The sequence below is a fragment of the Carassius gibelio genome, chromosome B3 (genome assembly GCF_023724105.1).
Source record: "Carassius gibelio isolate Cgi1373 ecotype wild population from Czech Republic chromosome B3, carGib1.2-hapl.c, whole genome shotgun sequence".
NCBI lineage: Eukaryota > Metazoa > Chordata > Actinopteri > Cypriniformes > Cyprinidae > Carassius > Carassius gibelio.
Window position 1 is genome coordinate 15,269,372 of NC_068398.1, and position 288,358 is coordinate 15,557,729.

The 288,358-nt window shown below is 37.6% G+C and overlaps 8 protein-coding genes and 4 long non-coding RNA genes across 25 annotated transcripts; 8 read left to right on the plus strand and 4 right to left on the minus strand.

Moving 5' to 3' along the window:
- The first annotated feature begins 30,226 nt into the window (after window positions 1-30,226).
- LOC127952675 (rho GTPase-activating protein 23-like) lies at window positions 30,227-67,007 on the plus strand. The gene is given in 24 exon segments (XM_052551327.1): window positions 30,227-30,774; window positions 30,777-30,937; window positions 37,813-38,010; window positions 40,299-40,323; window positions 41,697-41,789; window positions 44,143-44,221; window positions 44,654-44,708; window positions 47,787-49,473; window positions 55,566-55,724; window positions 56,148-56,259; window positions 56,367-56,406; window positions 57,059-57,196; window positions 57,411-57,719; window positions 58,449-58,510; window positions 58,599-58,827; window positions 58,917-59,069; window positions 59,282-59,360; window positions 59,514-59,587; window positions 59,942-60,031; window positions 60,858-60,983; window positions 61,070-61,111; window positions 61,217-61,304; window positions 62,903-62,934; window positions 63,252-67,007. Coding segments are annotated over 24 exon segments (5,502 nt in total). The 5' UTR covers window positions 30,227-30,689; the 3' UTR covers window positions 64,638-67,007.
- Window positions 67,008-67,437: 430 nt separating this feature from the next.
- On the plus strand, window positions 67,438-110,036 carry LOC127953609 (1-phosphatidylinositol 4,5-bisphosphate phosphodiesterase delta-3-A). Of its 2 annotated transcripts, none has more exons than XM_052552832.1 (15): window positions 67,438-67,540; window positions 77,648-77,815; window positions 99,773-100,001; window positions 100,273-100,402; window positions 100,519-100,744; window positions 101,934-102,135; window positions 103,604-103,748; window positions 103,862-104,014; window positions 105,001-105,126; window positions 105,357-105,510; window positions 106,730-106,846; window positions 106,926-107,104; window positions 107,241-107,376; window positions 107,611-107,760; window positions 108,695-110,036. In XM_052552832.1, the coding sequence occupies exons 2-15, from the start codon at window positions 77,677-77,679 to the stop codon at window positions 108,823-108,825; spliced, it is 2,217 nt and encodes a 738-aa protein (XP_052408792.1). In that variant the 5' UTR covers window positions 67,438-67,540; window positions 77,648-77,676; the 3' UTR covers window positions 108,826-110,036. The 2 variants fall into 2 exon arrangements, with proteins under 2 accessions (XP_052408792.1, XP_052408791.1); XM_052552831.1 differs by lacking the exon at window positions 67,438-67,540 and adding an exon at window positions 68,206-68,736.
- A 267-nt stretch (window positions 110,037-110,303) lies between these two features.
- Window positions 110,304-122,214, plus strand: LOC127953546 (glycylpeptide N-tetradecanoyltransferase 1). The gene is made up of 12 exons (XM_052552720.1): window positions 110,304-110,470; window positions 114,768-114,870; window positions 115,184-115,328; window positions 115,583-115,701; window positions 115,809-115,900; window positions 116,034-116,150; window positions 116,393-116,563; window positions 117,773-117,881; window positions 117,972-118,142; window positions 118,271-118,438; window positions 120,346-120,483; window positions 120,776-122,214. Exons 1-12 carry the CDS (start codon window positions 110,361-110,363, stop codon window positions 120,794-120,796), a joined length of 1,464 nt encoding a protein of 487 aa, XP_052408680.1. The 5' UTR covers window positions 110,304-110,360; the 3' UTR covers window positions 120,797-122,214.
- Window positions 122,215-125,437: 3,223 nt separating this feature from the next.
- LOC127953547 (cyclin-dependent kinase 6-like) lies at window positions 125,438-128,557 on the plus strand. The gene is made up of 7 exons (XM_052552721.1): window positions 125,438-125,670; window positions 125,749-125,881; window positions 126,638-126,805; window positions 126,893-127,002; window positions 127,505-127,555; window positions 127,662-127,794; window positions 127,887-128,557. Exons 1-7 carry the CDS (start codon window positions 125,438-125,440, stop codon window positions 127,977-127,979), a joined length of 921 nt encoding a protein of 306 aa, XP_052408681.1. The 3' UTR covers window positions 127,980-128,557.
- Window positions 128,558-129,352: 795 nt separating this feature from the next.
- On the plus strand, window positions 129,353-158,102 carry svilc (supervillin c). Of its 7 annotated transcripts, none has more exons than XM_052551295.1 (30): window positions 129,377-129,482; window positions 135,417-135,924; window positions 136,916-137,080; window positions 138,506-138,682; window positions 141,768-141,802; window positions 143,357-143,418; window positions 145,335-145,483; window positions 145,668-145,896; window positions 146,642-147,165; window positions 147,939-148,020; window positions 148,212-148,259; window positions 150,269-150,337; window positions 150,663-150,737; window positions 151,198-151,388; window positions 151,459-151,613; window positions 151,780-151,881; window positions 152,130-152,266; window positions 152,949-153,096; window positions 153,188-153,333; window positions 153,449-153,624; window positions 154,031-154,172; window positions 154,314-154,626; window positions 155,253-155,462; window positions 155,548-155,755; window positions 155,862-155,995; window positions 156,106-156,261; window positions 156,708-156,836; window positions 156,917-157,029; window positions 157,123-157,270; window positions 157,601-158,102. In XM_052551295.1, the coding sequence occupies exons 2-29, from the start codon at window positions 135,614-135,616 to the stop codon at window positions 157,255-157,257; spliced, it is 4,521 nt and encodes a 1,506-aa protein (XP_052407255.1). In that variant the 5' UTR covers window positions 129,377-129,482; window positions 135,417-135,613; the 3' UTR covers window positions 157,258-157,270; window positions 157,601-158,102. The 7 variants fall into 7 exon arrangements, with proteins under 7 accessions (XP_052407259.1, XP_052407255.1, XP_052407256.1 ...); XM_052551296.1 differs by having other exon boundaries at window positions 129,442-129,482; window positions 135,549-135,924; XM_052551297.1 differs by lacking the exon at window positions 129,377-129,482 and adding an exon at window positions 135,112-135,287 and having other exon boundaries at window positions 145,668-145,887.
- Window positions 158,103-165,070: 6,968 nt separating this feature from the next.
- LOC127952664 (hepatocyte cell adhesion molecule-like) lies at window positions 165,071-209,934 on the minus strand. 3 transcript variants are annotated; one of them, XR_008153022.1, is made up of 10 exons: window positions 174,212-174,366; window positions 173,501-173,821; window positions 173,064-173,384; window positions 172,864-172,920; window positions 172,684-172,758; window positions 172,451-172,515; window positions 172,249-172,308; window positions 172,015-172,166; window positions 169,249-169,337; window positions 165,301-165,352 (listed from the first exon to the last, which is right to left on the minus strand). XR_008153022.1 is itself a non-coding variant. In XM_052551320.1 (9 exons), the coding sequence occupies exons 1-8, from the start codon at window positions 174,264-174,266 to the stop codon at window positions 172,062-172,064; spliced, it is 1,059 nt and encodes a 352-aa protein (XP_052407280.1). In that variant the 5' UTR covers window positions 174,267-174,366; the 3' UTR covers window positions 165,071-165,352; window positions 172,015-172,061. The 3 variants fall into 3 exon arrangements, 2 of the variants coding, with proteins under 2 accessions (XP_052407280.1, XP_052407279.1); XM_052551320.1 differs by lacking the exon at window positions 169,249-169,337 and having other exon boundaries at window positions 165,071-165,352; XM_052551319.1 differs by lacking the exons at window positions 165,301-165,352; window positions 169,249-169,337; window positions 173,064-173,384; window positions 173,501-173,821; window positions 174,212-174,366 and adding exons at window positions 208,541-208,861; window positions 208,978-209,298; window positions 209,689-209,934 and having other exon boundaries at window positions 169,701-172,166.
- LOC127952669 (uncharacterized) lies at window positions 182,763-185,294 on the minus strand. Its single transcript, XR_008153023.1, has 5 exons — window positions 185,200-185,294; window positions 185,033-185,098; window positions 184,457-184,554; window positions 183,222-183,349; window positions 182,763-183,057 (listed from the first exon to the last, which is right to left on the minus strand). It is a non-coding gene; the product is annotated as an uncharacterized LOC127952669 (long non-coding RNA).
- An 11,561-nt stretch (window positions 209,935-221,495) lies between the features above and the next one.
- LOC127952666 (uncharacterized) lies at window positions 221,496-223,881 on the minus strand. Its single transcript, XM_052551322.1, has 5 exons — window positions 223,768-223,881; window positions 223,216-223,527; window positions 222,773-223,093; window positions 222,501-222,626; window positions 221,496-222,295 (listed from the first exon to the last, which is right to left on the minus strand). The coding sequence occupies exons 1-4, from the start codon at window positions 223,820-223,822 to the stop codon at window positions 222,502-222,504; spliced, it is 813 nt and encodes a 270-aa protein (XP_052407282.1). The 5' UTR covers window positions 223,823-223,881; the 3' UTR covers window positions 221,496-222,295; window position 222,501.
- A 2,723-nt stretch (window positions 223,882-226,604) lies between these two features.
- On the plus strand, window positions 226,605-236,548 carry LOC127952663 (zona pellucida sperm-binding protein 3-like). 5 transcript variants are annotated; one of them, XM_052551318.1, is made up of 9 exons: window positions 226,605-226,754; window positions 234,814-235,271; window positions 235,341-235,462; window positions 235,532-235,635; window positions 235,704-235,881; window positions 235,947-236,064; window positions 236,130-236,215; window positions 236,286-236,374; window positions 236,442-236,548. In XM_052551318.1, the coding sequence occupies exons 1-9, from the start codon at window positions 226,643-226,645 to the stop codon at window positions 236,507-236,509; spliced, it is 1,335 nt and encodes a 444-aa protein (XP_052407278.1). In that variant the 5' UTR covers window positions 226,605-226,642; the 3' UTR covers window positions 236,510-236,548. The 5 variants fall into 5 exon arrangements, with proteins under 5 accessions (XP_052407278.1, XP_052407276.1, XP_052407275.1 ...); XM_052551316.1 differs by having other exon boundaries at window positions 226,612-226,823; window positions 234,883-235,271; XM_052551317.1 differs by lacking the exon at window positions 226,605-226,754 and adding an exon at window positions 230,621-230,770.
- Window positions 236,549-236,618: 70 nt separating this feature from the next.
- On the plus strand, window positions 236,619-240,066 carry LOC127952672 (uncharacterized). Its single transcript, XR_008153026.1, has 3 exons — window positions 236,619-237,341; window positions 237,945-238,012; window positions 239,247-240,066. It is a non-coding gene; the product is annotated as an uncharacterized LOC127952672 (long non-coding RNA).
- A 19,810-nt stretch (window positions 240,067-259,876) lies between these two features.
- LOC127952671 (uncharacterized) lies at window positions 259,877-261,321 on the plus strand. The gene is made up of 3 exons (XR_008153025.1): window positions 259,877-260,015; window positions 260,181-261,130; window positions 261,249-261,321. It is a non-coding gene; the product is annotated as an uncharacterized LOC127952671 (long non-coding RNA).
- A 2,931-nt stretch (window positions 261,322-264,252) lies between these two features.
- LOC127952670 (uncharacterized) lies at window positions 264,253-267,083 on the minus strand. The gene is made up of 4 exons (XR_008153024.1): window positions 266,819-267,083; window positions 265,995-266,094; window positions 265,669-265,829; window positions 264,253-265,281 (listed from the first exon to the last, which is right to left on the minus strand). It is a non-coding gene; the product is annotated as an uncharacterized LOC127952670 (long non-coding RNA).
- Window positions 267,084-288,358: the final 21,275 nt, after the last annotated feature.

Below are 288,358 nucleotides of genomic sequence, written 5' to 3' on the forward strand. Positions count from 1 at the left end.
GTTTATTTCATCAGACTGTAGATCTTTTTAAATCCTAGAACACTGCCATTTGTTACAATGGAATGTGCACGTACTCGCAGGTACACAAAACCTGTTAGCCCTGTCAAACACGTGTCCTCAAAGTACTATATACAAAACAAACAAAACTTTTGGTGCTCAAGGAAAATGTCATGCCATGCATTGTTTCCAAGAAAATACGTCATTCTAATTTCCTTGACAATTACCGCTTTAAAAAAAAAAAGAAAAAAGAAAAGAAAGAAACCTCAACAAATAAGAGTTAAAATTACAACATAAATGAAATAAATCAATGAAACCAAAATATTTTATAATAATAAAAAAAAGATATCCTACTGTATATGCAACATTTTCATTACATTTCTTTAATTTCTTTGGTGTTTTAAGTATGTCTGGAAACAAGATTCTTTTGCTTGGCATATTGATTGGTAAGTTGGTCCACTTTTTTATTTTATTTTTTATTTTTATTAACTCATATCAAGTTTGGCAATATATATATATATATATATATAGTTCTGTCCTGAGAACAGAAAAGGCTTCAAAAGTGCATTGGTTTTAATTATGTATAATAGGTTTGTTTACAGATTTTTAACCATTATTGTATTTTATCAATTTTGTCACATCCCCAACTGATTGCATGTGAATGTCACTTTTTATTAGAAAGACAATGACGTACAACCTACACTTACAATCCATAAAAGTATTTGGATTTTCTTTTTTTTTTATCATATGTACAGTATTTTTCACATATCTTGAGAATGGTGAAACAACTCATTGAAAAAATCCCCAAGTTAGGTAGAATGAGGAAGAAGTCTTGTATTTCAACAGCAATAGACACAAGGAAGTAATGTGGAGCAGCAGTAAGTCTGAGTATGCAATAATTAAACTGGACGATAGTTTGCCAGTTTGTTCAGGGTGTGTGAGCCACTCTTTAAAGAAAAAGATGTCAGATCCACCTTTAATTCCCTCTACTTCCATCTAGAGGACAAACATTTCAACTGCATCTAGATTTGTAGGAGGCATGAACTAAAGAGAACATTATTGATCTCAACAATGGACCGAATTTATGATAGCAACCACATTCAGATTGTACAGCCTTCTCACAGAAAAGAGGATTTATTTCATTCCAGTTTGTAGATATTTGCATCATAATGTGTTTGAGGTTTTCAAAGTCTGAAGAATCCCTCCTATAATAGAGAAAGACAGATAAAAAAGGTGCGAAATGAATGAAGGGGTGACAATAGACCAGGGGAAGTGTGATAGATAAAGTTTCCCAGACTTGGCTCTGCTCCTGTTGTGATTGGGTGAATCATGGATTTTCTCCATGTAGGTTGAGGGAAATGACCAAGGATGTCTTTTTCCTGATTAACCAAGCATGCCTGTTCCTTCCAAGCCTTTCCTGTCTGTACATGGGACTTTGTGTGTGAGGGTGTATTTCTGTGTATGCATGTGTGTACTAGTTTGGGGAAAATACGTCCCCAAATGAGAGCTGAAACTGACAAAACCTTCCTTTGGGGGCAACCAAGTGTGTCATCAGTTGAAAGACTCTGAGAAAAGTAAATATGCCTACTGTTTTGTATCTGATAATGCAAAAGGTTTTATCTGTTATACTGATTATACTTGGCTTTATATACAAATATAAGGTGTAGGGTAGAACAAATAACATTTTGATGTACTAAACAAATACAAACCAGTACAGACATGGATTTTTTTCTTTGCTTTTTTGCTGCCGGGACGCCTTTACCTGTCTACCAACAAAGTAAATGTCAAACACAATAAATGTTTAAAAAAATGGGGTTGGTAAGGCTTTTAATGCTTTAAGATCATTAAGAAGAGACATAAAAAATAAACCCAGCAATATTACTGTATATATTATTATTACAATTTCAAAGAGTTTATATATATAAATAGAGATAGAAATGAAATACCTTAACAGTCACAAAATATAATTGTTTATTGATGAAATACATTAAAACCAGAGAACAAAATGTTTTAGATGTCCTTTTATGAATTCCCCCAGACCTATAAATAACATTTATTTTACATTTTATCAAGACAGATATATATACTCTTAAAAATAAAGGCTCCCAAGGGGGTTTGCATAATAATGTCAATGTTCATTCTAGTTTCCCATAGATTAAAGAAACAAGGTTCTTAGAACCATTTTTTTTTCTTTGTGCAAAGGAAAATGTAATAATCTAAAGAACCTTTTTCTAATACACTCTCAGAAAAAAAAGTACAAAAGCTGTCACTGGGGCAGTACCTATTCAAAAGGCACACATTTGTACACATTGGTACCTTAACTCACTCACTCACTCACTCACTCACTCACTTTTGTACCTTTTTTTCTGAGAGTGTATAAAGAATATTTTGCTCAGTGGAAAAAAAGTTCCATTGATGTTAGTGGAACCATCAATGCTAGTAAAGAATCTTCATTGTTAAGAGTGCACAGGTTTTCCAGGACTGTGGGAACATGACATTTATATTTAATCTCTAAGAGTATGAAAAACATGCATGCCTTACAGAGGTCAGTAAAACTCTAAATCAAACACATTTGACTCTCTCTCTCTCGCTCTCTCTCTCACACACACAGCGAAAGCAGCCTTATTTAATTTATACGCAAACTGCATGTATAGCTGCATGTTCTCAGCACAGCATGTTGCTGCAGAGTCTCACATGAGCATGTCACACTCACATTATGGCTGCTGTGCTCTATGGTTGCCAATGGTGACAGAAGCTTCCTCTCAGGCATGAGCTGGGCTGGGCATCAGGGGGTCCCCACCATAGATACAGAAAAGGCTTCAGTTCATTGGGTCCCACGGCCCAGCACTGGGAGTCACATGGTACCACTATGACCAACCCCCCCCTTCCTCTCCCTCAGAATCCATACGAGTGGGGGAAGGGAAGGAGAGGAGGGAAGTGGGAAGAGAAAGAGGGAGGGTTGAGTTGGAAGCATGAAGGCAAGGTGAAGAGTGTGAAGCAAACAAACCAGTGAGAGGGAGTCTCGTATCCTCCACCGTTACGGAGAAGAGGAAATCATAGCCACAGCCCTGACCCTGTGCCTTTGCTTTAGCACATAGCCTGGAGCAAAGGATTACAACAAAACCAGACAGACAGAGAGAGAAAGAGAGAAAGAGAGAGAGAGAGTGTCACAGATAATAGGAACACTCCAGAGCATTTGACTGGATAACAGGCTGTCGGAGAGGGAATGTATCTCAGTGGCTCATCTTCAGGGAGCCTCCCGGCTATGTAAGGACTTCTGTGGATTTTTGTAAGGATTGCTTAATTAGGGAGGATACTGAGGGAATATTGCACTAAGAAGCCGGAATAGTGTGCCATGAGTGGGAACAGGAGGCGGAAGAGGGATTGCTGAAGCATGGAGCAGGTGAGCCACATACAGCCTGTGTACTATTACACAGAACAAACATGTTTCCCATTTCATGCCAGTGATGCTTCGGGCTAAAGCAAACAGCACAGCAGGATGCACAGCAGCATCAATCTCTAACAGCAAGACAACCCTTCATTCTACCGCACGGCTTGCTTTTAATGTTTTTATCTTATTCTGCTCATGATTGTCTCTTTGTGATGCTGATTTCATTCAAAGAATATCATACAGCATTTAACTGAGAAAGGGTGTTGGTATTAGAGTCACCATTTGATTTGAACACAGTCTTTGCTGTATCACTGCTTAAAATCAGATAAGAGTAACCTTAAACTCTGCTTTGCATGACAGCGATGCACCTAAAACATGAGCGTGCAGATACTAGTCCAGACAAGTATATCATATTTGATAACTGCAGATTTAGGTTAGCATTGTAATGAAGTTTAGGTAATATTGCACTTAAAGAAACATGACAGATTGTTTTAGTTTAGTCAAACTTGATTAACCCCAGTGGGGAAATTACTACAGTAGGATAACAGAGGTGCTTCTGTAATCACACACACAAAAAAATTGCATGCTAAAAATATTTGGTAACACTTTATTTTAAGGTGTCCTTGTTACAGGTTACATTTACTTACTATTATAATAACAATAAATGATGCATAATTACATGCAAGCAAGCCATAAGACAAACCCTAATCCTAACCCTAACCATAGAATAAGTACATGTAGTTAAGTAATATTACTCAGTAATAAATGTACCATTACAATGTAACAAGGACACCTTAAAATAAAGTGCAATCATGTATTGGAAAATAAAGGAGACAATAAATAAATGTATTAAATATATTAAATTAAGATTTCTCAAACTCAGAGCTCAGAAAACTGATGATGGATTCACAAATACAGATTTTACACACTGTAAAAAATTTCTTGTTGTTTTTACAAAAACTTTTTGGCAGCTGTGGTTGCCAGAATAATTTTGTAAAAATACAGAAAACTATAAACACATTTACGTCAAAAACTGTTAATTTTACAATATAAAGCTGTAATTTACAAACAAGAAAATGTGAATATAAACCAGTAAATTCAACAACACACAAAATTAAATCTGTTTTGTACCTTGAAAATACTGACAACCACCATAATAATAAAGATGGTACTGTATAAGAGAAAGCCACATGAAGTATCAAAGCTCATCACAAGTAGCTTCACCACAAGCAGAAGTATATATTAACATATAGAAGGTGCACATTTATGGAAATACAAAACACCATCATGGTAACACACGTGATACTTAAATAATGCAAAAAACTTTCATTAAGCAACAGAAGATGTAACATAAAGATCAAATGTACATAACTGATAACAAGAACTATTTAAAAACATGATTATTTAAACAAAATACTTTCAAACGTGGAGTGTCACGCAGGGAATTCTGGGAATATCAGTTTACAGTTTTAGACTGTAAATTATACATTGATTTGTTCTTTTTTTACTTCTAAAAGCTGTATAATTAACAGAATTTTACTGTAAATTTACATTAAATGCTTTGTTAGATCTTTTACAGTTTTTCCCTGTATATAGTACGGGAACTTACTGTTAACCTATTATCAGTTTTTTTCCGTAGCGTTTTTACAAAATTTTACAGTTAAAATTACACTTATTTTTTACAGTGCAGACATTGAACATTCCACTAATATGGAGCTAATACTAAATGTTGATTTTGAATAGTCTTAAAGAATATATAATTAGTAAATTCTATATAAGAATTAATAGCAATATTGATATTCATATAGTATTTATTAAATATTGCTACTATTGTATATATATATATATATATATATATATATATATATATATATATATATTAATGTATATATAGTATTTATTAAATATTGCTACTATTGTATATATTGTATATATGTGTAAGTCAAATGTATGAGAAGCGGCTGCATTTCTTTCCTGCAGTGACACTAAAGAGAAACAAGGATGCTGATTCCCTGGGCTGAATTTTCTGTCTGAGCATTATGTCACAGTCTCAATTGTTCCTTTGGGACAGCCACGGGTTTGAGAGAAAGACCATGACACTGCATTCTGAATGCGTTTAAGCCACGTTTGAAAAGCATTTAGCAAAATATTTATTTGCTAAAACATATTTCCCTCTTTAAGTGTTTTTTTTTTTCTTCGCTGTTTTTCCCACTCTCCAGTGATGAATTATTCATGCACTCATTCAGCCGGGGACATGGCACATTTTCAGCCACGTCTCGCTCAAGGCTAACGCCAACCAGGTGATGTCATCCCCATGCAATAGTAGGGATGTCATTGAATAGGACAATTGTATTATTAGAAACAATACATTGTGTGAATGTGTGTGAGAATATGAGGACCTGTGAATACAAAATACTGCAAAAATAGCGGCACCACTGGACTATAACATGTCTTTCATTATACTCCTTTATCTTTGTGTGTGTGTGTGTTTGTGTGTGAATCAATCAACAGCATTTTTGAAGCAATTTATGTCTATTTAATAACATATTAGTTTGTGACATGATCCTTAGCTTGATTTATGCTAATATTGTGGTGCGGATGTTTCATATAATATCTCAGATTCCCATTTCCCCTGTAGATTTATAGTGTTTGACATTCAGAAGTATCACTCATGTGTAATTGAGTGTTACGAGAGGAATAGGAAGAGGCTGTTATGGGCAAAGCAGGGCAGAGGTGAACAGAGACCTGATCCAACCTCCAAATGTGTGTTTATTTGTGTAAATGCATTGTCATGGAAAAATGCCAACAGGGTTAGACTGAGAATAGCAGTAGATCGATATTACAGAAAAAAAAAGTAACACACTTCTCTGCTCTAATTGGTGGAGGGGAGTATAAGGTAAAAGGAAAAAAGCTTTGCATACTTGACATTTTCCCTGGACTATGATACAGTCCAGAAAATATATGTGTGTGTGTGCGTGTGTGTGTGTGTGTGTGTGTGTGAGTGTGTGTGTGTGTGTGAGGGTTGTCTCATTGATCAGGTGTATGGAATGACTGGAGGACAGTAACAGTAGCTGGCTCTGTAAGCACAAGTGCAAACCAACTAAAAATAACAGCTGAGTTCGTCCTGCTAGATTCTTTAGCTCCAGATTTGACATTTTGCAGTCAGCTTCATTTCTGAGTGAAACTTGCACATTGTTTAATTACTTTATCTCAGATGATGTGGATTAGATGCAAGATCTGCCAAATAAACAGACATTTCAGATGTCTGAATACATCAGCAAAAAAAAAAACATTTTATTCAGCACTTTTTGTACTGCCTCTACAGCTTCTGTATGTACAAGAATATTGGTCAACATATTATTTAAATACCATAAAGTGGAGTCTATATACTCTTATCAGTTTCACTGGTGGTGTTGGGAAAAGACAGATACAATTTCTAACCAATCCATATTTTCTTATTTTAGATTCTCCCAACCAGCGTGTCTTAAAGAAATAGTTTATCCAAAAATGTAAATTTGCTAAAAACATTTACTCACCCTCAGGTCATCCAAGATGTAGATTAGTTGGCCTCTCCATCTGAACAGATTTAGAAAGATTTAAAATTAAATAACCTGCTGATAAATTGATTCACAGCAGATTTATAGTTAGAACAGCTGATAATAAAATCATCATAATCCACAAGTAATCCAAACAATTTCAGTCCATCTATTATCATCTAGGAACCAAACGCTGTTTGTTTGTAAGAAACAAATATACCATTAAGGTGGTATAACTTTAAACTGCTACTTCTAGCCAAATCCGAGTCCATAATCCATATAAATGCTTCATTAATGCTGATTGTTTAGAACTGTATTGGACTGTTTTCGCTTGTGAATGTTCGCTTGTATCTGTGCATATTTCTCTCCTTATTTAGACAAGGTTACTTTTTTAAGCAACACTATGGATTTGGGGAAGTCGTGGCCTAGTGGTTAGAGAGTCCTAAACCTAGGGTTGTGAGTTCAAATCTTGGTCCGGCAATACCACGACTGCAAACTTAAGATTTTTGTACTCTTATTCTATAAGCACCCATTCACTGCAGAGGATCCAATGGTGAGCAAGTGATACAAAAAGTGCTATTGGACATTACAGCTGGAGCTTATGACCTGTTTCTTCATCACTGTCCACCAGCATTGAGCTGCATAAATGAGTGTGTGTGTGTTGGAGAGTGAGAGATTGAGAGGTTGTCTTGCACTCGTTCATCTCGGTCCCATTCATATTTTCTTCATCTTGTGCCCTCTTATCCACCCTTTTACCTCCATTAGCTCTTCTATTTTGCCTCTATCATTTATTTCATCCCTCTCGTGGCCCTATTGCGATATTTTCGGTCTTGGTATCATGCTGGCTAGATTACACAGATTATGGATTATATTTGGAGGGAAATTCATCCCACTCTGCAGTTAGTGGGCAGATGGCTGAGGGTTTGTGCTCACCGAAGCAGATGTTTCCATGTTTAATCTGCACGTGTTTCCACATGGCAGCAGAAAACGGCCTCATATTAGCAAACTAACTAACATCATTGATAGATTTAGAATGCAAACATTGTTTTTGTAGTTGAAGTAAATTATAAGGGAGGCTACGGTGCAAAACTATTGCTCTTAAATGGAGCATGTACTGTGTGGCTTTGAAGGAACTGGCATGTACTTCTAAGATATGTTTTACAGATGACGCGCTTTCCAGATCTTAATGTATTTAACAGAGTCAGCTCACTTTAAAGCAATGGTACCAGTTGAACTGAACAGGATATAAGGTTATTCTACTAAGGCATTTTTTTTGTAAATGTTGGTGACGTCTCAGAGGAGCTCATTTAATGAAACAATAACATTTCTTTTAACAGTTAATATCTATTTTCTCAGTGCTGAAATCATTTCAAAACCACTGTAGTGCATATATGCATGTTTTTGAACAAGTTGGGGTCAGACAGATGCATCATCCCTTTGGTGTTTGACCTTTAGCCCAAAGGAAGTGATGTAAAGAGAAAGGAAACAGTGGTATGTATGCTATTCCACATGTGTATTATGAGGAAACAGGAGGTTTGCGCTTTACAAGCACCATGAGATGGTCTCAGCGACCAAAAACCATCTCAGTATCCTCATCACAGCTCATAAATAGAGAAAATGGTAGTTCATGTAACACAATACAGTAACAATTCAGAGCATTTCCTCTCACTCCAGTTATTTTTACCTTTTAGTGCGTTCTTCTTTCCTCCAGGGATAATACAGCACAGTATCACAGATGTTTCTGCTGCACATTCATATATTCATACTATATATAAACACTGTTTTCTATGGGCCTCAAAATATATTAAATATTTATAGCAAGTAGTCAACACTTGTATAATACATTTTTTTTTTTAATCCAAGTCAGAGTTGAGTGATTGTTGCTGGTTTAGTATGACGTTTCTTTCTTTCTTTAGCCTGGTAATTTGTAGAACACAAAATGTTTCAAATCAGTCTTCCACAACAAAGCACAACGTCTCTTCATCACCAAAAAAACTGAACAATGTAGATTTACGACAGGTTGTAGGGACCACAGAAGACATGGGGTCGCGACCCCTGTGACCCCTCCCTCCTCCTGACCCAGACACATACAAGTGGGGTTCAACCATACGAGTCCATATTAATTTGGGATTTTTTTTTTTTTTTTTATTGGAAATACACAAAATGCTTTGGGATTCTTAGAAAGTATAAACAAAGAAACAGTATGACGTAAAATGACCAAGAGAGGTCATTTAATTAATTAAATTAAATCAAAGTAAATGAGCGACGCTGATCAAGTGACTCTTTGTACAGATAGTCAGATGTTCTTCTCAAAAAAGCTCAAGATGCTCTTTGAATCATCTCAAATCATGCTGGATCATCTGACCATCAAATCTAAATTTAAACACCAACTTGTGGGGTTCATGTAGCTCGAGTGCTTTTGTTATTAAAGCAAATACTGCAAAATTCAGAAATTCATGTAACTGTTATGCTAATAATACAAATTCTAATTTAAATTCAAATTTTTGGCATTTTCAATATAGGACTCTATTTGAACACTACTGTACATCATCTTAAAGAAACAGGAAAGACCCACACAGCTTGACTTTATAGCATAACATTACATTGTTATATAAAAACACAGTAGTACTACGTGTAGTTTTTACAAGCTAGCTGCCGGGCTTTATTATGAGTGCTGCATGGATGATGATGATGATGATGAGAGAAGCACATGGGGAGAACTCTGCTGGAACCATATACATGCTTGATTTAACAAATGTTTTGCTACAATGCATAAGAGTGACTTTAACATAAAAGTAAATGAAAAAAAAAGAAAAAGCCAAAAAGAGCTTAATAAGCAAAAGGGCAGCAGAATGGAAATTATGAGAAAAAGAACCTACATGTGGCTGTGTTTTGGCACAGAGCTACAGTCTCCCAGTTGCTGTATCTCCTCTTATCTTGTGGCTTGCAGGGGTTATTGGGATAATTTGATCTGGTTTGGTGTAAGAGAGGATAATGGGCACTGGAGGGAATTCTGAGCTCTCTTTCTCACAAGCACGAACACATACACACCACACATTCAAGTAAAGAAAAAAAAAAAAAGCTGTTTTTTTCAGCTTCATTACTCCAGTGTTCAGTGTCACATGATTCAGAAATCATTCTAAATATGAAGATTTTCTGCCCCAAAATAAATGAATAATAAGACAAATATCATTACTTTTCAGGCTATTCAAAAATACTGTGGCTTTAATATGACCCTTACTGACCTCAAAAATCAGATAAACACAAAATCAGAAAAACATCTCCTTCCTCATTTGATATGTGTTGAAGAAACAAACAAAAAAGGAGCTTGGAGTCTTTCAAAAGGCTCTGTCTTTTTCTTTCGGTCTCTAATGACAGCCACATGGGCTTCCGAGGCATTGAGTCAGTGGAAGGGCCCAGTGCCATGTTCTCTGTGTTTTCTGCAGCACCAGCAGTGTGTTTCTCAGTGCCCTGAGGACGAGAAACTTTAAAGGGGTCATATGATGCGACTTCAAGTTTCCCTTTCTCTTTGGAGTGTAACAAGTTCTTGGTACATAAGGAAGATCTGTAAAGTTGCAAAGAATAGAATCTCAAATTCAAAGAGATATTCTTTATAAAAGTTAAGACTCGTCCACGACCCCCTAAAACTGTTCGTTCTAACATGCCCCCAAATCTCTAAGTCACGATGTGGAAAGATTTGTATAACGCCGCCCGTCATGCCTTGGAGATATGGTTTTATGTAAAAAGACAGTATAAGTTATTTTAATCAGTAATTATGTCCCAACCAGATGCAACAAAAGCCTTGTTTGTAATGAGATTTATTGGTTTTGTCTCGTAGTGGCGGGACACACGGCATCACAGTATGGTGAGGGTTGTAACATTTTCCATCAAACACTTGAGGCATTCGTCCAATCACAACGCGCTAGATAGCTGACCAATCAGAGCACACCTCACTTATCAGAGCGATGAGCTTTGTAAAAATCTACGTGTTTCAGAAAGGCAGGGTATAGAGGAGAAAGAGTAATGTACAGTATGTGGAAAATGTTTTTTTTTTAACCTTAAACCACATGAACACATTGAATTACACCAAATAGACAAAATAATTTTATTTTTAGCAAAATCATATGACCCCTTTTATGTACTGGCTGATGGTCTGCAGCTTTGCAGAACTCCCTAACTCTTCAATTCAATACAGTCCGATTTAATAAACAAGACAGCATACAAAAGAAAGATTTTGTTTTGCCTTTGTCCCACTGTGACCCAGTGTACTCCACCGCTGAGTTTCTTAACTTGATCTAAGTGAGCACAGAAGTGAGGTCACTGTTTGCCATGTCTCCAGGCAGCTTTGTCAATGTGCCGCCGGTCGGCCAATAACAATGAGCCAGCTTGAGTCGACTTCCTACTGTATATTTACTTGACAGTCATTTCACACCCTAAGTCTTCCCACAAATCAAACTAACATACCAATGACAAGCAGCTTCAGTTCTTCAAGTCAGTCAAGGCTGAAAGACACAAACATGAACGCTTTTGTGGGCTATTTTTATTCATTGTTTCTAAGTAAGACTTTAAATCCAGTATTGTATTTTTCTGTGGTAAAATGACCGGTCAAAAGCAGTGCCCTTTAAATCAATACTACATTTTCTCATCTGTTTGCCTGCATCTCATTGATTGATCTGTCATGACCACAGCGTGACCTGCAGAGACTGAAGCGCCTATGTTTAATCGTCACATTCTGCAGGTTGCATTGGCTATAGCTCCCAATCTGTAACCACTGAACTCTCCAGCTCCCATTTTCCTTCATGCATAATTCATAACCATCCCATGTTGTGTCACTCTTTAAGAGAAAAATATTTTGCCATGATATCTCTTTAGTAAACCAATGACGAGTCAGAATATACACTAACAAAAAGTCCATGGTAATACCATGTTTTAAGCATGTTTAAGCAAGTCTGTCATCTACTGATAATTACAAAATCATGTTTACAATGCTCATGTGTTGTATGTTTACTGTGCATTTGCCAGAAATATTTTAAAATATAGCTTTAAAATATTTTTGTGGCAAACAAAATCTAATTTTCATTATTTGTACAGGTCATTTAATATGCAGAGTTGATGTTTTGTTATTTATTAATAACATTTTTATATAAGCTGTTTTTTTTTTTTTTGACAATTTTTTAAAACATCGATTGACCAGGTAAACATGTAAACCATTTTTTAACACTTTAAGGTTAAAGTGCTACATTTGTCTCACTTGAGAACGAATAGCTGTTAGAATACATAAATTATAAAGTTAAAAATTTTGGGGATATGTACCATGGTTACACCATTAATAAATGTATGCAAATGTAATATGTTGATACTGAATGTATCATTTATGTAGCTTATTATGAAACCGAATTTGTGATATTTGCATTGTAGCCCAAGAATATCATGGTCCATTGGCGAAAGACACACAAAACCCACTGTTTTACTAATCATTTAATACAACGATATTATCATCTGATTCCATCACTTTACTTTGGTCATTTTTGTAGCTCACTGCTAGTAACATATAAAGCCGTCTTGGTAGTTGTATCTTTCGCTCTACACGCTCATACTTTACTCACCTTCCTATTTTCTGTTATGTCTTTTCGTTCCCGTCTATCTTTTTATCTGGGTACAAAGAGGGCTTTGTTTTCCTGGCCTTGAACGCACCGCGCTCTGGCGCCCGTCACGCGTCCTGCTACGTCACAGTTTCCGAACGCGAACGCAAAGCAACGTTTCGCGTAATAGCCGCCAGAGGACGCACCGCGCGCCACCCGTTACCGCATACAGATTAATAGCTGTAGTGGGACAGGCCAGTGGAGGAACTGAACGGATTTGCATCGGAGCGAGGGAAGAGAGAGGGAGGGCAATGCGGGCAGCCCAAACAACGGGAAAGAGGCGAGGGAACTGAAAAAAACTTGGATAGGTGAAAGCCACGGTCCAAGATCAATCGCTCAAAGCAGAATTATTTTATATACATCTTAATCGCGACCCCCGCCTCCCCCCGAAACCCCCTCTCGGTATCCCCCTGGAAAACAAGTTAAGCTGTCCAATGAATGGAGTTGCATTTTGCCTTGTTGGAATACCTCCGTATCCAGAACACGAAGTAAGTGCAAGACTTCTCCATACTATAACGCAATGCGCACTGAGCTTTGGATACTCCGCAAAAGTTTGTGTGAAGTCGAGTTGAACATTGTTGTGTGTGTGTGTGTGTGTGTTAAACACTAGTGCTGTAATAGTCAGAGAGCATGATTTCCAAAGAGGATTAAGTAGCGTGGCTACAAACAGATGACACCGCTACTACTACAGACACTCTTTTTAACCGCGCGCTCGCATTTACCCCTCGGTAGCTTATTAAGCGGGTATTTACCGTGATAAACGACTGAAATTGTCGTTCTGTAAGATAAAAATCACGTTGTTGTTGTCAACGCCGCCGTGAGCTCAGGATTCAGCTGCACATCCTGTCAATCAATCAATCACTGCACAAGCCATTCACCTATTTATCAATGATTTAACCACTGAATCTCGAGTTCAGTCATTTGATATTGTTTTCTGTGCATAAATAACTCAGATTTATTTATTTATGCTTGTGGTAAACGATAAAGTTTAATTGAAATTGCTCATCATAATTAGAAAACACGTTTCTAATATTTGATACAGAACCTTTGTAGCCTATGTAAGACTTTCCATGATTACTACTAAATATAAAAGTTAATAAACTGGTATTATTTACAACTTCCTTTCACTTTTATTGCATGTTAAAAATGGTTGTTATATAGAAACGTGTATAATTTACTCCAACAGTACATTATTATTATTATTATTATTATTATTATTATTTTAAATATTCATTTAGAGACCATCTGAATTTACAGATAAATGCATTTATCTGTAAATCTGATATTAAAGAAATTATATTGGTGAAACTGATTTTTGATTTATACCGTAATATCACATATCACAATTTCAAATATTCATTGTTTTCAAGTACAGATATTATATACATTGAGATTCAAAATTATTTTGTAAATGACTTCTTTGCAGTTAGATCTGCTTGACTACTGACAGTTTTAAACTTAGAAAATGAATTGTGTTTTATTTCTGGATATTTCTCTCACGAGCAGGCTGCTCGCCTTCATCTGTACGTCTGTTTTTATTTATGAGGAGACAAAGAGGAACCGTTTATTTGTAAACCACTGAGTGAGAGAGTGTGCCTGTGTGTGCTGTCCATGTATGTTTTGGTGTACACTCGCAGATTACAACATCACCCAGGGCAATAACTTTATTATCTGTCTCAGATCTTTTCTTTGTCATAATTCTTGTTTTACAGTCAGAGGTTCTCCTCTGCTCTTTTTATATTCTGATGCTATTTAGCTATAATCTATATTCAGAGGATATTTAGCATAAGACAAGTCTTTAGTTAATGCTGTAAAATTAAAATCACTCAAATATAATGGTTTGCTTTTAAAAATGGGCTGGGATGCTATAAATAAGTGATAATGTTTCATCAGTTTGAATTCAGGTGTAGTTATTTAGGTTAGCCATATTATTATTATTATTATTATTATTTATTTTTTTTGGCAACCAGTACAGATTTTGATCAACATATATGTATATTAGCATTTGAAACATGGCAAGTTTATTTTTGTGAGCCGTTTTGCTTGGAAAAATGGGATTGTTGTATCTTTATTTTGAATACTTGGCTCTCGCTTTAATGTTTCAGAGATTCTGTATCTATTAGGCTTTTTCATAAAAGGTAGTATATTATAGTGGCATAATAAATACTTAGAGTGTGACAATAAAGTAAATTATGTGAGTAATTGAGTCTGTGTGTGAAAATGACATGAATATCCCACAGAGAAAGAGAGAGGGAAGATAATATTTACAGAGAACAAGAAAAGATCCAGGAGGGAGATTAAAAAACGGATGCTATTTTCTCATTATGGACCCAAATACACTTACAAATATAGTCTGGTGTTGTTTTGCTCAGAGGGTGTGGTATGAGTGTGTGTGTGTGAGAGAGAGAGTGAATGTGCTACTCTCTCTCTCCCAGTCATGCCTAATTGAACCCTGATTCAATTATCACAAAGCGGTTAGGCAAGAAGGAGGGAACGAAAGATGGAGAGAGAAGAGAACATGAGAACACACTTCACTTCATTTAGAGAGATCAGCAGATTGCATTTAGTGTTCACAAACATAAGATCAAAGCAGTCAGTCATATGCACACAGACTCCAGTGAACACATTCAAAACTATTGTTTTGTCAGTCTGTTACCTAATTATAGCATGATCTATGTTATGTAATTATTTATATATATAGTTATTTAATTTGCATGATCTATTAATCATGCAAAGAAACATTAAACAACTGTGATTTCGCCCTCTGCTTTAAAAATGTAATTCATTGCTAATACATGAGAAGTTTCAGCCTAGAAGGTCTGGTTCAAACCTGGAAGGTTCTCAGAGTTGTACATGAGCAGTTTGTGCTTCCTGACCTTTCTAGTCTTATGTATCTTGACAGTCGCTTCCACTGAAGAGAGAATGTGTGCAAAACTACAAACTTAATGTTTAGGTCTATGAGAGCAGAGAGGTGAATGTTAGAGTAGAGGTCCATTAGCACTCAGACGCTGTTTGAATCCTTGTCACACAGGCCTCCGGAGCTGCTTTACACACTCCACTCACTCTAGTTGTTTCATTCTTTATTCACTACTATTGGTTTGTTGCATTTTATTTTTTTAATGTTTTTGAAGAAGTCTCTTATGGTCACTGTCATTTATTTGATCAAAAAAACAGTAATACTGTAAAATTTTAGCGTGATTTTAAAGGAAATGTTTTCTATTTCAATGAATTTTAAAATGTGATTTATTCATGTGATGCAAAGCAAAAATTTTAAGAGCAATCATTACTCCATTTTAATATGCTGATTTGGTGCTTAAGAAACATTTCTTATCAATGTTGAATACAATGGTGCTGCTTCATATTTTTGTGAAAACGTGACACATTTTTTAATGTATGTAAAATACAACATTTTATTAGCATTATATCTTTATTGTCACTTTTTTAGTTTAATGTTTCCTTGCCAATATTCTTTGGGGTCTAAATGTCTATAATCATATTCAAAAACAGTGATTTTTAATATTGAAAAACTGTAAGTTAGTTATGGAATAAAATAAATATTTCACATTCTGCAATGCATAGGTCACTAATCTGATAAGTAAATTAGTGACATTGATCATCAGTCTTTGTACAGAAGGTCAGATGTTCTTCTACTTAAGCTCAATATGCTTTTTGGATCACATCAAATCATGCAGAAGAGCATGATGATCAGGTTTCATACAATTGTGACCATGGACCACAAAACCAGTCATAAGAGTCCATTTGTAGTATAAATTGATTGATTATTGATTGATACAACTATTTGAATCTGAATCTGATTGATACAAATATTTATCTGGAATCTGAGGGTGCCAAAAAAATTATAAAATAAAATCAAAATATTGAGAAAATCACCTTTTAAGTTGTCCAAATTAAGTCCTTAACAATGCATAATAATTATAAAAAATGAAGTTTTGATAGTTTTATGGTAGGAAATTTATCTTCATGGAACATGATCTTTACTTAATATCCTTTTTTTTTTTTTTTTTTTGCATAAAAGAAAAATCAATCAGTTGACCCATACAATGTATAGTTGGCTATTTCTACAAATATACCTGCGCTAGTTAAGACTGGTTTTGTGCTCCAGGATCACAAATATGTATGGATGGATGGGAAAAAAAGACAAGGAAAGCAGATAGATGCAAAGATAGCCTGATAGAACTAGTTGTAGAAGATACTCAAATCAGTTCTAAAAAATGTTCATTAAGAGTGGTCCAGGATTTCGATTGGTCAGACTGACACAGAGGAGAGTGTTTTAGATTCTCTCTCATCTCGTGCCAGTTAAATGCTTCTGTGAGTTCGGGAAATTGTGTGGTGAATCAGGAATTGCTGTACACCGAACCATGACGCTACAAACCCAAATTTAGAAAGTCTTCCTTTCTGAGAAGCCTGGTGGTTTGGGTGGGGCGAGATGACACAGACCCTCCGCCTGCGGTTTATATAAACAGAAGAAGAGAACAACAATTGATAATTGAACTAATCGAACAGTTCTCATCAACAGCACAATAGTGGCTTCCTGTGACATACATAATTTAAAACGGCACTGAACTACACTGCTCGAGCGATCCACCCTTCGGATATCGCTGACTCATCATATCGAAATGCAGGGGCACAGTATAAAACACGTGTGAGCAGTATGCTGTTATTCCCGGCAGCATTATTGGGACTGTATTTGAAGAATGATCGCTGTAGGCTTTAGATGTTGAATGCAGAGACCCAGATGGGCGTTAGCCTCCACCTCTGTTCCCAGTGGATGACAGCACTCACATAATGGCTGCTTATTGATCTCTTTTTCTCTCGCGCTCTCCTTCTCCCCCTGCCTGTCTCTGTAACCTAAAGTGAACCTGAAGAACCATTACAGAAGTGCTCTTGTTAGTCATGTAACTCTCGGTCTCGGTAGACTGCAGTCGATCCAGTGACCTGTGTTTGATGGGAATAGCCATGACAGTGACCCGGTGACCCTGAACACCCATCGCTATCAGCAGCTCATCTGACTGATGGATTTATGAGTTTGCTGTTTGCACGCATGTTTGTGTATATGAGGCTTCTGTTGGGTTGATGTCATTCATACTCGTTTTCCTTTCCTTACATCTATCTATCTATCTATCTATCTATCTATCTATCTATCTATCTATCTATCTACATTGCGAGTAAATCACTTGCACATGCGACTAAACATTTACCTGGGCAACTAAATGATGTCTAATATTAGCCAATGGCTAATAAATTATCAGATTTTACTCGCCAGTGTGTGAGTTGGAAAGTGAAAGTTTAACACAGATATATTTTCACTCACCAAACACTCTCTGACTGAGCGCTTCAGAGTTTCATGCTCCGTCGAGCTCATAGCTCATCGTCAGTTCATTTTAATGGGTGTGCAACGTGCCTGTATTTGACGTACCGTAAACTCTAGTGTAGAGGCTCACGACTCGCTGTCGCTTTGAGAGAGAGACCAAATTGACACGCTACATTTAAACTATATACTCTGTTGTATTTTCCTGTCAAAATAACGGCGTTCCTTGGAATTCTACAGCTTAAGAACTGCTGGGTGTTCCGGTAGTAGGCGGAGCTAATGCAAAATGATTGGCTGGCACTCACCTATTATCAGTCCTGTATTGATTTCAGCAAATCAGTCCGAGCGAACGCATACAACCGGATTACAAATTATGAATTGATCCTTAGTGCATGTTATATTGTTCTTATTAGTAGAATTCATATCATTATCAGTATTTTTTTCCCCAATATTTTATTTACAGAAACACCGAATGACCAAAAAAGTACCACCACCAGTCCTACGTTCAGTTAAAATGACTAATATACATTCATACATGGTTATCAAGTTTTAATTCTAATTATAATGCTTGACTGACTGATGTTAAGAGTGTACTTTCAGATATTTAAAAACTGTGCCATTTTACAAACACACACACACACACACACACATTCAATTGCCAAGGTGTCCGTAGAGGGTTGCTATCAGTCTTTAAGTCCATCTATCTGTCTGTCTGTCTGTCTGTCTGTCTGTCCATGCGTAATGAGTGTAACAGCTAGCAAAAGCCAAAACTTTCCATTTCTGTCAGTACAGAGTGGGCAGAGGGCAATTTTTGTAAGAATGAGGAAAATGCCTCTCTTCCCACTGGAGTACATTCCGTGTGCCTTGGTGAAAGAGAGAGAGTGGGAGCTGAGAGCAGAATTAAAGGAATAGTTGGGCAGGGCACAGGGCTGTTGTGCTGTGAGGAGATTCACACAATGATTGCTCTTTCAGCTGAACACAGCAGCTAATGCAGCTCAGCCTGTTGATGGTACACAGCTGGTGTGTATGAGAGAGAGGAAGCAAGAGAAGACAGATCAGACTGTGTGTTTAGCTATAACTCATTGGGCATGAGGTCATTGTCCAGAGTTTATTCATTCCAGTGAAAGATTTGTTCAGAGATCCTTTCTGTAGGTTATGTCAATACATCAGTAGAACCAGTCTGTCTATTATAAGGGAATGATTCACTTAACAAATTAGTTCAAACAGATTCATTAAGATTTGTAAAAAATTCACAACCAAACCTGGTTTTACTACCCTTTGACTGCAGATCTAATCATTGTAGCATCATAAGCAATTTCTCTTTATCTATTTTACAAGTTTGGCAACTTTTTGACAATTGTCAAGCTTTAGATAATCAACAATAGCCTACATAATGGATTATGATTTGAAATAACATCTTTATCCATTTCAATGTGCATGGTTATTATCAGTTATTTTAATTATTGAATAAATTGGTAAATTTTTTGGTCTTGAAATTAATGAACATACTGAACCCACATTGAGTCAGTCAGGAGATCCTTGGTCTTCAATTAGATGCCTCAGTTTGCTTCGTTTGTTCACATATTAGATACTTTTCTGTTTTGAGATTGTTCATAAAACTTGTTAAGCACAACTTTTGAGTCATTTATTTGATGGGTCCAAGTTACCAATTAAAATCTGGCACTCAAATGCTGCTTGCTTGGACCACAGCAGGCATGTACTTGATGTTAGTGAATGAAAAAAATAACGAAAAGAAAAGTTTAACAATCTTTTTGTTCACTAATAGTGGTGTATTGATACTTCTGCTAAGATAGTGGAACAAGGCCGGTAAGTCTTTATCACAGTCCAGGTGCTGTCAGCCTTTTTTCTTCTTCGTATATTTGTGTTTTGGATTTAATGAGTTTATTGGTGTTTCCTTAACGACTTGCAAACTTGTTGAACCCAATATCATGTTTATCATTATTTGTAAACAAACACACAGTTTAACAGGCTCACATTCTGTATGTGATCGAACATTCAACTCTCACGCACAAACATCCCTCTCTCTCTGAGTGTGTTTAGGGATAAGATGTTTTCCCCTCGGGAAGCGTGTCCATGCAGGCCGGGACTGGAGCCTGGGACTCGCCTAGCTGGAGCGACTGATGGAGAGATAATTCACTCAGCAGCAGCCCGAGGGCAGGGAGGACAACTCTCCTCACACAACTCATTTATCTCATTCTCTCGCATGTCTACCCGCTCTCGCATATTCTTCATTAGTCACTGCATCCATCAGAAATTCATCTTTTAGTTCTTAAAGGAACCATATTCTACAGGTTTACATTTATAATGTTGGTCCATGTTATTTTTTGCATCAAACAATTTCATTTAAACGACCATTTTTAACATTTTTAGAATGTTAATGTGCCTTTAAAGACATGTTAATAACCACTGGTTGTAATTTGCAGTGTCCTGCTTAAAAACATGCAATAAAACAGCACATGAAGTTCAACATCAAACTTAGAAACTTATGTTGAAGTCATAGTTGAAAAGTATGCAGATGAACACTACCATTCGATAGTTTGGGGTCTCTAATCATATATATATATATATATATATATATTTATATATACACACACACCGTTCAAGATTAACAATAACATTTAATTGACATCAGTGAGTCAAAGTGAGTCCTACATTACATGACAAAAATGCTGCTTAGCCAATGTCAACAGAGACATTTTGAAAATTTGTACATTGGGATTTAGATTTTTCTTCTTTCTCGACCTGCTAAGTTAAAAGTAGTGTTGCCATTTTGTTTCTTTTTCCAAGCATTAGACTGTGGGACATTTATGGCTGTGAGTAGGAAATGTAAAGTAGTAATATCCCACATCCGACTTTGAAAGGAGTGCAGGAAACTTCCACATACGTGTTTTTCATAAGTCTGGGCCAAACGTGGGTGGTCATATGTTAAAGTGCTCATGGATTGTGACGTCAGTATCATCATGAATTCTGAATGACCCATATTTGCTTAGCTTAGTTTCCATAAAGACTGAATGGACTGGTTAAGGAGCTTTGCTTCGTGAACATTAAAGTATGTCAGCGTAATACAACATCAAAGCTCAGCTTTCCATGATATGACTCCTTTAGCAAATCTCAGCATTTCGTGTCCTTTCTTTATCAGTGAATCCTCTCTTTAGCTTGTGGTTTTTTATTGGACATGAAGTTGTTTGTTATTTCCACCACTAACATTCCACCATACCTCGGTCTCCTCTGTCTATCTTTTCAGTGGCTTTCTTTCTCAAGATCATTCTGCTGCCTTATTTGGTTATCTCTCAGCTGAAATCTATGAATACACATTTCTCTGCCTCCCTCTTCCTCCTTCCAGTCATCTTCTCTCTCGCTCTCAGCTGCTTGTGTAGGTCTGACAGTTGTGCTTTCTTTTAACAAAGGAGTGCAGCTGAAAGGGTCGGAGGATTTTCACAACCTGAGCTTATATTTATTCGTGATCATAGGAATGTTTATGATGCAATGGTGGTTTCATATATATATATATATATATATATATATATATATATATATATAAATAAGCAAAATTGGTTTATTGCATCTAATCATACAGTCAAAGTATGATTATGATTATGTTTTTTTTTGTCCAGAATAAGCTACAAGAATATCAGATTTATGCCTATCATGTGATGTTTTTATCTGTATTTAATAAGTCATAAAAACTAAATAACTAAAAAATGATGGAGGTGATGAGGAACCCTGCAAACCCTCACAACTGTGTGTCAAGGTCACTTAAAATATCAGGTAATTTATTTTTGTTTACATTATTATTATTATTATTATTATTATTATTATTTATTTATTTTTATGACAAGGCATGGATAGTTTAGGTAATTTATTCCTGTGATGCAAAGCTGAGTTTTCAGCATAATTTCTCCAGTTTTCAGTGTCACATGATCCTTCAGAAATTATTCTAATATGATGATTTGTTGTTCAAAAAACTTTTCTGATAATTATTAGCAATGTTTTGATTAATACAAGGATTTATTTTATTAATATTTTTATCAATTAATATAAAGTATCAAGTATAAAGACGTTTATTACGACTGCCATTGGTATTTTAAACAGGATCTTAAAAAGATTATTTATTTTTTTATGTATTGTTTTAGTTGTGTTTTTGTGATGTAAAGTAGTTTGTTGTTGTGAGGACTATTTGTTCTGTTTGTGTGTTGAGCCATTTGTCGGAAGACGGTTTTCTACCCCCCTGGGGATAGACAATAAAGCTTTTGAAATTGAAATATTTGAAAACATCTGTAACATTATAAATGTCTTCACTGTCATCTTTGATCAATTTAATGAATCCTTGCTGAATAACTTTTGAACTCTGTCGTTCAAAACGGACCCTCTTCCATGTCACTGACCCTGTAGTTAAAAAAGTGGCTCCTCAAGATTAATGAGGGACTGTCATAAGGTTTCCAGCAAACAAAAATTCCCCGTCAGCTATAAGATGCAGAAAGAGAGAGCAGGAAGTGCTGTCCACATCTGTAATCAGCATTTGTGTGACTCCTCGGCCAGTTCAGCTAACATGAATCTCACATGGCTACATCAAGAGGCCAGCGGGAGAATACACCTCTCCAAGAACCCTCTCTCTCTCTCTCTCTCTCTCTCTCACACACACACACACACACACACACACACACACAGACTATATCATGGCACAGTCCTTCCAAACAACAGGAAAGAGAGCACAGATGGGTTGATAGTGAGAACCATGGTTTATTTTTAAAATCATGACTGGCGCTTTATGAGTGTTTATGTGAGAATGTGTCATTGGGACAGGAAACCAAAATGATCTGTAAATGAGCGTGTGTGTGTGTGATCCAGTCAGTATCATTGAAAACCCCACAGGGGGTTGATATCTGTTTCAAATGAGCTGTTTTGTGCTGGAAGCTCCTAGGGGCTGTTCTGTTATGGTTGAGTGCCATCCTCTGGATGATTTCATGGCACTACTGGAATATTCCCAAGTCCCTGCTTTATATTTGAATTCAAGGTCCAGAATGAACACTCGGCAAGTGGCTAATGTGAGAAAATGGACTTTGGCTGAATACTTTATTAGGAACATAACGCATTGTTTATATCAACTTGTAAGAATTAAAATTGGACCCTCTCTTTTATTCAAATCAAAATCTAGTCTACTAATGAAAACATCCAGGACATGTAATGTTCTTTCTTTCTCCAGAACTGTATGTGGTGACGTGGAATATTAATATACCAAAATATGCAGAGTTATGAGGTTGAAAGATGGCATGAGCATTTGTCACAAACACACACACACACACACACACACACACACACACACACACACACACACACACACACACACAAAAGCAAAATAATTATGTTGTAACAGGGACACAGATATAATGTTTATTATTATTCAAATGTTTTGAGTCAATACATTTTAAAAGAAGCCTCTTATGTTTACCAAGGCTGAATTTCTTCGATCTAAAATGCTGTGAAAACAGCAATGTTGTGAAATATTATTACTATTTAAAAAGACTGTTTTCTATTTTAATATTTTTTTAATGTAATTTATTACTTTTTTGTGGAATTCGAGGTAAATTTCCCCCCAGGATTCTTTAAAGAATAGAATGTGTAAATAATAAAAGTAATAAAACTGTGTGGTTTTTTTTTTTTTTTTACATAATTTTAAATTTAGAAATTAATATTGATCAATTTACTTTTAGGATAAAAGTATTAATTCCTTAAAATAAAATAAAAATAAAAAAATACTCCAGACTTGTGGTGATGTGTATATAATAATAATAATAATAATAAAAAAAGATGGCCAGGAAAATATTATTGTAAATAAAAAAATTTCAAATCACTCATCATTGGCAGGTGTAGCAAAATAATACTGCAGGATCATCGTGAATCATCTTAAACTGACCACTAGGGTCATGACTTAGTCAACTTATGTTAAGCTGTCAAAAGTTGGTTTTGCTTCACAGGACCATGATCTGGCTCTCCTCTCTTTTCCTCTCCTCTAGTCATCCCAGTGGAGGTTTGAGTTTTCACCCACTGGGGTCCACACTGCATTTCTACAGATGTGAATACACACACACACACACACGGAAGAAACACGTCATCCTTGCAGTCCAACATTGTAATTTATCTTTAATACATCTGCTAATTACACCGGGGTTGAGTGAACTGAAGGGGCCCAGTCCTGAGAGGGAGGGCACTGGGCCGCTTCTCTCTGCAGCTCTCCACCAGCCAAAGAGAAAAAAGAGCAGGAGATGACCAAAAAGAAGTGGAAATTTATTGTAAAGGGAATTCAAAAGATGGTGAACTTGATATCGCTGGATGTGACTTTTTTATTATTATTGATTAACCATTTGAAGGGGATATCTTAATTAGAAATATTTGCTTTTATTTTTTTTAAAGTCATTTTAATTTTAAAGATGAACTTAAGCTAACTAACTTTTTGGACCCACTTTATATTAAGTGGCCTTAACTACTATGTACTTACATTTTAATTAATAATTTAGTACAATGTACTTATTGTGTACATACATGTTTTTACATTGTACTTATATTTTAAAAAATAACGACATGTAATTACATATGTATTTAATTTCTGTAATTACATTTATAATTACACTGTTGACCCATACTTTACACCTTAACCCACCCTTAAACTTACCCATACCTCCAACCCTCTCCCTAACCTTACCCCTATCCCACCTCAATAGCAGCAAAAGTGTTTTACTATACAATATAAACACAATAAGTACATTGTACTTATTTTTTTATGTAAGTACATGGTAGTTAAGGCCACCTAATATAAAGTGGGACCAACTTTTTTTTCAGGCAGGTATTACAATGTTTGTTGATACTATATATTAAATGTAAACTAAAATAGATCTAATATTGTCTAATAACCCACATGATACCAATAGATTGTGCATCCCTACTTTACAATACTTCTAGTGAGTGACAACACAAAAATAAATCGTTAATCCTTCGAGAACTTTAGTTGGTTAAATAACTGAAATATTAATTTGTGTGTGTAGTGTGTACATTCATAACACTCCAACACCGAAATCTACATCATATTGCTTTAATAAAGAAGAACACAAACTCCAGCCTATTGATAAATGATTTGGCTTGTGGTTACAGGAACATCCAGTTTAAGTTGCTGTGTTGTTGCTTTGTGCCCCATAACCCTCTGGATTGTGGAAAGTTTGATGGTTGCCAGGAGGCACGGTCGGCGTTGTGATGGGGTGTGGTTGTTAAAGCAGCTGCACTGATGTGGAATTCAGCAACGCAGAAGGGAAATCACACACTGAAACACACCATTCACACAGACAGGAACGCTCAGAGCCATACAGGATGTATTTTTAGAGCAGAACAATCTCACAGTTGACTTAAGAGAGGTCAGTGTTGAGACGGCTGCCCGTGATGAGAATGTCTTCAGGTATCTGACACATACACCACTCATGTCCACCCCTTCAGGCCTCATGTCAGATTGGTGAACATGTTTACATTTAGAAGTTACATTTGCACTTTTATGTGAGTTGACACTACTGTTTTTAAGTCTCTTATGCTCACCAAGGCTATATTTGATCAAAAACACATTAAAAAACTGTAATATTGTGAAGTATAAATACATTTTAAAAGAACTGTTTTCTATTTGAATCTGTTTTAAAATGTAATTTATTCCTGTGATGCAAAGTTGAATTTTTAGCATCGTTACTCCAGTCTTCAGTGTCACGTGATCTTCAGAAATCAATCTCATATGATTTGTTGCTCAAGAAACATTTCTTATTATGAAATTATGAACAGTTATGCTGTTGAATTTTTTTGTGGAAACCATGATAATATTGATAAGTAAAAAAAAAAAGAACAGCATTTGTTTGAGAAGAAGAAAATCTTATATATATATATATGTATATAAATTGCTATTGACTATTAGCTGGAAACTGAATTCAATTGTTTTGTAATGTAAATATAAAAAGAAGTCAGTACAGTGCAAGTCAATAATAGAAACCAAAACTCTTCTTCAAAATATCTTCTAATTTATTATTTTCTATATCTTTATGAAAAAAAGACAGTCATATGAATGATAACAGAATTTTCATTTATGGCTGAACTATCCCTTTAATATACATATGTGTGCAATATGTGCCTAGCCTGATGTTCCTTTCGTGGAAGTGTAGTTCTTCCCAAGAGTTTTTTTTTTTCCTCTAAACCTCTTTTAAGTTGTTTTTTTCCTTACCACATTCGCCTCTGGCCTGCCCACCAGGTGTTTTTAATGCAATGTAAAACTGCTTTGAAACAATATATATTGTGAATGCAATACCAGTTGATCTGATTTTACTTCAGAGAGCATCCAGACACAAAAAGAATGGCGATATCTTCGGTTAGCAAATAGGTTAACTTGTTTAAATGTGCCAATGAATAGGTTAAAGGCACAGTCTACTGCGTTTATGTAAACACTCTGGTGCTGCAGTGCTGTCCTCTGTTGGTGGATTATTCTCACTACAACCCGTTGGTTTTGCTTCAGGTCTGCAGCCTGTTGGTCAACGGCTTTGCTGAGGATTACAGCTAAAATTAACCAGCTTAAACTACCAGAGTATTTTTTTTTCCACACACAAAAACATACCCACACACACACACACACACTCAGGAAAGTCAGATTAAAGTGTGTCTAGACTGGGTTCTGCTCTCTAATGCTCTTGGGACCAAATAGTTTTGACATGTCTCCTATTATCTCCTGTCTCGTTTAAACAGCTGATACTCAGTACTCAGTTACACACAAACAGATGTGGCTGTGTTTGATTTGTGCTGTTTGAACTGATTTTAGCTTGGCGCTTGTCATTGCAGCTCTCATTCATTCATTCATACTTTAGTGCCAGTGTGTATGAACGCAGACTGTTTATTTTCATGTGACCAGCAGGGGTCAGACTAAAAAGTGCATGAGTAGGGTGCACGTGTGCTTTTATGAAGATATAGGCATATATGATTTATGTTATGTGGTTATTTTAGCATGAAGCATTTTTTTAGACTTTGTCAGAAGAGAAGCGTGGCCCAGGAGCTGAGTTCCTCTGGTTTTCGAGTATCTGTTCCATCAGCATGTGTTGATAAATGAATCAGCCATGTTTGTGTGAGGATGAAAGGGATCAGCTCATATCAGAGCATGTGCAGATCAAACATCTGCCGCTCACGTAGCTTTCACAGCTCCAGTCTGTTTGAACATGAGGGCTCTACAGTGCTGTTTGTGTTTTTGTAGATAAAGTAGCTCAGAAGAAAAAAAAAGTACAGTATTCCTCAGAAGTGATTCTATAGAGTTCCATGTTATGGATGTACACAGTATCTCTCTCTCTCTCTCTCTCTCTCTCTCTCTCTCTCTCTCTCTCTCTGTGTGTGTGTGTGTGTGTGTGTGTGTGTGTGTGTGTGTGTGTGTGTGTGTGTGTGTGTGTTTTAAACTACTATACGACATTGATGGATATTTATTTGCTGATATTGGATATGTTTTCACCTGTTGTAAGTCATAGATCATCACTAATACACTATACACAATAAAGTGCTATATAAATGCAACATTCAAATAATACAAATATAACAAAAAATACTATCAGTTAATACAGTGTTTAAGTTATAAGGGTATTTAAAATTAAATCCCTCGTTGATTATTTTCAGACATCTTAATTTGATAAAGACATGATTTATATATTGTAAAAAAAAAAAAACTATAAAGAAAAAATTCACACACACACACACACACACACACACACAAAAATAAAAATAATTCACAACATTTTTTTTTTTACTCATCATGGCCATGATTTGTTAAAGTAAAAATTAGTATATAATAATAATAATAATAATAATAATAATAATAATAATAAAATCTGTCTAAATTAATTGAAGACCACCAAAAGGTTAAGAAAATATATTTGAGACAAAGTTGATGCATCTGGTTACATTTTTGGGGGGTTTTGTTTTTCTTGGCTTTTAAAAAAAACTAACCACATAGCAATAAAAATGTTCTTCTGGAATTGTTGACATGCAAATGAATGTGGATTGCATAGCTCATAAATTCTTATGGGATAAAAATTTATGTGAAGTAAGTTCATAATTACTTAAAATCACAGACTTTTGTGTTTTGGCAAATATGAGACGGAGATCTCTCTCACTTTTGTTGTTCTGTTTAGTTCCTACAGGGGTGAGGAAAAGGAGGATGAGCTTCAGATTAGACTGCAGGAAGTCTTGATATCCATATTTAATTACTAGAGCTTATGTGTCTTATGTGTCCAACACACCTCAGGCGTGTGTGTCTGTGTGTGTATATATGTGTGTTTCCTCCATTAAAGCTTTCCATGCATGCTTTTAATAATAACTCAAAAGGATATTTAAGGTCATAAGTATATTTTGTGTGTGTAAACAGAAAATATGAGGCATTTCTATGATTCTGAATGACTTAATCTTCAGTCTATTCATGACAGCTTCACCTGGCGTGGTAAACCGGGTGTCTTGTGCTGCACGTATTGTTGTGTACTTATTCTGACTGTATGTTGTCGTGCCGGTACACGTCTAACAGTGCGGCAGGTGAAACCAGTCCATCCTCATTTGTAACGGATCTCAGGTGTGTGTTGTGGAGTTGAATGAGAAGGAAATGCCTGCGTCTCTTTCTTTCTCGCACACACACCAGAGACCTGTCGGTTGGGTGAGATTTTCCCCAGATGTGTGTGTGCTAGTGTCAATAATATGTGACCCAATAGATGATCTGCTACAGTGCGTGTCTTGTGTTGTGTTTGTGTGTTGTTTTATAGCAGCTGTTTTAGTCTGGTTCAGAGAGCAGCTGCAGTGAGGTGCCTGGCACCCTGTGTTTTTGTCTGCCATTCTGGGTTTTTCTCTGTCTTTTGGTTTTTCTTTCCCATAGTGGTCATTCCTTTATTTGTGCTTTTTTTAGTTAGAAGCTATATGCACTCTTTTTCTGTCCTTTTAAGACTTTTTAGGCTCATTGTGTTTGCCAACAGAGCCATTATTTAGTTCTTTCTCTGAGGGGACTTTTTGAGACAGGGTTTTTTTTTTTTTTTGCCCTGCTCTGTTGATTTGTGTTTCACACACAGTCGAATGGTCTTTCAGAGCCGCTGGGGACTCTGGCAGGTTTCAGCGGAGCCACAACATGCTGTTGGACTACATGGACTTTTTTAGTACTGTCTGATGGCTTCAGACTTCTTCTTTTCATTTATTTTGCTTGATGGAACAAAGGATTGTGTGACAAAGATGAAAATGAAATGAAAAGATTAGATGATGCAGAAATGGGAGAGCTCTGAGGGGTAAAAGGCAAAAGTTTTTCTGTGGCAGACGGTAATGAGGGCTGATGGAAGAGACTGTAGAGATAACTGTGATAAAGACAGAAAAGGAGCCAGGGGGATAGAGATGGCAATAAGAAAATGAAGCCTTAGCCTATGGTGTTGGTTTGAGTAAGTTTAATTACATATCGGAAGGATTTTATTTTAACCCTTGTAAGCTTTTTGGTCATTTTTGGCTGATTTCTTTTAAACTGGGTTAATATTTAAAAAATTTAATAAAAAATAACAATAGAAAAAAGAGGATTAGATAAGTCTAAGTCAATAAAAAAGTCACCTTGTCAATTAAAAAAAAAAAAAAAAAGTTAAGAAGGGTTAAAAAAATATATTGCTAAAAATTAGTTGCAGTTTGTATTAGAGGGCGGGGCATTCTCATTCTAGGGAGCATTTGATTGGATGGAATGCTGTGCGGTGCAGGATGAGTCATTAGGATTTATACTGAATGTTCCGAAAGAAAAAGAATGCAAATTTTGAGTCAATTTATTAGGTGTAAACTGGCTTGAACATGACCTCAAAGGTTGACATTGATTTTGTGGGTTATTTTAAAAGAGTAGGCATATGCAAGTGAGATCAAGAATAGCTAACTGTTGAGCAGCAAATAGATACAGGCAGCAAGAAGTGATAGAGGGAAAGGCACCTGAATGAAAGAGAGAGAGAGAGAGAGAGAGAGCAAAAGAAAAGTAGGAGGGCCGGGCTACTCATAGTGACTGAGAGCCAGAGTTTAGAGTTTGTCAGGAGATGACAGAGTGGGGAGAGAGAAGGACTGAATGAACTGAATGGTTTAAAAAATGAAGGAATAGAAGAAAAAAAAAGACTGAAGCAAAGAAAGAGGAGGAAAACTGATGCGTAAAAACTTGGATTTAATTTATTTTTCCATCCTGCAGCCGGCTTCCCTGGATCTACATCTTGCCAGCACTGCCACGTGCTCGCACACACACACACACACACACACACACACACACACACACACACACACACACACACACTCACACACACACACACACACACACTTCTGGGTCTGCCAGACAGGGGTATGTGGCCACATCCTGGATCACTCTCATCTCTGGAAATGCCTCTGTGGTCGTAACACTCGTCTGTGTGCGTGTGCGTGAGCATGGGAGGTGTGGAGTTCACCGGTGTGATATGGAACTATCAGTTTAACTCCGGAATCCTTTAAGAAGTCTCACCAGCATGGATTAACAAAATATGAGGAGATTTGGGCATGTTCAAAAGAATCTGGAATTTCTCCTCTCTTTGGGAGAGAACAGACACATCTTTAAGCTGACTTATAGTTTTTAACTTTTCCCTATATCTGGTTATCAGATTTTTTTTTATTTTTTGCCATATAGAAAGGTCTTAATGGTTCCTTTGTGATTGCGACTCGTCTTTTTGTGAGCCCTTGCACACTCCCGTGTGTGTTGATGTGTGATGTGGTCAGCGGGTCAGGTGCCGTTGGCGATGCCTGCTGTGTGCCCGCGTGTATGGGGTAAGGAGTGGTGTTTTCAGGATGTGGTAGAGTGGACTGCAGCTCTCCAGAACCTCGCTGTATCTGGGTGGCGGTTTTATACGGGGATACACCACAAATAAATGTTTCCAACCTCCAAAATGACACGATTGAAAGCACAAATGGCATCAATGCCAGCAGAGCACTGCCGAGACCCTCACAGACCTGCAGGGTAAGCTGTTTTTTATGTATGTATGTGTGTGTGTGTGTGTGTGTGTGGAGAAAATGAGACTTATAGCATAATCTATTGGTTAAAATGCTTTTGAAAGACCTTTATATTTATTTATTTATTCATCACTTTGGTCAGAAATTAAACTAGGCAAAAATGCCACTGAAAGTAATTTATGTAAAAATAAATACATCATTTATTTATGTATAAATACATAAAAAAGCCCAAAATGCATTATGCATTACATTATATTATTTACAGTAGCATTATATTTTAACATTTGATATATTTTTATATGGTTATTTAAGTATTATATTAAATGTATTATATGTATTAGAATATTCTGTTATATTAGGTGTATAAATATTAAGTATTTAAATTGTGTGTGACTTTACAAGGGTAAAAGGTCTTAAAAACTTTTCTGAGAATGTGCTTTTTACTTGCATTTACAGTGTGTCTTATCTGAAACAGGAGTTGTGGGAGGTCAGATACACTAATTAGAAAGTAAAGGCACCAGATAAGGGGTTATAAAAGTCCTTCAGGTGACGGTGTATGTTTGTGTGTGTGTTAAACTGATTGGTTGGTGTGGTTTTGCTTTAAGCGCCTAGATTATAGGATATAGTTAGGGAATGTCTAGCTCTGTTGTGTATATAGGAGTCTGTTTGTGTCTGAGATTGTCCTGTCATGTGATCACACACTTTAAGATATTCATAAGACATATTCCCAGGCATGTGAGGATGGAATAGTGTGGAATGGGATGGCATATTCTTCCGAATTTTACGTGTAGACAGCTGTCGGCCAGACGCATGCTCATATGAGACGCTAACCCAAACCAAAGTCAACCACTTTCAACTGTGTGTGGTCGAGCTGCTCCTTCAGTTGGGTTAACTGCTCCATGTCCCCCTAAAAAAGCAAACTAAACCTCATGTTTGAACAACCATCATAATCCATTCGGAGATGAAGCCTTTCATTTTTTCCCATCGCAGAAAAGGAAAATGTCTCTAGAAGGACAGACTCTGATCTGCTAATAAAGGCGAGGAGCCATGTTGTTTCAATCAGAACCGCCGGTATTTAAATGAAGCTGCTTGGGTTGGTTCAGATTTACTGTAGGACTTAATGCTCCGGTTTTCTTGTTCAGTCGTTCAGCTGTGTGTTTCTCTTGGGTTGACAGAAGGTTGCCTGGTGGTGACCTTTAGCAAGGCTGTGTTAAAATACACAGCGCTGGATATGTGCACTATAGGATTATTAAACGTTTTGTCAGGATGCACTCTAGAGGATACACTCCACATTTTATGTGAATCAAACAAATGACTGGGGATAAATAATAAAATTCAAAATTGATGGGACAGGAATTTTAATGCTAATCTCTGTTATAATTTATGTGTAAACTTGCCTATATGCGCCAACTTGTGGGCGATTGATCCTTCACAAAGAGGTGGATTGACGGGCGATCTGACCACTCATAATGCCAAATCCGCCATTTTGTTCGACGAACAAATCAGACAGGAGAGTTAGAACGTCGGTGGACTTAAATTTGGAAAATTGTACTGGGGTCTTTCTGCAGCTGAAATACAATACAAGCGCTACAGTGATCTGTCACGACACATTAATGAGCCACAAAATGGTATTTAATGTTTGATTTTTGTAAAAACAAAGTGAAAAAAGACAACATTTGAAAGCTGAGACCTTGTTTCATACCAGATGGTACCTGCTGTCCATGTTTTCAGTGTCCTCTCTGCTCCGAAATGTATTTTTTACTGCAAGATTTGTAATGTTAGAGCGTCATGGCTTGTCAGACATAGCAACAGTAACAGTAAGGAGGATGTTTTTTTTTTTGCAAAGGGTCAATTGTCATAGAATTTGGTACATAGTCTCATTAAGACTATCTGCATATGCACACCAAATTTCATAAAGATCAACCATTTACTATTGGAAATAATTGGCTTCAAAATTTTTGGAATTATAAACTTCTATCTGACATTTTTGTCAAAATGGAGTTATTCGCATATTCTTATTCTGTGACTATTTACATTATATGATATTTTTTTTTGTAAGCTGTGTACATTTTGGGACTTTTTTAGAAAACAAAAAAGGGTTATATGTACAGAAGTATATAAACTGCTAAAATTTTGAAGCCCAATATCTCAAAAGTGCTCATATGCAGATAGAACCTTATAATTCCAAGGCGGTGATTTGACTACATTGAACTAAACTGAGTAAATGATCAGAATGTCAGTTCAAATACATTTGCTGCTTGAACCCCTAACAGGTAGGTAGTCAGTTGGCAGTCATGACCCAAAGTGACTTATTGTATGCTTAAGCACAATCCCCCTGGATCAACATGGGTTTAGATGACTTGCTCGAGGGCACAACAGTGAAAGCTCATGTATCACATTTGAACCTATAACCTTTCAGTCACCAATTCACATCTTTAGCCACTACGACATACCACTCAACTTTTACAATACTGTAAAATTAGCTTATTTTAATCAGCAATATTGTTAACTAAATCTGTTATTTAATGAAATTATTCATTTGAAATGTTGACTTGGTAGCGAACTGAAATAATTTGAATTTGAAGCAAGTTTAAATTGATATGCTTTAAAATGAAGAAACAAAGAAAAATGGCAAAAACAAGAAAATGAATAAAAAAAACTGATGTAAAAATAAAAGCTAATTACAAATAAAACAAAAAAAACAACAACTATAAAGCTATAAAACTATAAAGATGTCTGATTCTAAAGGTCATGCTGTGATATGCGCCACTGTGTCCGTTTAGTACATTGAATTGTCATTATATGGTTCAATTATGTCGAGTATAAACAATGTCTATTTGATATTAAAATGATGTTGATATTGAAGTCACTCTGCTGGATACAAGTACATTCATTCATATTCCCTGCAGTTCTGTTTATTTTTTTTATCCTGGATTGAAACATTGCTATAAGGGTGGAAAATCCTGTTTAACGGAGCTCCAGCGGAACTGAAAGAGCTGACAGACAGGTTTAAACACACATACACACCTCTCCTTAGTTGTGTGTGTGTGTTGCAGTCATAGGGCAGGGTGTCAGGGATTAAACACTCAACATTAATTACGCTCAACTTTTCAGCAGGATCACACACTCAGCTGTTTGCAGTGTATTGTTTCTGGCGACTGCCTTTTGAGTGTGTGTGTGTGTGTGTGTGTAAGCATAGCCTGCCAACTTAGAGGACTGGAGACATAATAAAACACTCATCAGATTAGGTATTTTGAGGGCATTTAGCAATATACATTCTTAAGTCAATGTCCACATTTAGTTTCCCATTCTTTCCCTGATTTATGACCAAATTAACCTGAATCAACACTAGAAACACGTCAACCTCTAAGAAAAATGTGTCGGGTGTGTGCTAACCCATCATCAGCTGGCCATAAACTATGACCTCAACCCAACTGTTGGGCTGAATGAAGTTTGGATGTTGAACAGAAGTCATAAGTGCATATTTCTAGTGCACAACACTATTGTGATTATTATTATTTTTTGTAGATTTATATTTGGCAGTTTGCTGGGATTCGAAATCAGGACTCTCATAACTCAAAGGTGTTATATGTTGGTGCACTGCCCACTAGGTTACCGGCGCCAACACTACTATGATTTCAACTATATTTGCATATTAATTTGGCTGATGCCTAGTTAGACAGACAAATGCAAATATGTGTGTGTGTGTGTTTGTGTATATATATATTCAGAAAAAATATTGAATTGGATTTTATTTGTATGTTTTTGGTTATCAGTTTAATTTTAATATAAGTTTTTGATTTATATATATATAACAAAAACTTCAATTGAAATTAAACTAAAAACATAAAAATAAAGCCCAATTCAATTTATATATATATATATATATATATGTACGTGTATGTGTATGTGTGTGTGTGTGTGTGTACAGATTCTTATTAAAATTTATTTGAGAGAAAATTTATTTTGCATACCTGGGTGTTTAAGCAAACATAAGAAAGAATTTGTGATTTTCATGCATAATGCATGAAAATACAGCAGTGCATGAAAAAAAAAATCAAGATACAATCTCTGAAAAGAAATGTTAATGTTTTCAATAATGTCAATCGTTCACATATTTTTGCTGGAAAATGAGACTTTTTCTCCATTTAAGATCTGATATGAAGGACATTGTTGTGTACCACTGGATCTATGGACATCTGACTTGCATCATGTCACTTAACTCCTCAAAAGCTTTTGATCTAATGGGAATGTAGTAAGAGTTCTTGGAAGTCTCTCTGACGTCAAACAGATGACTTGTTTGAGTGCTTGGTTTCCTTGGAGATTCACGTTTTCAGTCCATTAGAATGTTAGTGATGAAGAAACAGACATGACCAGAACAGAATCAAAAGTTTAATGCTTTAAATGGATGGACATTGGTGGACCATAAGGTGACCAGCATGTGTTTTTGTGTACACTTGTGTGTTTTTTGGGGGGTAATAACAGGGTTTGGTATTCTCAGTGCTGGGAGGAACCTTGTGGTCGAAACCTGCGTGTTGGAGCCTGTTGGAGACTGAGCTCTCCCTCTCTTTCTCTTTCTAAAGCTAGCCTCTCCGTCTCTGTCTGTACATGTCCTGGCTTAACAGTAAATGTTAAGGAATTCACACATGCCCCTGTACATTCATCCTGTCACTTACACAGCCTTATTGTGTCTTTCACTTTTATTTGTCTTCGTCTAATCCATTGAGCAGGCCCACGCGTGCATGAACTGCAGAAAACTCCCAAGAATTTAAGTGGAGAAAGACAAGAAATTTAATGCAAGATGACAACGAGCCTTAATATCTTTGCAATATCTATGCAAATTAGCTTCTCAAGTAAATGTATCATTTTTTTAAGGAAACCTTGAATTCCTTGCGTTTATTAAATATTTTAGCTTTTTTTTTTCAGCCACCTTAGCTCTATTTCATGTGAGGTGATTAGTTCCATTCTACAGATTTTTTTTTTCTCCAAAAAAATCACTGCAAATTTTGTCTATTTTCTGTTTATTTTAAAATACTGACAGGGATAATTCACCTGAAAGTGTTGTTCCTGTACACATTTCTTGCATCAAACTGAAGTAGAAAATTGGAAGTTTAACTGAATATTCTTGTTGCTTTTCTCCATGTAATGAATGTGAATAAGAACCAGAGCCTGTCAAGCTCTAAAACACCAAAAAAGAGAACAATAAAAGTGTTGTATAAGTAGTTTGGTATCCACTGAAAATCATTACCCTCCTTTTTATTATATGGAAAAGAGAAGCTTTGGCTTAAATTTCCCTTTTTGTTTTACGGAAGAAAGAGCGTCATACAGCTTTTGAAAGACATAAGGGTGAATAAATGAGCTATCCCTTAACAGAAGAAATGGAAACTAAATCAAAAGCATCATTCCACACAATATGTGGGGCTGTTTAAAAGGAGCATTTGTCTATATGTGTGTGATTATGCGTGCTAGTTGGTAAGAATGCAAGTGAAAGAGAGAAGGTTCAGACATGAGCACAGCCAAATGAAAACAGCGTGTGAGACAGAAATAGTGTGAGAAGCAGAGAGGGGGTGAGACTGCGGTCAGAGTCAGGACCGCTGGATTACAGAGTATGACTTCTGCTCAGTGCAGAGAGATGTGAGGAGGAACGGGCGAAGAGTAGACATTTGAGAAGTACGTGTCTGCTTTATATAAAATGAGTTGCCAAATAAATAAAAAAATTCCCTTGTTTTTGGCACCATTCTTAGGGAACTTCCTGCCCTAACTGGACTTCCTGTTATAGTGAAACCACAGGGCTGGTGAAGTTGTTGGTTTTAGGTTGAAGAGAAAAGAGGTATTTTTTTTTTTGCAAGATGTGGGGAATGATGATGTCACCTTTCAAATAAAACACCACTACACGTCTGCGGCCTGTTTTGTCCCAGTACTCAGGCGTCAATGGGACTCTTTAGAGAATTGATGTATTAAATACTTATTTGGAGAACCAACGCGAATAAAATTAAGATTAAGGGTGTAGGGTGTCTTGTTTGATTCTACTGAATCGAACTCAAGTTCCTTTTCCCCCTTTGGTGTGGATCTTTTAAACAGGTGTGAATACAGCAATTGTACTCGGGTGCGGATCAAACACCTGTACCGAGACCCAGCTGAAGAGGTGGTCTCGGTCCTCTTCCGAACAAACTCTGGTACAGTTGAATGGATGAACCAATGAATGAATCCTCTTGGCACACGTGTGGTTTTGTTTACAGTTTTTGGTTCACTTGCAAAAAGGACAGTGTGAAAGCAAACCGCACCAAAAAAATAAATAAAAAAATCAACATTTTATTTGGTCCAGACCAAAGCAAGTAAACTAGCGGACTTTCCTGGTGTGAATACACCCTAAATCGAAAATTCGTTTTTTTTTATTATTTTTTTTATTATCCTTTCTTTTTTTGTAGTAGTAATCCCTGGCCTTTATTCTTACTAATCTACTAAATAATGTTCCTGTTAGTGGCTTCTAAGAATTCCTTAGAGAATGTTGACATCATAAAAATGACATCATGTCTCCCAAATGTGGAGAGATGTTTCCCATTCCCAACCCCCTTTCAGTTACTTTTCCTCACATGCCCACGTCTTGTTTGCACAGGTGGCGAAAGTAGACTGACAGATCCAAAACAGTTGGGATGGTCATTTAGAACAACAGGGTGTTATTTCTTGCAATTATCTGCCAAGAGTATTCTCCAATTATCACATTAAACGTGACTTATTTGTCAACACAGAAGCATTTCATTTGCATTAGATGCAGTGTTCTGTGTGACATGTTATCCCATTGAAATAATAGTTTGGGACTAAATGAGGGACTGAAGGAATGGGGAATGTCTAATTACAGCTTTTTCTCTGTGTTTCCTCCAGGCAAAGGGGCGGAGAGATAGGACCTCTTCATCCAGTGAGAACCCTCGGCCGGTGGTCAGGAGCGGGGCAGATGGGTTGGGCGTGTCCTGGCAGGGTCCACGTACACTGGTGCTCCATAAGAACTCTCAGGGCTTTGGCTTCACATTACGTCACTTCATCGTTTACCCGCCAGAGTCCGCCCTGCACACCAGTCTCAAGGTGAGGATTTCTGCCAACTATCACAGAATCGGGCAACAAAATGTGCACAGCTCTGACTTACAGCACAGTCAGTTAACAGCTGAAATAAAACATCCGTGTCTTTCAACTACAAAGAGTAAGTTGTGCTCTAGGCCTGTGCATTAGGCTTTAAAGGACATTTATCTGTAAAAAAAGCAGTTTTTTGGAACTCATTAATGGTATCAGTCTCTAAAATGCCTTTTGTTTTAAGGGTACATACAAGCAATAGTTGGTCCACCTAGAACTTCACCTCACAGAGAGCCAGAGTGGAATCATTTTTCCTTTACCTAATTTTTCTAAAGAGAAGAGGAGGAAGAGAGGACTAAATAAACATTTTGTTCATCATAATTCATCATAATTAGAGCCAAAATATACAGTGATTATACATGGAAAGCCGTGAGATATCTATAGATATCGATCTATCTATCTATATCTATCTAGAGATATCCGAGAGAGTTTGTTCTGTTCACTATGTTAAATGTGAATATATGCAATTAACTTCCTTTTCTTTTTTATCTTATCTGACACTTTTTGTTGATGTAATTTTATATGATCAACTTGATTCAGTCATATTTAGTAATATTTTTTACTTCTATAAAACCAATTTACATTGTTGCTGCACAGAATTGTTTTGAAATGTAGGCCTATAGAAAAAGCCTGAGACAAAGTATCTTTATCAGTTATATACTTTATAAATGGACATACACTATAATTTGAATGTTTGGGGTCAGTGAGATTTTTTTTTTTTTTTTTTTTTTTTTTTAAAGAAATTAACATTTTTAAGTGAATACTGGAGTAATAATGCAAAAAAAAATCAGTTTTGCATCACAGGAATAAATTAATTTTTAAAATACATTCAAATAGAAAAATTATTTTTCACAATATTACCATTAGCTGTATTTTTTATCAAACAAATGCAGTTTCATTGAGAAAAAGAGACATCAATAAATGGATAAATAAATATTGCCAACCCCGGTAGTATATTTTATTTCCGTATTTTATTTAGAACGGGCTACAGAAGTTTAAACTGTGTGTGTGTGTGTGTGTGTGTGTGTGTATACATGATGTTGGAGAAACAAAGCCCCATTAACACTGGATATGGCATCTCTTCTCTGAGAAGCTGCTGTTTGCTTTCCTACTCAAAGGGCCTATTTTGTGTTTAACTGGTACCACACGCGCTCTGGGCTGGTCCGGGCCGTACCAGGGCTGCTGGGACAATGAGTTCTGGTCCATTCACTGTTCCCAGTGTCCACGTGTTCACATGACTGTGTGGCACCCTCCATCTGTCACCCCACCACATGTCGACTTTCTTTTTGATCTGTGGGTTGAATGTTGATTATAAATCTTAAAGTTGTGGTCACTGTCTGTCACTCTCTACCCATCTGTTTGCCCCTCTGTCTGTCTTTCTCCCGGGACGGCAAAGCCTCAGTATTGTGTGAGTTTGTTAGGAATGAGCCCAGTCAGCGCAGACTAAACACTGGGCTGACCACTTTAAACTGCCTGATCAGCGTTGTGTGTATGTGTGTGTGGGATTTCAGCCTCTGGTTTGCAGTCTGGTTATTTTGTGAAGGCTGTGCATGTGTTATCTAAACTGTGTGTGTTGTAAATAAGACGCAGAGTGAATATTATAAAGACTATGTCATTTCCTGCCCAGATGGAAAGATTTATGTTGTTTCGGCTCTTGTTCTTGCAGAGATGTGTTTTATGTGTGTTGGTGGCTAAAAGCAGCTCATTCACTGCTAAAGTGCTCCCACGTTTCCCAGTGCTGACCTCTAGTGCTGGGACAAATTCAGTGACGATATCAGTTACATGATAGACATCAAACCAATTTACTGTTATAAAAAAAATCTAATAGAAAGTTATTTCCTGTTTTGCTTTTTTGTTGGTCCCTTATATGATGAACTCTGAGGATAACTATTGACTTTTAATTTATGTTGCACACCAAAGACATAGAAGGTATAATTCACCCAAAAATATTGTTCCAAACTTTCTTCTCATGTTTTGCATATTTAAGAACACTCCAAATCTTGGCCACTCTTTTCAATGACAAATAAGCAGTGTAAAAACAATAACTTCAAAAGGCTTGAAGAGCATAATTTATTAAATACTCCAAGACTCCACTGTCATTTCTATTATACGATTAGTGGAGTAAAGTATATAAAAAATTATAATAACTCACTTAAGTATCTAGTAAATGACTAAACCATTAAGTTTAAGGCCATGCAGTAATTTTGCTGTGATCTAACTGTCTTCTTCTTGTTTCCTGTTAGGATGAAGAGAATGGGAATGGAAAGGGTGAGTCTAACTTTTATATTCCTTTTATGTTCACACACACACACATCATGTGAATTACAGCCATTAAAGCTCATTTCTTATAATTTTTCATTGACTAAGCTTCAAATGACTTGTTTTTCTTCCTCTTGCTTGCATTATCACGTACATTATCATCCGTGACTGATCTGAGATGAATTAGCGGCAGAAGCAATATCAAGGGAAACAGATGTTTGTTGCATGGCGCCTCCTAGAGCAAGTTTCCATTCTTGCACAATCAATGAGGCCATCTGCAGGCAAATCAGTCTAGTTTAAGCAGGGTTACAGGAAGGAGCATGATTGATATTAGTTATGTGCCATATAATTTGCAAGTTCTGACATATGAAAATGTTTCCTTATTTCCATAAAAAAGATATCATGTCACAGTACTTGTACATGGAAAAAAGATGCAAATCCAGATCTAAAGTGAGAAAGTTGAGTCCTAATGTCTTATTGTGTTTTACATATTTGTCATAATGACATACTACTGGATCCCAGGCAGTTATAACGCAAGTAAAATCCAATGAATGATACAGTGGTGCACAAGCAAACACACGCATCTACACACAGTCCACACACACTGTAGCTTCAGATCAGAGATTTGTGTAAGAGCTGAGTGTGACAGATCATCTGATGATATAAGACCAGTACTGATGCTACAGTGAAGGCCCACAGTTCCCGTATCACTTTATGTGTTACTACCTCATCCTGTTTGTAGACTGTTACCATCTGTCCTCATCTTATCATGCCATCATGATACACTGGATTCCACAGTGCCAGCCTAAACATCTGTGGATGTGTGCACTTGTGTGTCTGTACAGTGAGCTCCAAAAGCCCACCAGTGAAACGATTCTATTTGGAATATTCATCATTTAAAAATTTGTTTCATTACAAATTCTGAAATGATAAATCAGCATTTTTAAACGTTAACCTGAATGTCAAACTGTCTTATTATATTCAGTATAACATGTTTGGTTTAATGACAGGAGCACAAGTTTGTGTCCAACCTTATGATTTGTATTTTAGTTTTTCTTTGCTTTTTTTGAGCCTGATTAATAATGAACAGTTAAAAAAATTTTTAATGATTGAAAATGATGTCCAGCATGACTTGAAATGATCCAAAGAGCTTATTGAGCTTCAGTGGAGGAAGAACATCTGACATTCGCCTGTCACTAATTTATATGACCTAGAAACAGTGCAGAACATATATATTTAAATATTTAATAGATTGTTCTAAATATTTAATAGATAATATGCAAGTTTGAATTAGATTTTCAATCCTCGATTTTCAATATGTCATTTCAGTTTTTCCCCTTCTTTCCAAACTATGAAGTATATTTTATGTGTGTTTGATGCAGGGCTCCATCGGGGTCGTCTGGAGCCCATGGACACCATCTTCGTTAAGAATGTGAGGGAGAATGGCCCCGCCCACCAGGCTGGATTGTGTCCAGGTAAAAGAGTGTGATGATGTGTTCATAGAAACCACATGGCCTCAGCCTAAATGTATGATGCAATACATTTTAATTTGAATGAATGGCTGTTAATATTTCTGTTCAGACTGATACGAACATTTACATGCCTCGATCTGACAGAGAGAGCTTCTCATTTCCATCAAACTGCAAAGAAAACTAACCAACCAATAAGATTACCGTTTTTGGTCCCATGCCCATATACAGTAGGTCAGTGGCTGACCTGCTGTCAGAGAGTGGATTTGCATTGTCATTCATCCCATCTGCAGCTTTTTATGCATTGATCTGAATAGACAAATTGCATATGAGTTTTTAATTGACTCAAAAGTCACAGTTTTTGACATTAATCATTTCACGCTCATTCTAGTGAAGTCAGCTAGATGGTGCAACCCTTAATACACACAACCCTGAAATTCAATGGGAAGTTGAGTCAACTCATGGTTTCATTCCTGGAAACGTTTTTAATTCATACTGTTCACGTGTACAATTTATGACTGTTTGCTGTATGTGTGTACATGCTAAACAGTTTTAGCTTCGATTATACCCACCTCAGTGCACTCATATGTGATCTCTTGTTATGACATTACCCACTTAACTCGATAGTAGTCTGTCTCTTCTTTAGAGCCTGTCACAGACTTACAGGAATGTGTCTCTGCACTTTTAATATGTCATGCTTCCTGTGACTAATCATGTCATCTGACTGCCATGGACGGTCCACTGTGCCCTCACTGCATTCAGACTTTCTTCTGTTGGTTTCTATGAATGGAATAAATCTGACCCTGAGAGAGAAACTGATACAGAGCAGTATATCTGTTTGGTGAATTATGGTTTGTTATTCATATACAACACTGTCAGCGTGACAGAAGGTGATTCATTATCTCTTGCTTGTGTGTGTGTGTGTCACATGGCAGCTTCCTGGTCAGGAAAAAGTCATTGAGTTAAATGAAGGCATGCCTCCTTAGCTGTACAATACAATGCAGGATAGTAGTATATATACCATATTTTTTGCCAGTATGCTACCATACACATATGGTTAAAATAGCCTTGTTAATTTAAGACATATTAAATAGGAATATCACAGACTCTTGGTATTTAATGTGATCATCTTGATGTAAAATCAATGGAATGTATCAGATTTGTTACATGGAGCTCAGAGTAGCTGACAGCATAATCGGATACTATTTCATAAACAAAACATGATGAATGTTCCAATTTCTTTTGAAATAGTATTTTATTAGTAGAGTTTTCCGTGGAACCCGGTGCAACAGATCATGCACTGCCTCTGATGAATGTACTGTATTTTAATATGACTGAATAGAAGGTTCAGCCTTCATTGACTCTTCTGACAAACCGCCGCTGGGGGAGATGATCCCATAACCTAACCCTGACATGAACCCAAAACACACCAGAGAACCAAAGCAAACAGAGTGAACACATGGAACGAGTCTACTTAATCTTTATTATTTGAGCAGGATGCTCATGATCACTCACTCACACTATGTAAAGAATGTTAACAACACGAAACCTTGTTGTGAAATCAATAGTTAATGGAAAAATATATGTAATTGTGTAATATTATATAATATTGTACATTTGTGTGAATGAAACAAATAGCAGAAAAATACACGATTGTTCAAAGGTTTGGGGATGGTAAGAATTTTTTATGCTTTTGAAAATATTATCTTATTGCTCACTAAGGCTTCATTTATGTAATCAAAAATACAGTATAAATAGTAAAAAAAAGTGAAATATTATTACAGTTTAAAATAATTGTTTTCTACATTATTATATTTTGAATTGTAATTTAGTGCTGTGATGCATAGCTGAATTTTCAGCATTATTAGCCCAGTCTTCAGTGTCATGTGATCTTTCAGAAATCATTCTAATATGATGATTTTCTGCTCAAGGAGCATGTATTGTTATTATCAATGTTAGAAACAGTCATGCTGTATTTGTAGAAATCATGATTCATTTTTTCAGGATTTCTGATAAATAGAACACTTCATATTCATTATGGTTTTACTGTTACTTTTGATCAATTTATTGCATCATGATCATGAAAAAGAAACAAGAAAAACTTACTGACCCAAATGTTTAAACTGTAATGTATATGCTACTTTGTGTATATTGTTGACTTCCAGTGTAATAAGTGACTTACAATAATATTAATGTTTCTGCAAAATTACTTCCAGTATAATATCAGTTATAGGAATACATTTCTGGTTGAGTCTTATTAATGGGGCTGTGCACATCATACAAAAAAGATTGGGAAACCCTGCTCCCAATTTTTTGTCATGTACAATAAGTGTGTTATTTTGTGTGTGTGTGTTCGCAGGAGACAGGCTGGTTAAAGTGAATGGAGAGAGTGTGCTGGGCAAGACATACTCGCAGGTCATTGCACTGATTCAGAACAGGTGAGCTTTCTAAAGTCAAACAGCGTCTTTTCAAAAGCACTTTGTTACATGAGCTGATTCAAATGAGGTCTTCTACAGCTCCAAATATATCATGGGATGTAAATGTAGATCAAGATGTTTGGATTGTTGAGTTAAAAGTTGAAGGAGCAGAACCTAACTAAACATTTTCACATGAGTCTTGTTCATGTGGAATTTGTGACACATGTTTTACGTAACAGAATGACCTCAGGCAGTGTTTGCTGTCTGGACGATTATGTGCATTACTTAAAAAGGTTACTCCTGACCTCAGTGTAAAGGTTGTCTTTGTGCTCAACCCAAATCACAACCCAAAACCTTTAATGGAGAGTTTGTTCCATTGTCACTTGAAGTCCTGTAGAAACATACTCCTGTTGAATCTCATGCTCTCCTGGTGTTTATGTCTTCTCTTTGCAGTGAGAGTGTACTGGAGCTCTCCATCATGCCAAAGGATGAAGACGTGCTGCAGCTGGTAAGTGTACGTTTCTGCATTTTTGCCACACTTTGCCACTCTTTCTGTCTCAGACACTCACTAATATGTGCACATTTATCTGGTTGTCTTAAGAAGTGCATGCCTTTATTTTATTCTATTCTATTCTATTCTATTCTATTCTATTCTATTCATAGTCCAGTGTCAGGTGTCCTTATACATTTTTATGATATCTATTTAACCTGTCCTGCTTTTTGTTTAAAAATCTGGGAATTTTAGTCTATAGTTTTAGCCAATTAAAACAGTCACATTTTACACTGATCATGATTGTTGTCATCATTTCTTCAGAACTATTTCACTTTTACCAATAAGCAAACAAATCAAGAGCATCAACTTATGCACATGGTTTATTTTACCTCATCTAGTTTTCAGATTTTTTTTAAAATATGATCATAAAAAAGTTTATCTCAAAAGCTAAGTCAGTGATATTCCTAGAAAGACTTTGTATTGGTGCACAGAGGTTGCATATGTGCATTGATTTAACAGCCCAATTGCTTAAAATATAGTCGAGCTCCATGTTTGGATTTAGTTTGTCACTGAGAAGGGTTGATGGAAGATTTAGTTGCAGCAAACAGCTGGAACAACTGTGTGAAGGATCACAGACTGGCTGCATTACTCTTTCGTTTGAGCAGAATATCTCAATGAATATTGCTAAACCCCAATTTATATGTTTGTTGATGTTTTCAGCTCATCAGCTCTTTTTCCATAGTGTAAGAGAGAGCTTGTGTGAATGGTTGCCAGGTTGCGAAGATGAAATAAAACACAGTGAAGATAATGTGTCCTTTTAAGATAGTATTTCATAGGGGTATTTAAACTTTTGATATCTGGCAACCCCAGGCATGAAAGTTTGTGGAGGTCCATAATTTTTTTCTCCTCTCTTTTGTTGAAGAAAATATAAATGTTAAGAAATGTAGGATATAGAGTGTTTTTATTTTTTTACTAAATTTGAGTCTAATGATATTTCATTTTCATTTCAGTTAGATTTAGATGATGTCAGTGTTGTCTTGCGTTAGTAATAAAAAACAGGTTGTCAGTTTGTATTTTGTTGCTGAAATTAACACTACTAACACAAGCCTTAATGGAAAACAAAGCTATTACATAACATTCTTAATCTTTTGTCTTGTTTTCCAGTAAAACATCCTTAAAATAAGATCAGTTTACTAAATTGTTTAAATTCGGACTTGTTTTGGAAAGAATGATTCATGATTTAGGTTTATCTTTGTTTTAATTAAATTTTAATTAAATTTGTTAAATTAATTAATTTTAATATATGATTAACATATTTGTCATCCGAAGTAAAGCTTGTAAACCCACACACACCCTCACAGGCGTGTACTCATTTCTCACACTTTGAAATAGACACAGAAACTGAGGTTTGACAACACTAATATTTTTCAGTATTCATTATAGAGCAATGTGTGAGTCAGTAGGTTGCTTCAGCGGTGTCTTTGAAGCATTTCCAAACAAGAAATCAATAATCAGTTATGTTGCTAGCATGCAGATGGTCACATAATTACCAAACAAATAGTCACAAACACATATGCATTCTTTCACACAAACATTCCCACTCGCATATTTTATTCAGTGCACAAATTACCCAGTTGCCCACATGATCAGACATGCAACTCACTAAAGGCGAAGAGAAACCTTTATGCACTTGTGTGACACATACAGACACATGCTTTATACACACTCGAATGAATCTCTGTACTAGGGCACTCAAACTAAACAAATTACGCATATAGCCTCCCAAGAGACCCCACTCCTCTATTTCCCCCCCATGTCTACTTCTCCTTCTCTCTGTCTCTCTACACGCCCCTCCTTACACCAGCATCATCTACATTCCAAAGATGACATCATCAGTTATGTAGCCCCTCCCACACTCCCACAGGGTGGAGAGGGAGAGAGAGAGAGAGAGAGAGAGAGAAAGGAGTGAGTTCAAGAGCATTGGGTTGGGTAGGGCTCACCATAGACAGAAAGAGAAAAAGAGATACCGAGAATAACAGAGGGACGTGACAACGAGACATGAACTTGAAAAAGCATGGATAAGGACATAAGAGGTACATTTAAGCTGTTAAAGAGGACCCTATAAAGAAAACAAGAGACATTCGACAAATTGGAGCTTTAGGGAATGTTTCTCTCTATTAGTGAATTTCAGTTTTCTGTGTTGGTTGCATTTGCATGTATTAGCAGACTGCATGTACTATGCTATGTTAGTCTATTTGCTTCTCTGGAGCCGGACAGCATTTTCGCTAGCCAGCCATATCTCTGTTTTGATAATAAATTCTTAATGTAGCACATGTTGAGTTTGTGTCAGTGTGTTTTGAGGTTAGTGTTGATGGAGGGCTGGTGCTTCTGGTCAGCTTGACATCCTCTCTACAGTTACAGAGCAGTCACTGCATGGGCAGCGTAAGTTGTTGAGGTTTTGGAGTTGATGTCCACTGCAAAAATAATTTTTGCAATCAGTATTTTAGTCATATTTCAATTTAAACATCCTTAAAACAAGACACATTTAATTTGGAAGGTGGTTTTACCTTTCTTATAATATGACATTAAGTTTTTTTTAATGTATTTTACTTGCTTTAACCATCAATCTAAATATCAAATATATGTATGATATATTCAGAGAGATTTAATGTTCAAACTAAATCAATTATTTTAAAAAGAATATTTAATCTCTTTACATGTTAATGGGAATAATATTTATTACATTGTGGTGACTACCTCATAAATCTCTCAATGATTTTCTTTTTTTTCTGATGATTATAAAATTATTAGAAATCATAAGCTTTTGTCTTATCAGACATCTTTAGATAATCCAGTTTTAGTGATTGAAAAACCAAATAAGCTAGTACTACACTGAAACTCAGTATTATGACACAATCACATGATCATTATAGTAAGTGTCTCATGGTCAGTATGTAGTAATGTCATCTCTCTTACCTCTTTTTTTTCTATGCACTTTTCACATCCATTCCTTGATGCCTTCCTCACTCTATTGAACTTATGTCATCCTTTTATGTTCCTTTAGAATTAAACAGTTATAATGCTCTCTTTCAGGCATATTCCCATGATGCCTACCTAAGAGGGAACAATCCATATACAGGAAAGGCCCAGAATCTTCCTCCACCACCCCCTGTCCTCTACCCTTCACGTACAAAAACCCAGCCTCCTGCAGGGCACCCCCCCAGCCCTGCCCCAGCTTCTTCACACATGGGGCAAAACCAGCTGGACAACTGGAGCCGCTGGCCCGGCTCCTCGTCTGGTCCCTCTCCGCCCCTTGACAACCGGACGGTAGCTTCCAATGCTGTGTGGGCAGCCAAGGGCAGGAGCAGTGATCCAGGAGGTGTTGGTCACAGTAGCCCTGCACACCGAACTGAGGAGATCCAGTATGGAATGACTGACAGGGAACAGCAGGCAACCGGACAAATGAGAGGACGCTCATATTCATCATCTTCCTCCTCTGGAGGGATGCTGAGCCCATTGCATCATGCTCATCTCGCCAACCACAATGTGGGGCACATCGGAGGCCGCAAGGAAAGCCCACCTTGGGCCAGCCCTTCTCAGTCATCATCAACACCCCCATCCAGCCGCAGTGAATGCACCCAACAAGCCCTTTCCAACTGGTACTACAGCCAGGTACCAGGCCGGGAACGGCAACGAGAGCGATCAAATTCTCGCTCCGTGCATCCACGCAACAGGAGTTTCTCACAGGATCGTCTAGGTGAGCTTGGGAGGGCCAGGCGTTCTCAACAAGCAGGTTTTCCTCACAGTGCATCACAAGACACATTGCTGCTGCATCAGCAGAGCTCGGCAGCGTACGCCGATCCCCACTGGAACCACGGAGACTGGAGGGGTGAGTGTGCTTATGGACAGCAGCCATCTGTGGTGGCCTATGGGCGCAAGTCTTCCGAAAACCTTCTCGCAAGCCGGTACGGACATACGGGACGTTCACTGGAAACTCTCGACAGAGCAGTGGGGATACTCTCACCACGACTGGAAAGATCTACTTGGGTCCAGCAGCCTCCAAACAGGACTGAAAGCTATCTGAGATGTGGCGGACATTGTGAGTCACACCACCATATCCAGCAGCAGCACCACCACCAACACACACCTCAGCATCAAAACCTCACACACGCAGCGCACCAACACTCATCTCAGACTCCGCAACCACAGCAGGCAGCTCCACAGGCAAGACGTTTGCCTTCTTGCCAGAGTCTAGACGAGGAGCCGATTGGCTATCGTAGCTACAGCCCCTCTTTTAACCGGAAGACCGGCCGTATCTTGCAGCAAGCCCAGTCGTTTAGAGACCCCTCTTACACAGGTCCACACCTCTGGACCCCTACAACCAAAACCAGTCCTCCAGAGGGGCTTCCACCCTCTGCCTCTCCTTCCCCAGCTCCACCAACCACCTCCTCTACAACTGCTATTCCCACACCCCCTGAAGAACAAGACAGAACTTACCGACCCACTAATCACGACAGAGGGGCAGGGGAAGCAACAGGTGAAGCCCAGACACAGGAAGTGGTTCTGAGGCAAAAACCACCCACTGGCCGAAGGGGTGCGAACGCCGTACGACATCCGCATTACGGCATAGCACTTGACTCCAGTGACCCTCTACTCTTTACCTCTGATCCTACGGAGCCCCCTGCCAAAGCGGAGAGTGCTATTTCTCATCGGCGTACGAATGGTAACCTACCACCACTATCCATAGAGGATGATTCCCTCGCGTCAATTCCCTTCATAGGTAAGTCCCTGCAGACTCTCATGCTCTTTTCTTCTTGGTGTATTCAGAAAACTGTTCCATCTAGTTCTCGGCTTCTCCCTCTCTTTCTATCTTTCCATCATTTGCTCGCTCTATCCTGCACATGGTTGCTATTTTAACCAGGAAACCGATTAAGTATCCAGACACCATTAAAATAGACTGATGGGAATGTTGGAGAATGACTGGAGAATAACTCACAACCCCACTGGTCTTACCCTTCATTTCCTATGTCTGGTGAACCAGTGTGCATGTCTGCATTAAGTAAAGCTGGAATCTCCCATGGTCAGCCTGACAATATTTGTTGTCTGTGGCTGAATCAGACTTACTGGATTTAAAGTAGTCCTATTTTTCGTTCTTCCTCTCCTTCTTTTTCCACTCTTCCAGTGCCTCACCCAACTCCGTCCTGTTTCTACAGTTTTAGTAGACGCTTCTGTCCAAATTGACGGCATTCTTTGGGCATTGCTAGTGCCACGCATAACTGTGTGCATTATGGGAACACTATGAAGCGAAAGGACTTGAAGTGAATTGTCTCAAATATTTACATAATGTAGAAATGTTGATTGATTGGCTAAGGCACAGTTGTGTGAATAAGTATGTTTTATACCCTAGCCTCATTTTAGGGACAAAATAGCGGAAAAATATCTGCAGATGTTAACTAAGTCACCCTTAAATGTGGAAATGGTTCATAAATAAACTAATCAAGTAAAGTCATAGGGTAAGGTTAGGATTTGATTGGTTTTATTTGAAAAGGCAGCTGTCTAAGTGTGTGTAGTTTGTGTTTGATCTGGCCTGTAGCTCAAAGCGATCTTGTCACTGCTTGCCTTTATAACTAAACCAGAGTGCAAGAGGAAATCTGAAACAAAATGGCTGGCTGAATGCAAAACATTCAAAACAAGTGGTGATAGACACATAAGACACCAAAACGCTTTCTGTTAAATGTGCTACAGAGTGGTTATATGTGGTTAGCCATGTATCTCTGTTTCCTCTAATTATATGTTTATAGCACAGCTGGATTCAAGTGGAGTGCTATTGATTTTGCAGTTTCCTTAAAAGCATTCAGTTGGTCTTTTGCTTTCCTTTAACATTGCATTAGAAGTTGTAATGGCAACATTAAAACAAAACCACTTAATTTCAGGCCTCTTTCATGGTGATTTTTAGATTGTTCGGATCATTTCACTGCTGGACATCTTTTTATGATCTGTTGTGATTGCATAAGCTGTTGTTAGTGCAGTGCATTCATTCCTGAAGGAGATTAAGCCTAAAACCACTGTGCATAAAAGTGCCCCACCTTTAGCATCCAGTACAGACGAGAAGCTTGTTTGTGCTACCCCACACACCTGTATAGGGCAACATACCCCATGAGTTATACCCTTCAGTTTGATTACATTTGTTAAAAATGATGAGAGCAGGCCGGTGTTTCCCAGGCCCTGGTTTAGAGCTTGACAGAAACAAAACGGCATAAAAGACTCAAAAACAGAAACGGAGAGGACTAAACTGAAACTAACAGAAATGCTCACAAGCTGGGGCACGTTACACATACCGATTAAAACACAACAGACAGTCTGTTCTTGCTCTACCTGCCTTGTCAGTGGAGTTGTTTGTACTGGATTTTTTCTTATTGATTTGGGGTGAATGGTTTTCAAACTGCTTTATTGTGTAAGTGCAATTGGATCTTTGTTTTGTGTAAAGATGACATTCAAGTCATGATTACAACCAGGAAGAATAAATAATATTCATTGCATAGGGCCATAGGCATAGCTATAGTAATCTACAGCATGCAACAAACTAAAAGCTTGTTTATGCCTTGTTTAAAACAAACTTTTTAGACAAACTTTTAAGATAGGTGTGATATTGTAGGGTTTATATATATTAAATTCAGTTACATATTTCCAGTTTTATTTAAATTTGTTAAATGTTTTGTAATTTTGTTTTGTTTTTATTAGTTTTTTTGTTGTTGTTGTAAATATGCCTATATTGGTTTTTAACTCATTTTTTATACTCATTTACTTTGTTTCAAGTAAATAAAAAAATAAAAAAACAATATTGTAGTTAATTGTAATAACCCTGGTTACTGCGTATCTTACCTAGGGTTGGGTATCGATTGGGTTTTATACGATACCAGTGCCATTTCAATACTTTTAAAACTGTACTGGTGTCTAAACGGTGCCTGATGATTCTTCGATAAAAAAAAAATTAATAAAACATAAAGCCTAAAAAGAATAACATTAAAGAACATTAAAAAGATTTAAAATAAATTCATACATTCACTTGCTCCTTGGATGCTCTCATTTCACAAGCTTCCTTTACTCTAAGGCTAATAAATGTATTTCAAGATCTGGGTCATTATTTAATAAAAAACCACACATAATGTTTCTACTTGATCTCTGTCAATGATAATTAGTTAAAATGAGTGCTGTCTGTCACTGCCTTTAATCAGTTGATGCAGTGAATGACTGTATGGTCATTCTTTATAAAGGAGCAACAATGTCGTTGCAAGTATATTTAAATGAGTATAATTAAACTATGTGTTCATATGTGTTAAGGGCTATATTGTCGCTGGAGGAAACAGCTGTGGTGTGTACAGTTTATGGAGCTAAATGCTACAGCCCCGCTAAAAAAAGTCTAGCGACACCCCTGCTTCTTGTGTACATTTCGGAGAACAAGGACACACATTTCAGTCGATCGCTCAGGCATTTAAGAGGCACTGAAATGAGGCACGAAATCTGCGTTCTTATTCGGTTCGGTGCATACCAGTTCATATTGGTACCGGGTTTCGGTACCCAACCCTAAACTTACCTGGTAACCTGTTACTCCAAAATCTTAGGGAAAAACAAACAAATATTTTTATTTATTCAAGCCCACATAATAATAATACCCTATCATTTTATGAACATATTTTACTGAAAGTCATGCTGATCAGAAATCTCTGGTTGGTTCTTACTGAAGCTTCTGTAAAACGTGTCTCAGTTAGCAACAGTATCTGAGGGAGGTGGAGCCTAGTGAAGGGTCATTTCAGGTAAAACATTTTTCAGAGGAATGCGGAAAGTTTAAAATGTCTTGGAGTGAATTTAGTTGTATCACACAGTGTTTACTTTTGTGTTTTGTTTAGTTTCTGAAGTCTTGCTGAGCCTGAGTCTGAGAAGTCTGAGAATGGCAAAGGGAAGAGGTGCAGGGAGCAGGGGTTTTTGGGGTTAGGGGTGAACGACACACACATACACACACTCTCACACACAGTCAGATATTACTGGACACAATCGGCACACTCAGCTCTTTCTGCCCTCAATGTGGTCATTGTGTCTCCAATAAAAAGGGAAGGAGTCTTCACTCCACCAAACATTCACACACTAACACGCTACACGCAAAAGATTTTTGCACATCCGCACACACGTTGTCTCCCTTAAAACCCATCTAGTTTTTGGAGAAATCCCTCTCACCACACTTTTGCTCATATTACAGTGTTGTCAGGCCTGGTTTCATTTTGATTTGTGACACTATTAAAAGGAAACCTCACTATGTTCATTGTATTTGTGTTCTTCGCTCTATGGTTTTGTGGATATGTCTGCATAAAGACTGCATATCGTGGCCAGTGAGAGTCCATTCATGGAAGTACTTCTGGTGGGTTGGGTTATTTACAGCATCTCATCTGAACCTCAAAATAAGACTGTTGCACATGACTGAAGTTAAAGTAGTACAGATGGATTTGGTATGTGCTAGTGTTGTATGTCCATGATACAGACTCTATGGAGTTGTGTGTGTGTGTGTGTGTGTGTGTGTGTGTGTGTGTGTGTGTGTGTGTGTGTGTGTGAGCTCATACTCAGGCTTCAGTAATGAGGGCCTTTGTTAAACCCACGGAACAGCTATTTCTGCCAGTGGCTGGAAAACAAGCACAGTCCAGATTCCACATCCTAGATTGGGAATTTTTCCACCCCTGCTCCCTTCTAGTGTTGGAAAGAAAGAGTAGACAACATCAGAGAATTAAAAGAAGGAGGATTCACTTGATTGAAGACAAAGATAATTAATTATAGGTTGGTTCATGTGTGTGTGTATTGTAATGAATGTTGAAGAAATTAAAAAATGTGATTAACTGATGACAAAGAAGAAAAGTGGACTTCATATGAAGTCTGAAGAGATTGATGGCTGAGATAAAGATTTTTTATGCACAAAGATAAAGAAACACAATTAATGATAATAGAGAGCAGCATGCTGGTAAGTTAAAAAAGGGGACCTACTTCTTAAAGGGATAGTACACCCAAAAATGAAAATTCTGTCATTAATTACTCACCCACCCCCATGTTGTTCCAAACCCATTGTTCATCTTCAGAACACAAACTGAGATATTTTTGGTGGAATCTGAGATCTGTCTGACCTAGCATAGACAGCAAAGCAACTGACACGTGCATTGTTATTTTTGTTTCCTTGGCACACAAAATGTAGTCTATAGATTCATAACATTAAGGTTGAACCACTGATGTCACATGGACTATTTTAACAACGTCTTTACTGACTTTCTGGGCCTTGAACATAGTAGTTGCTTTGCTCTCTATGCAGGGTCAGATAGCTCTCGGATATACAGTATCAAAAATATCTTTGTTTGTGTCTGAAGATCAATGAAGGTCTTACAGATTTGAAACGACATGAGGATTGTAATTAATGAGAGTAATTAATGACAGAATTTTCATTTTTTGGGCGAACTATCCTTTCTAAGCTTTTAGAAGCTTTCTAGAAACAAGAGGGTCTGTATTATACCTAGAGAAAGCTGTCTGTTAGCATTAACCTTCATCTCAACTCCCTCAGCTTGGTTTTAATGGTCCAGTCACCGGAGCCGTAAAGTCATGTGACTAATCAAAGCAGGCCAATTACATCATAGCAACACTGATTGGCTGATGGAACAAGAACGCTTCTCTTTTCTCTAATTTTGAAAAAGATGATAAATGATGATACATTAGCCTACTGTTTGTAAAATTTGATTAAGCTTATTATTTATGTTATTGACAGCTGTTTGGACAAAATCTGATCAAAATACTTTTGAACTAGAGCCTAGAGCTAACTGGACTATGATAACACGCCAAACTTGGTTTAGAAAGTCTCTTGTTTAGCAGTGTTTGTGTTCTGCTGCCTCCTAGTGGTGTTGACAGATGTTGTTGAGGTGGTTTACTGGTTGACAGATTCTCCTTAGTCACTGAAATACCACTGCAACGTGCTGCCAAGTTGTGTTTTTGAAGCGATCATGTTACCGCCACAGGGGAAGAAAGACTAGACGTATAACTGCAAGCACATGCTTTGAAAACAGAGGGCTTTTTAAAGAAATTCTTGAAGGTGCCACTCAATCTCACACATGGCTAATATGTGCTTATATATGAGGCCTTTGGGAAAAGAAGGACTTTGACAGGTGATGGATATTCTAATGTATTGGTTTTAAGCAGTTAACCACTCCAAAGAGGTTGTTATAAAATCATACCTGCGACAACCAACTACTTCCCACGAGAAACACATAACACGGAGCACTATGCGCTTTAGCAAGAACTGAAACCATGTGCTAATACAAAAAGCACTTGTACATCTCAGTTCCACATTGAACACTTATTTCATGGAGGGCTACGAGTCAGGTACAAAATGCTGTATGATTTATTAATTCTTTCTCTTTCTTTTTCTTCTCTTATCTCTCATCATTTTTCACTTTGTCACATATTACATGCTTTAACATGATGAGTGGGTACAGATATAGCTTCCGCTTACAGTAACACTCGATTACTCCTCCTCTCTTTAAGAGCATCTAAATCTCATTAGGTTTTGCCGTGTTTGGAAATTCAGTTGTTTACTTTTCATTGCACACATGTCAGAGAGGAAGAGTCTCCTGTGTTTTGGTGTATTATGATATTTAAATATCTTGCAATTAACTGTGCAACACCATTTTGCTTTTCCTCTAACCTTTCCCTCCTTCCTTGTTGTTCTTTTTGGTTTCCCTTCTTTCAATCTTACTCCTTTTTTCCAATATAATGTTCTTTTATTCTTGTTTTCCGTCCTTCTTTCCTCCCCCTCTTCCTATCCTTTGCTCCGTTCCACTCCTCCCACAGATGAGCCGACCAGTCCAAGTGCAGATCTGCGGGCTCGTCATGTCCCCGCCTCCTCCGTCGTGTCCAGTGGCGGTATAAACTCCGCCCCTCCTGTGGCCACAAGCCCCGCCTCCCCAACCTTCACCTTTCCCCTCAACCGCCTTTTCTCCCAAGACTGCAGTGAGTGATGCAGAGAAAGAGAAACACTTTTACTACTAAATTATCAAATCACTGCGTACATGAAAACATCGCAAAATTATGTAAACATTCAGAAGCTGCATGTGATCGCTGGAAAGCTTCTCTTACTGCATGCATACTCATTCAGCACAAATAAGTCAAATATATAAATGTGCATGTACTGCGTATGCTCACATGATCGTTCGGTAATGCTCGTGCACCATCTTTGGACTTCACTGAGACTGCGATGAAGATGACCACCTTCTCACTTCCTCCTAATCTCAAATGACTTCCTGTATCCTTACCAACTCCACACTAACTGTCCTTCTTCAGCTCTGTCTCTTCTTTTCCTGTGTAACAGTTTCTTTGTCATCTTCATGGTTTGTAATGAATGGCTGTCTCTCTTTTTCTGTCTTTTATAAGCAGGCGATCCCAAGTCTAATCGTCGCTCTTCTTACCTGCTGGCCATCACCACTGAGCGCTCCAAGTCATGTGATGAGGGCCTTAATGCATATAGAGAAGAGGGGCGGATCTTCTCGTGAGTTTTGGGACTTTACTACTAGTATTGAACACCGTTCACACCTCAGTGAGGATGTGTGAGTTGAATTTATGTTTAAATGTATTCTCACTGTGCTGCTTCAACAGGAGGATTCCAAAAAGAGTTAAGAGCTTCTTTACTGAAGGGGTGAGTGTAATTTCCAAAATTACCGTAGAAACTTGATCATACACTCCAAAACACGGTATTGTTTTGAATCAACATTAGTCAACATAATCTGCTATATTTCTGTGTATAGATCAGATGTGGGATGCTGATTGGTCAATATTGGTTTTATTCTAGTATTGGTATTACTTTTTTATGATTTGACAGTTTTTCATTATTATTATAAAGCGTTTCTAGAGGCTCGAGATGCAAATAAGCATATGCTATATTCTCTATGTACAATGCATATTTTTCAGCTTCTTCTGGCTGTAATCGTTTAAATACCATTATAGTTTTACATATATTGAATTGGATTTCATTATATATATATATATATATATATATTTATTTATTTTTTTATTTCTCTTAGTTGTAAAGGCAACATCAAAGTTTTCCAGCTAATATGTATATTATTATTGCTTTATTTCACTTAACAAAAACTGTTTTTAATATTTATTTTATTTAATAGTTAGTTTTGACTTCTCCATCATCTATTTTTATTTCGATTGAATATGCATGTTTAAAAAAATTGTTTATCAGCTTTAAATGTTCTCTTCCTGTATTCTGGTTCTTTATTCACTGTAGTTCCACGTCAGTGTCACAGTTGTGTATTTCTCTGTCCCGTGTCATGGTTTAGTCTCTGGACAGTCTGGCTGCTGCGGAAGAAGCTCGCTCTAAACGACACTCTACCTCGGAGCTGGGCACCATCAGCTACAGTGACGTGAAGAGAGAAGGCTGGCTCCACTTTAAACAGATCCACACGGAGAGGGGCAAGGTAAGCCAAACAGACAGCGAGGGTTCATTTATAATCTGGGGGAGCGGTTGTTAGTGGTTAAGACAAAGATGTGGGCTTGTAACTGGAAGGTTTTAGGTTCAGACTCGCCATACAAGTTGCTTTGTTTGGATAAAAGTGCCAGTTAACAAACCACCGTAATTAGTCACCTGTATGATCTGATGGATGAGATTTGTCTTTTCTCTCTCTCTTGCAGAAGGTGGGTAGTGCCATCTGGCCTTGGAGGCGGGTGTTCTCCGTGCTTCGGTCCCATTCTCTGTTCCTCTACAAAGACAAGCGAGAGGCAGTGCTCAAAGGGGCGGTGCTGGGAGGCGGGGCCGAAGAGGAGCAGCCAATCAGCATCCGGGGCTGCCTTGTGGACATTGCATACAGCGAAACGAAGCGCAAACACGCGCTGAGGTTGACCACACAGGACTTCTGTGAATACCTGCTACAGGCGGAGGACAGAGATGACATGCTGGAGTGGATCAGGGTCATCCGAGAAAACGGCAAGACTGACAACGAGGTGAGGGTGTGAGAATGATGGCAAATAGACTTCAATCGAAGGAATTTGCAAGACTAAATTTGTTGTTATGGGTTTGTCCAGATGAACGATAAAGGATTTTTGAGGTCGTCATTGCCTGTGCAGGAAGCAGTGCATGTTTACCTGGTGTTTATTTTTGAGATCTGCTTCCTCTCTTACTGCTCTTTACTGTCAGCAGGCTTTGCTATCACAGGTGTGCTAATAAATGCAAATATGGCCATAATATATGATCTTTTATTTATCTATCTAAACACACACACACACACACACACACACATATATATATATATGGACATGCTAAAATAAAAGCTAACATACTGGAAAAACTAAATAAAACAGAATTTAATTTAATTTATGAATTTTTATGAATATGCTAAAACAAAACCCAACATGCTTGGGAAATATTTTAGTATAAATGTACATTTTATTTTGTTTTCAATTTTTTTATTTATCTATTAACATACATGTGGAAAACTGTTTTTTGGTTTTAGAAATTTGAAAATTTTGAAAATCTTTTATTTTTTTCATTTTATTTTTTTGTTTTCCAATTAAGGTTTTTGTGAAAATAAAATAATTTACAGTTTGTTGTAGTTCTCATTACTGCTAGCACAGCTTGTCAGTTAATTTCTTCAAAAACTTGAAGAATGTGGTTGGCATTGCCCAAAATGTCTAAATTAAACTTAAATGTTCTTTATTCATATTTGTCTGTAGGAATTGGGTTTCTCACGACAAGCTCTCATCAATAAGAAACTGAATGACTACAGAAAGCAAAGGTGAGATTGGGGATCATTGTAGCATTTTTAACACATTTCACTGTTTAGAATTTAAAACAATCATCCTCCTCTTGGTTCCCTTTTGTAGTCCAACAGGTAATAAACCAGACTCCTCACCCAGAGTGCATCGAATGACATTTCTGCTCAGTAAGCAAGACAACAGCGCACCTCCACGTTCCCCAAAACACGAGGCCAAAGATGAAAGCAGCCCCCCTAAATCTCCTTGGGGCATAAATATAATGAAGAAGGCTAAAAAAGCAAGTCCTAAAGCATTTGGTGTACGTCTAGAGGACTGCCAGCCTGCTACAAACAACAAGGTGTGTCCTTTTTGTAGTGTGCTGAATGTGTTACTTCTGCTACCTGTTATGTTTAGTTTAGTATGTTTACATGTGTATTGTTTGTGTAGTGCATTCCCCTGATTGTGGAGATCTGCTGTGGGTTGGTGGAGGAGATGGGTCTGGAGTATACAGGGATCTACAGAGTGCCAGGAAACAACGCAGTAGTGTCCAGCCTGCAGGAGCATCTCAACAAAGGAGGAGACATCAACATCGCTGAGGAGGTGAGCTGTCTACACACACACACACACACACAATCTCTGTCAGAGACGCTGTCATTGTTAAATTGCCACTGGCTCTATGAGGCTAAATCAACATACTGGTTATATTCACTTCCCATGTTTAAGAGGATGCTTCCTCATACTGGGGACTCAGTGATAATTAGGTTCAACAACACCAACAACAACAACTGCTTTCACTTGTCACTCCTGTACAGAAATGGCAAGACCTGAATGTTGTCAGCAGCCTGCTGAAGTCCTTCTTCCGTAAACTCCCAGAGCCCCTCTTCACAGATGGTGAGATTATGAGCATGTCAACTGTGATTTAGTGCTATTATATGTGCATAAAACTGTAAATACTGTGGAATCCTGAAGAAATATATTTTGAGAGGTATGAAGTATGTCATTTGGTGACATTTTATCCTTCTGTTTCTCATTATCCTCTTGAAGACAAATACAATGACTTTATTGAGGCCAATCGGATGGAGAATGCCAGTGATAGGCTAAAGACAATGAAGAAACTGGTATGAATTTGTTTTCAACATGTTACTTTAAAAGCCACTTTCCGCTGTTTACACTACCTTTCAAACGTTTCGGATCTGTAAGATTTCTTTTATGTTCACCAAGGCCTGCATTTATTTCATCAAAATATTTTATAAAGCATGCATGTTTTCATTTAGGATTTTGCGATCAATCAAAAGTTCAAAAGAACAGCATTTACATAGAAATATTAAATATAAATATTTTATTTTGCTTTAATGTCACAAAAAAAAACACAGACCCCAAACTTCTGAAAGGTAGTGTTTAGCATTTATTTTATATTTTCTTTACTTTGCTTTTATATTGACTTTTCCTTTTGTCTCTCTGTCTTCCTGCAGATACGTGATTTACCAGATTATTACTTCCACACTCTAAAATTCCTAATCGGACACCTAAAGACTGTGGCAGACCACTGTGATAAGAACAAAGTAATATATATAAAATACATTTATTTCATACTAAGTATAGTTCAGATCTATTAACATATTTACTGACATAGAAATTATATTTAAGCTTTATTTGGAGTACAGCTTGTGCATAGCGCACATTTCTTAATATTAAGCCTAAAATGTGTTTCAATGTCACCGATTATTTTTGAATAATATATTTTTGAATAAGATATAACATATTTAAATGCAAGATATTTAAAGTGTACCTGAAGTATACTTGCAGTAGTTCCACTTTAGCACAATCAAACATACATCAGTATATCTTTAGTTGGACTTCGGCACTGCTTCCGCAAAATTAAAGTGCATTAAGCACAAAATTAGTTGTTCTAATTTCTTAATAATAAATAACCAGTTTAGTATACAATAAGTACAATTGCAGGGTATTTTTATTAAGCACATGAATAAGTGAATGTATTTGTAGTATACTTAGCATGAAATAAATGTACGGTATTTCAAATCAATTTTAATGTATTTATTTTCCACTAGGAGTGATTTTGATATTTCATTATTTTAAATCACAGTATATTTTTACCTTTGACAAATGCAAAGCATAATCAGACACAGGTGTTGTTTTCTATATATTCATTTGGATTTGTGTTAAGTTTAAAAAACAGCTGGATCCTGTCAGATCTTTGCAAATAGTCTAGAGATTTGAATAAGTAATATTTCAAATTTAGTAAAGTCTGAATTTGGCATTTTTCACGTTAAAAAAGCAGCAGAGTTGCTCTTGTAACCTGTTGAATACAGTAGCATGCTGGTTCATGTTAGCTGTAGGATGTTTTACTGAGCGCTTGTGTATGTGCAGATGGAGCCGCGTAATTTGGCACTGGTGTTTGGCCCCACTCTCGTCCGGAACTCAGAGGACAACATGACAGACATGGTCACCCACATGCCTGACCGCTACAAGATTGTGGAGACACTCATTCAGCATGTGAGGCACACAGCTGACAAAAAATGACAGCTAGTCTTCATTTGAATTGTCATTTTAAATTATGATTGTCTTGCTCTCTTACACAGCATGCCTGGTTTTTCTGTGAAGAACACGAAAAAGATGAAAAGGTTTGTTTGTTTTTGTTTACTACTATTGAGATTCATATATGACTACATAAATAAGCATTTAAAATGTACATTTTTTTCATGGCTAAATTTTCCATCGCCCCTCAGACACCAGTGGACACAGAGGACGTTCAACCCGCCCCAAATATAGATCACCTCCTCTCTAATATTGGTCGGACGCTCGGGGAGGCATCCGGTGAGAGTGCTTAACCAGTTACAGCCAACAATATTCAGCTTAAATAACAGCCAGTTATAGTTGACAGTAGTCTCCTTTAGATGACTAGGTCATATTCCACCTCTGATGACTAACACTAGAAAACACACTTTCATCTGCATGTGGATGGACAGGTCTGTCTGTTGAGCATGTGACAGTAGTAGACAGCAGCAGGTCCAACATATTTCTGTATTCCTGCATGCTGAAGGTTCTTTACTTCTCTGGGTTTTGGTTTCTTTTTTAAACAATCTCTTTCATTATATTCATGTTCTGCTGTCTTTCTCTGTACATTTCTGCATCCCTCTCTTAGCTGAGCCTGTGGAACAAGCACTGCGGTAGGATGGGTTTCCCCTGCCATGCACTCTTTGTGTGTGTGTGTGTGTGTTTGTGTGTTTAATGGCTACTGTATATGTACAAGTGATGGCGGTATTTATGGCCCTGTTTACATCTGCTGTTAATACAAAGTGCCAAATAAAGCTGTCAACAGGATACTTTTTATCCTCTCATTCTGACAGAATAGCTCAGGTGTATTTTAATATTTTGTCATTTTAGAGTATAATAACGTAGATCATAATGACATTTCTAGCTAGATTATTATAGTTTACATTTCAGTCCTGACTAAATAAGTAGGTTCTGCTTAGTATAGACCATATTCTGTATCGTTCAAACTGAAAAAAAAAGATTTTTTTGAATGTTTTTGAACAAGGTTTCATGTGGCTGCAGTTATTGGATGAAAAATACAGTAAAATACTGTAAAAAATATTAAGAGCTATAATAATAATTTCTATTTGAATATATTTTAAAATTCTGTGATCAAAGCTGTATTTTAAGCATCATCACTCCAGTATTCAGTGTCACATAATCCTTCAGAAATCATTCTAATATACTGATTTGTTGCTCAAGAAACATTTCTTATTTTTATCAGTGCTGAAAACTATTTTTGCTGAGAACTGTTTTTGCAGACTTTTTCATGCAAATGTAATATTATGTCCTCTCCTTTAATACTATTGAATGGTAGTGGTATGTAGGTGAATTTAATGCAAAATAATTTGTACAAATATGTGCACTTAATATTAAGTGATGCACAAACCAGTTAAACGGGTCCTGTGTGCAGTGGCAAACTGTGTTTGTTTCGTCTTTCTCCCCCTCTGACAATTACCGTTTCTGCCCAGGCTTTTCCATAGCTTCTTTCGTGGGTCATGTCATCAGTGTGCGCTTTATCTTTTACTGCTGCATATATGGGCTCCTTCAGTTCTTCTTCTAAGACCCTGTTCACATTGGAACATTAACTGACAATCAGTGGCTGGTTGTTTATTGCACAGATGCTGTTTATACGGGATCTTGTGTGAACACTGTCTCACAATCACTGTTTATGGGGGTAATGCTCAATGACTGACACAGAGGCTGCTCTAGGTCTTGTTTATTAATGTATTAAGTTAACTTACTGACAATCACACGGTTGATCCTCCTCTGTGCCTCTCATTAATACAGCATATGTTTAACATGGTGCCAAAATATTTGTTAATTTCACTAACTTCCTCTTCAAATCTCTCTCCCTATCTCTGTTTTTAACTGGCCAGACTCAACCAACAGTGATTCTGCAAAACCGAAGGTCAGTATTGACCGAAAACTATTTAATGTTTGTTGTGTTTTAAAGGATGATGAGAATACCGTATTTGTTGCTCACTTTTACTAGTAATGAAATATTTTTATTTTTATTTATTTATTTCGCTCTCTTTATTTTTGTATTATTTGTCACATTTCAAAAAATTTTATTTCCATTGTCATTCTAATGCCATTTTTTTGTAATATAAATATATATTTTTATCTTATTTCATACATAATCAATAATAAATTGTATTTCATTTTAATTAACAGTCGTATATTTGTTTTAATAAAAACATTTTTTTTTAAATATTTGATACTTAGGGGACATGGGGATCAAAACGTGACTTTACTGCCAAGGATATCCTGACGTTATCGATTATGTCGGCTGTGACACGCAAACGCCGGAAGCGGCCCAACGGCCGTCTCTTCGGGAGCAGCACAGACGATGATTCCGAGCATGAACCCGTTAAATCCTGCATCAACGAAAAAGATGACTTGCAAGAGATGGGGCAGGTTGCATCCTTCTGTGCCCCTCGAGCGGAGGCAGAAGAGGATGAAGAAGAAGAAGAAGAAGAGGAGGAGGAGGAGTGTGAGAGCCAGAAGGCACAGGAGCAGACGGAAGTAGTAGTTCCCAGCACTGAGGAAGTAGCCCCAGTGGTGTTGCTGAGAGAGGAGGAAGAGCAAAGGTCTGAAGTGAAAGGTCGCAGCTGGCGAGGAGATGATGCACGGTCTATTGTGTCAGGCTACTCTACTCTGTCTACTCTGGGGCGGAGCTTAGCATCAGAGGGGCGGGGTGAAGATGCAGACGATGAGCATAGTGAACTGGTGAGTGAAACCGATAATGAAAGTGGATTCGCTTCGCGCTCCCTCACCCAAGAGAGGCCGGAAAAACCAAGCCGTTCAATCCAGAACTCGCACACCTCACACGAACCAACCGCACCACGCAGTTTCCTCTATGCCCACTGTAAATCGCAGACGCCTCTTGCCGCCTCTGGCTCCACCCTCGCTCCGCCTCCTCCTTCCCGCACAACCTGTCCTGATGATAGCGCAGCACGTTCATCTACTGCCTCATCCTCCTCTTATTCATCATCCGCCTCCCAGCGCCTCCACAGCCGCCCCTCTTTTAACTCCCACCGCCTCATACAGTGCGACACACTCGCACGGCGAAGACTCAAGGCAGACAAATCCAAAGCGCCCTCGGTGGACCATTCCGAACTGTCCAGCTCCTCCACCACAGAGGGAGAACGGCGGTCAGGTGCGAATCAAATCCCAGATTCCTCTATGTCTCCTTCCCCCAAAGCCAAATCCTCCTCTAAAGGGGTTAACGTGCGAAATGAGTTCACGCCAACATCCACAGCCGGTCTAGGAAGTAAGAGCTGCTTGTTGTCCACCGGGCAGGGTTCCCTGGTAGATCAGGTCAGGGCTCGTTTAATGGGCTCAGCGGATGATCTACGCATCGTCGGCCTGAGGAAGCAGCTCTCGCCAGAGACGCGCCGAAAGAGACGTGCATGGAGGAGGCACACCGTGGTTGTCTCCCCTACAGACTGTTCAGTCAAAAAACCACCAGTGCTGCCCCCTAAACCGCTAGCTTCACCCTCCCCTGTTGAAAAGCAGGACATTGGAGAGTCCCACCCAGAGTGCTCAGAGACTGAAGCCCTTACTGCACGGCGGGCCCTGCCTACCTCGCGCTTTCGTGATTTCTTGTAGCAGTGATGGTGTGTACAGGCTAGTGAACCAAGAGAGCTGGATTTGGGTTTTGTTGTAGCTGCGTCCTCAGTCTGTTCACACCGCTCACACTGACAGCGATTACGTGGTGGCCAAGTACTGTTGACTACTAGGTGTTCAAACTCACTATAGTCAAAGACTTTAGAATAACCAAGACATGAGCATGGTGAAAGTTTTTTGAGAATTTGATGTTTTCCCATTCAAAGATTTAGGAGCTGCACTTGCATGCCCAAAAGGCATTTCAAAGATGGCCACCGAGTGACATGGCTTGCCTTAAATGGACTTCGCTGTAGTTTCCAACTGTGTCTAGTTGTGTCTAGTACTGTGTCAAAATTGGATTGAGAATGATTTCAAATTCTAGTTCAGTTTTGGAATTTGAACAGAATTTAAATTGAGGTTAAAATGAACTGAAATTTTTATAAAACTGCAACATGGGCATTTTCATACCTGTAGTGTTTGCTTTGTTACGGAACAGGGATTTAAATTGTTACAAAACCCCCTTTTACACATGAAATCATGCATGAACAGGATCTCTGCAAAAATACCGGTAAATTCTTTCCTGCAATTTACTGGTATGAGAAGTTGTAACATTGCCAGTAAATTGCCGCAATGATGCTGTGTGTAAACGCAGAATGAAGATTACCGGTATGAGCATTTGTGAATTCAGAGTAATGCAATGAAGTCATGTAATGCAATGAAGAGATGCTCTTTGGTTTTCAACTGTCATAAATATATCGCTCACCCACCGAAGTAAAACATTTCAAATTATGAATTATGATACACCTCGGGTTGTTGGGTCATTAGGTCAGATTGCATTCTCACCAAAAGTGAACCACCTTGTTCAGGCGTTCTTGGGCTGATTGTTTTGGTGCGGATCTGAATGCAGTTGCCATGTCTAAATGATCAGAAAATGTATCAGCTTCTGAAACAAATGGTCCAAGCAAGCCTGGTGTGAAAATGCCCCTTAGTGTCATTTGTAAAGACAATTGAAAGAGTTATCAAGACAAACATCTGCCTCATTTGATGCTTTCTTAATAAAATATTTGCTTCTTTTATATACATTTTTGCCATTTTACAAATTAGGTTTAATTTTATTAAAAAAGGTGGAAAAACACTTAATTTCCCAGAACATTTCCCATTCAACATCTGTTGATATTTCTTTGACATTTTCTTTGTTCTACCTTAATTCCTTGAAGTCCAATTCAAATTCCAAATCAACATCTTTTAGGGTGTGACCAAATTTGATCGTATTGAATTTCCTTGAAATTAAAAGGAAGCTGTAACTAAATTTTGCCCAGCCCTGGTCTATTTCCCTATTGTCGCTGCATCACATTGCTGTTCATCTGGATAAACATGGTCTCTTCTTTAAGCAGCTGAGCAAACAATGTTGCTTATGTTGCTTCAAATCTTTTTCAATGAAAATGAATCCAGTCACTTTGTCACTGCAAATCGCTGTCGGTGTGAACAGCCCTTTAGGTTGGCGTATCAATACAAAATAAAAACCCTCAGTTAAATCACATTTGCATTACTTTTACTCCGATTTTCTTCACCTGCTAGGCAAAGGGGCTTTTCAGTGTTGCCAAAGTTACTGCCAAGACCCTCACAACTCACATGCCATGGAGTGCTTTTGTGTTTTAAAGTCCCAGATGAACCAATTTTTTCATATGTGCCGGTGCAGTATTGGTTAAACAGTGTTATATCAAACAGGAACAGTGTTGATAGTGACAGTTTTACTAGTTTTAACTTAGGCCATTGAGCAGCATTAGAGCAGGTGCATAATTCTACCAGTAACTCACTACATTAAGATCCATAAGAGGCAGTGTGGTGTGTTCTCCTTCCCACATGTTCATCTACTTTGAGTAACGGCTCATTGGTGAAATCACTTCATATGAGTGTGTATGTGTGTCTGAAATTGCCTGTGTATACATTATGTGGTTGAGTATTTTGTAACATTTGTACAAATCCTTTCTTAAGTTAACCTTGTAAATAAACATATACTATCTCCCACCCCCTTTATTTTAGTTTATATATGGTTTACAAAGTGCACTTAGGTGCACAGTCATTTCTTTCAAGATGTTACTTGAAATGTTTTTCCTTAATATTTTTTGTTTGTTTGTTTTATACACAGTATATATTATACGTATATTTTGTATGAATATAATAAGTACTTTTATTTGGAAATCTTGGGGTGTACCTGTTTTAACTCCACTAGACTGTTTTCCCTGTTAATGGCCTTTCTCTGTGACTTACAAATACTATGCAGAAATCCATTCACCTCAGTGCAAAGAACAGAGATCTAACCTGCAACGAGTGTCTGTCACAAGCTATAATAAATTCTTATTGCAGAGCATATTTCATTCGGGTTTTGTGCTTTTGTCTTGTGCTGCAGGCATTTTAGCACGGAGCAAGATTTCTGAGAAAAAGTATAGGAAAAAAAATAATATATATATATATATATATATATATATATATATATATACACACACTCACACAGTTTTGTATATCCATATATTTTGAGGGACAAAGTTGTAACCCAAAGTTAACTAAACCTCACTTTTTTTTAGGGGCACATTAGAAGAATTTTATACAGTAAAAAAAATAAAAAAAATAAACACAGTCCAACATAGTCTGATGGCTGTCAACCAAACACAGTTTGTTTTGTTTAGCGTCACGTTTCGGGGCGTGGAAATGTCAGGGGGGCAGGGTTTCATATTTTATTGCATAGATGTCGGTTTTATTGAAGCCATTGTCTAGCGGACACCCACTTTTACTGTCTATGGACACCCACCTGATATTAGCATAGCATTTAGCCAACGGTACGCGGGCATGATGATATGAGCATCTGAGGCTGAGACTATAAACAACTTGACACCTTTGTCACATAGGTAAAAAAGTGCTCCTAACAGCTATCTATTTTCGACTCTTGAAATATTTGAGATTTTTCTGATATTTTTTTCTTTTAAATGCATGCTTTTATCAGGCTCCTTGAATAGCAAAGAAAAAGTCAGTTACTGAATGGCTAATTTTCAAAAATGTCCAACGATATGAGCTGATAAAAAAGCTTATTTGAAAGAAACCAAAACGACTAATGCTGTTTTCACTGTGTGTGTATATATATATATATATATATATATATATATATATATATATATATATATATATATAAATGTAATATGGGAAAATAGCTTGGTTAAGAAAAGCTCAGAGCTTTAGCCTACAATTAACTCACATCTTCACAGGAGTACATACCTGTTGTTGACATGCAAATAAAAATAAATAATTAATTAATTAATCTTTTTAGTATATATATATATATATATATATATATATATATATATATATATATATATATATATATATATATATATATATATATAATTTTCTTGTATTTGACTTATTTTTTATTCATTTATTTATTTCCCATAATTTCATTAATACTTCAGCAGATGGCAGCATTGAGTGATTTGTGAGCGCTCGATAAATCTCGCACTGCAGCTCAAATCATGTTTCTAAAACATTTGCTACTATGAATAAACCCAATAGGTGGAGTCCAGGGAGAAGTCTGTGAAAGTTCATGTTCTGCCTTCAGACAGCTTAATTTGTTTGGTTTGAAACAGTTGATCTCCAAAACCTATATTTGCGACACCTGTTCATCAGCTAGGCGGACAAGTTAAAATAGACTAAAAATTTAAAGTAACGAACAAATTACACAATCAACTTCTCAGATAGATTTTCGGCAGAGTCGGTGACACAGTAAACGTGTCATCGAGTGTGTGAGTGAATGACTCGTGTTCATCTGCGAAATATCGAGTTACGCGCTGCGTTTTTAGACGCGTCAAGTGTTGCGACAGCCGTCACACCAGCATTCACATTCACATGCACTGAGCCAGACCTTTAAACGCGTTCTTCTGGAGAGTTTGTGTCTGTTGTTTATGCACATTTACCTCAAGACGGTTATAAGAAGTTCTGCCTGGAGCCGCAGGGACAGGGATCATGCTGGGGAGGAAGAAGAAGCCAGAGACAGTTCAGACTGAACCCAAAGCGCACGAGTCAAAAACCCACGACCCGCTTCGGAGGCTTGGTGAGATCATAATAGGCTACATTTAAGGACAAAAAATATCTACCATACCCAGAATGATACTTTATGTATGCATGCTTTCTTTACTATCACAGAAAGCAAACCTAATCTCAGCCACTTCATTTTGTGAAAGGAGAAAAATGAGCAGATTCAGTCATTCCACTTAATCAGTAGACCTTTATCTTTTGACAAATGCTCATTTTGCGTGACATATGAATATTTTGAGATATCTAGTATAATAACCCCATGAGTTTCGCTGTGATTTATTAACCCTTTGTGTTTAGGCAATTTTTGACCTGCTTTTGGTAAAAAAAAAAAAAATACTCTAATGCACATTATTTTTGTATTTGGACATGGCTTTGTAATGTTTATACAATTATAATTTAATATAAAACCGTTAGATCTGGTTTGATTGCTTGCTCATCCCAAGAGTGTTAGATAACAGCAGTGTGACATTTCACTGTTTGTATTACTTTTGATATGTGAGCTGACACAGAGCAGGAGAAGTTGCTGTTGTTGTCGTTGTTGTTTTGGAAGTGTTTTAGATGCAGAATTCTTTTTTTTTTTTTTTTTTTTTTTTTTTTTGTTACCAAAAACGTATTTAAAGTTTAGAAAAATCCAACAACCTTTCCTAGATGTTTTGGGCACAAGAACAAGTTCTGTGTGAATAGCCTTCTAAGACTAGATGCTGTGACCGTGTACTGTATGTAATGCACAATTCTTTGGTGTGTCTGGGATGGCCTGATATATTATTATTTCGTAATTTAGCATAACACGCACATATACACACTTCCACACTCATAACCACTGACTGATCTCGCACAATTATTATTTTCCCACTCATGTTTACCTCTCATCTCCGTCCTTCAGCAGCATGACAACAGCTGAGATCACCACCACCTACCTATGACCCTTGCTTGTGCTGTCCACGTAAAAAACTTTCTATGTGTAATATCTTATTATGCAGCAAGCTGATCTCTGAAACTAGCACATTTCATGTTAATATCAGCCTAGTTCTCAAACCAAACCAAAATAACTGCACTAGTTTATGCTTCAGGCTTTTGAAAGGAACCGCATGTAAGCGGGTGGAGAGAAACAGATATTTGAAAATATGTAAAATGGATTATTATTTCATTGTGCCTGTATTGTAGCAAATTATGCAACAAATAATGTGCAGCATTCTTCAAGAACTGGCTAATTTCCCAGAAAAGTCACTATGGCATATTTGTATCGCTTTCTTCATATGTTTAGCTATCACACATCTGCCTGTTTTAGCTGGGTTTCATCTGCATTTGATCATGAATGAGTTGAATGTTGTCGCTATATTGAGTACAAGATCCTCTGAGGACTTGTCTGCATTCCCTGGCTTCTTCCCATAACTACAGCACTTTGACTGCAGTTGCAAGAGAAAGAATTTAGCTTAAACTATTGCGATAACCCTGTTTTTTTAAGGATTTATTAACTCTATTTAATGTTGTGCTCATTTGTACAATCTTCCGTGGAATTCTAGTCAAGTCAACTTTATTTATATAGTGCTTAGTGATGATATCACTGTAAATGAAGTGTCCCCAACTAAACAAGCTAGAGGTGACGGCGGCAAGGAACCAAAACTCCATCGGTGACAGAATGGAGAAAAAAACCTTGAGAGAATCCAGGCTCAGTGTGGGGGTCAGTTCTCCTCTGACCAGACGAAACCAGTAGTTCAATTCCAGGCTGCAGCAAAGTCAGATTGTGCAGAAGAATCATCTGTTTCCTGTGGTCTTGTCCCGGTGGCCATCTAGGCGACAAGGTCTTATATATATTTATTTATGAAAATGGCAATGCCAGTCAAGCATTATAATATTAAATCAAGTATTATTTAATAATAAAAGTTCAGTAATTAGAATTAAAATGTGGTAACCATGTAGAATGCTAATCAGTAATTTTAAAGGGATACTCCACCCCAAAATGAAAAATTAATTAATCACTTGCCCCATGTTGTTCAAAACCCGTAAAAACCAGGGGAGGTTCTACGGGGTGGTCGGAGGGGCCATATATATATATATATAAATCACCAGCTGCTAAATTCAAATCTGCGTTCACCGCTGACATTCTGTTTCGTCACCTTGCGTGCTGGCTGACTGAATTCTCTTGCTAATTCTCTCATCAGAAACTACAAAATGAAGGTGTGCAAATGTAAGTAAGATATTAATTTCAAAGTGTAAACAGCTTTAGAGATTATTATTGGAGTTTTTGAGAGTGTTTTAACTCGCTGGACTGAAATGAAAACGTGTTTTTGGTCTCTTTTTGTACAATGAAATTGTTATAGACTAATTAGTAACTTACAACATTTTTAATAAATTCACATTAAATACAAAGTCAGTCATATTAAAAATATTTTATGGTATCACACCCGTGTCTGGTACTTAAGTAAAAAGATGGATCTTTATGTGCCAAGTTAATAGATTACACTATTAGGCTACTTCGCCCATTATAGATCATTTAACATAATCTATAAAGATGCAAAATGCATGAGAACACTCCCCCCCCCCCCTTCACTTGTGCCCACTCAAAAATAATAAGAGCATGATGCCCATGACACTACAATACTAAATTATTTGTCAAATGAATGAAACATGATGAAACGTTCATTTCAGGTGAAATTGTTATAGATTTCTTCTAGAGATAGCAGTGATATGAATCAAATGGTGAAAAATGACTGAATGAATAATGCTTCAGTAGGTTGAGATGAATTAAAAAATTGTGAACCCTAAAAGCACAAGTGGCCCTGTCTGGCCCCTTCAGTTACTCTAGAACCACCCCTGGTGAAAGCATTGTTTGTCTTCGGAACACAATTTAAGATATTTTTTTGGTGAAAACTAGGAGGCTTGTGAATGTCCCATTGACTGCCAAGTAAATTACACTGTCAAGGTCTAGAAAAGTTTGAAAGACATTGTCAGAATAGTGACACGAATACTTTTTGTACTCGAATAAAACATTTTGGAGAATATCTGCTGAATGTAAACCGTGTACGCTATTCTGTGTTGCTTCATAACTTTACTTGACGCCATTACATCGAGCGCAAAAGAACCGGTGAACCGTTTTCTTCAACCGGTTTATTGAATCGAACTGTCCGAAAGAACTACTGGTGATCTGAAAACTGATGCAACCGGTTCTTGACTTGTGAACGAGTCTATGTTTCGTTCATTATCTGGTTTGGCTCATTGTTCATCTTCAGTACTCTCTTCACAGCAGTTCAGTCAGTGTACTGTTTGAATTAAATTAATTTTAATTGTCAGCCACATTATAAAAGTAAACAGCTTAAGTCATTTGTGGATTAATGCATACTGGAGACACGAACCATTTAAAAGGATTTAGTTCAATTTGGTGAACTGGTTCAAAAAGATCTGGTTACATCGAATGATTCATCGCGAACCGGATATGACTGCTTGTTTTTGAACTCTCTCAAAACAGACATGGAAGAGAAGACCATGATGGATAAAGTCGTAGTTTTTGCTATTTTTAGACCAAAATGTATTTTCGATGCTTCAAAAAATTCTAACTGACCCTATGATGTCACATGGACTACTTTGATGATGTTTTTCTTACCTTTCTGGACATGGACAGTAGACCGTATTCACAGTTTCAATGGAGGGACTGAGAGCTCTCGGACTAAATCTAAAATATCTTAAACTGTGTTAAACTGTGGAGGTCTCACGGGTTTGGAACGACATGACGGTGAGTTATTAATTACATAATTTTGATTATTGGGTGAACTAACCCTTTAAGTGTTGAGAACAACCGCTCAATAAAGCATTACAATTATCTAACCCTGAGGTCATGAACATATGTTTCTGCATTTGAAATTGAGAGCATAGGTCGTAATTTATATATACTTTTGAGATGGGAAAAATGCAGTTTTACAAATGCTAGAAATGTGGCTTTCAAATATTCCTGATGATATCTCCCAGAGGTAACATGTAAAGTGTGAAAAGTAATGGCCTTAGTCCTGAACCTTGAGGTACTCCATACTGCACTTGTGATTGATATGATACTTCTTCATTCTCTGCAATGAACTGATGGCAGTCTGGTAAGTATGATTTGAACCAAGCTAATGCACTTCCACTAAGTTTATAAAATTCTTCATGTCCTAAAGTAGAGAATGAGTGGAACTGTTCCTCAGGGGATCTGATGCGATACTGTAGCTGACAGCTGCATGGTTACAGTTTTATCTCTAATAGTATAGATCTTGGAAGTAAAGTAGTTTATAAAGTCATTACTGCTGTGCTGTTGAAAAATGTCAACACCTGCTGATGCTTTATTTTTCATAATTTTAGCCACTGTATTGAATAATTAAATAAGGGTTATGTTTGTTTTCTTCTAAAAGACGAAAAATTATCAGATCTATCAGTTTTTAATGCTTTTCTGTAGACTAGCGTACTTTCTGCCAAGCAATACAAAATACCTCTAGTTTGGTGCTCCATTTTCTGGGCTTCTCTCTTTAGGGTGCGAGTGTGCTCATTATACCACACTGTCACGCTATTTTCCTTAATCTTCTTTAAGCATAAAGGAGCAACCGTGTCTAAAATGCTAGAAAAGAGAGAGTCCATATTTTGTTACATCATCATGTTGTTCTGAGCTATTGGATATGCTAAGGAATTTAGATAAATCAGGAAGATTACTTACAAAGCAGTCTTTTGTGGTAGAAGTGATGGTTATACTTGTAACAAGGATTAGAATTTACAGTTGTAGCTATATGAAGTTTGCAAAAGACTAGATAATGAGCTGAGATATCATCACTTGGCTGCATAATTTCAACACATTCAACATCAATTCCATGTGACAATATTAAATCTAGAGTATGATTTCAACAATGAGTAGGACCTGACATGTGTTGTCTAACCCCAAAAGATTTCAGGATGTCTATTAATTCTGATCCCAATGCATCTTTTTCATTATCAACATGGATATTAAAATCAACAACATTTAAAACATTATCTGCAGCCAGCACTAATTCAGATATAAAATCAGCAAATTATTTTATACATTCTGTATGATGGCCTGTATACATTAGTCAGTTCAAACATCACAGGGGATTTACTGTATGATTAACACTTTGTTTCTCTGGATAATGTTATATGATGCACTATTACTTCAAACAAGTTATACCAGCCCACCCTCTAATAAATACTGAAAACATTGTTATAAATTCTAGCAACACCTCCCCCTTTACCTTTTGATTTAGCCAAGTTCCTGTCAAACAGAGCACATCTAGGATATGATCAGTGATCATATTATTTACAAAAAGTGCTTTCGTAGAAAGAGACCTGATATTCAATAAGCCAAGCTTTATCATTTGTTTATTCGTATTACATTGTTTTTTAATTGTTGAACATCAATTAATTTGTTACACTTAAATTGGTTTTGACGTTTTTTGTATTTTTTAGTTCGGGGAACAGACACAGTCTGTATAGTGTGATATCTAGGTAAAGAGTCTCTATATGCTGAGAATTAGTGGTTTTCTGTGGCATGAGGTGGCTAGCAGACGGTCGGTTTAGCCAGTCTGTCTGATTCCTGATAAGACTTGTTCCATTGGCTAGCGCAGTGCTGCTTGCTTATCTCTGCATGGCTACTGGCATCAATGGATATGCTGTAAGTGTATTGCTGACATTTATTGCACTTGTAAAAATTATTTTGAGCGCCTTTTATGAAGAGGCTGTGCAAGTTGGTGCTCTTTGGTGGTGTGATTTAATGTTACTATGTCAGTACTTCAAAATAAAGCCCTCCAGTGGGAATAATCAAGAGTTGTTTGTGTGAGAAAAGAGTTATTCAGTGGTTTGAGCTATGAAATTTGCTTGTTAACCCGATGTGGTAGGTTTATTTAAGTTTCTTTTCTTCCAGGTTGCTTTAGTTGGTTGACTGTTCTTGTGCTTCTGCGAAATGATAAAGTAATGAGAGAGAATTAGTCATCCATGCAATCATGCCCACATTTATTCTAAATATAGATATGCTCACTATGGACAAGATGAACCTCAGGTGAACTGTAGGTAACTCTAGTAGTCGAAATGTTCTAAAGTATGGGTCATCTGCTCACCAACTATTACATTTAAGGGATCATATAATACATGTTTTAAAAACCATTTAAAAACCAAAATTTTGAAAGCAGTATCTTATTTCCACCAAAGCTACATAAAAATTCAAAGAAAAATAGCAGTTTTAATGTCTTTTCAAATGTAATTTACTCCTGTTATGTTAAAGCTGTCTTCAGTTTCACATGATGCTTCAGAAATCATTCTAATTTGCTGATTTGATTTGTATTTGAAATAGAAGTATTTTGAAGCATTATAAAAGTGTTACTGTCACTTAAATTTAATGCATTCTGCCGGGATAGAAGTATGACTTTCTAAAAAAATTACAATTAAATCTTGCTGACCCTAAACTTTTGAGCAGTATTGTACTTAAAGTTAATTGAGGTTTCTTGAACTGAAATGGACTTGAAGTGGTAATTTTCAGTTTTTCATGACCAGTTTCCTCCCTCTTACTTAATCGTAAAATGAAATGTCCTGTTTTCAATACTGTATCATTATGATTTCAAAGTAAATGACCTCAGTATGACTAGCTAGCCTGTTTGCATATGAAATGAGTGACAACGGTTAGGTGTTGTGGGCTTTTACATCTGTTAGTTTGTCCAGCACTTTAAAGTTTATACCCGCCATATCTGTGACATTACCACAGAACAAAAAGCGCCAAAATTCTTTCAGAGTATCTTTGTTTCTAGGAGGTTAATGTTTGTGACATCACAGCTATGAGCCATTTTTTTTTTCTTTTCCAGCATGCATGTTTTCAGTAATTTCAGGTTCGGTGGCTTAGAGGAGCAACCAGGAATATTTTGCTTATGTTGCTAAGTGAGTGAAATTCAGCTGGTCAAGTGATTTTGTTTTTATCTAATATATATATATATATAACATATATTAACATTTTTAATAGTTTTAATAAACATTAACAGCATTACTGAAGATTTGCATTGGAGTCTTCTTATGTGGGTGGGCATTATCAAAAGTACCATTCATTTGTAGTTTCGCGAATGAAGGAAAGTGGAAGTGTTTTGTTTTTTTTTTACCTCAAATTGTAAGTCTTCTTCATTATTTAGTTTAGTTTAGTTTGTGGTAGCATTTCATTGCCATGTTTCCAGTAGCTTTGTCTCTGTACTCTGGCAAAATACCAAAAAAAACTCTCTCTCTGTCTCCCTCTCTCTCTTTTCCCTCCCTCTGTCCTCTATTCCCCTTGACCTCTGTGCTGTCTTTCACTTATACATGCTTGTCAGAGACACTTTATCAAGGTCTTTAGATTCTGGTTGCTGTGGTGAGTGTCTCTTTGCTGCAAAAACTTTTGGCTGTTCAGCAGGAAGAGTTGAGGGAGTTTGCATGGCCTCTCTCTTAGTCATTTCTCTTTTGTTGATTGCCAGCTTTTTTGTATTTTTACTTCTAGGCCCATTATTCTCACTCCACTTTCTCTCTATGATGTAGTTATTTTATTCTGAAGTCACATTAAAAGTAATAAAAATAAATGAATATAAAGAAAGCAGTGTTTTATCATATTTCAGAGAGCTATTGAAGAGAAGAGGTTTTGAAGTAGTGCAAAGCTCTGGCAGAGAATCGGGGTGAATTCACTAAATGATTAGACCACATGGAATTTCAGTGCAAAACTTCTTTTTTTCTGTTTTCTTTTGAACGTTCTATCCACCAAAGAATACTGAAAAAAAAGTTCCCAAGAAAATATTAAGGAGCACAACTATTTTCAACATTGATTTATGAGTAACAAATCATTATGATTATACATTAAAAATTAATAGCATTTTAACATATTTAGTTATAAAATTGTTGTCATTATAAATTGTTGTAATTCACATTAATATTTTTATATTTTTAATTTAAATAAATGCAGCCTTAGTAAGCAAAAGAAACTTATAAAAAAATTAAAAAATAAAAACTGCTGTTCCAAATATATAGTATACTTTTTATTGTTAGCATATATTTGTGTGCTTTTCTATTGGTCATGATGGTAGTAATCCATATCTTGTTCAAGCAAGATAATCAAAGGGGCTTTTCTCAACCACTTTACACTATACTAAGTTAGCAGGATGAGCTGTTAGGCTGCTAACTGAAGTTAATAAGATTTTACCTGATTTGCATGAATTTGCACTAAGACAAAATAGTGTTTGTAAAAAGCAATGCTTTCAACAAATGCAGTTCATTCTTACTGAATTTCCCCCTCATCGTTTTTTTTTTCTTTCTTTTTTCAACTCAGCCTATTGTAACACTGCACAGCCAGGCTTAACTTAGCTTTAAAGAAGTCTATAAAGAGCTCAGTGTGCGCTATTGGCAATTTTGCAATCTTTGCTCTCAGTGAATAGACTTTTTCCAAACTTATGTTGATGATTAAGAATGAAAACATGACAATTTCCATTATTGTCATTCAGTGTCCTGATATACGTGCAGTCATTGCTGATGACGTTGACACACAGATATTGGTGTCTTACATCACTGTGGGATGACATCATCCCTCGAGTTTGTGACTGTAGCTTGTGACTTCCCGGTGCTCTCATGTCTCGAGTATGTGAGAGTGTGCACATATATATTTATTTTGGAAGATGCCTGAGTAAGGAGTTGGTTTTGGTCCATGTTTTGAATGAAATATTAAAACGGTGTATGACTCAGTGCCGGGAAGTGTTAGTCTCTGGCATATATAACTTTGTGAATATGACACCGAACTTGGGACGGCACAATATAAGTGAATTATAGTATGTGTGTACCTCTTAGAGACTTGACACTTCAGATTTACTGCATGCAGCAGCAGGTGCTGGACAGACTGGAAAACATTTAGAAAGAACAGGAGGTGCTCATATTTTAAAATGATGTATGTGTATGTGTCATAGGTGTTCTGGACGATGAAGATGTGCAGCTGATGCTGCAGGGGTCAAAGATGATAAAGGTTCGATCTCAGCGTTGGCGGAAAGACAGGAGCCTGAAGCTTCTGGAGGACTGTGTGACGGTGTGGTGTGAGTCCAGCAAAGCCTCCCGCAAAAGCAAAAAAAAGCAGACATGTGAGTAAATCATCTGTGGCTGAGCTACATCCAAAAGCAAATATCAAAATTCAGCTTTCAGCACAGCATTTGCGAGTCCAGAAATCAGCTGAGCTCCCGAGGGCTTTTCAGCAAGATATTTAGTTTCTGCATTTTGAGCTTCCATCTCTACAATGGATCATTTTCTGTTTCATATGAATCACACACAAAAACAAAATGCAGTTTTGTATAGTTGGGATACAATTCAGTAAAGATAGCATTCTTCACAAGGTTTTGTCTAAAGAATTTGTTCTCACAAGTGTGCTGACACAGACGGAGGTTAAAGGGTTTGTTCACCCAAAAATGAAAACTCTGTCATTAATGACTCACCCTCATGTCGTCCCAAAGCCGTAAGACCTTGGTTCATCTTCAGAACACAAATCAAGATATTTTGGAGGAAATACGAGAGCTTTCTGATCCTCCATAGACAGCAACAATGTATTTGTTTTTCTCACAGTCCAGTAGATGATTTGTAAATGACTTTATATCTTCATGGGTGCCAGTGACACTATCACTGTGACGAAGGTGCCATGATGCCAGAACTTAACATGTGATTAAAAAGATATGATAGTGGACTCAGTAGCAGTATGGAAACATAATTTTCACAACTAATCTGATCAAGGAATCATACTTTCACACCCTAGAGGAACACACTGTAGCACTGACCCAATTAATCACAGGGCAAACAAGGGAAGGATTTTCAGATGACGTTATCGAAATGTCTAAATACAGCACTACTTATGATGCAGAAAGGTTATACAATGATGAGTCATTACAGGTGCCATCACTATATATTATGTAGGGGTCTTATATTTTTGGTAGACTGCATTTGAACCATTTTTAGTTTATCATTGGATAGGGTCTGATTTTTTTCTTTTAGATTGTGTATATAATAATTATTATTTTGTATAATAATGCAATAATTATTTTAGTCTTAGAGTAGTATGATGGGGATCCAGTACCATGCTTTTTTTCCCATTGTAAACCACTCACCTTTGACCATTGGCCATTGTTGATGAATGGGACAGGACTTTCCAAATCAATGCAACAGCAAACAGAAAACCCCATAAGGTTTTGTGTGCATATGTCTGAACTCATGAATACATGTCTGGTGGTGTGTTTGTCTATATAGACTAAAAGCTCAGGCCTTCAGCTTCTCTCCAGTTTAATTTCCTACTTTGTGTGGCTTGTTTCACAACATCAAAGCAAAGCCAGGAAATTAAACTAGAAATATTTATAATCATTGAATACCATGATTATGATCCTGAACTGTCTCAAACTCACTTTAAATGATTTCAGACCAGCAGATTTGGTGCTTACGTTGAACAGAAGTGTTGTGGGACAATTCATTGTCAATTCATTGTCTCAATCTGTTACTTTCACCTGTTTTTCTGGTGTTTGATCATCATCTTTTAATCACACAAATCCAACCTTTGTTCCTAGCATAATGGAAACATACCACAGATTCGTCTGTGATAGGAGACATTATGGGATGTGAGCTGCTCTATCATCTCTAACCTCTAGCTGTTAATCTCATTTATACTCTTCAAATGGATTGATAATCCCATTCATGGGACTTCACTGGAGCATGGGAATGTTGTTTCTCTCGTTAGACCACAGGCGTTGGTTGAACCTAATCAGGGAGCCTTCAGCCCCTCTATCATTTATCTCTGCTCTCTGAAATATCGCTGTCATTACCCTCAGAAATCTTTGCTTATGTGATCTCTTTACATTTGCTGAAAACATAGAGATATCTGAGGGTATACAACTTAAAATGCAACAAATTATTTGATAAAAAAAAAAACTCACTTAAGCCAAATTCAAACTTGTGACTGCCTTCTCTTAAAATAGGAAAAGTTTGTCCCACAAGACAAGGAGTTTAACAATCTTTAGACTTAAATCCTAAAATCACTCCCAAATCAGATTCAAATGGGCTGTGTCAACTATGTCCTTTGTGTAATAATATAGACATGTGAATTGATTAATATTTCTGTTTATCTATTGTAGTCATTTGTTTCTGGATTTTGAAACATGCAAAGTTTCAATATACACATGATGCAGCTGTACAGTAAAAAGTCCAGGTCATGTGTTGATGAATAATCCCTGCTCCTATAGCGGGAATTTATGGGTCATTCTGATGACCTATGATGAGACCCTGAGGACTAAAGTGAACTTCTAACTAATCATGTGACTCAGTGTGATTAATAATCACACAGTAGTGCTAGTAATCTCTTATGTGATTTGTCTGATGTAAGATGTTGGTTATGTAATATCATTGTAATAATTGATGTTTTCATTGTAATTGGAACACATTGGTGCTTTGTTGTTTCTTTGACTCTCCCAAATGCTGCTTTTGTAGTGTATACATAAATCTTGATGCGCCGTAGACAACATCAAAAGACCGTCCACTCACCTGTCAATCATCTCCTTTAGTAAAGCAAGAGTTTAAACATATGAATTTATGCAAGTTCTCTGATATGCCAGAATTCAATATGTAGTGCAACAATTGCTTCACTCTTGACAAACATTGTTCAGAATGAAACCGTTTGTTCGGTACACTCTCTGTTAGACTAGATGCGACAATATTTGGGAGAATATTGTTAGATGAGTGATTTGAAAGTCATATAAATTAAATAGTATGTGTGTTCACATGGTAGTTAATCATTATTCTAAATAAAAAGTATTTGTAGGTGAGTATAAGGTTGACATTGACAGTGTTACTGACCCCAAACTATCAAATGGTAGAGTAGCATGAAGCTGACTTGAAAATGCTCATAAACCAGACACCTTAGTTTGTCCTGCTCGACTCAGTGAGCTGCAGTAGATGAGACAGCCTCTCTCTCTGTTTCTGTCTTGTGTTGCGTCACACTGGCTTAAGGAATGCAGGCTCAGCTGCTCCTGTCCAATCCCAGCATGCCTCTCAAGCCTCACGGCCTGCCACACACTTGAGGGAATAAACATAGTCCAAATATTAAATGACTGTGTATGTGTGTGTGTGTGTGTGTGTGCTTGCAAATTCACAATTAAGTGTTTGTGCAGGTGACATTTCAGCATGCATCACTTTATCCCTTTGTTATTTTGGCTATTTATTAATGTAGATAAAGATAGAAGACACATGGTTATGGCATAAGTGTCAAATAGCCTGCACTAAATGATGCAGGTCTGCTTGGGAGATGAGTCTGTGCAGGTGTCGTTGTGCTGGTAGGCAGGAGCTCCTCATGCAGGGCTGGATCTCTAGAGACTTCATGCTCCTTTGCATCTATGCAGCGGGCATTAGTGAGGAATGCCAGTGGCGTAATAAACACCCATTCACTGCACATGTCTCTGCACACGTCCGCTGTTAAAATGAACACTCTTCTTCTCCGTATACACAAGAATTATGAATGCATGTTTGTCAGTGTTTGGAAGTGGGCAGAGAGTCTTTGCCATTTAAAAGAGTGTGTGTTGGTCTTGCCTTGTGTCTCTGCATGTCTCTTTGTTTATTTGTAGCGTAGGGGTTTCTACAGGTCAAAGACGTTATTGTTGCAACTACTCTCTACAATTCCTCATTGTAGCTGACTTAAAGTGAACACTTACTGTAAAATGATGGAGGAGAAGGAAAGTCCATGTAATACACAGAGCTATATTATATTTGATTGTCTCTGTATTAGCAATAGCATTTCGTAATTGGTAAAATGATTGCCTGTCCAAAGCCTCAGCTTGGCTGTCAAGTGGGTTTATATGGGTGTGTGTGTGTGTGTGTTTTAGGAGTACATTATGAATGCTTTTGGCACTGTGTTGCACAGGTCATATTTTACAAGAGCCAAAATTTGACCTCCTTTTTACATGGACTTTAAATAATTTTACGTGTCCTTGTTGCTTATTTATCATTCATTTATGTGTTTATCATCAGAATTTAAAGCATTTATTTTGGCTCATTTTAATTTTGTTAAAATTATGATTATTTATTTTTTAATTTTCATTTAAATTTTTGTTATACTTACAGAACCTGAATTATATACAAGAAGGAGAAAATAAACTTCTAAATTACAGCGTCTCCAACACCTAGATCCTATTTCACTATGGCACTTTTGTGCAGCGGATGTAAAAACAAAAAATCATGCAAATAACCTCCTATGATGTGAGCCTGTGGTTTCTCATTTGGATTAACATGTTTTAATGTTCTTCTGTTATAATAACATTTACTTCCTTCTCCCTTTTAGTACAGACATATGAAGTAGAATCTGATTTGTAATTTAGAAAACTGATGCAATTTGGAGATTACTTTACTAATAGTATTAGCCCTATATGCCAATAGGAATATCTTCACTAAATCATTCTTCGCCCAATCCCCAATCTTGTTCACTTTTGAATTAAAGTAGTGTCTTATTTGAAAGTATCTAAACAACTGTAATATTTAGTTTTTTTTTTGTGATTTGCTTTGCATCCTGATGGAAAAAAGTGTATCTAAAGGGTACATAAGGGTTAAAAATTATATCTCAGTGTCTCTCAAATATATTAAAACATCATCTGCAAATAATGCACTTTTATGTTCTTCCTCACCCATCTTTATCCACCTAATATGATTCTGGCAAATCCACCGACTAAGGAGTTCAATGTATAGTGTGAAAAGGGTGCAGGGGTGGGATGGGAGAGAGAAAGAGGGCACCCTTGTCTCGTGTCTCTTTCTAGATTACCAAAATTTGCCAAACTACCATTCACTATAATTCTAGCTTGTGGTCTGGAATTTAATAACTGTATGGCTTTAAGGATATTTTTATGAAAACCAAAATGTTCTAAAACTATGTAAAGATATGACCAAGTCAAAGGCTTTTTCCACATCAAGACTCCGTATCATTGCTTGTATGTTACTCTCTTTAATATGTTTTAATATGTGTAGTGTGCATCCGAAATTATCCCGAGTTTGTCTCTGTAAAATGAACCCTGTCTGGTCATTATGAATTAACTCTTTCTATTCCCCTAGTCAATAATGCTGTATTGTAGTCAACATTCAAGTCTGAAATGGGCCGATATGAGCCACAATCTAATTGGTCTAACATAAACATTTATGAATATAAATGGAGCACCTTCAATTTGTCCTTTAATTAAAATGTAACAACCTTCTTTATCTCTTATTTCAGTCTGATGGTCATATCTAAGCTTGTTTGATATTAAAATAGCAACTCCCCTCCTCCTGCCAGAAACATGGGATGAAAGAAAATACATATTTATATCCATTTCGTGCCAATTTGGAGTGTTCAGTCTGATTCAAATGAGTCTCTTGAAGAAATGCCACTTGAACCTTATCTTTTTTTAATTTGACAAAATCTTAGTTCTGTTAATGGGATTGTGGACTATTTATATTATAACTAATTTAAAGGTATAGTCTGAGCCAACCATGTACTTTGCAGTTTATATCAACACTTATGTAGACCTTAACAAAACTGTGCATACATTTCCCCTGTACAAAGGCATTCAACAAGAAAATGAACAAAAACTGTTTTTTTTAACACCATGAGTGACTTCAACAAAAGAGATCCACCGTTTATGGACCTTTCTCGAAATAGAAAGGTAAAAATATAGCCAAACCTGTGTAACAACAATGAGTTTTACATAGTAATTAACTCAAATGATATATAGGGAATTTGAATAATTAATCAGGAATTTGATTAATATATATCTCAGATGGCAGTTACATTAAATTTTATTGATTATGAAAAATAGCTCAATTGCCTATACCAATACTAATCACAGGGCACTGTAATTTACTCATTAATATGTCAATATTCCATTCTTCATATCAATTGTTGTGATATCTCTTACTGTAAATTACTGCAAATCAAACAGTGGATTGTCCAGCAAGCCAGATTGACCTATCAATTTTCAATAAAGATATCACTTTTTATAATTCAAGGAAAAGTATTCTCTGGCCATGAAAATATTATCCTATCCTTATGATAAATTTAGTTTCTAAATTTAGAGCTTGTAGCTATAGATCAGACACATCTCAGTGACTCGTAATGTGAGTGGGGTGGAGTCCAGGCCAATCGTCAGTATATGGGTTTTTAATAATTAAACTAGTAATACATCAAACTACAAATCACACAGAGTAAATATGCGTACGACAATACAAACAGTAAGCTTTATACAATACATAACGAATCCAAATAAAAGAGAGAGAAAGAGAGAGAGAGAGAGAGAGAATAGAATGGGATCACATAAGGAGCTCAGGTATGAAAATCATAGTCAGTAACTTTTAGAAGCCAACAACAAATCAGATCATAACAACACTTTAAAGCAGCATTTAAATCTCCATAGAGAAAGTGATACTTGCAAAAGGTGTCCCATGTGAGTGGCGTGAGATCGGCGTCGAGCTTGTGAGCTTTACGCGCTGTTCCCGTTGAAACAGCCATGTGCCATGAAACGGAGGCCATGTGACGCGCATGCACGCTGCGCTTGGCGTGAGCGTGGAGCACGTGGTCCTTTGTTCTGTCCTCGCGCGGTATTTGAAAGGTTCAACAAACATTGTTCCAGAATTCGTCTTCCTTGCGTGGAGAGGCGAATAGTTGAATAAACTTAGTAAAGAAAAGAAAAGAACGAAACGAAAGCTTCTAAAGGAGCCATTAAAATGGCTTTTTCTCTCAGCCCCTGTGCTGAGGGGGTTTGCGCTATGAGCGCGGCCTATGGCCGCGCGGAAGCAACGTTGGAGAGCAGCGTGTCCGAGAACGGAGAAGAGGAAGAAGAGAGAGGCGGACCTTGTTCGGTCGACTCTTATAGATTGAGATGTTCACGCCTCTTTTCGCGTGAACCACCCAATGAACATCCGCGATCTGAAGCGGCGGGAAAGTTCCTTTGTCTCTGGGAACAACCCACCCTAATGATTTAGGGCCTGTCCGATTTCATCAGGAATATTAAAGCAAGTTCATTATTCCAGATTAAATACATTTTTCATTACTTTGCTCTAGATAAATGGGTCTGTCAAAGCATGACGATTACACAGATACTAAAATTAATATGTGCAAATGATCAAAACATGAAGATACATTCAAATGCAGAATTACACACATTTAAAGATTTGATTAACACATGATAACACTGCAGATATTCCCAATTTATATGGGAAACCTCTAATGTACCGCAAAAACAATACTATACACATTAAGACTACATTTGAGTACATTCTATCATTCTTTTGTAAGGATTAGGTTTCCTGTCCTGTGGTCCTGTGTGGTCGTAAAATTTTACGAGCTACCAAGGAGTGTGGGGGTTGCAGAACATTTCTTTTTGAGAAAGTATAAGATTGAAATCAAGCATTTCCACTTATAAGTCAGCACTTTAACCATTTACCCAGGATTAACCATTTTATGCAATACACAAACGTTCAAAATACATATTTAATAAAGGACTTACAAAAGTAAGGAACAAAAAGAAAGGTTTCTTTTTGTGTGTGTGTGTGTGTGTGTGTGTGTTAAGGAATTTGGGGGGGGTTTCAGGTATCCTTTGAGGCTCGCATGGGTATCGTAAAGTAATTTAAGTCCAGCCAGGCTGGCATTTAGTACCAACAGTCTGAATTTATAAAACAGAATTTAACCCATGAATCGCTGACCTGCATATCTGTTACATCTCCCCCTTTCGTCAGATGAAGTCCCTGTGTGGACATCATCGGACGGCAATCATCAGGATGGGCAGATGACAGGTGAATCGTGATGGTCATGTAGCAGGTGGGTCATGATGGCAGGTGGTTGCTGAAGCTGAGGACTCCGCTTGATGAGGTTCGGTGTTGTCTTTGACTTGGCACCCCCTTTCCGGGGATTCCATCGGGGACCTCCAGCCACAGTTGTCGTGAGTTTGGCTGTAGAGGTTTGCATCTCGTTGAGTACCCTGTATAGGATGAAGGTTACGCCAAGAGTCAGGGCGGGACCAATGACAGTGGAGATGCCCCGTGCAGTGTCGGCAGCAGTCCAGGCTAGGACCGCAGATGACTGGTTCAGAACGGGCTGTCGAGGCTGTGCTTGGAGGGCTGTGTCGACAGGAGTAATGTCAATGTGTTGGGTGGTACCTTTCAGTACTTGGTCCAGCAGGTTGGCACGGGTGGCAGTGTCATGCTGGTCGTAGGTCAGCATAGCTGAGCGCACAGGAGTGTTGACGAGCCATCTGTTACCCACAATCTCTGCTTGCGTTTCTGTGACTTGTGTACGAGGCTTGGCTTCAGCAGGGCAGCGCGTATCGCTGACCCAGGGTTGCAGCTCGCAGATTCCTTCAGAGTTGTGTCTGAGGAAGGGTTTGCTAAGGCAGAGATAATGAATGTTTTTGGTTAAAGTACACATGTGCATGTTTGGGGCCAGGTACAGCTGTGTGTCGCTTTCGTGGTAGGCCACCACATTTGGAATGTGTGTTTTGGTGTGGGTGTTGCTCTTCCACATCCTGACACTGACAATGTCTTTAGGTCTGTAGACTTGGCTTGACTCGCTGATGAGTTGGTTCAGGAGCACGTTCACTTCTCTCTGTTTGGGGTTGACGTGCCGTAGGATGGCACTACCCAGAGAGTTGGCCAGGTGCATTCGTAGCAGGTCAGCTGGCATGGTGATGGTGTAAGACAACACAGTTAACACGAGGCTTAAGGGTATCATGTATGGTGGGGTTTTACTCGTGGTTAGGCTGTCATTGGAGGAGCTAACCTCCCACAGCATGTCTGTTGTTAACGCTGTAAACAGCTGAGTCTGGGTAAAGTTCTTCTGGAAGACAGTAAACAGTGGTTTCAAGGAGTTTACAGTCTGGTTCGCTGCATTGACACTGGACATAACAATGTTAAACATTCTGGCGGCAGCAGCGGCTCTAAGCAAAGCTCCCGGGAACTGTTTGGAGTGGTGGTGGTGTCCACCTAACTCCATTTGTGTAACCGTCACTTTCTTATGTTGGCTGAACAGGTGTTTGACATCGGCCTCAGTGTGAGTGAGGGAGTCCTCTCTCCATCGGAACCTTGTACAGCTGTATTCGGTTACAGTGCTGGGGTAGTGTGCCCTGTCATCGGTAGTCAGGAGTCTCAGCGGTTTTCTCGGTGGCAGCTGTCCTCTCTTTGGCTGACAGCACGGCACGGCAAACCACAGCAGCATCCTGGTACAGATAATAGGGAGAGAGAGAGAGAAAGGGGAGAAAGAAACAAACAAGGCCTGTCTTTGGTTGGACAGGACAGTCTCTTTGCTTCGTGGGCGGCGACTGGGTTTAGCTCGCCCTCGCCCATGTTTTGCCACATCTTGCTGCTGGCATGACGCTTGCCTCAGTGTTGTGTCAGTGGCTCTGGTGCTGCGTGGTGCAGCACATGCTGCGTCATGGAAATATATTGGCAGTATCCCCCTTTTGCTCCGTGGCATTACACGCCCTGGCATTGTGATGTCAGACGGTGCACAACCCACAATATTGTTCTGTGCACGCAGCATGGTTTGTGTATCATGCAGTGGTCTGGGGCTTTGGTTGTCAGTGACTGTAGACTGGTTGCCAGGGTGGATGGAGGGGTCTGAGAGGTGGTAAAGCAAAGTCATTATCAAGGTTTCAGAAGCCCGCATGTCCGCTGTGTTGGTCTGTGTAGACAACGGAGCCTGCGTAAGCGATTCTGAGGTAGGCAGTTTAGCTAGTAAAGTTCTTGTGCTGTGTGTAATCACTTCAACCTTGAATGTGGGTGGGTGGGTTGGGAGTGACCACAGAATGTTGTTTAGTGTGCCAGTTTTGGCAAGGGTGTCAGTGTGATCTTTAAAGTCCTCGTCTAGACTTGGTAACTTCGAGTGTTCTTTTACCTTCTTCCAGTACACGATCACATTGTGTGTTTTTGTGATGTTATCACATTGCTGGAACAGGTGTTGGTGTTTGACATGCTTGTTGTTTGCAAGTGTGAGTCCGAGTTCCACACATTCAGGTGAGGATTGGAAGAAACCCAGCGTGTGGTGTAAGGTTTGACCACCTTGCAGGTTGAGCCGAACAGCGACCCCTTTGGTGTAAGCTGGTACCACCGTACCCTGTTTGTTGACTAAGGTACAGAAGCTTGAACTTGGGCCTGTTGTTAGGGCGTTGTACTCATGGCTGGCTGCTGGGGTTCCCGTGACCTCTGTGACCTGACCGTCTGGCTCTGTGGGAGTTCCCGTGACCTCTGCGACCTGACAGTCTGGCTCTAGCAACCTGTGTGGCTGGAGAGAAAGAGGTTCTCGCACTTGAGCAAAGTCTTTTAGCTGTTTGAAGTTCAGAAAAGGGTCAAAGTGTTCTAGCAGGTCTTTGTCGATGAGCAATGTATGAGTGTTCATTGGTGGGACATACATGGGATGTATTAGACTCATCGGAACGAATGTCAGGTGAATGGAAACAACCTGTTCAAACTGGATGTCATCCTGTCTGTACACCTGTACATTCAGTTCATAAGTTTGAGGTGTAAGAGTTCGATCTTGTCTCTTAGCTTCAAATTGGAGTCTTTTGAAAAGGTAAGATGAGATCACCGTCAGGTTTAATCCTGTGTCGATCAGGTCTTCCCTGTTGACTCCTTTTTGACCCACCCCCTTTTTGACAGGGCTGCCCAGGAATGTTGGCATTAGGGCAGGTGGGACGATCGGTGGGTGATGAGGACCGGTCTTGTGTAGCTCGCTGCGAAGGCAGGTAGTCAAAACAGCATTTTCTGGTACCTTGTGTTTGTGGTACCTGGTGTGAGGACCTGTGCTGTCTCGTTCAGTTAGCTGTAACAGTTAGCTCTGTGGTCTGTAGATGACAGGCAGTGTTCTGGGTGCTTGGCTCATCTTCCTTGTGAGTTTTCATGTGAAGAAGCACTTTCAGCACCCTCAGGATCTCTGCTGTCTCAGACGTGGCTGCACTGTGTTGCCCTCTGCTGGCTTGGAATGGTATTGACTCTCTGTAAAAATGTCTGTGACTGTGGTGTTGTAGGGCGCCATCTAGGGTTAACTCCAAGCAGTGCTCAGAGACAGAGACTTTGGGGTATTTCACAGTCTTTTCACAAATAGTCTTTTGCTTGGTGCAAGCTTTGTGGGCTAAGTTCCGTAACTCTTGTGTAGTCCTGTTACGGGGACACGCTGGGACTCTGAGATGAAAACTCCAACTAGCATGTAGGTTTAGGAGGAACAGAGTTTTTAAGTTGAAATCCTGTTCCATACCTGGTTCGTTGCATGCTCCGAAGTAGGTGTTTCGTAGCTGACTACAGAAAGTCTGTGGGTTTTCAAATCGGCCCTGTTTGAGGTCCATAGCAATAAGGAGCCCATGGTCTGAGTTTGGATCAGAGAATTCAAGAATCAAAGTCTGTAGCAGTTGCTGGTAGTACGCTTTGACAGTCTCTGGTTGACGATCCAGAAAGCAATGCACATCACGGCTGGACGTGATTTTTAACAGGTACAATGTGTTCACATCTGTCACGTTGGCGACAGTTTGCAAATGAAAGTCAATGGCTTGTAAAGAAGCATGAACGTCATGTCCTCCTGCAGGATCTGGAATGAATGTAGAGATGCTTCTGGCTAGCTTGTGAAGTTCTCTGTGAGCAGTGCAGGGTTTGGTGACATGCGTTCTCTGGAAGGGTTCTCTTCCCTCCGTTGTTGACAGATGTTCTTGTAAGCTGGCTGGTGATTTCCTTAGAAGGGAGACTACACCCCCTTTTCCAGCTCTGGGTTCTTGGCTGAAAGGGTTGGAGTGGCGGCCCGGGAGAAATTTTGTGGTGTGCGTTTCTCCGATCCAGCCACTCTGTAATCTGTGAGATTGTCTCAGTTCTGTGTGAACAGTGTCAAGTTCATCTTGGAGCTCGTCTCTCTGCAGAGTAAGCTTGTTGAATTTAGCTCGGGCCGCTTGCAAGTGTGTTTTGCAGGCCCAGGTTTTATAGTCTCTTTCTTTCAGTTCAGTCTCTACTCTGTTTAGGAGAGCGTCGCCTTGCTGGAGTTTTTTGTTGAGTTCTTTTCTGGCTTCTCTCTCCAGCTGTTTTTTTTGATCCGTGTCGAGGCGAAGATCTTGCAGGGCATTGTGAAGTCTTTCAACTCCTGTCTGTAGCTCTGGATCTGTGTCGTCCTCTTTCTCGCGCTGGTTCTGGGTCTCGAGGAGAAGCTGATCAAGATGACTCTGGGTTGGGGCCTGGTCCTTCCAGGCCTCCTCCGCGATGTTGCTCCGTTCACTGAGCCGTGCCTGGGCGACGAGAATGGGAACTAGGCTTCCGAAGATCCTGGTGAGTTCTCTGTAGTAGTCGCTTTGGTTTGGATCGCGTGCCATCAGTTCATCTAGCTCGGTGTCTAGTTGCTCTGGGTGCTGCAGGTTACTGGCGTCCTTGGGCAGGAAGGGGGTCGTCACTGCTTTCAACCATGTCGAGAGGTGGCCCCCGTGGACTGCTGGACTGGATGCCTGGAACATCCTGATTCTCTGTCGGTGAGAGAAGCACAGCACACACACACAAAAAGACCAATGCAAGTTCGTTCTACATTTAACGAGCTATATTCATACGGGCTGTGCCGTTTATGAGAATTTTGGGGCTGACTGATGCAAACAGTCAGACAGTTAAGTAGCCAATTAACTTGGGTCAACGAAGGACCTGAAATGGAGATTTGACAGGCAGTAGCCTAGCGGGTCGTGTGATGACACCGGCTGCTAGTTGTCGCTCTACTATTTAACTTCGTTGGTGGCTCCCAGGTTACTGTCTCTATGTGAAATGAAAGAAACAAATCACAACAGAACAAAGGGTAGAAAAAGATCAAAGTGAAACACAACACTTGAAATGAGATGAAAACAATAGAAACACAATGTGTTAGTGGGAATAAGGAGGCCTAAGCCTACTGCTAGGTTTTAAGATGGGGCCAACAGGTGAGTGGGCTATCTGGGTAGGAAACCTAGAAATATGGTGTGGCTTAAAGCAGTAAAAGGGTCAGAACACTTAAAATATATCCGGGGGAATATCTAATATTCTGTGGCTTATAATAAGTGGGTAGGTTTTATCACTTTTGGTTCACCTGGTTGAATTGAAGTCATTCAGGTGGGAACCAGTGGCTTGGTCAACCTCCCCGGTGCTCCCCAAACACTGAACCGCAGTGTCCCCGGTCCTCCGTTACTCTGGCGTGGCGCCGGACAGCACGGCTTGTGACTTTTAGCACAACCTTTGGAGTGCCAAAATTGCTGATGTCTCTTGAGACAAGAGGGACCGAGTTTCACTCGCAGCCAGTATCGGTAACACCGATCGGGCAGCCTTGCTCACTGGAAACCTGAGATGACTGTCCAATCACCAAGGGAGTTCTACAATCAAATACACAAAGGATGAACAAAGGAAACTTAAAGTTAATTAAGGTTTGGTTTGTTTAACATCAATTGAGTAACTATATGTAGAGAGGAAAGGTAACAGCTTTACCTAATCATGATAAAACAAAACAAATGAATTATGATAATAATGGTAATTATCAAAATAACCTAAGTCAAAAAAAAGAGAAGCAAAATAATAAATATCAAATAATAAAAAAAACAGGAATGAAACAAGAGAGAAGGAGTAGCTGGTTTTCACCACAAGGGGGGGGGGGAAGTACTGCTTCTCTGTCTTTAACCTGCTGAGCAGAAAACTTAATTCAAATTAAAAATTCAAAACTGGTTTAAATCAAAATTTAAAATAAGCATGTAAGAATTAAAAGGAAAATCTGAATAATATCCTATAATAACCATTGATAGCTTGTAAGTTATCATTAATGATCATGAAATTAATCAAACAGTGTGAGATTAATCAAAGAGGGTAAAAGTGGACATTCAATTCAAAACAGAATGGAAAAGACATAGGTCTGTTAGTCGATTTAACAGGAGACTGCCACTAGATGGCTTACCTTCTAAGTGGGTCAATCAGTGGTTGACCTGAAAACATCTAGATTTCCACTATTAAACAATTACATTTTAATTCAAATCATGTTTGAACTAAACTCAAAGTAAATGCAAATAGTCAAAGGCAGGGAACATTCTTTTGTTTCCCTGTAATAATATTCGCACGAGCAAAGCTGTAAATGCAAATAATTATCGAGAATTTAGGCATCCAATTCAAAAATACATCACAGGGGATTATAAATTAGCAATCAGAGCGCATTATCTGAAATGGCCACAGGTTGGCAGCTTTGCACTCATGCAAGCTGGAATCAGAAAGCAGGGCGTACCCTGAAATTTCTAACCCACGCCTTCCCTCTGGTGTTTAGATAGAGGAATTACAATTTCAATATGACTTAGAAATTATCTGATCGTTTGTCAGGCTGATTTTCTGCATCAAAAATCACAAGTAACAAACCAAAGGTTTTAATCTCTGAGGTGCTATATTAACATAGGTTGAAGAAGGATCCGTTCACTTCCAAAACACAACTGTAATAAAAACAGGAATTTTCCAACTGTTGACTCCAATAAACATTTATCAAAATAGCACTTATGATTTAAATGTTTTAGGTTTAAAAATCGGGTAGCTAAGCCAATTTTAGACCAGGAGTTTTTATCGTTTTATTTTTGAATATTATTGTGGTTTACCACGAATTCAATAAGCAAGGCCTTTTTAACTGAATCAGAGGAACATCGCTCAGGTTCAGATTTACATGTTGCAACTATTAAAAGATTTCTTTATCTTTTAATTATTCATATTAAAATGTTTTCACTGTAAAAAGATTTTGGTCTTTCTTAACAGGATACTTTTAACATTATACTGCAGTTTACTTTCATCAAAAATAACAGTGACTGTACTGTTAAGTTTCTACAAATACCTAGCGCGCTGACTGACCAGCTTTTTGCCTCAGTCAGTAGTGAGTTCGCGTCTTGCGACTTATCTCACAAGTAACATTACATAATTTCATACCGCACGTGCAGAAATTATTAAAAACCATATACACAGATTGATTGCTCACAAAACGAAGTTTGAAATGCCCGCATTCTCCACCATAAAAATGTAACAACAATGAGTTTTACATAGTAATTAACTCAAATGATATATAGGGAATTTGAATAATTAATCAGGAATTTGATTAATATATATCTCAGATGGCAGTTACATTAAATTTTATTGATTATGAAAAATAGCTCAATTGCCTATACCAATACTAATCACAGGGCACTGTAATTTACTCATTAATATGTCAATATTCCATTCTTCATATCAATTGTTGTGATATCTCTTACTGTAAATTACTGCAAATCAAACAGTGGATTGTCCAGCAAGCCAGATTGACCTATCAATTTTCAATAAAGATATCACTTTTTATAATTCAAGGAAAAGTATTCTCTGGCCATGAAAATATTATCCTATCCTTATGATAAATTTAGTTTCTAAATTTAGAGCTTGTAGCTATAGATCAGACACATCTCAGTGACTCGTAATGTGAGTGGGGTGGAGTCCAGGCCAATCGTCAGTATATGGGTTTTTAATAATTAAACTAGTAATACATCAAACTACAAATCACACAGAGTAAATATGCGTACGACAATACAAACAGTAAGCTTTATACAATACATAACGAATCCAAATAAAAGAGAGAGAAAGAGAGAGAGAGAGAGAGAGAGAATAGAATGGGATCACATAAGGAGCTCAGGTATGAAAATCATAGTCAGTAACTTTTAGAAGCCAACAACAAATCAGATCATAACAACACTTTAAAGCAGCATTTAAATCTCCATAGAGAAAGTGATACTTGCAAAAGGTGTCCCATGTGAGTGGCGTGAGATCGGCGTCGAGCTTGTGAGCTTTACGCGCTGTTCCCGTTGAAACAGCCATGTGCCATGAAACGGAGGCCATGTGACGCGCATGCACGCTGCGCTTGGCGTGAGCGTGGAGTACGTGGTCCTTTGTTCTGTCCTCGCGCGGTATTTGAAAGGTTCAACAAACATTGTTCCAGAATTCGTCTTCCTTGCGTGGAGAGGCGAATAGTTGAATAAACTTAGTAAAGAAAAGAAAAGAACGAAACGAAAGCTTCTAAAGGAGCCATTAAAATGGCTTTTTCTCTCAGCCCCTGTGCTGAGGGGGTTTGCGCTATGAGCGCGGCCTATGGCCGCGCGGAAGCAACGTTGGAGAGCAGCGTGTCCGAGAACGGAGAAGAGGAAGAAGAGAGAGGCGGACCTTGTTCGGTCGACTCTTATAGATTGAGATGTTCACGCCTCTTTTCGCGTGAACCACCCAATGAACATCCGCGATCTGAAGCGGCGGGAAAGTTCCTTTGTCTCTGGGAACAACCCACCCTAATGATTTAGGGCCTGTCCGATTTCATCAGGAATATTAAAGCAAGTTCATTATTCCAGATTAAATACATTTTTCATTACTTTGCTCTAGATAAATGGGTCTGTCAAAGCATGACGATTACACAGATACTAAAATTAATATGTGCAAATGATCAAAACATGAAGATACATTCAAATGCAGAATTACACACATTTAAAGATTTGATTAACACATGATAACACTGCAGATATTCCCAATTTATATGGGAAACCTCTAATGTACCGCAAAAACAATACTATACACATTAAGACTACATTTGAGTACATTCTATCATTCTTTTGTAAGGATTAGGTTTCCTGTCCTGTGGTCCTGTGTGGTCGTAAAATTTTACGAGCTACCAAGGAGTGTGGGGGTTGCAGAACATTTCTTTTTGAGAAAGTATAAGATTGAAATCAAGCATTTCCACTTATAAGTCAGCACTTTAACCATTTACCCAGGATTAACCATTTTATGCAATACACAAACGTTCAAAATACATATTTAATAAAGGACTTACAAAAGTAAGGAACAAAAAGAAAGGTTTCTTTTTGTGTGTGTGTGTGTGTGTGTGTGTGTGTGTGTGTTAAGGAATTTGGGGGGGGTTTCAGGTATCCTTTGAGGCTCGCATGGGTATCGTAAAGTAATTTAAGTCCAGCCAGGCTGGCATTTAGTACCAACAGTCTGAATTTATAAAACAGAATTTAACCCATGAATCGCTGACCTGCATATCTGTTACACCTGTGATGATAAAGTTCCTTTATTGTCCATCCATGTTCTCCAGAATAAACAGACAGTGTAACATTAGGGAAGTTCAGAGGATGCATCACAGTTGCCATTCTTTTTTATTTGAAACTTTTCAGTCGCTCCACACAATCCGCTCCACGGCTGTTTCCCCTGGGTTGCCTCTTCCTCTTTTCGTCTGCTGTGGCTGGATGACGTCCACCTGTAGACCCTGTGCTTTCATGTTACTTTACCCACTTCAGCGACTCCCAGCGGGAGCGCAACAGCTCATCAGTTCATGCTCATGCAAAGGAAGAGACAGACAAAGTCACCAATGCATGCCATTTTTTTACTCATTCTTGTGTTGTCAGGTTCACAATGCAAGCTGCAACAGCTCCCCCCAACAGCTTTTTTTTTCAATTATAGAACAATAACAAATTCCCAACAAAACATTATTTATTTCTCTTTTTTTCATCACTGACTTGTAGCGTTTCCTGGCTGCTCTCTTGTCGTACTGCTTTTTAGCACTTTCCACCGATTGGCCTAGTGCATGCCTTGCAACTTGATGTGCCAACTCCAACCTTTCTCTCATCTTAACTACATATTGGGGAATGATTGAGTCAATGTGTCTCTGAGGGGGTTTCCTGCGACCAGGTCAATTATCTCCCGGCCAAAGCGCATAGTGTTTGGGGTAAATCCAGTCGAACTGTGTTTGGTCGCTCTGTAGGCCATCACCGCATAGGGAACCATCAGATCCTATTTCCAGTGACATTGTTCAGAGGTTGTGGCTAGGATGTTTTATAGAGTGGCATTAAATTGCTTGACCTGCCCGTCTGACTGAGGTCGGAAGGTAGTTGTATGGGTCTTGTCAACGTCGAGCAGCTCACACATTGTTTTGAAGACCTCCAATTCAAAATTGGTGCCCTGGTCACTATAGAGGCTAAGGGGTGCTCCATAACAGCAGACACATTCAGCAACTATAACATCTGCCACAGTGACAGCCTGGTCGTTGGGCAGGGGGTATGCTTCCACCCATTTGGTGAAAAAAATTTTGCACTACGAGAATGTAATGATTGAATTGATCTGTTTAATTTATGGGGCCCGTCAAATCAACAGCAATCCTTTCCATGGGGGCACCCACTCACACGGTACCCATGGGTGCCTGAGGCCTATTTAATTGTCGAGCCTTTGCAACGCAGCTGGTGCATGTGTGACTCCAAAGTGAAACATTTTCTCGTATTTTGTACCAATAATACCTGTTCTGCAGCCAGGACAGCTTTTGCTCCACAAGGAAATGTCCACTCGTGCATCTGGTGCATGACATTTTTCCTTAAAACTTGCGGCAGGATAATCTTGGGGTAAAGCTCAGGGCCCTCATTCAGGTAGTAACGTTGTAATAGAATGCCATCCTTTAGGTACAGTCTTTGCCACGGACTCCAGTAGGCTTTCTTTGCCGACACGTAGGGTGACCCATCTTCCCAGGAGAATCGTTCCATGCTTTCCTACATCCACCTCTTGATGGGAGCAATATCAGAGTCAGCGGCTTGGGCAGTACGCAGTTCGTCAGTAGTCCACCCAGAGAATAAATAAGTACTGGCAGTGATGGCAGGTTGTACTACCCCTACTTGACAAGACTCTGTAGCTACACCATGCTCTGAGACGATGTGGCTCAGTTAGACTACCTGGCGGTGGAAGACACAACACTTGGTGGTTTCATTTTCAGGTTGGCCAGGCGTAGACTAGTCAAAGACCTTAGCCAGGTACTGGAGCATTTCCTTTATGTCCTTGCCCATCACAAAAGTATACTAGTCAGATACAGATGGTGCACTTATTTAGTGCCTGGTAGTCTACACACAGGCAGTGTGTTTGGGCTTTTTTTTCTCGCCATTAGTATGGGTGAAGCCCAGAAACTATTACTTGGGGAGGCCAAGCCAGCATCCAGATTCTGCTGGATGTGTTTATTGGCACTTTGCTGTTTCTTAAATGTTATTCTACGCGGCTGCTGTTTCACAGGTGGGCCAGGCCGGGTTTGAATGTCATGTTGGACAAGGTTTGTGCGGCCGAGGTCTGTCGGTCCAGTGGAGAAGACATTTACTGTAAGCACAAAGCAGCTCTGCAAGCTCACACTGTTCTGCCTCCCTCCCGATCCCTTGTACTCTCTGCATACAGCAACTGTTGGTGACTTGGGACAACTGCGGGAGATAAATCCGCTGGGGGCAGCTCTGCGGTAAAGGCCTGAACCACATTGCCGAACAAATGCTGTTTCATCACGTGACAGCCCCATAATCTAAACCTATGCTGTCTGAGCCGAAAAAATAATTGATTGGTTCATCTTTTAAGTCCTCGATTTGAGTCGTTCGTTCATCACATGACAGCACCATTAGCTAAAACTATACTGTCTGAGCTGGAGAGAGAATTGATTAGTTCATATTTTGAGTCTTTCGAGTGGTTCATTTTTTTGTCACATGATGTGACAGCATGGGATAGATAAATACATTTCCTTACAAATGGATGCATAGTTATTATTATTATCATTATTATTTACTCTTACAGTTACGTGATGTATTTCTTGTCTTAAATTGTAGCTTTTTATTTATTACGGTTTATAAATATGTGAATTTCTGTCATGATGGTTCTTTTCCATAACATTGAATGTGGTAACAAAGTTAATGAAGAGTTGGTTATTATCATTTAGTCTCTTTTCGGCTCAGACTGCATAGGTTAAAGCTTATGGGTCTGTCACGTGATGAACGAACGACTTGAAAAACCCAAAGACATGAGAGATGAACCAATCAATTCCGTTTCCGACTCAAACTGCATTGGTTAAGTATGGGGCAGTCACGTAATGAATAAACAACTCCAAAAACCTGAAGACACGAAACAGGTGAACTAATTTAATTACAGAACCCATGGAAAGTTGCGCATGCGTGACTGAACGAATCACTCCCCGAGACAACTCGTTCATACTGAGTCACATTAAAGATTTGTTCAAAATGAACAAATCATTTGAGAATTACCCATTACTAGCAGCCATCAGAGTTTGCGCGTTACCAAAAGTCCTATTTAAATTATTATTTAGTTTAGTTTTCTTTGTTTTGAAGTCTTACTTTAAATGGCCCAGCTAAGACTTGCTTTTAGTTTGTTTAAAGAGCCAGTAAGATGAAAAATTCTAAGCTTCCTATCACTGTTTATAAGTCCTGTACATTAGGTTTAAATCCATCCAAGGTTAAAAAACATTGTCATTTTGTCAAAATATCCTTTTAAAATTACCTCAATTCTCAGAGATCCCCAAACGGTTCACGCAAAGCTGTTCAAAAGATTCAGTTTCCTTAAACCCCACCTTTCGGTAGCATACTGTGTTCTGATTGGTCAACTAACATATTCAGGTTTGATTGGTTGTTCCGCACACACCTCCACGGTAAACTATGCGTTAGCATCTGTTTGGGGTGAATTATGTCTTATTCCTCTCATCGCAAAGCAAACAGTAAAATAAAAAACTTGAACAGTCTTGCTGCTTTTTCTTCTGTGTGGGTGTATTCAAGCCGCGCGCTTCAGTTTGAATCTGAATAGCGCGTTCAGCGAGGGGCGTGGTCATGAAGGGAGACATGAAAAACAGACATCGCGTTGTTTTCATATGGATTACTTTATCGCAGAATATCTGTTTTCGGCACCACTTGTTTAGTTTCAAAGTAGACATGTCAAGCTTTCTTTAGATATCTCTCTCATGTCTCTTCGTTGAGTATTCACAGAGTTACACTTCATTTTAATGATGTGTTTGTACATGACGATCAGCGCAGAGAAAGGCTGCAGACAGCACACATACTGATAAGACGCTCGGGAGAAAACAGACACATAACTTCATAATCATACTTCGCGTTTATGGCCAAACACTTTGAAAATCCTGCCTTGTACTCACTGAGATTAGAAAAGCACTCATCAGTGAAATGTTTCAAGGATTTGTTGTACTACTCTTGTATGGTGGTAAAAATGAATTTTAGCCATTGGTTCTTCTGATCTTCTTTGGCAGTGAAAATAAAACAAACTTGCCTTTACAATTAAAAACACACTGTCTCCTCGACATGATGCTCTCACACCAACCAGAGCGTCTGTGTGGGGGGGGGGGGGGGGGGGCAGCTCAGAGTTCCGTTTCTCTCAAGACGGTAGGCGGAGATTATTATGCAAAGTGCTCCTAGTGACATACATAGAGATGGGCAAAAGATTTGAAATCAATAACGACTCGTTTCAGCGATTCAGCGGTTCTTTCCCTTACTTTAGAAGCCAATAACTTTATAAATCGTGTACTGTTTGGTTTAATTACTTTGCACATTGTTTACACTGATGGACAGCTACATCATACACTGTAATACAGGTAATTTTTGATTTCCCATCTGTGTGGCTCTTTAATTTAATTTTAGTTTAGTTTTATTTTTAATAAATATAAATTGTTTTTGTTTATTCAAGTAGTTTATCTCAGCTTAGATTATATCCTTTGAAGTGTCCTTTGAATGATACACCTAAGAGTTGCTATTAGTTTATTTATTTTTGTTTAATTTTGTTTAGATTAATATGTTTACTTTTTAATTGTTTTTGTTTATTCAAGTAGTTTATCTTAGCTTAGTTTATATCATTTGGAGTGTCCTTTGAATGATACAGCTAAGAGTTTGTTTTAGTTTATTCATTTTTGTTTAATTTTGTTTATAGATTAATATATTTACTTTTTAATTTTGCTAGTTTAATTTAGTGTTTTAAGTTATTAACATGCTTATCATGCTAGCAACATGCTTAAAATATGTTAACAACATGCTAGTCATGCTAGAATCAGCCCAGCAACCACCCAAGGCATCCTAGAAATGTGTTTTATGTGGCCAAACTGGTGTTTAAAACTATTTATTTTTTGCAGTTCTTGCAGCCACTAATTGTGCATAGATTAAACTTTTTCACATTTAAGTAACTGATTATGTAAATTATTATTAGGAACGATGGTCCAATTACACATTTGTGTGTGTGTGGGTTCTTTCGGTCAGTCTGTGTGACGGAGGTGGAGTGTGTGCGGGAGGGCTGTCAGTCGGAGTGTCTGCGACGAATGGTAGGTCTGGTTCCAGAAACCCACTGCTTCACTGTGGTCTTCCGTGGAGGAAGGAAAAGCCTGGATCTGTGCTGCTCTACACAGGATGAAGCAGAGCGCTGGGTTCGAGGCCTGCGCACACTTAAGGACTGTGTTTCCAACATGAGCCAGAAAGAAAAGCTGGACCAATATCCTTAAAGCCATATCTGCAGAGAGAAAGTGCTAGTAATTTCCTAACTGTAAATAGACACAAATCCATTAGATAGTAAGGACATCGTTAAAATAGTCCATGTGACATCAGTGGTTCAACCATAATTTCATGAAGCTACAAGAAACATTCTTTGCACAAAAAGAGTAATTACGTTATATTTGTAATTAGCAGAGAGATTTTTCATATGGCTGGCAGCATGTTGTGTATGCGTATTATTGGTTTGTCTAGTTTTCCTTAACTGTGCACACTTGGATTCGTGGCTATCTGAGATGTGCGGATCAGAATCAGGATGGGAAGATGAGCTACGATGAGGTGAAACATCTGCTACAGCTGATCAACATTGACCTGAACGAACAGTATGCACGTACACTCTTTAAGGTTCGTGTGAGAGATAAATATGCGAGTGGCAACAGCTGTCATATAAACTAAAATAATTTCATTTAAGTGAAGCCTCAAGCAATGTCTCTCTCTTTTATTCCTCCTCTTGTCTGTAGAAGTGTGATCGCTCTGGTGATGGCCGGCTGGATCACGTGGAGATAGAGGAGTTCTGCCGTGAGCTGATGCGCAGGCCAGAATTGGACGCGGTGTTCAGGCATTATTCCAGTAATGGTTGTGTGCTCACCACCATGGAGCTGAGGGATTTTCTTGGGGACCAGGGCGAAGACGCATCACTGGCCCATGCAAAGACTCTTATCCACACCTATGAGCTCAACGACTGGGGTACACAGCCATCATATATTCTCTTTATACTCTTTAAAAGTTTGTGGTGTTGTAGAAACTTTATTTATACCTTTAGATATTTTATACTTTAGTTTTACAGTGTATACATCCAGGAGAGTAGACAACAACATTCACAATATTTATATACTTACTTGCATAAACAAGACTTCCCAAAATGCAACTTACTTGAATTCCACTTTTTCTTTTTAAAAATTATTTTTATATCTCTTGCAATGCTGAATCAGAAATATTTTTATTTATATGGTATGTATACTTACGCATGTATTACGACATACAAAAAAAAATAATTATTCCATAGAGATCAGTAAGATTTTTTTTTATGTTTTGATGGAAGTCTCCAGCAATGCTTACCAAAAGCTGCATTTGTTTGATCCAAAATACAGTAAAACAGGAATATTGTGAAATATTATTTCAATTTAAAATAACTGTTTTCTTTTTTGAGATGTTATTTATTCATGCGATTTCAAAGCTGAATTTTCAGCAGGCTTCAGTCACACGATCAAAAAAAAAAAAAAAAATATATATATATATATATATATATATATATATATATATTATTAAAACAAAATAAAAGTAAATAATAATTTTGGCCATAACATTTTTATGGGGATGAAACAGTGCTAGTACAAATCTGACCCAGCAGAAAAAATAAAAATAAATTTTTTTTTGAGCCCTGTACTTTAATTTGAGAAACAAACATCAACTTTTAGAGTCGCAACAAAAGGAGTTATTTGTCATAGGTGTTGTCTAGCAGTCGACCCATGGTGCTCATGTGGGCAGTGTAAGTTTAGATCTAACTCACATTTCCCTTGCTGTTCTCCTCTACTGTTAATATACTGTCAGTAAAAATGGCACAAAGGCCAACTCAGAACTGGTTTTTAGTTTGTCATTGTGTGATCTAATGATGTAAAATATCCAGCCTATTGAAAACTGGAGCGTAGGTCCAACAGTAAACTGAAAAAACCACACCCGTCCATTTCCAAGAACTAGTGTGAGTGCATAGCTCTGTATTGTGTCAATGGCTATTGTGTCAAATACCTGACTAACCTTGGTTATTCCTTTCTGCTCTTACTAGAACTGAGAGTAATACATTAGTGATACAATAAAACATTTTCTTATCCAGTTCTACTGAAGGTTGTGTTTAACCATGTTAACGTTTGACCCTCAGCCCGGAAGAATCTGTTCATGACCCAGAACGGTTTCACCATGTACATGCTCTCGAAAGAGAATGATGTGTTTAACCCGGATCACGCTCATGTGCATCAGGACATGAGCCAACCGCTGGGGCACTACTACATCTCTTCTTCTCATAATACATACCTCACCAAAGACCAGGTGACGAGTGCCAGCAGCACCGAGCCTTATATCAGGTACAACACCCACCCAACTGCATATTGTAATCTGCCTCCAGCACCACAGTTTAAAGAAAATCTCTCTTGCTCTTTATGGGCAGGGTTTACTAAACAGGGTAAATTAGCATTAGAACACAATTCCATAAAAGTGCTGATGGGAGAGAAAGATTCTTCATGTGATTTACTGACAATCACAAATTAAAGAAAACAGATGCATCACGTTTTTTATAATGACCAGTGCAATCTACCAAGAGCAGCCCAAATGAACCCTTCTTTAAAACATGCTTTTTCGGGCATTACATAATGGCGCAAATACCAGTAATTTGATGAGAGCAACTGTTAGTAAATTGTGTTGCGTGATCGATTTTAATACTATCCTCCCATGAATTTTGTGTCTGAAAGGGAAACTCCTACGAATGCATATTCAATAAGGTATGGCGCAATATAACTGTCCACCCCTTTTCAGTGCTAACTCTTTACGGCGCGTCTTTAGTAAATCCTGATAGTACTATTTTAACGCTAAAAAAACAGTTGCGCTGTTAATAAATCTGGCTGTATGACTGCCTTTATTTCACCAAACACACGGTAAAAACAGTAATATTATGAATTGTTATTACAATTTAAAATGTTTTCTATTTTATATATTTAAAGAGTCATTTATTTCCATGATAGTCATTAATCCAGTCTTAAGTGTCACATGATCTTTCAGAAATCATTCTAATATGCTGATTTGCATCTCAAGAAACATTTCTTATTACTAACAATGTTTAAAACAGTTGTGCTGCTTAATGTTTTTGTAAGAGCAGTTGCTTTTTGGGGGGATTCTTTGATAAATATGTGTCCCCAAACCTATGAATAGTAAAAAAAAAAAAAAAAAGCATGACTTATGAAAAAGTATTTAAGCTATGAAAAAAATGTCCTATCATTATTTTGCAACGTAAAGAAAATATTTTCAGGGAAACCTAATAATTATTCATGTGGTAACATCCAAAATATCTTGAAGTAGAAAATCTGAATTACTTAATTGTTGCTTAAATAAACTTGACTAGGATAAACCAACAATTTAATTTAATTATATTTTTATTTTTATTTATTATATTTTATTTTAGATATTTCTTGTAAACCAACAATTAAAGTAATCATTTATAGGGTTAGATTAAATAGAAAAAAAAACATCTTTATCAACTGCAGAATTCTGTGGAATTGGAAAAAAAAAAATTGTACAATAGAGCTGTGAGCCGTTAATATGTTTAAGTGCACACACTATGGACCAGCAATAAGGTAATCCAATTCTGCGGAAATCTGTAAAGCCCATTTTCAATCCAGGCTTTTACCTCATGAAATATTTGATCACCAGTGGCAGCTGTACAAAACATAATCTCTGTGTTATGAGATACAATACACAAGGCTAATTCACATACTGGGGTGATATTTATTGTTCATGCTGTGTTTGTGGGTAAACTCATGGGTTCTGTGTTTGTTTCAGAGCTCTGCATCAGGGCTGTCGCTGTGTTGAGCTGGACTGCTGGGACGGTGATAAAGGAGAGCCCATGATCTACCACGGACACACACTCACCTCCAAAGTGCTCTTTAAAGAAGTCATTGAGACCATCGCTCAGTACGCCTTCAAGGTGCAGACACATGAATCTTAACAGCCTATGATGGAAATCTTTTGGTTTGCATTTTTGTTAGTTGACCCTTAAATAACTGGTTCTCTGTAATAACCATGTCTCTCTCTCCAAAGACATCTCCGTATCCTCTGATCTTGTCCCTGGAGAATCACTGCTCAGTGGAGCAGCAGGCGGTCATGGCGCAGCACCTTCGCTCTATTCTGGGAAAGAAGCTCCTGAGAAAGCCGCTCAATGACCTGCCCCTCAAAGACCTGCCCTCACCTGAGGTCACTCACGCTTCCTGTTTTGCCCTTTCTTGACTTAACAATTTATACAATTTCCAGATGTTACTGTAAGAGATTTTCAGGTGTAGCTGAATTAAAAATGTAGTTTATTTTCAGTACGCCAAATTAAACATTCTATGTATTGTGATCTCTGCAGCAAACTACTGTTTCAAGCATTTAGTAGTTTAAGCATTTGTGTACTTTCACATGTGAAAAATTCAGCATTGCCACCACAGGAATAAATTACATTTTAAGATATATTAAAACAGAAAACGGTTATAATATATTTTAAAATGTAATTTATTCCTGTGGTGGCAATGCTGAATTTTTAATAATTCATTATATTATGCTAATTTGGTCCTTAATATTGAAAAAAAAAATTGAACGTTGAAAACGGTTGGGTTGCTTAATATTTTTGTGGTAACCATGATTTTGTTTCTTTTTATTTTTTCTATGATGACTAGAGTTCAAGTTCAAAAGAGAAGCATTTATCTGAAATAGATTTTTTTTGCAACAGTGTAAAGGTCTTTACTGTCACCATTGATCTGAATAAAAATATTATTTTAGTAATATTACTGAACCCAGACTTTAGAATGTGTGTAATCACTTTTTCCAAACGTACTTCCATAAATTCTCTGGAAATCAAACCCAAGATCTTGGTGTTGCTAACCCTTCCTTTCTCGCTTCTGGAAACATCCTGTTTACTTCCAGAGGATTATCAGTAAAAACATCTACAGTACTACTCGTGTAGCGCTAGGAATGAATTTAAGTCAACACTCATGTACTGTAGTGCACATTTTTATAAGCATACTGGACTCCATTTACTAAACATATTTATGATGACTTTCCTTTCCATCTTTTACTCTCGACAGTTTCTATCTGTTCCAGCCTCTGAAATAAATGATTGTTTACTGTAGCAGTGTTTTAAAGCTAACATTTTCTAAATCAGTGAACATTTCTAATACTCCCATGTTCCTGGTTCACTGCAGGAGCTGATGGGACGGATCCTGCTGAAGGGGAAGAAGTTAGGAGTTCTGCTGGGGAAGACTGAAAGCTGGACTAGCTTCTCGTATAGCTCAGATGAAGAGTCTACTGCAAAAAAAGATCCTGGGAGGGTGAGTTCAAATATGAATAGCTTTATAAGCCAAGGAACTGATTTGTAAATTATCTGAAGATTGTATGGTTTGATAATTGTCTGCATATGAGTATGATTATAGCTCAGGTAAATACATTCGCTACAGCACAGTATATACTATATGGTATTTGTGTGTTTATAATACATCCGATGCCTCAATGTTCACTGAAATCTTCTTGTGTGCCAACATATACTTTGACACGTATGCAGTCTGTGAGCACTAAACTGAGTCCAGAGCTGTCAGATCTGGTGGTGTACTGTCAGAGTGTGCCCTTCAGTGGTTTCGAGACGGCCTGCCAGAGACCTCCTAGCATGATGTCCTCTTTCTCTGAGAATGAGGCGCTCAAACTCATCAAAGACTCAGGTGAGATGAGCAGACAAAGCTTACGCCACATTTTCACTTAAGAATTCATATACCAAATCAACAAAACCAATGCAAATGTGACAAGTGCTATATTGACTGATGGATGGATGGATTGACGGATGATGGATGGATGGATGGGACTATAAATGTGGCACATGATTTCCCAGCAATGCACTACTCTAGGTACATATTTCACATGTTACTGTGAACTGTATTGTTTGCTGCTTTTATCTGGACCGGCTTGTTGCCTTAGGCTGCTGCCAGCTGGTTCATAATAAATAAGCTGCTTATCCGATAACTTCCAAAACAAAGACACTGCTCTTCCAGCCAACACTGACAGCCAGCGGCATGACAAATTTACATACAACTCACGTCAATTTTTTATAATTAGGTTGTGTCACCACATTTCAGCATAAAAAAAAGCTCAGCATAAAAAAAAGTCAAAGATCAGTCACGCTGTCCTTCAGTGAAACATTAGGTACACTGAAACTATAGGAGGAAACTATCAGATTGTATAATGTATTTAGTAAATCAAAACAATATTTACACTTTTAAAGGTCGGGGTCGGTAAATTTTTTTTATGTTTTTGAAAGAAGTCTCTTAATGCTTAATGCGAAGTCTCGTAATGACTTCATTGACTGAATTTTTGGATTGAAAAATACAGTAAAAACAGCACTATTGTAAAATTGTTTTCTGTTTGAATCTATTGTAAAATCAAATTTATTCTTGTGATGCAAATTTTCAGCATCATTACCCCAGTCTTCAGTGTCACATGATCCTCTGAAATCATTCTGATAGATTTGCTGCTCATTATCATATGTTTCTTATTGCCGTCAATGTTTTGTTTGTGTGTGTGAACCTTAACACAATTTTTAAGGATTCTTTGATGAATAGAAAGTTCAAAAGAACAGCATATATTTGAAATATAAATCTTTTGTAACAGTATAAATGTCTTCAATTTCTCAATTATGATCAATTGAATGTATCTTTGCTGACTAAAAGTTTTACATTTGTTAAAAAATCCTACTTTTGAACAGTATTGTATCTGCCACAAAGTAAATGAGAATTTCAATTAGATAACAGCATTTCATCTTAATATTAAATAATATATAAATAACAAGTGATTATCAGTACTAACAAATAGTATAATGTAGTATTTTGTCATGCTGATCTGCTATATTGCAGAAAAAAAATTTATGTGCATATTTTTGTCCTGTAGGGAAGCTGTTTGTTCGTCACAACAGTCGGCAGCTGAGCAGGGTTTACCCATCAGGCCAGAGGTTACAGTCCTCCAACTACGACCCCCAGGACATGTGGAACGGAGGCTGCCAGATGGGTGAGCGTCTGAACTCATTCCTGCATGTCTGTAAGTACATCAGCCAAAGCCTGAACGCGTCATTCTCTCTGTTCTCCAGTGGCTCTGAACTTCCAGACCCCAGGAGAGCAGATGGACCTGAACCAGGGCCGCTTTCTGCCCAACGGCCGCTGCGGATATGTGCTCAAGCCTGACTTCCTGCGTCACCCAAAGTCTAACTTTGACCCTGAGAACACGGGTGGAGGACCAGGACATATACCCACACAGCTTATCATACGGGTTAGCAGAAGCTCCTCTTCTCTTTTAGTCTTTTAGTCATGATGGTCTGACAGGAAATATTGCTCCAGAATTCCATGTGCTTTTTTGTGATAAATCTCTTTTACTGAACTTGTGGGCTGTTTTGTTTCTCCCGCAGGTGATCTCGGCCCAGCAACTTCCTAAAATCAACACAGACAATCCCAACTCCATTGTGGACCCACAGGTCTGGGTGGAGATCCATGGAGTTTCCATCGATAAGGCTCGTGCAAAAACCCAGCGCATCGACAACAATGGTCAGATATTTAGTTATCCAGAGTTATGTAATGCTGTATGAGCGTTTAATCAATATCTGTACATTAAAATTGTGATGTTTTAATGGTTAGTATATTAATGAAAGTGTATAATTTGTTTTATTTTGTGTGCGATAAACAAATATTCTAGCAGTGAAATGAGAGGTGTTCCTGTCAGGATTGAATATAGTGTGTGTGTGTGTGTGTGTGTGTGTGTGTGTTTGTCTCCCCCTGCAGGTTTCAACCCTCGTTGGGACTGTACTGTGAACTTTCAGCTGCAGGTGCCTGAACTGGCCTTGGTGCGTTTTGTGGTGGAAGATCACGACTACAAATCCAAGAATGATTTCATTGGCCAGTTCACCATCCCTTTCACCAGCCTACGAACGGGTGTGTGTGTGTGTGTGTGTGTGTGTGTGTGTGTCAGATCACACAGTATGAGGTTTTAATAAAACATATATTATATTAAACATGAATTGTGTTGGAAGTACTGAATGAATTTTTAATTTTACAACTCCATCTGGTAAAAATGTTGGGGTCAGTAAGATATTTATGTTAAGAAATGAATACTTTTTGATTGATCTGATGCATCCTTGTTGAATAAATCAGTGACAGTGAATACATTTAGAATGTTAACAAGACTGCTATTTCAAATAAATGCGGCTCTTTCTGTTCATTAAAGAACCACAGTGTTTTCAGCATTTATAATAGTATGAAATGTTTCATGAGAAGCATATCAGAATTTCTGAAGGATCATGTGACACTGAAGACTGGAATAAGATACTGAAAAATTTGGAATAAATTACATTTAAAATATATAAGAGCAGAAAACAATAATTTTAAATTGTTATAGTATTTCACAATATCACTGTGGTACTGTAAATAATATAAATTAATGTTTTTAAATAAAATATTACAGAAAGTGCTTGAACACCATGCTTGAAAAATCTACTGCAACAGAATTATTTATCAAGCACATAAAGAATAGTCACAAAAATCTTTGTGTTCAGAACAGCTCCAGTAGTTTTTGGAATGTTGTTATACAAATACAATGTTGTGTACAACAAGAATTGCTAGGAGTGGGATTTTGCACAATTCTGAAAAAAATTGTTTCCAGTTTACTGAGAGATAAATGAGGTGCAAATCTGCTTCTCAGTCTGTGGCTTAGCGCACGTAACACTTTTTAAAAAATGCCTAAATCTGAAGTTCAAAAGGACACAAATTGCAATTTAATTAATCCAGATTTTCATAAAACACAGACAAAACACTTGCTTTAACTAGATGTTTCACATGGATTTATTCCAGTGTTTGTGTTGTGCTCCAGGTTATCGTCATGTTCACCTGCTAAAAGCTGACGGCTCCAGTCTGTCTCCTGCCACCCTCTTCATCCATGTCAAGGTGCTACGGCGAGGGGTTCCTATTAAAACCGTTTCTGAGCGGAAAGGCAAGGCCTGAGGCTTCTGTGGTGATTCCTGGAAATGTTTATTTCTGGAAGTACCTTACTGAAGGAGAAGCCCCTGAGCCGGGCTCTCGAGGTGCTGGGACTCTTCAGAATCAGAGCACATGAAAACGCTTGTGACATTGGACACACAAGCACAAGTCAGTGTAGACGTGATTCAAAGTGCATTTGGCTTTTTTATTGTTCATTTGTGGTGTTGTCAGCAGAGCAGAACGTCTAACCGTGTCATAGAAGTGTTACCGTGAAAGCTAAATATGTTATGAAGTCAGTATTGTTTATAGAGTCGGTTTCCATTGAGACAGATTTCTATTTAGTCTGTTAGCCTTAAAATCTTAAAAAAGGTAACAACAACTTAATTGAACTTAAACTAGTCTTTACATGCTGGACAAGAATTATATGTACATTTAGATAGAAATTAGTTGTCTTTTAATGTTTGTTTTTTATAGTTTGTTTTTAGTTTATGGTTTTAATTTGCTGAATACTGGAAGCATAGCAAGTGTATGGGTGGTTTAGTAAGAGCAATGACTATTTTTATGCAAGTATGTTTTAACTAATTGAAACCAAATGCGGTTCAGCAGTATATTAGTAATAAGTAATCAGTAATTAAGTAATCGGAGTAGTAAGATGCTTATGATACAGATGTTCAAATCTGGTTAGATGACTCAACTTCATCAGTGCTGCTTTAATGAAGATGCAGGCAATAATTGCATTTGCCACTATATACTCCGTTTCATCCAAGTTTGTTGAATCATGAAAACTTGAGGTTATTGATAACTCATAAGGACTGTGTTTTGTACTAGGCTATGATCATTAATTTAGTAAAGACATATTTCAAATGTAGATTTTATTTCTGTTTAGAAAACAGAACATTTTAATGATTTTAATGTCTTGTTTTTACAGTACTGTATCTGTATGTTTTGTGTAAATGTGCGTTATTCATTCTTTTTGTATTGAAATAGATAATCAGTAATTAATTCAATTAATATTAATTAGTATTAATTTTTACATTATCAACAGCAGAAATCAATGGCAAATCTCAATTTATTTTAAGCAGTGATACTGATTAGGTTTTATTGGGTTTTTGTCTTGTCTAGCCTATTTTTGAAAACATGGAAATATTGTGCTGTTGTGATTATTATTTGTGGAAAGATGTAGTTCCTTTGAAAGCATGCCTACATTTTATAAACTTAATCTAATTGCACTCAAATATTGTGTGTTTTATTGACTTCTGAATGCAACTTTATCATAGATTAACTACATTTTATACATTTTTCCCATATCAGTTTTGTTTTTTGGGTGACTGACATTCTGTCCAGGGGGGCTACATATAAAAAAAAAATGCCTTTATATTACCTCTTGTGCATTATGTTTATTCATGTGCACTGTCCCAAATAAATAAATAAATAAAGCTCACAACAACGGTCCTGCATAAAATGGAAGAACTACAGAGACCATCGGGCTTTGCGGCAATCCGCCAATAGTTTCGCGGGGTGTGAGAGAGCAGGGCGAGATCCTCATTTCCTGGTTAAAGATGGCGGATGAGAATGAGACAGCACCGCAGCCGGAGAAAGAAACTGAGGTAGAAGTGGATCACGGACACTGCAGCAATTGTGAAAATGAAGAGCACCACTCTGATGACGGGTGAGCGTGCATGAATTTTATTGTTGGCTCGTAGACATGCATTACTCCTCCTCAATAATCCGATAAAACAGGGCCCTTGTTCAGCTAGGCTGTGGCACGCTAACAGCACATCAGCCCGCCCCTGGTCCAACGCTATTGGGGCTCTGCCTTGATTGGCAGACGGATCTCTAAAACGATTGGCTCAGACGCCGTCAATCAAACTAAGGAACTGTTCCACATGGCCAGTTCTACATGATCCTTGGCATTTGTGCGACAGGTTTAACAGTCAGCCTTACTATGAATATTGGTTTGGTAGAAAACGAATAAGTTAATACGTTTATTAAATCGCTAATATTCCATGTCGTGTTCAACAACTCATAAACTGACCAGTATTATTAATAAGTAACCGCGTTCATGACAACTAGGTTGTTAGTAATAAGGAGTTTCCTGTGGTTTACCAAATTTGACGTGATCTAGTTATCTTGAGTGCTGTTACTAGCAAATGGAGTATGTTTAACCCCTTTGCGTGCAAACATCGCTGACGGCCCCAGTTTATTATTGTTTCACTTTCACAGCACATTAAACATCACTGTCTTACTTCATCTGGACAAACTGTGCATCAATGGAAAGTTTAAAGACTCAAGCTTCGATATTTGACCAATATTTTGATAAAACATTGTTGCAGTGACAGATATTTAGTGATTTATGTCAGGAGTGCAAAATAATAAATCCGTATTATGCCACATTTTGAATAGAAATTCACAACTCACTCATATTCAGTCACGTCAAGAGCGGTTTATTTGTGTTCACATAGACTCACTGAACAGCGTCAATAAGGATTTACAGACCAAAGATGCATATCTGCGGAGATATATGGATATATTTACTGATGTTTACTTCATATTTCTTCAGACAGAATCGTCATTTCTATTCATTTTCCACGGATTTACGCGATCAGATGATAAACAGCCTCTCCCAGCGATCTGTGTGTGCGTGCAGTAGTCACAGCTCGTGCGGTGTGTGACTCAGACTCTGATTGGGTCTTTCAAACGTCAATCTTAGAGTTTCATATCTGGACACCGCCCCATCGTGTCACATGCTTCCTGCACACTTCCTGGTAGTTATCTGGCCAAAACAACACTGAAACACCTCTGTACACACAAAATATCCGAATAATAAACCCGCGATTACGATAGTAAAGCTTGGTATGAGAATTTCTTGAGATCTGGGGCGTTTTTATAAAAAAAATCGAAAATGTACATCGGAAATGCTAACTTGTGCAACGATGAAAAAGGCTACAAATAACATATTTTTACAACAGTAAACGACCAAATTCCACCCCTGATCGCTAAAGGAAGTTATTATAAACACTCGATTGGGGTTTAAAGTGAGTTTTGAGTAAAAGTGTACTAATAATTTCATAAATTGTCAGATGTAGCTTGATGCTAACGTTAGCACCAATGCTACTAATAGCAGGTGCTTTTCTTCTTCATAATGCATTTTTGTCTCAATAATTCACGTAAGGTCGTAAGAAAATGTTTTGTTGTATTTTTATAGTAAGACTTTTGATAAATAAGGGCTAAATGCAAAGAGAGACTGAAGTGAGATCGCTGCTTTGTTGCTTTGTAAAGCCTGAAAAACCACAATCAAGGCTAATAAAGGTGGAATAAAAACAAAAGAATAATGATAAAAGAATAATGCGGATAATGTGTCATACCTGGCGGAGGTGTGAAAGACTCGTTTGGTGAGAACAATACAATCATGAAACGGGCAGTTTTCACAGCCAAACACACATATAAAACACACATCAGTGTTTACATGTGAGATCTTACAGAGATGACAAGGGCCATAAATCAATCTGATTAGCCTTCTCTAAAAACACACATGACATGGCCTTAGAAAATATTTCATAAAATTCACAGTTTTACAGATTCGATTATGAAATTTTTTATGAAGTCTTGGAAGACTTGTGGCCTTAGCTACACTGTGTTTTCAAACTCATTTCCTACATCAACATTTTTTTAAATACATTTAAAACATATGTTTTTAATATTTTTATTTTTGTTTTTATGTTTGAGCTTATATATCTCTATTATCATAACAGTCTGAGTGATTCTGATTCCTGAACAGTAAACTTTAAAGTGTCAGCTTTGTGAACAAAGGTTGATTATGTATCTAGTCAGAAAGAATCATGAGCAGAAACCTTTTTATTTTGGGTATGTAATTTCGGTCTCCATGCCAAAAAAGGGGGGTTACTAGTAAGGGGTTAAAAGGTAAATCACTCTGCTCTCGGTTTGCACTCGATGCTGCCTGTGTTTCACTTTCATTACCAAAGAGCCCCTCTGTTTCAACAGTTTCCTTAAATGCTGTCCCTTGTTTACTGAAAGAGACTCTTTAAGCAGCTTCTTGTCCAGCTACATGTCACTCAAGGTCATATAACTTACAGGTACTGTCCAGAATAAATTATGCAACAGAGAGTGAAATATTAGGTTAATTATCAGTCTGTAGTAATGGCAGCATGCCGAAGATCACGTTAACATTAATATACACCTCATATCCTGTCAAGATTTAACATGTCATAATTGTCGTTTTTCTGACGCTAGAATAATAGCCTACTAATTATACGTCAGTTAATATTTTAGACATTTTAGAGTTATTTATTTGACAGTCATCTAACAGTCCTGATGCATGTTTGGTAGATTTATAGTTTATTAATATCGTGAGGTAAATTACAGCGCAGCAGAAAGCAATACAGAAGACGCCACAAGCAAACACATTTATTTATTTATTTAAATTGGTCAGTTATAAAAAAATTTGGACCATCTTGATCCCTTAACACGTCTTGTTTACTAGTGTAAACAAAACATCAAAAATACACTACTAAATGTCTAATTTATTACACTTTATCTATGTGAATCTGTAGATTTCAGCCTTTTAAGGCTGTTTTCCCTAAATAAAAGGTTTTTACATTGCTGCAAAGAAGACAATAATACAAAACTGGTTCACTCTTCACATGGGTGCAAAACCCTTTTGGATTCATAGCCTCCTTAAGATAGTATCCTGACTGAATGCGGCTAAAGCTTGTACCATCGATGCATGGCAATGTTTTTCCTCAAAAATCTTGAAATGTATATATTTAGGAATAAAATAAAAGTTTTGTTTGTTTGTTTTTATTGTCAAATTATTGATGTGTCTGTTGTGTCCCGTTTCCTGTTTTGTTTGTTTGAATTGTTGTTTTGTGTAATTAATTTCCACCTATATTTCAACTAATGCTTTCATTGTTCCTCCCTACTAATAAAGGGTTATGTACAATTAAATTTTGTATGACTCTATTACTGTTGATATTAATGTGATATCAGCATGCTATCCTTGCAAGAAGAAGAAGTAAAAAACATTAAACCACCCTAACAGGGTTTCCTGTTTTCAGCTGGTTTTTATCTGCCCAAAACACCTCCAGAACCAGCCAACGGACGACCCAGACCAGACAAGGATCGTAGTTTAGTCTCAATCCAATTAAGCATGCATCATTTTAATTGTACTATAGAATTGTCCTTGTTTTAAGAGGACATCCTCTATTGCAACTTATATTTATTGAATGAGTATAGAGAGAAAGAAGAGAAGCCGTGGTGCCTTCAGCCCATCCAACAGGGATAGAAGGCTGTCAAAGCAATAGTCACAGGGGTACTTGTTCATCCACCTGTCTTTGTCATACAGCCCACCTCCCCTCGCACAAACAAAACATGCTTTTTCTGCAGGTCATGTGACAGACCATCTGTCCCCCATTAACATGTAGCTCCGCTCTGTCACCTCTTCCTTCGTGGACATTAATAGGATTAGCTGCGCGTCTCTCTGCATGTCGTCCCGTTTCAGTTTGACCACTGGAGTGGGGCTCTTGTGTCTGTGTAGTTCAAGCATGAGTTGAATTGCATGCTGGGATGGAGGGACGTTAGTGTTGTATGTTTCCATATGTTAGGTTTAATGTGTTTTTATTATTATTATTATTATTGTTGTTATATATATATATATATATATATATATATATTATTATCTGCTACATTTTCATTCACAATGACTTTATTGATGTGTAGCCTATATATGTGTCTATACAAATATAATTGTGCCAAGTTAAATATGTTAAAGAGGTAGTTCTTCTATCAAAATATCATCTTTTAATTTAGTTTTTGAAATAATGTGTAAAAGTTGACAGGAGGTCCATTTTGGGGTGAACTGTTCTTATAACTCATATAAGAAATGATGGGCCATTGTGCTTTGTTTTGTGAAAATTCCTGTTTATATGTTGAGTTCGTGTGACCCGCAGGGAGAAGGGCGACACAGGTGCCAAGAAGAAGAAAAAGAAACCGAAGAAAAAGAACAAAGACAAGTCCGGAGGAAAAGATGCAGCACCGGATCCGCTGGCCAAAGTGAGTGTGTTTGTATGGCTCTGTGTGTTTGACACACTACTGTTTACTTCTAGATTACCTTTGCCTTCTTGTATTTCAGTTTATAGCAGTATCACCCTGAAATGTAATATTGGTGCATGACCTCTTAAGTGTAGGTCTTCTTTACAAGGGCCGTCCCAAATTCATGGCCCACTTGTGTACAGTTAAAATATTTTAATTTATATCTATATTTTAGTGCTGGATTTCTTTAAAGTATTGAATACTATGTGATAATACTGCACTATTTTTATTTATATTTTTAACCCATTTTCACTTGTCTTTGTTTCTTCCTTAGGTAAACTCCCTCCCTGCAGATAAGTTACAGGAGATCCAGAAGGCCATCGAGCTGTTTTCGGTGGGACAGGGTCCGGCTAAAACCATGGAGGAGGCCACGCATCGCAGTTATCAGTTCTGGGACACTCAGCCTGTTCCTAAACTTGGTATTGATCATTTGTTCCATTACACTTGCAGCAACTTTTTCAACTTCAATATTTAAAGTAATCTGCTTTATTTAGAACTATTCCTTGATCTGACATCTCTTATTTCTTTTTTTAGTAATGACAGTAAATTTTCAGCTGTACAGAATCTGTTTTCTTGAGACTCATGATTTGTGGCAGAGAGTAGAATGATGATTCTGTGTGAAAGTGAAGTTTGTGGTGACAGAAGTCTGATTCTGTCGTTTGTTTGTTTGTAGGAGAGACTGTGACCTCACATGGCTTCATTGAGCCAGATAAAGACAGCATACGAGAGGAACCCTACAGCCTCCCGCAGGGCTTCACCTGGGACACTCTGGACCTGGGCAACCCTGCAGTGGTACGACATACCATCCACTAAATCTCCTCTTTGATATATTATACACGCAAATATACAGCTTGAAACCACTCCGTCTTAAAGCAGTTTTCTGTTTCCTCTTTCTGAAGCTGAAAGAGCTGTACACTCTCCTGAATGAGAACTATGTGGAGGATGATGACAACATGTTTCGTTTTGATTACTCCCCTGAATTTCTGCTCTGGTAAGAAAAATTTAGTAAAATTGTGTTTGTCTTTTAAAGAGCTATCTGTCTATATCTGCATTTTTTATTTTTGTCTAAGAAGTTAACTGATATATGTCCTCGCCTCTTTAACTGGAGTCTGTTTTTGTCCCAGGGCTCTGCGTCCTCCAGGCTGGTTGCATCAGTGGCATTGTGGAGTGAGAGTGAACTCTAATCAGAAGCTGGTTGGCTTCATCAGCGCCATACCAGCCAACATCCGCATCTATGAAATGTATGCTTTCATTAGTGTATTGACATGTTGGTTTAAATGCACTAAAATCAGAATCTGAGTCCAGAAACACCTTAGCCGTCCCTAGTGGCAGTAGCACTGAACTTTCAAACTTGTCGCAAATCAGTAAAAAGATGAACATTATTATTGATCATTGTCCCCGATCACATGCATGCAATGGTGTATCACTTATGTTGGTCATTCAGTTCCATTGTTGACTCATGTCTGCTCTTCGATCCTTCCAGAGAGAAGAAGATGGTGGAGATTAACTTCCTTTGTGTGCATAAGAAACTTCGTGCGAAACGAGTGGCTCCGGTACTCATCAGGGAGATCACCAGACGGGTCAACCTGGAGGGCATCTTTCAGGCTGTGTACACCGCAGGTGTGGTCCTGCCCAAACCAGTGGGCACCTGCAGGTAAGACACACATCTGCCCTCTTTTAAAGTATAGGTCTGTGCAGAGTGAAAGGTACCATTAGATGGAACCTTTTCATAGTTCCCAGAACTATTGGCAGATGTTCCCGCATTTTGTCGTGTTCATACTGCAGGAAATAGGAATGTATTTAGTTCTAGGATATCCATTTGGGGGAACTAATTTAGCTCCTTCTTTAGCGTAGGGTCTAAACCAGTTCTATAGGAGCTATCAGTTACGCAAGTATGCGCTGATTGGCCAAACGCATATGAAACACCGACTACCTGGCATTTTTAAAAAGCCATGTAAATATATTTACTCCACGAACATGGAAAACAGTGATGATAACAGCATTGTTATTTTCTCAGCATTGATGATAACACTACAAGTTTTCATATGAGATTTAGTCAGATTTTCACACACTCTTTTAATCATGGAAATTGTGCGATTACAATCCATCTCTGCTATGGCCAAACCCAGGACACACAATAAAAACAGCCCAGATCGAGGTGTCCTCCATTCACCGATTGCTGATGTTTTTAAATGCCGAGAATTAAGATTTTGCTGTCTGCTGCTTCAGATTTGTGTTTGCAGTCAGGAAAATAGCCCTAGGGAGAAACTGGTTCTCTAGGAACGACCCTGCTGGCTACTTCCTAGAACTATGCCTCTAACTCCTCCCCCTGACTCAAAATCACCTTGGTGTATAAAGTTGCCTTATTCTGACACCTGACACTTTTTTTTTTTTTTTACAAAATATATACAATTTAGATTTTAGTGAATTCGGAGTGAGATAATACTTTTGGTCAGGAAGGATGCATTAAAGTGATTTAAAAGTAACAGGAAAGACATTTGTAATGTTACAGAAGATTTGTGCCATTATTTTGGACTGTCTACTTATTCATTTCTGAAGGATCATGTGACACTAGACTGTAGTAATGGCTGCAGAAATTCAGCTTTACAATCAGGAATAATTTACATTTTAAAACCTTTTCAAACAGTATTTCAAACATCTCCCAAAAACATAAAAAAACAGTACCAAACCCTGAACTTTTGAGAGGTAGCATATACGACAAAGTTCCCATAAAAAAACTGCAAATCTCAATAAAGTGTTATAGAGCTTTATTCTGTAATGACTAATATCTTCTATTAATCCAGCCTGATGTGTAGAGAAGTAACAATTGTCAAATGACTCACATTACTTATTTGTATGATAGATACTGGCACCGGTCCTTGAACCCACGAAAGCTGATTGAGGTGAAGTTCTCTCACCTGAGTCGAAACATGACTATGCAACGCACCATGAAGCTCTACCGTCTGCCAGAGGTGTGTGCCAGCCTGCTTCCCTGGGCAAAATCAATGTAGATTTTATTTTATTTTTTCCTTATGTTCTTATTGCGTGTTTCTCTCCTGTAGGCTCCTAAGACTTCAGGCCTCAGGCCAATGACTGTAAAGGATGTGCCAGCAGTTCACCGCCTGCTGAGGGAATACCTGAGTCAGTTTAACCTGGTTCCCGTCATGAGCCCTGAGGAGGTCCAACACTGGCTGCTTCCTCAGGAGAACATCATTGACACCTTTGTAGTGGAGGTATTGCACTCACTGTAGCCTCCTAGAGATATCAAACATGAAAAGTGTTAATGACATAGGAATGGACAATCAGTTTATTTCTGCAAGATGGATTTGGTGTGAACAGCTTGTCCTTTATATCATTGTAGAATTCAGACGGGAAGTTGACTGACTTCCTGAGTTTCTACACGCTGCCATCCACCATCATGAACCATCCTGTGCATCGCAGTCTGAAGGCCGCGTACTCCTTCTATAATGTACACACCACCACCCCCCTGCTGGACCTGATGGGAGACGCTCTCATCCTCGCCAAGTCGGTCAGTCAGTGAAAGCATGTTTGTGTATGAATTGAAGCTGCAACTTTTCTTATTCTTATAATTCTTATAATCAATTGTGTTCAATGAATCAGATTAAAACACACAAATTTGCATTTATTATTTCCCAAATGAAGTAAAAAAAAAAATCCTGCCCAGTGTTGTCTTCCAAAAAATGTGCCACCAATGAAAGTGAATGTAGCGATGATCTATGAAGGCTGTGATATACATTGTGCAAAAAAAAGTGTTAAAATATAAACATTTTCATTGAACGTCCTAAAAAAAAAAGTCTTAATAAATAAAAAAATAAGTTTGTTTAGGGGTGGGCAATATGACCAAAATCTTAAATCACAGGGTTGGGCATGGTTAGTACCTGAATGCGAGACCTCCTGGGAAATTTAGGTTGCTGCTGAAAGAGGAGTTAGTAAGACCAGCAAAGGGGGTGCTCCGGTATAGTGATGGGGACACTGTACTGTCAAAAAATCACCGTCCTTCGGATGAGACATTAAACCGAGGTCCTGATACTCTGTGGTCACTTAAAATCCCAGGATCCTCTGAAAGGTGTAGGGTTGTAACCCCGGCATCCTAGCCAAATTTGCCCATTGACCACTGACCATCATGACCTCCTCTCCACCAATAAAGGTTACACATGTCTTTTTTTCTCAGCTGTTTGCTTTTATTTAAAGGGATAGTTCACACAAAATATCATCCCCATGTCATTCCAAACCCATAAGACCTTCGTTCATCGTCAGAATACAGATTAAGATATTTTTGATGAATCCCGTGAGCTCACTGACCCTTCCATAGACTGCAAGTGCCCTTACACGATCAAGGTCCGGAAATGTAGCAAGGAGACCTGTAAAATAATCAATGTGAAATCAGGGGTTCAACCATAATTTTACAAAGCTATGAGAATACTTTTTGTATGCAAAAAAAAAAAAAGACTATAGTCAACAATTCGGCTTTTCTTTTGCACACAAAGGTATTCTCGTAGCTTTGTAAAATTAAGTTTGAACTCCTGACGTAACATAGATTATTTTACCGGTCTCCTTGCAATGTTTCTGAGCGTTGATCATGTTAATTACATAGTGGTCTATGGAGGGTCAGAAAGCTCTCAGACTTCATAAAAAAATATCTTCATTTGTTTTCCCAAGATGAAAGAAGATCTAATGGGTTTAGAACGACATGAGGGTGAGAAATGAATGACAGAATTTTCATTTTAGGTGAACTATCCCTTTAAGAACTAAATGACTGAGTTTCCAAGGAAACTGGCAAAGATGGGCATTTTGACACAGTACAGAGGTGTTCGTATCTATCCATTCAATCCTATAAAGCAGCAAAAATGTAAGAGCACCGACTTCACGTGTGCATATCTCTCTGACAGCGCTCCGAAACTTCATATAGAATATAGCGAAATATACTAACGAAAATATATATACTTCTCTTTTGCTGCTGATGTTCATTTCAGCAACTTAACATCACTTGTTTTTAAACTGCAATGCTTAAAAATGTGTGCAAACAATTTAGTATTTTTTTTTTCAAAGCAATGTGACATTAGCGTGTAGCCGCAATAGTCCAAAATTTCTACTGGTCGTTAAATTTGTCCTAGTTAATTGTGTGTACCAATATATCGCCCAACCCTTAAGTTTCTTGTTGATTTTCTTAATCCATTTTCAATAATTATCCTTAATTTGAGTTTACTTATTTATAGTTTTGGTGTACATTTGTTGCTAGAAGTGAGCTACAGTTTTTTTTTTTGTCATTTGGAAAAGTTATTTATAAATGAATTAATGTTGTTCTAGCGGTGAAACACCATAGGCAATCAGTTTGAACTGTGTAACTGGCAGGATCTGGTGCATTAAACATTGGGCAGATTTATTAAAGCTTTTCTTGTATCATTGCCCCTTCAGAAAGGATTTGATGTCTTTAATGCACTGGACCTAATGGAGAACAAGACATTTTTGGAGAAGCTCAAGTTTGGCATTGGAGATGGAAACCTGCAGTATTACCTCTACAATTGGAAATGTCCCAGCATGGGGTCAGAAAAGGTACAGGTTCTCAGATGTCATAGACATGACTGAAGAATAAAATCAGTCCTTTTTTTAGTCAGAGTCGAGTTAAGTTCATTGGCTTGTACACTAATTTAGCATTGACATTGCTAAGCTAATTTACTAGATGGACATAGTGCTTCACCATCTGGCTAGGGGGTTTGTGTTGTTTTCCATTGATTATTTTTTACATACATTTATTTCTTTATTTTAATGCAATGTTTAGAAATCCTAGAAGTTTAATATACAGCTTACTGAGCTGCCATAATTATTATTATTTTCCCTTTTTTAGGTGGGTTTGGTTCTACAGTGACCCACTCCACCATCCTTAATCTGTGTCTCACATGACAGCGAGGCGGATTTATGACATCACACACTGACCACCTGACAGATGCTACCAATGGACTTCCTGCTTCAGGAAGGAGATTTCACTGGCCATTTTTAAGTTTGAACTTTGACCTTTTGGACCTGCACTACTGCTGCCAGACTGAGAGAGGATCTGTTTTCTTCTCTTTTCTCTCTTATTTCTCTCTCTTTCCCTCCCTCACTCTTCTTCTTATTCTCTCTCTGCGCATAGACCTAAAGCCATTGTAATTACCATCATCAGAGATGAGGAACCTTAATCTGTTATGGTTGTTAACAACAATGCACACACACACACATGCTCATAGGTAACACCAGACAAGCTCACGATGATCCCTGATGCATAAGTGTTGCGTTATTTGCATCAGAAGATTCAGCTCATTCAGTATAACATGATTTTACTCTACTTATCCAATGGGAGGTGTTTTTTTTTGTTTGCAAAAACAATGAATGAAAATGTTAAATTCCTCAGTGTTTTAGAAGAGAACAGACAACAATCAAAGATACTTGAAAATTCCAAGAGAAAAAAAAAACAGCCAATGAAATAATAAAAATCCCAAGTGGACATGACAAGGGCTTCTGTCAATGATTTTGCTGTGGGCATTCTCGCTTTCACACATCTTAAACTGTTTGCTGCCATCTCTCTACTTTCTTTTGACAAACGTTGACCAACTGACGGGTGCGGTACATGGCGAACAAGATGGGTTTTTTTTTCGTCCTGGTTTTGCCTTGTCAATGCTTTTAATATGTCCTCTAATCAGTTTTTTGCTTATTTGTCTCTAACTGCCTGTGATCCCCTTTCACTGTATTGCCAACAGAGAAGCACTGTCTGTTTTCCAGAAACAAGGAAACAACGAGAAATACCATATAAGATCCACAAGTTGACAATGGTTGGAACTTTAATGAATACCTTGCAGATTAAAGAGGGGGGTCATTATAAATTAGCAATAATGATGGTGTTTTTTGATGAAACCGTTTTGATTGGGGTGGGTGGGAGAGTTAAAAAAGAAATGTGGTGATTTGTGTGGTGGACGATAGATTTTGCCAGCTCATAAAGTTGTACGGCTCTGTAAGGATTGGAGAAGATCCTGATTGTATTGTAACTCTTATTTATCACATGACTTCATCTGTCCAACAAATGGAAGCAGATTGACTTACCAAATCAGTAGAGTTTTTTGAGTGACTGGCAGTATCTATTTAAAGTTGTGGTTTTCTTTAACATCATATGGGCAATTTGAGGAAACGGGTTTTGGAAAGTACAATGGAAGCAACTGAAAACGGGTCTTTAGGTTTTTATGATGGAGTGAAAGATGTCAACCTGTATTAACTTTTTTTTTGTGCTAAATAAAAACTAGCAGCTGCTGTGAATGGTTGGGTTATGGTTTGTCATTTCGTAGTCTGGTCTCTAATTGTTTCCTTCTTGGTGTAGAAAAGTTTAAGTTTAGTCACCACAAAGAGCAGGCGTACCACAATGTTTTGTTCTTTTAATGCCAATGACTGCAGCAGTGTGAAACATTTGTCTTGTAGATGTGTTTATTATAGTCCCTAGAATTAGACTAGTAGAAACTTCTGCAACATACACTAAAGTTTAAAGTGTATAATTGCTTTTAATGTTTTGAAAAAAGTCTCTCTTTCTTTGCAGGTAAAGCTTATGTATGTAGCTGTTGGAAGAGTTTTGCGCAATTTCCTACAGATTCCGACTTGGAGCAGGAAATGCTGATACTTCAAAAGCTTAGCGAGGTCTCCACTGAATCACATTGACACAATTAGAGAAGAAATTAAATGTTTATAACTGATATTAAACTATTGTTAATTTCCTGACCGATTTACATCTAACCACTGACAAAAACTGTAAACAGTCCCAGACTTCTGTCATCTTATATTTTAAATGGAAATTTTAAATTTACCTTCAAGCCATCCAAGAAGTAGATTTTGTTTTGTTTCTTCAGAACAGATTTACATAAATGTAGCCTTACATTACTTGCTCATCAATGGATCCTCTGCAGTGAATTAGTAGATTAATCTGATGCAGAGGACACTATGCATTTTTTTGATAGTATTAGCAATTTGATACAGTACAGCAATGGCTCAAAACATTTAATGGGATGTTGGCCAGAAACAAATAACTCAAATCCAGGTGGATAAAATCCAGTTGTCACCTGGTAATGCACTCATTCTGTTTTCTTACTTTAGTGCACACATACATTAACAATGAAATATCTGAGGAATGATTGATGATATGTGTCCCAACGGTTTAAAAAAAACAACAACAAAGCATTTACATCTGCTATTAGCAATTGTCTAAGGTTAGCTAAACATATTAGATTTATTAATATTTCTTTTTTTCCTTTTTTTCTAACTTTTATTTGTTTTATTTTTTTATTCTGGATTTTGTTGGTTGATATTATACCAAATAGTCTAATTCCCTATAAAGGCTTTCTGGCCAGTAAGGTCCCTCAGGACTTGTATGTAGTAGTGGTTGGCAGTGGGATTGATGGACTGGCAATTGCTGTCCTGTTGGCTAAAGTGGGTAGAAAGGTTCTGGTTCTAGAGCAACATGACCGGGCTAGAGGATGCTGTCACACCTTCACAGAGCGAGGCTTTGAGTTTGATGTTGATGAGAATGACTTTTGTACATAAGCAATGGATCAAACTGATAAAACAGTATTTATCTAAATTGGTCTCTAAATTGCATTTATTTCCTGTTCTTTTTGAGCATTATTCACCCTTTCTTTAGTGTGTGTGTGTGGTTTTTTTTCAGTCTGTATACTGAATATGTGTATGCAGACACCCCAATCAGTATTACATTGGAGAGATCTGTGGTTTTGATCATGGTATTGCTCACTTTAATGTTGAACTAAATGTCCCCCTCAAACCACAGACGTTCCATTAAAAACCTCTTCCTCACTGGTGAGTTTGTCTATGCAAATTCATATGTATGGCATCCAAAAGTAGATTTTGGGATACAACATTTTTGTATTTGTTTTAGCTGTTATAGTACCTGATGTTTAGAATAAGGAATGTGAAGTGCTCTGGTTTATCCCAATTATCTTTTAAATCTGGACGTTGCTTACAGGTCAGGATGTTATGTTGTGTGGCTTTGCTGGAGCACTGGAGTGCTGGAGGTCCTGTTATCCTTCACCTTCACCTGGATGCCACTGGTCTCGCCAAGAGAGTAAAGAATGGCAAGAACAAAGAATAAGTATCAGTTACACATAATGTTCATAATCATTCCCAGAGATATCAGATATGGCTCTGGAGAAGAATGAATGTAGGATATGGTTGATTAATAACCACTGCAATGCCTAACAGTTAGGCACCACTGTATTTGTACCGAATCCTTCCTTTAACAATTAACCTTCTTTTTGAAAGGTTTATTGTGTGAAAAGGAGAATACATGCTTGGCACTGTGTATTTTGGGGGTTTGTAACTATCAGCTGAAATCTTAGTTGCACTTAGAATTGATTAATTACTGTCGATATAGGCCTGCAGGTCTATAAAGGGTTTACATGCATCTTTCTCAAATTAAATATTTCTGCAGTTATCTGCGTGTATTTCTGCTTTTTTCATACTGGTATAAATATGCCTATAAATGTGCTAATTAATATACAATGGATGTTTGTGCATACTGAATAAATATGTTCGTTTCAACAACAAATCACTGTGTGCTATGTATCAAAGGGCTTAACCAGGTCAGATCATTACATGTTATTATTATTATTGTTATTTCATAAAGTATATGGCTTATTTTTGCTTGCATTCACAGTGCATAGATGTACAAAGTCGTTTCAACTGGGAATACGTTTTCTTAAATAGTTGACATCACATGAGATGGGGGATATCCAGAAAACAATCCTGGGCTGCTCATTGGTTGGTTTTGCAGATGCAAATCTCACACCCCTGGCCTACATGTGAGATTTTAATAAAATCATGGCAAACAACGCTTATTGATCCGTGTCATTGATTCATATTAGTAGGCAATCATTTTCTTGTTCAAGGTTTTAGATGACACTGACAGAAAAGGTAAGTTAATTTACTGAATTATGGTTTTATATCTTCGAAAGAGCGTATACCCATATGAACAAGTGTCACAACGTGCACGCTTACCGCGGTATTCAGATAAATAGTCAAGAAACACCATTTTAATACGAAATTAATATCTGTGTTTTGGATAAATCTAGTGTCACTGGTGATGGCTTTTGAATTTGGGTCTGAAGCTAAGTGGAAGTCAAATATATATTCCAATTAATTAATCAAGTCAGGTTTATTTGAATTTTCAAACTAATTTTAATCTCAGTAAAACCATGTGCAAACAACTTTTTTTTAGTTTATGAACATATCTTATGTCGACGGGATACTTCCTAAATTTTTAAATCAAAATGCATTCAAATATACTTATTGCATTAATGTAATTATGAAGTTTGTTCATTCATTTAATTTTTTTTTTTTTTTTTTTTAAGACATACAGTTCAATGTAGAGTTGAAAGCGTTTTAAAAAGCTTTGTCCGGTTTTCTAAATCTTTCTATACAGCACTCAGTGAGTTTTGGTCTCTTTCAGTAACACGCTCTGACAGACTGATCTGATCCAAACATGGATGACAGCTGTTGTTGGGAGAGCTCAGATTATGAAATGTTGGCAGAAATCGGCCAGGGCGCCTACGGGAAAGTGTACAAAGCGCGAGAGAGGCGCGGGCTGCAGCGCTTCGTAGCGGTGAAGAGACTCCACATCCCCGAGGAGCCGGAGTCTGGCATCCCTCAGTTCGTGATTCGAGAAGTGGCTCTTCTGCGAAAACTAGAGCACTTCAACCACCCCAACATAGTCAAGTCAGTGTATGGAAACCGTCAAAAATGCCATAAACGTTTTGAAAAGCATAATTCATTTTCATTTCCATTTCTCTTCAGGTTGCTGAATGTATCAGCTGGATGGCAAAACGAGAAGTTTGACCTGACGCTGGTGTTTGAGTATATCGATCAGGATCTCACCACGTTTCTCAGCAAAGCATCAGAAAAAGGCCTGACCAGGGACAAAATTAAGGTTTTAATTTTAGTCCTCACATTTTCCAGCGACTTAATCTTTCATATAAATTAGTAATGTCTATTTTGACGAATTTACTATGGTTTCTTTTTGAAAATCAATTTCTGCATACCGGTATACATATGTGACCCTGGGCTACAAACCCAGTCATGCGTAGCACAGGAATATGTTTAGCAATAGCCAGCAAAACATTGTGTGGGTCAAAATTGTACATTTTTCTTTTATGCCAAAAATCATTGGGATATTAAGTATGTTCCATGAAGATATTGTGTAAATTTCCTACCTTAGAAATATAAAAACCTAATTTTTGATTAGCAATATGCATTGCTAAGAACTTAATTTTGGCAACTTTAAAGGCCTTTTTCTCTTTTTAATATTATTTATTTATTTTTGCACCCTTGGACTCCAAATGTTCAAATAGTTGTATCTCAACCAAATATTGTCCTATCCAAACAAACCATACATCAATGGAAATCAATGTATTAATCTTTCAGATGATGCATAAATCATAATTATAAAAAAAGACCCTTAATAGGAATGGTGATTTTTGTTTTATGGTTTTGTGGTCCAGGGTCACATTTCATAGTCTTTGCTACAAAAAAGTAATTGTAGACTGCCACCATGATAGCCCATTAAAGAAGATAAAGAATGAATACATACACCTTTAGTGACAACATTCCCCAATGAAGCAGAATGGAATGGGATAAATTAAAGACTAGAGCATAGATTCATGTGTTTTTCTCTCTCTTTATATAGGATGTGATGCGTCAGTTGCTCTGTGGACTTGACTTCCTCCACACTAACACCGTCATTCATCGGGACCTGAAGCCAGACAATGTGCTCGTGAGCAGTCGAGGGGAGGTCAAGATTGCAGACTTCGGTTTAGCCAGAATATACACATACCATATCGCCCTCACCCCATGCGTATGGAGCTCAGATTGACGTTCACAGAAATAAGTGAGGTGGTAGTGAGCTCCGGCATGTGATGTATTTGTATTTGTGTGTGTGTAGGTGGTGACTCTGTGGTACAGGGCTCCAGAGGTCCTGCTGCAGTCCAGTTACATGTCTTCAGTGGATATCTGGAGTGCTGGGTGCATCTTTGCAGAGCTCTTTCTGTTAAGGTGAGAGCAAAACAGAGCTCAGAGAGACGTTTTATTCAATGGATATGAAGTCATAACTTGAAATACACTTTTTTAAAGAAATTAAAGTAATAACATTTATATACTTTTACAATATATTTCTATTTAAAATAAAATATTTTAGTTTGCACTTATATTCTTTGAAGAATCCTGAAAAATGTATGACGTTTCTACAAAAATATTGAGCAGCACATCTGTTTTCAACATTAATGATAATAATAATAATAATATGCAAATCAGCATATTAGAATGATTTCTGAAGGATCATGTGACACTACAGCCTAGATTAATGGCTGCTGAAAATTCAGCTTCATCACCACCGGAATAATTGTATTTGAAAATTTTGTAAATAATATCTCACAACATTGCTGCTTTTACAGTGTTTTGATCAAATAAATGTGGCCTTGCTGAGCATAAGAGACTTCTTACGAACAACTTTTCTAATTCTGTGATGTCTTATCTTTCTCTCTCATCTTTTCTGCAGGCCTTTGTTTCGTGGATTCACAGAGATCCAGCAGCTGCAGAAGATCTTTGAGTGAGTCAAAATACTTTGCCTTTCCGAATCCCAGTTAATATTATTGCAACCAACAACTACATCTTTTTGTGCTCCTTTGTGGTCTTGCATGTTTGCTCTCTCTCAGGGTCATTGGATTGCCGGGTGAGGAAGACTGGCCCATAGAAAGCCCTGTCTGCTACAGCCCTACATGGGCTGAGAAGAAGCCTACAAAACAACTATTACCCAGTCTCGCCCATGAGGAGAATGACCTGCTGTCTGTAAGTGGTATTTATTTCAATACAAGAGAGATTTTAGTGACTGGTACACATATAAATAACTTTTCTCCTTTGAAACTTCTCTTCCCACACAGCAATTTCTGACTTTCAATCCAGCTCATCGTATCTCTGCCTGCAGAGCTTTGGCCCATCCTTTCCTGGCAGACTGCAACCATGAAGATGAATGACAGATGATTGAAGAGGGTGGAGTCAGATGATCAGACAGGCTCCTCCCACCCAATCAGGGGTGCACCCAGAATTATCCTGTTAAATTGAGTTTTTTATTTTTTATAATGGAGTAAAGTGCAGCACCTTGACCTGTAGATCAAGATTTTGTCTAATGAAAATGAGGTGCAGATTTTTTTGGTGGAAATGTACAATTTTACTGGTACTGCTAAAAAGAAACAAATGCCCTCAAAAAGTCCAGCTGGTTTTGGAGCTCTTGCTCTTTAATATCACCATCACCTTATTTATGTAATTACAGTGGTGAGGAGGAATGAGAATTTGTCTTTTTCACATGTGACAACTCTATAATAATGACATTTTGTGTATGTTGCAGCACAACTGGTTGTCTAACAGGTAAGTTTAATGTTTCCGGTTAGTTTCAGCGTGCCACCTTAGTGTTGTTTTAGAAAGTTGACTTAAAGCGATGTTTTTGTGCCTCGTTTTGTGTTTGTTTGGGCATCAATTGGAACTGTTTGCTTATTTTTAATCGCATGCAGTGTTTTAAGTTCTGACCAGATTGTTTGAAGTTTTTATGTTTTCTGTTCCTGATGAATTTTCAGTAAACACAAACCAGAGCCAACAGTGCCTGTTTGTAATTAAATGGGCTGAGATTAAGTGTAGTTATGACATTATGCCCTTTAAAATGAATACAATTAAATTAAATGTGTAACTGAATGCATATTTGATCATTGTCTTTATACTGACACTTGAGTAATAAAATTGCAATTTCAATATTGTTTGCCTCCTTTCTTCTTGATCCGCGTAACAATTTCCATTTGATTAATCTAATGTTGTAGGTAAAGAGCTAAGATGACCACAAAGTGTCTTGCTGAACACAGTTATGGAAGTCGGCCACTGGGAGGCAGTCATGCCATGGTATTATTGCATATGATTTTTTTTATACTATGTTATACAATAGCACATGACCATAAATTTATTCAGTCTCATAGAACGACATCTGCCGTTCCCAAGAAATCTAATACAAAGGAGTCAGCGAGTTCAATCACTATTTTCACAGAATTTTCCATTTATTTTAAGATGAAAAGTAATTGTTAATGGTTAGCTGGCACTTGTTTATCCCAGCAGTAGCCTACCACTGGTTTTGCATTTACTGACGTGTCACCTGAATTTTTGTTAGTTTGTTTCCTTAAAAAAGGAAACTTCCTTAAAAAAAGTAAATAAAAAAAATAAAAAGACCAAAAATAACTGGTTGATAAACTGAGCTGTGGCCCCTTAGAATGGAATGTTGACCTAGTCATGGGGGTATTTTTATCTCTCTCTCTCTCTCTCTCTCTCTCTCTCTCTCTCTCTCTCTCTCTCTCAAACACACACACACACACACACACACACACACACACCCTAAAAGGGCCTTTCACTCGTTCTCATTGGCCATTGGGGTGGTGTGTGTGTGTGTGTGTGAAGCTGTCAGAGCTGATCCGAGCGCACAGCTGATCCACACAGACCGAGTAAGTACACTCATTCATTTCTGCCGTTACATTTATCACGAGTTTTAAGAATAACAACAGACAGACTTTTCTATAGTTTTGAAAATTAACGTCAAAACGACCAGCTTTGAGTTCATTTCATAAAGTTGCTTTGACAGTCGGTGTATTATTAACAGTTCAGTAGTGTCTTTCTCGTGTATGCTAATGAACTCTCGCGCTGTATTTTGCTTGCAGACCAGACAATGTGCTTTTATTGTGTTGCGGATCTTTACTGTATAAAATGAGTGAAATGTTATATCTGCTTTACTGTCCTGCTCACCAGATATATCTGGTTGCTTGAACCTATTTTCAGCGCATCAAACGCACCTATACACCTCAAACCCAAGAACTCACTTCAACTTTCTATCTATAAATGTAGCCTACGCTACTGCAAATTCAAATGCATTTATTGATTTAGCAGAATCATTTGTCTATGCTGAGAATTATTTTCATATTGTGGTCGTCTGCATTTTCATCAAAATTTGATTAGCAGTATGATGACTGCTTTTAGTAGCTAATTAATATATACTGTGCATATAAATGCGTTCTGTTTGCATAATGCCGCAACGCTTTACAATACACCTTGATCAGTTGCATATTTTTAAGGAAGTTGTAGGTGACAATTACAGTACTAGTGAAGGATAGTGAACATAATGGGACAATTCGAATTTCTTTCTTTGTGGCCTGCAATGAGGTTATGATTTAGTTATTCTTCATGTCTGTATTGTGTGTGTTTGTGTGTGTGTGTCAGGGTTATGACTTTCCTAGCTTGTGTGACCTGTGTGTTGTGTGAGTATAACCAAGGTCAAAAGCTATGTCATTTCTGTCGCCCACTGGCATTTGTTATGTTCGTTCTGTTCCTGGTTAGCATCTTAAACATCTTTGTGTTGTACTGTTTACCACTTGTCTTAAGACTATTACTATGTCTGTCATGATGGTGTTGAATATAACCGTGACATTGCATTACCAGATCATAGCGCAGGATGGGGGCTAGAAATGCTGGAATCCCATCATGGTTGTAGCTGTAAATCCATGAACTTGGTCTACGCTGAATCCTTGTGATGTAACAGATCAGAATGACATAGGATCATAGGTCATAGGATGTGTCTTGAAGTAGTATGTCTTACTGCAAACAGAGTAGTTATGCCAATATATATATATATATTTTTTCCATTTTGCATTCTTCAACCATTTGATAACGATTGATTTAACAGATGCACGCACACACAAAGAGACACAACATAGACATAATGATTTTTATACTGTACAAACTGTATTTTCTATCCCCTAACCCTACTCCTCACACAAATATACTGCCGTTTTAGGCAAGACTTTAGAATAGGGAACATTTTTCACTATTATCTTATTCCTAATTTGCTGCTTATTAATAGTTGGTAAAGTAGTTGTTAAGTTTAGGTATTGGGTAGGATTAGAGATATAGCATAAGGTCATCATAAGGCATTAATATGTACTTAATTAGTACTAATGGATGGCTAATATTGTAGTAATATGTATGGACATAACACACTCTTGCTTGTCTGATATTACTCTATAACAGTGAATTGTCTAACATAACAGCCATTAATTATCAGATAAACATGTAATATTTTAGTCTTAACAGCTAATAACAAATGACAACATATTATTTTAGTAAATATTACTATTAAACAATATTGTAACATTTTTTGTTCATAACAATAATAATAATTTATTATAATGTTAATTAATATTATAGGACTCGATAGGTCCCGGATGATAACCGAGAGTATCTTGTGATAAAAATAAATAATAAAAATAATTGTTGTTATCATGGATATTCAGAAATATTTATTTTTGTAGCCTGGTTCATTAGTATGGTGACAAAAAGCAGACATAAAACAATAATTTAAAGCCGATTTTAGGATGTTTATCATACCGATTCTCACCTGCTGTTTGAATATGAACAAGCCCTTTGGCATTTAATAGATGCCTAATTGTCTCAAATGCATCTTGAAATACAAGCTGTGGACTCTTATTATTATCATCAGCCAGAAATTCAGAAAACACACCTTCCATAAGCTAGCTGTAGAACAATTAATCCAGCGACTATTAAGCAAGATAAGTAGCGTGTGCTGAGAATACCTCAGTCGTGACTGGTGAATCGTGAACGCTGCTGTCTATGTGTATGTGTTTGTTTGCATATGTCTGTGCTCAGCACATGTCCATGCCAGATAGAGTTACTGGATTAAGGACTGACGAGTCTAACTGATCCCAAACGACAACCAGCCACTACGGTGCCTTTCCCCATATCCTCAAACTCCCTCTCACGTGACTCGCTCTGTCTCTCTGGCTCTAGAGTAACAGCTTTGTTTGGATGCAGTGCAGGGACATCATTGCTTACAAACCGTGTCTTTAAAAGGCTCACATAATATAAAAGTAAGGACAAATAATTAAAATGTCAAATGTTTTAAGCAATATCAAAGTCAGAAGTTAATTAGATGAAAACAAAGATGTTGTTAAAAGCACATAGCAGATCTATCTTTAACATAAATAGATGGTTAAAACACTCTTTGCTCTCCTGATCTGAGACTCTTATCAGGGGTCATAACATTGCTAAGCTTGTTAAAACTCTCAGGCAAGTCACTCTCAGACAAGACATGCTCCCTCTAGAAAGAACATGGCAATGCTGCTGAAGATCCTGTCTGGTAATGCATTAAGAGGTTTGAGCTATTATTAGATTAGATTTGACAACAGCATTTGTCAGTGTTTATTTATTATAACTTAAATAAAAATCAATAGTCTTTTCTGTAGCTTGAACAGTGGAGTATGGCACAATGGGTTTGTGGGTTTTACTTCCAGGGAAAGCAAGAACTGATAATATGTAAATGTATAATTTGAATGCAATGCAAGTTGATTTGGATAAAAGTATTTTTAATGCAGTACTGAACAGGCTCTTCTGATATGAGCTGTGTGTAAACAAAACAATATGTTTTAAATCTTTAGGTTTAAAACCTTTATACCTGTACAGCTTGTATAATTAACTTCTTATATTTAACTGTGATGACACTGAGTTAAAGTGATGGTCGACCCAAAAATGAAAATTCTGTTCTCATTTTCTCACCATCGTGTAATTCGAGTTTCTTTCCTCTGTTGAGTACAAAAGAAGATATTTTGAAGAATGTTGGAAGTTGCTAGTAGCCATTGACTTCCATAATATTTATTTGCAAGAAGAAAGAGATTTTATACAGGTTTGGAATGACATGAGGGTGAGGAAATTATGACAGAAATGTTATATTTGAATGAACTGTCCATTTAAATGCACATCATCTTAAATAAACATCATCTATAAACAACTAAGAATGGAAAGTTTTTTTCCTTTGCACTTTTGAAAAGTTTTGTGTACAGACGACTACATTATCAAAATGATCCTTGTTCTACGGAGCCCTGCACATGACATGCAAGAAAAATAGATAAATCATGCAAACAATTTAATAATTTGTTCCCTCAGTGTACTAAAACTCGTTCTCTCGATTTATAAATTGTGTGCAAAATCGAGGGAATGAATTAGTAAATCATGCACACAATTTATAAACCGAAGGAATGAAATAGTAAATGCACATGATTAAGCCTTCTATTTTCTTACTGCATGCCATGTGTGGGGCTCTGTATTGTTCAGTTCCATAAAAACAAAAAATGCTATATGATCCATGCCAGACCATAACAAGTGGTAATGTCACTTTGTAAAGAAACAATACACACCTGCTCCAAACTCATTTCTATAGAGTGCACATTTAATATGCATGGCTAAGACCACCATTTTCACAAATTTACGTTTTCATAGTTTACATGGAGATGATAATGTTTTCAAGAACTTGCAGTTTGAAACCATTTTCAAAAGTTTAAACTTTTAAGCTATTGTTGGGCAAGACACAAAAGATTTTTCCAATTTTAGTTGAAAATGGTGTCCTCTTGGAGGAAGAGCACTATTATATCAGAAGGTCATAATAATTGTGATTCCTCATGGTATGAGTTGAATTGAGAGCTCAAACTCTGGGTTCCTGAAACACCATATAAGGCTCGCTGAGTGAAGTAGCTCATTCTCTGCTGTAGTACTGCTGGATCTCTGCGCTGTTGTTATACTGGGCCTATTGTGTTTCATTTGTGAGAGGATCTGGCAGAATGCTGATGCTTACAGTTTGCTTATTTAGGAGCAGAGGACCCCTACACACACACACACACACACACACACACATATACACACACACTCACTCATAGCTATTCTTTGATGGACTAATTGAAACCAGTCATTGCTAGATATTCCCATTTCAAATCTATTCTTAACGCTTCCAACGGGCTTATTTCAAACATGAGTAATGGGTAATTATAGTTCAGTCTCATCACCAACTTTAGTCTGGCCTTCCACACACACACACACACACACACACACACACACAATGGTACATTCCCTACAGCAGCTCTGCTGCAGGGCTCCCATGGGTCGACCATCCACCACATGCCAGGTCTACAGTATGTTATATGGGTGATAACATGATGATGTCATTATTTCTGCATAAGTAAATCTGTGTTTGCGTTGTTATGGGAGTTTGGTGACTAGGTAACCACATCTGTGGGCACATGAATGATAATTCAGGAAGGCATGTTTGGGTAATGTCATGTATTACAGATGAGTGTGAATAACAAGACGATGGCAGACCAGATGCATTAGCTCCACTTGTTCTTCAGGTTCCTTGTGTTATTGCTCAGAAATGACTGTCTTTACAATACACTCTTAAAAATAAAGCTTCCAAAACGTTGTTTTTACAGTAATGCCATAGAAGAACCATTTTTGTTCCCCAAAGAACCTTTCAGTGAACAGTTCATAAAAGAAGATTTTTTCACTATCAATCAATCAATCAATCAATCAATCAAAATAAAATAAACCAAATCCAAAAAGCAGTTAGCAATTAGCAGCAGTGTACTTTTGAAATTAATTTATTTTTTAAAAACAAATTAAAATATTCAACAAGGATGCATTCAATTTATCAAAACTGACAGGAAATAGATTTATAATTTTGCTAAAGATTTCATTTACTTCATTTACATTTACTATTCTTTTGAGCTTTCTATTCATAAATGTATCCTGAAAAAAATATTAAATGTTTCTTGGGCAGCAAATCAGCATATTATAATGAACTCTGAGGATCACATGACACTGAAGAGTAATGATGCTGAAAATTGAGTTTTGCATCACATGAATAAATGACATGTTAAAATCTATTGGAATAGAAAACAGTAATTGAACATTTTAATGATATCACATAATATTGCTGATTTTACTGTACTTAACTGTAATTAATGCCGCTTTGGTGATGATAAAAAATCTTTTTTGAGCTATTAAAAGGTCAGTGGGGGTATTTTAAAATACCTGAAACATGTTAGGCTAGCTTAAACATTTTATGATGGTGCATGCTAATTGGGATTTATATCTTGAAATTTAAGCTGGTCTAAGGAGCTGTTTGTTTTTATGTAGGAATCATTTTTGGAGGGAATTGTAAGTGTTATTATATTTTTTTAATTTCATGTTAGCAGGACAATAACAGTATACTTGCTGAGACTGCAATATACTTAAATGCACCTGTGTTGATGGATCAGCTTGTGGCTTGCTCTCAAATACTGCTGTGTTAAGCTGTACTTCAGTGGTGTAGCGTGTCAGTGCAAGAGGAGTTTCCCATATGCAGGAGCTCAGCAAAACAGGTTATGGAGCACATTTACACAGATAAATAAAAAAGAGAAATGCTAGTTTTACAGGTAGGTTCATAGCCTTTAAAAAGTAAACATACCTATATTTGTGGTGGAGATGATTGTTAAATGCTCCCGTTTATAGTTATGTGACACCGCTGTATGACTTATGAATGTGTCTTATGAACTGTTTTGCAGCAGTGTCATGTCCTCGGGGAAATAATCGGGATGGTACACAAATGCATTATTAGAGGAACCTGCTGTAATTTGAGCTTCTGATCAACCAAACTTTCTTCAGTTGAGACTCCTCCCTTGTTTTTCCAATTTGAGGTGTTGATATCATCTTAATCACACACCAGGAGTTGTACTTCAGACTTCCAAAGTGAGTTCATGATATGGATAAAATGGAAAGTGTAGGCCAGGAGTCCAGAGCTGAACGGATAGCTCGCTACAAAGCAGAGAGACGCAGAGAGCTGGCCGAGCGTTACGGCAGCCAGGAAGAGGAGCTTCCATCGAAGTGGTCGAGAAGAGAGAGGGAAGGACGCGGCGTCCGTGACTCTACCTATGTGGATAAGTCTGTTTCGGGAGGAGTGAATGGAGGGATGGGGAGGAATGGAAAAACACCACTGGAAGAGAGGCCTGTTCCTGAAAAGATCTCCAATGGGTGTAAGGTGAACACCCGTGGAGAGAACACACACCAAAACAGGTGAGCTTTCCTGTGCCTTTGTACATTTACATTTACATTTAGTCATTTTGCAGACACTCTTATCCAAAGCGACTTACAACTGGGGGTTTTATAAAGCGATTCTTCTTAAAGAGGCAAACAGACACAAGAAGTGCTTGTACACCAAGTTTTAGACAATGATCAAATAATTACAAGCTAGAAAAAGAAGGAATTAATAAATAATAATTTTTTATAAAAAATTTAAGACATTCCTTCCAGCCCAACTTATTGTAATTCTGGTCACACTTCACTTTAAGGTCCAATACTCACAATTAACAAGCCAATAACTATGACTTAATAAACTCATAATTTGCTGCTTATTAATAGTTTGTAAGGCAGAGTAGGCATTTAGTTTAGGTATTGGGTAGGAATAGATATGTAGAATATGGTTATGCAGAATATTTGCTTTATAATTGCTAATAAACAGCCAATATGTTACTCATAGGAATGCTAATAAGCAACTATAATGAAGATATGTCTTAATGCTATTTATTAAACTTGCTTAGAATCATGCATCTGTTTATTGTGGAAACAATTACATTAATTCAATTGAAAATTCTAAATATGGAAAGTTGTGGAACAATCAGTATTCAGTTAGTTCACATGTGTGAGACTGAAACAAAGTTGATTTGTTGATGAGAAATATTTAAACCTTGTTACTGTGTATTTAAAACATACAGTTTTATTAGTACTACTACAGAATTCTTATTTGTTTAATTTATGTACGACTGGCAAATATGCATCACATGAAGTTAGTTTCTTTATGTCAAAACTGTGTAATACAAATGGATGGAAATGTTATATGCAATACACAAACAAAAAAAGTTTAAGCCTAAATATATATTTTTTCCAGCTACACTTTTATCATTCTCTATATCCAGCCCTGTCCCTGTTGTGTCTCAGCTGTCCCTTCCGTGCACGCTTTATTTCCTCCAGTTCTTGTCTCTAGCTGAAGTCTTCTGCCTCTCTCCAGGGAAAGTTTGTTGGGCTCGTCTGGTACAGTGGCTGGGGAAAACCCTCCAGACTCCCATGGGCCCTCAACCCCTGACACTCCTCAGTTACACACTCATGTATCAGTAGGCCAGCTGAAGAACGCTCTTCTACAGCAAACCTCGAGCCCAGCTCCGTCTGATAGAGTGTAGGGACGCCTCAGTGTGTGTGTTCATTTCCTGCTTCATTCTGTTTGTGTTACCCCAGGCAAAACATTTTCAGCTGTTTGGTCAGCGCTAACTCTCACTCTAGTATTTTGCATAATGTGAAAATATGTTTGAAATTGTGCAATAAATGCAGTATATATTTTAATATACAATCCATATTAATATAATGTATAAGCTACTAATTAAAAGCTTGGGGTGAGTTTTTTTATTTTTAAAAAACAAGTTATTATTCTTATTCTGCAAGGATGCATTAAACTGGTCAAACATATTATTTCTATTTCAGATAAATGTTGTTGTTTGTACTTTATATTCATTTTAAAATCTTGAAAAAATATATCAGTTTCTAAAAATATATTAAGCAACACAACCGTTTTTAACAATAATAATATGTTTTTCTTGAGCGGCAAATCAGCATATTACAATGATTTCTGAAAGATCATGTGACACTGAAGACTGGAGGCATTACAGGAAAATAAATAACTATTTTTAAATATATTCAAATATAAAAAAATGTCTTTATAAATTGTAATGGTATTTCACAATATTACCGTTTTTATATATTTTTTATTGCTGTCAAACGATTAATTGCATCCAAAATATATATTTGTTGTTCGTTTACATAATATATATTTGTGTGCTGTGTATATTTTTAATGTATGTATTTAAGAAACATTTTTTATGTTTATATATTAAATATATTTATATAAAATATAAGGATATAAATATATAAATGTATATGCATGTAAATATTACCAAAATATATGCTGTATATGAGTGTATCTATATACTTAATAAATATACACAGTACACACTCATATATTACATAAACAAAAAAAAAAAAAAAATTCAGCATTCTTGAGCATAATATTTCTTTCAAAAACATAAAAGAATCTTAATGACCTCCAATTTGAATGGTAGTATATAAATATAAAATAGCTCCAGTCTAATCAACAAATAATAGACTTCATTCTCACTTTTTAAAAGATTTTAAACATTTAAAAAGCTTTTAAATGTTTTCACATTGTTTTTTCAATTCTAACTGTTCAAAATTCTAAATATGTCAAACAATATTTTAAGCATTAGATTTTCTTTGATGGCTGGATCTTTATCCTTGTATGCAAAATATAAAATGTTGAGGTTCACTTTAGTTTATCTTTATCACTGGAGTCTATCTCTGATCTCTTTATGTACTGAACTGTATTTTGTGCACATTTTGTGGTGCTAACACAATGCTAATGTGCACCTGTAGTTGATTCTGTCTAACACTACCTTCTTCAGTGTGCTGTGAGGAGTAGCAGAGCTCTTTTCTAATCTTTTCCTTTGACTCATTGCTTCTTTCTCTGTTTCTTTTCTCCACATGTTCTTCCTCTCCTTCGTCTGTTATGGTCTATCTACTCAAATACTAGAGCCACTGATGGTGGCGTGGTGGCCTTGACTCTTGACCTCGCAGCTCAACCAGCTGCCGAAGGAAGTCGTCGGCGTGCCCGTCGATACATGCCAGGGGATGCTGCAGGGAGCCGCAAAAATAGTGAACGCTTTCGTACTCAACCCGTAACAGCCTGCGAGATAAAGGACAGCTGCGGGTACGGAGACGACTGTCTCTGATCTCCTCTTAGGCCTGCAGTGTGCTTACAGCAGCTGCTTACTAGACACACTAACTTTATTATTAACCTTTTAAGATGTGACAAAACCATTCGTACATGCAAATGCCTCTGAACATTGCTTACATACATTACATACATTACCATTCAGAAGTTTGTGGTTTTAATGAATACTATTATTCATCAAGGAAGCTTTGAATTGATCTAAAGTGAAAGTAAATAAATTTTTAATGTTACACAAGTTTTCTGTAGTTGGTAAGCATAAGAAATTTATTTCAAAAACATTTTCAAAATTGCACCGAACCCAACTTTTGAACAGTAGTCTATGTACATGAAGTGGAGTGTGTTTCTGCCACTGGATAAAAAAGAAAGAAAGAAAGAAAGAAAGAAAGAAAGAAAGAAAGAAAGAAAGAAAGAAAGAAAGAAAGAAGAATGGTATTAATAAAAGGTTCTTACAATTTAAGTTTCTTACAATTTAGAGGTGCTCCGATCACGATCGGCGATCGTTAATGCGCATCTCATCAGTAAAGCCGGTTCTCTAATCAGTGGTTAATTCCATCAGGTACGTGATTTCACATAGAGCAGCTGTTACTACACAGAGCCGTTGTTAACTGAGAAGATGCAACAAAAAACACTGAAAATGAAGTGGAATTGCGCATCTTCTCAGTTAACAACGGCTCTTTGTAGTAACAGTTGCTCCATGTGAAATCACGCACCTGATGGAATTAACTGCTGATTAGAAAACCGGCTTTACTGACGAGATGCGCATAACGATCGGCCGATCGTGATCGGACCACCCCTATTACAATTCTTTTTTTTTTTCCTTGAAATTTTGAGTTTAGATCTGAGTTTTGCAAGAAAAAGTCTAAACTGTCATGAAGAATAGCAATTCAATTTTTTCTTCAGTGGGGGGGGAACAAAATAACAGTTGATGTAAACTCAGCATTCTGATAAAAGAATCAGAATTCTGAGTTGCGAGTTCTTAAAAAAAAAAATGTCTGAATTGTTAGATATATTTTTTTTATAATTGGGTACAGGATTAAAGGATGTAGAATATGTTCATGCTGAATAAGACATGAATATGTGCTTTATAATAATCAGCCAAAATGCCAGTAACATGCATGCTTATGAGATAAGTGAGATTTGGTCCCTAAACCAAAGTATTACTACACACACACTCACACATACCGTATTTTCCGGACTATAACTCGCACTTTTTTCATAGTTTGGCTGTTCCTGCGACTTATAGTCAGGTGCGACTTATTTATCAAAATTAATTTGACATGAACCGAGAGAAATAAGCCAAGAGAAATTAACCAATAGAAAACATTACCGTCTACAGCCGCTAGAGGGCGCTCTATGCAGCTCAGTGCTCCTGTAGTGCACACTGAAGACACAGAGCGCCCTCTTGTGGCTGTAGACGGTAATGTTTTCTCTTGGTGCTTGGTTCTAAATGAATGCGACTTATAGTCCAGTGTAACTTATATATGTTTTTTTTTCATCATCATGACGTATTTTTGGACTGATGCGACTTATACTCAGGTGCGACTTATAGTACGAAAAATACGGTATATTTATAATTTATAAATGTTGTATCACTTCATAAAATCAAACAAATGTTTAACACTAGCACTACCGGAATTCTATAACTACTAGAACTGCCAATAGCGGTCATTTTGACTGTTCATACCAGACAGCAGTGAATGTCATTTTTGTCATGTTATATTTACTTCAAAGCTTCTATGGTCATGTTTTATGAAAAATGTGGGGTAATTTAAGCATACATAATATAATATGTTCGTGATATTATTGTGTAAGAGCTACTAGACCTCCCACAAAAGTGCATGCCGCAATTTGCTTTCCGCAATTTGCATCCGGCAAGCTGGAGATCAAAGTTTTTCACCGCAGTTAAAATGTTGTTTTTGAAAGTCAAAATGTCAACAAATATAAAATGAAGCAGAATATTTCGTTAGATAAAAACATATTGTGAATTTTGGAAATGATTACATCTGTCTTTATTCAATACATTTTGACTTTTGGAGTTTACAATGCTTTAGCATTATCGGAAACCACACGAATCGGAAACAATTTTATGCAGCCTCTAATGAAATCTAGAACGAATAAATAGTTCTGTTATATTAGGACAGATAATAAACATCATAACACAAAATTGAAATTTAAATGAACGCTCTCTGCTCCTCCATCAGACTCTGCTTCATCAATGTTCTCAAGCAAGGATAAAACCTCAGTGACAGTCATTTTTTCTTTCTTGTTGCCATTTTGACGGTAAAGCTAAGTTTTAGCTTAGCAAAAGCATACAAAACTGCCAGAGAAAGGTTGCTAGGCAACAGCTACGCACATCTTTAACGGCGGGAAAAAGCGCTGAGGAGATACAACGCCTGTAAATATGTACGGTCAAATTGACCGCTATAGCCATTCAAGGTAGAAATACTCAGAACTCTTTTGTGTTTTGTAATTTTAATAAAATAACAATGTTAAAATAAAATTTACATTAATTTAAGAAAAGTCATGGAACTGTAGTCATATGGGTTTTATTTCAACAAAGTTATTACATTGCAAATCTTTAAAACGGTCAAAATGACTGCCTTGGTAGTTCTAGTGTTAAGAAAAGGCTGGGCGTGTTTGTTGCTATTTTAATAATTTAAGAGTGAAATCCAAGGATGTTTTAGTGTTATTGTACCTTTCAACTACTTGGAATATATTCACAGATGTCAGAGATCATAAGTCAGCACAGTCCTTTCCTTTGAGTCAGGAAATGAGTTCAGCGTGTATTTGAAGTGCTTGATAGGATCATCAAACAGGGTGTGTGTGAGAGCTCACAGTGCATTATGTCATGCTTCTAACCTGCACAGATGTGTCTGTGTCTGTCACAATGCCTGTAATGCAGGAGAGGCTTGTTACAGCAGATCTGGCGTGAAGTCATCTCACTTTTTTCTGTGTATCTTTTACTTTGCATGAGAAGGTTTGAATGAGTGCTTGAATGTGAGTTTGATTGTCTGCTGCTTCCTGTTACTCTGAGATCTCTCATTTTTTCTTTATTTCACAGAAGGATGGACGATGAAAATCAAGACAACTCACAAAGTAAGTGCTTAAAATTGCTGCATTTTTAATTTAGGTGATATAAATTGTTAAGTAATTAATGTGCTTGCAAAGTTAAAACCTGCAGTAAGAAGCTCATTTTGACAAGATACATAAGTGAAAACAAGGTGATGGTATAATAATAAAATATTTTTGCAATTAATTGTTGATTAAATTTTAGTATACATTTCAAATGTTTGTGATTGGTATAATTTTTTATGCTTTTTTAAAGATCTTATGCTCACAGAGACTGCAAATATTTGATAAAAAATACAGTAAAATTTTAAAAATTGTGAAATATTATTATAATTTAAAATTAAAATGTTTTCTATTTTAATATTTATATTAAAATGTACTTTATTTCTATGTGCAAAGCTGAATTTTCAGCATTATTGCTCCAGTCTGCAGTCACATTTCAATCAGAAATCATTTTAATATGCACATTTTCTGCTCAAGAAACATTTATGATTGATATCAATATTGCTTAATAAAGTATTAATTTATTTGTTAAAGAAAAAAAACTTTGATTGGTAGTTTACAGTATATAGTACTTTAGTACTTACATTTAAAGCAGTTTGTTGTCGTTGTCAGTGAATGTTAAACTGTTGTCTTAGTGGCCTTTCATACATTTTGTAACTCTAACGCTACATAGTATCAGTGCAATGTAATACATATTTTAAAAATAACATTTTTATAAGTCCTGCTAGTTTTATGATGGAATAAAACGATGGATCAAAGTGAGACAATGTGTAGTGGAAGTGTGTAGGATACCATAGTAAACCAAAACATAAACACTCTTATACACATGCAAATATTTTGAGTAAGTGGATACTGTCGTAAACAGTTATAATGACCTCTGTTTTATTACCGGAGAGAGGATAAATCTTACGAGGCTGCATTAGAGCAAGCTTAAAGACTGATACATATAAGTTATGCTTTTCAGGGCAGTGATAAGTCACACACGATCATCTGATCATCTAAAAACACAGTTAGCATAATGAACAAAGCTCACACATGACCTGAGAGACAAACAGAGGGAAGAAGTGTATGTGTGTGTGTGTGTGTGTGTGTGTGTGTGGTTGAGATCAGCTGTAAATCTGCCAGTCAAGAGAAGTACACACAGGTGAAGAATACATCTGCCAGGCCGTCTGTGATTTTGGCCAAACATGGAGCAATGAGTTTATGAGTGCGTGAGAGAGTAGGTATGATATGTTTGTTAGTCATTTAGTGATCTCACACAGACATTTGGCCATTATGATCTAAGGTGAATCAAATGCACATGTGTTTGCGCGTATGCATTTTATAGTTTATAGTTTAGAACCGAGTGGAATCTGACCAAACTTCTCTATAGAGACAACCTCAATTAGAAAAACGATATGAATAGTATTTTTTAGTCTTTTAATAGAAAGGATTGAGTTATTTTAAATTCATTCATTATAGTTCACTCAATCAACTCTGAAAAACGGTAGTTATGGTATGTTCTCAATTAGATAAATATGTGTGTCAGCACAGTGATCCTTTTCCACATGTAAAGTGTTCTTGCTGTTTTTCTTGCAGTGGATGTAAAGACAGATGACAGAGCCAAGATGAGTGTAGCTGCCAAGATGTCTCTGTTTAAAGTAGGTGAAACAAGAGCCCATCATATCTCTTTAGCATCTGCTGCAGGCTGAAAAGAAAAAGGTCATTGCCATGGATGGAATACACACACACACACACACACACACACACCTTGTATATATTTACCCATGTGGGGACTTCTCAATTTACTGTTCTCAATAGAAGCTAATTATATATACTGTAGACTATACAACCATAAAATACACCTTTTGGTAACTTTTATGATTATTATTATTTTTTTTTATCAGGCATCATTGTCTTATATTTTCAGAAGTTACACACTCAGAACATACACTCATATTCAAAGATCTTCCAGAGTTTATTTATTTAGTTTTCAGAATAAAGCAAATATATTAGTTGTGAAAAACAACTTCTAGGAAACATTAGATGATTAATTTTGAATGCACTCATTCAAATCTTGTGTTATGTGCAATTTTGGTGTTCTCTCTCTCTCTCTCTCTCTCTGTCTCTCTGTTTCTGATCCAGTATATTTTCTCTTCTCTGTTCTCTCTCTATGTCTGTCTTTGGACTGTAGGTGGTAATAAGACACCTGGAGTGTTTGGTTACAGTGTGACCCACTGGGTTTCATTGGTTACTGTGTCTTCCTTACCCACAGTGCCAACCAAGGCTCTATTTTATTCATTCTGCCATTGACCCACTTAAACAAAGACATTTAAAACTGCATTGCAATTTCATTTTTGCAGATACAGCGATAATTCTGTAATTTATTCATCCACGTGTTTATTTGGATGATGTGGGGAACACATAAGTAGAAAAAAATAAATAATTTTTTTTTACATTCGATGAAAGTGAATTGTGACCAGGGACAAAAGGTGAAGTATATTAGAGTGTATGCCTGGCAAGAGTGTATGCCAACATAAATTTAACGACTGAAATCTGAAATCACTTTTATGGTCATTTTTTGAATTTGATGCCACTTGGTCACCATTCACATTTATATTTAAGTAACATGAACATTCATTCATTACGCCTGTTTCACACATACTCCGTCTTCAGTGCGTATGCAGTCCGTGTTATGTATGTGGTGCAGAAGCAGCACGGACTCATTGTGCTTTCACACAGGACGTGTTTGCAGTCTGCTACTGGTCCGCGGCTGTTTAGTCCGCAAACAAAACATTTGTTCATTATTTTATATTTCAAATCATGTAAAAAAAAAACACACAAAAAAAACACAAAAAAACACTATTTCAGCATTTTGACTCTTTTATCACAGAACAGTAACAATCTTTCATAATCGTTTTAGTTTAAACTCAATAAATATAAACAACATATTATTCATGCATCTGACTCCTAGGTTTGTATAATAAGCTGCTCAAGCAAGCGGCAAAACATTTAAGCACAACAATTAGCCTACTGTTCTTGTTAGGATAGCCCAAATATTTAAAATTAAAACACCACTGACAGAAACGGTCGACTCTCGTGCCTTTTGCATTTAAATCTTTATTACAAGCAATTGCACGTTTCTAAATGAACTTTGTTTTTCTGCTTCCATAAAAGTGCATAAATTATGTTGCCTGGTTTATTTAAAGGTGCTCTTCTTCTTGTTTTAAACCTAGCCAAAAACCCATGTGTTGCGTGTGAAACACAGTAGGTTTTAATTAGTATACATTTATTGTGAGATTACTACATTTCCATGTCAATCCATGTAAATTTTTACCGCAAACAATGCGCTATCACTTTAATTCAGCGTGTGCAGCACAGCAAAAATAGACTCGGTACGTAAACGATCGCTGCACTGCTGCAGACGCACTGCTCCTGGATCGCACTGACGGACCACAACCGAACGCTCTGATCTGTTAACATGGGTGCGTACAAAAAATATGCAACACATACGCACTGCAGACGGAGTATGTGTGAAACAGGCGTCAACTTTTGATTAATGTTGTTCCTCTGTCAGGAGTTGGAGAAGACCGCTTCACCTGAGGCTTCCTCGTTCCTTAAACCTCGCTCCAGTAATAGTTTCCATGAGCGCAGAGTTCGCCGTAACAACGATCCTCGAGCACTCACTCAGCCAATCACCTTTGAGGAAACAGTGATGGCAGCGAGGTAGGCAGGACAGAGACGGGACATCTGTCTCACAATCTCTAGCAATACTCACAGCAGGAGGGCCACTGTTACAAAGCCCATTGACTTAAAAAGTCATTCTGAGAGTTAATAACAAACAGCATATTTGGGAAAAAGATGATGAGCTTATTTGATGCTTATTAACTGTCTATTATTCTTCCTCCAGTCCACAGTCGCGTGAGGAAGGTGAGGCTGAGCCTGATGCAGAGGATGATGCAGGCACTAAACTGTCGATGAGTGAGAAACTGGCTCTCTTCAACAAACTGTCTCAGCCCATGTTGGGTGCTGTGGGGAGTCCCGCAAGAGACAGCAGCCCTCTAGAGGCCTCTGGGAGACGCAGACAGAAGGGTGCACGTTACCGCACACAGCCCATCACTGTGGATGAGGTCAATTTGGTAAATGTATTTGTGGTGCATAAACATACTGTGTAGGTCTGCATATTTGTAATTACTAGAAGTCTTCTCCATTTGCCACTTGTGGAGTAACTCTAGTCAGTGTATGGTGAGCAAATCAGTGTGTTACAAGAGCTTTAGATCTAGTGACCCTCATGAAAGGACCAGATTTCGGTTTCTGCTGGCTGGTTGATGTTTAGCTGGTGGACCAGCAAAGCAACTCTTTCGCCCCACTGTTTTTTTTTTTGTTTTTTTTTTTTAAGTTGCCAGTCACTGCAACATTTTTTATAATTTTCACAAAATCTTATGACCCCCCCCAGAATATTTTGCATGTATAAATATCTAAACATGTAATGTCAAAGGAAAGAGCTTCATGCATTCATTTTTTATTAACGCTTGAATTTTGGTAGTTTTCATCACATTGCAACATTTTAAACAAAATGCCACTTCCTGGGTTGACATTTCATTCAGTATAAATTGTTAATTTAAAATAAAAATAAATAATGTGGTAGAAATACATATTGCAATGGCAAAATGAAAGTTTGGAAATATAAACTGATATTTCCGCCTGACAAAGGATAGAAAAAACTTACTTAAAACTATTTTTTAGCTGGTGACAATACTAGAGTTCTAATAATTTTGGCCACCACTGTATATATACAGGGAATTGTTTATTTTGTGATTATAAATTCTAGAGTATCTGCTCTGGTACTTTCAAAGACATTGACAAGCTTTCTTCCACTCTTAGCTTCAGAAAGGGCCTGTTGAGCTTCCTCGTCTTCATCTGGCGCCTGACCTCTCTGACCGACAGCAGGCTGAGTCCATCAATCTGAAGCCCAGTGAGGTGCGTCTCTCTGGGCTGAGCTCTTCACAGGAGTGGGGTTCCTCCTCCGAACTCACCTCATCACCCAATCTGAAGCCTACATCAGATAGCAACTCCCAGAAGGCAGTGCAGATTAAAGGCATTTTGAAAAAGAGCTCTTCTGAAGGAGTGGTGTGGAGGAGTGAAAGCAGAGAAAGGGATAACCTGAATGGACACGGCCTGGAGCAGATCGGGAGAGAGAGAGAAATGATAGAAGAGAGACATATGACACCTGCGGATCAATCTCCATCTCCTCTCTCCAGCGCACCCTGGAGGCAGAGGGCAAGGAAGGAAGCCTCTGCATACTCTGGCAGAACACGGAGATCTGCCCCTAAGCCTGAGTTAAGTCCATCTCTATCAGAAGACCTCCAGTTCACTGAACAGAGCAGAGAATCAGCCATCAGTGACAGGTACTCAGAACACACACATACATTATGCAAACAAACTTTTATTTTGTATGCGATTAATCATTTGATGGCACTAGTTTCGTACTGCCGCTCAATTTCAGTTCGCTTCAAAACTCAGTCTGAGATAGCAAACCAGCTCCCAGATTTCCTCTGGCTCCAAAATAGCTGTCCAATCAACGAACAGAGGGCGTGTTGTGAGCCATGACGTAGACGCTAAGCTTAGCGTAAGCGCCAAATTTAAGATTGTAGTTTAGGTTAGGGAAATCAAAAACGACCGCGCATATGGAGACACGGGATGCTATTCGCTCTTTTGTGGAGAATATTCCCTGCATTTGTCAACTAAAGCCCGAACAAGAAGAGTGTTTGTTTCACATTTTGAATGGAGGTGATGTTGTGGCCCTACTCCCGACAGGTTTTGGGAAAAGTTTAATTTATCAACTGTTACCAATCGTCAGCGAGAAACCGGGGAGGCCAAAATCCGGCAAGGCAATAATTGTGATTGCTCTACGGTTTTATTTTCGCAGCATACCTGTGTTTAGAGCGTGAGTTCGAGACAGTTGGCCGGGGAAAACACACATCATAATTAAACGTTATGTTATTGGCTTACAGGTACACCAGTGATTTTAAACTTCAGACAAGTGCTCCCCCACGAGAAAGTAAATGCTTGTCAACTACGTCCCTCCAGACTCTGTCTACGAAGCAAAGCGAAGTAGCAGAGTTTGATATTACCAGGCTACTAGTTTTGACCCTATTAAATGAGAAAATCTTGTCCACAGGCTGACAGCTTTAAAAGCTGAGAAAGAAGAGAAGCAAAATGCTACAGAGAGCTGCAATATCAGTCTAAGCAGTGCACATCAGGTTTGTGAATTGTACTGTGTATGTGTAACAGTAGATGGTAATTTCATTGTGTTTTCACAGAGAGCTAAAGTTTGAAGTTTATTTTTTTTTTTTTTTGTGTGATTAAATGAATGCATCAGCATGTGTTGTTGTGGTCAAATGTACATCACAGGTGTCAGTCTAATGTTTCTTTTCCACACTGCTCCCTGTAGGATGAGAATCTCACTACAGCTGAGTCAAATCCCCAAACTCAGTGCTGGGTAAGAATGTTAAGTGTGTTTTTACAGATCACTCACTCAATCAATCACCCACTCACTCACTCAATCACTCAATCACTCAATCACTCAATCAATCACTCACTCACCCACTCACTCACTCACTCACTCACTCACTCACTCACTCACTCACTCACTCACTTAATCACTCACTCACTCACTCACTCACTCACTCACTCACTCACTCACTCAATCACTCACTCACTCACTCACTCACTCACTCACTCACTCACTCACCCACCCACTCACTCACTCACTCAATCACTCACTCACTCACTCACTCACCCACCCACCCACTCAATCACTCACTCACTCACTCACTCACTCACTCAATCACTCACTCACTCACTCACTCACTCACTCACTCACTCACTCACTCAATCACTTAATCACTTAATCACTCACTCACTCAATCACTCAATCACTCACTCACTCAATTGCTCACTCACTCACTCACTCAATCACTCACTCAATCACTCACTCAATCACTCACTCACTCAATCGATCACTCACTCACTCAATCGATCACTCACTCACTCACTCACTCACTGAATCACTCACTCACTCACTCACTCAATCACTCACTCACTCACTCACTCACTCAATCACTCACTCAATCACTCACTCACTCACTCACTCACTCACTCACTCACTCACTCAATTACTCACTCACTCACTCATTCACTCAATCACTCACTCAATCAATCACTCACTCACTCATTCACTCACTCACTCACTCAATCAATCACTCACTCACTCACTCACTCACTCACTCATTCACTCACTCACTCACTCAATCAATCACTCACTCAATCACTCACTCAATCACTCACTCACTCAATCACTCACTCACTCACTCACTCACTCACTCACTCACTCACTCACTCAATCACTCAATCAATCAATCACTCACTCACTCACTCACTCACTCAATCACTCACTCAATCACTCAATCACTCTCACTCAATCACTCACTCACTCAATCACTCACTCACTCACTCACTCACTCACTCTCACTCAATCACTCACTCAATCAATCACTCACTCACTCACTCACTCATTCACTCAATCACTCAATCACTCACTCAATCAATCACTCACTCAATCACTCACTCACTCACTCACTCACTCACTCAATCACTCTCACTCAATCACTCACTCAATCACTCAATCAATCACTCACTCACTCACTCACTCACTCACTCAATCACTCTCACTCAATCACTCACTCAATCACTCAATCAATCACTCACTCACTCAATCACTCACTCAATCACTCAATCAATCACTCACTCACTCACTCAATCTCTCACTCACTCACTCACTCACTCAATCACTCACTCAATCACTCACTCACTCACTCACTCACTCACTCACTCAATCACTCACTCAATCACTCACTCACTCAATCTCTCACTCACTCACTCAATCACTCACTCACTCACTCACTCAATCACTCACTCACTCGCTCGCTCGCTCGCTCAATCGCTAAATCAATCCCGCACTCAATCAATCAATCAATCAATTGCTCATTTACTCACTAAATCACTCACTCACTCAATCACTCTCACTCAATCACTCACTCAATCACTCATTCAATCAATCAATCACTCACTCACTCACTCACTCACTCAATCACTCTCACTCAATCACTCACTCACTCACTCACTCAATCACTCACTCACTCAATCACTCACTCACTCACTCACTCACTCAATCTCTCACTCACTCACTCAATCACTCACTCACTCAATCACTCACTCAATCACTCACTCACTCACTCACTCACTCACTCACTCACTCAATCTCTCACTCACTCACTCACTCAATCACTCACTCAATCACTCACTCACTCAATCACTCACTCAATCACTCACTCACTCGCTCAATCGCTAAATCAATCACGCACTCAATCAATCAATCAATCAATTGCTCATTTACTCACTAAATCACTCAATCACTCACTCAATCAATCTATCTATCTCTCCTCTCAGGAGCCTGTGTTTTCCTCTGTATACTCTCATTCAAGCTCCACACCTCAATATGTGATGTTGTTCAATGAGGTGAGAATTTCTTAAATTTTTTGTCCACATTAGATTTAGAACTGTCAATGTAATGAATGTGTTCATAAACATAAATTGCTCTAAGCTTGTGCTATTCAACATAACATTAGTGCATCTGTTTTAATGTATATTGTATTGTGAATGTGTTTGTGTGTGTTATGTTTTGGCTGCCTTGTCCATTAAGTTCCACAGAATATTTGAGCAAAACATTTTCAGCATTTACTGTTAATAATGGTCATAATTCATTGATTTGATTTAGCTTTGACTGGCCAAACCTAGATAATTGCTATTATTATACTTTTCCTTTTTCTTTTTGCCTCTCTAGAGGAGTCTTTCTTATGAAGCTCAGGAAGTTTCCACAAGTACTCAAACTCAACCACAGGTGACGGGGAGAGTCAAGGTATTTTTGACATACATAGACAATGCTGTTATAAAGTTTGGGGTCAGTAAGATTAAAAAGAAAGGAAATATATTAATACTTTTATACAGCAAGGATGCATTAAATGAAAATAAAAACAACTACAAAAAATGTTAACATTGATAATAATATTTAAAAAAAATCTTGAGCAGAAAATCATCATATGAGAATGATTTCTGAAGGATCATGTGACACTGAAGACTGGAGCAATGATGCTGAAAATGAAGATTTGCATCACAGGAATAAATTACATTTTAAAATATACTTAAATAGAAGACAATTAATTAATTATTTATATACGTAGGAGACTTCTTCCCAAAACATTAAAAACATTTACCAATCCCAACTTTTGAACAGTAGTCTGTTCAAACATTTAAGTATAATTATGGATATTAAAAAGTACAATAATATATCAGCTAATTCAGTTAGTCTGTTATTTTAGGCAAGCTGTGAGGAGGAAGACTCTCCCACACTCTTCACAGAAACACAAACCATTTGTGCCAGTGAAGTCCAAGAGAGTCAGATGTTTGGTGCTGAGATGACCTCTGAACCCTCTGCACTACCAGTGTGTGCGACCACCGGAGGAGACACAGAGCCAGACCTGAGCACTCTCTGTCAGACCAACACGCCAATGTAAATGCAGATCTGTGAGGGATTTCTCAGTGTGTGAGAGGATACACACTAACACTCTGTTTGTGTTTAGTTTGAGCTCAGCTGTAGCCGAGCACAGGCGCTCAGTTCGACCGTCCCGCAGGACCCAGGGTTCGAGGAACCCATTGCGTGCTCTTGCTGCTCGAGAAGATATCCAGCAGGACTTTATGCAGTCTGAAGAAAACAGCGAAATGGAGAATAATACAGGTTTACAATGAAAATTAGTAACCATTTTATCTTCCTGAATTAGTCAAGGCACTGACAATTTTTTAGGTTTAGCTTATTAAACTATTTTGTCATGATTAATGTGTTAACAACATTAAACATATTTAGCACCATCATATTTCTTTTTTATATCACTTTATTACTCAAGCTATGAAAAATTCTAACTGCACCCCGGCCGATGTCTCTTCCTCTGGAAAAGGGGGCAGACCCACAGTGCCATACAACAAACTTATGCTCATCCAGGTTAAAGGTATGAATTTGTATCTATTATTCATTCAATGTTCTTCTTTAATGCATTTCTTCTCAATAAAATTATTGATAAAAAAATTGTACTGACCCAAAACCTCTGAATGGTAGTATACATTGTAAAATTCCATTGTTTGTATCAGGCATGGAAGCACACTTGATTTCTCAGGGTTCCATGCTTGGAGATTTCCTAAGATCCTCATGCGAGGGTAATGTAGGTAATGTGGTCTGTGCGCGTTTCTGTTCATCCAGGGTGGAGGCAGGTGCAGGTGCGGTTGGTGGAGCCCGGATCACGCTCTCTTAACAGTGGTGACTGCTTTCTGCTGGTCACACCCTCACACTGCTTCCTCTGGACGGGAAAACTCTCCAACACCATTGAAAGAGAAAAGGTACATCAGTTCACACAGAAACAGAGTGATTCCTATGGAAGCCCATTTCTGCCGCTGAATAAAAATAAAGGCTTATTGTGAGTTTACATCTTGCAATTCTGACTTTTTTCTCTTACTTGTGAGATATAAACTCGCAGCTGCAAGTTATAAAGTAAGTATTGCCAGAAAAAAACGTAGAACTGCAAGATTTAAACTTTAAAGTCTAAAGAAAATGTTTAATTCTGAGAAAAAAAAAATCTGAATTGTGAGAAATAGGTATTGCGACTTTATATCTTATAATACTTTCAGAACGTATAAGTTTTTTCCCCCTCAGAATTGGACTTGGGAGTTTTTATCTCACAATGTTGAGAAAAAAAGTCTGAATTGTGAGATGTAATCTTACCATTGAAAAAAAAAAAAAAAAGTGGCAAAAATGGGCTTCTATAGATTCCTGTTTAAGGCAATACAGTAACTTTTCCACCGTAAGCAGTATATTCCTGGGTGTTCAATTAAGATATGGAATACTAAGGAAGTGTTTTTATTTATAGATACATTTTATTTTATTGAAATAAATGTAATAAATACAATAAAACTATTTCATTAAATATTATTTTGTTATTAAGTTCAGTGTTGTCTTTTCTTGTGAATGGGATTTTAAGGAATGGGCTTGAGCTCCTGGCTGTTGACTAATGGTTTGTTGCAGGCGTCTGAAATGGCCTCGGTGATTGTGACCCAGAGGGATCTGGGTTGTCAGGCAACAGGTGTTGTTCACCTGGATGAAGGTGTAAATACAGACAGCCTGCAGGCAGCAGAGTTCTGGAAACTTCTCGGGGGACAGACTCAGTATAAAGGCAAGAGACACAACAGAAATTTTCCTATCATAAACACTTTCATTTTTCAAAACTGCTCAAATGACATTTGTATGTGTGTTTTTCTCTGCAGGTCCAGAGAGTGCTGATGATGATGAGCACTATGAGAGGGCCATATCAGAGTCCAACTGTATTTACAGGCTGCAGGGGGACAGACTCAGTCCTCATGAGGAGGGCTGGGCTATCGTACCGGACCTCAGTCTTCTGAACTCCTCTCAGGTCCTGATCTCCCTAAAGAATGACATGTACTTCATATGCAGCTTGTGATTATACATGATGAAACCCCATTTAAGGTGTTTCGTGAAATGTAATGACGGTACTTTTTCAATTTCAGACTCTGCTGTTTGACTTCGGCAGCGAGCTCTATTTGTGGCACGGGAAAGATGTGGGCCCCAGCGAGAGGAAACTGGCCCTTCAGCTGGCTCAGCAGGTTTGGGACGGAGCATATGACTACAGCAACTGCAGGATCAACCCTCTGGACCCCTCTGGTGGCAGTGCCCATATTCACAAGTACGTTCACTGGAATGGGAGTATTTTCATATATTCGGTGGGGTCTAAAAGTCCTCTAGTGAAAATACTTCTGTTCTGTATTCTTTTAAATGAATACATTTTTTATATTATCTGCATAACCATTTGAAACATTTGCATGAATTTCAGAATGTCTCAATATATGGCTTGTCCCTTTTTTTGTCCATTTCTTTTTTATTACAGAAGCGCTTGATCTGTATGAACTCCATATGTTTATATACATGTAAATGTATAATGTAAAATATATTTTAAAGTTATATTAAAATAATACTATTAATTTTTTTTTTTGGATCTACTGAATGAATAAAGATGAATTTTAAGATGAAAACAGTCAGTGGAATAACCTATTACTTGTTATCACAAACTAATTTACCAATTTGATGTTCAGGCAGGGTATTGGACGGCCAGACTGGGCACTTTTTGGCCGTGTGTTTGACCAAAACGAGACGATACTGTTCAAAGAGAAGTTTACAAACTCATTTGAACAGACGAATGTGAACAAAAATAACATTGTTCCATCTATACAAGAGGTGAGGAGACTGATATATACAAATTTTGATAACAGCATGTCATATGTTTTACTTTCATGCTCTTAGATTCCATCATCCTCAACATTTTTTATATTCTTCTGGTTTTCACTTTTATATTTTGCATATTCTCTCTCTTTCTAGCTCAGTACTGTCTCAGTAAAGTCATCTCAGTGTCCAGTGTCAGCTGAGCAGTGGTCATGTGATGCCAGAGCTCTCTTCGGTGGAGTCTGTCTCTCAGGGGTGTCTCAGATTGTTCTGGATGGTGTGGATGTACGAAGGGGACGGGACACAGTCACTCTGAGTGATGGCCAGCAGGCGGAGTTACACACTCTTGCAGTGAAAACATGGCTTATTTCAGAGGGTGAGGAGTGTGAGGTCTCCCCAGAGAGCTTGGGACAGTTCAGTGAGGGCAGCACATATGCTGTATGCTGGACATACAGCCTCACAGTCTTAGGTAAGTGAATGTGTGGCTAAGACCTTTTAAACTGAATGGCTTTACATGTGTTAGGGCAGCGATTCTGAACCAGGTGTAAATATAATCAAGAGCAATATTATTTATTTATTCATTTGTTTGTTAAAACTTTAGAATAATGAATTTATTTAGAAATAGTTCTGAAAATGCTTGATTTAGACTGCTTAGACTACATTATATTTTTAAGAATGAAAGTATAATAATAATAATCATTTAGAATAATAAGAATAATATTGCTTTGGGAAAAGGTGCAACACTCACTTCTAGAAAAATAAACTAAATTAAAATCAACAACGAAATTAACAAAGTAAGAAAAATGCACCGTATTTGGCTATATATTATATAGTATAAAATAATATATTATAAATTATTTAATAATATTAAAATTTTAATGCAATAAAATATTATAAACTGTTGTGTTTTTGTTTGTTTAACCTTTATAACATTAATTAGCTCTGTCTCCATACTCTGTATATATACTGTAGAACTTACATTTACATCTTTTAAAATTTCAATATTTTATCTATTTTGTAATGGCTAAGTTAATCTGTATAGGTATATAAACAATCTTATATTTGTGTCAGTTAATATTTTGTACAATTTCACAGGAGATGAAATGGCAGTAGGTCAGGAACGATCTGCTCTTTTCATCTGGAAGGGGCGTCACTCCAGTGTCAGTGGGCGGGACCTGTCATCAGCACTGACCAATCAGTGTAGTTCTCAGGTGTTTGTAACAGAAGGGGAGGAGCCGCCCTGTTTTCTGCAGTTGTTCCAGGGAGGAATGGTCATTTATAGACAACAACAAAGCAGAGACACAGGTCTGCTCATTGAAATATCTTATCCTCTCCACTACCTTGGGTCCAGTTAATACATCTGACGTCATATGTTTGGTATGTGTTTCAGGAGGCTGGCGTCTGTTCTGTGTGAGGGGTGACGTCCCAGTGGAGGGCAGTCTGTTGGAGGTACAGTGCTCCTGCTCCAGTCTGAGGTCTCGTGGCTCACTGATCTTGTTGAACAGCCAGCAGGGGGCGATCTACCTGTGGCATGGCTGCAAAGCCCACAGCAAAGCACGTCAGGTGGCCAAGCAGACCGCCCAACGCCTCACACAAATGTGAGCAACATCTTTACAACTCTAGATCATGAAAACTCATAAAACATAATAAAATATGCACATTGCCAGATTGTGTTTGATTTTATGTGGTTAATGTGATGATTAGGTGCCCACCAGAGCTGAGTCTGAGAACTGGCAGCTTTATGAATGTCCAGGAAGTGGAGGAAGGGAAAGAGCCTGCAGATTTCTGGAATGCTATTGGACCACAGGACAGGAAGTCATATGACTGCATGCTGCAAGGTGTGATGTATAACAAACTTGGAAAAATCCCATGTGAACTTGTTACTTCTTGTCACGTAATGAACATTTGAAACCATTTTTTCACAAGAGATGAATTTCATTCCTTCTAGATCCTGGTAAATTTAATTTTACGCCCCGCCTTTATCACCTGAGTGCCCAATCAGGAACTTTCAAAGGGGTGGAGCTTATTAGCCCCTCCCACATGAGTGGTGTTATTACTGCAATGCCCTTCCTCCAGGATAAGATGTATGATGTGCCACATCCAGGTGAGAGCAAGCAAGTTCACATACTGTACAAAGAAGAACAAGTGTTTAACACTACACTTAAAGCAATCTGTTTAGTACTTAAGGAAGTTGACACATAAACAAATTAGATAAATCTTAAATTAATATGTGACCCTGGACCACAAAACCAGTCTTAAGTCACTGCGGTATATTTGTAGCTATAGCAATAAATATATTGTTTTCTGTATTACTGTATTTTTGGTAGCAAAGCCAAAAATCATTAGAATATTAATTAAAAATCATGTTCCATTCAAATATTTTGTAAATTTCCTACCATAAATAAATCATAACTTAATTTTTGAATAATCATATGCATTGCTAATAATTTATTTGGACAACCTCAAAGGCCATGCATAAATCTATGTATAAGTCACATAGGCATTATTTTTCTCTCACACTGCTATGATGTTGTACCATTCTCTTGGCAGCACTGTTCCTGCTGGATAACTATCTGGAGGTGTATTTATGGCAAAGTTGTGAATCTTCAGTCTCACAGCGCCCCCACTGGGACAAAGAGAAGAAGTGTGCAATGGAGACTGCTTTACAGTACTGCAAAGGTGAGTCTGGGCAGATGGATATTAGAAAGCACAGCCTTCTGTTTCTGATTTGGAAGTTATTGTTGGTGTTTTGTGTTCAGAGAGGAATCCTAGACGGCCTCCCATGGCATATCTTATTGATGAAGGGGCAGAGCCTCTCACCTTTACTAATATATTCCCTTCGTGGGAGACGATACTGACACAGGAAGTACAGGTGAGTGAGGACACATCATCATCATCATCATTATCATACACATATACAGAGGAACATGATTTCCACTGACATCTCATTTAAATGTTTTTCCAGGACTGCACGGTGCGTAAAAATCTGACTTTGGTGCAGGATGCTCTAGCTGCTCTTAATAAGACCCAGTTCCCCCTTAAGGATCTTCTAAAGAGACCTTTACCCGAAGGATCTTTTAAACCTGGAGAACCTGTCTAGGCATGATTTCAAGGTTTAACACTTAAACTTGATTATTGTGCATGTACATGTAGATTATTGTATGGCTGACTCACAAGATGACCTTCAAAATTGTCATCAGTTGTTTTTATACTGTTGCCAATTGTATTATACTGACATGTAAAACAACAAATTACAGTTGAATTTGTTTGAACATGCTGTTTTATCTTACATAGATTTAAATAATTAAGATACTTAATTATTTCACTAATGCAAACGTTTCGGGTCTTTGGCTCACCAAGGGTGCATTTGCTTAATCAAAAATACAGAAAAACTGTTATATATGGTTTAAGTAACTTTACTGTTTTTTTTTTTTTTGTTTTAGGTTGCTTTGGGAATGACATGGAATGAATACAACTGTCTTATCAGATTTACAAAAAATGGACCTGAAGAAAAGTAAAGGGCTTTACTGAGTGTCAGCAGCACTGTAAAGCAACGTTTTAAAAGATGTGTTTGTAAGATGACATGTTCCTGACAGCACTCATGTGTACAGTGTAACTGTGAGTGTGTTCAACAGTGTGTGTCCTTTCGCTCTGCTTCTTTTCAGTCTGCTGCTTTTTAAATGCCTGGCGTCCAGCGCTCATTTTGGCCAAAAGCTTTCTACCCAAAGCTAGACAGAACTGATTCCTCTGACTTTGAGAAATAACTGTCATGTTTTTCTTTCCTTCCTCCCCTTTCTCCTCCCTCTTTCTTCATCTCTCCATCTGCCTCCTTTCACTACACAAAGCAGCAGGTGTGAGAGGTCTGATCGTTTCACTGAACTTACAGATGAATTTAGTAATGTTTATTTGAAAATAAAAATGTCATGACATCTTTTCACTGTGAAACTTTAAGTCACCTTTAAAAAAAAAAAAAAAAAATGCATAAACAGTACAAGAATCAAAGAACAAATAGAGGAACAAACAAGGAATGTCAGTAACAAGATTGCTCCAAGAGGAAATGAAAAGAAGAAACACTCATAATCAACAACTGAATGTTGCAATATATTCTTAGCAATGGAACTGAGTCGTATGTGATTGATGACTGAATTCAATACTTGAAATTACAGAGTCCTGAATGTGTGTGTGTGTGTGTGGCTGCTAAAAGTGTGAGTGTGGTGGGGGGTTGAGGGAAGGAATAAGTGTGGATTTAGACTTCATGTGACCAGGCCATGTCTAGGCATCAGATAGACAAAAGAATGCGAGTGAGTTTTACTTGCTGCTAACTGTTCACAACCAGCTAGTTAAAGGTTCACAGGTTTGGGGTTAGTATGATTTTTATTTAAGAAATCAGTGTTTATTCAGGATGCATTAAATGGATGACAGTAAAGACATTTATAAAGTTACAAAAAAAGTATATTTCAAATAAATGCTGTTGAACTTTTCCTTCATTAAGAAATCTTTAAAAAATTGCATTTTAAATGGTTATTTAAAACCCTCGAATAAATATTAATATTTCAGATAAACATTTTTGATCAAATAAATGCAGCCTTGGTGAGCATAGTCGAGACTTCATAAAAAAAACAAAAAAAAAACAAAGTGTTACTGAAACCAAACATTTGAACGTTGAACATCATGAGAGTGAAAAATAAGAGAAAAACACTAATATGAAAGTGCTTTATTAACTTGACATGATTGTACGATAGTGACATATAAATTTGTGACTTGACTTAATACTTACTAAAAAAGACTGAACTGGGAAAAAAGGAAATAACCCACAATTTCTGCATCTGAAACATTTTATATTATTTAAAAAATACACTATGTAGTCTCAAATATAAGAGACAAGGAAGAAAATACAGACCTTGTTTGGTTTATACATTATTTAGCGAAACCATTTTTTTTGCGTTCGATTGTCTCTTTTTGTCATCAACATCTACATATAAATCCAGCATGAGGACATATCAGACAGTATGACTAGTGATTAAACTTGTAACCGACATAAAAATGACATACAGTGAAAGAGTGAGTTTGAAAGTACGGTTAAGTTAAGATGCCTTTCTCTCTCATATCATGGATGTGCTGAGGTATCATCCACTAAATATCATATTCTTTAAAGGTGCATTCGTGCACATGTTCTTGAATAACTTTAAACATGACCATGTGATCCTCAGCGGCATGCAGTGATTGGTCGATCCAGTCCAGGCTGCCAGACATGTGACAGGTGTTTCATGTCACCAGTACCAAGTGACTGACCGACAATAGTAATGCTGTCGCCCTGGTCCAAAAACGAGTTGGTAAAGTCAATGCACTTCCTTGAAAAAACGTAAACATGTAGTAGTCCCTGCCAGCATAAGAAGTTACCTGGCATCCAGAAGAATGGGGTCCATTGGAGGGTACATAGATCGAACCACATCATCCACCCAGTGATGGCACAAAGCAGCTCAGCGTCAGTTCCCACACTCTCAGATGTGTCTGATCAACTTCATGTGACACTGAAAACTGGAGTAACGATGCTGAAAATACAGCTTCACATCACTTAAATAAATATATTAAAATATCAAAGATTTTGAATTGAAATAATTTCACATTATTATTATTATTATTATTATTACATTCACATTATTATTATTTTACTGCATTTTTTATTAAATAAATGGAGCCTTGGTAAGAGAAAGATATTTCAAAAACATTAAAAAATCACATTGATCCTAAACTTTTGAACAGTAGTATTATGCATTTTTCTAAATTATATTATATTATATTATATTGCGTATTTGGTCTTGAAAATGCTTAATTTGAGAACAAAAGTCTACCTTCAGAATTGCAATGCAGTGGGACACAAGACCACTGAGGGAAAGAAAAAGATATCAATAAAGTGTCAAAGCTAGAATAGTATTATTAATAAAGTACTATGATTGTGAGGATGAACAGGGTGAGAAAGCATACGAGGCATCTTCGATCCAGTCTTCGTTCTCCAGCATGGCCTCAATGTGAGGATTGGTGATGACCACATCATCCAGCTCCAGTTCTGACGGTTCACTCTGAGTCTCCATCACTCCCATCAGGTCCACTGTAGGTCTGAAATACACAAGGTAGAGAAAGAGATTAAAAAACGTCTCGGTTACGTCTGTAACCTCGGTTCCCCGAGAAGGGAACGAGACGATGCGTCGATAACGCTTTGGGAACGCATTCTGCGTGAGTGCGTCTGAAGCATCCATGTCAACTAGTCCAATGGCGAGAGTGAGCGTCAGGAGTGACGTCACGACCAGGAATTGATAAAAACCCCAACCGGAGCAACCGGTGTTAGCTTCGACAGTGCCGAAGCAAGTCGATCACAGGAACGAAGGAAGTATGGCAGGGAGACGCATCGTCTCGTTCCCTTCTCGGGGAACCGAGGTTACAGACGTAACCGAGACGTTCCCCATCGAGGGAGAGACGATGCGTCGATAACGCTTTGGGAACGAGAATACCCAAACCGCCATATTACAAGTGCCTGAATGTCAGACAGAAAACCCAACGTCTCTAGAATTAAAAACCTGAGACCCGGGAGTAGCGTCCAGGTCTAGGCTATAAAACCTGATGAATGTGAGTGGCGAGGACCAGCCTGCCGCATCACAAACATCCTGAAGAGAGGCCCCAGATAATAAGGCTCTAGAGGCCACCATACTCCTAGTAGAATGAGCTCTGACCCCCAAAGGGCACGGTAGGTCAGAAGACTCATAGGCAAGAAGGATAGCCCCAACTATCCACTTACTAAGTGTCTGTTTAGTGGCAGGAAGACCTATCTTAGGTGACCCGAAACAAACAAACAGCTGATCGGATTTCCGAAAAGAAGAAGTCCGATGAACATAAGTGTCCAATGCTCGCACCGGGCACAAGAGGTTAGACTTTTCCTGGTCCGATGATGCAAACGGGGGAGGACAGAAAGCCTGCAGAACAATAGGTCTTGGAAGAACGGTCAGTACCTTAGGGACGTATCCCTGCTTCGGGTAGAGAAATGCTTTGACCATCCCAGTTGCAAATTCAAGGCAGGTGGGAGAAACCGAGAGAGCCTGAAGGTCTCCGACTCTTTTAAGGGACGAAATAGCAAGGAGAAAAGTAGTCTTAAACGAAAGAAACTTCTCAGAGACCGAATCTAGGGGTTCAAACGGAGCCCTAGAAAGGCCTTCTAAAACTATAGCCAGGTCCCAGGCCGGCACTCTAGAACGAGTTGCAGGTCTCAGCCTCAAGGTGCCACGAAGGAAACGAGAGATAAGAGGGTCTCGACCCAGAGATGCACCACCCACTGGGGCGTGGAAAGCCGAGATGGCCGCCACGTAAACTTTTAAGGTGGATGGACATAGACCAGAAGCGAAGCGGTCTTGTAAAAACTCAAGAACTGAGCCAACAGAGCAGTGGACGGGGTCACACTGATGTTGGTAACACCAAGAAGAAAAAACATTCCATTTGAGTCTATAAAGTTTCCTCGTAGCTGGAGCTCTGGAGCTAAGAATGGTCTCCACAACCTCAGTTGAGAGACCACTCTCTATGAGTTGCGCCCCCTCAGAGGCCACACCCAAAGCTTCCAAATCTCTGGCCGGGGGTGAAATATAGTGCCCCCGGCCTGAGATAGAAGGTCTTTCCTGATCGGGATCTCCAAGGGAGAACCGTCGAGGAGATGAATCAGGTCCGCAAACCAGATTCGACTCGGCCAGTGTGGAGCTACGAGAAGTAGACTTACTCCGTCCTGGCGGACTCTCTCCAGAACTCCTGGGAGCAGAGCAACAGGGGGAAAGGCGTACACACGTAGCCTCGGCCACGTCTGTACCATAGCGTCCAACCCCAGGGGGGCTGGATGAGTAAGGGAGAACCATAGTGGACAGTGCGTCGTGTACTGAGAAGCAAACAGATCCACTTCTGCTTGGCCATAACATTCCCATATGAGCTCCACCACCTCCGGCCATGAGACCCAACAATCTCTCGAACTGTTTTACAGTGCGTGACTGGCCTAGCTTTAGCTCCGAAGTGGCTGCGAGGATGTTGGCTACACGAGCGGGCGAAAGAGAGGCTCGCATCGTGACCGAATCCCATATCACCCCAAGAAAAGTGGTCCTCTGTAATGGAGATAGCACACTCTTCTTGGTATTGAGCCTCAAACCCAACTTTTGCATATGAGCGAGGACGACATCTCGATGCCGAACCGCCAACTGTTCTGATTCTGCTAAAATCAACCAGTCGTCCAGGTAATTCAGAATATGTATGCCCTGCAGCCTGAGCGGGGCCAGAGCTGCATCTACGCATTTCGTGAATGTGCGGGGTGAGAGAGCTAGACCGAAGGGAAGTACCCGATACTGGTATTCTTTGCCCCCGAAAGAAAACCTTAGGAACTTCCTGTGCTGAGGGAGGATGGAGATATGGAAGTACACATCTTTTAGGTCTATTGTGACGAACCAGTCCTCGGATCTGATTTGAGTCACAATCTGTTTGAGTGTCAGCATCTTGAATTTTAATTTCTGAACTGTACGATTCAACAGACGAAGATCTAAAATGGGACGCAGCCCTCCATCCTTTTTTGGAACAATGAAATAACGGCTGTAAAAACCCGATGCCCTGTCGGGAGGATACACCTGCTCTATAGCATTTTTCGCTAAAAGAGATTTCACTTCTTGCTCCATGACCAGAGCCTGCTCGGGATGCACTACTGTGAGCAACACCCCGTTGTAGCGTGGGGGACGAGAACCGAACTGGATTCTGTAACCCTTCTCTACTATCTGCAGGACCCATTGAGATATATTCGGCAGACTTTCCCATTCTGTCAGACATTCTACTAAGGGAACCAGCCTCTCGAGGCTGGCATCTGGTGTAATTTGAACAGCTAGTTCGGGGACCTGAAGCCGAAGCGCAGGAACCACCCGAGCTAACTGCTCTTGGACCCCCTCAGAGGGAGCGAGCCTGACGCAGCGTCTGGGAGACACAGCGCCAGAGACCCGCTGGAGACCACTGCGCCCTGAGGCACCAAGGGTGGCGGGGTTGGCAGGACAGCCCCGTGAGAGCACCGAGACCGGACGGGCACCGTATACTGAGGTGTACACCGCACCGTCTCGATTGGGGCTGCCCTCACAGGTCTGACCCATTTGGCGTCAGGACCTTTTCTTCTGAGCCGAAGCTTTCTTAGCGAGAAAAACGGTCCTCAGATCCGGCTTCTGCTTAGATTGCTTTGGCTGTGAGTGCTGGCTCGGTCCCCGTGATTTTTGAGGAGGAGCGCGAGACGCAACACTCTCTTTTTGAAAAACACGATATGAGGAGCATGATGGCTGGGGCTGCCTTGCACGCCCAGCAGCATCAGGATTAGAACGGCGAGGGAGAAAACTTTTAAAAGCTTCAGATTGCTTTTTATTTTCTTGAAATCTTTCAACCACTTCATTCACAGCATCACCAAACAGACCTTCATGAGAAATGGGAGCGTCTAAAAGAAAAGATCTATCTTTATCTTTAATATCTGAAAGATTAAGCCAAAGGTGTCTTTCTGTAGAAACCAAAGCAGCCATAGATCTACCAATAGCACGTGCTGTTTCTTTAGTCGCCCTGAGAGATAAAAATCCGTAGCCGTAGAATTTCGTCACGGCTGACTCCCTCACTGTTATCTAACTCCCCCAGCAGCTCAGCCTGATAAGCCTGAAGCAAAGCCATCGAGTGAAGGCAAGCTCCAGCCTGACCTGCTGCTGTGTAAGCTTTACCCACTAAATTAGATGTGATCTTTAAAGGCTTCGTGGGCAAAGTCGGGTTCTTAATAGATGACGCTGAACCAGGGGAAAGATAGCTCGCGAGCGTCTGCTCCGCCCGGGGCATCGCTTCATAACCATTTTCTTTCAGCCCTCTTATATCAGAATAAATGCGCACTTGAGGGCTGAAAAGACGTGATGAATATGGCTTATTCCACGATCTAGACAGCTCACTGTGAAGATCAGGGAAAAAAGGGAGACCCCGTGATGTAGGCGATGTTTTAGAAGACAGAAAACGCTCGTCTAATTTGCTTTTAGGACGAGCGCTCTGTTTATCAGATGGCCAAGAAATATGTAATTTATCTACAGCTCGTGTTAATACATCAACCAACTCCTCATATGCTGGGGAAAGAGATGGCGAATCCTCTTCCCCCCTGATTGTGTCACCTTCACTGCCCGTTACATCTAACTCCTCAGAGCTAGAGCAACGAAGCAATGGGCTCTCCCCCCGGGCGGAAGAAGCCGCGGGGCGGGCTTCCGACACCGGAGTTTGAGCTATGGATCTCCCAGGTAAGGGAGGAGAAAGAGCCCTCGGACCCGTCTCCAACCCCGCTGAGAGATCCATTTGCGAACCCCAGGAATGCATTCTCCGTTCTGCCTCGGCAGAAGCGGGTCCTGCACCCTGAGGAGCGCGAGGCTCGCCGCTCTTCTCATCAAAGAGTGACAAGCGGGAGCGGAGCATGTGAAGCGAAAGCTTCTCACAATGCGGGCAATCAGTCTCCTCAAAGGCTGATAATGCATGCTCCACTCCCAAACAAACTACACAAAGCTCGTGTGTATCCCCACCCGTTAAATAACGCGGGCAGGGAGAAGCACACGGTTTGAATAGTTGCTTAGCCATAGTATATAAACTTTGCACAAGACAACAGTAAATATGACAGACAGGTTTGACACAGATCGCTTGCTGAGGCACAGAAAGCTAACACCGGTTACTCCGGTTGGGGTTTTTATCAATTCCTGGTCCTGACGTCACTCCTGACGCTCACTCTCGCCATTGGACTAGTTGACATGGATGCTTCAGACGCACTCACGGAGAATGCGTTCCCAAAGCGTTATCGACGCATCGTCTCTCCCTCGGTGGGGAACTAATTTCCATATGAAATGTTGAAAGAATGAAATGTTGGAATGCAAACTGGTTATCCCTGTTTCATCCTCAGTGTGGGAATGAGGTCATGTCTTATCCACTCATACTTGGAATGGAAGTGGTGCAGGAAGTCTGGAGGGTGGCAGTAACGATGACGGCACACAACAACCAGCGCCACAAATGATGCCAAGAAGATGGTGGAGAGTACACCTATGGCCACGATCACCACCGTCTCCATGGTTACAGATGAAGAATGACAAGGAGGATTGTCAGAAAGTTGTTTGGCTGGAGTTTGCAAAAGCTAGATGATTCTGAGGAAATAAAGATGAGACTTTCATGTTATATCAATATCAATACCCTTTATAATATTTAACCTATCTACCTATCTTATTAATAATATATTTATGTGAAACGTTGTTTTCTATCGCATTTTGTCTAGTTACACCAAATAAATGTAAGCCTTGTACAGTTAATAAAGGCTTAGTTTTATGTTTGCCCAAAATAGCAAAGAAAAAGGAGCATAATTATGTTTCAGTATTATTGTGACATTTTGAGTAAATAAAGACTTGAAAAAATTTCCTCCAATTTTCTCTCCTTATGCTTCACTAAATACAGAGATAACAGCTTGATTTATATGCTTATCTTGATCATTCACCTTTTTTCTAGATTATTTTTAATTGAACATGTAAAGTTTCATTCAGACTGTCCTTTCACCCTCTCTTTCTAGGACCTCTTTGATACTTATAGCAGTCTATGAAACATACAGATAGGAGTGTTTTGTGTTCCTGTGTTGTAAGGGTAACTCCCATCAGACCTTTGATCATTCAGTCATTAACCTCCTTCCTGCGTGTTTGCTATGTTTCTCTGTAATTATTGCTCTACTGTATGTGTATGATGTGTTTGATTTGCCCTTCAAGACAAAAGCAGAGGACTGAATATTTCTATTTGAGCATGAAAAGCCTTGAGTATCAGGAAGTTATATCTTTGATTTCCACGCCAGTTTTAACAACTACATCAGTGAAAACATTATTTTTCATTAATCCTAACAATATTTTGTCTGTTAAGTGATTGAATGCTTAATGATTGTGGACAGCTGTTACAACAAATGAGAAGAGGTATTTCGATAAGAAGTAAAAATGTGTTTTGGAATACTGTAATTCCCTAATCGGATTAATTTGAACTCTGCTGATCGTACCATACTGTGCACACTCATTCAAATTCATCCTGGCATTCAAAGACACCAGATTAACCTACGGATTTAACAAACACAATGCATTTTGGGGACACTAAAGCAGTTATATCACAAATTTTATACAGTGTGAGAGAAGAAACTAAGTCACAAATTAGCTTGATACAGAAACTAGTCTTTATTATAGGCAGACTTTGGTTTAATAGCCAATTTGTGCAGCCAATCAGATTAAATATAAAAGACATAATTATGTTAAATTAAACACTTTCACCACCAGGCAATGACAGCACTGAGAAGTGAACCTAAAATAGTTTATGAACCCGAAACCTGAAATACTCATTTGCAACAACCCAAATCATCTGGGGCATGTTCAAGTTCTAAACGGTGCGCAACGTTTTGCTACGGTTTCCGTGTTTCCTGGAAACGGCGTGCACCGGTGTGCAACGGGGTTTGAGATGCGTTTTCTCTTGTTTGGTGGGTGTGTCAGAACTGCAGTAAAATCAGCAGCAACATGTATATAAAGCACTCGGTATTAAAGTGAACTCGCACAATGGCTTCAAGGAAAATAATGTACAAATGTGTTCGTTGCAGCTCGGCATACGCAACAACTGAGGATATCAGAAGACATGTTTGTCGCAAGTTTTATTGTAAAAATATAGGATATCAAAATAATGATGTATTTGTTTATATTTTTAGCTTCATTGCAAGTAAGACATTTGGTATAGAAATAAACAATGGTAATTAAGTGATTTTCCTAAAAATGAGAAAGAAAATACAGGGTATTAAAACCGTATGAACTACAAATAAAGTCAGTATGTGACGCTAAATAGATGGCTTCGAAAATTCTTCACAAAGAACACTAAAGAATGGCCTTCTCTGCCATAGTTGCAACTCTTGCGTCATCAGAACATGTGTTCAACGCATCACCGTTTCTGTTTAAAAAACGTTGTGCAACGTTTTGTCGGGGCTGAACGCAGCCCTGCTGTTTGACTGTCAATCAATCAATCAATCAATCAATCAACTGCTGTATGTGTATAGTTTGGTTGCCTTGCCATTTTAGTTTAATCAGGGCAAGACTGAATTTTTCATTTTGAACTTTCAGCATAAAAAGCATCAGTTACTAAAATTAAACGATATAGGCCTATATAAATGTTGATGTTTTTAGAATATACATTAGTGTGAGCACAATCTGTTGTTCCATTATATAAATTGGAACGTAATGGTAGTTTATAAAGGGGTGACTGGTAACACTTTATGATAACTTTATGTTATATCTACCCAGAAATATACAGGTAAAATAAGTATTGAATGCATCACCATTTTTCTCAGTAAATATATTTCTAAAGGTGCTGTTGACTTGAATTTTACACCAGATGTCAGTTACAACCCAAGTAATACAACCCATACATACAAAGAAAACAAAACATGTAATTTCAGAATTAAATTTGTAATAAAATGGAATGACACAGGAAAAAAAAGTACTGAACACATGAATAGCATGTGAGCAAAAAAGGCACAGAAAGCCAAGACACCAGCTGAAATCTATCAGTGACTAAAAAGCAATCCTGCCCCTAGTCAGTGGAAATTAATATTAGCTGGTTCAGTCCCAACACCTACAGTACCAGGATGATGAAGATGAAACAAGGGTGGACATTCCAGCGAGACAATGATCCCAAACAGCCAAGGAAACTCTCAACTGGTTTCAGAGAGAGAAGGTAAAGCTGCTAGAATGGCCAGCCAATCACTGACTTGAATCCAATAGAAAATAAGAACTAAGGTTAGAGTTCATAGAAGAGGCCCACAGAAACTTCTAGATTTTAAGTGTCTGTGGGAGAATGGGCCAAAATCCCACCTTAGCAGTGCATGCCACCAATTTCTCCAAACAGGTGTCTTGAAGCTGTCATTACCAACAAAGGCTTTTGTCACTGTATTAAATCAATATCAGTAGTTCCATTATTTTTGGGGGGTCATTCCATTTTATTACACATAACTTAATTTCTGAACTTTTTCTTTTGTTTTATATGTATGGATGGATTACTTGGGTTGTTACCAAGACATGGTGAAAATTTTACGTCAACGGCACCTTTAGAAATATTTACTGTGAAAAATGCAGTGGGGTGCAAAAAATGTTAGACCAAGTTTTCATTTAATCCTGTGGTAAACACAAACTTTTAGGATTTTTACATTTTATGTAAAAAAAATACTAATTCAGATTTTAGGTCACTAAAAAGTGTGAATGACATAAAGATCATTTGAATTCTTTGCACAAACAATAATTCTATTTGTATTGCATTTTCTCAGTGGGTGATGAAGTTTAAACTCAAATTTTGTTGACAATTTCTAATTAAACTTGCATCAAATTAGAAAAGCAGGTTAAATAAAATAATTTTGTAATTTCAGAACTGTGGACCCTAATGTGATCTGTTCTGAATTACATGTTAAATATTTATTTTTAAAAGTTGAAGTTTTAAAGGTAAAGTGTTACTAAAGCACTGCCAAGGCACATATGGTGTGAACTGTAATTAATAACTAATTCTCAGTTATTGGTCTAAACACATTACTATCCTTTATTTTACTCCAGAAAGTCTAAAGCAGTTGATGATTATGGCATAATGGATGCAGCAGCACATGAATAAGACTTTGGGACTATCAATACTTTTATTCATCAAGGATGAGTTAAACTGATCAAAAGTCACAGTAAATACATTTAAAATGTTAGAAAACAGTGTAATACTGGAGCTACACTAAAACAAAGAAAGCATTATTCCAGATAAATCAGCCAGGTCTCACAGAACGAACAGAAAAGTTTAGCTGAATTTTCAATTCATTAAGTTCAAACAAGAGAAAACGGGTCAGTCTGTTTATATGACTCTTCTGTCACTGTTTGAAAAGACTTTCGACTCACCTAATTTTTGATGCAGTACCAACATTGTTTTGATTCATGATCACTTTCAAGTATGCATATCATTGGTCAGTTAAAACATCATTGCCAATTATAGTTGTAGTTTACGATCTTACCTATAGATCCTTTCCATTGTATGGCGTTTAGAGTGAACAGGCGGAGACGGCACGGAGATCTCCAGCGCGGGAGCGCGCCTTGAACTAGGCTTAAACCCGAGAAAAAAGTTTTAGGATTTTTTTTCATGTCTTTACATTGTTTAAAGCATTAAAAATAATGTATAAAATAAAATAAAAAATAAAAAATAATTTAAAAAAAGAGAGACATGAATGAACATGCATGGGCAAAAACAATATATTTTTTTTTAAATCAACAATAAATTTTTGTTTCAAGATTAAAAAAAAAAAAAAAAAAAAAAAAAACTTTGTATAAATATATTTCTCAGCTATATTATAACGGAGTGATTAAATATACAAATTTTTTCTTTCTGCAAAATGTGTGACTATAAACGGATTTCAGTATATACAATTTATCTACAAACTAAATCTAACATTTTCATATTAATGTGTTTTTGGGGCAACCTAATGAAACAAGAAGTGTAATAATTGGATTAATAATTAACACGATTTTCATAATATATATTGAATATTGAAATATAATTTATTTCCCTATTATTTTGATATGTCTCCCAAAATGCGTAATAAACATCCTTTTAGTCCCATGCCCTCATATGAGGACATATTAAATCAGCATCCAGTTTCGTAACAGAAAGTCATACTTTGATTTGGTTTTGACCTCCTGGGATGTTGATTTATGACACACGATTCAAATGATAATTACTAAATATTATCATATTTCCATAAGAGTGTCACTAAAATAATTTCTGACATTTCTGATGACAAAGGAGAGGGAGTGGTCATCGTGAAACATCCAATCATTTGGTATCTCTGAAAAGTCCTGAATGTGCTCTGTACAGGACATACAGATTAAAACTGTGTCATGTACAGGTTTAGATAAATTCACAAAAATATAATGTCCTCATATGAGGCCGCAGGGTCTTAAGAGGTTATACTAGATCTTTAATGAGCAAGGTCCAAGCTGAACAGTTACACTTAACACTTATATTTAGGAAAGGCCAATCTATATTTATATATTTAGACAGTGCTAAAAGCTACTCTTTGCATCCATAAACATTAAAGTTAGTACTTCAACAGAGGTTATATATTTTATATTTGTTCACTAATTAGCAAACTGCATATTTACATGATAACCTAATGGTATTAGCAATTAAAAATATGGTAATATTAGAAAATAACATGAATAGTATTACAGCCTCTTGTTTAAGATGTTCAACAATTTTATCATGAGGCCAAATTCATGAGAGAACTGGCTGTATTTTAAAATGTAAAACACACTTTACCAGGGATGCCAAGTTTAAGTTAAACTTTTCCTACAGGACAAGGAGCTGGTTGGTTGGGTTTGTTTTGTAATAATAATAAAAAATAAATAAATAAATAAATAAAAACAGCCCCTGGACAATTAAACTAAACCCATTCAAGCTATTTGCAAATAAATTGTGTTTGCAAAAATTGTTGATTACCATATTAAATTGAGATCTACTCATGCTGCATAATGTTTCTTTTTATGCAGTTTTACAGCGTTGTGCATTAAAACCGATCAAACACGATTCTGTAGCTTAGAACCTATGAATGCAATGGCCAATCAGATGCATTCAGATTAGTCATTGCTGAAATGCAATGTTTTGTTCAGTGGTAGCACAATTCAATTCTGCACATTAGCAGGAGATTCTTTTTTTTTTTTGCAACTTGTGAAGTCAATATGATCTTTGGTAATGCTAATTTGTGGCAAAATGTCAGCTGGTTCTCAACACACACACACAAAAAAACTTTTCTTAAAAATGTTAATGTTTTATATGTAGCATAACAAGCGCATAAGAAGCTGTTAATCACTTCAGTTCATCATGATCTCACAAAGTTCCTTTACAATCAAATAATCTCTTATTTACATCATCTTTGTACAATGTTTTATTAACAAAGTTCGGGAGGAGCACGATCAGATAATCAGCCAATTCAGTATAGGTGAAGCTCATCTAGTCAATTAACTTAATTTGCATGATATGTAAAGCATATATATTTACAGCCAACTCATCTCTGTCCCACAACAGTTTTCTGGCATCTCTCCTCCAACCCAACTATTCTCATTGTATACTAGGGGGATTTCTCTGGATTTGATCTATATTCCGAGTTTAGAGATCTCCTTCAAAACAGTATGCCATATATGCTTAACATTTGCTTAATCTTATTATATGTAAACTAGTGAATTATTATTATGAGAAGAAACCAAAAGCATGCAGAACAGAACAGAACTTTTTTTTTTTAAAGCTTTTGAGCAGTGATTGAATTCTGAAACGTGAAGTGAATGCCCAACCATACATTTTCAAGAAATCAACAGAGGTATGTCTGTGTTTGGCTATAATACTACAAAAACATTGTAAACTGATGTTTCCCAGAGCACAACAAAAATACACATTGGAGCGGTTGCCATAACTCTGTCACCAAAGTCCATTTATTACATTTGAACTCGGGGTGCTTATGCTTTTCTTTGAGTGTTTTCACTGTGTGAGAAAATGGACGTGTGGCATGAAAGTGTTAGAACAGGGTCAACTGCACAGATCTCACGCTGAATGCATAAGAGTTAAAAGCCCTAAATGGGCAACCACACAGCACATCCATCCCATAACAGTATCCGAAATGAGTAACATATACCTTAAACTAATCTGCATGAAACATTTGGAAAAATTTTACATTACAGTCAAAGTTCTAAATGTTTACAAAAAGAACATTAAGAAGAAGAATAGGAAAAACCTGCAGCTTTGTTGCATAATTGGCCCCTAAAATGGTATATTTCGACTTCATTTGATGCTGGCGTACTCCGAGTTCTCTGCCATGACAAACTGTTTGTGCGCTGGTTTGGTGTCAGCCTTAATGTGGACAACAGAAGAATATGTCACCTCATCCTGGAGAGACAGGAAAAGACATATTTAGTTTAAAAAACCTGCATGTACATATGCATTTATGCACACAGACACTCTGACTGACCGAATCTTCATCCTGTTTTAAGTTTTCTCCTTGAGTTACACTTTCAGGATTTACATCATCCTAAAGAAAGAGATGACATTATCAGACACATTTACACATGCTGCTCTTTATTTCATTCAGCTTGTTAACACACACACAGGGAGTGTACTGTATCAGCATATTAAATCATTTTCTGAATGGTTTTCAGTATATTTGTGCTTACCTGTTTCTCATTTTCACTACACAGCACTAGTCCATCATTGGTCATCTTTTGGGCATCTCTTCTTCCTTGAAAGTGAAACATCTCAGTGAAAATGCAAAATATAATTTTTTACTGTAAAAAAAAAATGTAAAAAAAAACAAAAAACTTAAAAAAATAAGGGTTTGAGGGGTCATTCTCATTGAAGTGTGTACCGTTATATTACCATCACATACTGTATTTGTGTGTTTGTGTACCTCTGTATTTCCAGTAGATCAAGGCTAGTACAGCAAGTAACAAAACTACTGGAAGCACTGACAGCAGAATAAAGACTGTGGAAGAACAGAATATAGACACTTTAAGAAACAGAGACAAAAAGAGACATTCAGTATAAAAATAGGAAATCACCTCTAAAGCAGTAATAGGCTGATACTTACGTTGTTTTTCAAAATCTAGTTTAGTTGTAGGTCCCTCTTCTTGTTTTATAGGTTCATCTAAAATTATATAAACAATATAATTATATAAACAATAAATATTTTCTTAGAACTTCATCTTCTTCAAGCAGTTCATCTTTTTCCAAGAACAATGTAAAACTGAATTTGTTCACAGACACGACTGCAACGCATCTAAAAATTACCTTGAACACGGAGTCTGATGTTGATGTGCTGTTGAGACGAGACAGAGCAGCGATATTCTCCCTGGTCCTCTTTGGTCAGATTTGATATTTGTAGAGAGAGATTTCCAGGAGAGATTTCATTTAACAGTCTGACTCGACCTGTGTCTCTCTCGCTCTGTTCATGTGGGTAAATCTCTTCAGAGTTTTTGTTTGGGGCAGTAAATGTCCATGTAAGTTGTTCAGGTTTATCCTGTAGTTCAGTACAGGAGCAGGGCAGAACCACAGACTCTCCTGAGTGTCCCTTTACCTTTGCCGTAGGTTTATTCTGATCCAGATCACACCCTGACAACACATTCACAGCGGTTATACTGACATTTACATTTACACTCAACATTTATGGAAAACAAACATCTAGTTTATTTCGAGAGAAGTATTTCAGGCTAAATGTTTTTATTTACCTTGAATTTTTAAGTTAATGTCTGTAAATGTATGTGTAGTTTGTTGAGCCTCACACCTATATAACCCTTCATCATTCTTTCTGAGGTCAGAAATGAGCAGAGACAGATTTGCCGGAGAACTTTGATTAAACAACTTCCGTCTGTTCTTGTATTTCTTATCTTGAAATACTTCAGTCCACTGGCCTGGTCTATTGTAGTAGTGCTTCCAGGTGAAAGTCTTGACTGTAGACTGAGGGTGAGTACAGGAGCAGGGCAGCAGGACTGATCCACCTGTGTAACCTGTTACTTCTTTATGTTCTCTGTGACCTGAAACATAACATCCTGCAGACAGACAGTTTCTTTCAGAACGGATCAATGTGAGTTTTATAGATTAACATAAACATCAGGAAGAAGTAACAGCAGAGATTTCATCACTGAATAATAATGCAACATGCATTAAAGTGTAATAAACTTTCACAAGTCATATGTTCATAATCATATAACCTTTAGTTGATTTAATCTTTACTGAACAGGGGACTCAAGTTGAGCTTTATGTTAAGGTCAGGTGTCTAGAGACGATATACCTTTATGAAAACTTCAGTTTAAATGGTAAAGAAAGATAACAATACTCAACTGAATCATTTAGCACTGCAACAGAATCACAATGATAGATGACTGATTAAATTACTCTGAATTTAGTCAGAATAAAAGTATTTATAAATCTAGACTTACCGTCAATAAAATGAAGCACAGAGAGGAAAAGACAGAAGCAGAAAGGAAACATCATGACTGATTGTCTGAACTCACTGAAACACACTTCACTCGTTCAGCAAGTGTGAGTCTTTACTCTGCTTCTTCTGGTTTTATTTTGAGTCTTAAGGAACTTCTCGCCATTTCCTTTTAAACAGTTGTCTATTTACTTCCTCTATGTCAGGTTAAAATGCTGTCTTTATCAGGGTTTATCATGCCACTACTGCAGCTGATGATTTTACACAAAGAGCAAGCCAGTAGATTATGATCCACATCTAGTCTGTTTTGAGGAATAAACTGTTGCTTTGAGCTCAACAGAAATAAAAATATTTAAAGTCATAACAAACATACATTTGTATCTCAGTTAGCAAACAAAACAACAACAACAAAATTGTTACGTAGTGTTTTCTAAACATTTCTAAACTTGTTCTAAAAGGTTCTCTAAATGGCTGTTGACATGATGTTGTGTGATTTTGAAAGTGATGCATGATATAGTATTAGATAAACCAAGTGCTTCACATAGTTGACATTCAAAGAAAAAGCTGACTTCATAAATATGTATTTTTTATTTTTTTCGTGCCGATACATGATTGTGATGTGTGTGTGTGTGTGAGTGTGTGTGGTTGAGTTATGTCCAATGTCATGTGGTAAACAGCTCCCCAAAAGGATAAAGATTTTGCCATTTTTGGTCCCCATGAGGAAAACAGCTTAGAATTCATACAGAATGTTATTATTTTATTTTATTAAATCTAAAAAAATTTAGACAGGTAAAAGTGGGGGGGGGGGGGGGGAGGGTTGATTCCGTTGAGCAGTAGCAAGAAAACGAGCTTCTGGTTGTTTTATCTTTAATGTTGTTTTAAGACAAGACAAACATTCAGTTAAGACAAGTCAAACATTAAGTTCCACTTTGTCGTCTTTTTAAAAAAAATTTTTTAGCTATACATGTGGAAAGTGCAGTTTGATGACAACGTCGCATGTTGTTTACTTGATGTGCTTACGCGCCGATAGCTAAGTTAACAACACAGAGATATTTGAAGCAGTTTTACTCGTGCAGTTTGATGACAACATCGCATGTTGTTTACTTGATGTGCTTACGCGCTGATAGCTAAGTTAACAACACAGAGATATTTGAAGCAGTTTTACTCACCGCATGCGGATCCAACACACGATCGTGACCCTTTTTCGTTGGGACTGCATTATCCTTAAGAAATAAACGATGTGCAAATCCGGCATCAAACTGGGCCTTGTTTGTAAAACAAGCATCTTCGAAATGCAGGGAACAAACAACTGGTCCCTTAATGCTTTTTCTCTTTAGGTAATCTGTGCAGGGTTGTCTTGCCCTGACAACCAAAAACACACTCCTTTTGTGACATTTCGCGACGCTCTCGCTCCGATCAGTGAAGTCTGTTGTGCTCTCAGTGCTGTGCTATACGGGAGCGCGCGCTCTTCCGGGAGAAGTGCCCTCAGGACCTATATAAGGAAATGCCGCTCCATCTAACGTCACACAGAGCCATACTCGAAAAAAACTTTCCGAAACTTGTGACAAACCGGAAGGTTTGAAGGCGTATTTCTGTTCCAAAAATACTCCTTCAAACGTACAACTTAATTTTTGAAACTTTGTCCATGTTTAGCATGGGAATCCAACTCTTTAACAGTGTAAAAAACTCAGTATGCATGAAATAGCATTTCACCCCCCCTTTAAGATGGTTAACTAAATGAGATGCACCTGTGCCAAATTGGATGATTATCTGATCATGCTCCTCCCAAACTTTGTTAATAAAACCACATATGGTGCCCTGGTGGCCTGTATACAGCCAGTTCAAACAACACAGGGGATTTATCATTAACAAAGAAGATATTAATAAAAGTCTGTATGGTGCCTGGTGGCCTGTATACAGCTAGTTCAAAGATTTATAATTTTATCATTAACATTTGTTTTCTCTGGATAATGTTTTCTGAAGCACCATTACTTCAAACGATTTATACTTGAAGCCTGCCCTCTGAGATAAATTTAAATTATTGTTATAAATTGAATCAACACGTCTCCCTTTACCTTTTGGACGCGGCTCATGTTCATAACAGTAATCTTGGGGAGAAGACTCATTTAAAATAATGTAATCAAAGTTTTAGCCAGGTTTCTGTCACATAGAGCACATCTAGATTATGATCAGTGATCATATTATTTACAAAAAGTGCTTTCGTAGAAAGGGACCTGATATTCAATAAGCCAAGCTTTATCATTTGTTTATCCGTGTTGCATCTGTTTTTTATTTGTTTAACCTCAGTTAAATTGTTACTCTTAAATTGGTTTGGACGTTAAGAGTGGCTTAACAAGAGGAATACGACAACTGTAGCCAAATTCCTTGACATGTCTGTGTGTGGTGGTTCTTGATGTCTTGAACAAGCCTCAGTGCATTCCATGTAAAGTTCTCTAAAAAAAATTTAATCCAGTTTGCTTGACAATCCTTTTGTGGTCAATTGATCTTTCTTACAAACATGCTGTGGTTTTTCATTGCAGTAAAGTTTGCAGTATGAAATTCATATTTATTATATCTCCATGATTTGTGAATTCAGGTGACGATGTACTTCGTGCCAAATCAGATTTTTTTTCTTAGCAACTCTTAATTTTATAATGCCTATAGCTCCGAAAGTGGACACTTAGAGGAATGCAACTGGTGTAATCTTCACCATCTTGATCTGTGAATTTTTTCACAGCAAAGCTTCGTAAACTCCTTTGTAAGTCTGCTAGTAAGGAATGTGAAAGAAAGGCATTCTTTATGTCTAAGGTATATTACCAATAAACATACAGACTGATTGAATACAAAAAAATAGTAAGTAGAATAGATCGGAGCTGTGTTTCTGATGTGTCTCCCAGGTTTCACAATAATGGACATGGAATGTCGACGTATACATAAAGCAATTTAAAGAACGAAAAGGAGGACTAAGAATCTCCAACGACAACTCTCAGTGCTACATTTGTTACAAGTGCCTGCACTTCAGGGTCTGTACATCACTGTACATTTATCATACATGCGAAATAAGTTGACACAATGTTTACAGTAAGTTTAAAATCATGGTGCGTGTTTTCGACAGTATCTGGACAATCAGTGTCGACTTGCGTCATGGGTAGTACCAGTGGTACAGGTTAAACCCTGCTCCAGGGGACGGGAGATAATTTGGTTCTCGAAAAAGGCAGTGCAGTATAAAATCGCACATAGTTCTGGTGTTGCGAAAAAGCCCAAAAGTGGGTGGTTCCACAATTATTTCTGTTACTATGAAAAGGTTCCGGCAGTGCAGAAGGCCCTATTATTCACTAAGCTTAAAGGTTTAGTTAATTACCCTCAAGTCTTTCCAAACCCACAAGACCTTCTTTCATCTTTGGAACACAAATTAAGATATTTTTGATTAATTCTGAGACCTCTCTGACCCTCCCATAGACAGCAATGTAATGTAATTACCATGATCAAGGTCCAGAAATGTAATAATCCTTGTGACACCAGGGGTTCACCAATAATTTTACAAAGCTATACGAATACTTTCTGTACAAAAGATAACAACAAAAAAAAAATCTCCTTGATTACACCCTGGTGCCATTTTGGAGAATATCCATGCACTGGACGTAAACGGTGCATGCTATTCTGGATCAGCTGCATCATGCAGATATGCTGAAGGGTCAGAGAGGTATTCTTCAAAAATATATTAATTTGTGTTCCGAAGATGAACAGAGGTCTTACAGGTTTAGAAGGACACGAAGGTGGGTAATTAATGACAGAATTTTCATTCTTGGATGAACTATCCCTTTAAATCAGTGCTAAAATAATCTGAATAATTACAACAGGGAAATGTTTATATGACAGGGAAAGTTCTTATTAATGTGTCACCATTGTGTGCACCATTAAATGTGGACAAAAACGTTATTGCCATATATACATGCATACATGCATACTGTACGTACACACACACACACATACAGTATATACACCTTGCAGAATCCACAAAATGTAACAAATTTTAACAAAAGAGGGATCATACAAAATGCATCTTTTTTATTTAGTACTGGCCTGTATCAGATTTTTCACATAAACGATATAGTCCCCAAGAGAAAATAATAGTTGACTAATACTGTGTTGTTAGCTGAATGATCCACAGCTTGTTTTTTTTTTTTTTTTTTTTTAGTGATAGTTGTTCATGAGTCCCATTTTTGTCCTGAACAGTTAAACTGCCTGCTGTTCTTCAGAAAAATCCCTAAGTTCCCACAAATTCTGTGATTTTTCAGCATTTCTGTGTATTTGAACTCTTTCCAACAATGACTGCATTATTTTGAGATTCATCTTTTCAAACTGAGGACAACTGAGGGGCTCATATGCAACTATTACAGAAGTTTCAAACATTCATTGATGCTCCAGAAGGAAGCACAATGCATTAATGGGGTTGAAATTGAAGATCAGTTTAAACTGAACTTATTTTGTCTTGAAACATGCAAGTATACTTTGTAGCTTCTGAAGGGCAGTACTAAATGAGAAAATATATATTTAGGCAAAGTAAGATAAATGTACACGTCTTCACTCTGTTCAAATGTTTTCACCCCCTTAATCCATAGTGTTTCCTTATGGAGCAACAGTGAGCGTTTTTCACTTCCAGTTCATATTTATTAAATAATTATAAGATATATGATTGTAAACTATATTAGTAGTGATTGATGTGGTTTGAAAACGGATCCAGTGCGGAGTCATATGCTGTTTGAGACGTCTCTTGATCTCTTTGCTATAGCATCAGTGTTCATGCTGCCTTTTTGCATTTTGTTCTTTTGTGGTTTTAACACATTTCTCTTCCGTTCTTTTGTTGACCAATGTAGCACCTCTTGCAAACTGAAGACATTTTTTTACTTGAATGCATTTGTTTAATAGAGTATTAGAAAGCAAGTAAGGCAATGTTTAAGCCTTACACATAAGAGTCTCAGTTTATAAGCGTGCTGTACTGTGGAAATTAGTGCACATGACATCAATGTCACCCACACTTCCTTTAATCACTGACTTGAGATTAAAAATATTTTGTGCCAAAATGACACACAAACTTATTAGCATTGATGTAGGACTATGACTCATAACAGCAATATTGTTCAGAATGCTGAGTGTGAAGTTATTTGGAGGAGTATTACTCCAGAAAGCTGCAAGCCACAATCGGCCCTAACATACATGTTTTGAACAGCACTAGTTTGTAACATTATCAGGCACTCAATATTATCAACACTCAATTATACATTGTGGCATTCAAATAGCTGAATAACTCAACCTCCACTGAAAAAAAGGACTCATCTTACTATTTGACAGTCCCGGCTTATATATATATATACCAAATAATAGAATGTAATACACGTCACTCTCTTCAGTGTCCCTCTCTGTTTTTATCATTCAGGATGCACCTGAGAGCATTCTGCCTGCTTAATAAGGGGACTGCGGGCTTGTCAAAACTTTTGCGTTTTATCGCGTTCTCTGAGTTCATACTGCTCCATAAGTCCACAATGGAGCGGTTCACAGAGGTTTGTTTTGAACTTGGAGAAATAGTCAGTGCATGCTTTTTAAGGCACAGTTTTGGGACATAGTAAAACGCTTAATGTAAAACACTGTGTGACGAGAGTCGAGGGAACTGAGCCGGTGGAGCACCGGTATCGAATCCCGCAGGAGCTTCGGAGGAGGGACTGATGACAGTGTTGGATGAGAAAGGACCAGGATCTGACTTTATTTTGGATTTTGGTTCTGTTTGTGTGCGAAAGTCGTCCACAAGAAGGGGCTGTCGCGCTCTTTTAGGGATATTGTATTATTAAAGTTTTGTTTGAATGTTCACTGGTTCCTGCCTCCTCCTTCCCGTGTCTACGAACGTTTGTTACACACTGTATGACTAAATTCAGTACACACCTTAGGTTATCCCTAGAAAGAAAAAGCTTTATTAATGGACTAATTAGTCTATTCTAAGACAGTGGTAAACGGCAGAATTCGGTATACACTTTATTTATAAATTATAGGCTACATGAAAGCAGATAAGCCCAGAACAGATTTATTTTAAACTTGGACTCAAGTTCAAATAGGCTACAGTCAGCTTTTAAGACATGGTTTTGGGACATTCTAAAACGCTTAAAGGTGCCATCTGTAAATGTTTGGCAAAAAAAAATCAAGTCATACTCCACATTCCATACCAGATGGGGGCAGTATGCCTCAATATAGTAAATTGGTCTACTCTAGAGTAACAAACGAGAAACGGCATAGTCTCTATGCTCCGCCCAGGGGGCAAGGAACTCGACCGGAAGTTGAAGTCGGTTGGGGGCAGCCATTTTTTAGCAGAACTTCACTAGCGTTAGCATTCCCATTGACTCCCATTCATTTTGGCGTCACTTTGACAGCGAATAACTTTACATCTGAGGCGTTTAAAGACTCCGTTTGTCCATTATTTATTTTTAAAGATACACGACAATGTATAAAGGGCTCCATTACCTTCTATGTTACATTATGGCCCCGTAGAAACAGTTTTTGTAAAAAATAGGCTAACGATTGCGTCATAACCACTCGTCTCTCTGTCGCATTACCGTACAGACAAGAGGAGAAGCTCGCAGGCAATTAACTTAATATGGCGTACTGGCGTTACATTTTAAAATACTATACAAAATCAGAATACTTACTCCTGCTCACTCACGACAAAGAACTCCCCGCTCAAGCTCGCCATCTCTGCAAGATTAACGATGGCAGTTTGCACGCACAGCCACTTAGAAGATTTACATCTGTCAGACAGGTTGCTGACGTCGTCAAGCTTCGTTTGAGTCTGCGCGTCAGAAACGGAAGTGCTAAAAAACCCTAAAAATGGGCTTCACTTGTCTCAATTGAGTTCCAATGGGGTCGCTGTGTCCATTTCTTTTACTGTCTATGGCTCCGCCCCTACTTTCACAACAACACTACAGCCATAGCCGAAGCCTAAATGTGCGTTCACACCACTGGCATCTAGTGCGTCAAAAATCGTTCTTGCCGCTCTGCTCACGACGCTGCAGAAAGATTTGTGAGCGCTCAGACGCTCTAACATAGATCGAATGCTTATTTTGTATAAAGCGGCCGCAAAGCAAACAAGCTTGTTGATCTCGTGCAGACTAACCACAAGGAGTTAGAACCTCATTAAAAAATGGTTGTGGACGAAATATTAGGATCCTTTACTTAAAATGAACAATCTCGGACACCTTGGTCCACGTATCACTTTTAATTTATTTTTTTATGTCCCTGTAGGCAAACAGGGACACATCATAGATTAATACAAACGCTAAACAGCAATAATCAACATGTCCTTTATTCTGCTTGAGAACTAATGTGCCAACTCTCAAGCATTCGCCGTGAGACACACCCAATTGACTCTTTTCACACGCTTTCACACCACACATCAATTTTTTCACACACACAGAAAAACCACGAAGCAAAGAGGACACGGAGACCAACAGACTAGACAGAGCAGGTTATGATACATAGGGCTGTGCAAAAAATCGAATGCGATTTTCATGCACCTCTCATCAGTAAAGACGCTCCTGTAATTAGAAGTATATCTCCAGCATGTGCATTCAGATCAGGGTTGCCAGGTTTTCACAACAAATCCTGCCCAGTTGCTTCTTAAAACTAGTCCAAAACAAGCCCAATCGCGTTTCCGGGAGGTTCCCCGATAAAAATTGCTTCCCGGGGTTAAAATATAAATTTTTGGGAAGGGTTTCCCTGGTTAAATTAGCATTTTACGGGCTAAATATCACGTTATTGGTATTGGGATTGCTTCAAACCGCGGACATGAAAAACAACCGCAGACTTGGCAACACTGGTTCAGGTGGAGCGGCAGTTGCTGCACAGAGCCTTAAGGCGGGCGTACACGGTGCGAATTCGGATGGTCGGAAGATCGTATGTCCACGCACACGGCACGAGTGAGTTTATCTGAAAATCGTACGGACGAGATGATATCCCAGATAGCAAATGACATGTGGCCCAGTTCTGGCCCACATCTCCCATATTCTTCTGGCCCACCTACCGCGCGGAATGACGGCGATGACTCAACCTGAGTCTGGCTGACATATGTCAGCCACAACTGAACCAGATCTGGGCCACATCTCACAAATGGCATGGGCGACACCTGGCCCAGATGTCAACCACGCCATTTCTGAGATTTGGCCCAGATCCGTCCCAGTTGTGGCTGACTTCTGGGTTAGATATGGCCCATATTTACCCTTTCTAGACACAAAAGAATATGTAATTAATCCAGAATAAAGAAAACACTCATGTAGTCTAAACTGCTTTATTAAAATATAAAAATTAGACAAATAAATATACATACATGAATACAACTGCATGTATAGATATAAAACAAATACATTTACATTATTACAAAATAAAAAATGCAGATAAATATTTATAAATAGTTAAATACACATTAACATTACATTTACATTTAGCAGACACTTTTATCCAAAGCAACTTACAAATGAGGACAATGGAAGCAATCAAAATCACCAAAAGAGCAATGATATACAGGTGCTGGTCATATAATTTGAATATCATCAAAAAGTTGATTTATTTCACTAATTCCATTCAAAAAGTGAAACTTGTATATTATATTTATTCATTACACACAGACTGATATATTTCAAATGTTTATTTCTTTTAATTTTGACGTTTATAACTGACAGCTAAGAAAAATCCCAAATTCAGACGCGGCAGAGAGGAGTGAGTATGAGAAACTTTCAGATACACAGGCTGATTCAGTCTTCTGAATTGGGAGTAGCGAACATGCATTATAAACTTCTTTCAAATTAGAATCTGTTGTGGAGATAAAATGTGCAAGATAACGTATATGTACTAATAAAAACATAAAACAAAAAACATCAAACAAAAAAAATGTATCTTTTACTCTCCAGTACTGAAAGTAGAACTGATAAGGGAGCCCTTGATACTGTGACACAGCTCTTTCAAATTAACATTACCTTTTTTGCAGTGGCGGTTGTTTGTATGTCCATCTATAGTTGCCATCATCTAAGGTCTTTTGAGTACTGGTATCATCTGAAGTCCTCACAAGTCCTGCAAGTCCTGTGCTGTGCAGTTTCTAATAACCCTGGGATGGACATTTGCAGAAACAGGAAGGCAAAGGGAGAAAGATTAGCATAGCTGCTGTTCATATCATTTCAGGCAATGTGCACTTTTTACTATTTCATCAATGGAGTACATTGAGTACTATTTTTAATCTAGTAGCTTTAAACTGAAATAATTTTCCCTTAATAAACATATTATTTGTTGTCTGTTTTTGGGGAACAGACACAGTCTCTATAGAATGGACTGCATATGCCAGAGTAACATTTAATACATTTAAAAAAAATTTAACTGGGAGGAACATCATAACTGTAATTTACACAACCATTCAAGAGTTTGGGGTCTGTAAGATATTTTATGCCTTTATAAAAAAATCTCTTATGCTCACCACGGCTCCATTTATTGAATCAAATTACAGTAAAATAGTAACACTGTGACTGTTACAATTCAAAACAACTCTTTCATTCCTTTGATCAAAGCTGAATTTTCAGCATCATTACTCCAGTCTTCAGTGTCACATCTTCAGAAATCATTCTAATATGATGATTTACTGCTCAAGAAACATTTCTGATTATGATCAATCTTAAAATACAGACGTGCTGAAATTTTTTTTTTGTTGGATTCGTTGTTACATAGACTCCAAATATTTGAATGTTAGTGTTACATGCATCAAATTGTTCAAAATCATCTGTTTCAAATAGTGTTCCTGTAGCTCAACTGGTAGAGCACTGCACTAGCAAGCAAGCAAGCGCAAGGTTGGGGGTTTGATTCCCCGGGAACACATGATATGCAAAAATTGATAGCCTGAATGCACTGTAAGTCGCTTTGGATAAATGCTTAAATAAATGCAGGTCTTTTGAACTTTGTATTCATCTGTGAATCCTGAAAAATAAAATGCATCACGGTTTCCACAAAAAAAATTAAGCAGCACAACTGTTTCAACGCTGATAATAAGTTTCTTGAGCAGCAAATCAGCATTTCTGAGGGATCCATGTGACACTGATCCATGTGACACTGACACATATTTTAATCAAATAATTACTACAGAGGTGAGCAGAAGATAATTATTACAAATGGTATCAACTTCAAGCTTTTGAACACTAGTGTAGTGTATATTTGAGGTTTGACTTACTGTACTAGTCTTGTGGTCAATAGCATCTTGGAGATGTTGTCTTACAGTAGGTTCACTCCGACTCTGCTGGATGCAGCAGGCCATCAGCACTGAAGAATCTAGGAACAAAACAAGCTATTTGACACAGAGCCAACAATATTAAGTCTGCAGTTACAGGTTTATTAGATGGAAACAAGCTAGAGCAGGTGAAATGCAAAAAATAAATAAATAAAATAACAGATTCATTGCTATATATGCTGTGAAAAAAATGCATATTATGTTACTTAACCTTTTCAGCGCTTCCCAGATCTCTGTTGTAGAAGGATTATTTTGTCACTCTTGAAATCGCAGAACAGTCTTATGTTTACCATAAAAGATCAAAACAACTTTAGTTTTCAGCCAATTTTCGCGCTCCTTGATAACGTGACGTCATCGATAAACAGTAAAGTGTAAAATGTTAAGGTTAAATAAATTAAGCAATTTCCAATCATCCATTGAAGGATTACCAACAAAACAGCCAAAATCTATCATCTACAGAAGAAGATTTGATTAAAAGCCCAAACTTTCATAAATAAGAGCACAATAGAGTTATCATACCTGACGATACGTCGTCTGAAAACGGTAGAAATGCTAACGGACTTTTTCGAAGACATTAAACCATTCCTATAAAGTAAATAAACAACAGAAGCGAGTCAAATACAAGAAAGAGAAGTGTCAACAACAGTTATAAGTAATATTTGTGTGATTTTATGGACTTAACTCACCTGAAAACAGTGAAATCAGCGAGAAACGGGGTGTTTCCTCGTGACATTTGCAGTGTTGCGCTCCGTTTCCATGGCAACTCCATCCGGTCAGCGCGCACGCCCATGAAAGCACGTCACGAATTCACACGCTTAGGTTACATAAATAATCATATGAATAAACATATGCCCCTTTTTTATTTCAGTAAGAGGGGGCACGGCCATTTGTAAATGTAATGTGTCTGGCTTTCGGTGTCATTCCAGCTATATTAGCTGTACAAACAGCTTGTTTAGCTGTTTACTGTTGCAAACTGCTGTATCTTCCCATGTTATTTTTAATGTATTGTGTTAATTATGAATGTACTGGTTTGTAGTGCAAACAGTTTTACCGTTTACTGCACTTTGTTCTTCTTGTTATTTCCCTATAACCATGACCATAAGTCTCACACATTCACATACGATTGCTTTGTGGATAGAATTAGATCACTACATAATTCAAAATGTCATTCAATTATGATATCGCTAATTTAAAATTCATCTTGTAGTTCTATAGCCCAGTGCAAAATGCAAAATGCCACTAAAACATAATAGTTGGACAAAGTGGCACTTTTATAGTTTAATATTTTGTATTGTTGCTTTTACGAACACTCATATATGTATGTATGTGTGTGTGTGTGTGTGTGTCTATATATATATATATATATATATATATATATATATATATATATATATGTGTGTGTGTGTGTATAAGGGGCGTCTTGAATAAATGTGAATATCATGAAAAAAAGTTTAAATTTTTTGTAACTTTTTTTATTAAAAAGTGAAATTTTCATATATTCTAAAGATTCATATATATATATATATATATATATATATATATATATATATATATATATATATATATATATTTATGATGATGATTAGAGCTTAATTTAATGAAAAGTGGAAAAAAAAGTGAAGTGAAATTCAGCCAAGTATGGTGACCCATACTCAGAATTTGTGCTCTGCATTTAACCCATCCGAATGCGCACACACACGCACACACAGAGCAGTGGGCATTTATGCTGCGGCGCCCGGGGAGCAGTTGGGGGTTCGATGCCTTGCTAAAGGGCACCTAAGTCGTGGTATTGAAGGTGGAGAGAGAGCTGTTCATGCACTACCCCCACCTACAATTCCATCCGGCCCGAGACTAGAACTCACAACCCTTCGATTGGGAGTCCAACCCTCTAACCATTAGGCCACGACTTCCCTGCACAGAAGAACAGTCAAGTATGTAATTAAGTAATTAAAAATGTAATTATTGCATTTAAAAGTATAAAAAAGGAGTAAACAAATATTATTTAATTATTTAAAATGATTTTTAAAGAAACGTTGTCCTGTGGTACAGGTGTCACAATGGAGGACTTTTTTTTTTATCACACCAAAGGACGTTTCAGCCTTTTCTGTCAATTAATGACCTTGCTATTCCAAGCTAACCTGTCATTAGTGGCAAGCAAGACACATTTGCAAAATTTTCTAGGATTATGTAGCTTAACATGCACTTTTTAATAAAAAAAATATATAATTTAGGGTTGTCATATTAATGCACAACAAAGCATAAAAAATTTGTAGTGGTTCCGAAAAAGGTCCGTGTAGGTCAAATAAATGTGTGTATGTATTTATATTACGTGTCCTGAAATATTATGGGCGTCCAGTACTCAAAATAGTTTTAGAACCACTGACTGGTAAAGTAAGGTGATCTGCCAGGACGTGTCTTTAGAAAATGGCACATCTGGTCACCTGGTATAGGCAATATCTGGCCCACATACAACAAGCCAGAACTCAACCTAAAGCCGGTTTGTCGCACACGGGCCAGATCTGGCCCACACACAGCAAGCCACGACTCCAATTAAAGCCGGTTTGTCACACACGGGCCAGATCTGGCCCACACACAGCATGCCACAACTCAAACTAAAACCGGCTTGATGTGTGTGGGCCAGAGATGGCCCATATAACCTCTGCCGCTGCCAGAACTGAGCCAGATGTGCCATAGTTGGCCCAGATGAGGCCCGGATATGTATGCTATCTGGGATACGACACGATTTTACAACCTGCGAATTCCAGAAGCAATCGCACGAAGCTGATAGACGCGTTCGACTTGAAGCAGCGCTGCACGCACAGAAGGATCACTGTATGACATTACCACGAGAGCGATATGAGAGCACACATATCCAATGCATTCGAATCGCTCTCGCGGTACTTTGATGTCATACAGGTGATCATTCTGTGCGTGCAGCGGTGCCTCAAGTGGAACGCGCCTAATATAACTGCTCTCCCTCTGTCATAACTGCAAATAAAATATTGATACGAGCCGTGACTGTTTCCTACACGTACAGGTTATTTTTCAGCAATAGGAAACCGGGACGTTTGGTTACCCTGTGTGTGTGTTCTTGTATATGGTTTATAAATATCTGAAATGGGTATTTAAATGTAAACATGGTTTGTGAGGACTGTGCCCTCGTAAACCAAATGGCTTTAAAAAAATACTATACGGTGTTTAATAGAAATTTATAAACATGCATTTTTCGTGATGATAGAGGTAGTGTATGGGGATATACAGTATAGAATACCGTTACGTTTATGGAGAGTCCCTGTAAACTACATATGCGTGTGTGAGCGAGAGAGGGATGGAGAGAGAGAACTAAAAAGGCATTGGAATAGGTGGCTAGAAACATCATACAGTGTTCCTGACAGACTTCAGCTGCCATCTTCGTCTTTCTTCTTCTGTGGTTTTCCTAGTTCGTGATTGGTCAACTTCAGATAAATCAACAAATCGGCTCGTTCAACCGCACAAATGGCACAAATTCAAACCGATAGCTCACTAACTTTTTAGACATGTTTAAAAATGATCGGGAGGTCGGGAAGTGCTCGTAAGCCACTCTGCTCGGCTCGTAATTCATCGCAAAAGATACGAGCCACGACCATACAAGAATACGCGATTTCCACACGATTGAAAAAAAATCGCATAAATTTACTGTGTCACGTTATATTAAATATGTGTTATATTGGTGATTCTTTATTTTAATAATGAACAAACCGCACTTGCAATGAATATGTGCGCATATATATATCCGGGACAAAGATTAAAAAATATTTCTCTTCAAACTAGGCAGAATAATAAATAATAATTATTTCGACATTTATTTGTACACTTAACCGAGAACCGTTTCTGTCAGACTCGTCCGATTCGACAGCCGAGCTGTAACTGCGCATGCGCGACTCAGTGTGAAGCAGACCGACACACAGAGCATCTGAACCGAACTGATTCTTTTGGTGATTATATATATATATATATATATATATATAAACATCCAACGTCAAGCCAACTTCATGCCTTTTTACTTTCTTTAGTTTTCTTTTCTCTGCGCCGGATTGCTTTACCCGGGCATAGATGTCCATCCATCAATTATGATATTCAGCCACAAAAATGAGGTGCGAGCGGATGGGAGAATGGTGCATGTTTTTTTTTGAGCAACTGGGATGGTGCCCCTTCTGGGATTTGGTGGCCTACGCAGACTGTGTATTCTGCGTATAGGGAGCGGCGGTACTGCTGTCATCTTTCGCGCAAGTCACGACCGTGCATGCCGTGTTGTAGGTGAATGGTACATTGCACTTGCACTGCGCGCAGCCGCAGACCAATCGGTGCTAACGTCATACCACCGCGTCCGCGAGACCTTTTCTTTTTATATCATACACACACAGTCCCGATTGGCCTGCACACACTGCTATATCGATACTGCAGCATCGATGTGCACATCCCTATTGGCGAGACGGCGCTTCAGCGGCGGTCGTTCCTGTGTCGAGTGGATTGCACCATTGAGGCCATTCTGATGCAACGTTATGATGGCTGCACGCGTTACTATGCAGGTAAAGAAATTGAAAACATTGTTTCTTGAAACATTGTGCCAATGTGTTATTGAAAACACTATATAATTAAGATTACCAGAACAACATCCTCAATGTTGGAGGTAAAATGTTCTTTCTTCGTTAAACCATCATGTTAGAAGAATGTTTTATTAAAACATTTAATCACATCGAGCCTCGATGTTTGTATAACGTTCTACTACTATTTGTTATCTTGAAACATTGTCACAATGTTTTATTGACAAAATCTTATAATCTTACTTCTTGAGACCCTGCGGCCTCATATGAGGACATTATATTTTTGAGAATTTCTCTGAGACCGTTCATGCCACAGTTTTAGGTCTGGATGTCCTGTACAGAGCACATTCAGGGCTTGACAGAGATGCCAAATGATTGGATGTTTCACATGACCACTCCCTCTCCTTGGTCATCAAAATGTCTGAAATTAATTTAGTGACACTCTTATGGAAATATGATAATATTTTGTAGTTATCATTTAAATCTGTCTAATTTTTAATTATGTGTCATAAATCAACATCTCAGGATGTTCAAATGTTATGGTGTTTCAAATCAAAATATGACTTTCTGTTACTAAACAGGACATAGATTTCATACATGTCCTCACATGAGGACACCGGGACTAAAAGCATGTTTATTACACATTTTTGGAGACATAACAAATGAATAGAGAAAGAAATCATATTTCAATATTCTATGATTGTGAATTTTCAATATTCAATTATATTATGTTGTGGTGGAAAAATTCATTGAACATTGCTTCTGTATACCCATATATGCATGTGTTTTTCCTTTCTGTTCTTGTGTGAATTTTTATGGCCTAAGAGTAATGGCAAACAGGTGATTCAAGGAGACGTGTGGGTTCAGAAGGGTGACACCTGGGGGGAAAACAGATGTCTGAGAATGACCTGAGAGGGTCATTGGGCCATATAGTAGGGGGACAGTAGCCGCATTTCCACTGTCGGGCCAGTGCGAGCCAGGGCTTAAAGCGGGCCGGGCGGGGCTCAAAGCCTCGGGCCAGTAGCACCGAGGCCAGAGTAGCGCAGGGTTTCCACAGGGGAGCTTGAAGCTCCGCTGCTCGTCACTAAAACACGCCCTTTACACGCCTCTCAGAACAACGTCATGCAACCTCATTATTTCACTAACAAAGAGAAGTTATCAGAAAACTAAGAAATAAGTCACTGGAACATGCGCGATCACAAAACGAACATGATAAAAGCGGCCGTTTGTTTGCATGCTTTGTTATTCAAATTCAAAAGCATGGATGTTTTAACTATAGAATAAGTGATACATTGATCATAATGATTTAATTTATCAAGACTCAAAATTAATCGCACATAAATACACTTTATATTTTATTTATTTATTTTTAACGTTTATGAAAATAGCCTGCTTATTCAGTAGAGTCTGTTTCTGTTTATTTGTAGTCACAGTGGCCTGTACGTCACATTAAGAATGAATGATATCTTTATTTTTATAAAGGATCCCGAACAAAAACATTATTATATTTTTATAATAGGCAACATGAGCTAAACTCCCGAGACGAGGCTTGTGATAGATAATATAAGTTAGTAAATACACGATTGTGATAGAGAATAAGAAGCTGACGTCTGATTTCTTCAAGAGGTCATATTTTCCATGTTTAATGTTAATGCCCAGCGTGCATAGTCTTTTACATCGCTTATAAATATTTCTGCCCTGTATGGTGATTATAATCCACATTGGATCAAGTTATTTCAAACACTCGCTGCTGACTGAAAGTGAGTTTTGAGCTCAACTTATTTAAATAAAGCGTTTAATGCTGGCGTTATAGCGGCTATCTTTCTGAAATGATCCACAGCGCAGACTCTCTATTTTTATAAAAGCTCCCGAACAAAAATCATTATTATATTTTGATGATATGCAACGTGGAGCTAAACTCACGAAACAAGACGACAGATAAAATGTTATTTAATAAATACACAATTGTGACGTCTGATTTCTCCAAGCGGTCATATTTACCATGATAATGTTAATGTTTATCGTGCATAGTCTTTTACATCGCTTATAAATATTTCTGCCTTGTTTAGTGATTGTAATCCACATCGGATCAAGTTATTTCCATCACTCGCTGCTGACTAAGAGTGAGTTTTGAGCTCAACTGATTTTAAAAAGTCTTTAATGCTGGTGTTAAAGTTGTTTTCTTTCTGAAATGATCCGCGCTGACGCTCTCCAGACACGGAGAAACTCCGCCTTTGGTCGTAACCCCTCCTCTAGCCCCAGCTGGCCCGCTTTGGCCCAAGGATTTCGTCGGGCCGAAAAAACCTGGCCGTTGGCCCCAAGGAAGCCCCGGCGAGGCACGATCAAGCCCCGGAAGTGACAGTGGAAACGCGACTGGCCCTGGCACGCACTAGCACGCCCGGTCCTAGCTCCATAGTGGAAACACGGCTAATGTCTGAGGATGACCTGAGGGTGTCACCTAAGTCCTAAATGTGTGAGAAACAGCCCATAGAGAGTGTTCCTTGTTATGTGTGGAAAGTTACAGCTGTTCAGACTGTGTAACCTTGAAAGAGCAGAGGTATATAAGTGGAGGACTGCCCTCTTCCTGGGTCGGTTTCTCTCTGCAGGAACTCAGTGTTGCTGTATGTCTATCTGACCTTCTTTGCAAAGAATAAAAGCTTTCTTTTTAATTATACCTGAGAATGAGTCTGTCTCTTATGCTGACGAGAGTTGATTTAAATTTTGCCACGACAATGTATTATTATGAAAATCTTGTCAATTATTACTCCCATTATTACACTTCTTTTTTCATTACATGTTGCCCCAAAAACACATTAATATGCAAATTAGATTTAGTTTATAGATGCATTGTATATAATGAGAAAACACATTAATGGTAATTTTACACACATTTTGCAGAAAGAAAAGTGGTATATTGAATCATTCTGTTATACCATAGTTGAGAATCAGCTTTATACAAAGTTTGGTTAAAAAAAAAAAAAAAAATCTTGAACATTAAAAATGTATCAATTGTTTTTGCATATGCATTTTCATTCATGTCTTTTCATTTTTTAAGAAATTGAGTCCCGATGTCCTCGACCGAGGACATAACATAACTTATGAATGAAATGCATGAATGCAGAGCACAAGGCTGCACTGGGAAATCCTGTGAGCGATGCATGACATGCAATGTGCATCTGTGCTTGCAAAGTGAACGAAACTGCTTTGGGTCTATCATAATGTGAAATGCTGCAATGTCCTCACATGAGGACATCTTTTTCTGTAAAAACTACTTCCTGTACAAAAACAAATTTTAGGTATTATACTTATTAGGTCCTACATATCCCAAATAGCAAGAACAATTGTAAAATGCACAACAGGCAATCTCTCGGGTCTCAGGAGGTTAACCTCCTCAAAACATCCTCATAAAAGATAAAATGTTCTATCTATTGTTAGACCGTCACGTTAGAAGATATATATTTTTTTTAAGCTGCAGCTACTATGAACCAACTAACTCCTCCTAACACCTCTGTTCCAAGACCAGCCCATTATTAATTTTACATAAAAAAATAAAGAAATGTTAATTCTGTTCTCAACTTGTTCTTAAAAAAAAAAAAAACACACACACACAACATAAAGTACCGATAAGAATAACGTTAAAGTACCGGACCGTTAAGCAGTATCGGTAAGAGTAGTAATACCGTTAAAACCTTAACGATACCCATCCCTAGTTCAGAGTTCAGTGATTTTTTTCCTATAGTGTTTTTTTTCTCTCTCAATCACATAAACAAAGTACAATATAAAAAACAAAACAAAATGAAAAACAAATAACTATATCCTGGGTGCACCCTCTGAATAAGTTTTCATATACCAGTAATCACAATCACAATCAATGTATTCAATGGAACACAAATTGAAGAAAACAATCAGCAGTGGTCTTACATTTAACCCACTTAATGCAGTATTTCAAGTTCAAATGGAATATCCATTGGAATATTGATCAGTCTTAAACTTTCTCATTTGTGCTCTTGAGATGTTTCATCCCCCCCCCCCAAAAATAGTAATATAGGCCTATATCAGTCTCTGTAAATTAGTTCTCTTACTTATCTCAGGAAGAAATAATAGAACTGAAAATGGTCCTTTCCTCTAAGCTCGTGATCCTTTCAGAATCGAAGTGGGAGGCTCGCCATCAATTAAGGAAATCCATCTTGAACAAAACATTCACAAAAAAAAAAACCCTGGCCTGATCACAGACCAGAATATGCATTCAATATTGCATATCAATAATGCGTTACAATTAATTACATAACACAGAAAGCAAATACAATACATACATGAATACCATCATCATAGTAAATGACATTATATTCAATTACCTGTTCATTCACGTCTTTCTTTTTTTTTTTTCACAGGCACGCGCGCTCAAAATGGCGTCAGTGATGAACACTTAATACACCATGCGGCCTGAGACAACCACACTGCAAATAAACAATCCAACCAATAAAACATCACAATATAACACAATTTTGTCTCGTATGCATAAAACAAATAAACCACTATCACATTCAATGTGTTGTCATTCGTTTTTAAGTCTAATTATAAACTGGTAAACTCACAGAGTCAAATTGTAACCTCTGAAATGCCCGATCGGCACAATCACACTGGATCATCCAATATTGTGTGGTTACCCTCTGATTTATTTGGTTTTTGTGAACTTTTAACAGTTTAAGGAACATATGTTTCTATTTTTACGCTCTCGCGTCAGATAACATTTCTCCGTCACTCTGCATCTGCCTTCCAACGTGATCTGAGCAACGCGATCAGTAAGCAAGGAGGCGGGGCCAACAACCCAGCGCTCTGATTTGTTGTTACTCATTTCTAAACTCCAATCAAATATACATATATTTATATAGATGTATTTTTATGCAGAGTTTCACATGTATGAAAAATCATATTATATCCAAGCAACATACAAATAAATAATATTTGTAAAACTTATTTAACCAGGGTTACACTTTCCCCCCCTGAAATCATGCAAGTCCCTTTGCATGCTCGGAGTGGCTGATTAGTTACTACATTGAGTGAAACGTCAGGTAAAATAGAAAGGGGACCTGGATTTTCAGCACCATTGAGAGAGCTAACAAGGGCAGTGTTTAACCCCTGAAACAAAGATTGAACAACAAAAGACAGGGGGTTTCCAAGCTGAAAGTATTTAAGTCTCTCAGGTTCCTCTCTCTGCCTACTAGAGCGTCTGAGTGGAATATCCGAATTATGCCCCTCGGTTTCTGACTGTTGTTCTCTCCCTTCAACAGGGACATCTGAGATTTCAGCAACGTTTGTCGCTTCAACTTCACCTTCACTTCGAACAAGTAGGTCTTTTTCGGTTTCAGTTGAGTCTTTGTCAGGTATGTTGCTTGGTTCAGGGACTCCTAGGACATCAACAGGTGAGTCGTCAACTGGAGTATCAACAGGTAAGTATTTGTCTGGAGCATCAACAGTTGAGTGTTCAACTAGACTGTCAACATCTGGGGTTTCTTGGTTAGTTGAATCAACATCAGAAGAAACATCCTCAGTTTCCTTTGATCTACAGTTATCATGGATTGTAGAGAATCTTACTGTTTCCACAACTGGAAAAGCATTATACCTTCCATTAAGATCTTCATCCTCTGAGTCAGCGAATGAGTTATCATCATCAGATGGTGGAATACCAGGATTCTGGCACGTTCTGGGTTTAGAAGTAGGTTTGGTCAAAGTAGGGCTTGAGATTTCTGGAATTGGCAAGAACCCGCAAGGGAGCAGAAGATCTCTGTGAAGCACCCGAAGAGGACCATCCTTATTCTCAGGACGGACGGTGTAGACTGGCAAGTCAGCTGCTCGCTTTACTACCACATACACCTCGGACTCCCACTTGTTTGCTAATTTCTGCTTACCATGCACCCGAACATTTCTCACCAACACTCGATCATTGACTTCCAAGGAGGAATTTGTCACATGTTTGTCAAACCTGGTTTTGTTCCGCTCTGCACTCTTTAATGCTCTGCGGGAGGCAAGCAAATAGCTTTCTTCTAGATGAGACCTTAGATTCTTGACATATTCGGAATGGGATTTCTGTGGACTGTCTTGATATGGTAACCCAAAGGCAAGGTCAACAGGCAACCAAGGCTGGCGCCCAAACATCAATTCATAGGGGGTAAACCCTGTGACTTCGTGCAGTTATATGCATGAACTAATGGCTTGACAAAATCTCTCCAATGGGTTTTGTCCTTCTCTTCTAATGTGCCAAGCATATTCAGCAGGGTCCTGTTGAAGCGTTCCACAGGATTTCCCCTAGGGTGGTAGGGCGTTGTTCTAATTTTCTTAATACCTGATATCTCACAAAGTTCTTTGATTGTGCGCGACTCAAAATCTGGGCCCTGATCACTATGAAGGCGTTCGGGAAACCCATAGTGCACAATTAAGTTTTCCCAAAGACACTTTGCTACTGTCCTCGCCTTTTGATTTGGGGTAGGGACTGCCACAGCATACTTAGTGAAGAAGTCTGTTATCACTAAGATGTCTCTTGTGTTGCTTCTGTCTGGTTCTAAGGAAAGGAAGTCCATACAAACTAATTGTAACGGTCTGGTGGCCTGGATGTTGACCAAGGGTGCAGCTTTTTGAGGTATGGACTTCCTTCGCACACACCGACCACAAGTCCTGACCTCCTGTTCCACTTCAGAAGCCATTTTTGGCCAGTAGAACCGGGACCTGACCAGATCCAAAGTTCTCTCCATCCCCATGTGACCCATTTGGTCATGTAAACTGCTCATCACAGAGGATCTTAGTCCTTCAGGGAGCACCAACTGGTAAGTGGTGGAATCCTTGTCTTTCCGTCTCCTGTAGAGTACTCCGTCCTTTAATTCGAAGCGGTCCCACTCTTTTAAGAAATAGGGAAGACCAGGAAGTTCCTTCCTTACTGTTGGTGAAGGTTTTTCTCCCTACTCCAAATGCAAAATCACCTCTTGAAGAACTGGATCGGCTCATTGTTTGTCACAAAGGTCTTTTGAAAGGTGGGGTATAACAGGTAAATAATCAGAACTATCCTCTTGTTCATAACAATCGGGAACAGCATGGGGGCATAGTGCAAGGGAGCTTACGAGAGCAATGCCTGGGCCAGCATCAGCTGACTGCCTAACCAGGTGCTTCTCATAGATAGCCTGGACTACATCGTCCGAGGTACTGACAGAATCTTCAGTGTTTGTTAGCTGATGCTGTATGAACTGTTGGATCCTTTTGTGCTCCTTTTGGGACAAGGGGTTTTCTGGAAAAGGCTCTTGAGGTCGCCTAGAAAGGCTCTCTGCATCGATGTTCAGCTTGCCTGCCCTGTACTGCAACTTGAATGAAAAAGTGGAAAGAGCTGCAAGCCACCGATAACTAGTAGCATCCAATCTTGCAGTGGTTAGAACATGCGTGAGAGGGTTGCTATCTGTAATGGGAGTGAATTGACTGCCATAAAGGTAATCGCTAAACTTTTCCGTTACTGCCCATTTAAGAGCAAGGAATTCAAGTTTGTGGGCTGGATACCTTGACTCACTGTGCGACAGCCCTCTGCTCGCAAATGCAATTGCACGCATTTGCCCACCTTGTTCTTGATACAGGGCAGCTCCCAACCCTTTGGTGCTGGCGTCTGTATGGAGAAAGTAGGGGAGTTTGGGGTCAGCATAACCCAGGACAGGTGTGCTAGTTAGCTTTCCGATAATGGACTGAAAAGCTTCCTCACATAGGGGCGTCCAACGACTCCCAAAGGGCTCCTTAGGATTGTAGTACTGACCCTTTCTGTCACTTTTTTTTTTTACTTTTCCTTAGCGGTGGATACCCTGACGTAAGATCATTGAGTGGTTTCACGATCCTCGAATAATCCTTTATGAAACGGCGATAGTAGCCGGAAAAGCCCAAAAATGACCTCAACTCTTTTAGGTTCTGGGGACTCGGCCAGGTTTTTAAGGCTTGTATCTTTTCGGGATCTGTCTCAACTCCATGCTCTGACACAATGTGTCCTAGATAGTGGACGGAGGTTTGGAAAAATTTACATTTCTCCAGAGAAAGTTTCAGACCGTACTCTTTGAGGCGAGATAGAACATTTATGAGCCGTCTCTCATGCTCCTCTGGAGTGTCAGAGAATATTATCAGGTCGTCCAAAAAGACAAGTACTTCCTTCAGATTAATGTCCCCCATACACTTCTCCATCAATCTTTGGAAAGTACTTGGTGCGTTGGTGACACCTTGGGGCATACGGTTGAATTCCCAAAACCCCACTGGACAGACTAAGGCAGTTTTGGGTTTGTCAGACTCCTCAACTTCTATCTGATAATATCCCGATTTCAAATCTAGTACGGAAAACCATTTGGAACCGGTCAGAGCAGAAAAAGTTTCCTCAAGATTGGGGAGTGCATATGCATCCTTCACTGTCTTTAGGTTTAATTTCCTATAATCAATACACAGCCGTATATCTCCGTTTTTCTTTCTCACCACCACTATGGGTGAGGAAACGGGCGACTCGGACTCTTGTATGACTCCACTTGCCAGAAGGTCACGTAGATGCCTGCGGACTGCCTCAACATCTTGTGGGTGAATTGGCCGTGCTCTGTGTTTAAAAGGAGTCTTATTGTTCAGAGTTATGCGATGTTTCACCTTCTGAGTGTGCCCAAAGTCTAAGTCGTGCTGACTGAAAACTTCTGGCATTTCTCTGAGCTTTTTAGTGATACGGTCCTTCCATTCCTGTGGTAATGGGGACTCACCAAAATTTAAAGTTAAATTAAGCTCCTGAGCAGGTAGGTGCTTATCTACAGAGGTGTTTGGAGGAGGAATTACGGATTTGATCGCATGGAGTTCTGCTACTATACACCTTGGTGGGATAGCTATATCATGTTCGGTTTCATTTGTGAGGACCACGGGTAAGTGGTAAGGTCGAGTTTTAGAGAGGGTGAGTAAGCAGCTTCTCACAAATACTCCACCAGGCAAAGATGAATTTGAGGGATGGTCCACCACAACACACTTATCAGCTCCACAGGGCACTGCAACGGAACCTTCCACAACTACTGTCTGACCTGCGGCCATTACCTCAGGCACTTTACTTTTTAACCGCACATGACCCAGAACACCATTTGTGTTTTGTTTCCATCTTGTTTCAAGTGTCTTCAAAATCACTCTGTAACCAAATGAAGCTGGTTGGTACGTTGGGGAATCTGCATTTGAATATTGCTCATAGAGAACATCCAAGGTGTTTGTGCCTATTAAGACCAAAGGTTGATTGTGAGATTTCACATCAGGTACTACTAGGGCTACGGTAGGCACCTCAACACTCATACCCAGGAACTCCTCAGGAAAGGTAATGTCTACTTCTATATAGCCTTCATACGGGACAGACAGACCATTGGCACATTCTACTTCCAAGATGTCATTGATGGAGTTAATGGGGTACTCTGAGAGATGCTGCTCATAAATGGATTTGGTGACTGTTGTGACTTGTAATCCAGTATCCAATAAACAATGACACTTTTCACCGGCTATGCTGACCTCCGCAATGCACCTAGCACCGACTAAACCCTTTGGCAGGCTAGCACTTTGCTTACTAGAAGATTGAGATTTGTTTGAAACATGTTTAGTAGCGGGACGGTTTGCCTTAAATTCAGCCCTTCTCTGTCCCGCAACAAGAGCTGGCTCTAGTTTAAATCAGGGTTGAAGGTAGGGTTCTGAGCGTCCCACTGAAGCTGCTTTTCTTTTAGGAGCTTGCGTTTGTAAGTGAAAAGTGCAGGGTTGGGTTCAGACGTGCAAGAAGATGCAACGTGGCCATCCTCGCCACATTTAAAACAGTACCATGGCCTGGGCCTGCCTGTTGGTTTTTATTGACTGGATTTGCACTCATATTGCCAGCAGTTCCTATCTTCGGTTTGTACTGTTTGTCTACTGCTTCTTGCGGTAGGAATTTCTTCTGGGTTTTTGGTTTGGTCATAAGATTAGCTAACTGACTTTGTAGTTTAGCAATCTGTTTCTTGAGCTCTTGTGTTTCAGTTGCAAATGAAACCACTCCTGGAGCTTCCCTTAGCTCAGGTTCTGCTGAGACCCACGTTCTTTGGGAATGCATCAGAGCTCTCGGTTAAGAAGACCCAAGATGCTGCTTTATACGAGTGACCTTTGCTGTATGTTTGTCTTCTTCTGTACGTAGCATGAGCAGAAACTGCGCAAAAGGAGGAGGACGGTTGCGCTTCTGCTCTAGCTGCAGATCAGTAATCAATTCATTATCCCAGCAACCTCTACAAAACTGCTTGAGCAGATGCCGGTCTGCCTCATCAGGAGTTATGCCACCTCTTTTGATAGTCGCCCTCAAGGCGGTCTGCAATCTATACAGGTAAGCGGATGGTTTCTCGCCGGCATCCTGTAGGGTATTCATAAATCTTGCAAGGAGCTCATCCCCATCCTCAACAATGCCAAAAGCAGAATCTAGCAACTGAAGATAAGCTGAGGATGGAGCTTCAGGGCTTAGATGTTTTATGACATCGGCTGCAGGTGGCAAAAGACTGTCCAATATCTTCCTGGACACATGCAGATCAGATAAGCCAGGGTCTTTCAGAACAAGCTCAACACTGGAGCGCCAAGTTTCATAATCAACCTCATTTCCAGGTCTAGGACATTTACCAGAGAACACCCTGAGCCTTGATTGTACAGGCCCTTGGGCAGCCACTTCACCACTCCTCACAACGTGTTCAACAATGAATTTCTGAACTTCAGGTGGGTTTAGTATTTTTTTTTTAGAGGGAAAGAGAGGTGGGGCGTTCGATTTAATAGGCTTGGGCTGTGACTGTGGTTCATCTACCTGACTCGGCTTAACAGGTGTTGCTCCAACACACTCGCCAGGGAGTTTTTGGGGTGGTTGCCCATTAGGATTTTCCTCTCCAGCCTCAAGATCAGTGGATGCTGGTGTGAGTTCTGCGCTCATTTGAGATAGCATTTGGCTCAATACTGCTTCAAAATTGGTTCCACTCAGTTTTGCTATTTCTTTCAGTCCTTCAAGGTAATATTGAGTAACACTACTGCCCAATTGCTGTGTAAAGACACTAGATAATGCCCTCACGTTGTAGGTGATACCTGGATCACTGGATAGCTGGTGAGTATAAGGTAGCTGAGGTTCTAGCATTTCCAAGGCTTGACCACTGTTATATTCAATTATTGTGCTCTGGTAAAATTCTGATTGTTTGTCACTAATGAAAATGGTTCTGGCAAAAGAACCATACTCTTTCAGGATGTCAATTAACCCTCTGGAGTCTAAGGGTATTTTTGGGGCCTGGAGAAGTTTTGTCATGCCCTGATATTTGTGCTTTTTCAGTTTCTTATAAATATCTAAATGGGTAAAGTCTAATATCACTGTAATCAGCACAAACTGGGCTATAATAATATGTGAACTGCATGCATGTACATGATTGTATTTTTGAGAAAAAAATGTTATGCATGGTTAGTGAAAAACTAAAAATGTTAAGTCACTTGAATAAGGCAATAAAACACATACATAAAATTGGTTGCCGGAAAAGTTGAGAACTGGAGCTTGTAGCCTAGAATTTTTCTTTCTAAATTATGTGAAAATCATCTTGTTTACTCATTCACAGAAAACAATATATTGATTTAAATTTTCTAAGACACTTTTTGTTGGTAAAAGTCATATGCGAGTAGGCGTCAACTATCATGAATATCATTGTGATTTACACCTGAGAAGACAAAGGCCCGCATAATGAGCTGCATAATGAGCCACTCATTCAACTGTGCCACTCTGAGGGAGGACTTACAAGAAAGAATGTGAGAACAAAATAAATCTATATAATTTTATGTTTGTAGTTTATTAAGAATATATTTAATTATCCCACAACATAATTTAATATCCACTTGGGGGAGCAGTTAAACAGTTTATTAGGGACAATCAAAGCTTACTTTCAAACAATTTTTTTGGCAACCTTACTCCAGTCACACAATCCTTCAGAAATCCTTTTAACAATCTTATTTTCTACCAAATAAACCCCATTTATTATCATCATCATTATCATTATTATTATTAATGTTGAAAAGAGCTGAGAATATTTTTCAGGTTTTTTTTAGGGGGAATAAATCGAAAGAACTGCATTGTTTTTACATTTGTTAGAGTTATCTCTATTTGACACATTTATATTATTTACATCAAGCTTTTGAATGGTATAGTATTTTATATTGTTATTGAAACTTCATAATGTTTCACTTGATTATACATTTAGTCAGGAATTATAGTTTGGAAAAAGTATTTGGAAAAAGTCTGACTAGTAAAATGTTTACACTTTATTTGAAAACTAGTACAAATAAATAAAAAGAGACGTACTCATGTTTATGATCCCTGTTGAATAAAGTGCTTCATTCTTTTTTCTGAGGAAATCCATTTCTCAAATCCTCAACCACATCACATCTTTTTGGGGTGAATTATGTCTTATTCCTCTCATCGCGAAGCAAACAGTAAAATAAAATAAAAACTTGAAGAACAGTCTCGCTGCCTTTTCTTCTGTGTGGGCGTATGCAAGCCGCGCGCTTCAGTTTGAATCTGAATAGCGCGTTCAGCGCGGGGGCGTGGTCACATTAGATATAATGAGCGGAGATATGAAAAATAGACATCGCGTTGTTTTCATATGGATTACTTTATCTCAGAATATTTGTTTTCGGCAGCACTTGTTTAGTTTAAAAATAGACATTTCACGCTTTCTATAGATATCTCTCTCATGTCTCTTCGTTGAGTATTCACGGAGTTACAGTTCATTTTAATGATGTGTTTGTACTAGTGCTGTCAAAATTAGCGCGTTAACACATTCGATTAATTTGAAATATTTAACGCGTTAAAAAAAAATAACGCAATTAACGCGGTTGCAGTTTTTTTTTTATTTCCAGTTGTGGCCTTGTGTGTTCAACGTGCAAAGAAATATGGATAAGACCAAGGAAGGACTTTTAGACGGAAAGTTTCAGTATAAAACTCTGCCGGATTACTCTTCAGTCTGCCACAAGAAACATTACTCTTCATTTAGTCTGCCACAAGAAACAGCAACATTAAAATCATGAACTCAAATGTCATTGTTTAAAAAAAACGTTAATAAGCTTAAACGAAAATAACGAAATAATTGTGTAGCGGAGTATTTTTTGTACACAGTGCCGCGAACTGTCAATCACTCCTGTACGCGTGCATCACTGTCCTCCTCAGCTGCAGCAACTTGCGCTCTCTCTCTTCATCAAGCTTTAAAACAAAAAGGGGACAAAAAGATCATATTGTCTTTGTGCATAGGCTATAGATTAATTAGATAAATGAATATCTAAATTTGTGCCTTGCCGTCTACGGTATTTTTTTAGAACTTAGAAAAAAGATGCTGCAGCCAATGAACAGCCAGCGGGGGCTGCAGGACGACTCAACCTCCGCAGACAATTTTTAATGTTTATCAGACAATAAATACTCAAGATTTTGCTTTAGTATAACTCACAACGAGTTTCACACACCTTCTCCGGCCACGTTGAGTTGTTGACACTTAACAGTGGGAAAAGCGACACATGCGCTATTCACTTGTATAACTTAAGGGTGAATGGGTAATGTAGTTTCTGCTCTGGGTGGGATGAATTAGGAAGCTTGCATTGTGAAGGGCGCTCTGAAAATCGGCAGTGCAGGTAAAAGATTAAAACCTCTATTAAAACAGATGTCCAAATGAGCGTACCGGTACGCTACAAGCACGTTCTGGGCGCATGGAGAGGTGGTGGCACGCTCAAGAGCTATATTTGGAAGTGGCGGTACTGAGTGCATACCGGCCCACTTAAAGCACTGGCAATGACTATACTTTGGAATTTTTTTGCAGTCCACTTAGAATTCAACATGGAAATCATTTTTGTTTTTTATTGGCATTGATTGTTTTGAAATTCAAATGGTACTTACATGCCTGTGTTTTTATTTCTGTAATAAATATGGCTTTCAAGCCAACAGTTAATTTGGAGGATATTGATGGTTTATTGCAGGTATGTTGTTTACATGAGAAAATCTGTGTTACAAGTTAAACAAAAATTCCAATAAACAATCATATTTTGAATTTAAATAGTTTCTTTGTCTTGAGTTTACATTAATTTTTTACATTTTACATTTACATATCCAAAAAGTTTCAGTCTTTTAATTGCGATTAATCGCGATTAATTTTAAAAAATTGTGCGATTAATTAGTTAATTTTTTTTAATCGATTGACAGCACTAGTTTGTACATGACGATCAGCGGAGACAAAGACTACAGACAGCGCACTTTGTTTGTTATCTTTAATTTATAAGTGCACAAAGGTTCTTTGTTATTATGTCTGTATCCAAAAAAAAACTAAACCCTTTACAGATTCGATTGATGTATTGCTCTTATCTGTACGATTAAAACTGAGAGTGTAATTTAAGATCTTTTCGGGGTTATCAGGAGAAAATGACTCAAAACGCATATATGCGTTAATCGACTCGAAAGGGTTATTAACTCATCACCACTCTCGGTTTTAGTCAAGCCACTAACAAATCACAGAGTTTGGGACCTTAATACCTTCTGCCTCAACTATCTCCATTTTTGTTTGTTAAGGATCAAAAGATGCAAATTAAATCAATTAATCTCAAATGTTAATACTCAGCAACAGTGCCACCTCCTGGCTGGCTCGCCACAATTGTAGCGGATATTAACTCAATAACTAACGGACCAGGAATATTAAATCAGAAGACTGTGTGGTACATAAAAGGAGGTGGTGGTGATACTGAGTAACAGGCAGAGACAGAAGGTAAGTTGAACCAATACACTTTACTTTGAGTTCAGTGATTTTTTTCCTATAGTGTTTTTTTTCTCTCTCAATCACATAAAAAAAGTATAATATAAAAAACAAAACAAAATGAAAAACAAATAACTATATCCTGAGTGCACCCTCTGAATAAGTTTTCATATACCAGTAATCACAATCACAATCAATGTATTCAATGGAACACAAATTGAAGAAAACAATCAGCAGTGGTCTTACATTTAACCCACTTAATGCAGTATTTCAAGTTCAAATGGAATATCCATTGGAATATTGATCAGTCTTAAACTTTCTCAATTGTGCTCTTGAGATGTTTCAGCCCCCCCCAAAAAAAAATAGTAATATAGGCCTATATCAGTCTCTGTAAATTAGTTCTCTTACTTATCTCAGGAAGAAATAATAGAACAGAAAATGGTCCTTTCCTCTAAGCTCGTGATCCTTTCAGAATCGAAGTGGGAGGCTCGCCATCAATTAAGGAAATCCATCTTGAACAAAACATTCACAAAAAAAAAAAACCCTGGCCTGATCACAGACCAGAATATGCATTCAATCTTGCATATCAATAATGCGTTACAATTAATTACATAACACATAAAGCAAATACAATATATACATGAATACCATCATCATAGTAAATGACATTATATTCAATTACCTGTTCATTCACGTCTTTCTTTTTTTTTTCACAGGCACGCGCGCTCAAAATGGCGTCAGTGATGAACACTTAATACACCATGAGGCCTGAGACAACCACACTGCAAATAAACAATCCAACCAATAAAACATCACAATATAACACAATTTTGTCTCGTATGCATAAAACAAATAAACCACTATCACATTCAATGTGTTGTCATTCGTTTTTAAGTCTAATTATAACACTGGTAAACTGGTAAACTCACAGAGTCAAATTGTAACCTCTGAAATGCCCGATCGGCACAATCACACTGGATCATCCAATATTGTGTGGTTACCCTCTGATTTATTTGGTTTTTGTGAACTTTTAACAGTTTAAGGAACATATGTTTCTATTTTTACGCTCTCGCGTCAGTTAACATTTCTCCGTTACTCTGCATCTACCTTCCAACGTGATCTGAGCAACGCGATCAGTAAGCAAGGAGGCGGGGCCAACAACCCACCGCTCTGATTTGTTGTTACTCATTTCTAAACTCCAATCAAATATACATATATTTATATAGATGTATTTTTATGCAGAGTTTCACATGTATGAAAAATCATATTATATCCAAGCAACATACAAATAAATAATATTTGTAAAACTTATTTAACCCAGGGTTACATCATGTTTTTGAAGTGCTGTCATGCAAGAGATGTCACAGGAATGGTTTATTTGCTAAGTTTCCTGGGTGAGGGAGTGAGTGGAAACTGGTGGAGCTGCCGAGGCAGGACATCAAACTCCAGAGAGAGAAAGAAGGCAAGTTTTCTCTTCTTGAGAGAATGATTAAGTACATTCTTCATTAGCCAAGAGAAAACGGTGGGGAAAAAATGGGTACATTACAGTGCCTATTGTCAATGAAACAACCCAATTTCTGTGGTTTTATTTTTGTGATGCAAGTTAAAAATGAAATTCATAATTTGTATTCATTCTTTTTGTGTGCGTGTAATTTATTTGTAAATGAGCTTGAGTACTTTCTGTACATTTTTTTTTTTTTTTGTATTTTTTTTTTGTAGATTCATGTGTAATTAAAAGGATCTTGGATCCCACCACCTATATACAAATTAAAAATAATTTGCTTGTGCAGTCAGCTTCAGGAAGATTGCTCAAGTTTGAGTTTGCTCATGCTCCAGTCTGTTGTGAATGCATTCAGGACCACTTGCAGAAGACCAATTGTTTTACTTCGTAAGACCTCAGTGTATGGTGAGGAGTATCCACAGGTATTAATTTTGTTTTGCCTGTGCATGTTTTTTAACTATCAATTGTTTCCATTGACTGTTTTATATCAATCACCAAGGACCACTGTTTCAGCTAATAATCTTTTAAGTTTTTACTGTAGAAAAACTCAGCTTCACCTTGCATGTCCTGAGGATGTGTAAATTAGCAGCAGGTTTTCATTTTTGTATGAACTCTTTTTAATGGGACATACGTTTCTATTCCTGCATTAAAAGTCCATGTTACCAAAATTTTAATCATTGTGAAGACAGAACTCTAGCAGTTGTAACAAATTGCTTAATATTATAGATGGTTATGTAATGAGAAATTTCTTGATTGTGCTCTAATGTTGTTAGGACTCTGATGACGATAACTAAAGACATTGGAATCCTCGTCATTGAGCATGAAGGCTCTCATCTTCTCTCCATCTCAATCCAGCCTCATTGAAGACCGTCACTGAGAAGTTGTGATAGACAAAACTGACGACTTGCCAAAAGCTATGAGCATTCTGTATGGACTTGCATACAATCTATGAAAAAATATATTCCAGTTCATCCAACAGGTACTTTTCATGAAAAAACAGCGCATTGTAAGGAAATGTGTGAAGCTGCCATGAGAAGCCACTTGTGTTTTGTTGTGTAAGACAATAAAGTGTGTTCTGTTAGTGCTCAGTTAATGTGTGTCACACAATTTTTCAAGGGATATAGCATATATTGTTAACTATGTGCTCATGTTTCTTCCACAAACGAGTTCCAATTGTCATGTTACCTTTTCTTTGGTTAACAATAAAAAAATGTGCATTGAAATCCGTTTTCCTTTTTTTTTCAGTTTATTTGAAAAAAGTTTCATAGAAAAAAAAATCTCAATTACATTGACATTACCTAAATATAACATTTATTACTTAAAAACATTTGTTAATGTTATTTGCTAATATATATTTATTTGTAGTTGTAACTTAGTTATTTATGCCACCTACAGAATAGTCCAAATAATAATCAATGTGAATTAAAGATTTTGTGTGAAGACTAATGTAAACTTGATTTGTCTACTGTATAAACTTAAAGTTCTTTGTTAATACAACTAAAGCGGTTTAGTTTCAATTGGTGTCAAAACTTAAAGTTTCATGCAACGGGTTTCCGCGCAATGTTCTAGTTGTCAACTAATTTGTGCTAAGAGTGTAGGGATACTGAGAAAATGCTTGAAAAAAAAAATCCTTTTTACTTGGAGAACACAACTGTAAATATGTATTAACCAATCACAATGTTAGACGTTAAACACGATTAACTTAACACGAGATTTGCTTTTCATTTATTTAGATGGATTTTATTTGTAATACAATGTTGCCAAGCATTAACATATGTTACAGTCATGCTAATAAAGCTTAACTGAATTGAAATAGAGAGGGAGAGAGAGAGCAGGCAACATATAAAGTATTTTCTTAAGTAGCATCAGTGGCCTGATCTCTAGCCATAATGTATTTTCACAATATAGACATATATGCACTATTTGTTAAATCATCAAAAATAATTACGTGATACCAAAATAACAATGCCTTCTGGAAACTTGCCTTAGAGATTATGAAGAAAATGCTATTAATCTTTTACTCATAAGCACTGCTTTTGGTCTGGCTTTATACATTTTCTTCTCAATGATAATTGCAGTCCAGTCAACTAGCAAAAAGGCTTTTTGAAAATAAGCTAAACACACATTAGTATACACATATCTTATAATTAAAGAGGGTATAAACAAGATACGTTGAGATAAAACAGAGGCCAAAAATAGGTTACCAAAGTTAGATCAGAAAGTGTTGGATGTTTCAAATAAAATGCAGATTATGATTTTGAGTCATTTTTACTTGGTGCTGATAGACTCCACGTGCTCTGTCTCTGTGCTGGTGCGTCTGCTGTTTGAACATGTAAACTCATTCTAGAAAGAGAGAATGAGAAGTATATATTTCTATAGTATCTAACTTAAATGTTGTACAGAAAAAGCAGTGTCAAATGTCACATCAAGCACAATAAAGCATTCAAAACACATCAGTATATTAATTTATGTGTTCACTGATTAAATAATTAAGTCAAGATATTCTCGTTTAACCAAACATTTCACACTGCTTACATTAATGCAAGATTTGTGGCTGTTTTCTCGTTGTGCCTCCTGTGTGTTGAGTGGTTGTACTTTCTTCTCTGTGTTTTGCAGGTTTATTGGTTGATAAACAGATTGATTGAAAGTAAAGGTCCTCTGTTCAGAGTTAAATAATTGTCAGTCACAATTTAACACAATAACACACTGCAATAAAGCTACATGTCATTCTTTAAACCCAAATATATATATATATATATATATATATATATATATATATATATATATTTTTTTTTTTTTTTTTTTTTTTTTTTTTAAAGCAAACAAACATAATTAAGACTGGAAAAACAGAATATAGACACTTATATATGGAAACCGAGGCAAAAAGACATTCAATATAAAAACACGAAATCACCTCTAAAGCAAGGCTGATACTTTTGTTGTTTTTCTAAATCTAGTTTAGTTGTAGGTTCCTCTGCTTGTTTTATAAGTTCATCGGTTGTATTTATTGTGTGAATTTGTGATTCTTAAATTATATAAACAATATAATTATAAACCAATATTTTCTTAGAACGTCATCTTCTTCAAGCAGTTCATCTTTTTTCAAGAACAATGTAAAACTGAATTTGTTCACAGACACGACTGCAACGCATCTAAAAATTACCTTGAACACGGAGTGTGATGTTGATGTGCTGTTGAGACGAGACAGAGCAGCGATATTCTCCCTGGTCCTCTTTGGTCAGATTTGATATTTGTAGAGAGAGATTTCCAGGAGAGATTTCATTTAACAGTCTGACTCGACCTGTGTCTCTCTCGCTCTGTTCATGTGGGTAAATCTCTTCAGAGTTTTTGTTTGGGGCAGTAAATGTCCATGTAAGTTGTTCAGGTTTATCCTGTAGTTCAGTACAGGAGCAGGGCAGAACCACAGACTCTCCTGAGTGTCCCGTTATTTCAGCCGCAGGTTTATTCTGATCCAGATCACACCCTGACAACACATTCACAGCTGTTATACTGACATTTACATTTACACTCAACATTTATGGAAAACAAACATCTAGTTTATTTCGAGAGAAGTATTTCAGGCTAAATGTTTTTATTTACCTTGAATTTTTAAGTTAATGTCTGTAAATGTATGTGTAGTTTGTTGAGCCTCACACCTATATAACCCTTCATCATTCTTTCTGAGGTCAGAAATGAGCAGAGACAGATTTGCCGGAGAACTTTGATTAAACAGCTTCAGTCTGTTCTTGTATTTCTTATCTTGAAATACTTCAGTCCACTGGCCTGGTCTATTGTAGTAGTGCTTCCAGGTGAAAGTCTTGACTGTAGACTGAGGGTGAGTACAGGAGCAGGGCAGCAGGACTGATCCACCTGTGTAACCTGTTACTTCTTTACGTTCTCTATGACCTGAAACATAACATCCTGCAGACAGACAGTTTCTTTCAGAACGGATCAATGTGAGTTTTATAGATTAACATAAACATCAGGAAGAAGTAACAGCAGAGATTTCATCACTGAATAATAATGCAACATGCATTAAAGTGTAATAAACTTTCACAAGTCATATGTTCATAATCATATAACCTTTAGTTGATTTAATCTTTACTGAACAGGGGACTCAAGTTGAGCTTTATGTTAAGGTCAGGTGTCTAGAGACGATATACCTTTATGAAAACTTCAGTTTAAATGGTAAAGAAAGATAACAATACTCAACTGAATCATTTAGCACTGCAACAGAATCACAATGATAGATGACTGATTAAATTACTCTGAATTTAGTCAGAATAAAAGTATTTATAAATCTAGACTTACCGTCAATAAAATGAAGCACAGAGAGGAAAAGACAGAAGCAGAAAGGAAACATCATGACTGATTGTCTGAACTCACTGAAACACACTTCACTCGTTCAGCAAGTGTGAGTCTTTACTCTGCTTCTTCTGGTTTTATTTTGAGTCTTAAGGAACTTCTCGCCATTTCCTTTTAAACAGTTGTCTATTTACTTCCTCTATGTCATGTTAAAATGCTGTCTTTATCAGGGTTTATCATGCCACTACTGCAGCTGATGATTTTACACAAAGAGCAAGCCAGTAGATTATGATCCACATCTAGTCTGTTTTGAGGAATAAACTGTTGCTTTGAGCTCAACAGAAATAAAAATATTTAAAGTCATAACAAACATACATTTGTATCTCAGTTAGCAAACAAAAAATAATGGTTACGTAGTGTTTTATATTTCTAAATTTGTTCTAAAAAGTTCTCTAAATGGCTGTTGACATGATGTTGTGTGATTTTGAAAGTGATGCATGATAAAATATTAGATAAACCTAGTGCTTCACATAGTTGACATTCATAGAAAAAGCTGACTTCATAAATATAATTTTTTTATTTTTCGTGCTGGTACATGATTGTGATGTGTGTGTGTGTGTGTGAGTGTGTGTGGTTGAGGTATATCCAATGTCATGTGGAAAACAGGTCCCCAAAAGGATAAGGATTTTGCCATTTTTGGTCCCCATGAGGAAAACAGCTTAGAAATCATACAAAATGTTTTTATTTTCTTTTATTAAATCTAAAAAAAAATGTAGATGTCATGATCCTGGTCTTTTCCCCTCTCTCTGTCTCCCTCTTGTGATCACTTACTCACTCTTTCACGCACACTTACCCACTCCTCCGCTCATTATCACTTTCAGCTGTCTCCCCTTTCATTCCCTCACCTGTCCCTTTTTGCCCTTGATTGTCTCTGCTTCTTATTCTCTTTCTAGCCCTGTCTCATTGTCGGATTATTCGATGACCTTTCGTGAGATACACCTGTTCCCAAGTCATGTCCTGTCTTGTCCGTGGATGGTTTTTGTCGTTGTTTCTGCTGTGAGTAATTTTGTCATAGGACTGTGTATTATCCTGCTGTGCCTGTTTGCAGAGTACCTGTGCAGCACCTGCCCCTGGCCGCCGGCGACCTCCTCTGTTTATTGACTGGGTGTTGACATCCCGGGGTGCCTCTGCCCTCGTGAAAATTTGTGTTTTTTTTCTTAGACCCTGTCGTCTGGCCATTTCTGTTTTGGGCTGAAAGAAGTCCGTGATTTTTGTTCTCTTTATTCTGAGAGAGACTATTTTCTTTATTAAAGACTGTCAATTGCACCCCTCCCTGGTTCTTACCCTTAACGAGAGAGAGAGAGAGAGAGAGAGAGAGAGAGAGAGAGAGAGAGAGAGAGAGAGAGAGAGAGAGAGATTGATTGATTGATTGATTGATTGATTGATTGATTGATTGATTGATTGATTGATTAATTACAGGAACACTTCAGTGGAGCAGCAGCAAGAAAACGAGCTTCTGGTTTTTTTTTTTATCTTTAATGTTGTTTTAAGACAAGACAGACATTCAGTTTTGATGAAGTGAAAACTAGAAACACTTCCTACAACCAATATTACTTGAAAGAAGATTTTAAATTAACCAAAAAAAAAAAAACACCACCAGGATGATGACAGCTAGCTGAGAGTGGCCCAAGAGGTCATACAACTACCTCAAAAGAAAAGAAACGAAAGACAACAAAGTGAGAACAGATATACTGCATAAGGTCTGCAGTCAACTATCTTTATTTTGGGGAAATATTTGCACTAAAGAAAAGTTTTTTTTTTTGTTTTTTTTTGACAAATTAAGCTACAATATAAGGGCTAACTATAGTGGATATCTGCATATTCAAAAAAGGACAACAAACTGCCAGCAACTGTCAGAACATTTGAGCAATGACAGAATCTTACCAATACAAAGGTAAAAATTAGATCTTACAGAAAAAAACTAAGAAAAGCTCATCAAGGACAGACCAGAAACACTGTACTCTGATTTATATATCGTAAGAACGGAGAGTTTAGCAACATCATATTTCATACAGAAGATCCAGAAGCCTGGTACTCAGTGATTAGACCGCATTACCCCACAGTAATCAGAAAGAGCATCAGTAACGGATGGAAACCACAGGTCAAAGAAGAGGAGGATTCAGAATCAGACGTCATGATAACGGCCAACCCATACAAAAACGGGAATGTAATGATTCAGGGCAATCTGGAAAAAACATATGTGAAAAAGGACTTCCTCCAAATGAAAGGAAAAGCTCAGCTGAACAAGACCAGCCCTAATACACTAAAACAGGCAGAAGACACCTCCATCTCCACCCATCAAGTTACAAATGAGCAATCCAGGGATGACACTGAGGAGATCTCCCTTCCGAACCACGCCATCACACCATCAGCAATACCACGACTGAGGTGCCCTTGAGCAAGGAACTGAACCCCCAACTGCTCCCCGGGCACCATAGCATAAATGGCTGCTCACTGCTCTGGGTGTTTGTTCACGGTTTGTGTGTGTTCACTGCTGTGTGTGTGCACTTTGGATGGGAGTGCAGAATGCAGAGCATGAATTCTGAGTATGGGTCACTATACTTGGCTGTATGTCACGTCTCTTTCCCCAAAGGAAGAAAATTAGGAAACTAAAAAAAACAGAAAGAGAAGCACAACAAAAACTGTCTGTTATGAGAGAAGAAATGAGAGAGTTAAGAGAAGACAGAAGAAAAACAAGTGAAAATGGAAAACAACTGCCAGCTCTGAAGGAGCAACTGACACAGACAGGAGAAGAACGGAAAAGTCTAGAGCAGACTCCTCCTCCAACAACCACAGCCATCAACCAATGTTTACCTGGCTCAACTCCCCGACCCACTCTCAATCTCAACAGCCTTTACAACATTTTCCATCTCCACAGAAGGGCAGTTCCCATCTTTGCCAAGACCCTAAATGACATTGCACTGAACCGCAGCTCCAGTGCACTGCAGTGACCTCATGGACACCCCATAGAGCCACTAGACTGACACCCTTGCAAGGCAAATTTGGGAAAGAATCAGCCAAGCATCGCTTCGTTCATCAAGCGAAAATTGCCGTCAGGCGTCAAGTCTCGTCTGACCGACAAAATTGCTTGCATGTGCAGCCAAGATCTCAGACCCTTTTCTGTGGTAGAGGGGAAAGGCTTTACCAACGTAGCACAGGAGCTGCTCGACATTGGAGCCAAATATGGAAGTAACGTGCAGGTGGAAGACATACTGCCATGTGCACGCAGTTTCCCGTCACGTTGAAAGGGGAGTATGAGAAAATAAAACTGCTGGTCATGGAGGAGCTCCGTCTGGTATGTCACTATTTTTATACATAAATTGTACCTCTCACGCAGTAGTCTGGGATCTATAGATTCTAAACCCTATACACCAGATTCTCCTTACAATTTTTAAACGCCATAATATCTCCATATTCTAAACTAAGATATTTTGTGGCCCATTAAAAATATAATTCTTCCTTTCATGCAGACTAAAGACCATGCTGTAAGCACAGACCTTTGGACAGAGGAAAGGACCAACACACACTACATCACTGTTACAGTGCATTATATCCTTGACTGGAAGATGGTAAACCGGATTCTGGCCACAAGAGAGATGGAAGATGTTAAATCCAGTGACCACATCAGAAGGACTGTGGAGAAAATCCTTCAGGTATCTCTCTCCGTGTGTCTTTCTGTCTCTAAAATCAGATCATCTTTATCCACAAGGCATATGTAATTAATATTGCTAATTAATGATAAAATTGGGAAAAGTATGAGAACAGAGTGCAACAGTAACAACAACAAAAAAACATTACACAATAAGAGAATTATATCAATAAATACAACAGTAGCCATGTGTGTGTCACTGTCCCTTACTGTACTGCACATCAGTTTGTTGTAGGCAGTTTCATAATAGTTGCATAACGTTTCATAAAAATTTCTAACTTTTAAAAATAGTTTTCATGTTTTCATATCTTAGTGTCCTCCTGTGCTGATATGCATTAAGCATATGTGTAAACACTGTATGTTTTGTCCTAATATATTTATAAACATTTATTGAAAAGTTCTCTGTTCAGTTACAGGACCGTTAGCCATTCTGTTTTGATGCTCTTATATCTGGGCTTCGTTTTGCAAAGGTTTTGTGTTAGTCTTTTTTTAATCTTTTTTTTTTTTTTTTTTTACCTCACACAGGAATTTGGCATCCTGAGCAACGACTCCACTTTTGTAACGGATAATGGCTCAAATGTGGTTGCAGCATTCAAGGATTATGTTCGACTCTCCCGTGCTGGCCATAATATCAACTTAATCTTAAAACATGTATTTGACCACTTGGACGAGGACAACCCAGTGCACAGCAACATCATCAAGCTGTTTAAGGACACAAAGACCCTTGTCACACACTTCAAAAGAGAAGGGTAAAATAGCATACAATTTTATGTCTTCCTGGTAAAGCCGCTTATATAATTTGAAAGAAATTAAAGTGAAATAAATAAAAAGAAGCTACTGTAATTTATACCTGCACAGGTCTTTGTTTTTTTTTTTTACTCAATTTTAAATAAATCTCTTTTTTTTTAAATAAATGTTGTTTTCCCAAAAGAGAGGCCAATGAATGGGAATTTATGTCACCGTAACATCCATTTTTCTTGTGCAATCTCTAGGTTGCAAAAAGCACTGGACCAGTCACTGAAGCAATCTGTGGAGACGAGGTGGAATACCAGATTAGCAATGCTCCAATCTGTTAATGATGCTCTGAGATCTGGGAGGCTGCATGACATCCTGCTTCGTCCGAAACGAGCTCCGTTACCTCAACAACATAGACTGCAAACTTCTTGAAGACATCATCCAACTCCTGAAACCTTTCGATGAGGCTACCAGGCATCTCCCCACTGATCAGACACCTACCCTTCACCTTGTCCTCCCGACCAAGGCTACTCTACTGAGGGGTTTGTCGATCCAGGATGGATTACTAAAAAAAGTAATTCAATACATTTCTGATTTTGTTGGTGGTCATTCAAGTAGCAAACATAAGCACAGTGCAATGATGTTGCATGTATCGTCATGCTCCTCCTCCCCTAGCTGAAAGGGAAGTTAGCCCAGGCAGTGGAGATGAAATTCAAAGTCCACCTGTAACATAAGGTAGCCACAGCTCTTTCTCCTAGCCTGAGGAGTTTCTTAAGGAAAACTCTCAATGGTCAGGAGTATGAGGAGGTCTTCAGCACCCTGACGACAGGGACAGAGGAGAGAGTGAGAGGCCTTGTGGAGAAAGAGGGTGAATAACACTAGCATCAACAGCATTTGCAGAGCAAATGACAAAATTTATTTTCATTTATTTAGAGTGACACACACATACAGGACAGGAGTATTATCTTATAGGTAATGTTTAATATAGGTGTGTTAGACAATCGAGTATGTTAGACTACAAAGAACTAGATTGTAAATGACAATGTTCTATAAGAATCTGTCTTTTTTGCTGAAGATCCACCCCCAGAGCAAAGAGCTACGGAGGTGCATAACTTCTTTGCAAGTTGTGTAGAAGAGGAGGAGAGGAAGGAGGACAGTGGTGATATAGAGTCACATGGTCGCCAGTTGGTGCTGCAATACATGAGTGACACTAAGTTGACACGTTTCCAGTGTCTTCTTGACTTCTGGCGGGAGATGTCAGGTGGGCTCGTACCAGTTGCCAAGAGGCTGCTAGCTATCCCTGCAACAAGTACTCCTTCTGAGCGTAGTTTCAGTGTTGTGGGAAGACTGATAGAGGAGAGGCGTTCTACCCTCAATCCAGAAAATGTAGATGCACTTTTGTTCCTACACAGCAACATATAACTAAGATGGACTCATTATGCAAGAGCATAATTGATGAAAATCGTTAACATGTAATTAAAAAAAAAACTATAAATGTGAACTATAAATGTATTGTTTACGCCACAATAAATGAGTAAAATGCAGCTTTATGTGCTGTTTGTGTTTATTAAACTATTGTAGACATGGTGTGAACTATGTACTGTTTTTCTTTTATTTGCTGTCTTCCATTTTCTGGAGAAAATCTAGAAACAGGGGCTCAGCAGCTGGTCTAAAACAGGATGGAGAGCAGATTAAATCAAATTCTATGTATTAACTAAACACTAATTGAAGAAAAAAATATATATGGGAGTGGTACAAGAGTGGGAGTCAGTTTAAACAGAAGCGGGATGGGAGTGGGAGTCAATTTACCAGGAGCGGGATGGGATGGGATTATTTTTTAAACTTTGGTCTGGGAGTGGGACGGGACAAGATTTTTTTCTATGGGAGTGGGAAGGGACAGGAGTGAAAATCCACTCCCGTGTCATCCTCTACTATGCAGCTCACAGCTGGAATCAGCTTCCAGAAGAGATCAGATGTGCTAAAACACTAGTCACATTTAAATCTAGACTCCACTCACCTGTTTAGCTGTGCATTTATTGAATGAGCATTGTACAAAGCAATTGCACTGTATTTTACATATTCAATGTATTTTATGTAAAATCATTTTCTATTTTTAAACGTTTTAAATTCATTTTAAATAAGCCCATTTTAAAATAATTTCCAAAGTTTTAATTTTTTTTAATTTTTTTAATTTTTATTAATAGTTTCTTCATGATTATTTTACTTTATTTTATGTTAAGCACTTTGAATTGCCATTGTGTACAAAATGTGCTACATAAATAAACTTCAGCCTTCAGCTGAACTGTCACCTCCTCCTTGATGAAACTATGCATTAGCTACTCGTGGTCTTTGTACTTCCTCACATAGAGCAAGAAGTTCCTCCTGTTCCCCTTCCAAACTCATAAACATCAACCAAGCTTACCACAAAAATATATAAAAGTAAATATAAAAGAGAGGGGAAGAGAAACAAGAGAAAAAACAAGTTTAGTCACTGGCCTCTGGGTCACATTTGGCATATCCAGGCTGTCACTCCTCTTATCTTGTACCAGCCACTGTTTCCACTTAACAAGTCATACAACTTCAATAATCAGAATAAACCTTGCCGATCATGCCAAAAATTTAGGGTTGGAAACTATAAACTGACTACGCCACCTCCTTATTTAAGGCAGGAGAAGCCCTCCACAAATCAAGTATTGGTTTGTAAACCGTAAACTTAGTTGGTTAAATTTCACGATTTTATCATTACCAAGCAAAAAAAAAAAAACACACTACATGCATTGATAATAAAATCCACCGCAGCAGAAACTAGCTCTCCTCAAAATGGAAAGGAGGGTCGGGCCTGCTCTTATGCACCGCCTACCACCTGTAAGAGACAGAAGACCCACACAGCTAACATCGCAAACAAATCACAATTTCAGTGTTAACCTTCTAGAGCCCCTTAGGAGTCGCTAAATGAACAGCTGCTGCACGCAGGTTCTTTTTTTGTGTGTGTGTTTCAACGTAGGATCAGTTGAAAATCTCCAAACTCTATACTTAAATATAAAATTAATAATAAGAAAGTCCAGGGCCACTTTTTGACACATGCATATTAGATAAATGTATTTGAGTTGATGTATATGCTTCTATTTATTATTCTTTAATTTTAATTTAGAAAAGTAATCAAAAAGTATTCAAAAGTAATTAGTTACATTACTTTAATAAAGTAATTGAAAAAATTACACTACTGTTACATTTTAAACAGGGTAACTTGTAATCTGTAACCCATTACATTTCCAAAGTAACCTTCCCAACACTATATATATATATATAAAATTACAATTTAATTAATGCATTTAGCAGACGCTTTTATCCAAAGCGACTTACAGTGCATTCAGGCTATCAATTTTTAACCTTTCATGTGCTACCGGGGAATCGAACCCCCAACCTTGCTGGCGCTTGATGGCGCAATGCTCCAACAATTGAGCATCTAAGGGTCAATAAAAACACCAAACCTTTAAGTTATCGAGTATACAGCATAATAAGAAATTAATTTATTAGTAGAACAGTTTTAACGCACTGTGTGACATACCTTGGTGAGGTTTTTGAGGATAACAGTCAGCTCTCTGTATCTGCTTCAGTCGTCTTGACGTTTTCTGTTCTGAACTCCAGAACAAAAAGCGCACGCTTGTTTCCACGGACGCGGTCCAGATCCGCTCTGTGAATGTAGAACCCGCCCACTGAAACGGTTTGAAAACGGATCCAGCGTGGAGTCACATGCTGTCTGGGTGGCTTCAATTTTCTGATTTGCGAAAGTTTTAAAGTTTAGCTTTTGTCAGTTAACTCTTTCTTGACTACATAACTTAACTATTCCTATCTTAAAAAATTCACAGTTCAGTTTTGGTTAGCTGACCCTTCCGTGAGTCATGTACATTACTTTTCTGATCTGTGAAAATGTTCACAGTTCAGTTTGGGTCAGCTGACACTACAATCCCTCATGCCAGCAGGGATTGTAGGTGGGGGGAGTGGATGTACAGAGCTCTCTTCCACCTTTAGTACCACGACTGAGGTGCCCTTGAGCTGGGCACCGAACCCCCAACTGATCCACAGGCGCTGCAGCATAAATGGCTGCCCACTGCTCTGGGTGTGAATTCAGGTGTGTGTGTGCACTTTGGATGGGTTAAATGCAGAGAGCACTAATTCCAAGCTAGGGTTCACCATACTTGTACTTATTTAATTATTTTAGGGATCTATTTTTTTATGTATTATATAATTGTTTATTCCTTAATTGACAATGCTTTGGCAAAACTGTTAATAAGCTAATCAATAAAGCTAATTTTAAATTTGTGTATGTGTGGACATGTTTTTGTGACATATCAGGACACCTCTTTGTAGAATGACATGGATATGACAGGTATTACAAGGACAGGGTGACTTATAGGCAGTGATGGGAATAACGGCGTCATAAATAACGCCGTTACTAACGGCATTACTTTTTTTATTACTCTTCTCATCTTAATAACGCCGTTACCGTTACTGCCAAAAAATGCGGCGCGTTTCTATAACTGATGAAGCAGTTTTTTTTCTCATCAGACCAACTAGATCTCTGAGCGAGAGACACTTTTTTACTGTTCTACCTTGGTTAATGGGCAGAGCACGAGACAAGCGCATAAATGCTGACGATTGGCTGAGGTAGAGTAAAATTTCATTGTAAGCCAATCAGAGGTAGAGTTCGAAAGCACGCATGATGGGTATTCGGCTCTTTTGACTCAGCTCACTGGAAAGAGCCGGCTCTTTTTGCTCACAAACGGCTCTTTAAATGACTTTGACTATAATATTTCAATTTTTATTACATAATTATTTAATTTCTATAGGCTAAATTAGTAAAAATAGAGTCGGCTCTTCAGATATGCGAGCCAGCTCCCGACGTTCACCTAAAAGAGCTGGCTCTTTAGAGTCGGCTCATTCGCGAATCGCGAACGACTCATCAAAAGCTCATTCGCGAACGAGGCGATCCATCATCACTAACGCTCATGAATTGCGAACGACCCATCATAACGCATAGTCGGACAGGACAGGACACACAAGGAGCAACACAAGCCAGTCATTTAACGAGAGACAGGTATGGCGACGAGCCCAAATAATTCAAAAGTAGCCTTCTCTAAATGGAAGTATAGACATTTCTTTTTCCTTCAAGGAATTAAAGGAACAATAAAAGGAATTATCAAAAGTTCCAAAACATCTATTGTGTTATTTGCATTGATCCACTATATAAACATAATATTTACATACATGGCATTTGATTGGAGGCTAGTCTCACTTGTCCCACAGCAACATTTTTTTTAGATGTGTTTACAATGTTTCATGTTTCTGTTAATAATGTATTGTATTAAGTGTCCATTTCATTATAATATTTAGATTTATCATAAATAATTGAACATGCACATGTATTTTAAGTTCCATTAAAGATGGGTAAAGGTGGGGTCACATTTGAGCATTTAAAATTTAATTTTACTTGAAAGTAACGCAATAGTTACTTTCTTAAGTAACTAGTTACTTTTAAAATTTGTAACTGAGTAACTAATTTAGTTACTTTTTGGAAGAAGTAACTAGTAACTAGTAACTGTAACGAATTACTTTTTAAAAGTAACTTGCCCAACACTGCTTATAGGACATAACCCATGTCCCCATTTTTCAAAACGATAATAAACCTTACAGAATGAGTTTTTTTGAGAAAGTAAAAATGCACAAAGTTTCCTGTGAGGGTTAGGATTAGGTGTAGGGTTGGTGAAGGGACATAGAATATACAGTTTGTACAGTATAAAGATCATTACGCCTATCGGATGTCCCCACTTTTCACAAAAACACCTGTGTGTGTGAGAGAGAGAGAGAGAGAGAGAGAGAGACTCTCTCTCTCTTTCCCGGGCCTCGCTCTGCACAACTATGAAGTCAAATGCCTGCTGTATGTGGGCGACCTGGTTCTGCTGTCTCCCACAGCCGAGGGTCCCCAGCACAGCCTGGCCCTGCTGGGACAGTATTGTGAGGAATTGGCACAGACGATCAACCTGGACAAAACCAGAGACATGGTGTTCTAGAAGAAGGCCAGGTCTCAGGGAAGCAGATACCAGTTCACTTACTTTACATAGCAGAAGTCCAAGAGCACAGCACCAGCTACACTTACCTTGGCATCGAGATTTCAGCATCAGGGGGCTTCAGTCCGGTTGTGAAGGCCTTGAATGAGAAGGCATGGAGGGCAATTTATGCCCTTAAATCGCGGTTTGTCCAATAAAAAATTAAAACATGGATTAAAATGTATCACTCAATAATTAAACAAAATCTACTGTACGGGAGTGAAATTTGGGCACCAGTAATTCATTTGAAAAATTGTGCTAAAATTTCAGTAGAAAAATTACAACTAGAAATTATCAAAAACATTTTTGGGTCCATAGAGATACGTCCAATGATGCCTGCAGAGCTGAATTAGGATCTACCCACTGAAGATTGTGATCCAGAAGAGATGTGTTCAGTTCTGGCATCACCTCCATCAATATTATCCTGATTCATTCTGATATAAAGCCCTCCTCGCCAATGAAACCTCACCAGAATCTAATGCTCTAAACGTGCTCGCTCTTCAGCTAGTCCAAAAAAATGCAGCTCCTCACTGACTATAGCTTCAACCCCAAGAACCCCAAAGAAAATGACAAAAATCTAAAAGACACATGAATCTCTAAAAATACACTTTGACCTTAAAAATAAACTCCAGTGCTACTCAACCCTAAACAGAACCACTAAATTTGCCAATTATTTTTTGATTAAACCATTTAAAGGAAGATAAATCCTCTCTAAATACAGATTTAGTATCCACGATTTAGTAACAGAGAGAGGAAGATTTAGACAAACATGGATAAAGCAAGAGCAGAAGATCTGCAGACACTGTGATCTACAGCAAATAGAGAATGAGAAACACCTTCTGCTGATTTGTCCTAAATATCACAATGTGAGGGAAACATTTCTCCCCAGATTTGAAGCCTTAGATTTGAACTTAGTGATACTGAGAAAATGCCCTTTTTACTTGGAGAAGATGGCAACACAGCTGCAAAATTTGTATTAAACGCAGTCACAATATTAGATGTTAAACATGATTAACTTAATTCTTATTTACTCTATCTTTTCATTTATTTAGATGGATTTTATGTATGTTGTTATATATATGTTAATGCTTTGGCAACATTGTGTTACAGTCATGCTAATAAAGCTTCATTAAATTGAAATAGAGAGGGAGAGAGAGAGAGAGAGAACATGCAACATACAAAGTATTTTCTTAAGTAGCATCAGTGACATGATCTCTAGGCATAATGTATTTTGACAATATTTTTTATTGTAACAAGATGGTTAATATGGAGCCAAAAGAGTCTCAATAAAGATAAATGCACACACTACATTCACATATGCACACACAGGATTCATACATGCACACACATAATTCATAAATACACACACAGGATACACAAATGTCACAAAATTTACAAATGCACACACAATTTTATGAATATGTATATGTATATGTATTCACATATGCACACACAGGATTCATACATGCACACACATAATTCATAAATACACACACAGGATACACAAATGTGCACAAAATTTACAAATGCACACACAAAATTTAAAAAGCACAGAAGATTCACAAATGCATACAAAATTCAGAAATGAATGCATGTATGAATAAACTCCTGGAAGACAGACATATATGCACGATTTGTTAAATCATCAAAAATAATTACATGATACCAAGATAACAATGCCTTCTGGAAACTTGCCTTAGAGATTATGAAGAAAATGCTATTAATCTTTTACTCATAAGCACTGCTTTTGGTCTGGCTTTATACATTTTATACATTTAGACATGATAATTGCAGTCCAGTCAACAAGCAAAAAGGCTTTTTGAGAATAAGCTAAACACACATTAGTATACACACATCTTATAATTAAAGAGGGTATAAACAAGATATGTTGAGATAAAACAGAGGCCAAAAATAGGTTACCAAAGTTAGAGCAGAAAGTGTTGGATGTTTCAAATAAAATGCAGATTATGATTTTGAGTCATTATTACTTGGTGCTGATAGACTCCACGTGCTCTGCTGTCTCTGTGCTGGTGCGTCTGCTGTTTGAACATGTAAACTCATTCTAGAAAGAGAGAATGAGAAGTATACATTTCTATGGTATCTAACTTAAATGTTGTACAGAAAGAGCAGTGTCAAATGTCACATCAAGCAAAATAACGCATTCATAACACATCAGTTTATTCATTTATCCAAGTGTGTTCACTGATTAAATAATTAAGTCAAGATATACTCTTTTAACCAAACATTTTGCATTTCACACTACTTACATTAATGCAAGATTTGTGGCTGTTTTCTTCTTATGCCTCCTGTGTGTTGAGTGGTTGTACTACTTTCTTCTCTGTTTTTTGCAGGTTTATTGGTTGATAAACAGATCGATTGAAAGTAAAGTTCCTCTGTTCAGAGTTAAACAATTATCAGTCACAATTTAACACAATAACACACTGCAATAAAGCTACATGTCATTAAACCTTTTTTTAATTTTTATTTTAAAGCAAACATAAACAGTGATGTTCTAAATAACAAGAGCAGCAAAAATTACCTTGAACACGGAGTCTGATGTTGATGTGCTGTTGAGACGAGACAGAGCAGCGATATTCTCCCTGGTCCTCTTTGGTCAGATTTGATATTTGTAGAGAGAGATTTCCAGGAGAGATTTCATTTAACAGTCTGACTCGACCTGTGACTCTCTCGCTCTTTTCATGTGGGTAAATCTCTTCAGAGTTTTTGTTTGGGGCAGTAAATGTCCATGTAAGTTGTTCAGGTTTAGCCTGTAGTTCAGTACAGGAGCAGGGCAGAACCACAGACTCTCCTGAGTGTCCCTTTACCTTTGCCGTAGGTTTATTCTGATCCAGATCACACCCTGACAACACATTCACAGCGGTTATACTGACATTTACACTGCATTTTACTGAAAGAAAAAATCTTCTGTATTTTGATATGCTGCATGTGTTTCTGTGTTTCTTTCCAAAAGCTTCCATTTACCTTTTATTGTTACCCTAACATATGTGTAAGTTTGTGAAGTATAACAACTATATTCCCCTTCATCCTCCTTTCTGAGGTCAGAAATGAGCAGAGACAGATTCGCTGGAGAATTTTGATTAAACAGCTTCAGTCTGTCCGTGCGGTTGTCATCTTTAAATACTTCAGTCCACTGGTCTTCTCTATTGTAGTAGTGCTTCCAGGTGAAAGTCTTGACTGTAGACTGAAGGTCAGCACAGGAGCAGGGAAGCAGGACTGATCCACCTGTGTAACCTGTTACTTTTGTAAGCTCACTATGATCTGAAAGATTACATCCTGCAGACAGAGAGAGCTTCTTTCAGAACGGATCAATGTGAGTTTTATAGATTAACATAAACATCAGGAAGAAGTAACAGCAGTGAAGATCTCTTGAGACCTTAAATAATAACTCAGCATGTATACAACTGAAATAAAGTAATTGCCATTCACAAGTCACATGTTAATGTTCAGCACTATCACAGAATCACAACTATTGACTAATTACTAATAAAAAAGTATTGAAAAATCAGGACTTACCATCAGAAAAATGAAGCATAGAGAGGAAAAGACAGAAACAAAAAGGAAACCTCATGACTGATTGTCTGAACTCACTGATACACACTTCACTCGATGAAAGCCTTTATTCTGCACTGCTTTGTTTTATTTCAAGTCTTCAGGAACCTCTTGCCATTTCCTTTTAAACTATTTACTTCCTCAAAGTCTGATGCTATTGTTTTATATATATATATATATATATATATATATACTTTTTTAGTCTAGGGGTAATGGCATAGCAGAAACAAAATTTTGAGAGAGAGCGCAGAGGAACTTCTTGTCTCCAAGCCCGGCAACACTTTATTGAATTAAAAGAAAAAGATGAAGGGGAAAACATAAGCTCCAGGAGAGGGCAAAGGCCAACCCAACAAACAAACGGTTTCTAACTCCATTATAATCCTAACTTAACTATACATAACAAGTAGAAAATAATTAACAGAAGAAGATCTCCCTGACTATATATAACCAGAAGAAAAGCAAATTCAAACAAAAAAGGCATCCACCTCCCTACAGGTTTGCTTTAAAGAAAGTCTTACATTTTTTACAAAATATATGTCTTCAACTACATTCACAATAGCACCAATGGTTAGCGTCTTGTCAATAACAAAAAAACAGTAGTGCTACCTGGAGCAAGCAAAAAGTCATCTATGCAGCAATTTACAACAGACTGCATCTTTCTTCATCTCAGCTTGTTCCTCTTCTTTTGGTTTTATGGCTGGTTGCCAACCAACTTCATAGGTGCAACCGCCAACTACTGTGATGGAGTGTGAAGAGAATGTACCGTTTCTCACCCAAATCTTATGCTCTGTTAATTATTCCACAATTCTTAATAATATTATTATTAATAATAATAATATTAATAATAATAAGTTTGTTTCCCTCCATTTGGACCATCATTCAGAATACTACTTAATGAATATTCTTTAACTCCTAAGGATTGTAATTCTTAAGTCGACCATTTTCTCTTTTGCATGCTGTACATCCACTGATTCCTCTGTTAAACAAACATTACTGTACATAAACTAGTATTATATTTCCCTATTATTTATAGTGTTTGGTTATTATTTGAATGTCCTGTTCATATACGTGTCAAAATTACTTGTTCCCTTTTACTTATGTTATGAAGGATTTTTCTTCTCTTTATACTCCTTTGTACTTTTTGATAATGTTTGACATGAGTCCCAGTATATCTTTCATACCATATTGCATGCATTTAATATTAACTGTTTCCCTTCTGTTCTGCCGAGTACAATATTTATACTCGGATCATCCATATTTAAGATTTCTTTAGACATTTTATCTACCTGTTCACTACCTTGAATTCCCACATGTGCAGGTACCCATATAAACCGAGTAATGATCCCTATCTGTTTAAAGTGTAATCATGATTTCTGATAAAATGTATTTTCTATTTAATTGCCATGATTGTAAACTCATTAGCACTGCCATTGAGTAAGAGCATATTATTACTTTATCTGGACTTACTTCATGTGGCCACTCTAATGCCATAAGGATAGCTGCCATCTCTGCTGTACAGCATCATCTGTAATTCTTCCAGCCTTCCTAATCTGAAATTCTGGAATGAAAAATGCAGCACATGTCCAGTTTCTAAGTTCTTTGATCCATAGGTGTAAATTTGGAGAAATAAATAATGCATACTTTTTACATATTCGGTTATTTATGGGGTGACAACTGTATTCTATAAGCAATCTCACACTGTCTGTTTTCAGGACTAAAAAACGCTTTCTCAGAAAACATGTGCATGTGGTTTCACTTTGGGTAAATGAAGGCGATGGAGAAATAAGTTGTGCGTCATCAGACCGTTTTAGATCCACTGTTCTCCACACCACAGCAGTTTCCGTCGGTTTTGTGTTCTGTGCATGACTATAATTCATATGCACAAGATACAGAAAAAGACTTGACCCTCATTGCATGGTCACAGAGACAGTGTTCAAGACGCTACTGTAGCCTACAGTAAGCTTGCTGTTTGAATGGGACATTTCTAGTCTGCAAGGAAATCTGGTTGTCAATCCCTAAAACTGACAGTGTGAACGTTGTCGTAGTTTATATAGCGATTACTTTCATTTCTGTCGCTATGGCATTTTTAAACTAAGATTAAAGACTTTTCCAGGCATTTTCCAGTGTGTTTTAATATGTGCTGTTCTACACGTCCATTAATGTGTTTTTTTTTACTCATACTTGTTAATATTTGGAATTCAAATGCTTTATAGTCATCGGTTCAGGTTATATTTCTGTGTTGCCCAGCATGCAGTAGTTCAAGCTGAAGGAAGGAAGCCTACCGTAAATCCACACACACTGATCAAACTAGTCATAAAACAATGGGAAGGAGGAGAAAACATATTAGTGAATCTACAATCAAATCTATGTACTATTTTATGATCTTCCATTCCCTCGCTCCATTTCCATCTCTGGTGAAGATTGATGCGCTGATGTGAGGCAATTGTGTCACAATCTAAACCTGACTGTGTAGAAAAACGATGCTCTTTATTATTTTGAATACTCTAGTGTACAATTCTGTCTGTGATCATGTTTCTGAATGAATAAAAAGAGTACACGAAAAGGCTTCAAGTTTGGTTGTGTTTCAGAGAATGTCATTTTTATATTTAAAATAAACAATTATTTGGTATAGCTCCTAATATGTCCTTAAATGGGGCATAGTTTACTTTGAGTCAAGAGAAATTAATGGTTTTCACCTGTGACAAATTGATTGAGTAAATTAGCTTATCTAGAGGAAAATGGTGCTTGTCACGAGAGAGGTGGAGCCATCCTGATTTTCAGCTGTATAAATTTGGATGGTGGAGCACTAATGTATTATTGAACTGCAAGCTTAACAACAATGGGGTCTGGGCAAGCTGGATTTGGATTGGTGTTCCTTTTTGTGCTGGGATTCTCTGAAGCACAATGGAGTCCCAGTGAAAGAAATGATTGGACCTCAGGTGTCTTTACGCCTAGGGCAAAAGTTCAGAAGACCGACTCTAGGATGCCTCCAATTCCCAAGAAATACGGCCCAAGTAAACCTGCATCTGCCCCACAAAGACTTCCTGTCCAAACACCAGCCAAGAATGACTTTAGGAGGCCTTCTCAAGATGTTTTTGGTGTTCAGTCAAAAGAACAGATGCTAGGTCCAGTGGCAAAACTGACATGGCAGTTTCCAAGCCTGCCAGAAGAACCACAGCAGCCAGTCATCCCTTTTGATCCGCGTCACTTTGTCCCTCCCAACAGCGTAGCGGCTCAGTGTAGAGAGGGTTCCATATATGTGGAAGTCAAGAAAGACTTCTTTGGGATTGGGAAGCTAGTGAGCTCCTCTGCTCTTACACTGGGAAGCTGTACTGCAACTGGAGAAGACCCTTCTGCTCAAGTGCTTGTGTTTGAGTCTGGATTGCATGGATGTGGCAGTGTAGTGATGGTGAGGATTCAATGTTCCGTTTCAGTGGCTTGGAGTGTTTTGTGACTAACAGGACTCCTCTATCTTCAGGTGACTAACGATGAGCTTGTCTACACCTTCAAACTTCTCCACACCCCACAAGAGGCTTCATCTGGTGTTCCTATTGTTCGGAGCATTAGTGCAGTGGTTGGAATCGAGTGTCACTATTCAAGGTGAGGTCGGGGTTCAAGGTATCTGATGTACTGAAGGCAGGGTAAGGTGATGGTTTGACTCCCTTGCAGAAAGCATAATGTGAGCAGCGATTCCTTAGTGCCCAGTTGGGTCCCATATACCTCTACTGAAACTGCAGAGGAGGTCTTTGTCTTCTCCCTCAAGCTCATGACCGGTTGGTGTGCCAAATGCTTTTGTAACTATCCAGTGCTTGTGAACCTGTTTTAAAAGTTGTCTCTGTAGATGACTGGAGATTCGAGAGGCCTTCCAACCAATAATTTCTGGGTGATATCCTAAATCTTGAAGCATCTGTGCTTTCATACAGCCATGTTCCCATCCGTGTGTTTGTGGACCGCTGTGTGGCTACAATAGTCCCTGATGTCACATCTGTCCCCAGATACTCCTTTGAGAACAACGGGTAAGTGGTGCACCTCATGTGTCCCACACAAGGTGTATAGAAGTTTAACTTGGTTCCTTTCCCAGGTGCCTGGTTGATGCCAAGCTCACAGGCTCCAGGTCTCACTTTATGCCCCGAACTCAAGGTGACAAGTTGCAGCTTCAGCTAGAGGCTTTCAGGTTCCAGCAACCAGACAGTGGACTGGTATGTGACTTTGGTAACCCTTTATATGATTTGCTATCATGATCTACAGACCATGGTCTCTGCAGGTTTACATCACCTGCATGGTGAAGGTGGCTGTAGCAACAACGACTCCAAATCCTGAACAGAAAGCTTGTTCCTTCTCTTCTAATGGGTATGTTCCCCACCTCCTAAAGTGTACAGGTGACTGAGGAATTGCTTTTAACTCAAGGGTGTCTTGTCAGTTGGGTGTCTGCAGATGGTTCTGACCAGGTGTGTGGCTGCTGTGACTCCACATGTAGTACCAGAAGAGGAAGTGACCAGCCCCATAAAGGTCTGCGTAGTTTAGGTTGACATTATTTTTATGCACCACTTTTTCTAACTGCTTGTTTGTTCCTCAGATCTGTGGTGGGATAAAACCTCTGTTGGGCCCTTCCGTGTTAAGGAATCTGGCTATGGCCAAAAATAACTGGAAGTGCTGTAACTTCATTAAAAAGAAAAACCTTAATGACTTGTGAGTTGTCTTTTAGCCCTAACTGTATTTGCTGAATTGAGTGTTAGTTATTTTTAGTTGGTTTAAATTTGGTTAAGATATTAAGTAAACAGTGCAATTGAAGAGCTTTTTCTGTGAGGCAATCTTTACTGGTGGTCATTCAAAAAGTTGACTCTCGCAGTTTAAGTACCACTATGGTTAAGGTTGAGAGCATCTCCACCACCTGTGTCACTGAACTTGACAAACACAAAAGAAACATGGTTTCAGAATTCATACAGCCAGTGTAGATTTGAATGTGTAAGGCTGGACTGAGTGATGACTTCTCGAGAAACAAAGGACTTTCCTGATAATTAACATTTGAATACCTTCCATCATAAGTAACTGTGCCATTGAAGACCCATCACTTAGTTTCACTCAATTACAAAAGGTATAATATTCTGCATTAATGCAGGTGACATTTACAATCATGTTTGGTGTCATTTGAATTGACTCAGGGTGACTGGTGCAATGGTCTTGCGGCAAAATTCAAATCAAACCTCATCAGCATAAAAGACTGACTCATTCTCAGGTATAATTAAAAAAAAAAATCTTTTATTCCTTGCAAAGAAGGTCATACAGCAACACTGAGTTCCTGCAGAGCGAAACCGACCCAGGAAGAGGGCAGTCATCCACCTTATATCCCTTTGCTGCATCAAGGTTATAAAGCAGCTGTAAATTTCCACAAATACAAAGGAACACTCTCTATGGTCTGTTTCTCACACATTTAGGACTTTGGTGTCATCCTCAGGCATTACCCCCCCCCCCCCACACTATATGGCCCAATGACCCTCTCAGGTCATTCTCAGACATCTCCCCCCCCACACACACACAGGTGTAGCCCTTCTGAACCCACACAGCAATTCTAAGAAAACACAAGCGTGTGTGTATATAGGTATACAGAAGCAATGTTAAAGTAATTTTTCCACCACTATTTCCCCCTTTTTTATCATTCATTGATCACTAAAACATAAAAATTCATTACTACTGGTTATATTTTCACTACACACAACATATTTGCTCGGGGAGCCGGGCTAAACGAGTAAAACACTGTTACTGCATTCCTGACATAAGTCAGACCCTCAGTCACCTTACAGATACAAACACAATTCAAAATCTCACACTCAGGAATACAAACATAATTCAAAATCAAGCAAACTTAAGGCATATCATCACATTTATACTCATCTCTGATTTTAGCATAAATGATCACACTCTTAAATTTGTGAAAAAAGCTAGAAAATATGCTAAGGCTTTTTATATGGGGATAGACCCTATTTTAAGCAAGCAAACAGTATAGATTCAGATAGGCCCGAACATTACTTATTTCAAAGAAAAAATATTATACATCTCATACGTTTAACACATTTCACTGTAGCTTCCGCTACTGTTTTCCCTTCATCAATAGTTTTCTCCCTACTCAAATCCATGATAACGTCTTCATTGTACACAGTCATTTGAACCATTTGATGTGAAATTCTAGACTTCACCAGTCTCTGTACTGAGCTGGATGTGAAATAAAAAATACATGGTAGACATAATGGCGGCAAAAATCATTTGGCAGCATTGTGTATGCTCAGGCTCTTTTACGGCCATTCTCATGTGAGTGATATAGGTAGCATTGTCACTGTAGTTTGGAATATGAAAACAACATGATGTACCCAACTATGATGCTCATATTTATCTTTTCACTTGTGCACAGACTACTTCGATGCTGTTTTTCAGTCTTAACCTTGCTCTTCCCGCTGATAAGGACGCTTGATGTTTAGGCTGGATTCTGGCCTTGTTGACATGTCTTTATTAATTTGAATACTCTAATGTACAATTCTGTCTGTGATCATGTTTCTGAATGAATAAAAAGAGTACACAAAAAGGCTTAAAGTTTGGTTTTGTTTCAGAGAATTTGTCATTTTTATATTTAAAATAAACAATTATCTGGTATAGCTTCTAATATGTCCTTAAATGGGGCATAGTTTACTTTGAGTCAAGAGAAATTAATGGTTTTCACCTGTGACAAATTGATTGAGTAAATTAGCTGATCTAGAGGAAAATGGTGCTTGTCACGAGAGAGGTGGAGCCATCCTGATTTTCAGCTGTATAAATTTGGATGGTGGAGCACTAATGTATTATTGAACTGCAAGCTTAACAACAATGGGGTCTGGGCAAGCTGGATTTGGATTGGTGTTCCTTTTTGTGCTGGGATTCTCTGAAGCACAATGGAGTCCCAGTGAAAGAAATGATTGGACCTCAGGTGTCTTTACGCCTAGGGCAAAAGTTCAGAAGACCGACTCTAGGATGCCTCCAATTCCCAAGAAATACGGCCCAAGTAAACCTGCATCTGCCCCACAAAGAATTCCTGTCCAAACACCAGCCAAGAGTGACTTTAGGAGGCCTTCTCAAGATGTTTTTGGTGTTCAGTCAAAAGAACAGATGCTGGGTCCAGTGGCAAAACTGACATGGCAGTTTCCAAGCCTGCCAGAAGAACCACAGCAGCCAGTCATCCCTTTTGATCCGCGTCACTTTGTCCCTCCCAACAGCGTAGCGGCTCAGTGTAGAGAGGGTTCCATATATGTGGAAGTCAAGAAAGACTTCTTTGGGATTGGGAAGCTAGTGAGCTCCTCTGCTCTTACACTGGGAAGCTGTACTGCAACTGGAGAAGACCCTTCTGCTCAAGTGCTTGTGTTTGAGTCTGGATTGCATGGATGTGGCAGTGTAGTGATGGTGAGGATTCAATGTTCCGTTTCAGTGGCTTGGAGTGTTTTGTGACTAACAGGACTCCTCTATCTTCAGGTGACTAACGATGAGCTTGTCTACACCTTCAAACTTCTCCACACCCCACAAGAGGCTTCATCTGGTGTTCCTATTGTTCGGAGCATTAGTGCAGTGGTTGGAATCGAGTGTCACTATTCAAGGTGAGGTCGGGGTTCAAGGTATCTGATGTACTGAAGGCAGGGTAAGGTGATGGTTTGACTCCCTTGCAGAAAGCATAATGTGAGCAGCGATTCCTTAGTGCCCAGTTGGGTCCCATATACCTCTACTGAAACTGCAGAGGAGGTCTTTGTCTTCTCCCTCAAGCTCATGACCGGTTGGTGTGCCAAATGCTTTTGTAACTATCCAGTGCTTGTGAACCTGTTTTAAAAGTTATCTCTGTAGATGACTGGAGATTCGAGAGGCCTTCCAACCAATACTTCCTGGGTGATATCCTAAATCTTGAAGCATCTGTGCTTTCATACAGCCATGTTCCCATCCGTGTGTTTGTGGACAGCTGTGTGGCTACAATAGTCCCTGATGTCACATCTGTCCCCAGATACTCCTTTATTGAGAACAACGGGTAAGTGGTGCACCTCATGTGTCCCACACAAGGTGTATAGAAGTTTAACTTGGTTCCTTTCCCAGGTGCCTGGTTGATGCCAAGCTCACAGGCTCCAGGTCTCACTTTATGCCCCGAACTCAAGGTGACAAGTTGCAGCTTCAGCTAGAGGCTTTCAGGTTCCAGCAACCAGACAGTGGACTGGTATGTGACTTTGGTAACCCTTTATATGATTTGCTATCATGATCTACAGACCATGGTCTCTGCAGGTTTACATCACCTGCATGGTGAAGGTGGCTGTAGCAACAACGACTCCAAATCCTGAACAGAAAGCTTGTTCCTTCTCTTCTAATGGGTATGATCCCTACCTCCTAAAGTGTACAGTTGACTGAGGAATTGCTTTTAACTCAAGGGTGTCTTGTCAGTTGGGTGTCTGCAGATGGTTCTGACCAGGTGTGTGGCTGCTGTGACTCCACATGTAGTACCAGAAGAGGAAGTGACCAGCCCCATAAAGGTCTGCGTAGTTTAGGTTGACGTTATTTTTATGCACCGCTTTTTCTAACTGCTTGTTTGTTCCTCAGATCTGTGGTGGGATAAAACCTCTGTTGGGCCCATCCGTGTTAAGCAATCTGGCTATGGCCAAAAATAACTGGAAGTGCTGTAACTTCATTAAAAAGAAAAACCTTAATGACTTGTGAGTTGTCTTTTAGCCCTAACTGTATTTGCTGAATTGAGTGTTAGTAATTTTTAGTTGGTTTAAATTTGGTTAAGATATTAAGTAAACTGTGCAATTGAAGAGCTTTTTCCGTGAGGCAGTCTTTACTGGTGGTCATTCAAAAAGTTGACTCTCGCAGTTTAAGTACCACTATGGTTAAGGTTGAGAGCATCTCCACCACCTGTGTCACTGAACTTGACAAACACAAAAGAAACATGGTTTCAGAATTCATACAGCCAGTGTAGATTTGAATGTGTAAGGCTGGACTGAGTGATGACTTATCGAGAAAACAAAGGACTTTCCTGATAATTAACATTTGAATACCCTCCATCAGTAACTGTGCCATCGAAGACCCATCACTTAGTTTCACTCAATTACAAATGGTATAATCCGCATTAATCCAAGTGATATTTACAATCATGTTTGGTGTCATTTGAATTGACTCAGGGTGACTGGTGCAATGGTCTTGTCGTGGCAATTTAAATCAACCCTCATCAGCATAAGAGACTGACTCATTCTCCGGTATAATTAAATCTTTTATTCCTTGCAAAGAAGGTCATACAGCAACACTGAGTTCCTGTAGAGTGAAACCGACCCAGGAAGAGGGCAGTCATCCACCTTATATCCCTTTGCTGCATCAAGGTTATAAAGTCTTATAAAGCAGCTGTAAATTTCCACACATAACAAGGAACACTCTCTATGGTCTGTTTCTCACACATTTAAGACTTTGGTGTCATCCTCAGGCATTACCCCCCCCCCCCACACTATATGGCCCAATGACCCTCTCAGGTCATGACATCTCCATCCCCCCCCCCCCCCCCCCACACACACACACACACACAGGTGTAGCCCTTCTGAACCCACACAGCAATTCTAAGAAAACACAAGCGTGTGTGTCTATAGGTATACAGAAGCAATGTTAAATTAATTTTTCCACCAGAATTTCCACCTTTTTTTATCATTCATTGATCACTGAAACATAAAATTTCATTACTACTGGTTATATTTTCACTACACACAACATTATATTTGCTCGGGGGGCCGGGCTAAACGAGTAAAACACTGTTACTGCATTCCTGACATAAGTCAGACCCTCAGTTACCTTATAGATACAAACACAATTCAAAATCTAAAATTCACACTCAGGAATACAAACATAATTCAAAATCAAGCAAACTTAAGGCATATCATCACATTTATACTCATCTCTGATTTTAGCATAAATGATCACACTCTTAAATTTGTGAAAAAAGCTGGAAAATATGCTAAGGCTTTTTATATGGGGATAGACCCTATTTTAAACAAGCAAACAGTATAGATTCAGATAGGCCCGAACATTACTTATTTCAAAGAAAAAATATCATAAATCTCATACGTTTAACACATTTCACTGTAGCTTCCGCTACTGTTTTCCCTTCATCAATAGTTTTCTCCCTACTCAAATCCATGATAACGTCTTCATTGTACACAGTCAGTTGAACCATTTGATGTGAAATTCTAGACTTCACCAGTCTCTGTACTGAGCTGGATGTGAAATAAAAAATACATGGTAGACATAATGGCGGCAAAAATCATTTGGCAGCATTGTGTATGCTCAGGCTCTTTTACGGCCATTCTCATGTGAGTGATATAGGTAGCATTGTCACTGTAGTTTGGAATATGAAAACAACATGATGTACCCAACTATGATGCTCATATTTATCTTTTCACTTGTGCACAGACTACTTCGATGCTGTTTTTCAGTCTTAACCTTACTCTTCCCGCTGATAAGGACGCTTGATGTTTAGGCTGGATTCTGGCCTTGTTGACATGTCTTTATTAATTTGAATACTCTAATGTACAATTCTGTCTGTGATCATGTTTCTGAATGAATAAAAAGAGTACACAAAAAGGCTTAAAGTTTGGTTTTGTTTCAGAGAATTTGTCATTTTTATATTTAAAATAAACAATTATCTGGTATAGCTTCTAATATGTCCTTAAATGGGGCATAGTTTACTTTGAGTCAAGAGAAATTAATGGTTTTCACCTGTGACAAATTGATTGAGTAAATTAGCTGATCTAGAGGAAAATGGTGCTTGTCACGAGAGAGGTGGAGCCATCCTGATTTTCAGCTGTATAAATTTGGATGGTGGAGCACTAATGTATTATTGAACTGCAAGCTTAACAACAATGGGGTCTGGGCAAGCTGGATTTGGATTGGTGTTCCTTTTTGTGCTGGGATTCTCTGAAGCACAATGGAGTCCCAGTGAAAGAAATGATTGGACCTCAGGTGTCTTTACACCTAGGGCAAAAGTTCAGAAGACCGACTCTAGGATGCCTCCAATTCCCAAGAAATACAGCCCAAGTAAACCTGCATCTGCCCCACAAAGAATTCCTGTCCAAACACCAGCCAAGAGTGACTTTAGGAGGCCTTCTCAAGATGTTTTTGGTGTTCAGTCAAAAGAACAGATGCTGGGTCCAGTGGCAAAACTGACATGGCAGTTTCCAAGCCTGCCAGAAGAACCACAGCAGCCAGTCATCCCTTTTGATCCGCGTCACTTTGTCCCTCCCAACAGTGTAGCGGCTCAGTGTAGAGAGGGTTCCATATATGTGGAAGTCAAGAAAGACTTCTTTGGGATTGGGAAGCTAGTGAGCTCCTCTGCTCTTACACTGGGAAGCTGTACTGCAACTGGAGAAGACCCTTCTGCTCAAGTGCTTGTGTTTGAGTCTGGATTGCATGGATGTGGCAGTGTAGTGATGGTGAGGATTCAATGTTCCGTTTCAGTGGCTTGGAGTGTTTTGTGACTAACAGGACTCCTCTATCTTCAGGTGACTAACGATGAGCTTGTCTACACCTTCAAACTTCTCCACACCCCACAAGAGGCTTCATCTGGTGTTCCTATTGTTCGGAGCATTAGTGCAGTGGTTGGAATCGAGTGTCACTATTCAAGGTGAGGTCGGGGTTCAAGGTATCTGATGTACTGAAGGCAGGGTAAGGTGATGGTTTGACTCCCTTGCAGAAAGCATAATGTGAGCAGCGATTCCTTAGTGCCCAGTTGGGTCCCATATACCTCTACTGAAACTGCAGAGGAGGTCTTTGTCTTCTCCCTCAAGCTCATGACCGGTTGGTGTGCCAAATGCTTTTGTAACTATCCAGTGCTTGTGAACCTGTTTTAAAAGTTGTCTCTGTAGATGACTGGAGATTCGAGAGGCCTTCCAACCAATACTTTCTGGGTGATATCCTAAATCTTGAAGCATCTGTGCTTTCATACAGCCATGTTCCCATCCGTGTGTTTGTGGACAGCTGTGTGGCTACAATAGTCCCTGATGTCACATCTGTCCCCAGATACTCCTTTATTGAGAACAACGGGTAAGTGGTGCACCTCATGTGTCCCACACAAGGTGTATAGAAGTTTAACTTGGTTCCTTTCCCAGGTGCCTGGTTGATGCCAAGCTCACAGGCTCCAGGTCTCACTTTATGCCCCGAACTCAAGGTGACAAGTTGCAGCTTCAGCTAGAGGCTTTCAGGTTCCAGCAACCAGACAGTGGACTGGTATGTGACTTTGGTAACCCTTTATATGATTTGCTATCATGATCTACAGACCATGGTCTCTGCAGGTTTACATCACCTGCATGGTGAAGGTGGCTGTAGCAACAACGACTCCAAATCCTGAACAGAAAGCTTGTTCCTTCTCTTCTAATGGGTATGATCCCTACCTCCTAAAGTGTACAGTTGACTGAGGAATTGCTTTTAACTCAAGGGTGTCTTGTCAGTTGGGTGTCTGCAGATGGTTCTGACCAGGTGTGTGGCTGCTGTGACTCCACATGTAGTACCAGAAGAGGAATTGACCAGCCCCATAAAGGTCTGCGTAGTTTAGGTTGACGTTATTTTTATGCACCGCTTTTTCTAACTGCTTGTTTGTTCCTCAGATCTGTGGTGGGATAAAACCTCTGTTGGGCCCTTCCGTGTTAAGCAATCTGGCTATGGCCAAAAATAACTGGAAGTGCTGTAACTTCATTAAAAAGAAAAACCTTAATGACTTGTGAGTTGTCTTTTAGCCCTAACTGTATTTGCTGAATTGAGTGTTAGCAATTTTCAGTTTGTTTAAATTTAGTAAACTCCGCAACTTTGAAGGGGGGGGGGGGGGCATCATGGATTGGCCTGACAGAATCTTCAACACCTGTGTCACTGAACTTGACAAGCACAAAGGAAACATGATTTCAAAGTCCCTACAGCCAGTGTAGATTTGAATGTATAAGGCTGAACTGAGTGATGACTTCTCCCTGAGAAAACAAAGGACTTTCCTGATAATTAACATTTGAACTCCCTTGAATACCCTCCATCTTAAGTAACGGTGCCATCAAAGATGCATCACAACTAGGAGTTCGCACATCACACTCCCTCCACTTGGTTTCACTCGGAATTGCCAATAGTATAATCTGCATTAATGCAAGCAATTTATTTACAGTCATGTTTGGTGTCATTTGAATTTGTCTCAGGGCGACCGGTACAATGGTCTCAACCTTAGAGTAGATTAAAAGATAATACAGATCCTAAGGGTTAAGAAAGCTTTTGATCACTGCAATGGGAGTGCCCTTTTCCAGGGTCTTCCACGTAAATTGCCTTCTGTTCCCATTGAGGTGTAAACTACCCTGGTCTGGGACCTGACCTAATCAAATTCCAATGGTTAGTTTCTGTCTTCATCTCGGGGGATGTTTGTCTTGGTCTGAGGTATTTAAAGGATTGCAATGAAAGGATCCTGGGGATTCTGCAGCCAGAAAGCCCATGGTGTGTCTCTTCACTTCATACTATGTATTTTCTAAGCTCCGGTATGCATATTTTACTTTTAGATTAATCTTTGAGAATTTTATGTTTTATTATGCTATGATTTGATCTGTTTCAATTGGATATGTAATTGGCAGAACACATTTACCTGACTGATAATAAATGGTTAAATTTCATTTTATTGTGTTTTACTCTGTAATTATTGACTCTAGTAGATTACGTTGTATCCTTGTTAGCAACATGAGCACCCGAATGAACGCGTTAATGTAGGAGTTAACTAGAATGAATGTCTCAAGAATACTAATTAAAATGGCATAATGGCTAAATTCAAGTTCATACTAAAATGGAGTCAGATTTGAGTTTAACCTAAATTGAATAACTCTACGCGCTGAGTGACATACCAACATACTGCATGATGCGACATATACTTCATGTCCTGACAAAAGTGTTTCTATCACACAGCGCGAATAGTGAACTAAGATCTTCATGGCTAATTGCTCTTAAACTGTCAAATACACATTGAAAAAAGTTTTTCAAGCAATAATTTAATGGCCACATTTAATAGTTATGGCTGTTGTTTGAAAGCGTTAGTTTAAAGTAATTAATGGTATAAATACAAAAACGAATGAATATTCTGTTCTATCTAGGTTCAAAGCCATGTTAAAGGCTATCTTGTTTTTTAAGGAAGAAGAAATGGAAGAGATGATTTGGAAGTGTAAGTATGGCCAGAGACAATTTAGAAGAGACATGCCACTTCCTCAATCCTCCATACAACTATATAAGGAAAACCCGCAACGGCAAAAATTGCGGTTTTATGCACATGTCCTGCCCCTCCCGCTGGAAAGCCAATCATCTGCTTTTAACAGTCAATCAGGGAAATATTTAAGCCTATCGTCTGGTTCCACTGACACGTGCACAGTTGAGCTTTTGCGACAGCTGAGATGATTTGGCGACAGCGTGTTGTGGTATATGCAAGATCAGATGGAATCCACATAGAAGAGGGTGATAACAACGCGAAGGCACCGGACTACCAGTTAAAGCATTCAATGACAAATATGTTACCTTACATTCTAAGTAAAAGACACCGGCATTCTGGATAGAGACGTAAATGAAGTTGGTGTCGTGAACCCTTGAGCATGCATAGTAAAAGTATAACCTGTGGGGGAAAAGGCATTTTAAACCTTATTTTGGGGCAAAGTCATCAAACATTTTCAGTGATTTTTTATCATATTTTACTACTGTTTCTATACATGCAGTATGTCCCGGTGACCAGTGAAAGTGCAGTTCTGACTCTCTGCCCATTCATTTAGATAGGAGCCTGGTCTTGTTAGTCTGAAATAGCTGCCCGGAGGCATTGCCAAGATGGCGGCCGAGTGGCACGATTTACCTAAAAGGACTTTGGTATGGGCCACATAACTCTCAAAATAGAGCACACCTAACGTTGTAAAACCATTATTCCCGGATTCACAGGTCAATCTCAGACTAAAATGCATGTTCAAGCTTTCTTAACTGAAAATATCTTGTACTGGCACATCTTAAAGTTTGTCAGTGATATTATTGTGTCTCAAGATGCACACCAGTAAAGTTCTTAAGGCATTTTTATAGAAGTTATTTAAATATTCTGATTTAAACCAGGCCTAGTCCCGACTTAAACTAAGCCCTGTCTGTGAAACCCTGTCTCTGTGTTCAAACATGGAAGTTATACAAGATTGAAACAATGTCGTTGAATTTTCTGAGTGTTTCTACTTGTACCACATGACATGACCACTGTCCCTGAATGCTGCAGATTAATTAAGGCACCACTAGTATTTCCATTGAAACGCACAGTTCCCAGTCCAAGGACATGAACAGCTCTAAGTAGAACACAGCATATGATCTTGAGTATTTGACAACAGCATTATCTAACTGACTTGATAATGTCTTTATCAATCTGTTTCTTCCTCTTTTAGGATGCAGCTGACAAGATGGACTCCAGCAAGAATCCTCAGCGTTGATCAAGCAAGTCCACATCTAACCCATCTAAAGTTGGAATCATCTTGTAAGAAAACTTTGTAATGGATGAACAGACCGATCCTAGGCCTTCTATGTCCATTTTCAGACTTATTTATGCCCTGCACCTGGACTAAGTGTTTGAAAAGCACTTTATATTTTATTCAGCAGGTAATGCTCAACCTCGGAAAATGTGAGTTTTGATGCCATTTTGATGCCATTTTCTTGCGATTCTGAACTTTTCATGTTTTATGGGAAAGTGTTTTCATATAAAAAAAAAATCACAGTTTTCACACTTCTGTTGTGTTTTTAAATTAGCATTTGGATTTGAATTAAAATAAAGCAGAAGCAGAGGCATTAATGTTCCTTTATTTGTTTGCTTAAATCTATAGTACTACACTGAAAAATGTTTCAATGAGCTAATGAAAAATAAACAATATTTTATATGTCTATGAAAGCTATAAAAAAGAAATTTCTTAAATAAGAATTTTTGTTTTGATTAAATCTATATTTTTTCATTTGGATCAAAAAATAATTTTTTCTTGTTTTCTTCAAAAAGAAAAAATGTATATTTAGGGCAAGTTACTTTTTTTACTAAGACTCAAGTTGTAAAATATAGATGTAAATCATTACCCTGCATTTTTTTTTTATTGGATGAATAAAAATTTTTTTCAGTGCACAAAATCTTTACATAAACAATTGTTTACCTACTAAGTGATGGTAAACAGAAAACTGGATGTAAGTACATTTAATGTGTGCAATTTCATTAATGTAAATAAATAATAGATGGGAAAAAATCACTCCGTGGTCTTGACTGATTAACTGTAAAGGGGTCATATGATGCGATTTCAAGTTTTCCTATCTCTTCAAAGTGTTACAAGCTCTTGGTGCATAAAGAAGATCTGTAAAGTTGTAAAGACTAAAGTCTCAAATTCAAAAAGATATAAAAAATGCCTCGTTCTAACATGACACCCACATGTCTACATCACTGTGTGGGAAGATTTCCGTTCCACACTCAAGCCTGCAGCGTGTGACGCTGTGTGAAGTATTTTATGGAGGACTGTTTCCTGAACCTGCAGACTAGCTGGTTTGTGCTCAAAAGCTATTCCAAATTTGCAAAGACAGTCTGGCCCTTCTGACTCAGTCTGTAAGTACATTTTTTTATATTTAAAATTTTAAGCAGTGTAGATCAGTGCTTGTTTGTCATTTCTCTCATCACAAATGCAGACATGTTTTTAAGTAAAAAGAGAGTATAAGTAATTATAATCAGTAATTATGTCCCGACTGAATGCAACAAATGCCTCATTTGTAATGGGTTTTGTCTGGTTGTGCCGGAAGAAGGCACATGTTAAGGGACATTACATTTCCATCACATGATTGAGGTACTCAGCCAATCACAAGACACTGGATAGCTGTCCAAACAGAACACACATCGCTTTTCAGAACGATGAACTTGTACAAAAATCATGTACATGTAATTTACACAATAATGTACATCATGTGGCATAATGTAGTTTTTTTTACCTTAAACCACGTGAACACATTGCATTACACCAAAGCAACATAATGTTATTTTTAGCAACATCATATGACCCCTTTAACTTTGAATTATTGAATTCCTACAGTAAAGTCTCCTAAAGTTTACTGTTTACTGAAAATCCTGCTTTCTTATTTTAACATTTAAATCTTAAATCTTCACTCTCATTACTGTCATCCATTTTATTCTATTTTTAATATTAATAAAAACAATATTATTTAATATTCATATAATAATAATTTATAACATTCTCAATATATTACGAATTTATATAATAAAAAAACAATATTTGCAGACAGCAGATTCCACAGAGCTGTGTTAAGGGCAGTTGACCACACGGGGGCAGTAGCTCTTTAAAGATAGCTGTTATGACCATGGTCAAAAATGATACAATAACGAATTTTTTTTTGTGTTAATACTCCCAAGTATGACAAATCTAAGGGAAACTATGCATATTACCAGATGAGCAAATACAACTGAGAGAATTACATTTTATTGCTTGTTTACAAAATCAGAGATATGACCTCTTTATTTTTTAGAATAGTAATGTGAAACTGGGTGAATGATGAAAGAATCTGCAAAATAATAACAATTGTCAATGTCTGAAGTCTTTTACATTCAGAAAGCACAAATCAAAGAAGCAAGATGAATGCTCTGAGTGACAGCTCCATGGAGTTGTATCATCAGTCGAGGCGCTTCCCACAGAGCTCATGGGTTTCTTCTCAGCTGGACTGCTGTTGCACAAAGCCCTTCATGGATTTTATAGTGTTTTGCTGAAAAGTCAACCATAATGTGTCACTTATCACATTACCAATAGGGGGCTTGAGCACACTTCCTTTTTGACACCGTACTTTGTCCTGAATTTCTATTCTGATCCCATTCCAATGAACATCATAGTAATTTCATCATATTATATCTGACAGATTCTCACTGTGGCTGGAAACAGCTGTCGTTTTAACACCAGTATCAAAGCAATTTAAGATCATTTGCCTTTGCATGAGAGCGACGTAAATGATACAATGAAAGTTTCTTCTCTTTATTTAAAATATTTTAAAGAATCCAGGCCCAGCATTTTTATAAATTGCAGCATTTTGTATATGACAGAGAAATGGAGAGAGTGAAAGACACAAAGTGATTGAAAGAAAGCACCAGAGACACAAGGCTAAAAAACATGACTCTCAAAGAGCCGTATGCTTTGTTCTCTCACCATGAGTACATTCGGTTGAATCATTATCATCCATTTTCCTAATAGTACGCTGGACTTAAGAGGTGCCTTAGGTGTTAAGTAGTCATTTATGGCCACTTCTTTGATATTAGATGTTTAAAAATAATCACAATTACTTTGCTTACCAGTAATCAGATTTCCTGAGGTCTGTTTTTCTGGTAATTTCAGGACTTGTGTCTGGAAAGGAGCTGAATATTTGTTTGGAGTGATTGACAGTTCTGGTTAAAGATTTCAGAGCAGGGTGAGCGTGTCATTTGTGAGTACAGAGCCAAGGTATGTTGTGATTTCTGATTACTCACCTCTTGCTGCAAGGAAACACACACACACACACACACACACACACACACACACACACACACACACACACACACACACACACACACACACACACACACACAATAAACCTGCTTTCATGATGTTGAGCAGGGAATGTATTTCTTCCTCTAATGATTTCTCTTGCTTACACAATTTTATTACAAAGACAAATGAAGACTTATAAGCCATTTTAAAGATGCATTATGATAGCGAGTGGGATGTTATGGCTAAAGTCTGCTCCTTCGATGCTTCTCTGTTCTCTCTCTATCTCTCTTTCTCTGTTTTCTGTGCTGAGTCATTAGGGCTTTCTTTACTGATGGATGTTTCCAGACAGTCTCTTCTTCTTGTGCCATGCCAATCAAAAGAGGATGCAATCTATGCATATATGCCATATAAACAAAACATTTACTTTATGCACTGTTTGACTATGTATTAATCATTTCTGGCCCTAAATATGTAAGCACTATAGCTTTGGACACTGAAGCTGCATTTTAAAATGTATGAATTTATATAGATTGGATCAAAATAAGTGATATCTGATAAATGATTTAATTGTGGCATATGTTTGCATTGATCTTTGTTGTGGTATTCTTATGGTTAATTATGCAGGTCTACATAGATTTATCGAATTAAGGAGGCATTAAAAGTCAAGTCCCGCTCATTCCCTGATTACATTGTTTCTAATGTCTGCTCCTTTAAGTGTCTCTGATGGGGCTCACCACCAACTCAGCTGTCTGGACTAATTGATATCACACTTTTCTGGACTTTTTAGCAAAGGTCAGGAGCTGAGAAGGAGCACACGGGTTCAGGCTCAGTAAATCTCATGATTAAAAATATATCTCAATATACCAAATTAATTGCTATGAATAAATAAATAAAATTGAATAAAAAAAAAAATGGTTACAGTGTGACACTTAAAAAGGAAGTGAAAGAGAACAATCCAGTACTGTTTTAACAATACAGCCACAAGACTTAAACACTGTGCTTCAGTTATTTTAGTGTGATAAAATCACTTACATTTCTGTGTAAAGTTAATATCTGATTTCACAGCTTCATTGGAACATATTACAAAAAAATTAGCTTCACAGCTCAAATATTGCACAGTTACAGAAGAATTGGCGTACATGATCTATATTAATTTTATATTGGATGGTCTATATGTAGTTTCACATTTCTCCCATTTTTCCAATGCTGGCCCCAATGCTGTCATTTAATCTTAAAGTAACTGTATGTAAGATTTTTTTTAATTTTCCCTCGAAATGTTTCAAAATCTTATTGATGGTTCACTGCCTTCTAAAATGCTGAATGCTTTTGTTTCTTTCTCATACTCCCGGTGCTTGAAGTGGGCCGGTATGCACTGGTACTTCTTTATTTTAGCCGTTAGAGTACCTGCACTTTTTTGTGCGTATACCAGCACTTCTGACATGTTGCCGGTACTCAGAGTAAAAGCGTCGGGGTCTGGGTGATTATATATATAAATCACACTACTCAGGCGGGCTCACCTCTCATCTCGACCGATCACATGAATGAATGCAAACGGAGTGTGTGGAGCATGAGAGCATGTCAGGGCAGGCGCACAGAGTGGTAGAATAATAGTAATAGTAATAATAATAGTAAGTTTGGTGAGCAGGGAAATTCCACAATTCTTTTTCTCTGAAACATTTAGAAATTGAAAGTCGTTGACATTTCAAACCATTCTTTTTTAATTTAACCAGGGAGGTATAGGCTATATATTGCTTTGTGTTGCTAAATGCTAGGGGCCATGTTAACCCATTAAACCTTGACTTCTTGCATCACAGACACAATAAATTTACAGTATGACATGGATGTCAGCTGGACCTGTTATCCCTGTAATCTGCCTGCAAAAGGCTTCTGATTGGACATGATGGGAGTGTCATTGCTCCTTCATGCGCTCCTCTGTCTTTTTCACAGTGAAGTTGTTTATGTCTGTGTGTGTATGTTTGTGTGTACATCACATTTTGTGAACTTTTGAATCTTAATTGAGTGCCAGGTTCATATTTAATCAGACACATGTACGTACTGTCATTATAAACCTGCTGGGCTGCACATGGAAAACATAGTGGGTGACCATCATGAAATGGTGAGAGATTAAAAAAAATAAAATAAAATAAAATAAAAAACAATATTATTAACAGAACTGCTGTTTCTTTTCTAGTTCACATTCCTAGTTCCACACGTTCAAACCTTAAAAATGATGATTGGTCAGTTTATAAGTTAAATATGCAGAGAAACCATATGTTGTTTTTAAAATGCTTGAAAAAAAGGTCTTTGCAATTTAGTAGATTTGGTTTTGCTGCAGGATAGATGGTTTGACAGAACTAATTTAGTTCCCTTGAAGCAAAGCTTGCAAATATAAAATTTAAAAGGTTGATGGTTTTAAATGTCAAAGAGCAATAAAGGTTGTGAATGGTTAAAACATGGCAACCGTTGATTTAAACTCAAATGTTGAGCGCTGCCTTTGTCCCTGTGTGTTGTAATGGAGAAAGATTTTTCATATGTGTGCTAATGAGGTAGAATGTAATATAATAATGTAGTGATCACAGGTTTTATTTTATATCACACACACACACACACACACACACACACACTTGATATTCTATGTCAAAGTCTATCCACAGGCTCTTTGCTTTAATGGAAAGTCACATTAGATTTCCGTAAGGTGTTAAATGACCTTTTGGATGAGACTCCTCTGGGTCTGTCTGACCATACCAGCCCATCTACTGCATTTCTGACTATGTAAGTGCACATTTACAATGTGCATGACTTGTTCACACATAGATAGTAATGTAAAAGACACTAGAGGTAATTTGTTACTAAAAAAACAAACAAAACAAAATCTATCTTTTTTATATGCATTTTATTTTTACACACACAGAGAATTTGATATTTGGGATACACTTTTGGACAAGCGGATCCCTTTGATGTGGTAACAGAGTGCTTGCATTTTAAAATATGAAGAGATGAGTGGAGGAGAAGAATAGGGGGATTGTGTTAACAAGAGACTGTCTGCATCAGAGGTTTAATCTGAACAAAAATGAGTGTAATAAAGAAATAACATGGAGTTTTCTGGTTTCCCTCATGCTAATGAATAGTAATGACTCTTTCTATCAATAGCGCATGGTACAGGAGCACTCAGGGCATGTCCGGATCCACTTTTGCTGCTGGTTGGACTGAAACTTGCAAAAACACTTGCACTATGTATTGTGCTGTATGATAGGGCCCAATATCTACAATTATACAACTCTCTTAGAGCAAAAGAATAAACAGCTAAATCCAACAAGTATTTATATTGTTGCAGGCATGATATTACAGTATATTTACTGAATCAAATGCAGTCATTGGTGATGAATGTCTTGCCAGCAAAATTCACATATAACAGTACCAGTTTTTATTTTTAGAAAGTTTAGAAGTTAAGAAGCTAATGATCAGCTGAATGTTAAGAAGTTAATGCATTTGAATGTGGGACAGACAATAGCCTCTTAAGATTTCTGCACTCTGTTCCAAGTCTTCTGAAACCATTCAAGGGCTTTGTGTGAGAAACAGTATGAAAATCATTAATTTTGAAAATTATTAATTTAATTTAGTACTGATGAATGTGCATATATTTAATTTAATATATAAATTGTTTTGAAATCTTCAAAATTCTATAATTGTTTTTAAGTATAAGTTGACTTCAGAAGACTTTACATTTTGTGTTCTCTTATGAAGCTTGATGAATTGTATGGAAAGAGCAACTGGCACAGCCTTCAGAAGTTATCCCTTTGTAATGACTTTGTAATGAATCCCTTTGTACTTAAAAGCCCAAAACCAGCAGATTTTCAGTGTTAATGAGCTTCAAAACAAGCAGTCTGTCCTCCCATCATCTATACTCTTAAAGTATAATGCTCAGAAAAGCAAATTACCAATGCATTTCCATTAGTAAAATCACAAATTTCCATTACTCAAATTTTGCTCTGTTTGTGTGTGTGTGTGTGTTTTGGGAGACTGACTAAACTGAAATAAGTACAGCCTCCCTTAAAATGCAATTACCATAAAAAGTATCTTTGATAATTAAGTTGCAGAGTTATTGGTTAAAAGTGTTGTTAAAATGAGGTTCAGTTTGTTAACATTTCATGAACTAACAAAACATTTTTTTTTCAGCATTTATACAACTAGACTAATGCTTATTTATACTTTATGCTAATTTTTTCTATTGTTCATTTTTAATTAATGTCTATTCATAATACATTAGCTCATCTTATTGCATGGTGCCATCAGTCATCCAAGGCAACACTATAACCATCAGTTCATCTGAAATAATATACATAATTTATATATCTCAAAATATTAACAGCGAATGTATAGAATTAAACAATAGCCAATATTGAAAAATTATGAATTTAGCCACTTATACTCATTTATACAAGGCTGCATTTATTTGATCAAAAATTCTAAAAGCAGCAATACTGTAAAATAGTAATACAATTTAAAATAAATGTATTCTGATTGAATATATTTTGAATCGTATTTTATTCCTGTGATGCAAAGCTGAATTTTCAGCATCATTACTCCAGTCTTCAGTGTCACACAATCCTTCAGAAATCAGTCTATGGTCATTTGCTGTTTTTCAGTATTATTTGATTTAAAAAAGCATTTATTTGAAAAATAAATTGTTTGTAACATCATAAATGTTTAATGTCACTTTAATGCATCACTGAATAATAAATGTATACATTTCATAAAAAGAAAAAAGAAAGAAAATATTACTGAAACATCTGTCCTCGTCTTCCCACACCATGTCATGAGAAAAAGGTTATGATTTCACAAATTAGACCTACTGTACAGTAGGTCATTTGAAAGAAAAACCATACCATTAGACAAGCACATCATAGTGACATCATTATGGTGTAGAGAATCAGCTCAAATGGGGAATATGAATAATTAATCATAAATAGTTATAATTCATTATAAATATTTAGAAGATCTGCTAAAAGTATTTACTTGACATCTCAGTGTCAACTGTCTGTCAATTCTAAGAACGTTAATTTCCTGTTTAAGGAAAACAACTTTCTTACTTTACAATACTACTTAGAGCATGTAGCTAAAATCTGCATGATTAGGGACTCCAGTTATGAGCAAACAATGAACAACCCCAAGTGTGATACAAGTAAGACTTTATTAACTACATAAACATTTAAACTAGTCTAACACACACATACACACACACAAACATACACATACAGTGGGGCAAAGGAAAAAGTTTTAAATCTTAAGCAGTAAAGAGAAGAAAAATAAAAACATGAATAGTCCAAACACACTTTTGTAAAGGGTGCAAATGATACTTAATGTAAAAATGAATAAGACTAAGTTTGATACTTGCGCGTCTCGCCTGTTTGAAATAGAGTCCTGATGCACTTTGGGGTTCCAGTAGGTTGGCTGAAGTTAGGTGATGAGAAAGAATCATTATATATCATATATTATCTATGTACCAACATATAATATAAACTCTCGTTTAGATCATCAGAAGACAAATTCACAGAAAAATTACATGAGTGGTTCTATCATAAGCATGCATAAAACAGTATACAATACCAAAAGACTATATACAAGAATAGTAACAACATTCACAATGACCTGAAGTACTGTATATGTGTGTTCATTCAAAGAATGGTTTTCTTATGAATTAATTAGAGAAGAGTCCCTTTTTATGGGAGTTATGTGTCTGTTTTAGAGAGACTTGTGTAAGAGTTGCTTTGCCGCATTCCTTTGAGCCATAAAACTAGTGTTATCTGATAGTGTCTTTGGTTACCATGTAACAGATAGCTGTGTGTCGGATTGGTCCAAATGCTATAATGGTAAACTAAATTAAAAAGTAATCAAAAGTTGTTCAAACACATTTATCCATTAGTTGGTCATGCCTTGTCAGTGGGGGCAGTGTGAGTTAAATCTGTCACTGTTTAAATAAATGTGTTGCACTTTTCTCCCTGAAATCATACACTTTCTCCTATACTTTCACTTCTTCACTGGCCCAGCAGGTTGCTTAGGAACCCTATCAGATTAATGTCCTGCCTTATCGAGTCACCCTCCCAATTTCCTGTAGTCGTGTCCCTCCCTCTGGCTTACGGTCCCCTGGAGCCAGAAATGGTGTGAAGACGAAGGAAAGAAAGAGGGGAGGGGATGGGGGCAAGAGTGTAAGAAAGAGGCGTGAAGCCAATGTGACAGATGGAAAAATGAAGAAAAAAACGCATAAAATGAGAGGAGAGGGACAGAGAGATGGTTGTAATATTTATCTAAAGAAGTTTTTCTAATTCTGTCTCATTTACTTAAGGCTAAAATCAGTGAGTTATTATCTTTTATATCCATTAGTTGGTATATTTTGCTGCAAAAAAAACAAAACAAAAAAGGTAAGCAACAGATCATTTACAACCATATTCTTAAAAATAAAGATGTTTCTTAAGGTTCTTCACAGCAATGCCATAAAGAACCATTTTTGTTTCCACAAAGAACCATTCAGTCAAAGTTTTTTTTAAAGAACCATCTCTTTCTCACCGTTTAATAATCTGAAGAACTTTTTTCGCCATAAAGAACCTTTTGTGAAACAGAAAGATTCTTCAGACGTTAAAGGTTCTTTATGGAAACATTTAGACAAAAAAAGGTTTGTCTATGGCATCATGAAGCACCTTTATTTTTTAAGAGTGCAGAGCTGTATCATGGCATTAAGATTGGGGTTTTTGGACAGTGATAAATTGGTAAGACACCGATTTTGGATTGATCGAACACATCTCTTGAGGCATGGGGTCATAATGTCACTTTGATGATTGAAAGGGTCATGACGCAAGCACTCGAGGCCAAATCACAGGACAGCCTCTTTGCTTAAAGACATATGATGGCCCCATTTGTTCACCGATGTCTTTTAATCTAAGAAAGACCATGGCACCTAAATGTTGGACTTATAGGAAGAGACAATTCCCATTGACTCAGTTCTGATATCCAGTCAGAAGATGGTGATTCATATATGTTCCTGGAATACTCCCGAGGATCGTAAGTTAATCACTGGGCCAGACGAGATCATGTGATTTGCTGCAATCTTTATTTTCACTTCTCTTCAAGACTAGAAGGTAGTTGCTGAATGCAGCGGCATCTGAATCAGACTCATTTCATGGCATAACATCATATTAGTTTTGCAAATTATGCCAAATGTGCCATATCACAGTGAAAGTTCTTTTGATGTTCTTCTGTTTGTTTTTGACTCACATTAATGCTGGGAATTATGAAAACAAATGAAGTCTAGATTTGGAGAAAATAGCTTTTGTGCTTTGATTATCTATCTATCTATTCATCCATCCATCCATCCAGATAAATAGATAAAAAAATTTAACTACACGTATATAATAAATGTAACCCTTTTTGTAGTTACTTAATAATAGTATACCAATTTTGCAAGATAAAAGCAAGCACAGCATATTTAGTATCTTATAATATAAGTATCTTACATTAGTAACATTAATAATAATTTGTAATTTGTAATAACAATCACAAACACACATGCACACAAGTCATGCAATGGAGAAGGCATAGCATATGTACAGGCGTAGGTGTAAAACTGAGCTTTACTCACTTACACATGTACACACAATCACATTGAAAGAGCAAATAGAGATTATGTAATCTAATTTCACATGTCAGCAGTTTCTTCAAGCAATAATGTCTCCCTCTGTCTCTATCTGTTTTCCCTGTCAGGATAGGCTGTCCTGGGCTGCACTGATGAAGATCTATTACACAACAGAGAATCACAACATGGCTTCTCAATTAGTAAGATACTGATTCCCTACAGTACAAGGCAACATGAACAACTTGACCCATCTGTACCCCTCCAGAATGATTAAACATTAACCATTAATCTCCTCATCAAAGCAACCAATTACTTTTCTTGTGTGCAGCATTGGTTCAATGCTAATCACATCAGAGGTGAGTGTGTGCATCTACAGGGTTGGATTACAGTAAAGTTCCTCTCTGCTGCACGATCGCAGTCATTTAATAAGTGTGTAGAGTGAGTTGTACATTGTCAGTCGGCTTCATTAAATCAGTCCACACTGCCCTTGCATTCACAAGCAGCTGTTACTTGTGAATGTTTTAATAACATTTTATAATGTTTAATACAGCTGTTCTGTCTGTTTCTTGAATCTGATTGGCTGATAGGAGTGTGATATACTAGTGATAACAGAACTCCAGCCGTTTAACCATTGGTATCACTCTCCTTGTGATGGCAATAATATACTTTTATGTTTAAACTTCAAATATGTGGTTTGTTAATAAAGATAAGATCTATTTGAAAATTTGCTCAAGGGCATCAGGGCATTTTAACTTTCACCAACAGCTTGTAATAAATGCATATAAGCCAATAAATGCACTGAGCAGTGCTGTCATCAGAAATCACCCTTTCCTCAGCGAACATTCAAACTAATGTTTTATTGTGAATATATATATGATAAATATAACAGCAGAATAACAGCATTTATGTGAAATGGAAATATTTTGAAACAGTATGTCTTTACTGTCACATGTAAATACTTGTAAATTGTAAATACGTCTTGTCAAATGTATTTTAAGTGTATTTGTTCGAGCCCTCTTCATTCACAGAATGGCCATGTCAGGTTCACATATAGAAATGATCATGAGAGGGTGTTTCAGTATTTGTATGTGCTCTCGGTTTGTGAGTATTTGTTTTTATAGCTGGAGACATGCTGAGTGACTAAGCGTAATGATTGTAGGTCCCTGTGGTGAGTGGTCTATCCTGCCAGTGTGTGATAAGTAAGCCAGATCCCCAGATGCACATTCACTCTTTCTCCTCTTTCTTTCCCCTCTATCTCTCTCTCTCTTTCTTAGGGGATCTACTGAAAATAAACAAACGGCTTCATGCATGCTCTCCTGATGCTGGCTAGCTTAAACAGGCCTGAAACAAAACCAAGGGGATACGCAGTCACACAAAGAAACATGCACACACAGATTCTGTTTTTGGTTCACCTTACTAAGCTTTTGTGATGTTAAACTTCAAATACCTGGTGCCGTATGCGTCATGTGGTACAGAAATCACTGCATGCCGGCACCCTATTAAAACCGAATTAAGCGAAACGATGTGTCATGATGCTATCAGAATGACCCCATAGCGGGTCTAACAAAAAAGAACACGCCATAACCTCCAGAGGGAATGTAATTCCCAGAGTGCTCTGTGATCATATGGAAAGCCAGATGGTGCAGAATTCAAATATTAAATAAGACATTTAATGAAGAATCTAGCCAACAATGACTTTGTATGTGAAAGGCGGTAAGCTAGCATGCCTTGGAAAAAAAAAGAGAGGGGGGGGGGGGTGTATTTTATGCTGAAAATTACTATTTTTATAGTTTTACACTATACGTGCATTTAACAAAAATATCATTGTGTTATTTTGTTCAGTGTTCAGTTTACCATTTACCAGCTTACCGTATATATATATATATATATATATATATATATATATATATATATATATATACATTTCTGTGTTTTATTTAAAGTCCCCCTCCTGCCACTAATTTAATCTCTTAAAACACATCTTTAAACTAATATGTCTAGGACTACTTTGCCTGATGAATTTGCATGTGGTTTGTCCTTAAACATATTAAAAGCAACATATAGGCATGTAAAGAATGTTAAAAACATGACTTTCATAATGCAGGTCTTTCGGGAAATGTAATTCTATATCCTGCCCCAATTTTGCCCTCCAAATAATGTGTTTGGTATCTGTAGAATGAACAGATTTTCTGTTTTCCACTTGAGGATGATGAAGTCATTTGGTCCTTATCTCTGTAATTACGTCTGCTTTGGCCTGTTGGATTCTTAATGATGACTGGCTTTCTCACCTTTGTGCCCCTTTACCTCCTCCCCATCTGATTGGTCTGTGTTGTTTTATAACGTTCCTTTGACGATTAGCTGATGAGGGTCAGGGTGAATGAGGTATTTGTTTATCGTGGGGATGCAGCTGAGGACACACATACACAAACACAGTTTTGCACTTGTAAAAGGTAGTTTGTCAGATGTTATAGTTATGTATGTGTATTAAACTGTAAGGGCCCTATCACACACCCGGCTCAATGCGACGCAAGGTGCAGTGCAAGTGTGTTTGCTAGTTTCAGTCTGGCGGTGTTCACATTTTCCCGTCCGTCTAAAAAAGAGGTGTGTTCAGGCGCATTGCTGGCGCATTGCTATTTTAAGGAGCTTAAAATAGACTGTGCCATCGACCAACTCAAACCTGGTCTAAAGTCTGGCGCAATGTTTTTTCTTTGTTATTTAAAGAGCGTGTTAGTATAGGCGGGTTCACAACGCATGTACACGCTGCTTATTAAACACAGGGACACACAGCAGCACACAAACATGCCAAATATTAAAAATTAAAGAGATTGCAATGCATAAGCATTTTTTATAAGCTAATTAGTTAAATAAATAAATAAATAAATAAATAAATAAATTGGCTACATGTCATAATGGATAGTCATCGCATGTATCAGAATTAGGCTATCTATTTGCTTGCACACGAGCAGCTACGTTTCATCTCGGAGACGCGTTCTGTCTTTGCGCTTGTCAAATTCCCCCGTGTAAATAGCAAATCTGTCATGGCACGAGTGCAACTGGCTCTTAAAGGGAATGGAAGATGAGACTCTGATTGGTTTATTACACGTTACGCCCAAAAAAACACCCATTACTCATTAAAAGAATAGGGAGAACCCGTTTAGACCATGCGCCCTGAGTGCACCTGCGCCGTGCACTTTACACTTTGAGTTTAGATTGTTAAAATAGGGCCCAAAGTGTGTGTGTCTGTGAGGCTGATAATGCAAACATTAAAAGTGACCCTGAAAACAAAAGATTTTGGTGACACTCTAATTAAGGCAACAGTTCTCATGATAAACTAGTTGCTTGGCATGCCTATTATTAACATATTGGCTGTTTATTAGTACCCAAATCATAAACAGCTACCTTTCTAACTATTAATCAGCAGCAAATTTGAGCAGTAAATCTTAGTTTATGGTGAGAATTGAATCTTAAAATATATATATTTTTAGTCAGTCTCTTCTGCACAGCAAAGCTACATTTATATGATATAAAATACAGTTAAAAACTGTAATATTGTTATAAATGTAACATATGTTTAAATTGTAATTTTTGTGAAAACTATCTTTTTTTTTCAAGATCCTTTTTGTTGTTGTTGTCACTTTTGACCAATTTAATACATCCTTACTAAATTAATTTAATTATAAAAAATAAAAATAAAACTTTTGTACAGTGGTGTACTTTTTTGTATTAAGTTAGAAACGCATGCAAAATTTAAGCCTGTTTACTACTGGTCTCAGACTTTTGGACCCCATGTGCACTGTTCAGTGCTTCGTTCACTTACATAACACATTTATACTATTTTCATAAGCTTAATCAGCCTTATTACGAGTAATTGTGATGTATATATGTCTGATGTACATGTTTAAAGCCTGTCTTTCAATGAACGAAGCACTCAGTGAAACTGGATTGTATTGCTTGTATATATGTGTGTGTGTGTACGGCATTTTACACATAATTGAATGCAGCTCAGCTCCGGTGTTTCACAGTTCAAAGAGTTTCCAGTTTGGCTGTCACAGACTCGACAGCTGGCAGATGAAACATATTTTGGAGCACTCACACACAACATTAAACCCACACACAAGGACATATTTGGTGCTTCTGAGGAAATGTCTGAACAGTCAGACAAAGGCAGTTGAGTCAAAACAACGAATGAGGTACACACAAGTTTAGTCCACAAAACAGCTCACCACACACACCTACCAGGGCCGTCCTTAGCTGACACGGGGCCCAATGTGGGGTACAGAGCGCTCGTGTTCTGGGGGGTTTGCAGGGCCTCAAGCGCGGGGCGCGGTGTGACCGCATCAGATGCACCCTACTAAGGACGGCCCTGACACCTATGATACATGACCCTCATTTTGAGCCCTCACTCAACTGTAAAATAAATATTTTTTTGTTGTTGATGTTTCATCTAGACACACTCATTTTGCACTCTGTTAGACGTTAGATGTTATACTAAACATCAGCTTTCTTGGAATGTCACTCGGCCAATCAAATTAGAGGAACTGTTTAATAAACACATTTTTGTCCAATCAGATGCTCTCTATACGAGAATGTCACTCCCCCTGATAGCACATACAGTACATATAGTGACTGAAAGTTACACTCTTAAAAATCTTGGTGTCAGTTGTTCCAAAGAAACTTTACCATCCATGAAACCTTTTAATTCCACAAAAGGTTCTTTACAGTGGAAAAATTGTCTTTAGATTATTAAAATGTTCATCAGGCTAAAAAAAAAAAAAAAAAAAAAAAAGATTTGTTCACTGAAAGGTTCTTTGGGAAACCAAATCTTGACTTTTTAAGTATGAGATGTCATGCTTTGACTTGTTTCAATAGGAAATATGTCAGTGAAGGTAAGAACACTGCATCGGTTGAATCATTTATTGGGCTTACTTTAGTCATTCATACACACAAATACAGAAAGACACACTGCTTAGTAGTATTAGGAATGAATCAATCACAAACTTTATAACCACACTTGAGCAACAAGCTGCACTCAGAAATAACCGTCAGCGTTAATCTATTGTGTTGAAGCATACAAGGCATGAAACCATACCACATTTACCGTGAAATGATAAAACCAGCCATTATGTACTTGTGTCTCGCTTGAAGTGGCACTTCAGCTGATGTGCTAACCCAAGCTAAGTGGTGTACACAGGACAGTTTAATTATATCTCTGACTTGTGCTGTGATAAAACCTTTAGCCTCCATTGTGTGGAATTGTTAGAATGAGAAAAGCCCACCAGACTGGACTGACAAAGTCAGAAATTTCTAATAGAAATTATTGTTACACTGCTTTACACAATAACATGCATATGGGCATACTTGCAAACAGCAAAAGCAGCAACAAAAACAAAAAGTAATAGTCACTGACATGAAATGTGTTGTAGCATACCCAAGTTTCCTTGACTCCATCGACACCTACAGCCCATTTACACCAGGAGCTCCAAATGAATCTTCCGTTTCCTCTCCTCTCTGTCCCCTGTCTTGCTTTGTGCCTTAGTGAGCTATAGGGTCACGGAGGTCAACGAGTGTGCATAAGGAGCTGGGACCTTTAACATTTTTTCTCCATTGATATAAGCACACACACACACTCACGCACACACTCAGTGTTGCAAACACACTTGAAATGCCAAAATGCTAATGTTAACATTTACTTCGATGCTGTGGGACTAGGCTGTTCAAACATGTGAGGGAGATCTGAGGTCAAGAAGGAGATTAAACATTCTCAGTGCATCTCACGCCGTCTATGTGTGTGTGTGTGTGTGCATGACGTGTGTTTGCTAATACTCTCACCACCTCTTCTTACGTGTCAATCTGATACATGCTGTTATATTTCACAGGCAGAAGCAGAAGGTAATTTTGCTGTACAGCCACACGCTATATTTTTCATTTGATTATAGAATATCTGTCAGATGACCAGAGCTATGATAGGTATATATCCTACCACCTGCAAGAGCTCTTTTCTCACTTCATCAGCAGTGTCCATCTCTCACTCCCCCGCTATCTCTCCATCTAAAAGCAGGCTAAGATAGGCCTGATAAGCGTCTCAGTTCATTCTTACACCCCACTGGAGTCCCGAGGGACCGAGGTCAATAATCACTCTCACTGGATCTCACCTGTGCAGTACACATATCTAAGACTGCAAGCTTTCATCTCTTCCACTTACTTCCTTTTCCCTGCCATTTGATTCTCACTGAAAAGTGTGCACTAGTTATTGTGAAACCTTTAATTAACCGGAAGTAAAATCGCCAGGTTACATTTTTATTTAATACACTCCAAAATAATCATGATTTAAATAAAACCGTTAAAATTATGTATTTAATTTGCGCATAATATTTCCATCCATTTGGAGTTAACCATTAAACTTAAACAAATAATCTTGATATGATGTATATTTATCATAAAATTAAACAAGAATGAAATTTTGTGTAAGAATACTAATAAAATGAATGTGTTTTAGGTTTATATTTGTATTACAAATAAATTGAATTTGCTTCAACCTAACACATTTGAACTGAATCTTGTTCCACATTTGGCTATATTTAAACCATATACTCATAAAATTGTCACAATTAACAAACAGATGTTCTCCAAACAATATTTCAGTAAATACACTTTGAAAATATAATTGGTTAAATAAAATCTAAATTATGCAAATATTTAATAGTAAACAGTTCCATAGAGTAAGTTAACAAACATATTTGTGAGACAAGTAAAGTTATTTTATAATCCTCTTTGCCTTATGAGTAAAACAAAGACATTCTGCTATAATATAATGAATTGTAGCCTTGGAAAGGTATTTTTTCTTGCTCTGTATTAATATGACTCAATGCAACATTCTTCAGCATTTTACATTTTTAAAAGCACTTCACAAACTAATCTGGACATGATTAAACATCAGTGATATTAATGCATTAACGCCATTTATATGTTGCTTGCAAACATGTTTTATCTGAATGCATTTTAATGGTCAGTAGATAGAAATGCTGTTTAGAATCAGACAGTGCTTTTTTAAAACAATTCATCTATTGTTATAGTATTTACTCATATTTGTAGTTATTAATTTTACTTAAACTTTTATAACAAAATTTTTATTTTGGTTATTTGCCAATGACACACATCCAGTTTTACATTTCTTTAAGTAAAAAAAATAAATAAATAAAAAAACACTTTGATTTTGTATCTTTTATACATCTACCAGCAGAGACTAACTGGCTTGTGCTATTCAGAGTATGAGTCTTGGTTTGAAAAGTTGATTTTCAGTTCCTAACTGGCCGAAATGAGAAAAGAGGATGACTTCTTAGTGTTTAAAGTGTTATTATGTTGAATTGAGAACAGTTTCTGTTACACTGGAGTGTTTGGGGTTACATTTGTGCTGAAGAGTAGTGCTTGTGCTTAGGAAAATGATGAGTAGATGAAGTGTATGTTGCTTCATTGGAATTACTAGCAATTACTATGCAAATGCTGGCAAAGAGGCTAATTTTGTGTCTCTTATGTTTCCTGTCAACACCATACATTACACTGGTTAAAAATGGATTTGTTTAGCATACTAATGTGTGCCATAGTTCCCTGCATTACTTCTCTTGCATTACTTTGAAGTGTACTCGTACTGAATTCATTTACTGTAGTTCACAGTTTTGTTTAATGTTTAAGAAACCCATTTCCAAATGCATGGAGCTGCTGTGTTGAATTAAATTAAGTTCATCCAAACGATTATTTTTTTCTACTCCCTTTAATTATATCTAACGCATAATAATGCATTGTGGCCATTGAGAGGCATGTGAGGTTGCAGACATGAAAGGGATGAAAGCAATGAAACCAGTTCATTTGACATCCAGTCATTTTGTGAATATTTCTATTTCAGATGGATCCAAATCATTAGTGTGGCTGATCTTCTTTTGTGACAGCTGCTGGAAAGTCTTCTCCCCTTGAAGATTCTTCTCCTAATTGAAGATTCATGACCGACAGATTTCAATTTGTCCTGGTCCCAGGGCTCTGGGCGCTGGAGGAATTTTTTTTTTTTTTTTCACCCCTAATGTCATCATCACAATGTCTAGAGCTCGGGATTCTTTTCTACAGAAGGGTTCATCTGAGTCCTGTACTGATGATCCTGCATGACTTTCATTTCTGATAATGACCTGGATATCAGAGCCGCTGTCAATGACTGAGCAGAGCAGGCATGATAAAGACAGGCAGAGGAAGATTATTGTGCAGTGCAGTGTGGGTAAGTCAGTGTGGAGGTGGACTAATGTCAACCCATTCTCACTCCAAAGGCGTCAAAAACCGAAGCATGGTCAAGCGCCCCTAGCGTCACTTTTATGACGCCAAATGTGCCTCTCGGCGTCGACTATCGAAGCACTACGACCTTCATTGCTTTCAGTGGGAAACTTTTGGCGTCAGAATTCGACACGAGGACATGAGATGTTTATCGCTATGAAATCACGTTCAAGAAGTCTCATTCAGCACACATCGCGCGATACTTGCTATCAGTTCCACAGTTTGGGTGAGTAGTCGTATATACCAAGGGGCAAGGAACTCGACCGGAAGTTGAAGTCGGGTGGGGGCTGCCATCTTTTAGCAGAACTTCACTTGCGTTAGCATTCCCATTGACTCCCATTCATTTTGGCGTCACTTTGACAGCGAATAACTTTACATCTGAGGCGTTTAAATACTCTGTTTGTCCATGATTTATTTCTAAAGATACACGAAAATGTATAAAGGGCTCCATTACCTTCTATGTTACATTATGGCCCCGTATAAACAGTTTTTGTAAAAAATAGGCTAACGATTGCGTCATAACCACTCGGCTCTCTGTCGCATTACCGTACAGACAGGAGGAGAAGCTCGCAGGCAATTAACTTAATATGGCGTACTGGCGTTACATTTTAAAATACTATACAAAATAATTAATCCGAATACTTACTCCTGCTCACTCACGACTAAGAACTCCTCGCTCAAGCTCGCCGTCTCTGCCAGATTAACGAGGGCAGTTTGCACGCACAGCCACTTAGAAGATTTACATCTGTCAGACAGGTTGCTGACATCGTCAAGCTTCGTTTGAGTCTGCGCGTCAGAAACGGAAGTGCTAAAAAACGCTAAAACTGGGCTTCATTTGTCTCAATTGAGTTCCAATGGGGTCGCTGTGTCCATTTCTTTTACTGTCTATGGTATATACGCTCTTTTAATGCCTTTTATCAAATGTATTCTGTCTTCTTTATTAATCAGATTAGTGCCATATGTTTAATCGCTGTATTATATCGGTCATCCGCGGCTGTCTTTGAGTTTCATTGCGTTTAAATAAATGAACACAGCTGCTAATTAGTGTGATTAAACTCTATCTGTCACGTGACGTGCCATAGACCTTCGATCCGTTTTATATTATTATTAATTTCAGGATTAATGATGTAAGTTGTATTTGTAGTAAAATCATGGTAATCACGACACAATAGTAATAAATGAAATGTGAAGTTAAAACACAGTAAATGGGACATTAGTAACTGTAACTGTAGTTTTACTATGATATATTAATAATCAATACAACAATACAATAATCACCAAACCAGCTATGTTTGTATCACTGTAATGTTAGTGTTTTTATGTGCTTTTATATGACAGATATCACAGTAATCATGTGTTCTGTACCATGCTTTTAATACCTTTTAATGTGAATCCAAAAAAAAAAAAAATCAAATTAAAAATAAATAATAAAACATGTATTTTTCCATCTTGCAGTTCATTCATATCAGTTTATATATATATATATATATATATATATATATATATATATATATATATATATATATATATATATATATATATATATTTTGCTCACAGATCATTATTAACATTCTGTATATAATTCAATTTTATTTTCTCTCCCCTTTTTTATTATTTTTATTTTTAGCTGAAAAGACGTAAAGGCAGTCAGCCCAGTGGTGTTTCTGGAGAGGGATTCCTTCAGAAATGGAGAAGACAGAAAGCTGCGGAGGCAGATATATGCAGCAGTAAGTCTGTGATAGTTTGTCTCTTTTATCAAAAATTCCTGCTGTTATAATTTGTACAGCATTTGTTGTTTCTTAAACTGTTGCACTGTCCAAATACCCACACTTGCCATCTTTTCACTTGACCACTTGATTACTTATTTGAAGTCTTTCCTGTATTTGGCCTAGTGTTCGAGTGAGCATGATGACCACGAGTGTGTGTCGAACTTTTCATGACCTGATGACTGTGTTTCCCAATCCTGATCCTGGAGAACCCCAGCACTGCACGGTTTTGGTGTCTCTCTTATCTGCCTTGGAGTCTTCACTGATGAGCTGATGAGTTGAATCAGGTGTGTTTGATCAGGGAGACATCTCAAATGTGCAGTGTTGGGCTTCTCCAGGACCAGGATTGGGAGCCACTGCCTTATGGGACACTTATGTGTTTAAAGAGATTTTTAATATCTAATTATCAATATTTCACATACTGTACATTGGACAGCTTTCCATGACCTCTTGTGAGATCTCGGCAAAAAGTCTGACGATTTATTCCAAAACATGATGCATGATGGGATACACTAAGCTTTGTATAGCGCTCCAGAGCAGTATTGGAGAGGTTTAGTGTGTGTTAAGGACGCTGTGCTTTGGCATTATTAAGACCGGGGACAGTCTCGTTCACACACTGTCACGTACACACACTCTCAAGTGGCCAAGACTGCAAGTGTGGGTATCTGGACAGGGTCAAAGTCTTAAAAATGATCCCTAAACACATCACAGTCTTAATAATCCAGTTTAACACTTGTATGATATTGTACAAGCCCCAGGACTGTCTCATCTGACACTATCAAAGAATTCATATGACTATAGCTTGTTATTAATTACTTGCTTTCAATAATGGATTCATTTAACATTTAATTATACAGCATCTTTACAGAGGTGTAATGTACAAGCTGCACATAATTAATAATATGTCCTTCCTTCTGTCTTACAGGATTTTTTCCAGATAATGCTGTTCTTCTTTTTCAGGTCTAAAATATCGAGCTCAACAGCTATTTTAAGAGCCAACCCTCACAAACCTTCCTAAAACCTAAAAGAGCTATTACTGAGTCTCAGCGAATCTTGCCATGATCAGCTCTTCCCAGGTACATTTGTTTACTCCAAAAATGCTCTGGTCTGAATCTTACTTTAAATTAACTTAATTATGTTTAATGAGCAATATTAATTGCACAGAGAGTAAGTAGAGATTATCTTGTTTCACAGAAGAGAAGGAAGACCAAGGATATGATTTGCTCAGGATGAGAAATGAAGATGGCCATCTTGAGCTCAAACAAACAGAAGTCCTCTGGTATGTGTGTGTTGAAGCAATGTTATACAACATTTTATGATGATCTCTCACAGAACTGGTCATGTCAGCCTTGATTTCGTTTTATACTATTACAATTACAGCATGTTAGCAAAGTGTGACTGGACATTTTTAATATTATGTTTTTAAAAACACACCACCTGTTTTATTAGCAGACAAGTGTCATGAAATTGGTTTAGTTGATATAAACACCAATTGACATTATTTCATTGTTTTGTAAATGTTATGTTATTAATTGTGAATTGATAGTTGATTGGTTTGAAGCCAGGCCTTACACTGCACAGACTAAAACACATTTGTGAGAGAAGTCAGGAACTTTGGAGAAAGATTCTAGAGGAAAAAAACACATTTACTGCAACAACAGATGAATTCTAGAGTCTCTGAGAACTACACATGCTAATGTCTCATGAGCAAGACCTTTGCTTCTGTAACTTTTTCTTAATTCTTGCAGAATGACATATTTATTGCAGTATTTTTATTTGTACAGATGATCTCATCAGCCAAATGAGGGCTTTTGACCAAGTGATGCTCTTGAAAGGAGTGAAAGAAGAGGATGTGGTAAATTGTCTTCAGAGAAAAGCTTCTCAAAAGATCTTAAAACAGCTTGAAGAATGGTAAGTGTACAGTACTACAAGGGTCATAGTTACTCACCCTGCTAAAACCACACAGAACATAAGCTGCGCTCTCTGTCCATTAAACAACTTCTTCTGCATTGTTTGTTTCACTTTGACCAGGTCTGGGATCTTAGGACTGAGAGATCATCTGGCTGAGAACAAGCTACATCTCATCAGTGCTGGACATCAACCACAAACTGTTTCCAGACACGAGAGAAGAAGATCACGATGGGGAGATGAAACCAGTTTAGATGTGATGATGGGAATCATTATTTTCTGGAACAGTACCACATGTCTTATATGTATCACATGATCTGTATCACAGTTGACTGGATGGGACTGTGTGACTTTTAAGGACATTTCATCACTCATCTGTGTGAACTGATTTATATATGAGGTTAATGTATCTTTGAAGATAATTATTTTCATTGAATCTTATTTGTCTTGATGCTACTTTATCAACTTTATAGTCTATGCTTCAATAAAATGAAAATGGTGAATATTGTGTTCTGAAGATTCTTGGTAAATACATCATTTTACTAGGTAGGCTCATATGTGTTTATTTTAGACTTGGAAAAACGACATATTAATTATTGGGATTATTTTTTTATTTAAGACATGAACATTTTTGATCGGATTAATAACATCTGGGACATCAGTACACCAGAAAGTAATTTTTTTATATTTTAGTAACAAATATGCACATTTTTTGTGAAATACAGGGAGTTACAAGATTAATTATTCTGCATTACAAGATGGTGCCATGGGCTTTATTGTTACAAGCACTTGACGGATAACTGAGAATGTAGCAGGAATGATCAACGTGGATCTTGTACTGCATTAAAACCAAGAGCACGCACATTACTGATGTCCAGCACATGAGGAGCAAGATACGGGGGTGAGGAGGACATTTTTACACTGATTTCGGCTAATTAGTTATATATAATGCTAATATATATATATATATATATATATATATATATATATATATATATATATATATATATATCTCTATATATCTCTATATATATCTCTCTCTATATATATATATATATAAATTAATATTCTTAGCACTGCATGAATTTGTCCTTGTGTAATAGTGAAGTATCACAATGTGTATACATTGTCCTTGATTACTGCTTTACAGTGGGGAATAGATAATGGCAAGTTGTTGCAGGTTCATCCATTATATTTCTTGCCATTTACTTCAAAAATCAAAGAAATAATCTATTATTTTCATTATTAAATCATTTCTTTATAATTTTTCCATGTTTCATCAGATGGCCTCACAATGTCCTGTCAAAAGGTATAATAGCCATGATGAATAGAATAGAAAACAGAGGACTGTGAAAACTGTCAGATATAAATGTGACTCAGCTCAGTTTGTTGTTCATGATGAGGAGAATACATATATGTAGGTTTTACTGCCCTGCTACCCCCAGGGGCCCAGTAGCACCCCCCGGAAGAGCCCAAAACTGTACATTTCAAATGGCTGTAAATCAGAGTCCAATTAACATATCAAAGAGAAAATTGGCAGGATTATTACTTATGCTATGCTGATAAAATAATGTTGAGCTCAGTTTTCAGAAATAAGTGGAAAGCTGGCATAAAAGCATTTTAAATATTGCTCACTGTAAAATACCACATTTCAGCCTGCCTCTCAAATATATCATAGAGGTTTGCACAATAAACATATTTAGATATCCAGTTTACCTTAAAATAAATAATTTATTTAGTTTCGTTAATAAAAAGTTTTAAACTACATTACCCACAAGCCTCCGTCGTTCTATCTATAGAAAGGCAACACTAGGGGGCTGTTTTTGTAGTTCATTGAAGTTATGCTTAGGGTTAGGATTAGGATCTCGCTAAAGATGTCATTTTTCTCAAGATAGCAACACTTCATTGTTGACTTAATATATTACTAATGTGATGATAGGAGCAAAACATACTTTTTAACATGATGCGCTGTTTAATATGGGTTAAAAGATAGTCCAACCACAGACTGTCCTGAAAAGTCATAGCCAATGGCATCTAAGCTGAGCAGCAGCGTCACACTTCCTTATCCATGTATGACAGATGTCTTTCGTTTTTCGGCTGAAGGGATAGATTCGGTTAACAATAGATTAAGCTTGCTACTTATTAGATTCTGTTTTATTAACGTCTTCACCTTCCTCCGTTGTTCAGCTTGACAAAAATTGGGCAATATTGATGTGCACATGCCCAGCAGTCGCAGTTGTATCCAACAGATAGATTCCTCTCATTAAATATAAGACACATTTTTAAGATTTGTATATTTTTTTTTTGACCAAAGACAAATATATTTACTAATCAAATGACGTGCTTCTAAAATTTACATTGTATATTACATTGTGTTTTAAAGTTAAAATTGTTCACATTTGTGTTTCTGTGATTTACCATTCTCTACCATTTGAACCCTAGGAATAAAAACAGAAATTATAAATTAATGAATGAATGAATGAACAAATAAATACATAAAGCATAATAAACATGCATATTTTTGTAAGGATCTTCCATTATTTATTGATATGTCAAACTCATTTAAAGACAACATGCCCAAATTACTACACTGCATCCTCTGTCACCAAGCTCGTTTTTGCCACCATAAAGAATAAAAAGGCAGTTATGTTGTAAACATTAACTATTTTCAGTATGCAAATGAAAATGCTTTTATTAAAAAACAAAACAGTAAATACAGTATGTCTTTCAGAGAACACTGGAAAAAGATCAATTTTATTAAAAAAATTAAATTGACCAAAATGTTATACAACACAATGTAAATGTTTCAAACTCACAAAAAAACACCATGAAGACATGCATGTCAAGTGTGCAATATCATCTATAAAACTCAATCAGCACAGCATCAAATAAACACTGATTGTCTGAACAATGGAAGACAGAGAAAGTGTTCAGGAAAAAAAAACACCTGCTAGCTTTGACAATAACATCATGAATTCACTTCATGACTGGAGCTAGGGGATGACTGTGTATGAATATCTCCTTTACTAAAACTCTTAATTAAAGTCTAAAAAGTTCACTGTATGAAGCTTGAAAAAGAGAACAAAATGCTTTATCAATACGAAAAATACTATTTTTAACTATTGTTTTCATCACTGGTTTTGTAATGTATTCATTATGAGCTTATAAATAAAACAAAGTTACATCTTCTGCAAAAATCAAACCACTGCAAAGTCTAATCACTGATCCAGGGACCATATCTGTGTGTGTGGGGGATAAAGAGTTAACGAGGTGAGTCCTTGTGCATGATGGAGAACTGCAGTGTTATCCTCAAACAATCCTGTAAAACAGAAATATTACATTACATTCAACTTATACATTACACTGTGTTTTGTTTAGACCATAAAAGCAGCCTCTGTAAAGATGCTGTAAAATTAAATGTTAAATGAATCCATTATTGAAAGCAAGTAATTAATAACAAGCTATAGTCATATGAATTCTTTTGATAGTGTCAGATGAGACCGTCCTGGGGCTTGTACAATATCATACAAGTGTTAAACTGGATTATTAAGACTGTAATGTGTTTAGTACAGTATGTGAAATATTGATAATTAGATATTAAAAATCTCCTTAAACACATAAGTGTCCCATAAGGCAGTGGCTCCCAATCCTGGTCCTGGAGAACCCCAACACTGCACATTTGAGATGTCTCCCTGATCAAACACACCTGATTCAACTCATCAGCTCATCAGTGAAGACTCCAAGGCAGATAAGAGAGACACCAAAACCGTGCAGTGCTGGGGTTCTCCAGGATCAGGATTGGGAAACACAGTCATCAGGTCATGAAAAGTTCGACACACACTCGTGGTCATCATGCTCACTCGAACACTAGGCCAAATACAGGAAAGACTTCAAATAAGTAATCAAGTGGTCAAGTGAAAAGATGGCAAGTATGGGTATTTGGACAGTGCAACAGTTTAAGAAACAACAAATGCTGTACAAATTATAACAGCAGGAATTTTTGATAAAAGAGACAAACTATCACAGACTTACTGCTGCATATATCTGCCTCCGCAGCTTTCTGTCTTCTCCATTTCTGAAGGAATCCCTCTCCAGAAACACCACTGGGCTGACTGCCTTTACGTCTTTTCAGCTAAAAATATAAATAATAAAAAAGGGGAGATAAAATAAAATTGAATTATATACAGAATGTTAATAATGATCTGTGAGCAAAATATTTATATATATATATATATATATATATATATATATATATATATATATAAACTGATATGAATGAACTGCAAGATGGAAAAATACATGTTTTATTATTTATTTTTAATTTGATTTTTTTTTTTTTTTGGATTCACATTAAAAGGTATTAAAAGCATGGTACAGAACAAATGATTACTGTGATATCTGTCATATAAAAGCACATAAAAACACTAACATTACAGTGATACAAACATAGCTGGTTTGGTGATTATTGTATTGTTGTATTGATTATTAATATATCATAGTAAAACTACAGTTACAGTTACTAATGTCCCATTTACTGTGTTTTAACTTCACATTTCATTTATTACTATTGTGTCGTGATTACCATGATTTTACTACAAATACAACTTACATCATTGATCCTGAAATTAATAATAATATAAAACGGATCGAAGGTCTATGGCACGTCACGTGACAGATAGAGTTTAATCACACTAATTAGCAGCTGTGTTCATTTATTTAAACGCAATGAAACTCAAAGACAGCCGCGGATGACCGATATAATACAGCGATTAAACATATGGCACTAATCTGATTAATAAAGAAGACAGAATACATTTGATAAAAGGCATTAAAAGAGCGTATATACGACTACTCACCCAAACTGTGGAACTGATAGCAAGTATCGCGCGATGTATGCTGAATGAGACTTCTTGAACGTGATTTCATAGCGATAAACATCTCATGTCCTCGTGTCGAATTTTGACGCCAAAAGTTTCCCACTGAAAGCAATGAAGGTCGTAGTGCTTCGATAGTCGACGCCGAGAGGCACATTTGGCGTCATAAAAGTGACGCTAGGGGCGCTTGACCATGCTTCGGTTTTTGACGCCTTTGGAGTGAGAATGGGTTGCTAATGTAGATGTAGTTTGCTGGTTCAGTGCTCAGTGCACACCTGTGGTCACTCTTCTCTTATACACTATATAAGAAATATCATTAAAACTGTGTTAGCCATTGATTTTAAATCACCCTGATAAAATGAACACAATCATGTTTCCTATAGAGTAAACGTGCAACACTGGAACATTTCACTTGACTGACTGTAAGTCTATAGCAATTGTTATTAGTGACAGCCCTGTCTTTGTGTTATTTTTTCCCCTATTTGAGTTTTCCATGTGTTTTTTTCCTTTCTGACTGTTGCTGTTTAAACCTAAAAATCTTCCACAATACAAGTATTTTTAAGGGTGCTTGCTTATATTGTAAAATTAATTGATCTCATAATATTTTTGTTTTAACTTGTTTAAGGCAAACAAAAGCCACTTTTAAGTATCAGAGTAATAAAAAAAAAAAAAAAAAAAAAAAAAGTAATGCTGCAAATCCTTACTTTCCTCTAACTCAGTGTTGATTGTTCACAGTTTTTATAATTATAATTATTATTATTATTATTGGTTTGGCAGTATTTTCATTAGTAAGTTGTACATTACAAAACTTTAATAAACAGAGCCATTTCAAGAGGGTCCTCACACCACCGGTGCTCAGGCCCTAATAATCATTAATATCTGATGAATTAAGTATTAATTTACACACATGATTATTCATTTACCCTTTTTGTTAAAGTATTAAACTGAATGGGAAGACATGCAAATAAAAAGGTTGAGAGTTTTATGAAAGACTTGAAACATTTATTTTGTGTAGTGAAAGGAGTACATTGTGATTGTGTGTATTGTGTTAAGACAATTGAAAATATGTTGAAATGTTTGAAAAGTGCACTTCTGATGATCTGTTGTGATATGAGTACTATATAAGAGTTTTGAAAATGTAACAGTTGCTTGTGAAATTGTACTAAAATGAATAATAATAATAATGAAGAAATTCAATAACTTTTAAAAACGATTGATGTAAACTGTTTCATTAGATTTTTCTTTTTAAACCAAAGTATTTGTTTTTAGATTGTAGTTGCCAATTACAATTTCCCTGACTGTATCTTATGAGATATTAAAAGGGCCACACAGAACATGGGGATTTAAACATTCAACATATACTTTCTGTTTTCTTCTTTCTGCTACAGGGCATTGATTCAGGTATCGCACCAGTTAGCACCTTTGCTAATCCAGCGGCCCTTTGTGATCGGGACATCTGGCTGTCCTCTGGGGTGGCCGAGGGCATTCCTGACTGGAGCAGATTTAAGCTGAACTTTAGCTGCCTCATTAGGGCTGGTGTGATGTGTGTGGACAGATGGCCTTGCTGGAGGGCTGCAGATCCACACTCCAGTGCCTTGTCACCCACTTTACACGTGTGTCAGCTCATAGTTGCTTTGGAGATAAGGTGCACAGTGTGCCTGTTAGGATCGGTACGCCTCATCAGCGTTCCTGTGACAACCGTACTGTTTTGCCTTACTCTCCAATGAGGGTCATCAGCGGGGTGGTGTGCATGTGATAGCTTGTCTATCTCTTCCGTTTTTTTCCCTCTTCTCACCTTCATGAAGTGTGAATTGGACAGATAACCACAACACCTCTCCTTTCAGGAGGCCTTAAATACTTCCCTAAATTGTTTTCTACAGAGATGCTGGCCCACCTGAAAGTGACCTGACAGTTTTTTTTTCTAACAACTACATTTATACACACACACACACACACACACACACGCACACACAAACAATAGGATGTCAATAGGATTTTCAAAACAGGGTCTGAAAACTAATTTAATAATTTATCATGAAATATCATAGAAGCATTATTTTAGATCACCCACACACAAGATACCCATACTGTCACTGTGTAATTGTTTGTGCAATCATTAAATTGTACAAAACATGTGATGCAGGTGTCTCTAAAAATAAATTTTCTATAGGAAAAAAAAAAAAAAACATTAAGAGCAATGAACATGCTCAGTCCCTTACAAATTGAATTGAATCGAATCATACTCGGCTTCACTTTCATAATCTAAACGTGTAATATTGTTCACCATTTTCCATAAAAGCTGTGCATCAATTGTAATGCAACAGTTACTTAGCATTTTGAGCATATGTATCAATTCATAGTTAGATCATTGTAATGAAATTATTGATTAGACACTCAATTCAGATGTAATGTGTGAACTACATTTTTAAATAGTTTGATGTTAAGTTGTGTCATTTTGTACCGGTGATTTTAGTTCAAAATGATTTTAGTTCAGGTTTATTGTGTTGTATCCAAGCATTTGGAAAAAGTGTTTTGAAAACTGCATTTTGATCATCAGTTGTGAATTATTTGTCTAGAGTTTTGAAAAATGACATGAAGGTTTTGATATTAGTGCAAACATGATATATTTATGTTATGTTTATCTTTTTTTTAATTGATCAAAAATAACTGGATAGAATAAATCTATTTATTCAGTAAAATCATTTATAATGCTATTTATACTTTCTATTCCTAATAAAACTGTTGTTTCGTACTTTCTTGTCATTAAGGAATGAAACCATGTGTCATTGTTCCCACAAAAAGATTAAGCAGCACTATTTTAAAGAGTGATAATAATAAGAAATTGTATTATTTATAATGTTATATTTATAATGTAAAGCAGCAAATTAGCATAGAAAAGTATGAATTAAACTGTTAAAACTAAAACTAATGCTCAAATTTGGGGATTTTATTTAGTAAAACAGTAATATTGCTAAATATTATTACAATTTATATTATTACACAGGAATAAAAATATTTTTTATTCCTGTGATGCAAAGCAGAATTTTTAGCATCATTACTCCAGTCTTCAGTGTCACACAATCCTTCAGAAATCATTCTAATATATAACCTATCGTCATTTATAATCTCACTATTTTCCTCACAGAATATACACAATGAACTGGCTTTAAGTGTGCAGCAATACAGTGGTGATTTCTTTTGGGATTTGAACCAGTAACCTTCAGGTTATCAAATCATAAATCTTAACCACTATAAAACTTCATCCCCATGTAAGATCATAAAAGCAACCTTCCCCCAACACACACAAACACCTTTTCCATGGAAATCAGCCATGTTAAATGCTTCTGACCGTGTCGGGCGTTGCACATTTGCTTCTCTTAATCAGCTGCAGAAATATGTACATATATTAACATAATCAAAGACTAGGCTGCATGACTTCATCTATTCTGCTATTCCGTGCTGAATTATAGCTGACTTTCATTATAGTTGAACATGTGGCAGAGCTCAATCAGCTAATCATGGCAATATCGATTTATGGACTGGACTGAAATTACAAACCGTCCTTTCTTTGTTTCCTAAAATTGGTTGGCTGATAAAGTGTACTTGTGTGTATTTGTGTGCGTAGAACGAACGTGCATGTGTGTCCGATGACTCTAATTTTAAGGTTTCAACAGACCTGCACGCACACATTCATACACTGATTAAATATTGCTCGCCATGTTTACAAAGATAGGCAAACAAATTAGCTGCGCCGAGGGAGTGATTGTGCATGAGTATAGGCTGTTTCATGCATTTGTTCCAGTAATAATGTTTTGGATGATTATAGATCAAGTAAATATTGATGTTACTGTAGGTCACGTGGTGTGATAGAGAACCTTCTAAGATTCTATTTAATGTATTGCAAGGATTGTCAAAAGTACAGTGCAGAGGTTTATGGACTTCCTGTCACCTCCTGCTTATGCATGAACAGGAATTGATCTGAACAGCTGCACACACAGGAGGATTTCTTCATGAGACCTCATTGCTGATGGAAATTACAATCGGAGGCATTCAGGACACCCGTTTGAAATGTAGTGACACATTGATTTAAGAATCTTGTCCTTCTCTTTAACCCACGATTCTCATGAATTAGAAAAAAAAACACACATACAGTGAAAAGTTTTTAAATAGATAATTCACCCATTCATCCTGTCTTCATTTACTCATCCTCTTTTTTTTCCAGTATGCCTTTCTCCTGTGTATATTTTGAAAAATGTACTAGGTGTTTATCTATTTTCAGTAAATAAGGACCAGAGATTTCATAAAAAAAAGAAACAAAAAACATCAGCAAAGTGGTCCATATTATGTGTGTGCTATATTCCGAGGTTTCATATGATGTATGTATTGGAGTCATATGATGGCTATGTGTGAAGAAAATAAAAAGGTATTATTTACTGATAATCTTGATGCTATAGCAGCTTGTGACTTGATCACTGAGTCAATGTATTGAACTTTTATTTGTGAATGAATTAGACCAGTTTTGAGAACCAGATCCACAAATTCATTGAAGGATTAAAAGACTTCAAAGAATGTTTGGGCATGAATTGGAAATGCATACATTTTTGTTTCAAATACATTTGTATTGAATTATCCTAAAGAATCAACTTAATTAGCACTATAATAATAATAATGAGAAATGTTTCTTGAGCAGCAAATCAACATATTAGAATTATTTCTGAAGGATCATGTGACACTGAAGACTGGCGTTATGATGCTGAAAATTCAACTTCAAATCACAATAATAAATTATATTTTATAACATATTAAAATAGAAAAGTTGTTAGAAATTATAAAAATCTTTTATTATATTAATGGTTTCATGGTATTTTTTTCCCTGTATCAAATTAATGCAGCCTTGGTGAGCTTAAGAGACTTCAAATCATTACAAATCTTACTGACCTCAAACGTCTGAATGGTAAAATATGTACGATCTTCTAACTGTCATGTTAATGCAAAGTAATTTTTTTTTATTGATTCACATGCTAATCTGCTCTTCTGGAAACGTACACCTGTGTGTCTTCAGCGCCCTGCCAAGAAAGTGCTTCACAAAAATATGTGAATACATTTATGTATAACAACTAGTTGAAATATAATTGTAAAGAGACTGATGAAAAAAATCAGGGATCGGGATGCTGGGTGAATGCCATTTTAGAAAAGATAGTAAAGGAATAGAAAAGGTATTGTTATAATTCGCTGTGGTTTTATCTAGCAGATACTATATTATGTGAAGTGCATGTGACATGCGGGGGGAGTTGGAGATGGCTGTTAAGTGGTGTGCACGTATGTGTCTCTGTGCTTCCCTGGAGAGAGAAGGACGGTTGATAGGATGGTAATGAAGGAAGAGAGAAGAAGAACAGGAGAGTGCCGTGCTGACACTTATTACTGCGGGTGAGAACCATAACGGTGAAACCCACACAAACAATTCCTCACCTCTAAAACCTCTCAAATCCGTGTAAATACACTTAACCAGTCACGTCCATGGCTAATGTATTTCCTGTAACAAATTAAGTGTGTTCAATCACGACAAAATTAGGCGCACACACAAAGTTTATGCCTTTTGTTTGTCAGCTTGGCACATATGCCATGCTATTTCTGTGGAGGTCTGCAACAACTACTTATCTCTCTGAAGGGTGTCTGTGTGTGAGAAGTATGTGATTAACAGCTGAAATAACACCTTGTGGAGACACTGATCTGATGGAGGCATTCAACACTAGTGTGTGTGTGTGTGTGTGTGTGTGTGTGTGTAGAGGAGACAGCATTCTTTCTCTCTCTTACGGAACATTTGTTTTGCCTTTCACTTATTTAAACCTGCTTTTAGCATGAGACAATTTACAGAAACAATATCTATATTATCAATTTGCATTTACACAAGGAAAATGCAAATCCAAATCATTTTCAAATGTGGCTCATGTGTCTAAAATTTAAAACTGAAATATGAAATATGTCAACATGAAATCAAAATTGACCTTGTGTGATTCACTGTGTATGTTACTACAGTAGTTAGATAGATAGATAGATAGATAGATAGATAGATAGATAGATAGATAGATAGATAGATAGATAGATAGATAGATAGATAGATAGATAGATAGATAGATAGATAGATAGATGCATTTTTTAATGCATTGCATGTAGTCAGGCTAGTCTCAGGTGGTTTTGGAAGTACTGTAATATTTTTGGCATCCAATTTAAATTAGATTCGGTGCCATTCGTTTTTGGCTTTCCAAGCATATACACAAAAGTCTGCCAACAGGAAATTATATCATATATTAACCTTTGCTGCCAGAAAACATTTTATTGTGGTAGATCAAGGCCTCCTCGGTTGGCATGAGGTGATATTTGTTGTGTTCCCACTGGAACCCTTTTCTTTCTAAAACAGACAAGTTCTACAAGGTAAGAATGACTTATTTGGACATGCCATTTCTCACCTGTCATTTCACATCAGAGTAGCCTTTCTTTTCATTGTTCATCTACAGGCAAACTCTAGAATTGATTGCAGTGTTTAAAGTTCAGAGTTTGAAACTTGTTAATCTGTCTTGTATGCTGTCATCATGAAAAACAACATTCACCTTGCTCAAAACATCCACTGCTTTAGTGTTATTGAATATCCTGCCGGTTTATACATAATGACATATTTGAGCTTCTATATCCCAAGATTTGCAGACTCTAGATTAAAGTCTAGCAGTGCTGATTTGACTGATAGTAAAAACAGTCAAGGATTTGTATAACGAGGAAAGCAATTTATCATACAAAAACCAACAATGTTAGAGCAACGGTACTGAATTGTATCTGTCTATTGCCCTCTCTTCCTCTTTCACACACACACAGAAACAGTCTGTTAATTTAATCAGGTGCTAAATCTGCTTATTTCTATCAGTATAATGAACTTTAATGAATTCATCTAACACTCTCCTGAAACAAGGCACATTAATTTATTTTCATCAGCTTTGAATTAGAACTCAAATGTGGAATAGCTGATTAGTAAGCTGCACAGATGAGTCTGAGACTCAAGAGTGAATGGCAAGAGTAGGAGGGCAAATGGAACGGGGATGCTATTACCCTTCATTGTATTTTTCCAGGATGATATTTATAAAGCCTCAAAAAAAAAAAGAAAAAAAAAAAGACACAAAAGTGGCCCCCACTGATGCCATCTGACTTACTTTTTCATTTCTCACTCTCTTTCTCTCTCTGTCTCTGACTGTCTCTTAAGATTGAAGATTCAAAGGCATATTAAAAGCATGCACATACGCATCTCTCCCTTTCTATGAGAGATGTTGTCTGTGAATCATGCCGCGCTCTGTAAAGAAAGGCGAAGAATATGTCAATTATTGTTTACATAAGTGGCTTCATCTTTACAAAACACAGACATGCAGATAATGACCATAGTCGGATTCTCTGTCTGCATGTAAACATCAAAACACAGGTGTGCTATTACTCTGCCTGTGTGTGTGTGTGTGTCTGTGCATGATAACCACTGTGGGTGGATACTGATTGAGCTCATTGTAACTCAAAGCAGGTGTGTTCATCTCGCATTCAACAAATAAATAAATGAATAAATATTTAGCATCCTGACTCATTTCTCCAGCTATTTTAAATGAATGAGATAGAACAGAACTATTGATAAGACATATGTCAGTGCATGCCCTTACGAAAGGAAAATATATTTACCAATATATTTCTTAAAATATATTGTAATATATTGTAATATATTATTGTCCCTTTTTATTTTCTAATATTTTATATATTTGAATACATTTAATAATATATTGATGATACACACTGTAAAAAATTTCTTGTTGTTTTTACAAAAACTTTTTGGCAGCTGTGGTTGCCAGAATAATTTTGTAAAAATACAGAAAACTGTAAACACATTTACGTCAAAAACTGTTAATTTTACAATATAAAGCTGTAATTTACAAACAAGAAAATGTGAATATAAACCAGTAAATTCAACAACACACAAAATTAAATCTGTTTTGTATCTTGAAAATACTGACAACCACCATAATAATAAAGATGGTACTGTATAAGAGAAAGCCACATGAAGTATCAAAGCTCATCACAAGTAGCTTCACCACAAGCAGAAGTATATATTAACATATAGAAGGTGCACATTTATGGAAACACAAAACACCATCATGGTAACACACGTGATACTTAAATAATGCAAAAAACTTTCATTAAGCAACAGAAGATGTAACATAAAGCTCAAATGTACATAACTGATAACAAGAACTATTTAAAAACATGATTATTTAAACAAAATACTTTCAAACGTGGAGTGTCACGCAGGGAATTCTGGGAATATCAGTTTACAGTTTTAGACTGTAAATTATACATTGATTTGTTCTTTTTTTACTTCTAAAAGCTGTATAATTAACAGAATTTTACTGTAAATTTACATTAAATGCTTTGTTAGATCTTTTACAGTTTTTCCCTGTATATAGTACGGGAACTTACTGTTAACCTATTATCAGTTTTTTTCCGTAGCGTTTTTACAAAATTTTACAGTTAAAATTACACTTATTTTTTACAGTGCATATATTATATAATATATAATATACAAAATATACAAATGATTGCCGCTTTCAATATATTGCAATATATTGGAAAAAATAAATATATCTAAGAATATATGCCTAATATATTACATGATATTTTCCAATATACTGCAATATATTTTTGTTTCATAAGGGTGTGCTCTTAAAAATAAGTGCTCCAAAAGGACGTTTTTGCAGAGAATTCACAGAAGAAAAATGTGAATTTTGACTAGAAAGGTTCCATGATTGGTAAATGTCCCTTATGGAACCATTTAAGCCAATAAAGAATATTTGTGACCCTGGACCACAGAACTTAAATCTTAAGCCACTGTGGTATATTTTTTAGCAATAGCCACAAAAACTATTTACTAATATGCATTGCTAAGACAACTTTAAAGGCGATTTTCTCAGTATTTTGCACCCTCAGATTCCAGATTTTCAAATAGTTGTATCTCCGCCAAATATTGTCTGATCCTAATAAACCATACATCAATGGAAAGCTCAAGCTCTCAATTTGGAACAATTAACTCTTAAGACTAGTTTTTTGGTTCCGGGTCACATTTAATTTAAGGGAGTTTGGTGTGTGTTAGGAGAAATGGGGTCTGTATCTGAGAGCGATATGAGGAAGACGTTGAGAAAAGGCTTTACTCTTGGTTACTCAAGCTGAAAGAATTCAAACGGCTATCTTTAATTATTCCCTATTCCATTAGTTCTGGAAGTGGCCTTCCATATGAACACTCTGATTCTAATGGCTTTGCTGGATCCATGTCTGGAAGAGTGAAGGATGGCTTGGACTGAGGCAGTCTAACACACTAACAGACTGAAAACCAGCCTTGATGCATTATTCATCACAACACTCACCTCTTTTCATTTGGAAAAAAAGACCATGATTTGAGGCCATTTGTGTCTAGGGTCATCTAAAATCAAAGACAGAGCCCCACTGAAACAGAAGGTCTGGCAGATATTAAACTTGGTTCCTATTGCAACAGAAAATTTGGAGTTGCAAATGGACTAATAAAGAACCATTCAATTAGTATTTTGCTATGATTAATTGTGCTTTTCTTTTTAGCCCAGGGCTTTTCGCCATAGAACTTTGATTCTAAAGCTGTATTAAGATCTGTCTAGTTTCATCATTAACAAGAAAGGAGAGAAGGCAAAGAAAGAATAGTGGAGAGACAAAGAAAGAAGGAGAGAGAATTCACGGTGGTTAAGAGGTGGTTTGAAAAGGGGAAATTAAGGTTAAGAAATAAACCTGGACTGGCCGGAGAGTTGCCATGGTGTTTTGAAGAGGGCACTCAGGCTAATTTTTCACACTCTGTCTGGATAAGCTGAGAGGATCTTTTTCACAATGGACAAGGGAGGAAAGCATCTGTTTTCCTCATTGTGTGTTTGTACATGTGGGAGATGTGTGGGAGAGAAAGATTTTGTGTTTAACGCAGCTTCATCTAATGAGACAGTTATTAGAGGACCTGGGCCTAGGGTCGTGAGAGCATGTGTACATTGACATAATGTCAAATGTAAAACAAACACTTGCTTTGTTATGGACTTTCGGCATTATATAGCTCCATTTCAGTTCAACCAAGATTCTAAAAAAAATAAAAATAAAAATAAAAAATTCTCAATCATGTTTTTGGAAAAAGTCTCTTTTGATCACTAAACTGCATTTATTTGATGAAAAATACTAAGTAATATTGTGAAATATTATTACAACTACTTCAGTCTGTGTGCATTGAATTTATTTAATAGACGAATTTCACCATTTGAGTTGAATTACTGAAATAAATGAACTTTTCCACAAGAATTTAATGAGAAGCACCTGTAAAGACCATTATTTTATACTGTTTTTTTTTTTTTTTTTGCATCACACTATAAAAAATAAAAAATATTACATTTTTCTTGAAATATGGATCATTATGAAACACTCACTCTTGTCTAATATTCCTTCTGATGTTACACTGTAGCTTTTACGTCAAGTCGTTCAATGATAATATTCATCTCCACCAATCCTTGTATGTAATCTGCATCCAGATTAAAAAATGCCAGTAAATGATGTAAGATTGTAAGAGATGAAATGGGCAAACTAAATTAATTTGACAGAAACAAGTCTGCTATATGACAATGAGTCATTATTCACTACAGCTTGTTCAGCATAAATCTTTTTTCATTGAATGATTCAGTATCTTGTGTGTTGCATTATGTTTAAAAATAATACTGTGTGGCAGCAGTCCTGACTCACATGATGCCCCAGGCAAGATCAGACTAATTTGACCTTTTTGGTTTCATTGCAAGGCCTTATCCAGGAAAATTGCAAATCTTAAAATTTGGTCAATATGAGGTGTCTAAAATGTCAGCAAGAGACAGCATTTGTCCCAGAAGTGTACATGTTGTTGATCAGAACAGCTTTGTAGTTAAGCAGGTTTTGTGACAGAGCTTGTAGCCTGCATTTCACTTATAAAGAGACACAAGGGATCAAAACAGAAAATCTGAGTTAAAAGAGAAAAAATAAATAAATGTGCTGTGTTAATAATGGAAAGAATGACTGGGAAAGAGTGAGAGAAGTGCTGCTTTGGCACAAAGCGACAATGAACAGATGTTCAAACAGAGCCCTCTGGCCTTTGAGTGCATGTATGTGAGCGTTTGTGTGTTTGCACAGGGGGATTGGAGTGTTTAAAGCAAACCCTATGTATTTTGGAGATTATGGGACACATGAAGAGCACAGAACAATACAGCACACCATGAACCCACAGAACAAAACCATCACACAAGGCAGAGGGAAAGAAAGCTGGAGGAACAGGATAAGCCAACAGAGAAGAGCTCCAGGTATTCTGTATTCCTCAGGCACATGCAGAGAGAAAATGGGTTTAAGAATAGTGAAATACAACAAAAGAACCGAGGAGCGAAAGAATAAGAGGATGATCGAGGAAGGTAGAAGAGAAACTGATTTATTTCCTGGATGACCAAAAGAAAGTAATCAGAGTATTCATGTCTTGAATTGCATGCTGCTTTTTATTTGAACTTTTTCTGCCTCTGAGTGAATGAGTTCTCCTGATTGGCTCTGTCGAATTGTTATTGTGACAACCAAACAGAGAGGCCATTTCAGAAAGACTGAGGTTTCATCAGGCTTGTCCTTATATATCATCGAAGTTTAGAAGTGGAGAGGAGCTTCTAATTAGCTTCTTGAGATGTAAGCTACTCACAAAGTAGTTAAACAGCCTTTCTCCAAGGAGACAACATCTTTATAAATGAATGAATGAATCAATTAATTAATGAATGATGCATTTGTAAAGTGCTTTATTTTGTATTGTTGTGACTAGGTGATCTTGAATGTATGAAAACATGAAGGTAATCATGACTTTATTTCTTATAATTGCACATTTATTTACATAAGTGCATCTTTATATCTCATTATTGTGACATTGTATTTAGTGATAATATCTCACAATGTGACTAGTTCCTTTTTTCTCTCATTAGGGGCCAAGCACCGAAGGTGCGAAGGCACCTATTGTGTTTGTTGGCGTTATTATTCTTCTTCTTCTTCCACCCCAAGTCTATGGTAGCCCATAGAACCGATTGCGGGAAAGTTGTATAATTTGGCACACTAATAGAGGACTGTCTGAACATTAACCGTAGCAAATTTGAAGTCTCTAACTCAAACTCTCTAGCGCCACCAATTGTCTAAACTTTCAAAAACTTGATGCTAATAACTCTTGAACCGTAAGCCACAAAATGAAAATTCTTTTTTCTTTTGATTCCTTGGCTCATGCCGAGTCGAATGGACACCGAAATTCAAAAATCGCAAGGTTTAGTTTTTTCGCTATCGTCAATTGTTCGTAAAACCTACTTTTTCGAACTCGTCCTAGGCCGTTGCACCGATTGTCACGAAAATTGAATCAGATAATCTTCAGACCATGCTGGCAAAAAGTTATGGAATTCAAGTTGATTTCTCAAACCGTTTCCGAATAGCTCATGAACGAATTCTTCGAAAAGCACGCAAACGTGAACGTGAGGCTATATCTCCGCAACGGTTTGGCCTATTGAGACCAATCTTGGTGGGTCTTATAACAACCATTCCCTGGGACTACCTGCAGTGTTTCGGCGCTGTGCCCCCTAGTGGTCAGGAGATATGAAAAATGCATGTTTTTGCTCATAACTTCTGAACGGTTTTGCCAAAAATCACAAAAGTGGTGTCTTTAGATTCAGTGCATCATTCCGAGTCGAATGATACCGAATTTTCCCAATTCGGCCATTTTGGGCGTCGGCCATTTTGAATTTAGTTGTAAATTGCTGTATCTTAAGAATGAAGTTCCGTATCGTTTCGCAAATAATTACAAAAATGTCCGGCTCCATGCCCTGAATGTACACAAAAAAATTGGGGGCAGCGCCACCTTGTGGTCAATAGTTATAACGATTTTTCGAAAAATGCTAATAACTTTTGCATACATTAGCCTATTGTAACAAAACTGATGTTGATAGATTCCTTGGGTCATGCCGAGAACACCGATTCCCCATTTGTCAATTTTGGCAAAATTTCCTGTCCGCCATTTTGATTCATGTTGAAAACCTACTTTTTCGAACTCCTCCTAGACCGTTGCTCAGATTTTCACCAAATTTGATTTGGATCATCTTCAGACCATGCTGGCAAAAAGTTATGGAATTTGTGTCGATACACGTAACCGTTTTCAATTAGCGTACCAACGAATTTGCTGGAAAGATGCCAAACTGCATCTGAGGCTGTATCTCTGCAAAGGTTGGAGATATTTACACAAAACTTAATATGTGACATTGTCACATCACATTGACCACGCCACATCATTTTGGTCACAGCGCCACCTATTGGTCAAGAGTAATAAACCAATCAATAACCGCTAATTATTACATTTCCAATAATGCTAATAACTTTTGATTGCATTAGCCTATTATCATGAAACATGTCTCAAAATGTTCCTTGGGACATGCCGACAACATACATACCAATTATGTCATATTAAGCAAAACTTCCTGTCCGCCATTTTGATTCATGTTGAAAACCTTTTTTTTTAAACTCATCCTCAACCGTTTGTCTGATTTTCACCAAAATTGAATCAGATCATCTTCAGACCGTGCTGACAAAAAGTTATGGATTTCGTGTCAATAGACGAAACCGTTTTTGTACAGCGCTGCTTCAGATGTCAGGCATCTTCACAAAATGAGTCTGAGGCTATATCTCTGCAAAGCTTTGTTGTAATTAAGCCAAACTTGTGTGTGCCATTGTCTAACATGGAGAATAGGCTCACAGACACTCACACACAGAAATGAAATGGTTCAACTATTATATGAATAATCAATAAGCATGATTACACACACACACACACACACACACACACACACACAGAGAAGTACATGCCCACACATTTTGTTGTATGAAGATATTTGAAATAAATTATAGGTGACACACAACTCACAGAAAGACTTCTTTTCTTACATTTCAATGTCAGGTTTCATTGCATTCATATTCTGACATAATAGTAAACATTTGATATACATGTATGAATAAATTGTTGAACTTTCACTCAATGTGATCTTAAATGCTTGAACAGTAATATTAAATAATAGTAATATATATTTTTCTAGATGAATCAATCATCGAGACAATGAACTGTAATGTTTTAGTCTTTAGTGAGCCCATTAGTGGTCTTCCAGTGACATCTAGTGTTCGTAAATGCAATTTATCATACAACACTGTCTCTTTAACCTTTATAACTGTTATATGTTGTCTTAATTTCATTCCAAAGAAGCATACGCAATTTATGTATAATTTCACAGTCTAGATAATAGTACTGCACTGATTTTAAATAACCTAGATATGGCTGACAGTAAAAGAATAGAACAGAATTACAGACACACACAAACATGAAATGTTTAAACTACTATATTAATACTCAATAAGCATGCTTAAACCCACACACAGATGCACACATTTTGTTATATATATAGATAATTAGAATAAATGATGGGTGATAAAACCTATAAAAACAGTCTTCTGTTTTTATGGGCTTCTATGTCATTTTTCAGGTTTCATTGCAATCATAATCTGGCATAATTATAAACATTAGATATATCTGTATGAATAAATTGGTAAACTTTGACTCAATGTGATCTGAAATGCTTGAACAGTAATATTAAATAATAGTAATATACATTTTTTCTAGATGAATCCCTCAACAAGCCCATAAACTGTAATGTTTTAGTCTTTAGTGAGCTCATTAGTGGTCTTCCGGTGACATCTAGTGGTTATAATTGCAATTTTTTATTCAACACTGGGTTTTGAAGCTTTATAAATATTACAGTGTTCTTTTTTACCTAATCTCTGTTAAATTTTGCATGATTGTTTAGAAAAAATACAGATCTAATGCATGTGTGATTATATTACCCCTTTTTTTTGCAGTTTAATGCCATTCACAACAGAAATCTTTTGTTTTTTAGGCCATTTTAACTGCTAAAGCACCAGCTATTTTCTGATCTTAATGAAACTTTGCATGCTTGGTGGGTCATCTTTCACATGTTATAACCAAGTTTCATAAAGTTTTGAGTTTTTGTTTCAGTTTTATAGGCTTTAGGTTACATGTGGCCACGGCCCTTTCCTAAATGACCTCTTATAGCTAACCAAAGGACAAAATGCAACATATTTTTGAAAATTATTGATCTAGAGAGTCCAGAGAATATTATTGCAGTGGTTTGATCAAGACTGAACAAAAAAACAGGTGACCCAAAACATTCAAATTCGTGGACCAATTTTACGAAAAAGGCTATAACTCGGGAACAAAATGAGATATCTTCACCAAACTCAGAACTCATATGCATGAACAAAAACTTTAGTCAAATTATTATTTTTTTTTCCATATCTGCCACTTGGTGGCGCTACAGGATGAAAAAAAATCAAATGGCTATAACTAAGCAACCGTTGATCCAATCAACTTGAAAATTGATATGGCCCAATGTGGCACAAGTGCTCTATGAGGAATTTCACTTATCTTAAAAAACATGGCCGCCATTGGCCAAACAACTTTAAGCACCTATTTGACAAGGTTAATGGAAGTCGATCGGAACGAAACTCGGTGGGCATGTTCGACTCATTGCCCTAAAGGTCTGTAAGTATTTTGAAAGAAATTGCCCACAACATTGTCACCTCCCACAGAAAACAACAAAGTGATTTGATTACAGCGCCACCTATTTTCCAAAAATGATAATGCATCATTTTACTGGAGTTTTACTGGCTGTTTCAATTACACTCTTCCAATAATTGCTTTTCTTACTCGTTGCATTTGGTCTGATGCTCCATGCCATGCTTAGCTCCTCGCTGTGGAACTTTTATTAACGATTTTCAGCCATTTCAATTACAATCATGCAATTATTAATTTCATTATTCATTGTTGCATTTGGTCTGATGCTACATATGCTTAGCTCCTGATGTTGCCGCTGGAATGCTTGGCCCCGTGATTGCTGCTTGCAGCTATATTTAGGGGCCAAGCACCGAAGGTGCGTAGGCACCTATTGTTTCCGTTGGCGTTATTAGGGGCCAAGCACCGAAGGTGCGAGGCACCTATTGTTTTTGTTGGCGTTCTTATTAGGGGCCAAGCACCGAAGGTGCGTAGGCACCTATTGTTTTCGTTGGCGTTATTAGGGGCCAAGCACCGAAGGTGCGTAGGCACCTATTGTAATCGTTGGCGTTATTATTATTAGGGGCCAAGCACCGAAGGTGCGTAGGCACCTATTGTAATCGTTGGCGTTATTAGGGGCCAAGCACCGAAGGTGCGAGGCACCTATTGTTTTTGTTCCGGTTCTTATTATTATTATTATTATTATTATTATTCTTCCGACTGGGAGTCTATGGCAGCCCATAGAACCGAATGCGGGAAAGTTGTTTTGATTTGACATTCTGATAGAGGACAGTGCCTACATTAAGTACACCAATTTTGGTGTGTCTAAGACATTCCCTCTAGCGCCACCAACTGTCCGAAATTTCACTTTAATTTTGTTAATAACTTTTTAACCGTAAGGCCAATCAACAAAATTCTTTTTTCCTCTGATTTCTGAGCTCAAGCCAATTCGATTGCACCCTATACCGTCATTTTCCGTCATAGAAATATGGCCGCCATTTAGAATTTTTTTTAAAACCTACTTTTTCGAACTCGTCCTAGACGGTTTGTCCGATTCACACGAAAATTGAACCAGATCATCTTCAGGCAGTGCTGACCAAAAGTTATGCAAATCAAATTGATTCGTCAAACCATTTTTGATAAACGCTCGAACAAATTTTACGTAACGCTTACAAAAAGAGTCGTAAGGCTGTATCTCTGCAACGATTTATCGTATTCAGACCAAACCTGGTACATGTCATAACAAGCATGACTTGAGGCTACTTGCTGCGTTTCGGCGCAGCGCCACCTACTGGTCCGGAGATATGGAAAATTGCTATTTTTGCTTATAACTTCTAAACAGTTTGTCCAAAAATCATAACATTGGTCTTGTTAGATTCAGGGCAACATGCCGAGTCGACTGATATCCAATTTTACCATCTCGGCCATTTTGACTGTCGGCCATTTTGAATTTTGTGCTAAAATGCTGTATTTTCAGAACGCATCAACGGATTGTTACGAAACATGGTATGGGTCATCAGTACAATGTCCTGAAGGAGCGTGAGAAGTTTCGAAACAGCGCCACCTAGTGGTGATCATCCTTATTTAAATGCTTATAACCTTGGGTGTGGTCGACTTATTTTCTCGAGACTCACCAAATTGGACTCCTGAAACCTTACCGAGTCCAACGATACCAAACATTCTAGGTTTTGCCTTACGGTTTGTGTAGCGTTGTGATTTAGCGCTTAAAAAACATCTGGCTATATCTTTGAAACCGCTTGTCTGATCGAGACGAAACCACCGTCAGAAGTTCGGAAACATAGGTCGATAGCTATATGCCAATGCCCAAATGCCAAAATATTGATAGTAAGGGGTAGTAATATTCAATCAAAGTCAAGAGTCAGTCAATTTTTACATGCTTTTTCATATAAATGCCCATAACTCTGAAGTGAATTGAGATATTTTCACCAAAATTGACACACATATGTATGGGCTCACTCTGAGCAAACATAAAAAAAATGGTGGGACTGAGCCTCTTGGTGGCGCTATAATAGAACAAAACATGAAATTCTCATTGACTTCAATACAGTTTTGTGAAATAAAATGCTATACTAAACAAATGCATTGGTGTAATATTACGAAACTCAGAATGTGTCAACAACACCATCCCCTGAAGGTACTCAAAATATTTTTAAACGTTATAACTCAATTTATAAAAGTTATAACTCAATTTACATAAAGGCTAATAGCTTTTGAATAAATCTGGGTATTGACATGATGCTGGTCTTCATAGACTCCTTGGGTCACGCCGAGAAAATAGATATAAAGTTTTTTTTATTTGGCTGAACTTCCTGTCCGCCATTTTGATGAATGTTGAAAACCTACTTTTTCAAACTCCTCCTAGACCGTTTGTCTGATTTTCACCAAATTTGACGTGGATCATCTTCAGACCATCCTGGCAAAATGTTATAGATTTCGTATCGATATACGAAGCGGTTCTCATTTAGCGCATCAACGAAACTGCTGGAAGGGTGCCAAAATGCATTTGAGGCTGTATCTCTGCAAAGCTTTGACATATTTGCACCAAACTTTGTATGTGTCATCGTCACCTCACACTGACCTTTCCAAACTAATTTGGTAACAGCGCCACCTATTGGTTACACGTGATAAGCAAATAAATCCTATTACTAGTTGTTGTGTTTATTGTTTTCAAGCCATTTTGCCTAAAATAATCTTAAAACTGTCTTAATTACTCATTCCTGCCGTTCGTCTGAAGCTTGCTTCTGTAGTGCTTGGCCCCGTTATTGCTGCTTGCAGCTATATTTATTATTCTTCTTCTTCTTCTTCTTCTTCTTCTTCCGCCGCAAGTCTATGGCAGCCCATAGAACCGATTGCGGGAAAGTTGTATAATTTGGCACACTGATAGAGGACAGTCCCAACATTAACTATAGCAAATTTGAAGTCTCTATCTCCTACTCTCTAGCGCCACCACTTGTCCAAACTTTCAATGTTTGTATGCTAATAACTTTTGAACCGTAAGCCAGAAAATGGAAATTCTTTTTTCCTCTGAATCCTTGGCTCATGCCAAGTCGAATGAACCCCAAAATTCAAAAATCGCAAGGTTTAGTTTTTTCGCTATTTTCAATTATTCGAAAAACCTACTTTTTCGAACTCGTCCTAGACGGTTAGTCCGATTGCCACGAAAATTGGCTCAGATCATCTTCAGACCATGCTGGCAAAAAGTTATGGAATTCAAGTTGATTCGTCCAACTGTTGTCGAATGACACGTAAACAAATTTGACGAAAAGCACGCAAACATGCACGTGAGGCTATATCCCGGCAACGGTTTGTCATATTGAGACCAAACTTGGCGTGTGTTATAACAAGCATGAACTGAGACTACCTGCAGTGTTTCGACACAGCGCCACCTAGTGGTCAGGAGATATGAAAAATGCATATTTTGGCTTATAACTACTGAATGGTTTGGCCAAAAATCACACAACTGGTCTCTTTAGATTCAGTGAGTCATGTCGAGTCAAATGATATCCAATTTTCCTGTGTCGGCCATTTTAGGCGTCGGCCATTTTGAATTATGATTTAAAATGCTGTATTTTTTGAACGCAGCATCGTATCGTTTCGCAAATAATTACAAAAATATTCGGCTCCATGCCCTGAAGGTACTCAAAAAGTTTGGTGGCAGCGCCACCTTGTGGCCAATAGTTATAATGAAATATCACATAAATGCTAATAACTTTTGAATAAATTAGTCTATTAAAATTAAAATGATCTCGCTATATTCTGTGGGTCATGCCGAGAGTATTGATACCAATAATGTGAAAATTGGCCTTACTTCCTGTCCGCCATTTTGCTTAATGTTGAAAACCTACTTTTTCGAACTCCTCCTAGACCGTTAGCCCAATTTTCACCAAATTTGACGTGCATCATCTTCAGACCATGCTGGCAAAAAGTTATGGATTTTGTGTCGATATACGTAACGGTTCTCATTTAGCGCATCAACGAATTTGCTGGAAGGGTGCCAAAATGCATTTGAGGCTGTAGCTCTGCAACACTTTGACATATTTGCACCAAACTTTGTATGTGGCATCGCCACCTCACACTGACCATGCCACATAAATTTGGTAACAGCGCCACCTATTGGTCAAGAGTAATAAACCATTCATTAACCATGAGTAATTACACTTTTTAAAATGCTAATAACTTTTTAATGCATTAGCCTATTTGAAGGAAACTGGGCTCAAAATATTCCCTGGCTTATGCCGATAACATAGATACCAAATATACCACGGTAAGCTGAACTTCCGGTCCGCCATTTTGATTTATGTTGAAAACATACTTTTTCGAACTCCTGATCAACCGTATGTCCGATTTTCACCAAATTCGAATCAAATGATCTTCAGGCTATACTGATTCAAAGTTATGGATTTTGAGTCGATAGACAAAACCGTTTTCGCATACCACATCGACGAATTTGAGGCACAATGAGAAAATGACACTTGAGGCTGTATCCCTGGAATGCTTTGGCATATTGACACCAAACTTTGTGTGTGTCATTGAAAAGACACACAGAGTACACCAAATTGATTTTATAACAGTGTCACCTATTGGTCAAGCTTGATAAACCAAGTAATCATGCTACTAGAGGTGGTATTGGTGTTTTTTTTTTTTTTGCCATTTCAAATACAATAATTCCAAAATTGCTGTTATTGCTCATTAATGTATTTGGTGTGATGCTTTATGCGATGCTTAGCTACTACATTTGCCGTTGGAGTGCTTGGCCCCGTAATTGCTGCTTGCAGCTATATTTCTTCTTCTTCTTCTTCTTCTTCTTCTTCCGCCGCAAGTCTATGGCAGCCCATAGAACCGATTGCGGGAAAGTTGTATAATTTGGCACACTGATAGAGGACAGTCCCAACATTAACTATAGCAAATTTGAAGTCTCTATCTCCTACTCTCTAGCGCCACCACTTGTCCAAACTTTCAATGTTTGTATGCTAATAACTTTTGAACCGTAAGCCAGAAAATGGAAATTCTTTTTTCCTCTGAATCCTTGGCTCATGCCAAGTCGAATGAACCCCAAAATTCAAAAATCGCAAGGTTTAGTTTTTTCGCTATTTTCAATTATTCGAAAAACCTACTTTTTCGAACTCGTCCTAGACGGTTAGTCCGATTGCCACGAAAATTGGCTCAGATCATCTTCAGACCATGCTGGCAAAAAGTTATGGAATTCAAGTTGATTCGTCCAACTGTTGTCGAATGACACGTAAACAAATTTGACGAAAAGCACGCAAACATGCACGTGAGGCTATATCCCGGCAACGGTTTGTCATATTGAGACCAAACTTGGCGTGTGTTATAACAAGCATGAACTGAGACTACCTGCAGTGTTTCGACACAGCGCCACCTAGTGGTCAGGAGATATGAAAAATGCATATTTTGGCTTATAACTACTGAATGGTTTGGCCAAAAATCACACAACTGGTCTCTTTAGATTCAGTGAGTCATGTCGAGTCAAATGATATCCAATTTTCCTGTGTCGGCCATTTTAGGCGTCGGCCATTTTGAATTATGATTTAAAATGCTGTATTTTTTGAACGCAGCATCGTATCGTTTCGCAAATAATTACAAAAATATTCGGCTCCATGCCCTGAAGGTACTCAAAAAGTTTGGTGGCAGCGCCACCTTGTGGCCAATAGTTATAATGAAATATCACATAAATGCTAATAACTTTTGAATAAATTAGTCTATTAAAATTAAAATGGTCTCGCTATATTCTGTGGGTCATGCCGAGAGTATTGATACCAATAATG

Bases quoted from the DNA above. Each gene is read 5' to 3' on its own strand.
- LOC127953609 (XM_052552831.1), top strand. From the start codon at position 68,649: ATGCTGGGGAGGAAGAAGAAGCCAGAGACAGTTCAGACTGAACCCAAA. The intron at 104,015-105,000 runs GTCACTCACGCT...GGTTCACTGCAG, and splicing joins AAGACCTGCCCTCACCTGAG to GAGCTGATGGGACGGATCCT. The intron at 107,761-108,694 runs GTGTGTGTGTGT...GTTGTGCTCCAG, and splicing joins TTTCACCAGCCTACGAACGG to GTTATCGTCATGTTCACCTG.
- LOC127953546 (XM_052552720.1), top strand. From the start codon at position 110,361: ATGGCGGATGAGAATGAGACAGCACCGCAGCCGGAGAAAGAAACTGAG. The intron at 110,471-114,767 runs GTGAGCGTGCAT...TGTGACCCGCAG, and splicing joins GAGCACCACTCTGATGACGG to GGAGAAGGGCGACACAGGTG. The intron at 116,151-116,392 runs GTATGCTTTCAT...CGATCCTTCCAG, and splicing joins AACATCCGCATCTATGAAAT to AGAGAAGAAGATGGTGGAGA.
- LOC127953547 (XM_052552721.1), top strand. From the start codon at position 125,438: ATGGATGACAGCTGTTGTTGGGAGAGCTCAGATTATGAAATGTTGGCA. The intron at 127,003-127,504 runs GTGAGAGCAAAA...TCTTTTCTGCAG, and splicing joins GCAGAGCTCTTTCTGTTAAG to GCCTTTGTTTCGTGGATTCA. The intron at 127,556-127,661 runs GTGAGTCAAAAT...GCTCTCTCTCAG, and splicing joins CAGCTGCAGAAGATCTTTGA to GGTCATTGGATTGCCGGGTG.
- svilc (XM_052551295.1), top strand. From the start codon at position 135,614: ATGGATAAAATGGAAAGTGTAGGCCAGGAGTCCAGAGCTGAACGGATA. The intron at 151,614-151,779 runs GTTTACAATGAA...TTATTACTCAAG, and splicing joins CGAAATGGAGAATAATACAG to CTATGAAAAATTCTAACTGC. The intron at 157,030-157,122 runs GTGAGTGAGGAC...ATGTTTTTCCAG, and splicing joins TACTGACACAGGAAGTACAG to GACTGCACGGTGCGTAAAAA.
- LOC127952664 (XM_052551320.1), bottom strand. From the start codon at position 174,266: ATGATGTTTCCTTTCTGCTTCTGTCTTTTCCTCTCTGTGCTTCATTTT. The intron at 172,759-172,863 runs GTAAGTATCAGC...GTTCTTCCACAG, and splicing joins ACTAGATTTTGAAAAACAAC to TCTTTATTCTGCTGTCAGTG. The intron at 172,309-172,450 runs GTAAGCACAAAT...CTCTTTCTTTAG, and splicing joins GTAGTGAAAATGAGAAACAG to GATGATGTAAATCCTGAAAG.
- LOC127952666 (XM_052551322.1), bottom strand. From the start codon at position 223,822: ATGAGGTTTCCTTTTTGTTTCTGTCTTTTCCTCTCTATGCTTCATTTT. The intron at 223,094-223,215 runs GTAAATGGAAGC...ATGTGTTGTCAG, and splicing joins TGTTAGGGTAACAATAAAAG to GGTGTGATCTGGATCAGAAT. The intron at 222,627-222,772 runs GTAATTTTTGCT...AACTCTGAACAG, and splicing joins CATCAGACTCCGTGTTCAAG to AGGAACTTTACTTTCAATCG.
- LOC127952663 (XM_052551318.1), top strand. From the start codon at position 226,643: ATGGGGTCTGGGCAAGCTGGATTTGGATTGGTGTTCCTTTTTGTGCTG. The intron at 235,272-235,340 runs GTGAGGATTCAA...CTCTATCTTCAG, and splicing joins GATGTGGCAGTGTAGTGATG to GTGACTAACGATGAGCTTGT. The intron at 235,636-235,703 runs GTTGGTGTGCCA...TTGTCTCTGTAG, and splicing joins CTCCCTCAAGCTCATGACCG to ATGACTGGAGATTCGAGAGG.